At 44.5% G+C, this 216,773-nt stretch overlaps 3 protein-coding genes across 8 annotated transcripts; 1 reads left to right on the top strand and 2 right to left on the bottom strand.

The window, feature by feature from the left end:
• Nucleotides 1-3,383: 3,383 nt before the first annotated feature.
• Nucleotides 3,384-21,906, bottom strand: TOR2A (torsin family 2 member A). 3 transcript variants are annotated; one of them, XM_077478728.1, is made up of 7 exons: nt 21,733-21,905; nt 19,209-19,474; nt 17,770-17,945; nt 15,409-15,536; nt 11,531-11,771; nt 4,515-4,629; nt 3,384-3,513 (listed from the first exon to the last, which is right to left on the bottom strand). In XM_077478728.1, exons 1-7 carry the CDS (start codon nt 21,866-21,868, stop codon nt 3,490-3,492), a joined length of 1,086 nt encoding a protein of 361 aa, XP_077334854.1. In that variant the 5' UTR covers nt 21,869-21,905; the 3' UTR covers nt 3,384-3,489. The 3 variants fall into 3 exon arrangements, 2 of the variants coding, with proteins under 2 accessions (XP_077334854.1, XP_077334853.1); XR_013273201.1 differs by having other exon boundaries at nt 4,515-11,771; XM_077478727.1 differs by having other exon boundaries at nt 3,384-4,629; nt 21,733-21,906.
• Nucleotides 21,907-37,291: 15,385 nt separating this feature from the next.
• SH2D3C (SH2 domain containing 3C) lies at nt 37,292-183,029 on the bottom strand. Of its 4 annotated transcripts, none has more exons than XM_077478722.1 (12): nt 182,952-183,029; nt 130,579-131,164; nt 92,472-92,511; nt 61,689-61,817; nt 58,195-58,631; nt 56,540-56,664; nt 54,005-54,546; nt 51,220-51,335; nt 49,809-49,980; nt 48,227-48,338; nt 46,520-46,726; nt 37,292-41,778 (listed from the first exon to the last, which is right to left on the bottom strand). In XM_077478722.1, exons 2-12 carry the CDS (start codon nt 130,986-130,988, stop codon nt 41,603-41,605), a joined length of 2,466 nt encoding a protein of 821 aa, XP_077334848.1. In that variant the 5' UTR covers nt 130,989-131,164; nt 182,952-183,029; the 3' UTR covers nt 37,292-41,602. The 4 variants fall into 4 exon arrangements, with proteins under 4 accessions (XP_077334848.1, XP_077334847.1, XP_077334849.1 ...); XM_077478721.1 differs by lacking the exon at nt 182,952-183,029 and adding an exon at nt 170,556-170,755; XM_077478723.1 differs by lacking the exons at nt 130,579-131,164; nt 182,952-183,029 and adding an exon at nt 109,980-110,102.
• A 66-nt stretch (nt 183,030-183,095) lies between these two features.
• CDK9 (cyclin dependent kinase 9) lies at nt 183,096-194,189 on the top strand. The gene is made up of 7 exons (XM_077478726.1): nt 183,096-183,404; nt 184,827-184,908; nt 186,748-186,838; nt 187,706-187,872; nt 188,661-188,832; nt 190,283-190,431; nt 193,180-194,189. The coding sequence occupies exons 1-7, from the start codon at nt 183,313-183,315 to the stop codon at nt 193,540-193,542; spliced, it is 1,116 nt and encodes a 371-aa protein (XP_077334852.1). The 5' UTR covers nt 183,096-183,312; the 3' UTR covers nt 193,543-194,189.
• Nucleotides 194,190-216,773: the final 22,584 nt, after the last annotated feature.

The raw sequence follows: 216,773 nt of genomic DNA, 5'->3' as shown, positions 1-216,773 counted from the left end.
ATATCCCCCCTTATTCTCCTCTTCTCAAGAGTGAATAAATTCAGTTCCTCTAATCTTTCCTCATAGCCGAGTTCCTCCATGCCTCTTATCAGTTTGGTTGCCCTTCTCTGCACTTTCTCCAGTTCCCAATATCCTTTTTGAGAACTGGTGCCCAAAACTGAACTGCATATTCCAGATGAGGTCTTACTAATGATTTGAACAGGGGCAAAATGATATCTCTCTCTCTCTGGAGTCCATACCTCTCTTAATACAAGAAAGGACTTTGCTTGCTTTGGAAACCGCAGCTTGGCATTGCATGTTATTATTGAGATTACGTTCTACCAAAACCCCCAGATCCTTCTCCACCACGGATTCCCCCAGTTGTACTCCCCCTAGCATGCATGATGCATGCATATTCTTAGCCCCCAAGTGCATAACTTTACATTTCTCAACATTAAACCTCATCTGCCACATAGTCGCCCAATTAGACAGAGCATTGAGGTCGGCTTGTAAATTGGAGACATCCTGTAAGGACGTTATTCCACTGCATATCTTGGTGTCATCTGCAAAGACAGAAATTTTACTATTGATCCCAGACCCAATATCATTTATAAAGATGTTAAAAAGTAAGGGTCCCAGCACTGAACCTTGGGGTACACCACTGATAACCTTAGACCATTCAGAGTAAGAATCATTAACCACTACTCTCTGAATTCTTACTTTTAGCCAGTTTTCTATCCATTTACAAACTGATATTTCCCTCTGTCCAAGATTTTACTTACCTCCTCATAAAAATAAATCAGGTTTGTCTGACAACTTCTGTCTTTCATGAATCTATACTGTCTGTTGCTTAAAGTGTTTTTTTCCAGCAAGAACTCGTCAATGTGGTCTTTTATTAATCTCTCCAGTATCTTCCCGGCTATAGAAGTTAAACTAACAGGTCTATAGTTACTTGGTAAAGACTTTGATCCCTTTTTAAATATAGGCACCACGTTCGCAGATCCCTCTCCACTCTCTATGGGGGATTGGATGAAAACAGGTCCGCCTGTCCGTTTTCATCCAATCCAATCTGCCATTTAGTGGATCGGATGTCAGCGCTGCCATCCGCCGGCGCCGCTCCACAGAACTGCATGGAGCGTCTGTTCAGGTCCGCCTAAAAAACTGTCAGGCAGACCTGAACGGTCCACATGTGTGAAAGGGGCCTTACAATGAAAATTACTTAATGGGGTAAAGGAAGTAGAAAAGAAATTCCCATTTTTCAATCATTTTCATTCCCAAACACTTTAAGCTTTTCATTCCTTATGCCCCATACACATGAGTGGACTATCCCGCGGACAATCCGCTGGACTTTGCAACAGAGGTTACATAGTTAGTCAGGTTGAAAAAAGACACAAGTCCATCCAGTTCAACCTTAAAAACAATAAATAAATAAAAAATATTGTACAATCCAATATACCCAATTTTATGCCCACAGTTGATCCAGAGGAAGGCAAAAAAAAAAACAGCAGAGCATGATCCAATTTGCTACAGCAGGGGAAAAAATTCCTTCCTGATCCCCTAAGAGGCAATCGGATTCTCCCTGGATCAACTTTACCTATAAATGTCAGTACCCAGTTATATTATGTACAGTCAGGAAAGTATCCAGGCCTTTCTTAAAGCAATCTACTGAGCAGGCCATAACCACCTCTGGCGGGAGTCTATTCCACATTTTCACAGCTCTTACTGGAGGTCCGCCGGACTTTCCGAACGAGGGGACTTGCACACACACGATCACACATGAACAGACTTTCCCAGCGGACTAGGTCCGGCAGACAATCCGCCGGACTTTCAAAATGAATGGACAAGCCCACACACGGACTAAAGTCCGTTCATTTTGAATGTGACTTCAGGTACGACGGGACTAGAGAAGGAAGTCAATCTTGCCGCCTACATTGGGGTGTCAGTCTCGCAGATGGAGGCGGCGAGATTGACTTCCTTCTCTAGCCCCGTCATACCTGAAGTCACATTCAAAATGAACAGACTTTACTCAGTGTGTGAACAAATCCATTCATTTGGAAAGTCCGGTGGACTAGCACACAGACGAGAGGATTGTCCGCCGGAAAGCCGAGTCCGGCGGACAATTTTGAGTCAAGTCTTCTTTCAAAGTCCGCCGGACTTTTGGGAAGAAAAAGTCAGCTGGAGCCTACACACTGTCAAATTGTCCGGCGGACTCTAAGTCCGCCAGATAGTCTGATCGCGTGTACACGGCATTAGTGAGACTCGTCAACACTGTTGTATTGGGTTATCAGAACTTACAAATGTCTTTAATTTATTACTATTGATGATTAGTGCCAGGACAAGGTTCACTTTGAAAACGTTGCCGTTTTATAATCTTCAGCTCTTGCTTAATAAAATCCCATTATTTCTTATGAAATTCTTATTGATGGGAATTGACAGAAACAAAAAGAATGAAGAACCAGTTCTGAAGTAATGTGTGGATGTGCATTCTTCTGAGAGGTTATCACAGTCGATAGACAAATCCTGGCTGCTAATAAACCATACCTGCCCACATTTTATCATAATTTCGAGTGACGTGTTGATGCTGAGAAAACTGTCAAGTATTCTGATAGAAGCCAGAAAGCATGTCTGAGGCTTGGTTCACACTGCTGTGCGGAGCGGCTCACAGCAGAAGTCCGGTGCGTCCCTGTTCTCTGTTTCAGGAATGAATCAGGGCCGAATTTTTGGCTGGAATTGGATCCGAAAACTAGAAGGTGCACAGGACTCTTCTGCAAAGCACTCTGCAGCTGTCCTGGAGATGTGTGAACTGGCTCCATTGAGAGCCGGTCACAATCTCCTGACATGCGAATTGGATATGGGGAAACCTGAATCCAATTCGCACTAGTATGAACCCAGCCTCAGTCTGGTACGAGACAGACCCTTTATATACGTATGTAACCAGACAACATCCAATTAACAAATACCTTAGAGCACATAAATCAAAGTATGTCTGTTCTTTTCGGAGCATTTCTTATATTGAAAAAACAGATGTATAGGGCATAAGGCTGGATTCACACCTATGCATTTTTTGTGCTTTTTGCCAATTTGCACTACAGATCGTGTTCCATAGGAAACCATGTTAAATGGAGTGTAGTGCAAATCTGCAAAATGCAAAAAGCACTAAAAATGCACACGTGTGAATCCAGCCTAAAGGCACCGCTATCAAAAGTTGACTTAGCTACGCATGAACAAGAGAAACTAGCAAAATTAAAATGATATTGCCTTATTGGCGCTCCAAAACTTGTATGGTATATTTCCCATTCATTTTGATTTGTGCTTCAACATATGGCAGAATGATGTTCAGTCTCCATTATTTATTACAACTTTAAGGACATGGCATCTTATGAAAGAGAAAAGGGAGGACGGGATAAAATTCTTAATTTCTGTTTCAACCATTTTTATTATTTTCAATAAAGAACATTACAAACAAATGCCTCCTGTTTATTCATGATGTAACATTAGCAAGGGCCAACATTAGTAATGTCCAATATAAGTAGGCTGTAAAAAGAAAGGAAAAGACTAATGTAGCAACCTGCAATTATACCGGAATCATATATATGGTATACATATATACATACTGCTGTCAATTCCATATAATATTTCAGGAACAAAAACACTACTGACTACATTTCTTTGAGGTCACATATAATATAGATGGTAAACTTAGTAAATCAATGGGGCTTAACTGGACCAAGAGACAGCTCTTTAATCACATTTTTTTTTTAAACAAAAAGGAAAGTAAAACTAGTAAGCCAGCCACAATATAACATTGTATCCTGAGTTAGCGATATCGTCCATAGAGGTGAGGTAGTTACATAGTAACAGCATAGTATTAAAACGACTTGGGTGATAAGCCAGTTATTTCATGTATTTTAATAGTGTACGCGTATGTTAAGCTCCCTTGAAAATGTTTCTATATCTATGTAAAGTTCAAATTTATCTAAAAACTTTGCATGAGCATATTTTATGCCCAATAATTCATCCTTTGAGAACTGAACATCTGCAAGGTTTCCTATATCTAAGCTGCTCTTTTTCTTTCGCCCGCCCGCCTCTACATCCTCCCTTTCTTTTCTCTCTTTTTGTACTGTTGGGGTGAACGATGTCGTAATAGGGTCTGAAAGATCCCCTGCCTCTGTTGTTCTCTCTAAATCTACCCCTCTGCTTTCTATACGGGTGCTTACTCTATATCCATTTTGTGCATGGAGGTGTCCTATACCCTCCCGGAAAAGCCCCATACCCATTATAATAATTTGGGGCTGGGGATCTTTCTCTGTTATGATAACCAGGCGAAGATTTTTCGCTAAGGGGAGAGTACCTGTTAGATGTGCTCACACCAAAGCCATAACCAGCACTTCCTCTATAGTGATTGGACTGGTTAGCCCCCCGATCTACCATTGGGATTGCCCCCCTCTATTGTCATTCCATTGGGATGATGCCTGCTCTTGGTATCCATGTGAGTCTCTACTAGTAATATTAGTGCCTCCTCTTACATTACTAACCTCTTGTAATCCTGTCTCTTTCTGGTGACGTTTCCCTAGATAGTACGGCTTCTGGATCATCTTGCCATTCATACATCTTCCTTTCTTTATATTGTTTTCAGTCCCTCTGATGTTTCTTTATGGACAAAAGTGGACAAAGCCAGAAAAAAAAAAAATTATATGACAGGTGTCCTAGCCTTCTCCTACTATACTTAAAAAAATTCTGTTTGTGATGCTGCTAGTTTTCCTTACTTCCAGTCGGGTAAAACATTGTCTTTAGACCAGAAAGTAAGAAAAAATGTCTGTAATGAAGCCCCCGAACAGAAATACAAATCAGACATAGTTGTTAAATCTTTGCTACTCTATCCAAACTTAAAGCGGTAGTAAACCGCACAGTATGTGAAACTTACCTTAGAACGAAGCCCTCTCAGCTGCGAGCTGTCACAAGGCTTCCATCTTCACCTGGTCTTCCTTCTAGGTTTGCGGACTCCAGCTGTGAGAGTGGGTGGAGCCGCGATTACATCATTCACACGCGTGTGCGCGGGAGCGGCCGTTTACAGTACAGCACTCTGAAGGAACAGCCCAGGTGGCCGTACCTTTAGAGCGCATGTGTCGGTGACATAACCGGCTGCATGTACAGTAAATATCTAAGCCTTAGTATTTACATACAATTATGTATGGGAGTTTACTCCCACTTAAAAGGAAAAGCTTTTGCCTGGGGAAATACTTTAGAGATCAACCAACATTTGCTGAGCTATACTTTGTTCTGAATAGAACTCCATAAAACTTGATTTATAATTTGTGTAAAGCAAGGAAAGGTTGGGGCCTCAGTCAGGATTTTTTTTACATTGTATGTCTCTGTGGATTGACACAATTTGTCTTGGTGATAATCTATCCTCTTATGGTGGCTGCTGGCACAACAGGTTGAGCCCTGGCTCACACCAGTGCAATTTGTCATGTGATTTAAAAGTTGAAAATCACATGACAAGTCACACCCTATTGCCGGAAATGGAACCAAATTGTTCTGATTCAGGAGAAGGTTCCTGCACTACTTTTTAGCGATTTATTTGCGACTTGCACTTCTGTTAAATTAAGTTGCTGGCCGCAATGAAATCGCAGGTCCAAATTGCACTGATCTTTGAAGTCACACAGAAGTAGCACGTTTTCAAAGCCTCACGGGTGTGAACCAGGGCTAAGGGAAATCTCCCAATGGGGTCACATGTTCTGGTGACAGCCACCTAAGGTGGGATTTCCTCTTACTTTTGTGTCTCAGGAGGAGATCATTAATGGCAACCTCTGTGACACTCTCCATACATGTTTCCTTTAATCCCAAATAAAACACATCATTCCAAGTATTGCATCTCAACTTTTTTTTTTTTATTATGGTGAAATAGCATTAAACGACCATTTGAATTATGCGATCTGAAGGAATGTCAGAAAGCTTAACATGGCTCAGACTCTGCATTATGGGTCATAGACATGTTCTGCTTTGTAATACCTTTCAATATCATTTAAAATGTCATTATCCTTGATTCACAGCCATAAAAATTGTCTCCAATTTAATATAAACTTAGTGCTCGATATACAAACCCAGACAAAAGTAACATCGGTTTATGAACAAATTATTTGATATCCAAATTTTAGAATAAAACAAAGAGATAAAAGCATTGTATTTGTTTGTGCCTCGCTGCAACTTTTTTTTTTTGCGTTAATTGTTTGAAGATATTTGCACAATTGTTTTTTATCTGCCAAAGCTGCAGAACAATCTCTGTGACATTGAAGGCCAAGTTCACCTTTTGGACCATGTTGTAACCTCTTTCTCTATAGAGAGATCTCCTCTTAGCTGTTGCAGGAACAGGTGCCCTCCTTTGGATGATTTCCACTTAACCCCTGTTTCACTGACAACTTTAAAACATTCTCTGCTGCTGACAGTGACGATCAGAGCAAATAGGGAGAATCTCCCTAGTGGGGAGATACAGCAGTAGAAACCTAACAGTAATTTTGCGGTACGGCACTGCATCGCTTTAACCGACAATTGCGCTGTCATGCAACTCTGTACACAAACAAAATTGATGTCCTTTTGTTCCCCCACAAATAGAGCTTTCTTTTGGTGGTATTTGATCACCTCTGCAGTTTTTATTTTTTTGCATTATAAACAAAAAAAAAACTATTTTGAAAAATAATTTTTTTTTTTACTTTTTTTCTATAATAAAAATCCCCAAAAAATTATTTTCTCTTCAGTTTGGGCCAATATGTATAATTGTACATATTTCGGGCTTGGATAATGCCCTTGCTATAGGTGTAGGCCTAGGAGGGAGAGGGAGATATTTGAGTGTCTTAGCAACATCCTAACAACAAGGCAGGGTGGGATGATGCCATCTCTGGGAGTTTTTCAGTTAGGCTTCGGCAGGTATGTAAATGGCGTACACCTATAGCAAGGGTATTATTTAAGTGTGGTCAAAACTGCACAGTTGTTTTTTATCTATAGAGAACCCTTACCTGCATATACAGTTTTTAGTAAAGGGGAATTAACCCTGTAAGATTAAAAAAACAATTTTTTTCATAGGCACAGCTGTGATTGGTTCACTTTGGGTGCTTTACTAGATGTCAATACATAAGCCATTCGCATTAGGAAAAGAGAAACATCACTGCTAGCCCATAAGGTCTGCAGGCCCTGTAACTTGAGGTAGATTAAAAGTTAAAGAGGGATTCCAGCTAAAAAAAAAAAAAATATTAAAAGCCAGCAGCTATAAATACTACAGCTGCTGACTTTTAATAAATGGACACTCACCTGTCCCGGGTTCCAGCGATGCCGATTGATCGCTCAGCTCTCGGCTGCTGCCGTCACCATTCTAGGTGAGGGAATCAGGAAGTGAAGCGAATCGGCTTCACTTCCCGGTTCCCTACTGCGCATGCGCGAGTCGCGCAGCGCAATAGGAATTGTCCGCGCTGTCACTGGGACCCATGTGTGTCCCAGCAGACAGCGCGGCAGGACAGGAAATGACATAGACTCCCACGGGAGTCTATGCCCAGAAGTGGGTGTAAATACCTGTCTTTGACAGGTATCTCCACCCCCCTCCCCCCTGTAAGGTGCCAATTGTGACACCGGAGGGGGGGAGGGTTCCGATCAGCAGAAGTTCCACCTTAGGGTGGAACCCCGCTTTAACTCACAAGTTGTCATTGTTATTCTTATCCTTCCTTCAATACTCAAACAAGCCGTAAGATGGATCAAAATTTGGCAGGTTCAGCATGGGCCAGCCACATTTCGATCCATGTAGGGGCAGGCTGGTTGTACAGACGATTTTTATTCGTTTGATCAGTGCTGCTGGCTAGAGCCACCAACATTGATCATTGTATTCTGCCAACCAGGAACTCTCCCTGCTTTCAAAATACAATAGCTTTGTGGGAGGGATTCCATCATCAATACTATGTTGATGGAGAAATCAAATTTTTTTCTTCGTTAGTTGTATGAAATACAAAAAATATAAATTCTCTATTGCCTGTCTTAGTGAATCATTGTCCTTAAACAAGCATATCAGGTGTTGTACACCTAGCATGCAACCTTTGGACAATACAGACCACTAATCAAGAGCCTAATGCCGGCCATACACGGTTCGAATTTCGAAAGAATTTTCTTTCGAAAATCGTATCTAAGAATTTTCGTATGAATTTCGCACCATTAGTGGGCTGCAGCAACAGCCGATTTTCGCGCGGAAATAAAAAATTTGAGGAATCGGACATGTTGGAAATTTTTAGAAAAACGAACGATTTTCTAATCAATGATGGGAGAATCGTGCGAGAAACGTAATAAGAAAAGAAAATGTATAGAGATAAAAGAAAATTTACGGAGAGAAAAGAAGATTCCCAGCCAAGAAAATTCTTTTCTGTAGCAACATGAGGTGAAATTGAAGGCTTGGTCGGCCGAATTTCGAAAATCAATGGTGGCATCATCGGATTACAAAAAAAAACGAATTTTCTGATTTTGAAAAGAAAATTTGTTCGAAATTCGACCGTGTATGGCCTGCATAAGACATACACACCATTAGATTTTCTGCAGATTTTTGTCTTTAGATTTACCAAAACCAAGTAGCGCTAGGGCCTGCCTGATTGCATACAAATTGAAACTTTTCATTTATATTATATTATATGGTTTTGGTAAAGCTGCAGAAAATCTAATAGTGGGTATCTTAGGCTCAGTACTTCAAAAATTTTACCCCACCTAATGCAAATGCTTCCTCTGGGTCAGTGACTAACAAAATAATAAAAGGATGAGGATGACAGGATATATGGCAAGTGATGTTCCCACTGGTGCTGGTCATTGCACATTGGAAATATGATGATCTAGTGTTATAAAAGTACATCCAGGGCTGGACTGGGACAGAAATTTGGCCCTTGACTTCATCCAGACCGGCCCACTTACATTTTGAGTGTCCCATCACCAGCCCCCTTACAACAGAGTGTCCCATCAGCACCCCCTTACATCAGAGTGTCCTATTACCAGCCCCCTTACATCAGAGTGTCCCATGAGCAGCCCCCTTACATCAGAGTGGCCCACTGAGCCATCGGCCCACGGGGAAACTCCCGGTAGTCCCAATGGCCAATACATACCCGAGTACATCTACAGCTAAAATGTTTGTTTTTTTTCCAGTTTTGGGGCAAGAGTCAGAAATTCTGTCTGCAAACCTATTGGGATGATTTTCCCTCACTTACCGTCTCTTTGACACCCATACAAGAGATGGGGATATGGTTATCATCAGGACAGGAATTCAGATACAGCAATAAAAACATAAGGGTTGATTTATGAAAACTGGAAAGTGCAAAATCTAGTGCAGCCCTGCAAAGAAACCAATCAGCTTCCAGGTTATTTTGTCAAAGCTTCATTGAACAAACTAAAAAAAGTTAGAAGCTGATTGGTGCAGCTCTGCATGGTAGCCAGATTTTGCACTCTCCAGTTTTAGTAAATCAACCCCATTGTCAGGTCGGACTTTTCTGCACTGAACTAAAAAGGAGAACAGATTTTTTTCTGCCAAAGACACAGAACAAAAAAAATAAATAAAAATGCAACAGAGATTCTAAGCAAACACAATACTAGCTGGAATTGGACTTTAGAAGATGAAGATCTTTTTTATCTTATACGAACCATAATGCATGCAACAACTGCTTTGTCCTAATCATGGAATTAATTTGCAGGCGGAATGGAAAGATTTTATCACAGCGGTTGCAGTGCAAGTTGCTACACAGGTCACAGGGGCCACTGCTGTTAGGACAGCTGAAGGATTATAAAACAATCTGTGACATTGCAGGTCCCTGGAGTAGAGCAGCTTGGTTACGTCATTGCATCACCCAGAATTGGAAGCGGATGCCATTTTCCTTGCCCAAGATTGTTTGTTTGAAACATGCGCATGAATCTTTTATACAATGTAGTATTTATTTTTTTATAAAAAGATCCAACTTAAGGTTTTACACTATCTAGTGTTTTTTTTTTTATCTATATGCATTGCACCTTTGGAGTCGGTGACATTTCTCCTGAGGCGTACATCAAGGTATCATTCATGTGATTGGTCAATATCAGCTGGAGGGTTGATACAGGGAACCATTCCCCAAAAGCCTGTTTGACCTGCCTGGCCTCAGGTAAGAGGACATCTTATCTGGGCGTTGGTCCTTGATGGTGGAGGGAAAGAATTTCACCCATCTTCGCTTGGCTTCTTTGATTACTCATTTCTAAACCTCAAAAAGGGACTGTTTTTTTTCTGTCTTACAATTTTCACTATGAAATTAACTTTTTTATTTTTTTATCAATATGATTTTTCACAGACTATTGCACATTGCATTTTTATTACTTTGTGGTAAAAAATATCTCACTGTTGCGTTTTCTTTTTTATGAGGTGTAGCAAAAGCGCAATTTTTTTCTGGTTCATCCTGGAGTGTGGCACCTATCACAAAGCCCCGTATTAAGTGTGGGTCAGTTGTGCTTTTACAAGAGGTTTATGAAGAGCACTAAATGGCCAATGGTCCTTATTTTGAGCATCCAACCTTAATCACAACCACTCAAATTCTCCTTTTTCACATACAATTTCCATAGGAGAGTCCTATAAACATCACATTGAGGAAGACACGTAATAGCTTTAGACCCTTACAAGTACACCATGGTCTATTCAGACTTGAATTAAAGATGACTCATGAAGAAACATTAATGAGGTCATCTGTTTTCTATTCTGGTCCAATTCCTAGCGTTACAACGTCCATTCCTGAAGATGAAGTGCAAGTAAACTCAGGGAGGACAGTAATTCCTCCATACATTGGTAAATACAGAGCATTTTTCATGGACATCTTCAGGTTGGACAAGCTCTCATTTGACCCTGCCTGAATACAAGATAGTCATCCAGCCTGTATAGATGACTGATCTTACATACAGGCTCGTGGTCCATTTGATAAAGGATTAAAAAGGTCTTTATTAGAAATATTATTCTGACCTGACATCCAAAAATGGTACATAGGAGAACAGGCTAGGGCTCCACCAGCACTCTATCTCATGTTCTCCTTCAAAGAAATGATATTTGGTTCTGTAACCCAGCAGAACCTGATCAAAGATAAATTTTCATCAACAAAATACTATTCTTTAAAAACTGGAAGTCATCATCCCCTTTTCTACAGTAAGTAGTGATCGCTAGACAACAAGGCAACCAATGCTGACCTCTGTCACTTCCACATAATTGTACCTTGACTCCTACAGTGTCAGCATGTGGCACCTTTCAGTGTGCAAATAAATATAATGAGATGTGAAACACATTTCTCAATTTCCAGCTCAATCCTTGTAGACAGGTCATTTATCCAATATTTCGATAAAACCCTCATAACACCCTGAACTTTGTACGTGGTAATCAGCAGTCTCTCTAGATAACCAGACACTGGGTCATTAGCAGCCAGTATCTCCCAACATGGCGCGACTCATAGGTGGTTCTAGAGAGATGAAGTGTGACACACTGCTCAGAGATGTCTCCAAGTCTCCTCTGCCTGCACTCAGAGCAGCTGCTCACAGGTAGTAGTTGATTCGGGATGGTACCGTTTTGCAGCCCGTTGATGAGAAAACCTTTTCATCTTCTGGAATGTAAACTAGACTGTCTGCTACCGACGGAACAATATCCTCTTCAATAGACAAGCCTTGCTGTGCCAGCTCACTGCGAATGCACTGTCTGACGTGGTTAGGACGCAAAGGCAAAAAAGGCACAATGACATCTATGAGGTTCTGCTTGATGATCTCAGACTGCCAGAATCCATCTGCCAAAGAAGATGTACATATAGTAAAAAACAAATCAATGAGGAGATAGCTTATGTCTTAGGCAGGCCTCACACAGTTCTTTTCTTTTCCCCTCATTCATCCAGTGGGTTGAATAGAAATAAATAAGCTGATTCCTCCATCCACACATTCATTCCTACTAAGCTATTGTATTCTGCCACCGGCTCTCTTGGGTCTCTCTCTCTCCTCACTGGCTCACACGCTCCTGCTGCTGTCAATTATAGCCAGTGAGTGAATGAGGAGAAAGCGGGGGGGGGGGTGTAGCCGAGCCACAGTCTGTGTTTGAATGGACACAAAAAGCGTGGCATGGTAGCGAGCATGCTAGAGTGCCCTCATAGCAAAAGCCTTGCTATTGGGGGCACTCAACAGGGAGGAGGGACCAGGACGGCCAGTGGAGGACCCAAAAATAAGAGGATAAGGGTTGCTCTATGCAAAACCTTTGCACAGAGTAGGCAAGTATGACATGCTTGTATTTATAATTCTTTTCTTTAGAATCACTTTAAGGCTGGCCATTCACCATTCAAATATCAGCTGATGCAACAGAAATCAAGCTGCAGGTAACCCTATTGGCACCACAAAACTCCCAAAAAAATTTGATTAGCAAAATAAAAAAAATACATTTTTTTTTTTTTGAAGGAGCGGAGTGCAAAATTGTCAGCTGAACACTGACTGCATCCAATCTGATTCAGCCAGAAATGCTGCCACTGTCTGAATACAACAGCCATCAGGGGGAGATACCCCCATCCATGCTGTTTAATATGAGTATACACACACACACACACACACATGCACACATATTATATATACAGTTAGAGCCATATATATTTGGACACAGGCACGATTTGTTTTTTTTCCCCAGGTACTTATCAAAACATTCAAGCTATAGTTATATAATGGATATGGGCTGAAAGTGCACACTATCAGGTTTAATTTGAAGGTATGTTCATCTGAATTGGAGGAAGGGTTTAGGAAATACAGCTCTTAGGCCTAGCCATTCAAGGGACCAAAAGTAATTGGAGTATTGAATCAAAAGCTGTTACATGGCCAGGTGTGGGCTACTCCATTATTTATTCATCAAATTAAGCTAGTAAAAGGTCCGGAGTGGATTCTAAGTTTGGTATTTGCATTTGGAATCTATTGCTGTGACCCTACATCATGCGTTCAAAGGTGCTGTCCATGCAAGTGAAACAGGCCATTGAAAGGCTTCAAAAATTAAACAAATCCATCAAGAGAGATAGCAGCAACATTAGGAGTGACCAAATCAACAGTTTGGCATATTCTAAGGAAAGAAGAACGCACTGGTGAACTCAGCAACATAAAAAGTCCTGAATGTCCACGGAAGACAACAGTGGTGGATGATTGCAGGATCCTCTCTATGGTAAAGTAAAACCCACTCACATCATCCAGACAAGTGCAGGACACTCTCCAGGATGTGAGCGTATCATTGTCAAAGTCTACAATCAAGAGAAGACTTCACAAGACCAATACAGAGGGTTCACCACAAGGTGAAAACCATTTGTAAGCCTGAAGAATAGAAAAGCCAGATTAGACTTTGCCAAAAACACCTAAAATAGCCAGACCAGTTCTGGAAAAGCATCCTTTGGACGGCTGAATCTGAATTTTTTCAGATTAATCTGTACCAGAATGATGGGGGGGGGGGGAGGGTTGGGAAGTGTGGTGAATGCTTGGAACAGCCTGTGATGCAAAGCAACACAACATAGTCTGTAAAACATGGTGGGGCAGTGTGATGGCATGGGCATGCATGGCTTCAAGTGGCGCTGGGTCATTGGTGTTTATTTATGATGTGAAAACAGAAGCTGCTGGATTAATTCTGCAGTGTTTAGAGATATACTGTCAGCCCAGATTCAGCCAAATGCAGCAAAGTTGATTAGACACTCTTCACAGTACAGATGGACAATGATCCAAAACACACTGCAAAAGCAACCCAAGAGTTTTTGAAGGAAAAGAAGTGGAATATTCTGCAATGGCCAAGTCATTCACCTGATCACAACCCAATTGAGCATGCATTTCACTTGCTGAAGGCAAAACTAAAGCAGAAAGACCCACAAACAACGAACAACTGAAGAAAGCTGCAGTTAGAGCCTGGCAAGGCATCAGAAAGGAGAAAACCCAGTCTTTGGTAATGTCCATGGGCTCCAGACTTCAGGCAGTCATTGCCAGCAAAGATTTCTACACAAAATATTAAAAATTAACATTTGATTTATTATATTCATTTGTCCAATTATATTTGAGCCCCTGAAAATGGGGGGGGGGGGGGGGGGGGACTATGTATAAAAATGATTGCAGTTTCTAAAATTTGTACTTGATATTTATGTTCAACCCCTTGAATTAAAGCTGAAAGTCTGCACTTCAAATTCATTGTGTCCAAATATATATATATATATGAACTTAAAGCGGAGGTCCACCCTAAAGTGGACCTTCCGCTCATTGGAACCCTCCCCCCCTCCGGCGCTACAATTGGCACCTTTCAGGGGGGAGAGGGGTGCAGGTACCTGTACAGTACAGGTATCTGCACCCACTTCCGGCGTAGATTCTGCAGAAGGTACGCACTTTTCCGCAGAATCTACGCCCCTTTCCGAAGGTCCTCCGCTGCCTGCTGGGAAACATACGGATCCCAGAGACAGCGGGGACCATCCTTATTGAGCAGCGCGACCCGCGCATGCGCAGTAGGGAACCGGTAAATGAAGCCGAAAGGCTCCACTTCCTGATTACCATACCCAAGATGGCGGCGGCAGCACCCGAGAGACGATCGAGAGATCGGCTTCGGGTGCCGACGTCGCGGGCGCGCTGGGCGGGTAAGTGTCACCATTTTAAAAGTCAGCAGCTGCAGTATTTGTAGCTGCTGGCTTTTAAAAAAAAAACAAAAAACGGCGGACTCCCACTTTAAGGGGAGAAATCGTCCAATTGGTACACCTATTCCGGTGACAGCTGTCTTAAAGGACATATCCTGTTATTTTCAAAGATCTCCTATTACTTCCTGTTGTGTCTCTGGGGCAGGAAATGAATGTAAATGACACAAAGACATAAAGTCCCTTGTTTCCTTCCTTACTCAACGCAAAACTAAAAAAAAAAAAATACTCCTTCTACGCACCCTTCCTAATTTGATGATTTTTGAGTGTGTTGTGTTACACAATGTGAATTATTAAGCTCTGTGTCTTTACGATTTATTTCCTCTGTCTTTCTGAACTCTCTCCCACTGTAGTTCTGTATATTCTCTTCCCCTTCCTTTCTCAGTCATTGTGCTCAGAATACCTCATGCTGTAACATCTTTTTTTTTTTAAATTGAATTACTCTTTATTGAAAAATGAAGCCGAAAGGCTCCACTTCCTGATTACCATACCCAAGATGGCGGCGGCAGCACCCGAGAGAAGATCGAGAGATCGGCTTCGGGTGCCGATGTCGCGGGCGCGCTGGGTGGGTAAGTGTCATTATTTTAAAAGTCAGCAGCTGCAGTATTTGTAGCTGCTGGCTTTAAAAAAAAAAAAAAACGGCAGACTCCCGCTTTAACTGTGTATATATTTTTGTTCCAATGTGGAGGGTGGTTCAGTGACATGAGTACAATATAGGGTTTGGTCTATGATGGTAAACTGAACTCACGTTCATGGTCGGATATCACAGTGTTGGTTATAGCAGACTCTACATCACTCAGCTGGATCTCTTCTCTGTCCCTGCGTTCTCTCCAGAATTTCAGAGCTACTCGATTAATATCATCTCCTCCTGAATTGCTGCAAACACAAGTACATTAGTGGACTACACATCTCAAAGAAAGCAGGTTTTTGGTCAATTTCTTTTAAACATTTTCTGAAATGTTTACCATTACTCGTATATAATCTTCAATTTAAAGTGGAACTTTATGTACAAAATTAAAATGAGCGAACAGGCAGGATTTTTAATGCAGAAGAGACCTGCTTTGTCTCTTCTGCATTAACGTTACCTACATGCCTTTCCTCCCTTGTACAAAATCGGCAATGTCAAAGCTAACAGGACTCCCACGCGTGTGTGGGAGTGACGTCAGCCCCGCCCAGCCAATGAAAGTGGCTGTCGATTGAGACCCAGAAGCTCGCTGCCCGACATTGTCAGTGGCTGGTGGGGAGCTCTGAGATGGTGCAACACCAGAGCCAGGGTGAGTATTGTTCCACTTTAAGAATTACTATTGAATACAGTATGCTTTCTTTTTAGATAGCTCATCAAACTGTTCATTTTGGGCTGTCTCTAAAACCGGCCATAGACAATTAGAATCTTCAGCAGTAAGCGGCCAAGATTTGAGACATATATGGGCAGTCTGAGTGTACCCACATTGATTGTTAGTTCAAATTGTGTACAACCAGCCTGTCAGATTTTATATGCGATTATTGGCAGCAGCTGTTATAGCCACTAGCAATAATCACTGTTTTCCTGGAGGGGAAGACATGGATGAGTGGGTTTCGGGTGGAGGAACTTGACTGACCTGCACATAGTCCTGACCTCAACCTGATAGAACACCTTTAGGTGCAGAGACTCCGAGCCAGGCCTTCTCATCCGATATCAGTGCCTGACCTCACAAATACACTTGGAAGAACGGTCACACATTCCCATAGACACACTCCTAAACCTTATGCACAGCCTTCCCAGAAGAGTTGAAGCTGTTATAGCTGCAAAGGGTCAAATCAATATTGCACCCTACAAAGACTGGGATGCCATTAAAGTTCAAGTGTGTGTAAAGGCAGGTGTCCCAATACTTTTGGACAGCAATGACCTGGCTGTTTTGCCTGCTTCTAGCTGTGAGACCACATTCACTGGTGGCTAGTGGTCTCTACGAACAATTAGGAACCAATCAATGTGATTATCGATCAAACATGGCTTTCTTAGTACACACAAATGTCACAGACAGCTGCTGATGTATTTCTGTGTGAAAATAATAAATATATATAAAAAAAAATGTTTTATTATTTTATTTAAGAAGGAGGATGGGGTAAACAGTTCAATCTCTGTATTTGCGGATGATACTAAGCTAAGCAGGGCAATAACTTCTCCGCAGGATGTGGAAACCTGGCAAGAAGTTCTGAACAAATGAATGGAGTGAGCAACTACATGGCAAATGAAAGCCTTCCGCTGTCTACATTTTCAACTCGACTATGGGAGCAGTTAATAATTTGCAAGGATCACACGAAAACCGTATAGCACTGATGTGCCATTTTCATAGCTGAACATCTGGAAGAGTGGATTGGTGCGGTGGTACAGTTTCTGTGTCTGTGTGGTCACCCCTTGAATGCCGGGCTGTGAACTTTTAGGACACCCCTAGTATGTGTTGCCTTAAAAAGGTTTACAATAGTAACAGGGTAATGCTACAAAGAAGCCATCCCTTAGCCCATTCAGAGTAAAGTAACAGGTTCTCTTAAAAGAACCCCTACCCACCGATAATCACCTTTGCTCCAATCCCCCACTGACCTGTTCCACCATCAGAGCTGGGAGTCCTAACCCTGTGTAAGCTCCATGTTGTATCTTACAAAAGGTCTTTTTGTTCATATGACAATGCGCCCCTCTAGCATTTGGATGCTCATCCTGAAGGCCACCCTGAGAGTTCAGGTGGAGGCACAGAGCGGTGGGATGTGCAGTGAGTATCAGCAGGCAGAGAGGTTTTTCTTTTAGGATAAGAATCTCTACAACCAAGACCCCTTTCACATTGAGGCAGTTTTCAGGCGTTTTAGCACTAGAAATAGTGCCTGTAAACTGCCTCCCATGCTGTCTGAATGTGAAAGCCCGAGTGCCTTCACACTGGGGAGGTGCACTTGCGGGACGTTAAAAAAAAGTCCTGCAGGCAACATCTTTGGGGGAGTGAAAAGTGCCACTCAAACAGCGGTAAAGCGCCACTAAAATGAGCGGTGTTTTAACGCATGGGCAGCCCAAGGGTGCAAGGGGAAATTGTAGGCAGGGTGTACATATCCTTGAAGAATGATCCCATGATTCCCATCTACTAACCTTATGAAGATAAATATGGCCTTCTTGTAATTTGAGCCAATCACCACCCAGGACGGGCCCAGGAAGGGGACAATGACATCTATGAGCCCTGGGTGCATTTTGTCCATTTCTTCAAATAGAAACAAGGATCGACCACAAGCAGTGAGGTTACCCTGGATCCATTGTTTGAGGTTCTCCTAGATGATGATAAAATTCACGACAATGGATATAAAGATTATGATTTTTTTCAACAGAACAATGAGGTAATATTCCTCCTAATGACACCAACCATGGGGCACTATTCCCCCCCTCACTGACAACAACCATGGGGCACTATTCCTCCCCCCTCCCCCCCACTGACACCAACCATGGGGCACTATTCCCCCCCCCTCCCCCCCACTGACACCAACCATGGGGCTCTATTCCCGCCCCCCACTGACACCAACCATGGGGCTCTATTCCCGCCCCCCACTGACACCAACCATGGGGCTCTATTCCCGCCCCCCACTGACAACAACCATGGGGCTCTATTCCCGCCCCCCACTGACACCAACCATGGGGCTCTATTCCCCCCCCCACTGACACCAACCATGGGGCTCTATTCCCCCCCACTGACACCAACCATGGGGCTCTATTCCCGCCCCCCACTGACACCAACCATGGGGCACTATTTCCCCCCCCCGCACCCACTGACACCAACCATGGGGCACTATTTCCCCCCCCCACCCACTGACACCAACCATGTGGCACTATTTCCCCCCCCCACCCACTGACACCAACCATGGGGCACTATTCCCCCCCCCACCCACTGACACCAACCATGTGGCACTATTTCCCCCCCCCCACCCACTGACACCAACCATGGGGCACTATTTCCCTCCCCCCACCCACTGACACCAACCATGAAGCACTATTTCCCTCCCCCCCCACCCACTGACACAAACCATGGGGCACTATTTCCCTCCCTCCACCCACTGACACCAACCATGAAGCACTATTTCCCTCCCCCCCCCACCCACTGACACAAACCATGGGGCACTATTTCCCTCCCCCCCACCCACTGACACCAACCATGGGGCACTATTTCCCTCCCCCCCACCCACTGACACCAACCATGGGGCACTATTCCCCCCCCACCCACTGACACCAACCATGGGGCACTATTCCCCTCCCCCCACCCACTGACACCAACCATGGGGCACTATTTCCCTCCCCACCCACTGACACCAACCATGGGGCACTATTTCCCTCCCCACCCACTGACACCAACCATGGGGCACTATTAAACCTCCTACTTATCCCAGGTGCTATGTGACTTTTCTACTACCACTAGAGGGATCACAGGTGTAAACTGGCCCTTTGTTTAGGACGTTTGGAGACCCCTGCTTTAAAAAATAACTATATAAAAGTAGAGTTCTCCTCTAAGATGGTAATCATACTGACAGAATACAAAGGCCCACCTTGTACTGGTTGAGATTCTTAGCATGAGGGAAGTTCAAGATGGGAGAGAAGTGATGGACATAGGGACTGCGGCTCCCATCTTTGTACAAATGTTTTACCAGCCGGGAGCTCAAGAACGTCTTGCCTGTGCCACTCCAGCCATGGAAGGATAATACGAGGGGTTTGCTGGGGTAATCTGTCTCCATAAACACCCTCAGAGCTTTCACCACCAGCTCCTGGGCCAGATGCTGCCCGAACAAATTACGAGCGAGATCGCACTCCAAGCCTGCAGAGACAACACAAGACAACACGATAAAGAAACACTCAAATCTAAAAAGAAAGGTCAAGATTTTTCTATCAGCACATTCAATAGTCGCCTCTATCGGTTATGTCTTTACTCCATTTTTGGGTTTGTCTCTGTGCATTACACTAAGGATCGAGACTCCCATTTTCTGATACTTTCATCACAGCTCTACGGAGTTTCAGCTACACCATTTGTTTGCTGTCTAAACCCCAACTAGTGATGGATAGGCTGTTACAGTTTTGAAGAGAAGAGAAGTGGTGTGTATGTATATATATATATATATATATATATATACATATATACACACATATACACACACACACTTTTTTTTTTTTTTTTTTTTTTACTTTCTGCTATAAATCATATCTCATAAAAAAAAAATCCAAATTCTTCTTCAATTTAGGCCAATAAGAATCCTGTTACATATTTTTGGTAAAAAAAAAAATATATATATATTGATTGGTTTACGCAAAAGTTATAGCGTCTACAGACTAAAAAGATTTTTTTTTCTTCTTACTACTAATGGCAGCAATCAGCGACATATATCAGGACTGCGATATTGCCAGACAGATCGGACACTTTGTGGGAACCAGTGACAATAATACAGCTATCAATGCTAAAAAATATGTGCTGTCACTGTACTAATGGCACTGGCCGGGAAAGGGTTAACATCAGGGGCAATCAAAAGGGATAAAAAGTGTTCCTAGGTTATGATTACTCACTGTGGGGAAGGTGCTTTGACTAGGGGAAGGCATAGGATTAGTGTTTCTGATTTGCAGGAACACAGGAGCAATACCCCCCCTTCTGACAGAACGACAATCTGTCTTGTTTACATAGACAGACAAGACACAGGCAGAGTGACAGTGTAATCAGCGGGTGCCAGCGGACATCAAGTGCACGGTACCCGCTGCTGGGCTCCGCGGTATAGAATCAGTGCGGGAGTGGGTCTACAGCAACACGCTCATGCTCTAGACCCCGAAGTGTCCGATTAAATACTAGATATGTGATCTGTCGCAGAGTGGCCGCCCTCCTTCAGTAAATGTATAGTAGGTGGTCCGCAAGTGGTTAACAAATAAATTTGTTAAAAAATAAATAAATAAAATGTAATTTTAGCAATAAAGTGAGCGTATAGAAATATAGTGTGTTGACATTTGTGATGCCGTTTGGATGTTACATTTTGAAAGAAGCTGAATGTCAGCAATAGGAAGGCGGCGAAGGGCCATGTTGGTACACCCTGCACTGTTCAGCACTAAACTGTTAGAGTGTACCAACATGGCCTCCGCCACCTTCCTACTGCTGGCGTCCAGCTTCTTTCAAAATGTAACATCAAAACAGCATCACAAATTTAAACACACTATATTTATTTCTATACGCTCACTTTATTGCTAAAATGACTCTGAAATTCAAGACGTAGCTAGGTGTAGTAAGATGTCCGCCGCCTTCTTCTGACTACAGGTGTTCTGTCAGATTAGTGAACCTGGCAGCGGTGGCGGAACGCATGCACAGCTGACAGAACGTCACTTCCATTACTTAATCTGACAGGTTTGCTATTCTGACAGAACACCGGGCTTTCCTTCCTCCGTGTCTCCTGTGGATGGCAAGTGAAGCATGTTGGGATATGTGATGTCTGGAGAGATGTCCTCCTCACCTGAGGTGTATTAGGTGGGCACACAGCAGCTTGTCAGGTAAAATCAAAGTCATCCTTTACAGCGTACGCCCAACCAAAAGCTTTGTGTCCAATGGGGGAGCAGGGGAAGGGTTACTGCTATCTGGCCTCCTATAAGGAGAGTTCTCCTCACTTCCTGTCTTGCTGACAACATTCTACCAGACAGGAAGTGAGGAGAAATCTGCAACTGGGGACACAACCTTCAATAAAACTCTGCCAGGGCTTCTAGTCTTCCCCTTTCACCTCTAACCAGAAGAATGTTATTTCTGGGTTTCTTCAGCAGAGTTCTCCTGACTTTCTGTCTGGAAGGAAGGAAGGAATTCTCTGTATAGGAGCCGAGATAGTTGTAAAGTCCTGACAGGGTGGTTGGTGGGGGGTGGTGGGGGGGGGGTCTAACCCTTCACCACTCTCCAAATACAAATAAACCTAAGAGAAGATGTAAACACACACGACATAACACCCCCCCCTCACATTTATCTGTGGATTGCCCCTTTAAGAGAACAGTTCTATTCTCTCCCAGTGGAACAAACCATTTAGTACAGGTGGGGGGGGGGGGTCAGTCCTCTCCACTCACCGTCCAGACCGGGCCGAAAGCTGCAGTCACAGGCGCTGCTGGAGTACAGGCTGCAATGGAGAGATGAGAGCTGCCAGCACAGTCCGGGGCAGGCCACCCAAACCACCGACAACACCAGACACAGGCGACCCGCCATTCTCACCTCACCCGCGGCATGACGGGAAATGTAGTCCGCTCCTCAGAACAGCTGACTGAGGGCCCGAGCTCAGCATCACGTGACTGGCAGTGTCAGGAGCTGGCCGCCATGTTGGTGGAGGAAGGAGGATTTATATAAAGATGAGCGCAGGGCAGTGCGAGGAGTACACTGTCCGTGTATGGAGCCCGGGGAGTACATGTCACCTATTGTCTGTGTGGTCCTTGGGGCTGTTGCAGAAACTGAGTCTCTGCCCATCTCTTGTATCATGTCCATAGTCTCTGACCATCTCTTGTATCATGTCCATAGTCTCTGACCATCTCTTGTATCGTGTCCATAGTCTCTGACCATCTCTTGTATCGTGTCCATAGTCTCTGACCATCTCTTGTATCATGCCTGTAGTCATTGACCATCTCTTGTATCACGTCCATAGTCTCTGACCATCCCTTGTATCATGTCTGCAGTCTCTGACCATCCCTTGTATCACGTCCATAGTCTCTGACCTTCTCTTGTATCATGTCCATAGTCTCTGACCTTCTCTTGTATCATGTCCATAGTCTCTGACCATCTCTTGTATCATGTCTGAAGTCTCTGACCTTCTCTTGTATCATGTCCATAGTCTCTGACCATCTCTTGTATCATGTCCATAGTCTCTGACCATCTCTTGTATCATGTTCATAGTCTCTGACCATCTCTTGTATCATGTCTGCAGTCTCTGACCATCTCCTGTAACATGTTTTTATTATATTGGCTTTGCACTTTTCTGCTCTTTAAGATAATTTTTGTATATTGTGATATCTCATCTTAATTAAGAATAAGTTTAAGGTTTGGTGTTCTTCATATGTGAGGCACTCCAGTCCATTTATTAGCTTAGTTGCCCCTCTTTGGACTCTCCAGTTCCAGCACATCCCTTCTGAGGACTGGTGACCAGAACTGGATGGCATACTCAAGATGTGGTCAAACCAGAATTTTATAAAGTGGTAGAATTATAGTTTTATCTCTTGATTTTTAATGCATGTTAATATTTTGCTGGCCTTGTCATTGCATGCTATTGCTGAGGGGCTGGTTCACACCACAGTCCGACCGCATGGACAAGGCAAATTGCATTTTCTCTTATATTCACCGACCGACACAGCTCCTCTCTGTAAAAAAATGGGTTGTTAGCTCTATCACTGGAGATTACTAGGCAAAGTTGTAATACAACACTTCAGAACTTTTAGTTCCGCCCAGGGGGGTGGTCCCTAGGCTACAATCCCCACAGTCTGCCCTAGCAGCCTCAGTTTTATTTTGCCTAGTGAAGGAGATATACCTAGGAACCCTGCGGGCCCATAGGTCTGTGTTTTTTTGATGCAGAAGCTTGGCTTTTTGCACAAGATGAATGGAAGAAAGGTGCTAAAAAGCGGCCCCTGCCCCCCCCCCCCATCCTCTGGGGAGAGCTCTGACGCAGACTCAGGTCCTGCTGAGGCCGGTGACCCCTGCTCTACGCTGACCAGGACCATTCAGACAGTGAGGATGAGTCCCCGTCCAGGTCCGTGCGCGACAAAGGGCTTGTTGGAGCACTTATCAGAGCTGTGCGTGACACCCTGAAGATTCAGGAGCCATCGGATCCATCTGCTGATGTACCGGTCCCTTTTGGGTCCCGCAAGCCAGCACGTTCACCTAAGGTATTCCCGTATCTGACTTATTTTGACAAGTTCATTTACAAGGAATGGGGTCGCCCACAACTGACTTTTTCTGTCCACAAATACATGGCGGTGCGTTACCCTTTTGAGGAAAGCCTTCTCAAGAAATGGTCGGCTCCTCCAGTCGTGGACCCCCCAGTATCCAGGTTAAATAAAGTAACCACGATCCCGGTTGAGGGGACTCCTGCATTCAAGGATCCCATGGACAGGAAGGCCGAGGCGGTGGCTCGTTCCTTTTTTACGGTTGTGAGCTCAGCCGTGCGACCTGTACTGGTATCTGCACTGGTGTAGCAGGCACTGACTGAGTGGGCTAAACTTTTGCACTGTGAATTGGGAGAGCAACAGGCCTCCCCTGTCTGCATGAAACTGGCAGACCAACTAGTGCAAGGCCTTCAGTACGTTTGTGACGTGGCCCTAGATGCCCTCCCTCTGTATCTAGGGCTTCAGTATCAGCTGTGATGCTGAGGCGCCGGATTTGGCTGACATGCTGGTCTGTTGACCAGGCATCTAAAAAAGCCCTGACGGATCTTCCCTTCCTTGGCGACTGGCTCTTCGGAGCCCCTTTGGATGGCATTAGTTAAAATGCCACCGGTGGTAACAGTGATTACTCCCACAGGCCTGGAAGGCTAAGGAGCCACGCCGTAGGCAAGGGCCCTCCTTTTCTGTTCACTAACGACTTTTCCGTCCGCCTGGAGCTTCAGTATAACGTCCACAGCCCGACAGGATGACCACGGATGGACAAGAACCTCCCTGGAACCGCAAGCCTAACAAGCCTGCGAGTATAAGTGCTACTGCATGAAGGTTTGTCCCCACCCATGTATCAGGTGGTGGGGTCACCTTCGGGAGTTTGCAGCCCGGTGGTCCCCTCGGTTTTTGACTAATGGACCTGCGATCTGATTTCCTCAGGCTACAAGATAGAGTTGCTCTCTTGGTCGCCGAACAGATTCTTCCCTTCCAGCATACCCACATCCCCGGCTCGCCGGGAGGCCCTCTTGGGGGCAGTAAGGGATCTGCTGAGTCGCAGGGTGGTTGTACCAGTTCCGGAATCGGAACGTTTCCAAGGATTCTACTCCAATATGTTTGTAGTTTCCAAGAAGGAAGGGATACGTCCAATCTTGGACCCAAAAGCCCTCTATCACTTTGTTAAGGTGCAGAGGCTCTGAATGGAATCAGTCACCCAGTAGTTGCTGCACTCCATCAAGGGTACTCCCTTGCGCCCTTAGACATCCAGGATGCATACCTGCACATACCCATATGCCTGTGGCAGCAGAAGTTTCTGTGATTTGCAGTCGGGGAAGCCCATTACCAGTTTGTGGCTCTCCTAAACTGAGGAAAAAAAATGTTTTTTTATATATTTTTGGGGGGGATATTTATTATAGCAAAAAGTAAAAAATATTGCATTATTTTTTTTCAAAATTGTCGCTCTATTTTTATTTATTATAAATTCTGAGGGAAACCGTGCTACTTATTCACAGGTAGAGGGGAAAATGGGTGGAAATTTTTTTTTTTTGCGGATAAAAAATTTCCTTACGGTAAGGACTAGACAGGTTGCAGCCCCCCACCAAAGAAAACCCCCAAACAGGGTTTTCACAATATTATAACCTAAAAACCGGGGTATCTGGCGCTACCTATGATTAAGTAAAAATTAGATAAAGTATAGAGTAGAGATACAAAGTGAGTATTTTTATAGTCCCTAAAAATACCAGCAATCTCATAAAAATGCGCTCTATATCTCAAAGGCCTATATCAGATATCCTATTCCCACACTAATGGGAATATTAGCCTCTGTCAGGGACAAGGTTCAATAATCCCAAAGACTGCTGGGAGCCAGGAGCTCTATGTGTTTTAACCAATGTGAACCCCTATGCGACTTTAACAATAAAATCACATAGATAATCTTGAGTGTGGCCTGGTCCGGAAATAATACGCACTTATATCAGAAGGACCTAGACCTCAGCTTCCAAAAGGTGCTTATGTGCAAAAATATATAGAAATATGTGATATGGTGCTCACATGCAACTTATGCCAGAAATCGCATAGATGTTGGTGCATGTGCATTGCGTAGACGTGAGGGTGAGATGTTGCTGGATGAGTTCACATGCACCAACATCTATGCGATTTCTGGCATAAGTTGCATGTGAGCACCATATCACATATTTCTATATATTTTTGCACATAAGCACCCTTTGGAAGCTGAGGTCTAGGTCCTTCTGATATAAGTGCGTATTATTTCCGGACCAGGCCACACTCAAGATTATCTATGTGATTTTATTGTTAAAGTCGCATAGGGGTTCACATTGGTTAAATCACATAGAGCTCCTGGCGCCCAGCAGTCTTTGGGATTATTGAACCTTGTCCCTGATAGAGGCTAATATTCCCATTAGTGTGGGAATAGGATATCTGATATAGGCCTTTGAGATATAGAGCGCATTTTTATGAGATTGCTGGTATTTTTAGGGACTATAAAAATACTCACTTTGTATCTCTACTCTATACTTTATCTAATTTTTACTTAATCATAGGTAGCGTCAGATACCCCGGTTTTTAGGTTATGCTATTTTTATTTATAGCGCAAAAAAACAAACAAACGCAGAGGTGATCAAATATCACCAAAAGAAAGCTCTATTTGTGGAAAAAAAGGACGCCAATTTTGTTTGGGAGCCGCGTCGCACGACCGTGCAATTGTCAGTTAAAGCAACGCAGTGCCGAATCGCAAAAAGGGGCTTGGTCCTTTGGCTGCAAATTGGTCCGAGGCTTAAGTGGTTAACTGATCATTACGTGGTCATGCAACGCTGTACCCAAACAAAATTGATGTCCTTTTTTCCCCACAAATAGAGCTTTCTTTTGGTGGTATTTGGTTGCCTCCACGGTTTTTATTTTTTGCGCTATAAACAAAAGAATAGTGACAATTTTGAAAAAAATATATTTTTTACTTTTTTCCTATAATAAATATCCCACATTTTTTCTATCAAAAAACTCAAATTTGTTTCCTCAGTTTAGGCTGATATATATTCTTCTACATATTTTTGGTAAAAAAAAATCGCAATAAGTGTATATTGATGGTTTGTGCAAAAGTTATAGCGTCTACAAAATAGCGGATAGATTTATAGCATGTTTATTTTTTTAATTTTTTTACTAGTGGGATCTGCAATTTTTATCGGGACTGATATTATGGCAGACACTTTTGACACATTTTTGTAACCATTGACATTCATACAGCGATCAGAGCTATAAAAATGCACTGATTACTGTGTAAATGTCACTGGCAGAGAAGAGGTTAACACTAGGGGGCGATCAAGGGGTTAACTGTGTTCCCTATGTGTGTTCTAACTGTAGGGGGGGTGGGACTGACTAGGGGGAGAGAGAGATTGGTGTTCATACATAGTATGAACACACGATCTGTCTCCTCTCCCCTGAAAGAACCAGGATCGGTGTGTTTGCCCACACCAATCCTGGTTCTCGCTCTGTCACGAGTGATCGCGGGAGCCCAGCGGCCATCGACCCGGTCGGGCACAGGCTGCGGGCGTGCGCCCCTAGTGGCCAAAAGGCAAAGCCATGTAAGGTACCGTTGTTTCGCCCAGCCGTGCCATTCTGCCACAGTCAAACTGCGGCAGCTGGTCGGCAAGCGATTAAAGTTGTTAACTAGGCCTTCTTGTAAATTTGCTATATCCTCTTGTGAAGTTATTGCCCTGCTTAGTTTTGTATCATCCGCAAACAATGAGCAGGGGCGGCCTGTCCATTCTGTTTTTTTTCCTTTTGGTAAAAAGGTTTTACATACCGTATTTATCGCCGTATAACACGCACTTGTTCCCCCTTAAAATAGGGGGAAAATCATGTGTGTACGTGTTATGCGCCAATATATGCTGCCACCGAGGGGAAAGAGGGGACGAGCGCTGCCGAAATAGAGCCGGATCTTGTGTGTTCACAGCTTGGCTCGCAGTCAGGCTCAGTCCCACCCCTTGGACGGCTCCTAGCATGGATGTCCTGGCATTGGACCGCCGTTATGTCCATCATAGGATCCAGGCCATGGGGCGGAACTGGGCGTGACAACGACGAGCCGAGTACACACGAGATCCGTCTCTATTCCGGCAGCGCTCGTCCCCATAGCATATTTAATGATGGCAGCATATATAAGGATGGCTGCAGGTGGGCACTGAGCAAGGCTGCAGGTGAGCACAGATCAGGCTGCACTGAAGCTGCAATATAATAAATGCTGCTCCACAGCTCATACGGTGCATGCATAAGATCAGACAGGACATCATCAGTGGACTGGATCGGTTAAAGCGGGAGTCCGCCGTTTTTTTTTTTTTTTTTAAAAGCCAGCAGCTACAAATACTGCAGCTGCTGACTTTTAAAATAATGACACTTACCCGCCCAGCGTGCCCGCTATGTCGGCACCCGAAGCCGATCTCTCGATCGTCTCTCGGGTTCTGCCGCCGCCATCTTTGGTATGGGAATCAGGAAGTGGAGCCTTTCGGCTTCATTTCCCGGCTCCCTACTGCGCATGTGCGAGTCGCGCTGCGCAATAAGGATGGTCCCCGCTGTCTCCGGGATCTGTGTGTTTCCCAGCAGGCAGCGGGGGACCTTCGGAAAGGGTGTAGATTCTGCGGAAAGGGGCGTACCTTCTGCAGAATCTACGCCGGAAGTGGGTGCAGATACCTGTACTGTACAGGTACCTGCACCCCCCTCCCCCCTGAAAGGTGCCAATTGTGGCGCTGGAGGAGGGGAGGGTTCCAATGAGCGGAAGGTCCACTTTAGGGTGGACCTCCGCTTTAAGAAAGAAGAAACTGTGTTTGTTTTTTTATATGTTGACACTGATTCCCATCTGATGAGGGGGCTACAGTGGGTGCAATGCATAGAAGACAGAGTGCAAAAATTATAATCCCATACCTCCCAGTTTTTTGAGATGGGAAAGAGGGACACCTATCAGCAAAATTATGCAGGCATAGGACACGCCCAGTGCCAGGAGAATTGTACAAAAAAACAAGATTGGTTAAACCCACTATTCCTTCATATTGGCTTATGGAATTTACAAATGCAGCAATTTAGAAATCATATGAAAGGTTTAACGGTGGAAAATACTTTTTGATAGATAAAAAGTGCATTTTATATACAGCTATATAGATCAGACCAAAATGAGGGACAAATGAGAAACCACGAGTGACATTGTTCCAAATCAGGGACAGTCCCTCGAAATTGGGGACAGTTGGGAGATATGTAATTAAGTTTATTGCTTGTCATTTAAAGATTGCATTGCCATGGTCAGGTAAATTTAAGGGGGAAAATTTAGGGAATCAAAATATAAATTGATCCCCCCAGAGGTCAATCTGTGTATCTGTTGGCAATATAGAATACATACACTGTGCTAACCTCTGTTATGTGTGCTCTGTGTTTTTATTATTTTCTATGACAGATATCAATACTTGAGAATTCTCCAGCACAGAGTACAGAGTTCCAGCCATCACTCAGAAGTCCCAGGCCCGGCATTGTATCATTCATCATACTGCTAGCTGGATTTCCCCAAAGATCCTGGAGATGAGCTGTTGTGTTGTGCGGATGAATTATAAACCCCACATGACCTGGAATGAACATTCTATAGACTTTTATGAAGCTGATGGACGGTTATGGACTTTTTATGGATTTGCTTCTGTTCCTAGTAGCTCCAGTGGCTGATATAAGCCGTTATATGTAGATAGATTATAGGGTCACTTTTGCACCATTTTTGGTGTCTACCTGTTTTTACTCCATATGGCCCCCGCATACAGTGGGTATATAAAAGAATCACCCCCCCCCCTTTAAAAATAATCACATTTTGAGCTTTACAGCATGCAATGAAGACAGACACAGTTTTTGTTTTATCCAGCTATATTTACTTAACTTATAACATCCAAGTGAAAGATATAATACAAACATGTCAGGAAAAAAAAAGTCAAAAACTGAATCATTGAGTAAAAAGGATCACCCCCATGTGTCAGTATTTTGTTGAACGACCATTTCCTTTATTTACAGCCTTTAGTCTGTTGGGATATGTCTCTACTAACTTTCCACATCATGCAATATTTGCCCACTGTTCTTTAGAGAACTGCTCAAGTTTAGTTAAATTTGGTGCCTATTTGTGGACTGCAGTCTTCAAGTCATTCCACAGATTTTCAATGGGGTTTAAGTCTGGGCTCTGACTAACCATACAAGGACATTCACTTTTTTCTTCTTCAACCACTGTGTGGTAATTTTTGCTGTATTCTTTGGGTCATTGTCATGTTGGAAGATAAACCTTCTTCCCATTGACAACTTTCTGGCAGAAGGCAGCAGATTTTCCTCAAGAATTTGATGGTATTTTGCCCCAACTATTTTTCCTTCTATCCTGACAAGTGCTCCAGTCCCTGCTGCAGAGAAACATCCCTATAACAGAATATTACCACCTCCATGTATTACTGTAGGAATGGTGTTATTGTTGGTGAGCTGTATTGGATTTCCTCCAGACATGCTGTATCGTTTGGTGTGGCCAAATAATTCAATTTTAGTCTCATCCGACCATAACATCTTTTTTCCACGTGGCCTCAGAATCTTCAAGGTGCTTTTTGACAAAGCTCAGTCATGACTCCAGGGGACTCTTCTTAAGGAGCGGCTTTTTTTCTTGCAACCCTCCCATACAAACCAGATTTGTGGAGAATTTGTGATATTGTTGTCACATGCACACAATGACTACTCTGTCACAAATCCTTGCAACTGCTTCAGAGTTGCTGTAGGCCTCTTGGAAGCCTCTTTCACCAGATTCCTCCTGGCTCTTTCATCCAGTCTGGAGCGACGTCCTGATCCAGGGTGGATCTGTGTTGTACCAAATACCTTCCACTTCTCAATAATAGATTTCACTGTGCTTCTTGGCATTGATAAAGCCTTTGGAATTTTTTTTGTATTCGTCTCCTGACTTGTGCCTGCCCACAACTTTATCTCGGAGATCTTTCGACAGTGCCTTGCCACCCATAGTTGTTTGCTTCAGTTGCACTGCCAGGGACTGTAATGCCCCAGGAGAGCTCTTTTCATCCTGAGCTAATCAAAATGACCACAACTGATCATGGTTGAAAGTCAAATTACTTTGTGTGACATTGAGATGGTGATTAGCTACACCTGATTGAGTCATTTTTAGAACGGGATGAACCTTTTTCTATCTCAGGGATTCTGTTCTTGAATTTTTTTTTTTTCTGACATGTTGATGTTAAATCTTTCACTCTATTTCTGATTTAGGGATGGAGGTTCATGTAATCATGAACGTCATTTAAAGTCCCATTACCCTCTTGCTTTCTACATATACCTGTAGACCTGCGTCCAACATCACAATCCAGACATCGGTTCCATCATTATCTGCTCTGCCAGATGATGGCCTGAGAGAGAGAGATACAAATGAGGTGGAAGCTTTAGTCAATGCCGACCCCCTGCAGTCCTTCCTCACTCTACTGTCACTCCATTTTCAACGTTTTTAAAGCGGAGGTCCACCCTAAAGTGGACCTTCCGCTCATTGGAACCCTCCCCCCCTCCGGTGCCACAATTGGCACCTTTCAGGGGGGAAGGGGGTGCATCTACCTGTACAGTACAGGTATCTGCACCCACTTCCGGCGTAGATTCTGCAGAAGGTATGCCCCTTTCCGCAGAATCTACGCCCCTTTCCGAAAGTCCCACGCTGCCTGCTGGGAAACACACGGATCCCAGAGACAGCGGGGACCATCCTTATTGCGCAGCGCGACTCGCGCATGCGCAGTAGGGAACCGGGAAATGAAGCCGAAAGGCTCCACTTCCTGATTCCCATACCGAAGACGGCGGCGGCAGCACCCGAGAGACGATCGAGAGATCGGCTTCGGGTGCCGACATTGCAGACGCGCTGGGCGGGTAAGTGTCACTATTTTAAAAGTCAGCAGCTGCAGTATTTGTAGCTGCTGGCTTTTAAAAAAAACAAAAAACGGCGGACTCCCGCTTTAAGGGGAGAAATCTTCCAATTGGTACACCTATTCCGGTGACAGCTGTCTTAAAGGACATATCCTGTTATTTTCAAAGATCTCCTATTACTTCCTGTTGTGTCTCTGGGGCAGGAAATGAATGTAAATGACACAAAGACATAAGGTCCCTTGTTTCCTTCCCTACTCAACGCTAAACTAAAAAAAAAAATACTTCTACGCACCCTTCCTAATTTGATGATTTTTGAGTGTGTTGTGTTACACAATGTGAATTATTAAGCTCTGTGTCTTTAAGATGTATTTCCTCTGTCTTTCTGAACTCTCTCCCACTGTAGTTCTGTATATTCTCCTCCCATTCCTATCTCTCAGTCATTGTGCTCAGAATACCTCATGCTGTAACATCTTTACATGTGGCTTACAACTGCAACATTTTTCTAAAGAGCATAAAAAGATGAATTCCCCTTGGGGTTTTCAGGCAGTGGCAAGAAGCAGAAATAAATATATAAAAGTATGTTTATTTTGTTTGTTCAAAGGGCGTAATCGCCATCATAGATTTAAAATACGGACTCTGGTACATGTTGTTTGTTACAGCATATCAATGGATAAAAGATACATGCATCACTTGATACAAAACTAATTGCAAGAACAATTTACAAATACAGCAATTTTTCAAAAACTACAGAAAACACCCCTGCTACCCCGATGCATTTCGACCTTCAGGGTCTTCTTCAGGGGGGGGACAGAGCCAAAGAGGGGTGATTTAATTATGTATTCTGCAAACAATCAAAGGAAAAAAAAAAAAAAGAATTTCAAAAAAAATTTTTTTTATCAAAAAATGAATTGGTTATCATAACTTGTCTTAGTATTCGCAGTAATATTTACCCGTTCCACCAAATTATTACTGTTCAACCAGAGACTTTCATTAAGATCTGTAAAAAAGTTTGTGTTTTCTCTCAAAGGATCATCCTGGGTCCGCTGCCCTGCTGTTTTAACCCACTCCACCCACCCACCAGAATTGGGGTGGGGGGGGGAGGGAGAAGGGGAAGGCCTCACGGGGGCACCAATCACTGACTTACAAGAATTGACAGTTACTGGAGTTTCCCCCAGGGGAACCAGAGGAACAGGAGGGAAGGTTTGTAGGTGGCCACACCTAGAAATAATAAGATATAGAATAAGTGTTTTATCCATTTTTCAGAAGCTCCTCCTCCAGACTCCTTCTATTCATATATTACACAAAGTGACACTTCATTCATGTCACCGCAAAGCAGTGTAGCGCATTTCAATGCTGTACTATAACATGTTTTGCCTTTCTGTCTGTTGCATTTTTCAGTGTTTGTTTTCATTTTTATGAGCGTTTTGGGGCATTATTTTGTATTTATTAATATTTATGTAGTATTTAATATTTACTTATTGTCTGTGTTTATGTGTGCATTTATTCATTAATATTTATGTAGTATTTAATATTTACTTATTGTGTGCATTTATTCATTAATATTTATGTCGTTTTTAATATTTACTTATTGTGTGTGTTAATGTGTGCAAATATTTAATAATATTTATGCAGAAAAATGCTCAAGAACTGGTGTAACTGGCTGTTCTTTTTTATCAGGGTTAGCACTTTAAAATCATAAATCCAGGGAGTATCCTGCAGGGGTCAGGAAGGAATTTTTTCCTTGTAGCGGAGGGTTTCCACCTTCCTCTGGATCACGCCAGCCCTTATCAACATTGATTAAATAGCTATTTCTCACTTAAATAAAATATTCATCAAATAAAAATTATTTGCTAGTTCTGTCTTTCTTCCTTACTACTTGTTATTTGGTGTAATTAGAAAAGTTGTGGGATAAGGGGAATCTCTTCCCATATTGAACTTTTACATCAGCCTTTGTTCAGAGCAGTGATTCGGGATTCAGTGCCTCCAGCAGTGATTTGCTATCTGTCCTGTATGGTGGGAAGCACCATAGAGTATAATCTTCATTTCAGATAGAAATTTTGGTCTTGAGCTGAAGATACTTTCTGTCTTTCGTGGACTCAGAAGAGGACACCAGGTGGGTTGGCAGTGCCTGAAGAGGTGGTGCTGGGATCAGTGACCACAAAGAGGAAGTGCTGGGAATGTGTGAGCTGTGTCACCCTATCTCCAAGTATAGGGGCTTTGAGTCCCTGTCTGTAATAGGTCTTTGCTACAAAATTGCGACAAGGTTATACCGTTGGAGTTTTGCAAGCAAGTGGGTGCTGGAGGAAGCAGAAGAGTGAGTGTATATAGACTGTATATAGGAGAAGTTGTCCCTGAAGTTTATTTCAAGTCAAGTAGGCATCCCATAATTTCCTATCCCCATCCAAGTTCTAATCCCTCAATATAATAACAAAAACCAAGTACCTGACTGTTTCCTGACTCTGAAGTGACTGTAAAAATGTGGTGTGCAGAGTGGGGGATCCCAGTTACTTGTGGCCACGGAGATGCGCTACATAAGTAAATAAGGCTGATAATTGTATAGGCTGATGAAACCCTGAACTTGTATTTCTGGATGCTAAGCCACCAATCCCACAAGTCTCTGCTGTCCTACTGACAAAACTTAAAGGGTTACAGGGTAGTTCACCTTACAAAAAAACTGCCTGTACAGGTAAGGGGCGCCAAGAGATGCAAACAAACTGTGCAGCTTAGACCAAAGTTGAATAATGTCCTTGCTATTGGTGTAGTGCATTTTTGTATCACCTGAAGCAACATCCTAGCAACAAAGCAGAACAGGATGATTAAATCTTTGGGAGTTTTTTGGGCAGGATTCAGGAGGTATATAAATGAAGTACACATATAACAAGGGCATAATCCATCTTCACTGGTCAGAACTGCACAGTTTTTATCTACAGGTATCCATTACCTGCATATGTAATTTTTGGGTAAAGTGGACCAACCCTTTCAGGTTTATGTAAACCAAATTACTAAATATGTGTAAACAGCTCTCTTTATGGCTTGTAAATTAAATTGTATACATTTTTTATATTGGTATAAGTGGAAGTTTACAAGGATTGTAAAAGACTGAGGGCACCATGGGGCACATTGAGGAAAGCTACAAGCAATTCTACATGTTTCATGGCAAACAGTTGACATGACCAGTCCGTGTACACCCACCCACCAGGGCTGTTTTTAAGGCAAGGCAAAAGGGGCAGCTGCCCTGGGCCCTGTCATTGTTGTGGGGCCCAAAGCAGCTACATCACACTTGCCAGCTATCCTGGTTTCAATTTCCTCCTCTATTAAGGTTTTAGTCCCGCACTGTGTCCTGATATCTCAGTGTGAAGTGCTGCTACTAATGCTGCCCAGCTCTGCTCTATTGTTGTGTACAGATGACTCACCTGCAGACCCTGTATTTACATGTAAATTACCGGCATTCATATGTAAATAGTGACTGCCGGTGGCATTGATATGTACATCATGCCCTCCTGAGGTCATATACACAGTAATCTCTAGCAACCAATCAACAAGCAGAAATCATGTGCTTTAACCTCTATCAACTAACTAGTGAGCCGTAATGTGTGCTGTAACCTCTAGCAACCAGTCAGTGAGTGGTAATGATACACTGTAATCTCTGGCAACCAATCGTAATAGCTGCCTGATCTGATTCAGTAAACTGATCTTGAGTCTAGCTGCTATTTATTGTATGTCTCAGAGCAGGTGGAGAGCGAAATTGCATGGGGGGGGGGGGGGGGGCGCCCAAGAAATGTTTTGCGCAGTGTCCAACCAATATTAAAGATGGCCCTGCCACCCACCACATGCATACAGGAGAGTGATATCATCGCGGCTCCTGCCACTCACACAGCCGGAGTCCACAAACTCAGATGGAAGACTTCTCAGTAGTGACAGCTCACCTCTGGGGGCTTCATGTTAAGGTTATGATATTATTTTGCAGGGAAATATTTTTTTTGCAGCAGTTTACTACCGCTTTAAGCAGATAAGATGTTCTATAATAACAGAAATGAATGTTTCTTGTAACTGTTGATGGATTGTGTACATTCCTAATGAGTTAACATGTAAGATGTTTTAGGAGATAAACACTGGGGTTTAAAAAACTCTCAGCCCTGGAAGGATTTGCCCCCTTAATGACCAGGCCATTTTTTGTGATACCGCACTACGTTGCTTTAACTGACAATTGTGCGTTGTGCAACATTGTGCCCAAACAAAATTTACGTGCTTTTTTACCCACAAATAGAGCTTTCTTTTGGTGGTATTTGATCACATCTGCGGTTTATAAAGAAAAAAAGACCAACAATTTAAAAAAATATATATTTTTTTTACTTTCTGCTATAATACATATCCAAAAAAAAAAAATATATAAAAAAACAAATTTAATCAGTTTAGGCCGATATATATTCTTCTACATATTTTTGTTAAAAATAAAATCGCAATAGGCGTATATTGATTGGTTTGCGCAAAAAGTCTACAAACTACGGGATAGATTTAGGGACTTTTCGTTTTTTATTGTTTTTACTGGTAATGTCGGCGATCTGCGATTTTTGGCAGGACTGCGACATTGCGGCAGACAAATCTGACCCCAAATTACACTTTTTTGGGACCAGTAACATTATTACATTGATCGGTGCTATTAAAATGCGCTGATCAATGTAAAAATGACACTGGCACGGAAGGAGTTAACACTAGGAGGCAATCAAGGGATTAAGTGTGTTGTAACTGTAGGGGGGCGGGGCTGCCAAGGACGTGACAGAGATCACTCTTCCCGTCCACTGGGAACAGAAGATCTCTGACATGTCATCAGGCAGAACGGGGAATCGCCTTGTTTACATAGGCAGTTCCCCATTCTGCCTCTCCTCGTTCGTGGAGGACATTAAGTCCGCAGGATCTGCGGGCACGCTCCCGCGGCGCATGGCGGGCGCATGTGCACGCTATCCTCCTTGCACAGGCCGACGTACAGGTACGTCAGTTCGCACAGGAGAGCAGACCTGCTGCAATATATCTGCGTGAGGCGGTCAGCTAGTGGTTAAGAAGACATCAGATCCTAGACACGAGATTTGAGCATTTTTTTCTCTGGTTTCCAATTTTTACTATACATTGTAACTTTTAAAACCTTTCACCATGAGAAGAGGTTTGTTGATTTTCTTTATTGTATGAGACAATGTTAGCTCGGATTGCCCCAGTGAAATCACATAGAAGCAGAGAGACGGTCCTCAACCCATTGGAAGCATCATCTAGAAGGACACATCAATGGTCTTCTTCAATTCTGGGGAGGGTGGCATTGTAATATGTTGGCCGATTTATGTAGGATATTATATTAAAGTAACATATTTATTACTAAGTATTTATTGATGGTAATTAGACTTGAGGGAGTTATTCATGGGAAACATTTGGTTGACCTAGCAGAACCCCCCCCCCATTGTCAGACCAGTACTTGAGAGGACATTCAAGCTGGCATTCAGTCTATTTTGTCTGGGTGTGGTTATGAAGGCACCAAGGTCTAAGAGACATGGGACTCTGAATATTTACTAGCGTTGTCGTAATTTTACTCTGTTGGATTTTGTCATATGTTGCAAGACTTCGTTTTGTGTTGGATGTCAATAAAGTGCATCTCTCTGGAAGAATTGGGTTGCTGCGGAAGAGTAATAAATTATATACCCACATGACATTAAATCACTATATCACTACAGGTGGTAAAGTGAATATCCTGCTGGGCAATGGAGAGCGGGTTCAAGTGAACATTTTACTTTCCACCTCATGGATGTAGCACAGGTTTCCTTACCAATCCTAGAAATTCTGCTTACAATCCAGTTTATAAGAAGTACAAGCACACAGACTGTTTACATCAATACATTTATTTACATGGATATGAAGAGCACATGGCTATGTACAATGAGATGGTGTGAATTACTGTACAACCAGACAGTACATGACTATTTACATAGGAGCGCCGAGTTCTATGTACACCATTACTCTACACATAAAGTAACTGACATTCATCATTCTGCAGCTCTATCCCGGGTATATTCAGAAAATTGGATAAAGGAAGAGGTATTGCCCATTCCGACCCAATAAGACGAGAAAAACTAGAGATGGGCCGCTACTTCTCCTTTACACCGAGGTTTGAACATGACTCTCCTACTGCCGATCCCTAACTTCTGCCAGATTATCTGTACAGTCCGTATATTCAACTTCTTTTTGCTAGTAAAATAAAGACAACCTTCACAGCTCTGTCAGGACAACGTACAATTGAGACCCTTCAATGGTACAGTGGTTGGAAATATATTTATATACATTTGTGCAAATATGTTCTTTTTGTTTCCTTTTAAAATCCTACTTCCCCGCTAAACTACCATCCACCACTTCCTTTAAGGAGCCTTCTACTGGGAGAATTACAGAGGATGCCATTGCTGACCTCCTGACCCAGGAGGACAAGTGTGTAGACCAGGAGATGGAGTTTAAGCAGAACTCCTAATTTATATCATAGGCGTGCACACAGGGTGTGCCAGGGGTGCCTGGGCACACCCTAATCATCCCGTGTGGTGCATCTTCCCCCCATTTAGACCCCCGATAGTTCAATAACGAAAAAAATGTTTATCCTTTTTTCTTTGCTCTCCTAAAAACATTGTAAAAAAATTATTTAAAAAAAAATTGATAAAATAATAAAAAATAAAATAATAAAAATGAAAACTACTGACACCAATCTCTGCCCTTATGACACCATTCACTGCTCTGCTGACACCGTCAGTATATATATATATATATATATATATATACACATACATGCATACACACACACATATGTATTTAAACTTTGAGGTACACACCCGAATGCAATAGGCTGCGCACACCTATGATCTACATACTTGTCAGTGACTTAAAAGGTGCTGAATCCGTTGGATCACAATGACAGCCAGGGAACTATTATTTCCAGAGTGAGAGTTCAGCAATGGCAGCCTCCATATTTCTCGATACAGGTTTCCTGGAAGTGAACCTGTACTTTGGTAAACCAGCAATATTATATTATAACAAGTACTATAATATGTCTGTAAATACTTTAAAGTGGAACTCCAGACATATTACAAAATACCCTTGGATTTACTTGGCAAAGGATTTGTATTCCAAATATCTACTCAGCCCTGTTAAGCAGTACAGCCCCGCCTGGCAGGTAAGGAGACATATTTGTGTACTGCAGATTACTAACACATACAGGTCTTGTCCCTCCCCCAGTCTGTGATTGGACAGTAAAAGGCAAAATCAGCAGACTGATAAGGTCACCTCTCTGTCTCTTTTCTCTCTCCTCCTATTAGACTGCCCATTCTTAGCACATGAGCACAGCAGTACAATTGATTGGCTCAGTGTGTTGCCTCTACCTCTCTCAGTCGGAGTTCTGCTGTACAGGGATTGCGGGTATCTCAGGTGCTTTCATTGCCTTTAGTTACATTTAATAATGCAAAAAAGGATATAAAGCTGAATTAATTTGCGTCTTTCTGGAGTTCAGGTTTACATTCCTGTAAATGAAGATCCTAATCTAGGGCTCACATTGTGTAGTTACTGATACACCCCCCCCCCCCCCACACTTCCGACCTAATTACAGTGCAATGCAGGTGCCTTAGCAACTTACTGACGGTCAGGGGCGTTGCCAGGTTAGGTCTACAAAAGATCTGGGGCTAGAGCCCATAGCAGCGTAGTAAAGAAAGTCATACACTTGGGCAGGCGTACACATGTATATAATATATGTGTGTGTGTATATATCCCTAGAGAGCCCCCCACTTACATCAGGGTCCCCAGAGCCTCCTGTCCCCTTGGGGACTCATGCAGAGACTGGGGCTATGGACCCCAGATTCGGGGCTATAGCCTTAAAAGCCACCCCCTAGCGACGCCACTGCTGATAGGCACTCACATTTCATTTTGGAATGTGTTGGGAATTAGGAAAGCTTTGGACCTGAAAGTCAATATTTCAGACCTTCCAAGGTGCATCAAAGCTCTGGCAGCTGATGGTCCCTGTTATAATACGATAATGTTGGTTACTTTAAAGCAGAACTCCAGCCAATTTTTTTTTCCATGTTTTGGATAGAGTTGGGAAGGGTTGAAATATTTGTCAGGTTCCTATCACTGCCTGCATCCCTACTGGGAGAATTTGTCACATTCCCTGCCCCAGACACACAGCAAGGATGTCAAAGGAAATCTCTGCAAAGTAAGTGATAATCTGGCCTTCGGCAGGTATCCCCGAATTCCACTCAATTCCCATACCTGTGACAATGGTAACATTTTAATTTCCATTCAAGACCTTTCCTGGGAACAATGATCACCGGGACGGAAAGTCAGAATAGCAAAAAAATCTGACAAAGGTCCTGATCATCCCCCACTCTATCCAAAACTAAAAAAACATTTTGTTTGGATGATGTTTTCATCACTTTTATACATACAGCAAAGTGCTGACAAATCATCTTTTATTTCTGCTTCTATTATAGTGCTGAAAGCTCTGATGTGATTGGCTGCTGGAGGTCAGGTGGACATCACCACTCTCTACAGTAATAGATAGCCAGTCCTATGTCTTACTGGGCACTAATGAGATTTAGCTGCTGCTATCTGTATACAAAAAAAAAATAGATTCTTTATTCTACTCAAGTGCCATCAGCCATCCATTAAACAATAATGGAAGCAAAATCATTTTACTGACAGTTTTATTAAACTTCCATGTTATATTTGGTTGGCGTGCTGATGAACATCACAATATCCCATAATCTCTGCCTTCATCTGTATACCCGTTTATTCGCGGTAAGTTGAAAATGACTATTGAACTGTAGAAGGGTATTTAAAGTGAAATTAAGTATGGAATTCTACTTTAAAACCCAGCATAGAACAAGTGTCATTTGTACACTTGTCATTTTTTTTATAGTCACTAGATGGCGCCCAATCCATTTTTCTAACTTCATGCACATACAGACCAGATGTAGTACAATAGTCTATTTGATAACTGTATGGGGTGACAGATTATGTTATTTTATTCCCTTCATGGCAGTTGGGAATTGTGTACTACATGTATGGCCACTGTTAACAAGTGGTCAGTCTTGCTACTAAGAAATTAAAAAAGAGATCTCTGGTACAGCCGAGCTCTATATAACCTAGGACGGCTTTGATCCTGTATAGGGAGAATGTATTTCTCAGCTGTCAGGAGTATAGGAGGATATAGAGATTCTACAGCTTTGTATCATATTTGGCATTCAGTAGGGGTATGGCAGTTTCAGCAGTCTATGGGTACCCTGGAATTGTGGAACTACAAGTCCCAGGATGACCTGATCATATTTTTTTTTTCATAGTAGCTAGGCAGTCGGATTTTCTGTGCCTATCATTTTTACACTCCACCTTAAATTGATTCCCACACTTAAGAAGCCACCAACTCTTCAAAAATGAGTTTAGTCCTCAAAAATAATGGTCAGTTGAGAGGAATGTCAAGTGCTGTCTCTTACAGGAATGAGGCCACGTCACTATTTGCGCATACCTAGACCCCCCCCCCCCCCAGTCACAAGCACCTCCCCCTCCACCTAAGCTTTTTCAATTTGATTGGATGCTCTCCAATCAGGCATGATCAATCACAAGCCCTGCTGTCAGTAGCCATTTACTCTCTGACATCATCAGGGCCGGGACAAGGGGTTGGCAGGAGGGACGGCTGCCCTGGGTGCAGTGGTTTATTGCAGGGATGCGGGCGTCCTGACCCTGACCCTAATGGAATGGGGTGCAGTTTGGCATCTTTGCCCTGGGTGCTGGATAACCTTGTCCCGGCACTGGACATTATAGTTCTATGTACAATGAGATCTTGCACTTGTCCAGTACTAACCTCCAGTCTTACATCAGAGCCCCCAAAGTGGCCAAACATTCAGATTTATAATAAAAAATGTAAAATATTGGTCAGGGCTAACCCACATATAATTGTCCTTAAATGAACACATACAGTGCATCCATTTGAATTTGATAGAATCCAGCATGCACTGGTACAAATATTAGTCCCCATGATGGAAGCCACTGAAAAGTGCTATTTTTATTTTTTATTTTTTTGCTCAAAGAAGTCTCTGAGATGCATTGCTTTGAGCGTGTTTATCCCTTTTGACGTCCTTCTGTTACAGCATTTTAGTCTCCACATGCTGTGTTATAATTCGCTGGAACGCACCGAGGGCTCCAGTTTGTGTGACAGCGCGGTCAGGACTTTGTCAAATTTGTCAAATCTCTCGGATTGGCTGCCCGCTGCTCCTCGGCTGCCCCACAGCATTCGCATTTGGAACTCTGTGCTAGAGACCTCCAGGAGATCCAATCTGGGGTGGAAACCTGTTCAGGGGTGGAAAACACACAATCAGGAAAGAGTCTACAACAGAAATGACAAATATATGCTACAAAAAAAGATTGTTTTGTGTAGACTGAGAAATGAATAGAACCTCGGTCAGATTTTACTTGTTGGAGAGGTATGTGCCTGCTTCCTTTTTCTGGAGACACCCTGCAACTGGGACAGGCAATGATGGAAACATTCTGCAACAAGAACACTAGTAGAGCTGGGAAGGGATTGACATCTGAGGGTTTTTTTATGTCTCTATTGCCTTCCTTCTATAAACCATTATTGTACCAGTCAAATCTGGAGCATTCATCCTGTGCTGGCAGGGAGGGCAGGTTATTTAATACACTGCAGCCATGCATGATGTCATAGCTGATTATACAGGCATGAGTCAGTCTGTTGAGCATCTTTGATAAATGGTGACTTTATGCATGTATGTGTCACAGCAGCCAGCATGATAATCATCAATAATTAATGAGAGCTGCAGAGATGCATTAGCTTAATGGTCACTTTAAGGTTTACAGACACAGAAGAAAATTGACATGCTCAGATACCTATGTTATGTGTTTAAGAAACAGAATATTTCTAGTACATATAAATAGCATAGTTGCCAACATTGTAAAAAAAAAAATTTGAGACACTTTTTTGGCAGTAGGCGGAGTTGTATTATAATTAGGGGGCAGGGCATGCGGTTATAGGTGTGGCATATAAAAAGGTGAAAAATGCGTTGGCAAAATATGGGCGTGGTTTACGGGGGGGATAGGGGGCGTGGCTTACATGGGGCGTGACTCAAAGGGGTGTGGTTAGAGTCTGAGATTCAGGGGGGAGAGGGAAAGGGGAGACAGCAGCCCCCCGATCCTGCACCACAATAGCAATATGTGTTTGCCAGAGTTTGACAATCAGCAGATAAAGATACTCCAAATACCTGGTGTTAGCGCTTCAATCATCCCGGCGCCATGATTGTTATGGTGTCAGGAAGATTGAAGCGCATTATTTCTATTATTACATTGTAACATGAAATGAAATCATTCAACTCACCATAATGCAGAATCAGTGGGAGCCCTGAGCGCGTCACTAGCCACGTTGCCTGCCACCAGATGCCATGAGGTCTCCCAAGCGGAGCCCCTCCTTACATCTGGTGCCCCTCTGACATCCAGACTGACCGGCCCCCACAGACTGGCCCCTGCATCCACAGACTGGCCCCCACATACTCACTGCACGGACTCCCCCGACAGGACATTAGATCTCCTGGCCTCCAAGCGGCAGCCGTCGTTGCCGCGCTGACTTTGAACTGTGGCCACAGGTTCTCTATTGAAGACCAGCTTCTGGTTTTCTTAAAAATGGCAACCTCTAGCGGCTGGCGGCAAAAAAACTGGAAATTCAATTTCCCGGGACAAACCGAATTTCCCGGGACAAAATTAATTCGGGACAAATGTCCTAATCCCGGGAATGTCCCGGGGAATTCGGGACAGTTGGCAACTATGAACTATTTCATAGTTGCCAACTGTCCCGAATTTCCCAGGACATTCCCGGGATTAGGACATTTGTCCCGAATTAATTTTGTCCCGGGAAATTCGGTTTGTCGCGCTAGAGGTCCGCGGCCGGCAGAGACAATGTCTCTGCCGTCCGCCATTTTTAAGAAGACCAGAAGCTGGTCTTCAATAGAGAACCTGTGGCGCCGCCCACCCCTGCTGCCAGTGTGTGTGAAGAGCAGTGGGCGGCGCCACAGTTCAAAGTCAGCGTGGCAACAACGGCTGCTGCTTGGAGGCCAGGAGATGTAATGTCCTGTCAGGGGAGTCCGTGGGGGCCAGTCTGTGGATATGGGGGCCAGGATGTGGATGTGGGGGCCAGGATGTGGATGTGGGGGCCAGTCTGTGGATGCGGGGGCCAGTCTGTGGATGCGGGGGCCAGTCTGTGGGGGCCGGTCAGTCTGGATGTCAGAGGGGCACCTGATGGCATCTGGTGGCAGGCAACGTGGCTAGTGACACGCGCTCATGGCTCCCACTGATTCTGCATTATGGTGAGTTGAATGATTTAATTTCATATTACAATGTAATAATAGAAATAATGCACTTCAATCATCCTGACACCATAACAATCATGGCGCCAGCATGATTGAAGCGCTAACACCAGGTATTTGGAGTATCTTTATTTGCTGATTGTCAAACTCTGGCAAACACATGGTGCAGGATCGGGGGGCTGCTGTCTCCCCTTTCCCTCTCCCCCCCTCCTTTCCCTCTCCCCCCTGAATTTCAGACTCTAACCATATCCCTTTGAGCCACGCCCCATGTAAGCCACACCCACTTTTTAATGTAAACCACGCCCATATTTTCTGACGCATTTTTTACCTTTTTATATGCCACACCTATAACCGCATGCGCCGCCCCCTAATTATAATACAACTCCACCTACTGCCAAGAAAGTGTCCCGATTTTTTTTTTTACAATGTTGGCAACTATGATAGTTGTATCGTTAGGACATCTGGATGGTGGTGCTTGATGGGGTTCAATGCACACTATTGGACGTAAATGAAAGACCTAAACCTCCAAAGCCTCATTCTAAAAATATGAACAGTTCTAATGATTGGGACCTGCAACTTCCGATACCGGGTCAGCTGATTGCTGTGATAGACTCTGATTGGCTATTACAGTGATCACTGTGAAGCTTACCCCTCTCTCTCTCTCTGCGAATGGTATCTCTCCCTGTCCTTGCAGAGAGTGAAAAAAAAAGTGTGCATAAAAAAATAAAAATAAAAAATAATGATAAAATTAAATTAAAAAACATTTAAAAAATATACCTAGATCAAGGTTTGTGCCAGGTGCCAGGGTTAGTGTTTGGGTCAGGGTCCATTTTTTTTTTAATTATTATTATCTGTGTCAGTTGGTGTCAGTGTTGGTGTGTTTTAAGGTAGGATAAAAAAAAAAGTAAAATTCGCACTATTGTTTCTCGGCTGTACTATGGGCACAAACAACAAATAACATACATATATGGTATAGCTGCAATTGTCAGGAGCAAGAGAATTTATTGTGGGTTGGTCCTTGGTGGAAGATCATGGTAGTAGCAAGAAATATACAGCTACATTAAAAAAAAAAAATATATATATATATATATATATATATATATATTTTTTTTTTTTTACTATGCTGGGACAGTTTTTCTTTGATAATAAAAATAAAATAAAATCATGATATATCTATTACCATTTACCACCAAATGAAAGCCCAATTTGTCCTGAAAAAAACAAGGTATAATCCACCAGGATGCACAAAGTAGTTGTGATTATATGTAAGGTTTTACTAACACGTGTCAAAGTTGCAAAATCGTGCTTGGGCATTAAGATTTATTTTACCCTTAGGTACTCAATCGCTATCCTGTGCTTCATATAAAGTCCCAACCCTTGTGCTCTCCTCTTTTAGGTGCGAAGGGGTTAAATAAAGCTGACCTGTGGGCTGAGTAATAGAAATATAACACAAGCATGGATGGCCTGAATGTCCCTACCAGGCTACTGTATTCTGAGAGTTGCTGGTTCTGGCTATCAGAATGCCCAATGCCCAATCAGTGCCTGCATCGGCTAAACAGTTCTTCTGAATTGGCAGAACTCCTTTATGGCCAGCTTAAGACTCTGCTTGGTGGATGAGACTAGACCTGTCTGTGCATGGGTAGACTGAGACACCCAAGAGAAGAGGAGACAACAGGAACAGTGAAACAAGAGATAAAGTGATCCACAGGCAGTTCTATCTTCCATCATGGCCATTTAATATCTAAGTAGATATTACTTGGCCTTGTCTTGTGTGGAGTATTTTGCATAGCCCACTGCTCTCTTATATATCTTGGGAACTCCAGCAGTAAGATGTCTCCACTGGAGTTTGTCCCACCAGTCTACTATTCCTACACCTCCCTTGAAAGTGTTTTTCTATAATATAAATTAGGCCTTTTCTGATATTGGTAAGTGTGCATATTGTATGATATGTAGCACCTAACAATGCCTCAAAATGTTCCACTGTTTGTTTATGGCATTAATCATAGTAGAGTTAAAGGGTAGTTCCAGGCTTTTTATGTTTATTAAAAGTCAGTAGCTACAAAAAGTGTAGTTGCTGACTTTTAATAAACAGACACTTACCTGTTCCACGGACCAGCGATGCGCCCAAATGGGGTGTTGCTCCTGTCACCCTCCTCTTCGCCTGCACTTCCATTACCACTCTGGGCACCCGGCCGTGACAGCTTTCGGCTTCACGGCCAGGCATGCACGGCGTATGCACAAGTCGCGCTGCGCTCCCGGAGTGGACAGGCGATCTCCTGGGACCTGTCACGTGTCCCAGGAGATCGCCTAGAGGGAGGGGCCGCCTAATGCGAAAGGAGGAGTCGCCTAGGCGGTCCCTGGGTGGAAGGAGGAAGTGGGACAGGAAGTCCCCCTCCTAATGAGGCCCCCCCACTCCCCCCCCCCCAAAAAAAAATTAAATTCCAAATGTGGCATGTAAGGGGGCGAGGAGTGCTTAAAGAGGAATTTCCATTTTTGGGTGGAACTCCAGTTTAGCCCTTGATATCCTAACATACAACATTACTGACTATGTTCTAAACATTGTGCTAACTGATTAGTCAAGACAGGCCATCAGATTTAGAACAGAAAGGAATGCAGCAGGATGTTCAAACCTGCTTGGCCTACTACAGTACATGGAGAATAATGAACCCTTCTGGGTGCCACCAGCTGAGTTTCTGAAGAATGCACCTATGTTGGCTTACCCTGTAGCCTCATTTCAGCGTTGGTCCGGTAAAGGCCTCCATGATGTGCCACCATCCTGGCTGCTTCCAGGTGAGCCATCACCACTTCTACTCCGCTGTCAATGCTATCCCAGGGTTCTCCTCCATCTAGTAGAGGGCCATCTCGCTCCAGAAGAGTGATTAGAGGTATAATATGCGGGAAGGTTGTATTGCTCAACGGGAGGCTCTCTGCAAGAAATCAAAAAATTCTTGTAATTATGGTAAGATGAGAATCTCAAAGATCCAAACAAAGTTTTCCTACTTCTCATTATTATAATGTACGCAAGTCACTTCTCTATAGAAATGTTGCAGAATGACTCATCTTGATGATCTTAATGTCACTATGCTGTGAATTTACAAAAACGATGATCACACCACTAGAAGGAAAGGTGTAACTAAAACCTGTGGCTTGTTCAAAAATTCCCTTATGTACAAAGACTTTCTGGAACACAGACAATGCATATCTCTTTCATTTTGAACACTGCAATATCACAGTCATAAAACGGAAGGTATCAGCATGCCCTTGCCTTTGCTCCAGCCAAAACTTTTTTATTCAGTTTTGGATAGAATAGGGAATAGTCAAACTTTTGTCATGTTTCTATTGTTTTCTGTAATTCTGTAAGGATGATTTTCTGCTTAAATTACTTTAGGTAACAAAATATGAAGGCAATATACCAATGGGGACATTTGCATTTTGCAGAGCAGAGTAGGGACTGGCCAGAGAGGGATTACTTTGATGCAGTTGACCATGTATTGCAATGTTTGTTAACTAAAAATCCCTGTTTTTGTGCAAAGTTTGCTAGAAAGGATATATAGCAGTGTGCAGAGGGTATATTCAGAATCTTTAATGTTAACATGTAATCACACCAATTTAGCACTTGATATAAATATGTTTAAGCTATTGGGATTTGCGCACAGGTATATCTTATATACTGTAGAGTCCAAAAGTTACTGAAGCGCACAGCACATTTTCACTACTTTGTCTGCATTAAGGCAAAAAAACTTTAATAGCAGCTTCCCCCAGTAACCCCCCAGACCCTTACCTAAGTCAACTCTTGATCCAGCATTGTGCCCTTCTGCTGCAACTCTTCACTCCTTTTCCTGTATTCACTGGAGGCTCTGATGGCAGCGGGAGACATTAGCTCCTGCTGCTGTCAGTTAAATCCAGTGAGGAGAGTGCAGGGGGGCAGTGCCGAGCTGCGCTATTTGTGTATATGGACGCACACATTCTGTCTCGGAATGTGTGTCCCCATAACACACAGCTTGTTATGGGGGCACATTCAAATGAGGAGGAATGGACAGCGCTGGTGGGGCCCCCAGAAAAGGAGGTAAGAGACCACCCTATGCAATATCTTTTCATACAGCAGGTAAGTCACTACATTGTGAAAAAAACTCAGCCTTTAACATCACTTTACGTTGGTCAGAATTCCAAAAGAATAATTAATCTTGGAGCTAGCTTTCTTTCTGCCACTGTATTATGGGAAAAAGAAAAGGAGCAGTTGACTGGTTTCTATTAACAACTGTCCCTGGGATCCAAGACTTCTCTTTGCTATCTGGCAGGGTGCTTGGAAGAAAAGACTAGCTTTGGAGAATTACAAATCCTTTCGCCTTGTAAAATACTTTGGCTGGAGCTCAGCTTTAAATGTAGTCCTATGTGGGGGCCTTGGATCAAGGTGACTATGTAATTACCTTTGCCCTCATTCATGCTCTTCAGAAATGGTTTGAGCTTCTTCTCATACAAGATGGCCCCTTCTGTGTGCCTCTGTCTCAGGGTAACCCATGTCTGTTCCAGTCTTGAGATCTGTAGAGCGAGAAGCAAACACTTTATAACACTGCGTGTAAAAAAATAAATGAATCTTGCTATGTTATAGCATCATTTCCTTCCAGGCAATAATAGAGCAGGCAGGAGCCCTCATTATGTGTGGACAGCCCCCCAAATCCCTCCCTCACCGGTTTACTAATGTGACACCAAATGAAAAGAGACACATTATATCCTGGCTCTGCTCCGGTTCTCCCATGGCTAAACACAGCAAAATATGACTATTTGTCAGATCTGGCTAAGACAAGTGAAGATACAACAACCTGACATGATATGATATCTGCAATTCCAAGATGGGAGCTATCCCAAGAGATGGGAGCAATCTAGGGTTTGCTTTATATGGGGTGAAAGTTCAACTCCAGCCAAAACTGGAGTTTTGAATTGTGGGTTATGGGCAATGGTAGGCTCCTAAAAAGCCAAGAACAGTCCTAGGCACCTATATTGAAAGCAAGTGAGACTTGTGACTTGATCATAGAAACTCAGTAGTTAATTTGTCGTCCAGATAAGAAGGGAGGGAAAAAAATAGGGAAAAAAAAAAGCTGATGGTTTGTAGCCAGTCCCTACCTACACTCCAAGACAATCAGCACTCTATTACAATGCATAGTAGATACCCAGCTCCTTGATTGCCCAGTCACAGACTGGGACAGGTGCTCAACTGCAATTTAAGTTTAGAAAAAGGTCCAGGAGCTGTATGTGTTATCTGGTAAAGGTTGCCAGAATCACAAGGCTGCCTGATCAGAATTATAATTTATTTGGCAGGCAAAGCATTTCACATAAGAGTAGTTCAGCCATTTGCCTGGGGTTCTGCTTTTTATAATCCTGTATAGTCCATGTTATTATTTGTTTTTTCTTTGCCTTAAAAATACCTTAAAATATATTTTACTCTCAATGAAAAGAAATCAAATTCAAATCTCACACTAGAGTGCTTTGTCCTGGTAGAGCTGAGTAACAGGTACACCCATCAGCAAAAGTGTCCTAACACCAGCTAATAATGCAGAGGAGAGTAGTGTGTCTGATCAGCTCTGTTACTGAGTGCAAAATATTTAACTCTGGTGCCTATTGGACTGCACATTCATATTTAGACACCCATGCACAACAGGTTGTTGGTAGTGGTACAATGTCAGAAAATCGTACAAAAAATAACGCATTTGAATCGATCGTACGATAATCTGATAGTTAGTACACAGCTTTCGAGACTAAAACAAACCCTTTTCTTGTACGATATCAGGTACGATTTGATTGTATGATTTTTGCTTAATCGGTACAGTTTTTCGTCCGAAAATACAATACAATATCACTTCCAAATTTTTATTCTGTTATATGAGACTTTTTTGTACTTTAGTAACTTATTCATTTGTTATATGAGACTAGCATGCAAAAAAAAAAAAAAGGATGATCATTCGTCCGATAATCTCATCATATGTACTAGGTTTAGGCTTATGTTCTCTGTACCTGTGACATCTCCAAGGCGTTCATTACAGCCGCAAAACTGTACATATTTCCCAGAGTGCCCTTCAGTTCAGCTGCCAGTTGTATGGTCTTGTGAAGCAGAGCGGCTCTTTCCTCCGTACTGCCTGTACAGCCCAGGATGTCCACAGCGATCATGATAGACATGGTGTGAAATCTGTGGAGCAATGCAGAGAGGTTAGAACGATCTGCCACACAGGTGAGTTTCCTGTAATCACTGGGTAGAATAATGGCTTTCCATTTTATAAACTACAACAAACATTTGCTTGCTAATCAGAAAATCAAATGGCTGCACAGGATTCTATGGACAATCACATATACATTATGCTTATATCATCTACAGAGCCCCCCAACGCTGTGTTTATCTCAACGAATGATACTGACTGACCAGGAAAAAATCCTTCCTATATAATCGGGTCTTCCTCTGAGAATCGGTGACTTTGGGAATATATATGTAACATCACTGATCTAGGTCCATATGGGAATATATGCACAGGCTGAGAATTTAAGCTCACCACACAGCCTAAAATTTGATTGTGAAACCTCACCATGTGTGTGACTATGACCACTCAACTGACAGTAGACAATAGCGTGGACTAAGTGATATAAACCAAAGACTGGAAGAGTCCACCATCATGGTCTCCAGGGGCCATGTTGGAAAGGGCCGTCATGGTGTTTCTGTCTGAATAATGATGTGGATGGACAAAGCACAGTTTTATATTAAAGTATATCTCTAGCTAAAAGTTTTTTTTTTTATTTGGTCTACGGAACACCTTCCCATCGCCATCACATAGAGGAGATGTAACCTGTAGCCCATGGAGAAGAATTAGGCAGCATTTCTGAGAATAAACAGTTCATTTTTGCATGTAATAAACAGGCTCTCCTGCATGCTCTCTATCCGTATTTCTCTGTATCTGTCTCATATTTGTACCTTGAAAGTAATCCAGATCCAACTTGGTAATTTGTACCAATGCATGATTAAAAGTGCTGTATATGCTGCAACTATCCCTTTCACCTGCAAAGAGCCCCATGGGCATAAAGTCAATCTGTGGGCGCTTACACAGGGCCAAGGACTCTCTCCTTGGACTGGCCATTGGCACCCAAAGTTGGCCTGGCCACAGGCACCCAAAGTTACATCAGCGGGAAGACAGTCAAAATGTTTCTCTTTAGTCTGAATGGAGCAGTGGGGGAGTCAAGTGCGATCAGTATTAGAAACGGGGGGTCAACCTGTTGCTTTTTCCCATATGAACATAAGCTGATATAGTCATGTTTTAGTTGTGCTAAGGCCCACGGCCTGTTCAGTTTAATTGGGGTTAACTTTTTGTTTTGACATTTGCATCCAGCGTGTCACTACAGTCAGTGATGACAAAAGCCTCTACGTCTGTTCTCAACACACCTTTCCAGAAGGTCAAGTCGCAGCTGGCGGCCATGCGGCAGTGTTAGGAGCTCCATGCCTGAGCTGACTCCCATGATCCTCTGCATCTCCTTGGTAACACCGAGTATCCTGGCAACCTGAAAGTAACGTGAAGATGGAGATTAATCTTTCCTAATTGGAAATAGATTCTCGCCTCATTTTGAAGGAAGCGTCCCCGGAGGACAGCAATAAACACATTAATGGCAGGCCTTTTAATCTGGCCATACTGGCAAGAGAATAAGGTGATGTCATGGTGACATCATTGCAGCGGCCAAAAATATCTCAACACTTTGAGTCTTCATTAGTGTTAAACATTTATTTCAGATCAGTCAGCCTGAAGCCATGAAGCCACTTTGATTAATAATTTATATATGTAAAAAAGGCCTCTGCTCTAATTTAAAGGCCCCATAACTATGGACCATATGAAAAACAATTAGGCTATTATTAAAGGAAGATTATTGTGCTTTTCCACAGAGCAGATATTATGAGCTATTTCCATAATAACCTCTGTACTCCTTTCAGTATGGGGTTCCTTAAAAGTACTGGTAAATAATCATTTGAACTTTTACTTTGTTATGTGTGTACTGTACCATATTCCTTTAATTGTATCACATAGATTAGTAGATTCACCCAGAAATGCATTGCAATCTCTCAGCCTCCCTGCTCAACAACAGAGAAGGGAAACAGAACCTGACTGAACTTGTATACCATACCATTTAATGGTATAAAGTTCTGTCTATACCATTAAACACAACTTATGCCGCGTACACACGGTCAGAGAATCCGTCGGAATGCGTCTTATCGGACCGTGTCGTCAGATAATCCGACTGTGTGTGGTATGCATCGGACTGATTCCGTCCGAATCTCCGTCGGACCCAATTTTCCAACATGTTGGAAATATTTCCCGACCAACTGGACCAATCAGACGTAATCCGATCATGTGTAGAGAATTTTGATCGGACCAAGTGCCACGCATGCTCAGATCAAATTCCTACATCAAAGCTATTGGCTACTAGCCTGAATCTAGTCCCATCGTAACGAAATTACGTCATCGCGTTCTGAAAGATTGGATTTTTCGACAATTTAGTCGGACCGTGTGTATGCAACAGTTTCGGACAAGATCCGACGGAGAAAATCCGACAGATTTGGTTGTCGAAATCTCTGACCGTGTGTACAGGGGCTAAGACTGCTAACCCCGTAACAGGTAGATCTATAAAGAAATTTTTGCAGCCCTTATACCACCAATACTGAGCTGAATAGACAATTGTTGTTGATACTATTGGACCTATAATGAACTTTAATGTCTACAGGATCTGATAATTGAAGCCTGAAAATTAGAAATTTAAGAATGCTGTTGACTTGTTTTGTATTTCTAATTTGCTCTAGAACATTAGGTGGATTCCTCTGTAATCAACAGTCAACCTAATACCATACATCATTTGGCATTCTTACTTTGGCTAAATCATTTGTATTGCTGGTTGTATGTAAACCCCAAACATAGTCCAGGAGATTCTTTTACTACTACTGAATGCTAGAAGGAGAAATTGCACAAATGTAGTCTACAATAATGCAGAGACTAGGACCTCCAGAAGCTTGCTTTCTTTTATTACTGGGTTGTTATCAGTAATAATAATGTGTGGCAGGGTTGCAGGAAGTCTCTACTGAGAACAGACACTAGAGAGGGCCCAGATATATAAACCAAAGTTTGTTTGAGTCCCCCACTATGGTCTCCTGGAGCCATGTTGGAAAGGGGTGTCATGAATGAATGGTGTTTGTCTCTGAACATTGATGTGAATGAACAAAGCACAGGTTTAATTCAAAGTATCTCCCAGCCAAATGTTTTTTTCTTTAGTTTTGGATTCTGGGGGTATTATGGGAATAGAATAGAGTTTCTAAACAAGGGTTCCTGCCGAGGTTATCAGGGGTTCCTTGAGCAATTTCTGCCTCTCAGATAAATTCCCACTGACACCACTGATCTTTTTAGTTATCTGTAATGGATAATTCTTCCCAATAACCACAAGTGTAAGGATACATCTTCCCACTGACCATCACACGAATGTGTCACGAGTCGTAGATATAGTAGTGTTGATCAGGGGTTCCCCATGACTGGAAAGTTATTTCAAGGGTTCGTCTGTGTTGCACAGGCTTATGAAAGACTGTGTTAGAATCTTTATTAATATTATTGTTTCTCTTCTTTTTTTTTTTTTGCTGTTGAGAATTCTTGTGACCTCCTGTTCTGTTGACAACGCTGTCATTGTGACCAGAATAGAAGGGATATCTGGGAATCACTGGTCTCACATCACATCTATTGCATTCTAGACACCCTTTGTTAGCCCACTAAAGTGTATATACTTGGATATGGTGGCTGCATTAACTTTTTAAGAATTGTTTTCCTTTATTTTCAACTGGAGATCTTACCAGTGACACACTTCCTGTCCTAGGGTGACAACCTCCACTCAACGTACTGTAACTATTAAGTAGTGTTGTCACCCTAGATTGCTCATTCCCGATTTGATTACAAAACACATCCCCATCTTCATAACATAGGGATGAGGCTTTCTGTATTCCACAAAGAACTGAACAATTTTTTTTTTTGCAAGATGAACAGTTACAATTTTTACCTTTATGGAAAGGGATACAACAAAATGCTCCTAATGTTGTGTTTAAAATACCAAAATGGTGCAAAATATTAATATTTAAAAGGTTTAAATAGACTTCAAGTACTCTTCTGTATATTCAATATCAATGTTCTTGGCATCATTCTTACCTCACAGTCGGTTTTGGTAATATGTTTGGCAATGGTTTTGGCATCAACTTCAGAGAAGAGCTCCTTGACCTTCTTTAGTATACACATCTCCAGGGGCTTGTTGTCTGGGGGGATCAGTGTGGACTTGAAACTTGTTGGGTTGAAAGAAGATTTGGCCTCTACGGTAGGGATAGTAAAGCACAGTTTGTCCTTATCGGGGTCCTCCACCCCACGGTTCGCCCCTGCTCGGGCACCCTCGTCCACTTTTAACCTCTCGACGTAGCTCTTGGGGGGAAGGGTTTTGCTGGGGGTGTCATGTGTTGGGGAAGCTGGGCGAAGCTGGCAGTAATGTGCATTGTCCGGGTCACTATAACTGTTTATGGAGGGAGAAGGAGAAATTTGTGGGTAACCGTGACTTGGTGAAGAATGGTTGTTTTCAGCCATGTTTAAAGCAGCTTTGTTGTTTGCCGGGCAGACGTAGGGTTCACTGGATCGTCTCAACACAGGAGAGCCAGGGGTCACATTATTAACTACCGGAGCTCCTTGGGGCTTCACCCGGACAACTGCGTACATTAACAAGAAAATGATTACAAACTGTCTACACATATTGCTGAAAAAAGTCTTATTATTGTTGAAAAAAGTCTTATTATTGAACACCAACTTATGTTAAAGATCCAGACTATTGAAAAGTGATATTCCAGCGCTAGGAGTCTGTTAAGCTGGGGTACTTGCTGATTACTTGCAACTTCTGAAGAGAAATAAAACCTCCCTGACATAATTCCTGGCCCTTTTCTTACCCACCTGGAAATTTTGGGCATCCCCACCCACACTGGATGGTGCCAACAACTTCTGCTGCATTCTCCATAATAAAAAATATCAAACTATGATATCATAAGTGGGAGAGACTCATAATGGCTGCAATAATTATGTAGAACTGGGAACTCAGTGCAGAGGTATCAGTGCTGCAGCCATCAAGAAATATAAGGAACTGAAGAGTGGTTTAAAGTGGTTGTAAACCCTTACAAACCACTTTGACCTACAGGTAAGCCTAGATAAAGGCTTACCTGTAGGTCCAAGCAATATCTCCTAAACCTATATGGTTTAGGAGATATTTGCCCGAAAAGGCGCGCAGGCACACTGAGCGCGGCATTCTCAGTGACGGAGCTGCCGCGCGTGTCAGCTCCTGTGCGCATGCGCAGGAGTGACGTCATTGCGGCTTCGCCGAATGACAGCGGCGGAGCTGCGAGACCCCACCAACAAGATGGATGCGGCGGACTACAGGGGACAGCGGCGACTTCGCTGGGTCCTGTGTCAGGTAAGTGACACATAATGGGCTACTATGCGATGCATAGTAGTCCATTATGCTTTGCCTTTGCAGGGAATGAAAGAGGAAGTAAACTCATCAGGGTTTACTTCCTCTTTAATGCTTTGGTATCTACCTGTAACAAAAACTGCTACATCAGTTCAGGTGGACTGATTCTTTAAAGAAACCCTGTAACCAGCCAGGGATTTCAAAAACATCCTATGAGATGTACATCAATGTATTTTAAGCATGTTACTTAAAAAAGCCTTGTGTAGATATGCCAAAACCCTGGAGCTGCTGCTTGGAGCCGTCATCTTAAAAGTGATGTCATCAACCCGAACAGAATCAGAGCTGCCGCTCAGAGTTGTCCTTTAAGCCTAAGCAATCAAGCATCAATAATATTGCTTAATGTGGTGCAAAAAATCTGAAATCAGCTTTAACTATTCTCTAGTCTTAAATTTTGAATTCTTATTAGCTCTTATGAGGTACTTTATGCCTTAATTCTATGTATTATGTTAGTAGGGAAACCATCATAAACACAAAGCAATGCACAAAAATAATCTTTTAATGATGTGGTTTTCTGGATGTATAGATTTCAGATCACTTTCTGACTTGGATGTTTACCATACAGATATTTCAACCATTTTAAAAAAAAATTGACTTTCGCAAAAAAATGCCATTAATCGCTGATTTTTTTGTTCTTTACCCAAAGAAGTCTAAGGGCCTGTTCACAACTGACTACATTTAGCATTAGTATGGGCGTTAGACTTGCGCTAATGAGCTTTAGTATGGGTATTAAACTTGTATTTTACAAGTGTTTTACAAGAGTTACAAATGCTCCCCAAACGGCCTGTGGGCAGTTGTGAAGCGTTTTATGAGCGTTAAAGCGTGTTAAAACTGCCCCACAAACGCCTATTCCATTAAAGTTAATAAACGAATCTTAACACCCTGCAACTGCCTGCCAGAGTGTTAGCAAAGCGTTACCATGGACTTGAATGGGAGGTGTTAAAAAGGCTTCAAACCCCTCCTGACTTGACATGAGGCTTCAAATGCAACCCTAATGCTTCATGTTTTGATAGTGTGAACAGCACTATATGATGTCCATTGTATCATTTGCATAGGCGTTTGAAGGGTGTTTTTAACACCCCTCAATTGTCTGCTTTTAATGCCAGTGTTAATTTAGCCTAAAGGGCAGTTTGCATGGGCTTTTTCCTGGACTATCACCACCATCCCTTACCAGCCATTTTTCGTACCTGTACTATAGGCTGGAGATCCAGGGGTTTCAGAAATAGGGGACATTGGGGAGTGCAAGTCTTGGATTTGGTCCACACTGACTGCACAGCTCCTGATGATATCTCTGTGATGTGGAGAGGACGTGCTAGGAGAAAAAAAATAGAACAAATGTTATGAATGCCATCAATTCCTTATTCACAACACAATAACTATGATTGAATTCATATTGCCTGTACAGCCCACTGTTCTGGAGATTTGGCCCTGGAAACTTGTTACTCTAATTGTATCTATTCCTAGTCACTAATCAATTTCAGTTCTTACCATTTAAGCCTAGTACACACCACTATTATTTTTCGCTAGGTTGAATGAAAAAAAAAACCACAGCTCAGATCATGGCCACTGTACTAACAATCTGATGTTAGTACAGCGATCTCCCCTGTAGTGCTACTGCGTCCTGATAGGGAGCGTCCCCCCACCAGAACACTCAGGTCAGCGCTCTCAGCCATTGGCTGAGAGCGCTGATCGGGAGCTCGTCAGCTACTGGACATTCGGCCCGTGTGTACTATTATTATTATTATTATACACGATTTATATAGCACCAACAGTTTACGCAGCGCTTTACAATGTATGGGGGGGACAATACAATTACAGTACAGTTCAATACAAAAGGTAGAGGAGGGCCCTGTTCCTATGTTGTAGTGACCATTATCACTGGGACATAAAGTAATAGGAATTCCAAATTGTAACAGTTGTCAATGTATAATGAATAGATGGGACATCCTGCAATCAAAATACTCGTATGGGGATTTCCTCTCACACTGGATAGATATTCTTCTCACTTTCTGGGTGAGTGGAGATAAATTAGAGCACCTGTTAGCTTTTTATTGCTACCCCTGCCCCTATTAGAGAGATTCACCCTCTCTATTTGTCCTGTTTACCATTATCATTGGTAGTGAAAGTAAAAGAAAATTGCAAATTTTGGGTTGTCCCCAGAACATTAAAAGAGAGGAAACCTTCCAATGGAGGCACTAATTCTGGTGATCTGGGGGGCCCATGGATTCCCTTAATCTGCAGGGACTTCTTCTCACTTGGAAGTGAAAGTAAATCTCCTCATTGGGACACAGATAGCAAAAAACTGGTTATAACCTCCCTTATTCTATCCAAAAACTAAAAAAAGTTTGCCTATAATTCTACTTCAGGGAGGATATTTTATGATCCCAGTGCTGGTGGTCACCAGGATAGGAAGTGAGGGCCAATCTCTCCAACAAAGATACAGTAGCAATAAAAATCAGTGGTGGCTTGGTAGAACTTGTGTCAGGTTTTTAGTGTTGCCAAAATCTCCACTGGGGCCTTCCCGCTCACTTTCTGTCCTAGTAACAGTAAAACAGGAAGTGAAGGAAAGTGGGGACTGAGACATCAATAAAAACCATTTGGAGATTTGATCACAATATGGATGCTTGTGGCTTGTGTGCCACATCTTTCTTTTGCCTGGCTGATGAACACTTCTTTTGCAGCAATCTGTCCTTTGTCTTAGGAAGCTGTTTCTGAGGGCTTCCATGACTCTCTAAAATTGCTGGAGGACTGGAAATGACATAAGCCCAGTGCACTTACTGAAGCAGTAGAAAAATACAGTATATGACTACTAAAGGTTTTTGTACTGAAGTTCAGTTCCTACCTGTTTGGGCACCCATTGGCCTTAGTAATCTTGTCTGCTGTGAGCCCATCAGTCATGGTAATGCTTCTTCTCTTCATATGTCCTTTCTGTGGGCTGTGTGACCCCTGCCGGCCAGGTGACAACCCATAGCTGGCCTCTAGGTATCGCAGTGGGAATGTGCGGTTGATTGGGCAGTAGATGAGTGCCCCGCTTTGATCTGACACAGCCTTCCGGCTGCCCACATAGGAGCGGACCAGGGCAGGGATATTGTCAAAGCTTTCCTGCTCAAACAGGTATTGTATCCGCGTGTAGCTGTCACTAGTCTTCACCATCACTTTGTTGATCTTGAAATGTAGGGGCTCGTTTTTCCATCGACAGGTCAGGACGTAGTCACCCAGGCTGGTCAGTGAGTCCCTGATGAGGAAGTCCCCATTTTTATGGACCAAAGTCTCTGACACCTGTGGCAATAGAAAAATACACATTCATAAAATTTTTACATTGAGGTCAGGCTAAAACAGTTCTTACATTTGACTAGATCTAAAGCCTGCAGCTCTCTACAACTTGTGACTATTTGCCCCATATTGGCACTATATAGATTGGAGTATTTGCATTTTGTAGAGTAGAGAAGGGACTGGCCAGAGAGGGATTGCATGTGAACAAAAAAAATCCATGTTTTTGTGCAAAGTGTGCTAGAAAGGGTGCATAACAGTGTGCAGAGGGCTCATTCAGAATTTTTAGTAGGGATGCACCGAATGGGTTTTTTGGTGCCGAAACCGATACCGAAAATGAAAAATACACTAGGCCGAAAACCGATACCGAAACAGCACCGATACCGAAAATGACTGTTTTCAAAAAATATTTTTATACAGGAGGTGGTCAGAGACTGGGGACATGGTACAGGAGGTGGTCAGAGGCTGGGGACATGGTACAGGAGGTGGTCAGAGGCTGGGGACATGGTACAGGAGGTGGTCAGAGGCTGGGGACACGGTACAGGAGGTGGTCAGAGGCTGGGGACATGGTACAGGAGGTGGTCAGAGGCTGGGGACACGGTACAGGAGGTGGTCAGAGGCTGGGGACACGGTACAGGAGGTGGTCAGAGGCTGGGGACATGGTACAGGAGGTGGTCAGAGGCTGGCGACACGGTACAGGAGGTGGTCAGAGGCTGGCGACACGGTACAGGAGGTGGTCAGAGGCTGGCGACATGGTACAGGAGGTGGTCAGAGGCTGGCGACACGGTACAGGAGGTGGTCAGAGGCTGGCGACTCGGTACAGGAGGTGGTCAGAGGCTGGCGATACGGTACAGGAGGTGGTCAGAGGCTGGCAACACGGTACAGGAGGTGGTCAGAGACTGGCGACACGGTACAGGAGGTGGTCAGAGACTGGCGACACGGTACAGGAGGTGGTCAGAGACTGGCGACACAGTACAGGAGGTGGTCAGAGACTGGCGACACGTACAGGAGGTGGTCAGAGACTGGCGACACGGTACAGGAAGTGGTCAGAGACTGGCGACACGGTACAGGAGGTGGTCAGAGACTGGCGACCTGATAAAAGAGATAAGTGCAGCCAGTGTTGCCCCCAGTGATGCAGCCAGTGTTGCCCCCAGTGATGCAGCCAGTGTTGCCCCCAGTGATGCAGCCAGTGTTGCCCCCAGTGATGCAGCCAGTGTTGCCCCCAGTGATGCAGCCAGTGTTGCCCCCTGTGATGCAGCCAGTGTTGCCCCCTGTGATGCAGCCAGTGTTGCCCCCTGTGATGCAGCCAGTGTTGCCCCCTGTGATGCAGTCAGTGTTGCCCCCTGTGATGCAGCCAGTGTTGCCCCCTGTGATGCAGCCAGTGTTGCCCCCTGTGATGCAGACAGGAAATCAGCGAGTACTTACTGTCTTGGTGCATCCCCAGTTGTAGGTGTAATTCTGGGAGGTGATCCTGTGTTTACTTACAGGGAATGTCCGCTCTTATCAATAGTGTGACAGTGGGGTCACTTTGGACCCAGGGTGAATAAAAGAAACCCCCGATATGGTCTGTGATAGCCATATTCAAGGCTGTATAATACATTGTATACTGTATGTGGGGGTTAAGTGTCATTGTTGTGAGGAATTAAGTTGTTTTGCATTTCTATTGTTCAGTTAAGTCTATCCTTGTGTGTAGTGTAAAGTGCCAGACAGACTGGCTGCTAACCCTTTGTGAAAAGATGTGTATTGGGTGGGATCGTTTGAAGCATAGCAGACGTCTTGGGATGTGTGGGTGGAGCTGGGCTCTTGTTCATGTTAAAGCATGTGCCTTGAATTGTGTATAAAAATACAATGTTGGTTTTTAATAAATTATTCCTACTACAGCAGAGACAGAGTGCGTCTCGTCTTTTTGCCAGAGGGATCGGCTCCTATAGGAAAGGGTCGTTTAACTGTGGATATTGGTGCCGATTGGATGTGTGTCTCAGAGAGGGAACATCGCAAACGGCGTTAACCCCCTTTATATTAGGGGAGCCGTTACAAATAGTTTTCTTAGATAAACACATCAGTCTAATGTAAATAATCTTATCAATATGTGGCAATGCTGTGAAAATCTCCTTCCTCTGATGCAGCCAGCGATGCCCCTCTGCAGTGAAGAGAGCCGTCTGGACAGGTGATCTGTCTATCAAAGTAACCCCGGACAAGGGGGAGGGGCTGTGTGTGACGGCGCGCGACGGGGAACACACAGCTATTGAAATTAAAGCTGTGATGTTCCCGGCGCTCTATTCAACCAGACGGCTCTCTTCACTGCAGAGGGGCATCGCTGGCTGCATCAGTCCTGCGCTATTCACCCCCATCATGGGAGGCACCAGGGGCGGGGGCGGAGTTCCGCCCCAGGCCCCGCCCCATTTTCGGCTCAATTATCGGCCGTTTTTTCCTTTCGGTAAATTGCCGAAAAGGGCATTTTCGGCCGATATGTTTCGGCGGCCGAAATTTCGGTGCATCCCTAATTTTTAGTGTTAAAATGTAGTCATACTCCTTTAGCACCTGATGGGTTATATATATGGATAAGCTATTGGAATTTGAACACAGGTATATCTTATTTATATTACATTGCAAGTCAGTGACCAGACCCGAACCTGTAACTCTCCTACAACCTGTGTCTATTTGCCCTATATTGGTACTACATCCACTGGAGCACATGCATTTTGCAGAGCAGAGTAGGGACTAGTCAGAGAGGGATTACTTTAATGCAGTTGGCTGGCTTAAAAATGTATTGCAATGTATGTGAACTATAAATCCCCATTTTTGTGCAGTTTGCTAGAAAGGGTATATAGCAGTGTGCAAAGGGTCCAGTCAGGATTTTTAGTGTTAACATGTGGTCACACCCCTTTAGCACCTGATGGGTGTATGTATGTGTATGTATATGTATATATATATATATATATATATATATATATATATATATATATATATATATATATGATATATATGATATATGTAAAGACTTTTCGGATTTGAGCACAAGTATTTCTTATTTATTTTTCTCACGTCTTCGGGTACATCACTCACCTCTCGAGGTATGCGACCATGATACCAAGCATGACTGCGCAAGTCTGAGCTGTTAAGTTTTAATTCCTCCTCCAACTCTTTGTGCAGCTTCTCTGGTGGAGTATCCAAGATGTACTTTTCCTTTGAGAACTGTTGGTTAGAAAAAAATATATATATTTACATCAAAATTCTTGTTTTTTGTGTATAATGATTGCTCTGAGATACTTTAAAAACTCCTTCACAATGGCCGTTTGCATAAGTAACTGCAAACACAATGTAAGTTATCAAGAAATATACCAATCCAGTGAGTAATTCAACACTCAAACTTTCATGCAAAACTGAAAAATCAGTTAAGACTGACCCTTCAATAAGTCCTAGAAAATCACAAAAGACTATTTTCCGACCTCATTTCCCCTAAACTCTAAGCTGATCAATCCCCCATCTATATTTTACATTTAACTATTGCTCTCAGTAGCAAATATAAAATATTCCTGGTTGTTTCCGTATTCTTGGGAATGTGTTTTCAGACAAATGGAAACATGCACATGGTGCCTTGGCACCAACATATCGACATAATATCATATATGCTCTGTCTAACGTCAAACAAATGGAAAAACTGTACATCCACATATCTATATATTCATCATACCATCCACCCCCTTTCCTACTTTATACATAACCAAGAACTCAACCTTTTACCCCCATGCATACAGGAGGCCTGCACCTAAATCTGAGAAAAAGGAAGTTGGCCAGTCTGTATGTAATGCATTTGTTCCCACAATATGAAGGTCCAGTGAAGTTCCTCCATTGATTTCTCCTTCCTCCCTGCTCTGTTGATAATGCATGTGTGACCCAATATTTCCAGTGGCCAACAATTAATAATGACATCGATAGCATAGAGCTGTCTTAAAATAAACAGTAGCTCCAGGCATTTCTGAATTACGACAGCCCTTTTGTAAGACCTCACACTTTTTGTTATGCGATCTGTATTGCTGAAACGAATACTTGAATACATTACTGGTGGTATCAATCTTTATGTGTATTGGTAACTTTGGACAATACAGATCACTAATCAAGAGCCAAAGGCAGTCCTTCTCAACAGTTTTACCCCAGAGGAACCCCTAAAATCATTTTTCTAGGTCTCAGTGATCCCCTGGTAGAATAAATCAATCAGGAGTCTTTGGGAAATGCCCCTTACATTGATGGTCAGTAGAGAGAATGCCACACTTATGGACAGCTATAAAGATCATTGGCATCCACAGGAGTCACTGACTCTACCTAGTGGGGCTGGCCATGGACCTATGAAGGCACCATCAGATGGGTGGTCAGTCAGTCACAGCCCAAGGAACCTCCAGCAACCGAAGAAACCCCAGTTGAAAATGGCTGGCCTAGGAAGACTAGAGGTTTCCTGTTTAGACTGGCAAACCTGTATTTAGACATCATACTACCCTAGGCACTCCTCATTGATAACGCCCTTTAATACAGTTGCTGCCCCTTGTCATGTGATCATTTTAATAAAAACTGATACTACTATTTTTGGAGGTAGCATAGGATCTGCTTTATATGCAGAGCTACGTTTCAGCTGTACAGAATATCTAACACGAGCAGAGAGGTGATTTCATGTTCCCTGAATGGTAAGTCTAGGTTCACACTATTGCAGGTGCAGGAATGCTTGTAAATCGCATGGGTTTTTACACCTGCAGCCAAAATATGTTACTCTTTAGCAGATTATTATTATTAACGATTTATATAGCGCCAGTTTACGCAGTGCTTTACAATGTATAGGGGAGACAACACAATTACAGTACAATACAAAAGTTACAGGAGGGCCCCGCTCATAGAGATTACATTCTAAAGGGAGAGGGTGGTGGTACAAAAGGTAATAGCTGCAGAGAATGATTTGATGGGGGCGGTTCAGGGACAGTTAGGTGGATGTGGGATAGGCTTCCCTGAATAAATGAGTTTTCAGGGAATTCTTAAAGGTGGACAGGGTAGGGGCTGAGCAGACAGACTGGGGCAGGGAGTTCCAGAGGATGGGAGAGGCTCTGGAGAAATCTTGAAGGCGAGCAAGAGAGGAGGTAACAAGAGAGCTAGAAAGCAGGAGGTTGTCGGAGGAGCGGAGGGGATGATTTGGGCGATATCTGCAGATGAGGTTGGTGATGTAGATGGGGGCGAGGTTGTGGATTGCTTTTATGTTATGGTTAGCATTTTTAATTTTACAAGGTGGGGTAGGGGAAGCCAGTGAAGGGATTGGCAGAGAGGAGCAGTCTATTCATAATAGACTGAAGGGGGGATAGCCTGTTTAAGGGTAGGCCATTAAGGAGAGAGTTGCAATAGTCAAGGCGGGAAATAATCAAGAAGTGAACGAGTTGCTTTGTGGTGTCATTAGTCAGGAAGGTTCGAATTCTGGAGATGTTGCAGAGGTGAAGGCGGCAGGATTTAGCCAGTGATTGGATATGGGGGCTGAAGGAGAGGTCAGAGTCAAGGATTACACCCAGGACTCTGGCATGAGTGAAGGGATCAATGGTTGTGTTGTTGATATTAATGGTGAAGTCACGGGGGGGATCGTGAAGGAGAAAATATAACAAGCTCAGTTTTAGAAAGATTGAGTTTAAGGAAGTGGTGTGACATCCATACTGATATGTCATTCAGTAAGTTGGAGATCTGTGAGGAGATTGAAGGGGTGAGTTAAGGAGTGGAGAGATAGATTTGGGTGTCGTCGGCATAGAGGTTGTATTGGAAACCATGGGAGCTTATCAACTGGCCCAGGGAAGAGGTATAGCGTGAGAATAGGAGGGGCCCAAGGACAGAACCTTGGGGTACCCCAACAGAAAGAGGAAGGGGAGCAGAGGAGATTGAGTTGTAAGCGGCACTGAAAGTGTGCTGAGATAGGTAGGAGAAAAACCAGGATAAAGCAGAATCGCAGAGGCCAAGGGAGTGTAATTTCCAGAGGAGGAGCAGGTGGTCAGCTGTGTCAAAGGCAGCAGAGAGGTCTAAAAGTATGAGTATGGATTAATGGCCGTTGGTTTTAGCAGTTAGTAGGTCATTGGTGAGTTTTAGTAGGGCGGTTTCAGTAGAATGTTGTGGTCCATGAAGTAGCGACTCATTTGGTCATGGACAAGGCGTTCAATGAGCTTGGAGGCAAACGGGAGCAGGGAGATGGGTCTTAAGTTGTCCAAACAGGTGGGGTCTAGTGAGGGTTTTTTGAGTATGGGGGTAACCAATGCATGTTTGAGCAGGGAAGGAAAGGTGCCGGAGGAGAGGGAGAGGTTGAAGATGTGGGTTAGGGAGTTAAGGATAGAGTGGGAAGCTGGTAGCAGTAATTGTGAGGGGTCCAGGGAGCAGGTAGTGAGGTGGGCCGTGGAGAGGAGTTTATTAACTTCCTCTGTGGTAACTGGGCAAAAAGAGGAGAGTATTGAGCGTGGTGTTGGACCTGTTGTGTTGGGTAGGGGAGGAAGTTGAATGCTGGATATCTCCTTGCGAATTGTGTCAATTTTGGTATTGAAATGGTTGGCAATCTGTTGAGCGGTAAGCAAGTGGGTGGGTGGGGGCAGTGGGGGGGGGGGGGGGGTGAAGTAAGGAGTTAAGGGTAGAAAAGAGTTGACGTGGTTTGGATGAGAGGGTTTTGATGAGAGTGTTGTAATAGGTTTGTTTAGCAGTGTGGAGGCAGGAGTTGTATTTGAGAAGGGCAGATTTGTAGAGGGTAAAGTCTTGCAGGGACTTAGATTTACGCCACGCTCTCTCAAGAGCACGGCTGTGTCTCTTAAGACTTCTGGTGTCATCTGTTTGCCAGGGTTGTGTTCTGCGTGTAGAAAGAGGAGCAAGTACGTCTAGGGAGGATGACAGCGTGTTGTTGTAGATGGAAGTGGTTAGGTCTGGGCAGGACAGGGGTGCGATTTTGTCATAAAGGCCATCAGTAGCAGAATGAAAAGGGGAAGGGTTGAGGTTGCGAAGGTTTCTGCGGGTAGTGGTTTGTAGGTTAGCAGCATGGGATGTAGGAGACAAGGAGAGAGTGAAAAGGATAAGGTTGTGATCAGAGAGAGGAAAGGGTGTGTTAGAGAAATTGCAGGGAGTGCAGCGATGGGAGAATACGAGGTCGAGAGTGTTACCATTGGAGTGAGTGGTGGTTTGTGTCCATTGTGTTAGGTTAAAAGAAGAGGTTAGGTTGAGTAGTTTAGAAGTGGTAGCAGTATTAACATTGATTGGAATGTTAAAATCACCTAGGATGATAGCAGGTACTTCAGATGAGAGAAAATAGGGTAGCCATGCAGAGAAGTCATCCAAAAAGCGTGACACTGGTCCAGGAGGTCGATAAATAACAGCGACCCTTTAGACAAACTGGAGAGAAAAGACGAATGCAGTGCATTTCGAAAGAGCAGGGGGAAAGAGAGAGAGGTGTGGGAAGTACCTGAAAGGTGCATTGTGGGGAGAGGAGAAGCCCAACACCACCTCCTTTTCGTCCACTGGGTCTGTTGAATTGAGTCCAAAGGAGGCCACTGTGGAACAGGGCAGCTGGAGAGGTAGTGTCATGAGGTAGCAGATGCTTAAGCCTAGTACTAACCACTGAGAGCTCAGGATTGAGCCGCTGTACTAACAATCCGATGTTAGTACATCACTCTCCCCTGATGTTCTATTGTGTTCTGACAGGCCCCCTGCCAGAACACTCCAGTTAGCACTCCCAGCCATTGGCAGAGAGCCCTGATCGGGAGCTGGTCGGCTGCTAGTTTTCCAGCATTCAAGTCTGACAGAAGCCGGCCTGGCTGCCATACACAAGGGCCAAATGTCGGCCGTTTTTTATTGAACCGGCCGATGTCACCCAACATTTGGTCCATGTGTACTAGGCTTTAGGGGTACCATTAATTCTTATTGGCACCCCCATGTATCTAAAAATGCAGTGCGTTTTGGTGGCAAAAAAATCTCATGGTGCAAAAAGCTGCAGATCCATTTGGGAAAAAGGTTCAGGGACCTCATGCCATTTCATGAAGGTATTTCAGCCCATTGAAATGAAACACAAACACAACATGCAGGAAACACAGAGTTGTGAACCTAGCCTACACAGCCTTCTTATTTCCCAACAAATACCATTCACCCCCTTCCTGCTACGGTTCTGATGAATTTAGTTACAAATGTCCAGAGGTAGAACCTAAGTAAGGAAGAAGATATTGTAATTTGTATATTTTAAGACTTTGTGATGCCTCTTAATCCTACTGTCCAAGGCACTGGCCTTAAGGTAAATACAGCTCTGCAGCAGAGAGTCTTCTGGTGAACCGCTGCCTTCACTTTTAATATTTTTATGGATTCATTTCAAAGTGTCATGCCTAAAGGTGTCCATTATTGTCTATTACAACATTGACATGAGACGGTTATGCTCCTGAAAGGATGTGTCATTCTTTACGCACGGAAAGCTGTATGATGATTGTTTAACAGGATCAGTGTTAGGCAGTTAAATCTTTCTGGTAATGCTCTTCCACATATGGAGGATTCAGATCAGAAGCATCACGCTAATAGAAAGGATTGCAGGGAAAGGGAATTAACGCACTCATTTTTTATCAGTCCAGGTGGCAGCTCTTAGTCTGTATGACAGTGCCCACGCCAGAATGAGATAATCCACCCTCCGCACAAAATCGTATCAAAGCTGGCCTGGCCTGCTTGAATAATACAGACGGTTTAGAGGCGTTGTCTGCATTGTAATGAGCTTTAGCAGCCAGGGGAACACCTGAGCCGATGAGCCCTACAAGACCCCCTCTTTCCCTGCCTGCCGCTAAAGCACTGATGTAATAGCCAGCTAGAGTCAGCTAGATGGCTACGCTACAGTCTGAATGTGCTCTACAGCCCAATCATTAGAATGGAAGGTCTCAGAGGCAAGCCTTCCCTTCCAGAGCTGCAAGCAAGGCTATTTCCGGGAGGCTGAGACAATGGATGGATTAGGTACCAACTCATTGTCATGATATTCTGTGTTGTAATTCCGGATTTTAAAGGGAACCTGTACTGTACCCATAAAGGATAAAGTCAAAGTGTTGCTTTAGAGCAGGGACAGTAGGAAGCACATACTTACCTCCTATGTGCTTCTGCGTTATCCTGTTAGCCTGCCAGGGATGGACGAAAACCTGGTATGTGGTTGCCCACATGTTTTTTCTCCACTCTATTACCACAGTACAATGCTTAGAGTCTGAGCAGCCAATCATAGGCCTGTATGTTGCCATGTGAGTGTGTGGGAGGCTCAGTGTAAGCTCTGACCCAGTGTTACACAGTGAATTTGATAATTATTTCCATTGGGAAGCAGGAAATTGCATACAATGTAAGTGCTCCTCTTCCTTCTGGCTCTAAAGTGACCCTATTACTTTGCCCTAAATAGGCAAATTACAAGTTCACTTTAAAAAATAGAAACTTTTTTTATAAAAAAAATAAAATTTGCTTTTATGTTGACACGGAATACTGAATGAAATTCAATGTCAGAAGCTCTAAAATCATTACTTTTCTACAGCACACATCTTCATTTAAGTGTTTGTAAGTAAATTCGCTGCGTGTCATATGGAACAAAGCCTCCCCAACGGCCCTTTAGATATGCGATTTCCCATGGCGATCCCTGACAGCCAATGTGAGATGGCTCATGAAGTAGGAACACCCTAAGGGGGTCTTCTTTAATGTGTCCGCTGAGGATTTTATCAGAAAATAGATGGACATTCAAACTGGTAGGACCTTAGATGATACTCAGTTCTCCAGGGACAGCTGGAGAAAGGAAAAATATATTTGCAAATTTGCATGATTTTCCTGGAAAGGATTGTCTTCTAAAGCACAATTATATTTTTATTTCATAAGGCCTTGTTCATACAAGCTTAAGCGTGAATAATGTATAATGTCCAGTATGTCCAACAAGCTTTGGCAAAGCATCTGCAATGATTTCGGCAAACTTCATGTAGCCTTGCATGGGGATGTTAAACACTGAAAATAGATAGATAGATAGATACATAGATAGATAGATACATAGATAGATAGATAGATACATAGATAGATAGATAGATAGATAGATAGATAGATAGATAGATAGATAGATAGATAGATAGATAGATAGATAGATACATAGATAGATACATAGATAGATACATAGATAGATAGATAGATAGATAGATAGATAGATAGATAGATAGATAGATAGATACATAGATAGATAGATAGATAGATAGATAGATAGATAGATAGAGACTGGAAATCACATTTTCACCACCATTTAACCTCCAGATCTCAGATAAAAAGGACTCATCAGCACATCTAATTTATTAACCTTAATACACATCTATGCCCAGGGAGGCAGCACAAGCCAAGCAATTTTAAGACAAGCTGGAGATCACTTAAATGTAACCTATTTGTTGCTGCTGGGTCCACTGGGAAATTAAAGGGAACATTAATGACTTAGTCCCTCCCTTCTTCATATTAATTACAGTAAATCCAAGGGTCCCTGCTGTACAGCTGCTCACACCAGATTTATACCAGTAGAGCCTCCATGAATCCTCTACTGGCATCACATATCTGACTGTCACCCCTTTTCGGTTTCTGTTCCGCCCAGAGCAACCAATCAATCCACTTGTCATTTTTTTTCTAGCACAGATTAAGGGCCGGTTCTTAACCACTTGCATTGAAAAACACGTTTCCTGCACCACACAGAAACATGCCATTTGTATAAGGCCACTTTCACACTGAGGCGCTTTACAGTCGTTTTATCGCTAAAAATAGCGCCTGCAAAGCATCTGTAAAGCGCCTATCCTGTCACTCCAGTGTGAAATCCCGAGTGCTTTCACACTGGGGAAGTGCGCTTGCAGGACATTAGAAAAAGTCCTGCAAGCAGCATCTTCCAGGCAGTTTAGGAGCGATGTAAACACCGCTGCGAAACTGCCCTGCCCATTGAAATGAATGGGCAGCGCTACCAAAGCGCCTACAAAGCACTTCGGGAAGCAGCAATACAGGGGTGGTATTAACCACTTCTTTGGCCGCTAGCGGGGGTTAAAAGTGCCATGCTAGCAGCCGAAAAGCGCTGCTAAAACGACAGTAAAGCACCGCTAAAAGCCGACGCCCTCACTGCCCCAGTGTGAAAGTAGCCTAATTGTAAATGGCACACCCAGGCATCTAGCAAAGGCGCGCACGCGTTTGGTGCAATTTTAAAAACATTCGACCTGTGTGTACTTTAAGGTGCAGTAAGCAACTGTATTTTAGTTTACAATTAATAAACGACAGTGTCTTGAAAATGTATTCATACCCCTTGAAATTTTACAGATTTTGTCAGGTTACAAACAAAGACGTAAATGTATTTTATTGCAATTTTATGTGATGGACCAACACAAAGTGGCACATAATTGTGAAGCGGAAGGAAAATTATAAATGGTTTTCAATTTTTTTTACAAATAAATATGTGAAAAGTGTGTTGTACATTTGTATTCACCCCCCGAGTCAATACTTTGTAGAACCACCTTTCACTGCAATTACAGCTGCAAGTCTTTTTGGGGATATCTCTACCAGCTTTGCACATCTAGAGAGTGACATTTTTTCCCATTCTTCTTTGCAAAATAGCTCAAGCTTTCAAGTCTTGCCACAGATTCTCAATTGGATTTAGGTCTGGACTTTGACTGGGCCATTCTAACACATGAATATACTTTGATCTAAACCATTCCATTGTAGCTCTGGCTGAATGTTTAGAGTTCAGGGACGCCCCCCCCCCCCCCCCCGTTACCGGTGCTCCCGATTGTGATTCACGATCGGATGCCTCCGGCTGCTGGGGAGGAACTGGAACGAAGCCGTAATCGGCTTTGTTCCAGTCTCCTAATAGTAAACACGAAAGCGACGTCATGACGTCACTTCCCGTTTACTCGGCTGCCAATGGCGCCGGTTTAAAAAAAATATACAGTATTCAGAATCGCCGTTTTCGGCGATCTGAATACTTTGAAGTATAAAGGAGGGGTGGGGGGTCTTTTAGACTCCCGATCTCCCTCCATAAAGAGTACCTGTCACCACCTATTACTGTCACAAGGGATGTTTACATTCCTTGTGACAGCAATAAAAGTGATACATTTTTTTTTTTTAAACAATTTATTCATTTGAAAATAAATAAAAAAATTTAAAGCGCCCGCCGTCCCCGTGAGCTCGCAAAGCAAAGAAAACGCATACAGAAGTCGCGCCTGCATATGTAAACGGTGTTCAAATCACACATGTGAGGTATCGCCGCGATCGTCAGAGCGAGAGCAATAATTGTAGTACTAGACCTTCTCTGTAACGCTAACCTGGTAACCGTAAAAAAAATTAAAGCGTCACCTATTGAGATTTTTAGGTACCGTACTTTGTCGTCATTCCACGAGTGTGTGCAATTATAAAGTGTGACATGTTTGGTATCTATTTACTCGGCGTAACATTATTTTTTTACATTATGCAAAAAAATTGGGCTAATGTTACTGTTTCGTTTTTTTAAAATTCATGAAAGTGTCCCTTTTCCCAAAAAGTTGCGTTTCAAACACCACTGCGCAGATACCGTGTGACATAAAATATTGCAACAATCGCCGTTTTATTCTCTAGAGTCTCTGCTAAATATATATATATATATATAATGTTTGGGGGTTCCAAGTAATTTTCTAGCAAAAGATATGGATTTTAACTTGTAAACACCATATGCCAAAAATAGGCTTAGTCATGAAAGGGTTAAATTCCACAGCCCTACTTTATATCCTTTGTGACTACTAAGGAATAGATTTAAATAAAAGCTTTTTTGCCTGGAGTTCAGATTTAAGTCAGCGTGCTAGTGACAATTTTAAAGTTGTAATTATTTTGTCCAGCAGCTCATAAAAAAATTGAATACATTTTGGACCGGCAAACCTGGTCAAGGTCATTAAAAGCATTTTCCATCTAAGCGCACCCCCTGCCTACTGCCAGTACAGACCTTTGCACAGCCTAGCGCAATTATCCTGCTTTTCTGACCGTGCTGTGAATAGGTGCGGAGAGGGAGGGGGGTACAGGAGGGGGAGGGCAAGTCTAATTACTGGTGGGGACATTCAGCCTAAATATTCCCTGGAGGGACCCTGGATTTAAGTAGATGCCATTGTCATGACAACCGCTCCTGTCAAGGCTGCTCGTCCTCTATGAGGCCTGACAACTTCCCTGATGTACGGGATCCCATCCCAGCCGCCAAACCTCACACTCCATGCATTGATTTTACTAGTCAACCGGAGACAAGGGTCTCCTGCCTAATACACTCCAAAATGAAGATGCAGCCTTGTGCCTCCAGCCATGCAGATCACTGATCACACCAACAAGAGGGGATTATAAATAAAACACCTAGGAAGTCTGCCCCGTTTATACCGCCAGCAGGAAGCCTATGCACTGACCCCCACTGATGATCAGCATGTGCCCAGGGAAAAGATCCTTCCTGCAGCAAAACCATCAATGACTGGCTGCAAAAGATTTTACAGATGTCGTCATCTGACTTCTGATTGGTCACACAACTTCAGCTGCATTATGTATACCAGATTAATAGTGGACATACGCATCTATATATATATATATATATATATATATATATATATATATATATATATATATAGGTCTCTCTCTCATTATTATATATATATATATATATATGTATATATATATATATTTTATTATTATTTTTATTTTTTTTAATCCAATTGATGTGCAATTTAAATAAAATAATCTTCTGATCCATTTAGGTCCAGGACACTGTGCAGGCCAGTCAAGTTCCTCCACCCCAAACTCGCTCATCCACGTATGGACCTGGCTTTGTGCACTGGTCCAAATCATTTGGTGGAGGGGGATTATGGTGTGGGGTTGTTCTTCAGGGGTTGGGTTTGGCCCCTTAGTTCCAGTGAAGGGAACTCTTAAGGCGCCAGCATACCAAGACATTTTGGACAATTTCCTGCTCCCAACTTTGTGGGAACAATTTGGGGATGACTCCTTCCTGTTCAAACATGACTTCACACCAGTGCGCAAAGCAAGGTCCATAAAGAAATGGATGAAGTTTGGGGTGGAGGAACTTGACTGGCCTGCACAGTGTCCTGGACCTAAATGGATCAGCAGATTATTTTATTCAAATTACACATCAATTGGATTAAAAAAAAAAAAAAAAAAATATATATATATATATATATATATATATATATATAGTTCTGACCTCGTCCCAACAGAACACCTTTGGGATGAATTAGAGCGGAGACTGCGAGGCAGGCCTTTTCGTCCAACATCAGTGCCTGACCTCACAAATGCACTTGGAAGAATGGTCAAACACTCCCATAGACATACTCCTAAACCTTGTGGACGGTCTTCCCAGAAGAATTGAAGCTGTTGAAGCTGCAAAGGTTGAGCCAACTCAATATTGAACCCTACGGACTAAGGCTGGGATGTCATTAAAGTTCATGTGCATGTAAAGGCAGGTGTCCCAATACTTTTGGTAATATAATGTATCATTTGGATTGGTTGTTTACTATAGATCGATTATTCTTATCAGCAGAGATTGATTGGAAAATAAACCAATCATAAATAAAAACATACATGACCAACATAAGAGCTCACGTACACTGATGTTTTTGCTTTTTGTCTGATGCCCTCTGGCTTCAATGTAGTAGTGTAGATAACAGTTCAGAGGCAGCATTTGACCTGCTTTCCACTATATTTCTCCAGACACAGTAAAGGGAATTTATCAACTGAGGCAGACAGAATCTGGAGTAGCTGTACATGGCAACCAATCAGCTTCTATCTTCAGCTTGTACAGTTAAGCTTTTAAATTTGTAAGATAGAAGCTGATTGGTCACCAATGTACAACTGCTCCAGATTTCACCCAGCATGTCCTATTGGGGTGCAATTGCAGGCAAAGCAAGTCAGGCACAGGCTTTTCTTATTAATTGTTGGATTTTTTTATTGGAACATATGTTTGAGCTTTGCTGTTCCAATGGAATAAGCTTCATTTGACAAGAGTTCCTGTCTACATAAAAAGAACCACAACACATGGATGGCAGTTGTCAAATCTCATTCACTTTGTTTGATCAAGCAGTGATCTCAGAGATTTCTTGGAGGTCGAAGTTAAAGTGGAAACAAGCTCCATATATCCCAACTGTCCCTGATTTGGAGGGGCTGTCCCTGAGTTGGAGGGTCTGTCCCTGAGTTGGAGGGGCTGTCCCTGAGTTGGAGGGGCTGTCCCTGAGTTGGAGGGGCTGTCCCTGAGTTGGAGGAGCTGTCCCTGAGTTGGAGGAGCTGTCCCTGAGTTGGAGGAGCTGTCCCTAAGTTGGAGGAGCTGTCCCTGATTTGGAGGGGCTGTCCCTGATTTGGAGGGGCTGTCCCTGATTTGGAGGGGCTGTCCCTGATTTAGAGGGACTGTCCCTGATTTGGAGGGGCTGTCCCTGATTTAGAGGGACTGTCCCTGATTTGGAGGGGCTGTCCCTGATTTAGAGGGACTGTTCCTGATTTGGAGGAGCTGTCCCTGATTTGGAGGGACTGTCCCTGAGTTGGAGGGGCTGTCCCTGATTTGGAGGGGCTGTCCCTGATTTAGAGGGACTGTCCCCAATTTGGAGGGGCTGTCCCTGAAGTGGGGACTGTCCCTGAGTTGGAGGGGCTGTCCCTGATTTGGAGGGGCTGTCCCTGATTTAGAGGGACTGTCCCTGATTTGATTTTATCTATCAAAAAGTGTTTTCCAGCACTAAACCTTTCATCTGATTTCTAAATTGCTGCATTTGTAAATTCTAAAATCCAATATAAAGGAATAGTAGTGGTAAAAAAGCACTTGTGGGCTCAACCAATCTTGTTTTTTTGTATAATTCTCCTTTAACCACTTCGGTACCGCGCTATTGCCAAATGACGGCATTAGCACGGACCTACATTTCCGGGACTACGTCTATTGACGTCGTCCCGTGTACGAGCGGCCTGCGCGCCCCCTGAGGGGCGCGCGCGGTGCGCTCTGTGATCGGCGAGTCCATGAGACTCGCCTGATCACCGATCCGTGCAAGGGGTCAATCCCGACCCCTTATCACGTGATCAGCTGTCAGCCAATGACAGCTGATCATGTGATAGAACGGAGCCGGTAATCGGCTATTATTCCTCCTCGCGCTGACAGCGCGAGGAGAAAAAAAAAAAGCCGATCACCGGCGGCCGTGATCGGGACATCAGTCCCGATCACGGCCAGTAATGTAAGCGCTCACCTGCCCCCTGCCAGTGCCCACCTGCCCCCTGCAGTGCCAATTTAATAAAAGTTATTTCCCCCCGTCAGTGCCACCCAGTAGTGCCCACAGTGCCACCCAGCAGTGCCCACAGTGCCACCCAGCAGTGCCACCCAGCAGTGCCACCCACAGTGCCACCCACAGTGCCCACAATCTGCCTCAAAGGTGCTGCACCCCAGTGCCGCCCATCAGTGCCCAGCAGTGCCGCCCATCAGTGCCCAGCAGTGCCACCTATCAGAGCCACCTATCAGTGCCACCTATCAGTGCCCATCAGTCCCATCTATCAGTGGTACCCATCCGTGCCACCCATCCGTGCCACCCATCCGTGCCATCTTATCTGTGCCCATCTTATCTGTGCCGCCTTATCTGTGCCCATCGGTGCCGCCTTATCTGTGCCTATTAGTGCCGCCTTAACTATGCCTATCAGTGCCCACCAGTGCAGCCTATCAGTGCCCACCAATGCAGCCTATCAGTGCCCACCAATGCAGCCAATCAGTGCCCACCAATGCAGCCTATCAGTGCCGCCTAATCAGCGCACTTCAATGAAGGAGAAAAATGACCCGTTTGCAAAATTTTAGAACAAACTATTAAAACATGATTTTTTTTTTTTTTGCATCTTTTTTTGTTTGTTTAGCAAAAAATAAAACTCCGAGCTGTAACTAAATACCACCAAAAGAAAGCTCTATTTGTGGGAAAAAAATGATAAAAATTTCATTTGGGTACAGTGTTGTATGCCCGCGCAATTGTCATTCAAAGTGCGTCAGCGCTGAAAGCTGAAAATTGGTCTGGGACTGAGGGGGGTTTAAGTGCCCAGTAAGCAAGTGGTTAAGGGGGCGTGACAGGGGGTGTGTCCTATGCCTGCATTCTTTTGCGGATAGGTGCTCCTCATTCCCATCTCAAAAAGTTGGGAGGTATGACAACACTAACAATAAACTTCTCTTATTCGATCCTTTTTTTTTTTTTTTTTTTGGTTTGTTAAACTTACCATTGAAAGTGTTTTGTTAGGTCTGTTTGATAAGTGCAAAAACAAACTGTTGATCCTACCAGAAATCTTGTCAGCTGATAATTTCCTGTTCTCTCTGCCTGTGCTGCATTGTTATCAGTTGCATTGTTCCTAGTTAGCTCTGAAGACTACAGAAACACACCAATCTATGTTATATAGAAGGGACAGGAGGGGGTCTCTGTAGTCCTGTCCTGGAATAACTACTATGGCTCCCTCCACAGATACAGTGGAGTAAATGAGCGTTGTCAGCTTAGCACAGGAAGGGTGTCACTGGCAGAATTACCAGGTAAAAATAAAGGGAAAAATGTTATCTAAAGACTACCTTCTTATATCAATCAGAACTCAGGTGAGAAATGATTTCTGATTGGCTGCTTTGGATTGCGGCACTTTGCATATCCTCACTGCCATTATCTTGCATTCAAAGCTTGCGGATTGATGGTCTTAGTTGTGAGATTATTGCAGGTGATCTAAGTGCCCATTGTAATAATTGGGTTACTAATAAACTGGAGAACGATCGATAATGGGGAACTTTCACAATTGAATGCCTTACTTTCTCTTGTCTTTGAAAGACAAAATGTGTCCATAAAGAAAAGAATGAATACTTACCTGCCCCACTGCCCGTGCCAGTGATCTTTGTGTGAAGTGTCTTCAGGATCTCGGAAGGGTGTCAGATATCTGGTGCCCCGCTGAGCGCAGTAGTTCGATCCGCTGACCCCAACATCACTATTGTGTCCTGTATGTGGTTGGAGGCCGGCGGACAGAACCACAGAGTGCACCAGGGGACCAGGCATCTGATACACCGGGAAGTATCAGCTATCAGCGGCACCCAATGCTCTTCACGGGAGCCAAGTCTCATGTGCCATCCGGTGGAGAGGTCAGCAGAAAGGATCCTCTAGTACCGGGGACTGCTGCTTTACTTACCTTATTACAGATACACAGCACTTTACATACAGTGCATTGACATCAGTACCCTCAAGGAGCTTTCAGTCTAAGGACCCTCTCTTACATACTGGGGCCAATTCAGACAGGACACAAATAACCTACCAGCAGGTCTCTGGAGTACGGGGGGAAACCAGATGACCTACAGCAGTGGTCTCCAAACTGTGGACCACGGGCTGGATGTGGCCCTTTGCTTGTCTGTATCCGGGCACCATTCCTTCAACTGACACCCACTATGGGGTACTATACCCCCCTCTATTCAACAGTAGGGCACTATTCCTACCACCAACATCAACAATGGAGCATCATTTCTCCCAGTGATGGGGCACTACCTCCCAGTGATACCAAGGATATGGTGCCATACCTCCTGATGACACCAATGATGGGGCACTATCTTACCCTTTTTTTGCATCCATTGATGCCGGGACATTTTCTACTCCCAATGACCATTCTCTGACCCCCCTAAAATCAAAAAGACAATGAACCAGCCGTTTATCTAGAAAGTTCGGAGACCCTTAACTTAGAGGAAAGCTACTCAGAACAGGGAGAACGTGCAAACTCCATACAGGTAGTGTAATGGATGGGATTGGGCCTGGGGCCTTTATTTTTCTGCAAGGCAGAAATGCCAACCCTTGAGCCAATCATGCTCTATGTCTATACACTTCAGGACAGGGTTGCTTTTTAATCAGATTATGTGGGGGCGTTATAACATAGTACATATGACTCTCTACTACGCCATTATAACATAGTACATATGACTCTTTCCTATGCCATTATAACATATGACTCTCTCCTACACCATTATAACATAGTACATATGACTCTCTATTACGCCATTATAACATATGACTCAAACCTACACCATTGTAACATAGTACATATGACTCTCTACTACTTCATTATAACATAGTAAATATGACTCTCTACTACTTCATTATAACATAGTAAATATGACTCTCTACTATGCCATTATAACATATGACGCTCTCCTACACCATTATAACATAGTACATATGACTCTCTACTACGCCATTATAACATAGTGCATATGACTCTCTACTATGCCATTATAACATATGACTCTCTCCTACACCATTATAACATAGTACATATGACTCTCTCCTACACCATTATAACATAGTACATATGACTCTCTCCTACACCATTATAACATAGTACATATGACTCTCTCCTACACCATTATAACATAGTACATATGACTCTCTCCTACACCATTATAACATAGTACATATGACTCTCTCCTACACCATTATAACATAGTACATATGACTCTCTACTACTCCATTATAACATAGTACATATGACTATCTACCACGCTATTATAACATAGTACATATGACTATCTACCACGCTATTATAACATAGTACATATGACTATCTACCACGTTATTATAACATAGTACATATGACTCTCTACTACTCCATTATAACATAGTACATATGAATCTCTGCTACACAGAGCCCAACAATCAGGCTTATTTTACAACTTAAAGAGCAACGATTCATAGCAACCCATCAGAACCCCCATACCACAAATTTGACTGAAATTTGATTAGTTGTTTTTTTCACTTTCATATAATTTTCCGTGCTATTTATTAATGCAGACTGTCTTTTGGGGCAGGTCGCACAGAGTCTGCTGGGACTTGCAGTTTCCTAGCAGCCGGCGTGCTGCATATTGTTCAACTCGCCTACGATCCTCTGAATCAAAATTCCTCCAAAAATTTCCAGTGGGATGCTTAATAATGTGGATCCCCTCTGGGTCACGCTCTTTGTAAACGCCTAATATTTTTCTGTACCATTTCATTTTGCACCTCCGCCTGTGTCCTGGGGGAACGCAGTGTCTGATTTCTCCCCGGAGGACGGCTGTCACTGTGACTGAGGACGCACAGCTGCACACACACACACCGGGTCTCATTTATAAAAATCGCAGCAAATAGTGGTGTAGCTCATGTCAGCCAATTACCTGCTTGCTGTCATCGTCTTACCTGCGGTAGAAATACGGCAGGTAAAAACTGACGGGCTAGCAGAGGCAATACCTCCATTTATCTTTGCCATAGTGTCTACAATTGATCCCTACGTTAGGTTTTTCATTACTATTCCTGATATGTTCCCTTTCCTTGCAATAAAAAGGCTCATTAGAGCAGAAAATGACATCTGATGGAAGCAGGTGTCACTAATGAAGCAACATCTGTGGTTTTTAATCTCCTCCACTGATGCAGAACAATCTACCTATGTGATCTCATATTTTATTCTTCCATTCTTGCACAATACTGCTGATATTATTCCCCTTAGTCTGCTGTACCTGGCCATTTTAATTAGGGGCCTCTCTCTCCCCCCCCCCTTCTGTGGGTGCTGCATATGCTATCTGCTTTCCCATTGGCTGGAAATGATGTCATTGCTCCTAGAATCGGGTAATAAGCAGTTGGTGGAGGTGCAGGGATGGTGCCGTCACCACTGCTACACCCAGTCATTCATATATATCGCTCTGTCTCTCGTCCTCTGTAACCCTTGCCATGCCAGGATCGCAGCTTTACTCCTAGACACACAAGACCCATTCCGCTGGCAATTCCACCGGTTCCAACCTGGCAACTCCCGCTCCATTATACCTTATCAGCTTTAGAGCCTAACAACTTCAACCCCGCAGAGCTTACAATCTATTTAAAAAAAAATAAAACATTTTTTTGCTACAGCGTTGGATTAGCAATGCTGGTGAAATAGAATGGCTGCAAGGAAAGAAAAATGGTTGGGGAGTGGAGGAGCACAACCGCCACCCCTGATAGAAATGTCTATAGAACCCAATAATGTCCATTTCACAAGTAACACACCACAGTTACACCAGAAGAACGCAAAACCCGCTAGATAAAAAAAGACGAAACACACGCGTTTAACGCTTTTTACGCTTCCCAAGCTTGCCAGGGGTACAGAGTGACGTCATGATGAACCGGCGGTCTACCTCCAGCCCAGAAAGTTCTCTATATAACACAGGTGATATTAGAGCATGAATCCGCAATGCTATCGATATTAGATATTGATATTAGATAATATATTAGATATTGGTAAGCTATTGATATTAGAGCATGAATCCACAATGCTATTGATATTTGATATTAGATATTGATAAGCTATTGATATTAGTGATATTAGAGCATGAATCCACAAAGATGGATCTGTCTGGGTGATGTCATATAAACTCAGCTATCATCGGTCTTATTCCAAATCTTTCCCTGCAAGCTGCAAAAGAGCCATGCTTCCACGCAAAGCCATTGAAACCAATCAGATATCACCTCTGTCTGTTTCGAACATTCAGAACAATAAAGGATTACATCCGATTGGTTGTCATGGCTTACCGCACTTTGCACATGGCTTCTTGCCTACTTCATGTCTAACACACATGTTTGCAACAAACGCCACCGGTACCAATTAGTTAAAGGAGCCACCAACCTATCATATTATAGACACATGAAAACCACCTTTAACGCTAAAAACAAAATGACATTTTTCGAAACTCTATTGCAAATATTGATGCTCGTTAAGAATAAAGTCGCCCATGTCATTTAGACGTATTCATAAATGGAAACCCATTGCCATGCAAAGTGCTGTAACTAATAGTAAACAGCTTTCTGTTTCCTCTAGCCATAAAAAAATGAATTTTGATTGGCTGATAGGGGTTATTGCACTTTACAGAAGGCTTGATCGCCTTATTAAAGAAGCTCATAGGTTTGTAATAGTGGATATGAAGCTTGTCTGTCTGCGCAGAGCTCCTTACCTGCACCTGCATAAAAGAGCCCCGGTAGAAGCAGCATGCAGCCGCTGATAGGGCACTCCATAAACTGCACCTCTCAGTCATTGTAAAAGCAGATCCTCCATCCAAATGCACAGAGAAGCCGGGATCCTGCAGCCTTTCCCCGTCCCCAGGTCTGGTGGCTGTCAGCTGCTGTCTGTGTCTAGCAGCCTGGACAGCTGATGCTCACTACTGGTGCTGATGCTGCTGCTGGATTGCAGGCTGATGGTTCATGCATTACCTCATCTCTTGTCAGTAGAGCATCATGGGAGGAGCCTGGTTCTCATAGAAATTCACCTCCCCCTCCCTCCTCCTACCACGCTCTTATCTCCCAATTCCCTTTCTGCCTCCCTGGGATCACACCTCCCCTTTTCCTTGCTTTAGGAAGGGAGAGGGGGCTTCTTAGTCTGTGAATGAATGAGATTCTGCTGGGTGGGGGCAGGGTAGGAATCCGAGGTCATCAGGAGCACCTCCAGAAGCCGCCCAGGTCACCCAATGCTGGCTATAGGCATCAATCGGCGCTCTCCAGATTCATAGACCATTTTTCGCTCGTAGTTTTGTGCGAATGATCAGCGCATTAACACAAGTGATTTTGTATGACAAATGATGTTTGCAAAATACGCACACCAGAAAATACTGAACTGCCACTTCTAGGTGCAGGATGCCGGTGCAGAACAACGGTGAGCAGATGATGAGGGTGCGGGTGTATGTAGACTGGAAGTGGCTGAAAGAGGCTGAAGGAGATCAGCATCACTGAGATACAACAAGGGCTAAACATGATGAAAATTGTATGAAAACATGGCAATGATTTATGAGACATTTTAGCAAACTAAATATCATCCAGTTCAGGTTTATGTATGCTAGCATGGGAAAAGCACAGGTTCACTTTAACCACTTAAAGTGGAAGTAAACTCCCCCCTTATCATTTTCAGCCAAGGAAGCTGCCATCTTAGCTTCTGTTTAACTTCTTCAGATCCGCGATATAGCCAAATGACGGCTACAGCACGGACCTACTTTGCCAGGAGTATGTCAATAGATGTCCTCCCGTGCCCGAGCAGCCTGCATGCCCCCTGCAGGGTGCGCGTGGCGCGCTCTGTGATCAGCGAGTCTATGAGACTCAGCTGATCACAGATCGGAGTATGGGGCCGATTCGGAAACCTTACCATGTGATCAGCTGTCAGCCAATGAGAGCTGATCATGTGATGTAAACAGAGTCGGTAATCGGCTAAAAAAAAAGCCTATCACTATCGGCTCTCAGAGGGACATCAGTCCCGATCAAGGAGAACAGCCGCCAGCTCATCTGTGCCCACCTATGCCACCAGCCAGTGCACCTAGCAGTGCACAACAGTTCTGCCTACCAGTGCCCACCAGCACCACTTACCAGTGCCCAGAGTGCCATCCATCAATGCCCACAGTGCTGCCCATCAGTGTCACCTACCAGTGCCACCTATCAGTGCCACCCATCAGTGTCATCTTATCAGTGGCCATCAGTGACACCTTATCTGTGCCCATCAGTACCGCCTTATCTGTCCCCATCAGTGCCCTTTATGTAGCCTATCAATGCCCACCAGTGTAGCCTATCAGTGCCCATCAGTGCAGCCTAGCGGTGCCCATCAATGCTGCCTCATCAGCATACATCAATGAAGGAGAATGGTTTTGTCTTTTTTTTTTTTTTGGTCTTTTTTTTTTTAAACAAACAAATACAAAACCCAGAGGTGATCAAATACCACCAAAAGAAAGCTCTATTTGTGGGATTTTTTTAAATAAAAATGTCATTTGGGTACAGTGTTGTATGACCGCGCAATTGTTCATAGAGTGACAGAGCTAAAAGCTGAACATTGGTCTGCGCAGGAGAGGAGTTTAGGTGCCCAGTATGCAAGTGGTTAAGGACGTATACCCAAACGCAGAAATTCTTGGTTTTGGGCACCTGTGCCTCCCAAAGAGCCGAAAACATCAAGATTTGACCCTGATAGACCAAACTGCCTATGTGCATGAGATCTAAGGTAGCTGAAGCCCCCACATGAAAACAATCTTTATACAATAAAATCATTTTCTTTGTTATTATATTTTGGTGATCCTTTGCAATCATAAATAGCCCTCCATCCCGGTAGGCTGACTTAATAGGACATTGGACTGTAGCTTAACACCATGCCTAGCAGATTTGGAGGACAGATGATCTGGCGAGCATTAAGCTATGGACAAGCCTGTCCCTCTTGGCACTCATTTGTCTGACAGAAGCCTCCTTGTTTGAAGCTGTAGACAGACATGCGGCCAGAATGTGGCTTTTGAAAGCAGAACGTTTTACCCTGAAAGGGTTTTCTATCTACAGATCACTTGAAATGCCCAGATTGTACGGCACTTACTAAATGAATTCCATTTCTTTCTTTTATATAGAGTTTATATTTGTACCATAGAATGTTCAGATAACATACTGTAAATCACTGATGGCTTTACATATGGGCAGTGGCAGAACAAAATAATACTGCGCTAATCTTGCCAAGAGCCTCCAGAAGATATAAGAAGATAATCGGGAAGTCGGTTCACCAGGACATTTTTTTTGGAAAGCAGAGACCCTGGAGCTTAAAATGTTGGTAGTTTCAATTTTTTATGTCTCACAATATTAGGGTTTAATCAAACCCATATTTTCAGTAAAAATACACTAAAGTTAATTAAGTGCAGAAAAACGCAATTTATTAACCATTTTTTGGTAAAATATAAAAGATGAGGTTGCACTGAGTAAAGAGATACCAAACATGTCAAACTTTAAAGTGGTTGTAAACTGTTACACCACTTGTACCTACAGGTAAGCCTATAATAACTTACAGGAAATATCTACTAAACTTGCACGGTTTAGGAGATATTTACCATATAGGCTTGCGCCAACGTCATCGGCGGTAGTGACGAAGGGTTTTTTGGCTGGGGTTGTGTGGCGGGGGGTTGCTGGTTGCTGCCTGGCTTACCAGTGCTCATCAATGCTGACCACTAAACTCGCCTGCCTGACACACTGACCTACCTACCTGACATACACACACTGACCTACCTGACATACTCTGACCTAACTGACATACTCTGACCTACCTACCTGACATACACACACTGACCTACCTGACATACACACACTGACCTACCTGACATACACTGACCTACTCGACATACACTGACCTACCTAACTGAAAAACACTGACCTACCTATCTGGCATACACTGACCTACCTACCTAACATATACTTACCTACCCGATATACCGTGGCCTACTTGACATACACTGACCTACCTATCTGACACACACACTGACCTACCTGACCAGGAGACAGACTTCATATGTCCTGCAGCAGCAGCTCAGCTCAGCCGTGGTGTGCGGTGTGCCCATCATCATCACAGCAGGAGGCCAGAGGATGAGAGGAGAGCCGCCCGCCCGAGTGCCGAGCGGGGGATCGGGGATCTCACAGTGATGTAGAGCGGTGGCCACATTGTAATTCCCGCCTTCTGGCTTGCAGCGCCTACGATGGACGTCACATGTCCCGCGGTCCCGCCATTGGACCAGTGGGACGTCCATCATAGGCGCTGCAGACTCCAGAAGGCGGGACCTATGTGACTTGGTCGCACTCGGCGGTGCTCAGGATCAGATCGGTCCCCGCTCGGCAGGGCTCGGGGCTAACAATACAATTGTGCATGCCTGAGTCCGGGGCTTTTCGGGGACCCATTCGGGGCTCCTGCCCCACCCCCCCATGCCACTGCGTAAAACCCATCAGGGTTTACTTCCTCTTCAAAGTTGCGCACACCCGTGTAATAGCAAAAAGCTATGGTACACAAAATTTTCCATAGGCGACACTTTAAAAGCCTTTACAGGTCATCAGTTTAGGGTTAATCATAATTGAGGGCCCTAGAATTATCGCTCTCATTCTGGCCTGTGTGGTGGTACCTTACATGTGTAATGCAGCTGATGGTTTGTATGTAGGCGCCCTATGTTTGTCTATGTTTATATGTGCATGTTGATGTTTTTATACTTTTTTCACTTAACTTTATGGTCTGACTGACAAGTTCCCTATGCGATGGCATTTGTGACAGGTTCTCTTTATTTAGATATCAAGGGTCTATTACAGTCCTGATGTGTACCCTGCACTCCACTGAAGCTAATGGAGCACAGATCGTGCCCCAATAACTTCTTCCCTGGCTATAGTGACCAGGGAAGTGACAAAATCCTTGCTGTTTCTTGCTTCTTACTGGCTAGGGGACATTCTCTGGTCTCCCTCCCCCCACCGGGTGACACCCATAATGCCGGTCCCAGACCCATGAGTGGGACAGGGGATCCCAGGAAACATTGCAGGGAGGTTGTCTAGGAAAGGATCCTCAATTCTTGGGGTCCAAAGAAGTAACTGGGAAGCTGTACAGCCACTGCATCACTTTTGACAGCTAGCTTTTGAAATCTACATGCATGCTGTAGCAGCCAGCAGTGTGTTTAAAATCCTCGCTGCTGCCAACTTAGAGTGTTACTAAACCCAGGACCCTGCATTCACTATATCTGGTCTCCCATAGTACACAGAACATGGAAATACAATCATATTAGTAAATATAAACCGTTAAATACCTTTTCTCATCAGCAGTATTGTCTGGTTAAAGCTTGTAGGAGGAGTTTTCAGGATGCAGAAGAATGCAGGACCCCTTCTGTCTGGACAGTGCTGATTGGCCCTGTGCTTATCACATGCACTCTCCCAAGAAAAAATCTCTAGCAATACACACCAAACTGAGCATGTGCAAATTGACTCCAGTAACTCTGTCTTTATCTGGTCATGTTTTGGAGACCATGCAAAAAGAGGAGGATCTGTGCATACAGAATCAAACAGCCTTTTTACACAGAGGATTAACTCCTTAGGTTCCACAGTGAGTAACTAAGCATGCTTTACTGCATATCTAGACTGACTTTATTGTTCTGGGTTTAGTACTTTATGTCTATGGCAGCAAAAGGGTTAAAGCAGCCGCCTACACATTTGTGTCCCTATCAGAGCCGCCCACACATTTGTGTCCCTATCAGAGCCCCCCACACATTTGTGTACCTATAATAGCCCTCCACACATTTGTGTCCCTATCAGAGCCCCCCACATATTTGTGTCTCTATCAGAGCCCCCCACACATTTGTGTCCCTATCAGAGCCCCCCACACATTTGTGTCCCTATCAGAGCCCTCCACACATTTGTGTCCCTATCAGAGCTCTCCACACATTTGTGTCCCTATCAGAGCCTCCCATATGTTTGTGTCCCTATCAGAGTCTCCCACACATTTGGGTCCCCATCCCCCATCAGAATCTCCCCAACCTTTTTGCAGAGCCATTAAGGCCCCATTCACATGGGATTTTAGTCACAGCTGCAGCAGGAATCAAGTGCATTTCTACAGCTGGATTCACAGGTGGAGGAGGAGAGCCGCACAAGTAACTGGACATGGAGTGAATACCTGCAGTTAGGGACAGGTGACACTGTTTGTGTCCAGGTCTATCATTTGTCCCTAAATGCAGGTAATAGCTCCATGTGCAATTACATGCAAACACCCGCGGATAAATGAGGCCGCAGCCAGCCTGTCATTGCTTTGTACAGGCGGAGAGACCACATTCACCCGTGAATCCAGCTGCAGAAATATTCTGGATTCTTGCTGCAGCTGTGAGTTAAATCCCCTGTGAACAAGGCCTTACTTCTGTGCTGTAACGGCAGTTATTTGATCACCTCCAAAAGTTTTCAAAAAAATGTTTTCATTTTGTTTAGTTGGGTAAATATATAATAATATTTTGCATCCATTTTTAAGGAGAGCTCCAAGCTTCTTTTAACAATTAGCATTCTTTTCTTAGCTGCTTTGTTTGCTGCTACAGAACTCAATAGCTCAGGCTGTAATTTATACATTTAACAGTAAGAGACGTGACTCTCTCCCCTCTGCCCCTTTCCCTGCATGTATAAACGTACATGCAGTTTGGTAGGACGAAACGCTTTTAACATTTTATATAAATACACCTCTTAGGGAGGGAGATTTACTAAAACTGGTGTACACAAAATCTGGTGCATCTGTGCATAGTAACCTCAGCTTGTTCAGTTAAGCTTTGACAATGCGACTCCAAAAGTGCGATTTCTATTGTGACTTTACGATGCAACTTTTATGAATCTTTGAATGGGTGCAACTTGGATGGGGCTTTGGATATTGACTGTTGCACAACTGTTGCATTTATAACAGTGGTGGCTGGTGCTCAAGATTTTTTTTGGGGGGCGCAAACAAACTGAAAAATTCTGAAAAAAACTCCATCAATTGCAGCCTCACTGTGCCCATCAAACGCAGCCACTGTGCCCATCAAACGCAGCCACTGTGCCATCAAACGCAGCCACTGTGCCATCAAACGCAGCCACTGTGCCATCAAACGCAGCCACTGTTCCATCAAACGCAGCCACTGTGCCATCAAATGCAGTCACTCTGCCCATCAAACGCAGCCACTGTGCCATCAAACACAGCCACTGTGCCCATCAAATTTTGCCACTGTAGAGCAGTGTCATCCATGTGTCCTCTCTCGTCCTATCCTCCTGATAGGCGTCCAATCACAGTGCCTGTTGTTTCAGCCAATCAGGTGACGGGTAACAGACCCGGGCACCTAATTGGTGGGGAGGCGGTTCAGTGTTAGGAAAGCGAATATTCAATCGCTGATCTAACACACCTGGGTGAACTGCAAGCACCAAGCATGGCGCTCGCAGGTGACCTTTTTTGACGCCTATTATAGCCTCTGGCTCTAATCAAGTGCTCCAAAAACACTCCCTGCCGCTATAATTCAGATGCCCGAAAGGGGGCCCGGCGCCTGATCAGGGGGTGGCAGCCGCGGCCATAGATAGATTCAGGATATGCATGAATCTAACTATTGGTCATAGAGGGGGTGGCTGGAGAGAGGGTGTGGACGGTGTGGAGGCCCTTATGGATGCACCGCCACTGATTGATAACATTAAGATGCAGCTTTTATGTGACCTTTGAGAGCTTACATTGCAGTCTATGGCACATGAAAGTTGCATCAAAGCAGGGCAGGAACCTTTTCAACCGCTCCAGCCCTGGAAGATTTTACCCCCTTCCTGACCAGAGCACTTTTTACAATTTGGCACTGTGTCACTTTAACTGACAATTGCGCAGTCGTGCGATGCTGTACCCAAACGAAATTTGCATCCTTCTTTTCCCTTCTTTTGGGGGTATTTGATCACCTCTGCGGTTTTTATTTTTTGTGCTATAAACAAAAGACACAATTACTAAAGGCAAATCCACTTTGCACTACAAGTGCACTTGGAAGTGCAATCACTGTAGCTATGAGGGGGACATGCAAGGAAAATAAAAACAGCATTTTTGTTTGCACATGATTGTGAATGGATGGGGCATTCAAAAAGAGAAAAGACAGTTCCCTTTTCAACCATAAAAGTAATGATCATTCATCGGTTGCAGGGATTTCCTAAACGTCTGAGGGTTGGAAGTGATGGACACCACTCGGAAGCTGACCCTTACCCTGTTATCACCGCCAATGGTCCACGTACTGATAATATTTGAAGATACAGTAAAACCTTGGATTGCGAGCATAATTCCTTCCAGAAACATGCTTGTGATCCAAAGAACTTGTATATCAAAGCAAATTTCCCTATAAGAAATAATGGAAACTTAAATGATTCGTTCAACAACCAATAATTCATAGGTCCTTCAGTTTATAGTCAATATAAAAAGATTATAGCAATGTGACCAGGTTGTGTAACCATAAAATGTCCAACCACAAATGGTGGCCTCCACAAGGGGATTACAAGCAAAATCCAGCCGGAGCTACAGAGTATAAAAGAGAAGAGAGGCGCCTCTAAGTGTAGAAGTATGTTGCAAAATGTTGAACCTTCATGAAAGTGATTGTAAAGGTACTTTTTTTATTTTTTTAAATAACAAACATATCATACTTACCTCCACTGTGCTATCAATCTATCCAATCAAGAGCCGAGAACCCCGGGCAGAGAGAGGGCCCATCCCCGTGGGTCAAGTTCGAGGGTTCAGGTAAGTAAAGCGGGGGGGGGGGGGGCGCTGGAGCTGGGGGGCTGGTCACTGACAGGTGTTTTTTCACCTTAATGCACCTTAATTTTATTCATGTGAAAAAACACTTCTGCGATGCGGGAACGCTGCGAATCTACTGCGGGTTCCCGCATCGCCCGTCTCCCGGCGGCAGTTCACACTGCCCTATGCGAACTGCTGGGAGTGTCAGTTAAAAGTTAATGACACTCCCAAATCTGCAAACTCGGACAGAAATCGGATCGCATGGGTGTTCTGCTGCGGACACAAAAAAGGGTCCTGTACGAGTTTGGTCCGAATGCGATGCGAATTCAGCCATACTATCTGTATGGCTGAAATCGCATCGCACAGAGATCGCATGTGATTTGCAGTGCGGTGCGGTGCGAATCACTTCCGATCTCGGACACAGCAGCAGTGAGAACCTAGCCTTAATGTAACCATGTTGCTACCCTTAGAGGCACCTCTCTTTTCTTTTATAATCAGTTGTGACTTGACAGCAGTTGTATATCAAGACATCGCTTGTATATCAAGTCATAATTTATAAAAAAAATTAGCTTGTCTTGCAAAACGCTCTCAAACCAAGTTACTCTCTGTGTATTTATTTGACAGATATGTACAACCGTGTCCTGAAAAACAGAGCAAGGAGCCCTGCTAATGAATGATTCCCAATATTTCCCTAGAAGCGAAGTGGGTGACCCAGTTTCTGGGTGGGGGAAGAGATCAAAGCTTCCCCGCAGTTGGGGATTTCTAAGAGTACCAGCAGCAAGCGATACAAGTGATGCCGTCTTCCAGCATCATCTGCCTTTTAAATTGCAGAGGAAGCCAACCTGTGTAGTAAGTGTAATTTATGGGAAAAAAAATAAAAGATATATTTCATGTTCCCCTTTTGCTATTTTTAGGTACGGAGTGTAAATCTATTCACACTCCCCAGAGCCGACTCATTCTCCTTCCACTCAGTCATAGTGGAATTCTTTCTGCAATTCCGATGTGCAGAGTTTGCAAAAGTGACACAGCAAGCTTGAAACAACCTTTCACCATGATGACATCTGCTCCTCCATCCGCTTCCATTTCTTATGTACTGATCATTCCAAAACAATAATTAGCTCATTAGAGGTCATTTACTAGGAGAAGAAGCAAATGGATTTGTGAAAACAGACTAATCGCTTGTCTGCGCGAAGATTTTCCTGCCTGGGGGTTCCTAATGTGCGCTGATTGTGTGCTTTCTCGGGTGCGCTGAAATATATTCTCGGGTGGGGAGGAGCTGAGTGAATTTGAGGTATTCCTTGCTAAACATGGACATTTCCAGCAAAGGGAAATATGAGAAAAAGTGGCATGGGAACTACTCGGTTAAAGGGAATGGATACTTGTTTTGCACATTTGGTTTTATGGCCAGGACTAAAGAAAAATAATATTTGTACAAATAGTTTTTCTTTTCAGGTCAGGTCAGTTTAATACATTACACAGTTTTATATCCAACCAGCAGGCAACGTGTTTTTCCTATTTCTCTTTATCTACCCCTTTAAAAAGCCTGGTGTTTACAGACTTCAGTAGTTCAAGCTGAAATTAGCATGCACCACTGAATGCCCAGTGATATCTCCCCCTCCCTCCCTTCAGATGGCTAATTTCCAGTTTCAAGCAGGGGCAGAGCATGTGAAAGAAAATAGCTTTTGCTATGCTCTCTCTGTGGATCAGTGGTCTTCAAACTGAAAACCATGGGCTAGATGCGGCCCTTTGTATTCCTTTGGGACACTGTTCTTCCCACTGACACCAGCAATGAGGCATAATTCCTCCCTCTGACGCCAACAATGGGGCACTATTCCATCCACTTACACCAACAAACACGCACTATTCCTCCCACTGACACCAATAATGGGGCATAATTTCTCTCACTAACACCAGTAATGGGGCACTATTCCTCCCACTGACACCAATAATGGGGCATAATTTCTCTCACTAACACCAGTAATGGGGCACTATTCCTCCCACTGACACCAATAATGGAGCATAATTTCTCTAACACCAGTAATGGGGCACTATTCCTCCCACTGACACCAATGATGGGTCACTAATCTTCACACTGACACCAACAATGGGGCACTATTCCTCCTACTGACACCAACAACGGGGTACTATTTCCCCTACTTATAACAACAATGGGGCATAATTTCTCCCACTGACACCAATAATGAGGTACTATTCTTCCCACTGACACCAATGATGGAGTTCTATTACTCCCACTGATACCAACGATGGGGCACTATTCCTCTCACTGACACCAACAATGGGGTTCTATCCCCCCCATGTATATCAATGATGGGGCATAATTTCTCCCACTCACACCAATAATGGGGCACTATTCTTCCTACTGACACCAATGATAGAGTACTATTACTCCCACTGATACCAACAATTTGGGCACTATTCCTCCCACTAATACCAATGATGGGGCTCTATTCCTCCCACCAGTAGGGCACTATTCCTCCTCCTACTGACCAAAGGTACTATGTAATTTGTTTTACTCCCATTGACCACCAAGTCGTAGGCATGGTTTACTTCCACTGATGCCAGGGAATTTTCTACTCCCACTTGCCACAGTCCTGCCCCCCCTAAAGTCTGAAGGACAGTAAACTGGCCCATTATTTAGAATGTTTCAAGACCCCTGAATTAGATAACTCATATTACTCTGATAATCCTTTTTCATGACTTAAAAAGTTATTTGTAAAAGCAATATAGCAGGGGTTGCCAAACTTTTCAAACAAAGGACCAGTTTATTGTCCTTCGGGCTTTAGGAGGGCTGGATTTTGGCCAGCAAGTAGTGCCCCTATTAGTAGGAGGAATAGTATCCCATCATTGGTATCAGTGGAAGAAATAGAACCCCCTTGCTGGTGTCAGCGAGAGGAACAGTGCCTCATATCCGTGGGAGCAATACTGCTGCAAGAGCCACATAAAGGCTAGCAAAGGGCCACATCTGACTCCCAGGCCACAGTTTGGAGATCCCTGCAATAAAGTAAAAAAAAAACAGCTGTTCAAAAAAAAAATCAATGTCAAAGAAAAAAAATGATTGAGATTGACCCCCACAAATTACAGTTTTCCATCAATTAGCCTGAAAACACCTGAACCGAGTAACAATATAATGTCTAGAATGCGCCTAGGATGGTTTATGTTTGGTTCCTATGAATTGCTGAACTTTGCTCTCTGCTCTTTGGTTAAGGCCCCTTTCACACTGGGGCGGTTTTCAGGCGTTACAGCGCTAAAAATAGCGCCTGTGTAGCGCCTGAAAAAACCGGCCCCTTTCACTCCAGTGTGAAAGCCGGAGGGCTTTCACACTGGAGCGGTGCGCTGGCAGGACGGTGAAAAAAGTCATGCTAGTCGCATCTTTGGAGCGGTGTATTCACCACTCCTAAACCGCTCCTACCCATTGAAATCAATGGGACAGCGCGACAATACCGCCGGCAAAGCGCCGCTACAGCGGTGCTTTGCGGGCAGTTTTAACCCTTTTTCGGCCGCTAGCGGGGGTTAAAATCACCCCGCTATCGCCCGCAGACCGCCGCTAAAACGACGGTAAAGCGCCGCTAAAACGACGGTAAAGCGCCGCTAAAACGACGGTAAAGCGCCGCTAAAACGACGGTAAAGCGCCGCTAAAAATAGCGGCGCTTTACCGCCGACGGCTGCACCGCCCCAGTGTGAAAGGGGCCTTACTGAAAGAGCACATATGGGGAAATTTTGAATTTTTTATTGTGAAAGGTACTCTTTTATCCTCCATGATGAGCCAGATAGAAAACAAAGAGTAAAGAGATAATATCTGAACCTTACCTTGACATACTCGCTTCCAGTATCCAAGGTGTTGCAGGTGCTGCAAGAGAAGATGGAAGAGTTAGGAGACGTGTACAGGAGGAACATAGGGAAATGCCATAGCAGAGCACATAGAGCAACAGAACCATTGTATGAAGGCCCCCTCCTGTTTGTTTACCAGCTGTGTGTTCACATAAGATACGATATAGGATAATGATCAATTATTTATCAACTTTTTAATGTTTGATCATCTAGTAGGCTCATAAGTAAAAACACAAATAGATCAATACAGCAACCCTCTCCTCAGCTGAGTGTCAGGGTTATTCCGGACAGAATAAAATGTCCAGGTATGTGTTTCTTAACGCTAAGCCCTGGCCTCAGTATGTTAAGGCTTACCAAACATGGTTGAATTTTCGAAAGAATTTTCTTTTGAAAATCAGAAATGTTGTGCGTTTTGTGATCCGATGGTGCCACCATTGAAATTCCACCAACCAAGCCTTCAATTTGACCTCCTGTTGCTACAGAAAATAATTTTCGAGAATCTTTCCTTTCCAGGAATTTTATTTCTTGCACATTTCTTTTTTGATTAAATTTCTCGTACGATTCTCCCATCATTGATTAGAAAATCTTTTGTTTTTCAAAAAATTTCCAACGTGTCCAATTACTAAAATTTGATGGCCGCACGAAAATCATTTGTTGCTGCAGCCCACTAATGGTGCGAAATATGAACAAAAATTCTTAGATAAGGTTTTCAAAAGAAAATTCTTTTGAATTTTGACCCATGTATTGCCTACCTTAGGGTACCTGTGATGAGACTGGTGCTCCCTGCCTAAAAAGGTGCTCCCTGGCCGTTCTCCTCATTCTCTACCCTCTCTCTGCTCCATGATCTGTACCTTGAATCTTCCTGTAAACCTCTGGCCTAGATGTGGTCCATACTGCCCCTTAGTTTGCAGCCACACTGTCAATGACATACTTCCCCCCCCCCCCCAGATATTGGTGACAACTCTGGTGGGGGGAGCGTGGTCATCAAGACAAATAGGGTAAATCTACCCAGTTGGGACACATGCAGCAATAAAAACCATGGGAAATCCTTCCCAACTCCATTCAAAAATTAAAATAAAACATTGTGGCTATATATACACTTTAGGCAAAGAAAAGTAAGGTCACCAACCAACCTAGTTGTGCTGTCTGGATGAAAAGGCCATAGATGGATCAAGTCTCGGCAGCAGGTTCAGCAGGAACTGGACGAGATTCGATCCACCTATGAGCAGGCTGGTTTTACTGAAGTCGATCCATCGATTGCCTTCAGTACAACCAGACTGTCTTTGCATGGGATAACCATACCTCCCAACTTTTTGAGATGGGAATGAGGGACACCTATTAGCAAAAGTATGTAGGAATAGGACACACCCCTTGCCACGCCCCCTCTTAAAAGTGAATTGTACCAAAAAAACAATATTGGTTGAACCCACGGGTGCTTTTTTACCACTACTATTCCTTTATACTGGTTTTTGGAATTTTCAAATGCAACAATTTTGAAATGTGATGAAAGATTTAGCAGTGGGAAGCACTTAAGTGGTGCATTTTATATACAACAATATAGCGACAAATGAGTAGGAAAGAGGGACAGAGGGACTTTATTCCAAATCAGGGACAGTCCGTCAAAATTGGGGACAGTGGGGGGATATGGATAACTGCTGGTGGCTATAGCCGCCAGCAGTGATTATTGTGCCAGCAGGGCAGGCTCCCCACCTGCAGAAGGGATTCCCCAATCAACACTGACTGTATTGATGGGGAAATTGAGCAATTTTCTTTCCTGCAGCAGAGAAAATTGCATCATCTATGGCTTGCTGTAGAGAATGGCTGGGGTTCGGAAGTGTCTCTGACACTTATTGGTGAATGTAGAAATATTTTCTAGTGTAGCTAACATTAAAACTTTCCAATTTTAGGAAAATGCATGGAACCTGCATTGGTGGGTATAGCTTATTTCCTGTAAAGGCTGTCATTGTGTACAGGCAGCCCTCTCACTTCTATCGTCCTTTCACTGTATATGTTCTTCTATACAACTGCATGTACCTGTCAGAAGAAATATTTCATGCATTTGTATAATCTGTAATATTTGCTCTTGTTTGCGCTTACATTATACACAAAAGATAAAAGAAAAAATTGCAGGTAAATGGAATATATTTTATTGTAAAAACGATTGTACAATATCAGTTATGTTAAAACATGAGCTCTGTTATTCAATCTATTGTATATACATAATGGATTGAATAACAGAGCTCATGTTTTAACATAACTGATATTGTATGATCGTTTTTTCAATAAAATATATTTCTTAAATTTTTTGGCTGCAATTCAAAACCCCACAGGGAAAATTTCCTTTTTTCTTTATATTCTATTTGGGGCGTGCAGCGTTTTTTTTTTTTATACACAAAAGATGATGGTGTTATAAAATAGTTATTAATAATAACTAGGCACACCTTTTTTGGCAAAAAAGAAGAAGAATTAAATATTTGAAATGCCTACTTATATTTTTTCTTTTCCATACATTCTTTTTTATTTGCTTGCAATGCGCTTTTCAATTTGCTAGAACATATGACAAATCAATTCCTTTACACATTCCCTTCCCTCATTGCACATCATAGCCCTCTCCTCTTCTGGGAACGTTAACATTTCTGTCTGTGCTGGCCCAGCTAATCCCTTCCCCCACTGAACCTCTCCACCTGGGGGAGAAGCAATGGGGAAATACTATAGAGCGCCACTTGAGTGGCAGCTCTGAATCTTCTGTGGCTGCTGACATCACATTCAAGATGGCGGCCAACAGACGCATTCTCAGGGCTTAGGGATGCCTATTCATGGGAGGTTTTTTATAGATAACATGCATAAAATACAGTAAAGCCTTGGTCTGAGAGCGTTTTGCAAGACAAGCAACATTTTTTTAATACATTTTGACTTGATATACAAGTCATGTCACAACTGAGTATAAAAGAGAAAAGAGGCGCCTCTAAGGCTGCATTCACACCTGAGCGTAGCGTGTTTGAACGTTTTTACCGGCGTTTTGTCGCGCGACAACGAGCGTTTTGTCACACTACAACGAGCGACAACGAGCGTTTTTAACTTCGGCGTTTTTTTTCAGCCAATAGGAAAAATATTTTTCATCTGCTTATTTTTTCTTGAGCAGATACAGCGTCAAAACGCCCGTAGAAACGCTCGTTGTCGCGCTAAACGCTCGAATCGAGCATTTCCATTAGTTTCTATGGGAATGAAAACGCCCAAATCAGCCCAATTCGCGCGACAAAAAAGGGTCCGGAACTTGTTTGAGCTTCAGGCGTAGGGCTTCAGGCGACATGGAGTGGAGATGTGAACCATCTCCATTGAGAATAATGGATTTTTTCCCCTCCAGCGTTTTGTAGCTTCAGGCGTAGGGCTACAAAACGTTCAGGTGTGAACGGGCTGTAAGTGTAGCAATATGGTTACATTTAATGAAGGTACAACATTTAACAACTCACATGGATGACGATTAAAATAGGCACATCTAAGTATGCAGGCATCCAGGGTAAAGCTGTCCACATAGACCGCCCTCCGCACTGCCATTGACATTGACATCATCCTTTCCACGCTGCGCTCCACGAGCTCTTCAAGCCTTGCTTTCATATCCCTCTACTGCAGGGTAGTCTTCCTGGTCACGATTCGGTCTATGTGGACAGCTTTACCCCGGATGCCTGAATACTTAGATGTGCCAGTTTTAATCATCACCCATGTGAGTTGCTAAATGTTGTACCTTCATTAAATGTAATCATATTGCTACACTAATGCCGCATACACACGATCGGAATTTCAGCCAGCAAAAGACCGATGAGAGCTTTCAATCGAAAATGCGACCGTGTGTATGCTCCATCGGAATTTAGCCGAATTCCCGCCAGCAAAAATTTTAGATCATCTTCTCAATTTTCCCGATTGAAAAACTTTTTATCGGTAATTCTGATCGTGTGTATGCAATTCCAACTCGCAAAAACTCACGCATACTAAGATTCAGGTCTTTTTTTCTCAGAGAATAAGTGTAACTAGAAAACCAGTACACTAGATCCCCTGAAGCCAGCAACAATAGATCCGCCAGTACGAATAGACCCTACCGCAGCAACAATAGGTCCCCTCAGAAACAATAGACCCCACACCAGCAACAAGAGATCCCTCACACAACAAAAAAATCCCCTAGTGACAATGGACCCTACCCCAGCAACAATAGGTCCCCCCCAGCAACAATAGACCTCAATCCAGAAACAATAGATCTCTCACACAACAATAGACCCCACCCCAGCAACAATAATTCCCCCATACAAAAATAGACCCCCCCCACACGCAGCAACAATGGACCACCGGCAACAAAATACCACCCCCCAGAAACAAAGATCCACCCCAGCAACATTAGACCCCCCCCCCCAGCAGCAACAACAGATCTCCCAGTAGACAACATCAATAGACCCTCCAACATACAGTAACCATAGACCTCTCCCTCAATAGTAGATTCCAACAGCAACAATAGACCCTTGCACAAAAAATAAATCCCCACCAGTGATAATAGATACCCCAGTAGCCAGCATCAATAGACCCTCCGACACACCCCTTGCTATTACATACATTCAGTGCTGGAGGTGCCGGAACTGCGTTCCCCCGCGTTCCCGCTGAAAAAAAGCATTGCTCAGATTCAACTAAGGGATGGAAGCTATTGGCTACTGGGTATTGAACTTCCTTTTTCTAGTCCCGTCGTACGTGTTGTATGTCACCGCGTTCTTGGCGGTCGGAATTTGGTGTTACCGTGTGTAGGCAAGACAGCTTGAGTGGAATTCAGTCTGGAAAACCATCAGACCTTTTTCCAACCATAATTCCGATCGTGTGTACGCGGCGTTAGAGGTGCCTCTCTTCTCTTTTATACTCTGTAGCTCCTGCTGGATTTTTCTTCTAATCCCCTTGTGGAGGCTGCCATTTGTGGATGGACATTTTACACAACCTGTCACATTACTATAATCTTTTTATATGGACTATAAACTGAAGGACCTATGAATAAAATGGTTGTGGAACAAATCATTTCAGTTTCCTTTATTTCTTATGGGGATATACAAGTGCTTTGGATTATAAGAATGTTTCTGGAACAAATTATGCTTGCAATCCAAGGTTTACTGTTTATTAAATTCCTATGTAATCTTATTAGAAGATTTTTGTTGAAATGTTTGTTGGTCTGGCAACATTTCTGGCCTCTTGAAGGACTAATCAGAAGCTTTGAGGTTGATCGGCCCTGGATGCAGTTTGCATTGAAGGTTGATCAATGACTGGTAATCACTGCATGTATCATTACAAGTGAATGGCAGCGATTGGTTGCATACCTCCCAACTTTCTGAGATGGCAATGAGGGACACCTATCAGCAAAAGTATGTAGGCATTGGACACACACCCTGCCACTCCCCCTTAAAGGAGAATTGTATAACAAAAAAATGATTGGTTAAACCCATAAGTGCTTTTTTTTTACCACTACTATTCCATTATATTAGCTTATGGAACTTACAAATGCAGCAATTTAGAGATTAAATTAAATGTTTAACACTGAAAAACACTTTTTGATAGATAAAAAGTGCATTTTATATACAACTCTATAGATCAGACCAAAATGAGGGACAAATGATAAGCAAAGAGGGACAGAGGGACTTTGCTCCAAATCAGCGACAGTTCCAAAATCAGGGACAGTCCTTCGAAATCAGGGACAGTTGGGAGCTATGTGGTTGCAGGCACTGTAAGATTCTCATTGCTTTGTATTGGGCTTCCTGCCCACAGCTGTCCCACAGGAATTCACAGGCTGCCCCTGAACACATGTGTTAATGAGTTGTTCAGTAAGTTCCAGACAAGTTTTTCCTAAGAGCATTTTTCCCCAATACTGAACAATGATTGCCAGTCATTTTTCCTGTCTATCGCACTTTTTTTTTTTTTTTTCTTTTTTATAAAGTTTTTAATTGACATACAAAAATTGCCCACGCAGGGGCTAAACATTAGTCCATCGCACTTTTAAAATGCAAATCTTAAGCCCCGTACACACGATCGGAAATTACGGCTAGCAAAAGACTGATGAGATCTTTTAGGAGGAAAATGCGATTGTGTGTATGCTCCATCGGACTTTTGCTGGCTGAATTTTTCGGCCAGAAAAAGATTGAGTGCAGGTTCTCAATTTTTCGGTCGGTTTCGATAGGTTCCTATCCAAAAATGCATTTGTGTGTATGCAATTCTGACACGCAAAAACTCACGCATTCTCAGATTCAACTACGAGACGGAAGCTATTGGCTACTGGCTATTGAACTTCCTTTTTCTAGTCCTGTTGTACGTCACCGCGTTCTTGACGGTCGGAATTTGGTGTGACTGTGTGTATGCATGACAGCTTGAGCGAAATCCCATCGGAATTACATCGGGAAAAGCACAAGAGCTTTTTCCGACCAAAATTCCGATCGTGTGTAAGCGGCATTACAGTGAAACACCAGACAAAATTATTTTTTTCTGGTGACTATTGCCACCAGGAGAGAAAGTTCTACACTCTTTTACTGTTGATACTGGAATGAGAGTAAGGGAGAAAAGTCCTTACAGAGACACTGGTAAAATTGGTACAGCTCCGGGGGCCTTCTTCCATCCGCTATCATCTGCTCTTTTGCTAGCTCTTTTACTAGCGGAAGAGCCCAGCTTTCTTCTTCGTCGCCGCCCTCTTCTTCCAACTTCGGGGGTCTTGTCCCCCTCTTCAGGGGTCTTGTCCCCCTCTTCGGTTCTTCTTGCCGGGCCTCCGCTCCTTCTTCTAGCTCTTTTACAAGCGGTGGCCTGGTCTTCTAGCGCCACCGCCTTCTGTTCTTCTTCCAGGCTCTTACTAAGAAACGAACCCGTACGTTGTCTTCTTCTGAAGAGTCCTCCCCTGGAATGCTTGAAGTCACTGGGTCTCTCCCAAACCGAAGATGGCACCCAACCACCTCAGAATCCTCCTTTAGTTTCCTTGCCTCGGGCTAGCCAGCCCCGAGACATCAAGATTGGGTGGATCTCGCACCCCATGCCATAGCCTTCCTGGGGGCTGGTCAGGAGGATCAGGACCATGAAGTCAGTACATCCTTCTGGACCGGAACACCGTCCCATGTGACGTCCGCATCTTAAATACCCTCTCCCAGAAAGCACAGCAAGAGCGCCACTCCCACTGGGCGGGCTCCGAGAGAGAGTAACTTAAACACCCAACCAGACCATAGTTCCAAACCTACCAGAAAAGACAGTGCCCCCTGTGGTCAGGCGGAACGTCTCATAGTCCAGTCAGACTGATGCTGAGGTCCAATTTAGACAATTGTACCCAAACCAAACTGCAGTTTAGGTATAACCTTAACTTTGAAAAACGCATAGGGCATGCTCTTCAGGAGCCGCCGCTACACTTGTTGTTGGGGTGAAAACAAGTGAGATGACTTTTGTGAGTTGGCTGTTACATACAGTACATTATACAAATGAATAATATACAGAGAAAGTATAACACAAGGAAAACCTGACCGAATAAAACCTACATGATGCCATATCCTTCTGGTGAAATCCTTCATATATGAATGGCTATCTTTAAGCAATGTGCAAGTGATTTGTGGAAGTAAACCATGAGATAACCGTCACCTTGCTGGGACAAGTCCTGGGCTTTCCATGCAGGAAATCTATCATACGATGTTTGTGACTATGAGTATTCTCCCAAATCTGGATCTCCCAGAGGAGCGGCTCTGTTGGAAGGCTAGCGGACATTGTGTTCTCAGTCAGGTTTCCTGGCCGAGGTGAATCACTGGCGGTGGTGAAGGGTCAAGTGGCAGGGTGTGACGGGGCCTGGGTACAGGCGCTGCACAGGAAACAGATGCTCCATCCATGTTTTAGGACAATGCAAGGCTTCCTCTCTCTTCTCCCTGCATCCTCTTGTGTTACACAGAAGGAAACATATACGCACAAATATACGCATTACCTGATTTCAGACACATCTCACAAGAATGACCAAGTTTATTCTTCTAGAATTGCTTCTACTTTCTTAATTACAGTGTGCTGGCTGTGGGTCAGTACTGGAAACCACATAACTGCCTGATGTCCTTCTTGTTTGACCCATGCTCCATCTCCCAGATGTTTGTCTCTCCTTAACATTGCCAAGATTTTAAAGTAAAGTTTATTGATATTGCATATTCTGGTTTGTCATGCCAAGGCCAAAATTTAGAACTATAACGTATCTAGTACATTGAAAAGAAAATTGAACACTATTTAATGTGATAGAAACGACAGACATATTTTGCACGAAGGATGTAAGCACAGTTGGGCAGACCATGAAGTATTGATACCCAAAGAAACAGTGAATATGCCAAGCAAAGAAGTGAGAAGAACAGAGGTATGATCTCATCAGTGGGGTGTGTCCTTGACAAAGTTGTGCTCCTTCCACAGAGAAGGACAAGGGCCTGCCTGTGCTGTTTGGCAGGGGTTCCTGAGTTGATGGCTACAAAGAATACTAGGGCTGCAACTAACGAATATTTTCATAATCGTTTAGTTGGCCGATTATTGTTTCGATTAATCCAATAAAATCATAAAAAAATATAAAAAAGACCTGAAATACCATTCTGCAGATTTTCATACAGGTCTGTAATATTATAATGCATGACAGAGTCCCTTGTCATATACAGGTATCCTGTCGTGTCTATTCCTCTCAGGAAAAGCAATAATGGGGTACTATTCCTCCTAGGAACACCAATGATTGGGTACTATTTCTCCCAGGAACACCAATGATGGGGCACTATTCCTCCCAGGAACACCAATGATGGGGCACTATTCCTCCCAGGAACACCAATGATGGGGCACTATTCCTCCCAGGAACACCAATGATGGGGCACTATTCCTCCCAGGAACACCAATGATTGGGTATTATTCCTCCCAGGAACACCAATGATGGAGCACTATTCCTCCCAGGAACACCAATGATTGGGTACTATTCCTCCCAGGATTACCAATGATGGGGCACTATTCCTCCTGGGAATACCAATGATGGGGCACTATTCCTCCTGGGAATACCAATGATGGGGCACTATTCCTCCCAGGAACACCAACGATTGGGTACTATTCCTCCAGGGAACACCAATCATGGGGCACTATTCCTCCTGGAAACACCAATGATGGGGTACTGGTTCCCTTCCTCCCCCTCCCAGGAACACCAATGGGGCACTATTCCCCCCTCCCCTCCCAGAAACACTAATGGGGCACTATCCCCCCCCCCCAGGAACAGCAATGGGGCACTACCCCCCCCAGGAAAACCAATGATGAGGCACTATTCCACCCCCCCCCCGAAGCACCAATGGTGTGGCACTATTCCCCCCCCCCCAAAATACTTGGGGCACTTGTTGTCAACTTGTCCTCACAGAAATTAATGTACTACTGAGTATTGTATAGCCAATACCTTATATCACTTCATAGGTGCAGTTCGGAGCTCATGGCTGCTTCTCACCTCTCTCTCTATTCCCTCGAGGCAGCAGCGGGGCTGAGAATATCGGGGGGGGGGGGGCCTGATGTCAGCGAGGAGGAGAGAGGCGGATGTGCCTGGTCACATGAGCGCTGCTGTATTCTCATGAGAATGCGGCGCTGCCGCCACCTTGTACACAGGGTTCTAATACTGGGACGGTGGTGGGATTGGCAGGGAGGAAGGTGTGTGCCGTTAGACCAACTAATCGATAAAGAAAATCGTTGACAACGATTTTCATTATCGATTATTATCGATTTTTATCAATTAATCATTTCAGCCCTAGAGAAGATTGATCCCACAGATAAACTCCCAGGGTGGAGCCCCAAGACTGAGCGGATTTTCCGTCAGAAAAATCTTGGATGGTTGTTCCGACAGAATTCCGCTCAAGCTTGACTTACATACACACAGTCACACAAAAGTTCCCTGACCGTCACGAACGTGGTGATGTACAACACTACGACAAGCCGAGAAAATGAAGTTCAATACTTCTGAGTATGCGTCGAATTGTTTCCGAACATGTGTAGGAATTTTGCGCGTTGGAATTGCTACAGAGGATCAGAACTTTTTCCAACCGAAAAAATGAGAACCTGCTCTCAATCTTTGGCTGGCTGGAATTCGGCCAGCAAAAGTCTGATGGAGCATACACACGGTCGCATTTTCCGACCAAAAGCTCTCATGGGTCTTTTGCTGGCCGAATTTTCGATCGTGTGTACAGGGCATAATGGTTTACATACAGTATAGAGATTTCATATGTATAATTAGCTGCTTGCCTGGAGTTCAGCTTTAAGATACTGTATTGTGCAGAATGTCCACCAAATGCCACCATGCATAAGGCTCATATGTACTAATGACCACGTATATTTATAACACACCTTATTGCTGTGACATGCACCTTTTTGCTTTGCTTTTTTCATACACTCAGAATTAAAAAATGATCTAATGCAGATGTGCTAAGTGTGGATTGTTGTTTGTGCATTTCTGGGGACTCGCAATCAATGCACCTAAAACAAGCACCTAAAAATCACAATTAGCTGCATCACACTGATATTAACAGGCTACAACAGGGGAGCTCAACCTGTGGCCCATGACCTCAAACCTGGGGTCAGCGACCCATTGATTGTGAGTTGGGCTTGCTTGTTGGATGTGAGCTTGTTGGCTTAAAGTCCGACCATGTGTAGGCTCCATCGAACATTTGCTGTCGGACTTTCCGCCAACAAATTTTTGAGAGCAGGTTCTCAAATTTTCCGCCAACAAAACTTTGTTGTCAGAACTTCCGATCGTGTGTACACAAGTCTGACGCACAAAAGTTCACGCATGCTCGGAATCAAGCAGAAGGAACCGCACTGGCTATTGAACTTCCCTTTTCTCGGCTCCTCGTACATCTTGTACGTCACCGCGTTCATAATTGTTGGCCAACATTTGTGTGACCGTGTGTATACAAGACAAGTTGGAGCCAACAACCTTCGAACCAAAATCCATGGTTTTGTTGTCAGAAAGTCAGATCGTGTCTATGGGGCATCAGAGTGCAGTGAGCCAGCACCGGCAGTGGAAGAAGCAGGAGCCGCACAAGCTGATGCTTCCTCTGTAGCGCCGGCTCCTGTACCAGATGGCATAAAACCAAAGTGCATTCCGCCTCTAAACCTTTCCAGCAGCTTGGAAAACTATGCCAGCAGCAACAGCAAGAGGAAAAGAAGGTCAGGGTAGTAAACAACCCATACACTTGGCATAATAGCTTTTGCAATGGGCATATTAGCACCTATAAAAGGATTAACAGCTATTAGGCTTCTTACACATTGATCTGCGGGTGCAAAGTAGTGCACGTCCGGCTTCTCTGCCGGTCACCTGCACTGAGCTATAGACTTCTTTTATATCCTGTGAGTTTGGTACGCTTTCAGAAAGTGCATCACACCTGCAAGATGTAATAGAAGTCTATGGCAAAGCGCAGCTAACCTGCAGGAGGGCAACAAGCACACTGCGCTGTGGGTAAACTGCAGCACATCAGTGTGAAAGCAGCCATATAGGGGTCTCAGGACAGTAGGCATACCAACCAACATTTTGAGAGGGGAATGAGGGACACCTACTAGCAAACGTATGTGGGCATAGGACACGCCCCTGTCACGCCCCTTAAAGGGGACATATAAAAAAATGGGTTAATTAAATCCACAAGTGTTTTTTTTTACCACCAATATTCCAATTGTATTGGCTTTTAAAATGGACAAATTCAACAATTTAGAATTTGGGTGAAAAATTTTAGCACTGGGAAACACTTTTTGAAAGATAAAAAGTGCATTTTATATACAACTCTATAGATCAGACCAAATGAGGGACAAATGAGGGGGAAAGAGGGACAGAGGGACATCGCTCCAAATCAGGGACAGTAGGGGCTAGTTTACATTTGCGGCTTGGAGGGCGGTTAAACCCCATAGTTCCTTGTGGCACGTGACTGGTTACCAAATCATTTAAGAGGCCCTCTCTCTTCAAAGGGTGAGCACCCCTGGGTTACAAAAACAAATTGATTTCTACAAATTATGTATTTTCCACAGGTCAACACATGCTGTAGATATGAATGAGCCATAAACCTCCGTATAGCCAGCAGCAGATAAGTAAATAGTACAGTAGTACAAACCTGTGCCATGGCGACCAATCAGGTGGCAGCTTTTTGGTTCAATTTTCCCATAGAAGACTGACTAATGGAATCTGATTAGTTGAGAAACTCCTCTACTTAACTATAAAAGAAGTTATCCCCCAACCCCCCCTGCAATGTACCAGGGGGAGAAAGGAGTGAAGTCATACAGTTCAGATGTAGACCTCTTTGACAAGGGGTTCACGACCTCCCTATAAATAACCCAATTCTTAACTAAATCCAGATGATGTGAGAGAGAGATATGTTCCTGGGAAAGAGGGAATCCCGGAAAGCAGAGCTACAGGACTTGTGAGTAGCTGCTGAGGAATGCAAAGGTAAAACAAGGGCGGACGTTATTCGAATTATCCAATGAGCCTGCTACTTCAACTTTCTGATCAAACCTGGCGATCGGTTGGTTATCACTATCATTGTCATCAATGGTAGCAAAAGTGAAAGCCATCAATGGGTTTTGAAATTCTGATCATTTCCAAGCTAATTGTGTGATGTATGGTGAAACTTAGGCCTGGTTCACACTTATGCATTTTTTAGTGCGTTTTCCGTTTGGCAGAAAAACACTACAGACCATTTGACATGGTTTCCTATGGATGTAGTCCACATCTGTGCATTTTATGGAAAGGGCCAGGGACTTTTTTCTGGTTTTTGGTTCCATAGACTTCCAGGATTTAATGCTGTGTATTGAAAAAGGCGAAATGCACCTGCAATATGCAAACTATAACCTGCATAAGTGTGAAACAGGCCTTAATGCTCTAGAAACTATCACTCTGGACTTTTTTAGGCCTGATTCACACAGTTTGCATATTCCAGGGGAGATTTTGCATTTTTCAATAAACATCTTTGATCCATTGAAGTCTATAGGTTTGATTTACTAAAGGAAAATCCACTTTGCACTACAAGTGCACTAGATCTGAAATGAGGGGAAGCTCTGCTGATTTTATCATCCAATCATGTACAAGCTAAAATGCTCTTTTTTATTTTCCTTGCATGTCCCCCTCGGATCTACAGCGACTGCAATTCCAAGTGAACTTTCAGTGCACTTGTAATGCAAAGTTGATTGGCCTTTAGTAAATAAACCCCATGGAACCAAAAACCAGAACAAAATCCCTGGCCTTTTCCATAAAATGCACAGATGTGAACATGATCCATAGGAAACCATGTTAAATGGTCTGTAGTGTGTTCTGCAAAACTGAAAACACACAAAAAAATTAAAAATTTCCCTGCATTTCTGCAAAATGCATAAAAAAACTCATTAGACTGGATTCACACCTAGGCATTTTTAGTGCTTTTTGCAGATTTTCACTACAGAACATGTTCCATAGGAAACCATGGTAAATGGGCTGTAGTGCAAATCTGCAAAATGCAAAAAGCAAAAAAAAAAAATGCATAGGTGTGAATCCAGCCTTAGTGTGAATAGAGCCTTAAAGTTGTTGTAATATCCTTTACAACCACTTTTTACTACGGATAAGCCTATAATTAGTGAAACAATAGTTGAGCGCTAATATACACAGTGAAGTGAAATAATACACATGTCTATATGCAACATGTATACAAAGAAAACAAATTGTGAATGAGAAACAATAATGAATACACCAAAACACAATAGCTGTACAAATCGAACACAGAATAATAGTCCATAAAATTGTGAAAGGAAAGGGCTCTTCCCGTTAAGGTGACACCAAACCAGTGGGGGCAGGAACAGATTGTCTGTAGTCACTCTCAGCCACACTTCAAAGGTAAGTAAATAAATAGTCTTACCAAATGGGATGGACACACATGTACGACAGTGAGTCAGAAAGGCTCAAGATCCTAGGAGGTCTGGATCAGGTGCCGTACACAGATGTTGGTCAAGCTGATCCGAAGCGGGGTCCCTGACTCTCTGTCCTGAGACTGGATTCACACATATGCATTTTTAGTGCTTTTTGCATTTTGCAGATTTGCACTACAGAATGTGTTCCATAGGAAACCATGATAAATGGACTGTATTGCAAATCTGCAAAATGCAAAAAGCACTAAAAATGCATAGGTGTGAATCCAGCCTGAGGCTCCATGGACACAGAAATGAATGTCGCCCCGAGCAGCTCCTCATGGACTCCAGGGAGCAGCACCCCTACAGGGGTAAATCGTATGTAGACAAATCTGCCTTTGGTCTCAGTATTCAGTGGAAGAGACTCCTCTGCACTGCATTAGATCATGGGATGTCCACATATGAATGGATGGGAAAGCTTGACACTCATAGTGTAAATCCAATAAAGTTTTATTTGTCAATCACAAGTTTAAAAATAGCACTACAACTCATGCCAGGGACAATTGCAAAGAAAATCCGTAGGTCTGGGACAGCGTGCGTTCCACAGACCGAGTATACTGGGTTTTAGTATACTCGGTCTGTGGAACGCACGCTGTCCCAGATCTATGGGGTGCTGCTACCTGGAGTCCATGAGGAGCTGCTCGGGGCGACATTCATTTCTGTGTCCATAGAGCCTTAGGACCGAGAGTCTGGGACCCCGCATCGGATCAGCTTGACCAACATCTGTGTACGGCATCTGATCCAGACCTCATAGGAGCCTTCCTGACCCACTGTCGTATGACATGTGTGTCCATCCCATTCGGTAAGAGTATTAATTTATTTACCTTCGAAGTGTGGCTGAGAGTGACTACAGACAATCTGTTTCCTGTCCCCATTGGTTTGGTGTCACCTTAACAGGAAGAGCCCTTCCCTTTCACAATTTTGTGGACTATTATTCCATTTTCGGTTTGTACACCTATTGTGTTTTGGCATATTTATTATTGTTTCTCATTCACAATTTGTTTTCTTTGTATACGTGTTGCATATAGACATGTGTATTATATCACTTTGCTGTGTATATTAGCGTTACACTGTTGTTTCACTATTCACATTAAACTTTGTTTGTTTTAGTGTTAGCAGCTCTTTTCACTTTTATTCAATTTACTTGTGTTTTAGTGCAGTCTTTTCTCCACATCGTATAAGCCTATAATTAGGCTTACCTGTAGCTACACTGGATGAAGCCTACCCTACTCACACCTAACAACTGTATTTTCATTTTCCCCATCAGCTCATCCCCCACAGTTATTAACTTTTGTTTCCACTTGACCCTCCCTTCTAGATTGTAAGCTGTAATGAGCAGGGCCCTCTGATCCCTCCTGCATTGATTTGTATTGTAAGTGTACTGTCTGCCCTCATGTTGTACAGCGCTGTGCAAACTGTTGGAGCTATATAAATCCTGTATTATAATAATAATATCATCTCCTAAACCTGCACAGTTTAGGAGGTATACCCTGTATTTCCATGTGCTGATGTCATCAGCCAATGCGCACAGAAGCAATGGCAGTACGTGCCATTGCTTTGGTTAGGCTAGATTCACACATATGCATTTTTAGAGCTTTTTGCATTTTTCAGATTTGCACTACAGACCGTGTTCCATAGGAAACCATGGTAAATGGACTGTAGTGCAAGTATGCAAAAAGCACTAAAACTGCATAGGTGTGAATCCAGCCTTAGACTGTGCCTTTACCGGCGGCTTTTTTTTTTTCTAGGGTTTACAACAACTTTAAAGCATTTTCCAATAGGCTATTGACATCGAAAGTGATTAGATAAATGCAAATGTTCAGTTTCTGTTGCACGAAACGATTGTTTCAGACGTCCAAATGATTAGAATGATTGAATCAATTGGCTGATCACAACAATAACCGATTAGCGTATGGCAAGCTAAATAGCCATGCCACACTAGAAAACCAGTCGCTGGTAACAAATAGCCCATGGTATAATTGCTAGTAGTCTTTTCAACATCTCCTGTGGTGTCAAGCCGTTACTTGCTGGACCAGTGAGATGTCTCTTCTTTACTACTCCCTTGCTAACATTTGAGGTTTTGCCAGCCATACCTTTACTTTTACAGTTTTTTTTTCTTGCGCGATCAGCCTTCAATTGAATCACTTCAATCAATGTCTAAAACTATTGTTTGATGTAACACAAGTAAATTCACCTTCATCAACCCGATCATTTTCAGTGTTAACTGGAAGAAAACAAATATCAAAGGCAATCATTTCAGCAGTACTGGGATAGATTCATCCAGCACCCAGGGCATGGTTGTAGAACTGCACCCCCCCTCCCACCCCCCCCTACTGCTAGTGCATGCCAAAGAATGAGTGTACCACCCTGCGTCTATTCTCTGCATACTTTCTCCATTGCACCCAGGGCACCTGACCTTCCTGCCCACCCCTTTTCCCAGCCCTGCATTTCAGAATTCAATGACTACTCCAATCATCTTGACAAAAAAAAATGGCTTAAGGTCTGATTCACACCTATACAGGTTGCAGTTTGCATATTCCAGGTGCATTTTGCATTATTTAAATAAACGTTTTTGATTAATTGAAGTCTATGGAACCAAAAACCAGAAAAAAAAACCCCTTGCTCTTTCCATAAAATGCACAGATGTGAACGTGACCCATAGGAAACGATGTTAAATGGACTGTAGTGTGTTTCTGCAAAACGGAAAACGCACAAAAAAATGCATAGGTGTGAACCAGGTCATAGTCATCAATGCAGTCCTGCAAAGTTGATCAAACTGGCAGCGGAAACGAACAGACAATTGCTAGGTTCGATCAGAGCAGTGACACCCTACTCTTCTATCTCTTTTCTCTGCAAGGCTTCAGGGACAGATCACAGCAATTCTGATTGGTCATCAATTCCGATTGATATGTGGTGCTTCCAAGGCGAAAGTTAAGGAACTGAGACATATGGGCATTCACTAATAAAAAGTATCCCAACATGTATAAATATCTCAGTATTACAATGATAAAATCTAAAACGTATTTCTCTCTAGTCAACCCCTCTTTAGCCTGATTTCCACAAACAATCATTGCTTGCTATTCATCTGGCTGTGTATGTAGTCTACCGTACTGTACTTTCTCATATCTTCTGAACTGCATCCCCCTTGTGTTGGCCAGAAGCCCAGAGAGGCTCTTGTAGCCTCTGCATAAAAGAAATATACAGCCCATGTAAACGGCTGAAATCTCGCTGAGCTTTCGCTTTTTTTTTGCACATAAACCCAGAATAAAACTCACACAAAGAGGGTCTACATCTACATTACACCAACCAATGAGAGATGTTCTAAAATCTGAATTCCTGCAGGAATATGTCATCACCGCTGTAACATAAACACACTGGCTTTAGTTATATTCTGCTGTGTTACTCAACTGATTCCAAGTAGAAGGAATCCAGGATCTTATCTTTATTAGAAAGAGTCATCTTGTTGTAAAGAATGGTTGCATTCCATCCCACAAGCACTAGATAACCTGAATGTCCACCTCTGCCCATAGGACTGATAGAAGCCTTCCTTACCAGTAGCCCCAGGGGTGCACTCTCCTCCCCATATCTGTCATGGCTCTGAAATCCACGTTCATGTCTCAGTATAAGTTCTCAGTTCCTGAACAGCGACCGTTTGTGAACTTGGTAGAAGTCTGTACTGGACCCCATCAACCTCCCTCCTCCTCATCCTAAGTGTCCCTCCCTCCTCTGCCCTGTATGGAATGCAGAACTGTACAAGGGGATGGCTCCTCTAAGTGATGGAAATCCAGGTCATTAGCATGCTCTGGGCATTCCCTGGCCTCCTCCCATTCTCATCATACAAAGAAAAACTATTCTTTAGTGATTACCTTCATATACAGTGCAATATTCGTAGCTAGTGATACAGAAATGAAAGGGTTATATACGAGAATGCCTCTAGATGAGGTTTCATTATAGAGAACATTCCAATAACCCTTAAAGAGGAGCTCCAATCTACCCCCAAAATATTAAAAGTTTAATATAAGGAGACTTACCTGTCCAGGGATCCAGTCTTCACCCAAACCAATTCTTAAAATGGTTTCAGGTCTAGGCTTCATAGCCAGCTTCCCACTGTGTATGTGCGAGCCAAGCTGTGCGTTGTGAATGGTCCCACAGTCTTCTGGGACTTGTGACATGTCCCAGAAGGCTGCAGGGGAAGAGGGAGGGCTGAACTTCCACTTGGATCACCACGGCGACCTGACCAGAAGTGGGAGCAGGTACCTCTCAAAACCAGAAAAGTGCCAATTATTAAAGAGGGGGGGGGGTGCAATTAAGCAAAACTTAAACGTAAGATTTTATATATATATATATATATATATATATATATTTATGGTTCAGAGCCCTATGTCCGATACGTATAACGATGACAAACAGGGTTAACATAACTCACCACTTGACATAGACCTGAAGGTGTGCCCTGGTCTAACGTACGGTATACCAAAATAAGGGGGCATACCCTAGATAAGAAATGAGGATTAAATGAAATGAACATGAAATGAAGTGAAATGAGTACTCTGTGAGGAGTATGATGCCTTGAGAAATGCCCTAAAAAGGGGATGGGAGGGTGGGTATTGCACACAGGAACCGACAAGGAACACAGCAGAATGAGCTGATTAAATACCCCTCCGGGCTCCTCCCAAATTCCGGCCACCGTGCTGGCTGATAAGGAACACAGCTGAACGGGCTGATCAATTACTCCTCCGGGCTCCTCCCATAAATACAGGCCACCATACTGGCCTTTCAACTTATGGTTCAGAGCCCTATGTCCGATACGTATAACGATGACAAACAGGGTTAACATAACTCACCACTTGACATAGACCTGAAGGTGTGCCCTGGTCTAACGTACAGTATAACAAAATAAGGGGGCAAAAACATACTGGTAGGGAATTGTTCTTTATCGATTGAGTTAGATCACTGAGTGAGTTAACAGATGCCTGAGCTATTACCACCTGAGGATTGTGGCTGTACTGGGTAAAGCAGGCAGACTCCTACCTGCCTAGCTATTCAATGACATGTCTGGGGACCCGCTGTTACCGATTATGTAAAAGTGGATGTCTACGCTGGAGCTTACTTGCTGCTCTTTGAAACCGCTAGGGGAAGTACGAAGTGATCTTTGTATCAGGCTAAGTAGCGTCTACATAGCTCTCGGCCTGCTGGATTACCGCAGGTGAACTTTCCAGGTCACAGGTATCTGTAGTAGGCCAACACCTGGCTGCTTGTAGGACCATGCTAGGGGAGAGAACAAACGAGGGGATAGTCAGGATGGTCGGAATACCCTTAAGGATGTCACCCGTTCGGGTAAGCATTTGTCACCGACCATCGGTTGGATTTCCTGGACTTCACGAAGCATGGTTCAACCAGCGTGGGACATGAATAAAGAAGGTTTGCGGGGTCCGGCAAGGACAAGAAATGTTGCCTGCCGGCTAGGTATCGCCGAACAGTGTTATGGGATAGGCAGCTAGGTATGACAATATGACGAAAGGCCAGTAACCGCCTGATGTTGGAGGTTTCATAGGAGTGGTGTGTCCGGAATTTCTGAAGGCCCTCCAGGCTGTCTGGTAGTTTGAGCATGTTGCGAGAAAGTGAGACGTTTACGAGTCTGGTCGCTGTTTGTAGATATTGTACTAAACCGGGGTTTAGGTGAGACCGACCAAGGACAATGGCTGACACTGGATTGGCTCCAGTCAAATACGACAGCGCATCTGCTACGAGATTGCTCTAGGCCAGGAACAACGTATAGTCAACTTTAAACTGAATTATAATGACAGCTGTACCAGCCTGCCCAGGCAGGACATGACTGCTAGGGATTTAGACCTATCTTACAATAATCACTGCTGGTTGCCTGATGGTGGCCAAAAATTGCAGCGAAGCCTGTGATGGTCGCTACATCTGTCACTAGCTGGGGTGATAGGGGCGAGATAGACGGTATAGACATGATATACCGATCTACGTAGTACGGAACCTCTGATATTGAAAGATCCGTGGCATCCAGATTAAGGGTCTGACAGGGGCCCTGAATCTGGGAGGGGAAGACGAGGATGCATGACATAAAGACCAACCCTGGGGAATGACCATATTACAGAACTGAGCATACCCGAAACAGACTGAAGCTGCTTCTAGGTATACCCCTGTGTGTGGGTGAAGTGTTTGAAAAACTGACCTGATAGGGACAGCTTGTCAAGGGGGAAACTGGCGTGCGAGGATGTTCTACATGTCCCTAAAGATGGCAGTTGTGATGAGCAAGCGTCTAGCGTTGGCTACGGGCAGATGTTTCTGGATACCCGTTAGAGGGGATCTTACTGTATGGGCCATCACAGACGGCTCACCGGGGTCCTGTAAGGATAGAAATGTCGGGTGCTGGCTAGATACAGCCTGACCGTGTTACGAGAAGAAGCCAGCTGCGTGTGGCAACTCGACCTCTGGTGTAGGACGGAAGCTGAACTCAACTGCCCAACGGGAGAAATGAGCGTCAGGGATGGCGAGTGGCGTAGTCATCGGGGCTAAGTGGCCAAATGAGTACCGCTGAAAATGATGTGTGGCTGAGTGCCAACAAAATGCTTGCAACGATCACAAGTTACGCTAAGTTGCACGCCTAGCCGTGATAGCAAGTGTTGCGCTTAAATGTGTGCTCACAATGATAGCAAGGGAGTTTACGTCACTGGAGATGTGTTTGTGGTGGCTGGACTCGGTGGTGTCGCAGACGTCCGGACACAGGGCTATGAGCAGTATGACCTGAAAAGGCTGAATAAGTTATGCCAAGATGCGTGCTTGCTACGAATGCAAGAAGTTATGCTAGGATGCGTAGTTAGCTAGGTTGAAAAGACAAAGTCCACCCAGCCCACGACAAAATCAACAATTTAGACGAACAACATTGCACAACCCGACACACCCAATGCCATCCCCACAGCTGATCCAGAGGAAGGCAAAAAACCCCCGCAGAGCATGCTCTAATTAGCTACAGCAGGGGAAAAAATTCCTTCCTGACCCCTCGAGCGGCGATCAGATTTCTCCCTGGATCAACCCACCTACAATATAGCACCCCGTTATACTACGTACGTTAGGAAGATATCCAGGCCTTACCCAGCAACGCACTGAGCCAGCCAGAACTGCCTGCCAGCAAGGATAGTACTAGGTTCGTGCCTGGGGCTTGCTAGCGACAACTGCAAAGTTTATGCTAGGATGTGTGCTAGCAACTATTGCAAGAAGTCTATGCTTGGATGCGTGTTTGCAACGATTGCAAGAAGTTTATGCTTGGATGTGAGTCTGCCATGATTGCAGGGAGTTATGCCTGGGTGTGCTTGTGGTGACTGCAGGATGTTTGTGATTGGATGCGTGCTAGCAACAAGCTTGTACAGAGTTGTACTTGGATGCGTGCGAAATGAATCCGATATGAACCGGATGTAGGTGTGAAATTAATCCTATGAATTTGGTTATGTGATAAATCCGACCCAACGATCGTGGAGTAGATGACAATGAATCCGATATGAATTGTTGAGTTATACCCATAAGGCTGAAAAGACGGGTGCGGATTAATGCGTTGCTGGTTTGAGTGATTTGAGTTGGTAAGCGATGAATATGTGGAATGAAATAAATGAAATGTTTGCCATGATATAGACAAGAATTAGTATGTTCCAACTTGATGAGTTGGAACTGCGGAGCACAGAATGAAATGAGGTCAAGACACCTGGGGTATGCCTAGATGAATCAGTGCATGGAGGGTGCTGCTGGACTTGACTGACCTGTAAACACAAAGGCAAAAACCAGTTGAGGATTCCATACCTGTCGTAGACAACTGGCCAAATGGTGACTCCTAATGGGAGTGGTGAGCTTTGAAATGAAATGAAATGACATAAAAATGAAATGAGACAAACAAACATAATGAAATGTTTTTTTTTTTTTTTAGATATATATATTTTTTTTTTTTTCCTTTTTTTTTCCATTATTATTATTTCTTCCCTTTTCCCCCCCTTTTTTTTCCTTTTTTGAAATGAAATGAAATGAGATGAACAAACATAAATGAAATGTTGCCTTTGATGAGAACCTGCCATGGCAGAAGCGCAGCTCGGTCGTGTCACAGGCGCCACTGACAGCGAGCCGGACTCTGGAGCATGTACTGAAATGAGGCAATTAGTGAAATGAGGCCAAATGAGCATGGCCCCCCGTCCAGAACCCGAATTTGTAAAACAACTGGGTTTGAACCGAGGTGCAGGAGGTGACAGTGAAATGAGTGAAATGAGTGAATCCGCCATGACAGAGGCCCGAATCGCCATGCCGTAACTTTGCGACTGAGCACGAAACGGACTCTGGAGCATGTACTGAAATGAGGCCAGTCCTGGGGCACGCCGAGACGAATTAGAACATAGGTGTGACTATTCGTGTCGGAGCGTGATAGGTGAAACGAAATGATACCCATGACAAAGACAGGGATCAACGACTGCGCTCAAGAATCAACGGTGAACCCTGTCTCTGGAGCATGTACTGAAATGAGGCCAGTCCTGGGGCACGCCGAGACGAATTAGTGCACAGGTGTGACTATTCGTGTCGGAGCGTGATAGGTGAAACGAAATGATACCCATGACAAAGACAGGGATCAACGACTGCGCTCAAGAATCAACGGTGAACCCTGTCTCTGGAGCATGTACTGAAATGAGGCCAGTCCTGGGGCACGCCGAGACGAATTAGTGCACAGGTGTGACTATTCGTGTCGGAGCGTGATAGGTGAAACGAAATGATATGCCATGACAAAGACAAGAATCGAAAACCGTGGCTGAACCTGCGAATGATTCTGTCCCTGGAGCATGTATTGAAATGAGGCCGACAACTGGGGCACACCGGAGCGAATCGGTGCATCGGAGATGCGACTAGATTCGAATCGGAGCGCGACTTGTGACTGAAATGAAATGATTGAAATGATCGAAAATGATTGAAATGATAGAAATGATAGAAATGATTGAAACTCTCCGGTTAGTTTAGAATTTAGGACGTCTGTATGGGAATTTTCGAAATGATCCGAACGATTCGGACGTAGGGACCCGTGATTTGGTCGGTATGCGGAAGGTTTGAAAAATGAAACGCTCGATGTGGTGTCATGAATGAGTGACCACGACTTCTTTCGAGAAGAATGAAATGAAATGCAATGATTAAAATGAGCCGGTTAATTAAAATTTAGAACCTCTGATTGGGAATTTCGAAATGAACCGAACGATTCGGACGTTTCAGTAGAGACCAGTGATTTGGTCGGTATATCGGGTTTGTGAAATGAAATGCTCGATATGGTGTCACGAACGGATGACCACGACTTCTTTCGAGAAGCGAGGAGCACAAATGTTTAGAGGTAACGAACGCGTGAATGATATCGGAAAAAATACGAAGGTGATATTTCAGTGAGTGGTTTGTGAGAACAACAGATCACAGTTTAGTGACATGAATAATATGAAATGAGAAATGGGAGCCGAAGCCCTACCCGTGACCGCCGAACCAGATGCGTTGCACGATACCGACAAGTTTTCGAGTGTCACGCCTCAGACAATACACGAACGCTCACGACGGCAAAACCGACTGTAACACGAGGATGAAGACAGGACTTCAATGAAGACGGAACTCACGAACACTGCACTCATTCTATCGAACGGTCTCGAATAGTCGGCCCTAGATCTGTGGCGTAGCTAGTATTGCACACAGGAACCGACAAGGAACACAGCAGAATGAGCTGATTAAATACCCCTCCGGGCTCCTCCCAAATTCCGGCCACCGTGCTGGCTGATAAGGAACACAGCTGAACGGGCTGATCAATTACTCCTCCGGGCTCCTCCCATAAATACAGGCCACCATACTGGCCTTTCAACATATATATATATATATATATATATAAAGGTGAACTTAAGCCGCGTACACACGTAGCGGTATGTCCAACGTACTTAGTCTGGCGGACTTCCCGCCAGACTGTCCGTCTGACTTTCCGAACGGGCTACTTGCCCACACACGGCTCTTTTTCAGCTGACTAATACAGCGTACTAAGTCCGCCGTACTATCCGCCCTACTTTTGAAATGAACGGACTCGCCCACACATGCAGAGGAAAGTCCGCTCATTTCGAGCGCGTCTCCAGGTAGGCGGGGCCCGCGAAGGAGACGTCGCTGGCCCCGCCGCCTGGTATGGACTTAAAGGGGAACCCCAACGCCGAAAAAAATCGGCATGGGGGTCCCCCCCAAGTCCACAACAGACCCTTGTCCGAGCACGCTACCCGGCCGGCCAGGAAAGGGGGGGCGAGCGAGCGCCCCCCCCCTTCTGAGCCGTACCAGGCCGCGTGCCCTCAACATGGGGGGTGCCTTGGGGAAGGGGGGGCCGCGCGCCCCCCCCACCCCAAAGCACCTTGTCCCCATGTTGATGAGGACAAGGGCCTCTCCCCAACAACCCTGGCCGTTGGTTGTCGGGGTCTGCGGGCGGGGGGCTTATCGGAATCCGGGAGCCCCCTTTAATCAGGGGGCCCCCGGATACCGGCCCCCCACCCTATGTGAATGAGTATGGGGTACAATGTACCCCTACACATTCACCTGTAAAATAAAAGTACAAAAAAAACACAACACACGAGATAAAATACTTCATTGCACAGCTCCGGGGGTCTTCCGTCTTCGGGGGTCTTCTCGCCGGACTCCTCCGCTATCTTCTTGTAGCTCTTTTGCTAGCAGAGGAGTCCGGCTTTCTTCCTCGCCGCCGGCCTCTTCTTCCGACTTCGGGGGTCTTGTCCCCCTCTTCGGTTCTTCTGCCGGGCCACCGCGCCTTCTTATAGCTCTTTTACAGGCGGTGGCCCGGTCTTCTGTCGCTGCCGCCTTCCGTTCTTCTTCTTCTTCTTCTCCAGGAGATGTTGACTCGACGATCTCTCCGGCCACAATGCCAGGGACGCGCTGCGCTGCCACTTATATAGGGACAAGGGGCGGTGTCACATGGGTTTATGTCACATGGGTTGGTCACATCGGTTGATGTCACATGGCGACAGTCCCAGCATCCTCCGGGACTGTGACATCGTAAGGGGGCGGGGTCACCATGTGACACCAACCCATGTGACATAAACCCATGTGACACCGCCCCTTGTCCCTATATAAGTGGCAGCGCAGCGCGTCCCTGGCATTGCGGCCGGAGAGATCGTCGAGTCAACATCTCCTGGAGAAGAAGAAGAAGAAGAAGAAGAACGGAAGGCGGCGGCGGCGACAGAAGACCGGGCCACCGCCTGTAAAAGAGCTATAAGAAGGCGCGGTGGCCCGGCAGAAGAACCCGAAGAGGGGGACAAGACCCCCGAAGTCGGAAGAAGAGGCCGGCGGCGAGGAAGAAAGCCGGACTCTTCCGCTAGCAAAAGAGCTACAAGAAAATGGCGGAGGAGTCCGGCGAGAAGACCCCCGAAGACGTAAGACCCCCGGAGCTGTGCAATAAAGTATTTTATCTCGTGTGTTGTGTTTTTTTGTACTTTTATTTTACAGGTAAATGGGTAGGGGTACATTGTACCCCATACTCATTCACATAGGGTGGGGGGGCCGGTATCCGGGGGCCCCCTTATTAAAGGGGGCTCCCGGGTTCCGATAAGCCCCCCGCCCGCAGACCCCGACAACCAACGGCCAGGGTTGTCGGGAAGAGGCCCTTGTCCTCATCAACATGGGGACAAGGTGCTTTGGGGTGGGGGGCCGCGCAGCCCCCCCTTCCCCAAGGCACCCCCCATGTTGAGGGCACGCGGCCTGGTGCGGCTCAGGAGGGGGGGCGCTCGCTCACCCCCCCTTTCCTGGCCGGCCGGGTAGCGTGCTCGGACAAGGGTCTGTTGTGGACTTGGGGGGGACCCCCACGCCGATTTTTTTCGGCGTTGGGGTTCCCCTTTAAGTCCATACCAGGCGGCGGGGCCAGCGACGTCTCCTTCGCGGGCCCCGCCTACCTGGAGACCCGCTCAAAATGAGCGGACTTTTCTCTGGGCGGGAAAAGTCCGCTCATTTCAAAAGTACGGCGGACTGGCATACACACGGCCAGATTGTCCGCCGAAATGCGAGTCTGGCGGGAAGATTGGAGTGCAACACGGCATTCTAAGTCCGCCGTACTTTCGGGTCAAAAAAGTATGCCGGAGCCTACACACGGGGGGATTGTTTGGCGGACTTGAGTTTGCCGGACTTTTCCACCTGCTTGTTTGATTGTATGTACGCGGCATAACACAGTACACTCTCCTCACCCTTCCTTGGTTCCTGATGAACTCACCACCGTGGGTGATGAGATGTGAGTGCCCACACAGCCAGTATAGCGGTTTGTGTATTTGAAATCTCAGACTCTTCTAACCCTTCTTTCTGCGTGGTTTCTGGAAGGGCCCAGAGTGATTCTGATTGGTCAGAGCAGGTACAGAGTATCCCACTGATCCATCCTGGAAGGAAGTGCTGCAAGGAGAAGATGGAGAAGAGCTGGGATTTCAAATCCATGGACTGTTGCACCATCTGCATGGGCACTGAAATGTCATCATCCACGGAGGTAAGTACAGCAGGGAACAGGGGGTGGTCAGAGTGTAGGGTGTAAGTCCACTTTTTTCCATTTTTTTTTTCTGAAAAAGTGAACTAACCCTTCAAAAAAGATCTAAACCATGACTGGATGACATTCAGTTTGCTAAAGCACACACATAGGTTGGACTCACACACATGGGTTAGACTCACACACATGGGTTAGACTCACACACCTGGGTTGGACTCACACACATGGGTTGGACTCACACACATAGGTTGGACTCACACACATAGGTTGGACTCACACACACATAGGTTGGACTCACACACACATAGGTTGGACTCACACACACATAGGTTGGACTCACACACACATAGGTTGGACTCACACACACATAGGTTGGACTCACACACACATAGGTTGGACTCACACACACATAGGTTGGACTCACACACACATAGGTTGGACTCACACACACATAGGTTGGACTCACACACACATAGGTTGGACTCACACACATAGGTTGGACTCACACACATAGGTTGGACTCACACACATAGGTTGGACTCACACACACACATAGGTTGGACTCACACACACACATAGGTTGGACTCACACACACACATAGGTTGGACTCACACACACACATAGGTTGGACTCACACACATAGGTTGAACTCACACACATAGGTTGGACTCACACACACACATAGGTTGGACTCACACACACACATAGGTTGGACTCACACACACACATAGGTTGGACTCACACACACACATAGGTTGGACTCACACACACACATAGGTTGGACTCACACACACACATAGGTTGGACTCGCACACATAGGTTGGACTCGCACACATAGGTTGGACTCACACACATAGGTTGGACTCACACACATAGGTTGGACTCACACACACACATAGGTTGGACTCACACACACACATAGGTTGGACTCACACACATAGGTTGGACTCACACACAGGAAGGAGACGTCGCTGGCCCCGCCGCCTGGTATGGACTTAAAGGGGAACCCCAACGCCGAAAAAAATCGGCATGGGGGTCCCCCCCAAGTCCACAACAGACCCTTGTCCGAGCACGCTACCCAGCCGGCCAGGAAAGGGGGGGGCGAGCGAGCGCCCCCCCTCCTGAGCCATACCAGGCTGCGTGCCCTCAACATGGGGGGTGCCTTGGGGAAGGGGGGGCTGCGCGCCCCCCCACCCCAAAGCACCTTGTCCCCATGTTGATGAGGACAAGGGCCTCTTCCCAACAACCCTGGCCGTTGGTTGTCGGGGTCTGCGGGCGGGGGACTTATCGGAATCCGGGAGCCCCCTTTAATCAGGGGGCCCCCGGATACCGGCCCCCCACCCTATGTGAATGAGTATGGGGTACAATGTACCCCTACACATTCACCTGTAAAATAAAAGTACAAAAAAAACACAACACACGAGATAAAATACTTTATTGCACAGCTCCGGGGGTCTTCCGTCTTCGGGGGTCTTCTCGCCGGACTCCTCCGCTATCTTCTTGTAGCTCTTTTGCTAGCGGAGGAGTCCGGCTTTCTTCCTCGCCGCCGGCCTCTTCTTCCGACTTCGGGGGTCTTGTCCCCCTCTTCGGTTCTTCTGCCGGGCCACCGTGCCTTCTTATAGCTCTTTTACAGGCAGTGGCCCGGTCTTCTGTCGCCGCCGCCTTCCGTTCTTCTTCTTCTTCTTCTCCAGGAGATGTTGACTCGACGATCTCTCCGGCCGCAATGCCAGGGACGCGCTGCGCTGCCACTTATACAGGGACAAGGGGCGGTGTCACATGGGTTTATGTCACATGGGTTGGTCACATCGGTTGATGTCACATGGCGACAGTCCCAGCATCCTCCGGGACTGTGACATCGTAAGGGGGCGGGGTCACCATGTGACACCAACCCATGTGACATAAACCCATGTGACACCGCCCCTTGTCCCTATATAAGTGGCAGCGCAGCGCGTCCCTGGCATTGCGGCCGGAGAGATCGTCGAGTCAACATCTCCTGGAGAAGAAGAAGAAGAAGAACGGAAGGGTCCGGCGAGAAGACCCCCGAAGACGGAAGACCCCCGGAGCTGTGCAATAAAGTATTTTATCTCGTGTGTTGTGTTTTTTTTGTACTTTTATTTTACAGGTGAATGGGTAGGGGTACATTGTACCCCATACTCATTCACATAGGGTGGGGGGCCGGTATCCGGGGGCCCCCTGATTAAAGGGGGCTCCCGGGTTCCGATAAGCCCCCCGCCCGCAGACCCCGACAACCAACGGCCAGGGTTGTCGGGAAGAGGCCCTTGTCCTCATCAACATGGGGACAAGGTGCTTTGGGGTGGGGGGCCGCGCGGCCCCCCCTTCCCCAAGGCACCCCCCATGTTGAGGGCACGCGGCCTGGTGCGGCTCAGGAGGGGGGGGCGCTCGCTCACCCCCCCTTTCCTGGCCGGCCGGGTAGCGTGCTCGGACAAGGGTCTGTTGTGGACTTGGTGGGGGACCCCCACGCCGATTTTTTTCGGCGTTAGGGTTCCCCTTTAAGTCCATACCAGGCGGCGGGGCCAGCGACGTCTCCTTCGCGGGCCCCGCCTACCTGGAGACCCGCTCAAAATGAGCGGACTTTTCTCTGGGCGGGAAAAGTCCGCTCATTTCAAAAGTACGGCAGATTGGCATACACACGGCCGGATTGTCCGCCGAAATGCGAGTCCGGCGGGAAGATTGGAGTGCAACACGGCATTCTAAGTCCGCCGTACTTTCGGGTCAAAAAAGTATGCCGGAGCCTACACACGGGGGGATTGTTTGGCGGACTTGAGTTTGCCGGACTTTTCCACCCGCTTGTTTGATCGTATGTACGCGGCATAACACAGTACACTCTCCTCACCCTTCCTTGGTTCCTGATGAACTCACCACCGTGGGTGATGAGATGTGAGTGCCCACACAGCCAGTATAGCGGTTTGTGTATTTGAAATCTCAGACTCTTCTAACCCTTCTTTCTGCGTGGTTTCTGGAAGGGCCCAGAGTGATTCTGATTGGTCAGAGCAGGCACAGAGTATCCCACTGATCCATCCTGGAAGGAAGTGCTGCAAGGAGAAGATGGAGAAGAGCTGGGATTTCAAATCCATGGACTGTTGCACCATCTGCATGGGCACTGAAATGTCATCATCCACGGAGGTAAGTACAGCAGGGAACAGGGGGTGGTCAGAGTGTAGGGTGTAAGTCCACTTTTTTCCATTTTTTTTTTCTGAAAAAGTGAACTAACCCTTCAAAAAAGATCTAAACCATGACTGGATGACATTCAGTTTGCTAAAGCACACACATAGGTTGGACTCACACACATGGGTTAGACTCACACACATGGGTTAGACTCACACACATGGGTTAGACTCGCACACATAGGTTGGACTCACACACACATAGGTTGGACTCACACACACATAGGTTGGACTCACACACATGGGTTAGACTCGCACACATAGGTTGGACTCACACACACATAGGTTGGACTCACACACACATAGGTTGGACTCACACACACATAGGTTGGACTCACACACACATAGGTTGGACTCACACACACATAGGTTGGACTCACACACACATAGGTTGGACTCACACACATAGGTTGGACTCACACACATAGGTTGGACTCACACACACACATAGGTTGGACTCACACACACACATAGGTTGGACTCACACACACACATAGGTTGGACACACACACATAGGTTGGACTCACACACATAGGTTGAACTCACACACATAGGTTGGACTCACACACACACATAGGTTGGACTCACACACACACATAGGTTGGACTCGCACACACACATAGGTTGGACTCGCACACATAGGTTGGACTCACACACATAGGTTGGACTCACACACATAGGTTGGACTCACACACATAGGTTGGACTCACACACATAGGTTGGACTCACACACATAGGTTGGACTCACACATATAGGTTGGACTCACACACATAGGTTGGACTCACACACACACATAGGTTGGACTCACACACACACATAGGTTGGACTCACACACACACATAGGTTGGACTCACACACACACATAGGTTGGACTCACACACATAGGTTGGACTCACACACATAGGTTGGACTCACACACATAGGTTGGACTCACACATATAGGTTGGACTCACACACATAGGTTGGACTCACACACATAGGTTTCCACTATTTTACCCTGTATTGTAAACTAAGTGTTGCTGGTCACTTCACAGCCTCTTTCCTACATTTCCTGTCTATGTTCACCCACTCCGGGATAGGTGGCTCATCTTTGCTCTGGACCGGTGTTCTGGCAGATAGTGTCCTGCCATCATATAGTGTCCACCCCGTACTGCGCATGCGCAGTATGGGGCAGAAGAAGCTTCGGAAAATCTCAGAAGATGAACGGCGCCTGCGCCGTGAGTGGAGGTGGTAGCCCCACCATCCAAGCGGACATAGGGTTGTGAAAATTAGAGGGCCCCTTCGCGGGCGAGTGGCCCTCTCGGCTCAAGCTATCTCGGCCTCGCTGCGCTCGGCTCTTTTATATTCCAACTCTATGTCCATTTGGATGGTGGGGATATAACCTGGACTCACGGCGCAGGCGCCGTTCATCTTCGGGTATTTTCGGAATGTGTGTGTGCGGTGTACTGCGCATGCGCAGTACACAGTGGACACTATCCAATGGGGGACTGTATATGATAGGACACGGGCTCCCTGATTTTTCCCTGAAATTACACTCTGACTAAAACAAGCCATAGATTATAGAATTTTCTTTCCTTCCACCAAGGTTGGAAGAAAAGAAAATCGCTTCATTCTCCCCATCAGCACATTCAGTGTTGTTGGGGGAATCCCTCCTGCAGTGCTATTGTGTTCTGCTGGAAATCCCTCCTGCAGAACACAATGATCACTGCTGGCAGCTATAGCCTGAAAAATAATCAGACAGGCTGGTTGTAATGACGTCAATCGATGGATCAACTTCAGTACAACCAGCCTGTCCATAGATAGCTCGAATCTTGATTGGTCTCCACTGAACCTGCTGAGATTCGATCCATCTATGTCCGGTTTTAGTTTGCACATGTCAGATGAAAGATGCATTATTTATTCTTGTTGAAAAGTGCAGGCAGGAGGTGGGGTAGTAACACAGAGTCTGTAGGATTACTTTCTTTGAAAATTGTTGTCACCCTCCTTACAATCAGATGTGTGATAGTTAAAACAATTATTTTTTATATCAGTGGTCTGACTGTGCTTACATCTATGTTGGCTGCAGGGAACTTTTTAAATTGAAAGGGTAACTCCAAGGGGCAGCCTGTCGATTACGGGTGCACGGGCAGCACCCCCCCCCCCTCCATCGCAGCCTCCCCTATCCATGCGTCTGGCCCCTTTCAGGACACCGGCGCATGGATTCCAATGCGGAGGGGGTGTTTTTTTGAAGCACCGATTAGAGCCAGAGGCTCTAATAGGGTTCAATATAGGGTGTGCTCTATTTTTTTTTTTTACCAAAAATATGTAGCAGAATAAAAATTGATGAAGAAATTTGATTTTTTTACATTTTTTTTTTATTGGATATGTATTATAGAAATTTTTTTTTTTTTTTCAAAATTGTCAGATTTTTTTTGTTTATAGCGCAAAAAAACGCAGAGGTGATCAAATACCACCAACAGAAAGCTCTATTTGTGGGGAGAAAAGGACATACATTTTTATTTGGGTATAGTGTCACACGGCCGCTCAATTGTCAGTTAAAGTAATGCAGTGCCGTATCGCAAAAAAATAAATTTTCCGGGGCTGAAATGGTTAATCTGAGAAAATGTACCATTTAAGAAAGGAATCAGATCATTTTGAAATGAATGGCAGATCTCTGGTTTATGAGATTTGCAAATTGTTTTTATATAGATTTCACACTGCGTCCCAAGTTTTTTGGAATTGGGGTTGTAGTTCATATTTAGTAGCATTTTCTGTATACATTAATAAAGGAAAGGGTTGCTTTAAACAGCATATTTTCTTCTACAAGGCTCTACTATAGAGCTATACCGCCAGTGCTGAATGGGCATTGTGCCCGCACTGTACATGTACTGTCACTTAGATAGTCATGTTATGTTTCGGTCAAGGCTGAAGCTTGGCAGTTCAAAAGCCCATCTGCATAAGCACTGCAAGCCTAACAGCACACAATGTAAAGATAGGGATGTGCAGATCAGGGGAACAATAGACTGAAATGTGCTTTTATATGCAAATTATCAAGGGCCAATACAGCCCTCTGCTATGTAACACATTGTGAGCTTTTATTAGAATTACGAGAGAAAAACAATGTGAAAGCAAGCTTTAACCCTTTCACTTCCAGAGCCATTTTTGCATTTTTTTTTTTTTGCACATGTTTAAAAAAATTAATTTAGGCCTGAGGAGTACACAAAACCAACAAATATATATTTTCTGAAAGCAGACACCCTAGAGAATAAAATAGCGGTAGTTGCAATTTTTTTTTATGTCACACAATATTACTGCGAAGGTCTAGGAAACGCAAAATTTCCTTAAAAAACAAACAAACAACACACCAACGTTTATTTTAGGGCAAACAAACGCAATAAAATACAAAAGATGAGGTCGCACTGAGTAAATAGATACCCAATGTGCCAAACCTTAAATTTATGTGTGCCTGTGAAATGGCGACAAACTTCAGTACCCTATATTTTCTATAGGCGACGCTTCAAAAGGCCCCTATAGGTATCAGTTTAGTGGTACAGAGGAGGTCTTGCGTTTGAATTATTGCTCTCACTCTGGCATGCGTGGTGATATGTAACATCGCAATCATGTGTATCGCAATCAACGTTTTCATGTGTAGGCGCCCCGACGCATGCATTTACAGTTGTGCATTTACATGCAGGTGCGTTTGCGTGTTTATGCATTTACCCTCAAGGGTGGGGGGGCCTCAACATTTTTTTGGGGGTGGGGGGGATTTTATGTGCTTGGGTGTAACTTTATTTTTTTTGCAAATAAAAATTATTATTTTTTGTTACTTAAAGCGGTGTTCCTCTCCCCCTCCTTTCCACGGTGCCAACATTCTTACTGTGGGCGCACGGCTGTGGCTTCACAGCTGGGCACATACTGCACATGCATGAGCTGCGATGCATGCTGTGATTGGCCGGCCAATCTTCTGGAACCTGTAATGTGTCCCAGAAGATTGCAGGGAGGGAGGGGGAATAGGTGAACTTCCTGCCGGCGCCGCAGAGCCCCAGGAGGAAGTGGGAGCTGAGTGCTTCTAAAAAGAGTGTATCGCCCCCCCCCCCCCCCCAAATGACATGTCAAATGTGCCATGTCAGGGGGAACCTAAAATGGAAGTTCCTTTTTGGGAGGAACTCCGCTTTAACTTTTTTCTTCACCCCAGGGGACAAAGCGTCCCCTGTGTGATTATTTTTAGACCCTGCATGTCTCCTCTCTACTCCACTGAATGTTTTGCAATGCAGATTGGTATACCAATCTGGCATACCATATACAATCCGGGGGGGAGCTGCAGCCACCGGGTTGTGTTTTTGAGAAATTGACAGGCAGATTGCTTGCATAGGTATTGATACCCCCACTCACTCACTTTTGTTGCCAGCGGTTTAGACATTAATGGATGTGTGTTGAGTTATTTTGAGGGGACAGCAAATTTACACTGTTATACAAGCTGTACACTCACTACTTACATTGTAGCAAAGTGTCATTGTCAAGTGTCATTGTCAGTGTCATTGTCACATGAAAAGATAGAATAAAATATTTACAAAAATGTGAGGGTTGTACTAATTTTTGTGAGATATTGTATATTTCCACTTGTGTGTTTTGTGACTTTTATGACACAGCAGCCCATGATATGAGCTGATCCCTACTCACTATGAGCCATAGGCATGCCCGCGGGGTGTGCCGGGTGTGTCTGGGCACACCCTAATGTGTGTCCGGAGTCTGAGCATATATGAGGTGGTGTTAACATGTGAGTATACCTTCTTTTGATTGGACTATACAGGTACTGAGATAAATAGAGTATATACTGTTTATATAGCCAATGTATACCATCTGATAACACTGGGAATTGTACAATAGATGAATGTGGGGACATTTGAAGACTAGGAATAAGCTCAGGCGTGTTCGCATGGTCCACGTGCAGAGCCCACAAGGAAGTTGTCACAGCGCTGCAATAATCACAGGCAGTGAGACATTTCCCGATCTCTGCAGCTGCGCATCGGGGCAATGTCTCACTGCCTGTGATTAGCGTAGCTCTGCGCACACTTTCTGATGGGCTCTGCACGTGGTACATGCGAACACGCCTGAGCTCATCCTTATTGCAGACTATAGAGTTCTTAAGTTGGTGAGAAAACACAGAGGATGCTTTTTTTTTCACCTCGCTCATGCATTATAGGTGAGTATATTGGGTACACTTGGGCTGAATGTTATGGATTGTTGCTGATGACACATATCCTTGGAGAAGTTTAGTGCCTTTACTGGGACTGTCCTTAAAGCAGGGTTCCATCCTAAAGTGGAACTTCCGCTCATCGGAAACCCCCCCCCCCTCCGGTGTCACAGTTGGTACCTTTCAGGGGGTAGGGGGGTGCAGATACCTGTTTAAGACAGGTATTTGCACCCACTTCCGGGCACAGACTCTTCCTGTCCCGGCGTGCTGTCTGCCGGGACACCCACGGGTCCCAGAGACAGCACCGAGCATTCCTATTGCGCTGCGCGACTCGCGCAGTAGAGAACCGGGAAGTGAATCCGCAACGCTTCACTTCCTGATTCCCTCACCTAGAATGGTGGTGGCAGCAGCCGAGAGCCGAGCAAACGATCAGCCTCGGCTGCCAACATTGTTGGATTCTGGGACAGGTGAGTGTCAATTTATTAAAAGTCAGCAGCTGCAGTATTTGTAGCTGCTGGCTTTTAAGATTTTTTTTTTTACAGTGAAATCCCTCTTTAATATCTGCTGTAGTGTAAGGAATTAGGGTGCTTTCACATTACTCCATTGAAAACGCACTAAAAACACATTTACGTTTTTAAAGTGTTTCCAGTGCATTTTCTGGTTGCCTTACTCCCAGCATGCATCTTTACTCAAAAAATGCACCATAAATGCAAAGAAATGTTTTTGTGTTTTCCATCCATGTTAATAGTGAGCTGCGTTTATGTTGCGCTTTTGAAAAGCGCACCAAAGATACAGCATTCAAGACTTTTTAAAACGTACCACACCTGCAGAGCAGTGGTGTGAAGCATCCCATAGGATTAAGGGGTGGTTTACACCATGAATCGTATAGGAACGTGCTGTGTGTTCCTGTTGCAATTCCCATGCTATGGCTATGCAGGGAACAATGCGATTTCAGCACATTCAGTTGAATGGGCTGACTTAGTGCTGGACCACACAAAAGGTAGTGCATGCAATACTTTAAAAAACAAACAGCAACGAAATCATGTAAAACCGTGAGATATGGTGCAGGCAAACATACTGCATTTTCAACCTGCAATTGGGGTATCGTTACGGTAACACTGACAGATAATAAATGCAGTGCGTTTTGAGTGTGTTGCGGGAAACGCGCACAAAACGTGGTTTTCTAGCACCACATTCTGGTGTAATTTCACCCTTAAAGAGAAGTATTATTATTTAATTTTTCTTGCGTTCTTAGTGAGGTAAAAATGAAGCAAAAACGTATTAATGTGAAAGGCCCCTAATACCAGCTTCCACTGTTCTAAATACATTGGTGCTGGGTTGGCCTTTGTGGTTGTACAAAGCAGAAGATTTTAACTGGAATTCAAGCAATCTGGATTGACACTTCATGTTAATTGTGATACTGTCACAGATGATATTTTGGAGGTGATGCGGTACAGATTATAACAATGTATTATGTTGATGTACCATACAGCCACAACTTACCTCCTGAAGAAGTGGACTGTTCTGTGAAACACGTTGAGACTGCACAAGCCCTTACCAGGATATGCTAGTCTATATATTTTCGAGTACCATGAAAAGTCCCACATTTCTATAGATCTATAGAGTACCATACTTGTTCCATTTGTTTCAATTCACTGTCCTGGAAGTAGTATGCAGATCAGGAGTTCTAATGTTCCTTCAGCTTCACTACTTGCTTGCGTGTTCCTGTTCAATACTCCAAAATTAATGACACTAGAAAGCCAGACATTTTCAGAGGGTGGACAGCAACAACAGCCTCTGTATTTGTCTCAGTACAGGTTTTCTTTAATGTGACCCTGTCATGAAATAAAAGTGTCCTTGTAAAAGTAAGGGAATACTTACCTTTCCTACTGTCGGTGCTGCTAGAATGCTTCTCTGTTCAGTGGAAATCTCCATCTGAAGGCTTCTGGAAGACCCACACTTCCAGGAGGGTCAATCTCCTGTATCCCCAGCAGCTCCCACTGGTTCCTCCTGCTGACCCCATTACATGAGTTGGCAATGACCTGGAGGTCAGCAGGAGGAACCAATGAGAGAAATTGAAACGGCAAAATTCACACCTCTGGGTCCCACTCACGTTGGTTCCACCTACTGACCTCCAGGTCATTGCTAACTCCTGTAATGAGGTCAGCAGGAGGAACCAATGAGAGCTGTGGGGACCTAGAAGTGTAAATTTCCCAGTGCACACCTTAACCCCCACTCAACTTCACCTTTTTTTCCATTATGTAATTGTCAGACAGCAAAATGACATGATATGGTATGGTATGGCACACCCTGGAGAACAGAAGAGAGGACATTGGGGGTGTGAAAACTTAACTGTCAGTTATACAATGATTAGCAGAATGATGTCAGAGGTAGATGGGGCAACTATGGGCTCTGTGGTTGATCAGGAAATTCGTTAGAAGAGAAGTGTACAACTGTGCAGGGAAGTTTGTGACCGATGTAGCATGTCTTGTACAGCTACAAATATTATAAAGACTTTCCTTTAAAGGTGATTTTTACTTTTGTTATAAAAAGCAGGGCTTTTTTTCTTAAACAATAGGTGCTGAAACTCAACCACAACCCCCCTAAACCCCTCCCCCCACAAACACCCATTAAATACCAGGATTGCATTACAGAGTGGAGCGTTCAGGGGGGTTACACACAGAGTGCAGAGCCGTCACTTGTAAACAGAGAAACCGGACTTCTGTGTTTACAAATGATTGTGGTGAGCCGGTGTTCTGCCGTATAGTGTCCGGCCATCAAATAGTGTCCGCTCCGTACTGCGCATGCGCAGTACGGAGCAGATGAACCTTCGGAAAATATCCGAAGCTGAACGGCGCCTGCGCCGTGAGTGGAGGAGGTAGCCCCACCATCCAAGCGGACATAGGGTTGTGAATTTTAGAGGGCCCCTCGCGGGCGAGCTTCACTCGCCACGCTTCGGGCTCGACCTCGCTGTGCTCGGCTCTTTTTTATTCCTACTCTAGGTCCACTTGGATAGTGGGGCTAGAACCTGGACTCACGGCGCAGGCGCCGTTCATCCTCGGCAATTTTCGGAATCTGTGTTGCTGTGTACTGCGCATGCGCAGTACGCAGCGGACACTATCCGATGGAGGACGTTATTTGACAAGACACTGGCACCAAAGGGTCTGAGCCAGAGGTGGTGGAACTCAGTTCCACCAAGTTCCACCTGAAAAAAGCCCTGGTTATATGCATAATAATAACGATTTAGACTTCAGCATTTTACCTTTCGTCAGAGTTCACTGTGTTTTGTTCTTGCATGTTCTTCTCAACCAACTCTTGACTTGGTTTTCCAGGATTATCTGCCTCAACGTAGTTTGGTTTGTGGTTGTCACCAACAAGAGTTTTTGAGTTAGGATTATTTGGGCTTTCAGTTGGGTCAGGTTTTAAATTATCCACCTTGTGATCGTTCTCACCATTGTTTACATTGGTTGCGCTCAGGTTTGAACTCTTTGATTTTGTTATTGCTCTCTTGGCTGACATCACAGATGGAACCACTATAATTTCATTGGATTCGTCATCTAATAGGTCATTTGCTGATTGTGACAACATGGCAGAAGGCACGTTCTTGCTTTTCTCTTTCTTGGATTTGGTTCTCTTGTTGGATCTAGGCATTGTTCCCATATGGCTGTACATGTCACTAGACCGAGCATAGGAAGGACTCCTGGGTATGGAGGTGAGGTCATCCTGAGTCGTCTCCAAAATGTTGTTGAAGCTGGCATTACTGCTCAGATTTGTATCTTGAGATTCCCGTCTACGGAAAGCTCGTGGAAGGTTACTCAGGCTTCCAAACACACTTAATTTAAATAGTTCTGTAAACGACATAACAACATTTGAGTTATAGGGGTAGCTTTACAAATGTTCTTTGCATTAGGTTTAAAAAAACATCACCGTGTACAAAAGCCCAGGTTCCCCTAGACCAGTGTTTCTCAAATCCAGTCCTCAGGCCCCCCCAACAGGTCATGTTTTCAGGATTTCCCTCAGATGAAACGGCTGTGGTAATTGCTAAGGCAGTGAAACTGATCAAATCACCTGTGAAAAATAATGGAAAACCTGAAAACATGACCTGTTGGGGGGGCCTGAGGACTGGATTTGAGAAACACTGCCCTAGACCCACCCCAGCCTGTGATTGGACAGTTAAAAGGAAAGCAGCACAGTAATGAGCCAATTTCCCCGTCACTCTGTTTTCTCTTCCTATCAGCATGACTCTTGTCAGCACATGAACCTTTTGGTTCCTTGTACTGCTCTTCACTCCAGCTCTGCCGCAAGAGATAAATACAAGTCACATTCAGGTCCTTACACTGAAGTATTAACGGTTACAAAGCTGCATTATGCAAAATGTTCTTCTATCTATAAAAAGTTCAGCTTTAAGTCAGCCCAGGAGAAGAAGAATTTTCCGGTATTGTCATCCAATTAATAAAAATTACTACCATAAAATAATATCAAATAACGCACACTTCAGCGCAATGATGTATTGTATGGCCGACACAAATCTTCCATATTTTGCAGGAGGCTAGGTGGGAACAGTGATTATCACCCTATGCAAACTATAGTTCCTTTTTAGACATGTATAGAATGAATACATTGGGGAAGGTTAAGAACCTCTGAAAGGTTTTTACTGCTGTCTGGGGCTCCTGTGGTAAGACTCCTCCTTACCCCCTATCCTAACCCTATCTGCTTTTTAAAATGTTTGTAAAGCCTTACATATACCAAGTGAAGTTACTGGTCTCATGTGATACACAGAGATGAAACAAATCCCCCTACATAAGTTGCACCTGTTTATCTGCAGTATATTATTCTCTACATCTGATCAAAGTGCTGAATTTCAAAGGTTGTCTGAGAGTTCAGAAAAAAATTGGGGCAGAGAGCTAAAGTCACTCTCTCAGTGAAGAGAGCTCTGAGAGCTAATTGGAGGAAGGGATATACCCCCCTTCCGACATAAAAAAATGGCAGATTCTCTGTGCTAGGGAAGCCTCCGGTAGCTTGATGACCTCACATAGCGTGGCTCCGCCCTACATGTTTTGTCAGAGTTGACGTCTTCTGGGGTGTCTTCCTATCCATACACAAGTGTAACTGTGACATCTTGTCTAATATGACTTCTCTATAACTTCTGATTCATATTTTTCTGGTAATCCTCTGCTGTTTTTTCCTAGTGGTGGCACACAGGAACAGAGCAGAGGCTGTCAATCTGCTGGAGGTTCCTGCCCTGTCAAAATTTTTCTCTTGTTGTCAGGAAAACTTGTCAGAAGTGATTCATGCTTATAGCAGAAGAATAACACAGCAGACAGAGATGACACTTATTTATTTTAAGTACACACTATAGCGGGATATTCTTTGTTCATATTTCATGGCTGATGTTTACAACCACATTTAATGCACTTTGTGACTCCAACTGAGATTTTACTCTACTTCCTGCCTTGGTGATGAAGCTTTCACTGAAGCAGGATATGAGGAGACATTTACTTGTTGAAGCCAGAAGACAGCAATAAAAACCTGGCATTGGGTACTTGCCCTTCCCTCCCTATCCAAGACTGATATAAGCTTTGGACGGAGTTAACCTTCAAATCAGAGGATGCCAAACTTTGCAGTATGAGGGCCATATTGTATATTTTACAAAAATTCACAGGTCAAAAAAATGAGTTTTATAAATGAATGGATAAAATCTAATGAATGGCATTTATCAGAGCTGCCCCTTACATCAGTGTTCCCATCAGAGTGACTTCTTACATCAAAGTCCCCATTGGAGTTTTCAATTTCATCAGTGTCTCTATCAGAGTTCCATCTTACATCAGTGTCCCCATCAAAGCCCCCCATATAATCGAAATCGTGCATGTGGATCCTAAGGGTCGGTTCACACAGGGGGCGACACGAGGCGACACGACTTGCCGTGCCGCGACCTGACAAGTCGCCCCCGTTCTGTACAATGGAACCGTTCTAAGAGGAGCGACTCGAGTCGCTCCGACTCAGAAAAAAGGTTCCTGTACTACTTTTGGGCGACCTCGGGGCGACTTGCATTGACTTCTATACAGAAGTCATTTGCAAGTCGCCGCTGAGGTCGCGGCAGGTCGCGGCGAGGCAAGTCGTGTCGCCTCGCATCGCCCCCTGTGTGAACCGGCCCTTATGTGAAAAATAAATAGCTGTGAGCACGCTATGAGATATGTATCACAGTAAGCAACTGTAGTATACCAAATATGCGGCGCTTGGGGTGTCAATAATTGCAAACAAAATCTTATGTGAAACAAAACAAATTTAAAAAAAAGACATATGAAACAAAACAAATCAGTTCCTCCGTGAGTATTTTTCACAACTTCATACAAAGCCCAAACAGTGTGTATAGCCACCATTAGGAAATAAACAGCAGAGGCTTACCAGAAAAATATGACTCAAGTTATAGAGAACACAGATGTCAACTGTGACAAAACGTATAGGGTGGAGACACGTTATGTGAGGTCATCGAGCTACCAGAAGCATCCCTAGCACCAAGAATCAGCCTGTTTTTTATATCATATACAGTGCTGTTACTATTTAGTATTAATGTGAGTGTGATATATATGTTTTAAAACATTTATGCATTGGGTTTTACACTATGTGCAGCAGTGCTCTCCTTCTTTCTTTGAGCATGATGGTCCTATAATTGCAGAATTGTTGACAAAATCTCTGGTGGTGCTGGGTGCTTTCTTGGAAACCTTTCTTGGATCCTGTGTCCTGCCTGTTTTCTGCCCTGGTGATGCTTCTTGCTGGCTGAAATCCCAAATATAGCTTGTGACTTACCCATATACTGGTGTAACTGTCTAATATGACTTCTCTATAACTTGACAGTCATATTTCTCTGATAAGCCTCTGCTGTGTTTTCCTAGTGATGGCCACCTTGGTGAATGGGATAGTTATATAGTAGGTGAGGTTGAAAAAAGACACAAGTCCATCAAGTCCAACTTATATGTGTGATTATATGTCAGTATTACATTGTATATCCCTGTATGTTGTGGTCATTCAGGTGCTTATCTAATAGTTTCTTGAAACTGTTGATGCTCCCCACTGAGACCACTGCCTGTGGAAGGGAATTCCACATCATTGCCGCTCTTACAGTAAAGAACCCTCTACCTAGTTTAAGGTTAAACCTCTTTTCTTATCATTTTAAGGAGTGGCCATGAGTCTTGTTAAACTCCCTTGTGTGAAAAAGTTTTCTCCCTATTGTGAGGTCACCAGTATGGTATTTCTAAATTGAAATCATATCCCCTCTCAAGCATCTCTTCTCCAGAGAGAATAAGTTCAGTGCTCGCAACCTTTCCTCATAACTAATATCCTCCAGACCCTTTATTAGCTTTGTTGCCTTCCTTTGTTCTCGCTCCATTTCCAGTACATCCTTCCTGAGGACTGGTGCCCAGAACTAGACAGCATACTCCAGGTGCGGCCGGACCAGAGTCTTGTAGAGCGGGAGAATTATCATTTTATCTCTGGAGTTGATCCCCTTTTTATGCATGCCAATATTCTGTTTGCTTTGTTTGCAGCAGCCATTGCTGAGCCTATCATCTATGTGAACAATACTCACGGAAAACTGTTTTGGTTCACAAGTTTTTTTTATTTTTCTGTTTCACATATGATTTTATTTGATATAAAAGACAATATACTGTAAGTGTGGCCCATTTGGTATACTAAAGCCCCCCATATATTAGTGTCATGTCAAAGACCCCCCCTTACTTCAATGAGCCCCCCCATACATCAGTGTTTCTATAAGACATAAGAGTCTCGCTTCCATCAGAGCTCCCCATAGATCAGTGCCCCCATCAGATCCCCCCAACTTAATGGCCCCCATACCTCTGTTAAGCTGGAAATACACTATTAGATTTTCAAATGAAAATTACAATTTCAAGAATGTTCATTCAATTTTTTGTGCACATCAACTGCTGGGGGGGAGAGAGAAGCAAAAACTTCTCAGTAGTCTGGAAAGCACCCACTCCCGCTGTGATTGGACACAGCGGGAGCCAATCAGTGGGTCCAGTTGATACGTTGTCCACCAGGACCCGCCGATCATTCTCAGGAGAGGCAGAACGGCCGTTTGCCTATGTAAACAAGGCAGACCGCCTTTCTGTGGTAGGGGAAAAAATGTAGATTTTGTGTACCTGCTAAGCAGAAACACAGATCTTTGTCTTCCTCTAGTCAAAGCATCCCCCCACACAGTTTAAAGCACTCCCTAGGGGCACAATTAACCCTTTGATCGCCCCTGATGTTAACCCCTTCCCTGCCAGTTTCATTAGTACAGTGACGGTGGATTTTTTACAGCACTGACCACTGTATTAGTGTCACTGGTCCTTAAAAAGTGTCAAAGGTGTCAGTTAGGTGTCTAATTTGTCCATCGCAATGTCACAGTCCCGCTAAAAATTGCTGATTACTAGTAAAAGAAAGAAAATCCCATAGTTTGTAGACGCGATAACTTTTGCGCAAACCACTTATTGGGATTTTTTTTACCAAAAACATGTAGTAGAATACATATTGGCCTCAATTGGTGAATAAATTAGATTTTACATTTTTTTTTTATTGGATATGTTTTATAGCTTAAAGTAAAAAATAAATAAATATATATATATATATATATATATATATATATATATATATATATATATATATATATATATATCATTTTTTTTTAATTGTCAGCCTTTTCTTTTTTTTAGCGCAAACAATAAAAACCCCAGAGGTGATCAAATACCACCAAAAGATAGCTCTGTTTGTGGGGAAAAAAAAGGGACTTCGATTTTATTTGGGTACAGCGCAAACGCAATTGTCAGTTAAAGCAACACAGTGCCGTATTGCAAAAAATGGCCTGGTCATGAAAGGGGGTAAAACCTTCCGGGGCTGAAGTGGTTAAATAAAACCACTTATAAATGACAAAAGTATATAAAGATAACCTATAATCAATCCACTTACATTTTTTACTAATAAGTAATATATCAAACTAGTTATTTTGATAAAAGCTAAAATCTATAAAGCCATATACACAGTATTCTTCAAACTGCCTTTAAGTATACTGGCATTGAAAAAAAAAACATGAGGAATAGCATAGTATCCTTCTTTTTTACAGGCATCGCATGTATGTGTGCATGTCAACCCCGCGGCCAGGCCCCTCATCTACTGTCACTCTAAATGACAATATCTGCCCATCTATAGGCAGACTTAGGTCCCTAAAGAAGACATGCGGTAAAACACAAAGAAAAGGACAGTTCCACGTACTGAACTGCAAAATGAATCTTTCATAAGCTTCCTGCCCTAAAAGGGTTTTGGTCACATGAGACTTAGGCCACTATAAAAAGATGTTTATCTCCTTGTGATGACGGAACCACAAAGTCTGTTATGGGTCACTGAGGATATGTGAATATATTGCAAACATAAATATCGCTTTTCATCTGTAATACACAGATAACAGTGTTACCATGTCTGACTTGAGCATTCATGTGCACATCCACCTTCAAGTCTAAAGCTGGCCTTACTCTAGTAGAAATGAATTTGGAATTTTTCTTTCTGAGAACGTTAGTTTGATTATCTAATGGTTAGTTTGCATCAAATCAGTGTTTGTTTTTGACTGCAGAGACAAGAAAATTAGAAGGAGCAGGATGGAAAAAAAATTCTTGAATGAATGAATTTCTAACAGTGAATGCGGTTTTCATTCAGGAAATTACATTCATTTCAAAATCAAATGTTAACATCTATTGACTGGAATGGTATCAGGTGATTGGAGAAAATGTAGCACCAATATTTAAAAAGGGCCCAAAATACATCCATGGGAATTACAGACCAGTTAGCCTAACATCAATAGTATGCAAGTTCTTGGAGGGGATGATAAGGCAGGGGTTGACAAATTTGCTTGGAATCTAGGAGCCAGCTAAAAACGTTAGGAGCCAGGTCCGTTACGGCGATCCGGACCTGTCCCTGGCCTGACATGGAGACGAGCGAGGGGAAGATAGCCCCCAGCCCCCCACCTGTCTCCAAGTAATTGCCCATAGCTCTTAGAGGGACATTTTATTGATTGAATCTTTTTAAAATTGCATTTTAGTGTAAATATTAGATCTGAGGTCTCTCTGACCCCCCAGATCTCATATATAAATGGACCTGTCCTGCTTTTTTCTATTACAAGGGATTTTTACATTCCTTGTAATAGGAATAAAAGTGACGCACATTTTTTTTTTTAAAGAACAGTGAAAAAAATAAAAGTTAAAATAAGAAAAATATTTTTTTTTTAACGTGCCCTGTCCCGCCAAGCATGCGTGCAGAAGCAAACGCATATATGAAAATGGTGTTCGAACCACACATGTGAATTATTGCTGCGATCGGTAGAGTGAGAGCAATAATTCTAGCCCCAGATCTCCTCTGTAACTTAAAACATGCAACCTGTAGAATGTTTTAAATGTCGCCTATGGAGATTTTAAAGGGTGAAAGTTTGTCGCCATTCCATGAGCGGGCGCAATTTTGAAGCGTGACATGTTGGGTATCGATTTACTCAGCGTAACATTATCTTTCACAATATAAAAAAAAATTGGGCTAACTTTACTGTTGTCTTATTTTTTTTTTATTAAATAAATTATTTTTCCCCAAAAAAGTGCGCTGGTAAGTCCGCTGTGCAAATACGGTGTGACAGACAGTATTGCAATGACCACCATTTTATTCTCTAGGGTAGTGATGGCGAACCTTGGCACCCCAGATGTTTTGGAACTACATTTCCCATGATGCTCAACTACACCGCAGAGTGCCTGAACATCATGGGAAATGTAGTTCTAAAACATCTGGGGTGCCAAGGTTCGCCATCACTGCTCTAGGGTGTTAGAATAAAAAATATATATAATGTTTAGGGGTTCTAAGTAAAGGGAAGGAGATAGGCTGGCAGGCAGGGAAAGCTCCATTAGCATTGCTGGTTGTCATTCCAACGGCCACCACAAGAGGGCGCCAGATTCCAGAAGGAACCATAGGATCGCAGAAGGCCTCAAAGCTGGGGGCTCAATTACCGGCCGCCGGCTGCGCGGCCCGACGCGATCATGGCGGGGGGGTTCACGGAGACAGGATACCCCCAGCTGTGCTGCCCCAGGTGCCAGGTCGCTAATTCTAGTCGCAAATGCGACCTGGCGCCCGGGTTTTGTCGAGCCCTGTGATAAGGGACTATATACAAGAGCCCACATCTCAGTAATTCAGAAGGAAGGGAAACATTGTGTTGGATTGTGAGCTCCTTGAGGGTAGGGACGGATGTGAGTGTGCAATGTATATGTGAAGTTCTGCGTAAAAATTGATGGTGCTATATGGGTATCTTAAATAAATAATAATATAATAGATGAGCATCTTAATGAGACACAATGTACAGGGATAGGAAATAATGTAGACACTCACCTCAGGTTGAACCGGATGGACTGGTGTCTTTATTCAACCTTACTAACTATGTAACAGTCGGTGACACCCATATAAAATCTCTGCCTATGCTGACAACCTGCTCTTTTCTTAACAAATCCGATGATATCACTGCCAAACCTCCTTAGAGAATTTGATATCTACGGAGCACTCTCTAACTTAAAAATCGATTTTTCTAAATTTGAAGCAATGGGAATAGCATTACCACAGCATTTCCTCCCAACTATACAATCTAACTTAAGCTTTAAATGGACAACGTCCACATTGAAATACTTAGGCACGTGCATACCATCTGACCTCTCCTGTATATATGAACACGACTACCCACCACTACTAGCTATGACCCGTGGGGTTATTAGACAAATGGCACAAAGGCATGCACTCATGGTTGGGGTGGTGTAACCTATTAAAAATGAGCATTTTACCAAAATCTTTTTTTACCCCCCTCTTATTTTAAACAGGTCCAAGCTCTGTTTACCTGCTTTGTCTGGGTGCATAACAAACCTCGCACTCAATTATCCCTCCGGAAACAATTTGGTGGCCTAGCACTACCTGATATTACCAACCAAACCACCTTGGCAGGGTCATCGATTGGAGACGCCACTGTAAATAAAAACTCTGGGTGCAGATAGAACAGAAACTACTATTCCCCTGAAAAGCAAACTATGGTACTGCGACTCCCTACCCATAGAACTAAAGTCTCATCCACTGATAGGAAACACACTGCGACAATGCTCCCAGGCCACTTTACTAGCTTCTCTAACAACAAAAGAATCGCCACTGACCCTGATTCTAGGATACCCCCACTTTCCCTCGGGACTATCACCGACAACATTCAAAACATTACGAAACTCCAACTGTGAACATGCCCCCAGGTTTGTGATTGGGGGAAGGTGGCCCACCATTCTGGAGTTAATGGACTCCGCAGGCCCCTTTCAACTCACGTTCTGGAATGCAGCGCAAATACACCACTTCCTTCTTTCTACCCCCAGAACTTCACCCATCAGCTGACCACTTTTGAGGAATTTTGCTCTGGAACCGACTCCCTACCTCAAGTTCTCTCCAAAACATATGCACCCCTGAACACCCCTCCAGAACAACCACAGCTATCTTGTCTAGCAAAATGGGAAACGGATCTCCGCCATACTTTCACTGCGTCTCAATAACAAAATATGATAAGATCCCTCTCCCTCAAATCATCACTGTGCACCAAAATTCAGGAAACCGATTTCAAAATTCTAACAAGATGGTATCTAACGCCCCGGCCATTTACATGCTATCTTCCTCGACACACCAGATCATTGCTGGAGATGCCAGAGAGACAGGGACAATCTTACACATCTTCTGGGCCTGCCACAAACTGACGAAGATCTGGACGGCTGTCCGCACGATCTCCCAAAAATTCACAGACTTTCAGATTTATAATGACCCGGCATTCTTTCTGCTACATATATCAACTATCCCCACTAGAGTCTATAGAAAGTCCATACTACGACACTTGCTAAACCGCTGCTAAATCCTGCATCCCTTTGCTCTGGAAACAACAATATCCAACGACCACTGCGACTTGGCTGAAGAAAGTAGAAAATATAAAAAAAATTGAAGATCTGATTCTGACAGCATAAAACAGAAAACCTGGAGCTTCTGGAATATGTTAATATTCTCAGACGAGGGGAAAGCCCTCTTTGGGACAGAAGCCTCCAAATAACTGCAAGTAACTAAATAACCCTACTGGCCTGAGCCATAGCTGTACCTATTGCCATCAGTGCAGCCTGTTTGATGCCCATCTGCAGCCTAGAGGGGACGGGGACAGGGAGGGGGGCGGGACGAGCGCCGACAGATTGCACACAATTTTCAGGGTGAAAAAGTGTGTGTTAAAGGCCAATATATATGTTATTATTTAAAGGGAAAGTGGAAAACAAGAACGGCAGCCCTACTTCCTTAATAACAACTATACATAAGTTAATTACAGCACAAGAAGATGTGAAAATACGAAATGACTGAGAGTCTTATCTGAGGGATTTTCACCACATGTAATTATATGTGATATGCTGATACGAGGCCGCAACCTCATCCTTTTCAATGATGTTGCTGTTATACTTGGGCCTTGCCCTTTCTTGAAATGTAATAAAAAATTATATTTGCAAAAAAAAAAAGACTTATTGGCTTCATTAAAGTATGCCCAAGTGTGTTGATAAAGAAGGAAAAATCATCCTGCAGGGCACACGTATGAATGTATGGAGTGACTCTGATCTAAAAGCCAGCTTTGGAATTGATGTTCTTATCCATATATGAAAATGAGGCTTCTTTCAGTAGGCAGACAACCAGTGATTAGCATTTGTATATCCCCGGGATAAGGCTACTTACTCTTCAAAAACGAGCCATTTACATATGTTTGCAATCAGTAAGATAGCAAATTGATGCTGGAGAATTATGTGACACCGCACCCAAAACAAAAGCCACCGCCAACAAAAAAGAGGAGTGCTGATCACTTATCAGCGATACAGCGAGGGTCGTATAACTACAGTGGGCTAGGCTGCCAATCAGAGGCAATTATGTGATTAGACTGAGAATAGATACATGCTTCAACCCATGTACACAAAGGGACCACATGGCGGCTGGCAGCTGAACGATGAAAACCGCAATTAATACAGCGCCAATCAAAGTGTGCCTAGATCACAGGGTCAGGCAGGGCCCATTCTACAGCCATACAGGCAAAATCTGACTTCCCGGCCATGATGCAACGTGACCTGTAAATAAAAGCAATGGCAGATAATTCACCTTTTTTTTATATTTGTGAGGGAAGTGAAAGGGGGGCTGCCATTACTACCGAGGAAAAAATAAAAAATAAACATTTTTGGTGTATCTGGATTTTGCAAATGCATTTGACACAGTTCCCCATAAACATTTACTGTACAAAATAAGGTCCGCTGGCCTGGACCATAGGGTGAGTACATGGATTAAAAAACTGGCTACAAGGGCGAGTTCAGAGGGTGGTGATCAATGGGGAGTATTCGGAATGGTCAGGGGTGGGCAGTGGGGTCCCCCAGGTTTCTGTGCTGGGACCAATCCTATTTAATTTGTTCATAAACGACCTGGAGGATGGGATAAACAGCTCAATCTCTGTGTTTGCGGACAATATTAAGCTAAGCAGGGCAATAACTTGCAAGAAGATCTGAACAAATTAATGAGGTGGGCAACTACATGGCAAATGAGGTTTAATGTGGAAAAATGTAAAATAATGTTTCTGGGCACCAAAAATATGAATCCAATCTACTCACTGGGGGGAGAACCTCTGGGGGAATCTAGGATGGAAAAGGACCTGGGGGTCCCAGTAGAATGATAGGCTCAGCAATGGTATGCAATGCCAAGCTGCTGCTAACAAAGCAAACAGAATATCGGCATGCATTAAAATTAGATAAAACAATAATTCTCCCACTCTACAAGACTCTGGTCCGGCCGCACCTGGAGTATGCTGTCCAGTTCTGGGCACTGGCCCTCAGGAAGGTCTGGAAGATATTAGTTATGAGGAAAGGTTACGAGCACTGAACTTATTCTCTCTGGAGAGGAGATGCTTGAGAGGGGATTTCATTTCAATATATAAATACCGTACTGGTGAAACCACAATAGGGATAAAACTTTTCCGCGTAAGGGAATTTAATAAGACACGTGGCCATTCACTAAAATTAGAAGAAAAGAGGTTTAACCTTAAACTGTGTAGAGGGTTCTTTACTGTAAGAGTGGCAAGGATGTGGAATCCCCTTCCACAGGCAGTGGTCTCAGCGGGGAGCATCGATAATTTAAAAAAACTATTAGATAAGCACCTGAACCACCACAACATACAGGGATATACAATGTAATACTGACATATAATCACACCCATAGGTTGGACTAGATGGACTTGTGTCTTTTTACAATTTCACCTACTATATGTAATTTGGAGTAGGATTTCAGATGTCTACCTGAACCTATAGAGGTGAGACTATAACCTAAATTGACCGTTCTTTTACAACCATAAAGCAAACCAAAGTGAAAATATGATCTATGCTGCTTGTAGTTATACAGTATGTACATACATGGAGGCGGCCATATTTGTTCATGTGCCTTCTGCTTTGCACTGCAAAATTAGCCAGTGGTTGTGCTAAATTGCTTGGTCTGAAAAAGCAATGCTGACAGCTGATGGCTAATTGAAATCTACCTTTTTTTTTTTAAATAAAAATGAAAACATGACTAAACCATCACTGACAGCACATACCATGTGATGATGTGCATCCAGATACCTATATGTCAGATCAGTCCCCCAGATAGACCAAATTCAGCACCCCGGGTGCTCTGAAGCCTGAGGTGTCTGATATGCAAAGATTGACCGAGTCCTTGGCCATGTTTCCTCCCGCCTTCTAAGCTTCACTAAATTCCATTGAGTTGCCAATTAAAAACAAAACAAGGTAGATATTTGTATACCAGAGCATGCTGGGATTTTGGGCACCAAAGCACTAAAGTACAACTGGCCCGATGTCCAGGTACCTGCAGTGGGAAATACAACCTACATATGATTACGATAGGTCTTGAACAGTCTTTTAGAAGACGCTTTTGGCATACTCAGGGCTTGATTTAGACCTTGGGGGTCCCAGGGCACTTCGGACTTGGGGGGCCCCTTTTACACTGGGTTGGTTTACATTTCAAAATGCAGGTTGTAAAGTAAAGTTGTAGGCAGAAGGTTTTTATCTTAATGCATTCTATGCATGAAAGGGGTTGTAAACCCTCGTGTTTTTTCACCTTAATGCATCCTATAAATGAAGGTGAAAAAGCTTCTGACACTGACCTAGCCCTCCGTGTTTTACTTACCTGAGCCTGTTTGTTCCCTCGGCGGACCTCTCTGCCTGGGGTTCTCGAATCTTGATTAGATAGATTGATAGCAGCGCAGCCATTGGCTCCCGCTGCTGTCAATCAAATCCAATGATGCGGGCGCCATGGGGGCGAGGCCGAGTCCAGCATTCTGCGTCTATGGATGCAAATGTTGGACTCGGGAGTGCGCCCGCAAGGTAACCCCCCAGGGAGAGTGCTTCTCCTACAGGGTTCACCGATGCGAGGAAGAGCCTCGAGCGCCATTGGGGGGCTGCAGGAGACGAGGATCAAGGCCACTCTGTGCAAAACAAACTACAAAGTGGAGGTAAGTATATTTTTTATTATTAAAATTTTTTGTTTAAAACAAGGTTTTACAATCCCTTTAAAGCGGTTCTCCACCCTAAAGTGGAAGTTCCTCTCATCTCATCCCTCCCGCCCCCTCCGGTGCCACAATCGGCACCTTTCAGGGGGGAGGGGGGTGCAGTTACCTGGATAATCCAGGTATCTGCACCCACTTCCGGGACAGACCGCCGCAGATGCCCCACCCCCCGCTGTGTTCTGGGAAACACACAGTTCCCAGGACACAGCGGGGACCAGCGGAGATGCGCAGGGCGACTCGCGCATGCGCAGTAGGGAACCGGGCAGTGAAGCCGCAATGCTTCACTGCCCGATTCCCTGACAGAGGATGGCAGTGGGGGCAGCAGAGAGACGAGCGATCGCTTGTCATCTGCCGCCGACATCGCTGGACCCTGGGACAGGTAAGTGTCCATTTATTAAAAGTCAACAGCTGCAATATTTGTAGCTGCTGGCTTTTAATATTTTTATTTTAAGGTGCAGAACCGCTTTAAAGTGGAAGTAAACCCTCCTATCATTTTCAGCCATGGAAGCTGCCATTTTTGACCCTGTTTAATCTACAATTGCCATGGTGCTGCACATGTGATCAGTTATGACACTAGCCATTGAATGGTTTGACAGTTTGACTGAGAGCACAACCAATGTGCAGTTAGCATTCCCGGCATGCCAGGAATGTAACTGTTTTTTGAAACTGTTAAATTGATGGGTTTACTTCCACTTTAAAGTAAAAATCCTTCTGCGTGTAGCAGCCCCCCCCCCCCCCCCCCCAATTACCTACCAGAGCTCCTTCTCTCTTCAGTTATGTCCACGATCCCCTCTACCATCCAGTACACTCCTCCTGATTAGCTGAGACAGAGTAGCGTTGCCCTTGGATCCTGCGGCTGCCAATCCAAGTCAGTCCGCCAATCAGGGGAGAGAGAGGGCGGGGCCAAGTCTGGGCTCTGTATCTGAATGGATACACGGAGCTCAGGTGCCCACTGTAGCAAGCTGCTGGCGTAGGGGCACTCAAAGGAGGGAGGGACTAGGAGCAGAAAACTTCTGAGGGATGGCACTGTGGCTGCTGTCTCCTGGAAGTGGGGAGGGGTACCTGTCAAAAACAGGTACCCGCCCCCCCCCCTGAAAGGTGAAAAATGTGGCACTGGAGGGGGGAAGGAAACAGATCAGTGGAAGTTCCACTTTTCTGTGGAACTCTGCTTTAAGAACACAAGCGCTCTATGCGCTGTTCACTTGAGCTGGCAAATTTCGTTTTTAAAAATGATACAATATACCAGTCCAGGATAAAAACTTTTACAGAGGATGGAAGGCAAAATATTACTTTCCAAGATATATTTAAAAGAAGAAAGTACATTTTACATTATTATATATTTTATTATTATTTATTTGTATTATTTTATATAAAATTTTGCTTATATTGTCCTATAACATTTTTGTATAGAAAAGGGCCCTTCTGTCAGTTGCCCCTTTTTCCCCTTATAAATCTGGCACTAGAGATACTAGCAAGCATATTCATTCCAGGTCCAGGACGCTCTCACCTCTGGCCATGGCCCACAATTAAAGTGATACTAAAGTCTCATTTTTTGTGTGTTAAAAACAACAAACATGTTATACTTACCTCCTCTGTGCAGTGGTTTTGCACAGAGCAGCCCAGATCCTCCTCTTCTCCAACCCCTCTTCAGCACTCCGGGTCCCTCCCTCCTGTTGAGTGCCCCCCACAGCAAATAGCTTGCTATGGGGGCACCCAAGCTGAGCCACAGCTCCCTGTATCCACTCAGACACAGAACCCCCGCCCTGCCCACCTTGCCACCTCTCTCTCTTCGGTGGCTCAATGAATTTGATTGACAGTAGCGGGAGTCAATAGACTTGGCTACAACCAGCCTGTTGGATTTTTTACATTCAGTTACTGCTAGCGGCTATAGCCACTTGGCAGAGCCAACTACAGATCACCAATGGTCCTTTTAGTTGCCTGTAAGGGTGGCATTCTGACCACCACTGTAATGGAGGCAATCTTTACACTGGTCATCAATATATCGGGGTGTTTTTCCCACTCACCCCCAATGAATTTGTTTTAGAAAGGGTTCCTTGAGATCTAAAATGATTTCAAGGGTTCCTCTGGGGTAAAAAATTTGAGAAAGGCTGATGTAGTCCATACACTGAAGTGCACAAGGCAAAGTGACACAGCCATTAGAATCTGTGGCTAGCGTTGTCACCCTATTACAGGAAGTGCTGGGAGCTAGTTGAATCTGGCAGAATCTGCATGTATTTTAGCAAATGTACAAGCATTAAAAATAAAAAAATGATATTGTATTTGTAAAAAAATGAGCTACTAGGGCAAGTTTGACTTTTGGTTTTACAGAATCTTTAAATCAGAATTTTACTCTCTCAGTCAACATTGATTATTTTTTAATCCTTGTGCAGCTTAATTAGTAAATAGATAGGAACATATTTATATTTATTTATAGGTATTTACTTGTTTTAAACTTTTTTTTACGTCTTCAGTTACTTCCTGGTTTCCAGGCCTAGACAAAGGATGTCATATATCCCAGGAGTCTTCAGGAGAGGAGGACGGGTTTTCTTAGCTAAGCACACCCTCCTGCCTGAATGTCTGAACTAAGGGCAGATAGATTCCAGGAAGTATATGCTACATGAATCATCTGCCCTTACTCAACATGGCCATGGCCAGAAATGCCAGGGGATGTTATTCGAAGTGATCTCTTAGCAAAATAAAGCATGGACATATGGAAGGATTTTGCTTTAAATATAAAAAATTAATCAAACAGTGTTTTTGGATTGTGGTGCTGAGATGCAGTGCAGTTCCACTTTGAGGTATATCAGCCACATAGAGAGTGCATTGTTTTTCAATTATATGACTGACTTATAGGGGTTGATTTACCAACACCGGAGAGTGCAAAATCTGGTGCAGTTCTGCAAACAAACCAATCAGCTTCCAGGAGTTTTTAAAGCTTAAAGTGATAGTAGTTTATTTTTTCTAAAAATAACTAATATCTTATACTTACCTGCTGTGTATAGCTGTGGGGACACCCAAGCAGGCACACTCCCAACCCACAGCTCTGTATGTCCATTCGCACATGGAGCCACGGTTTGGCCCCGCCCCCTCTGTCTATTGATTGGCTTACTGGCTGTGATTGCAGGAGAGGCAAGGTACTCGTGGACATTGCTGGATCCAGAGGGGGCTCAGGTAAGTATTAGGGGAGGGGGGGGGGGTTCTGCTACACACGGAAGGTTTTTTTCCTTCATGCATAGAATGTAAATAACCTTGTGCCTTTACAACCACATTAATTGAACAAGCTGAAGTTAGCTTCTGATTGGCTACCATGGACAGCTGCACCAGATTTTGCACTCTCCAGTTTTAGTAAATCAACCCTATAGGCTTGCATGGAGACAAGCAGCAAAATCATTGTGCAGTAATGAAAATTGGTAAGCACCGTATTTATGGAATGAACAAATTTGGAGTCCCCCATGTATATATACATATCTATGTAAATGTCACAGTATACACAAGACCAAGTTTTTTAGAACATCAAAGAGTATGTCCAGCCTAAGCATTGTTACCCTTTCCCCGAAAATAAGGCCTAGCGTGATTGTCGGCTGCAAAGGTCTAATGCCCTGTACACACGGTCGGACATTCTGACCACAAAATCTGTCTGATTTTTTTCAGACGGATTTTGGCCCAAACTTGTCTTGCATACACACGGTCACACAAAGTTGACGGAAAATCTGATCGCTCTGAGTGCGGTGACGTACAACACGTACAACGGGCCTATAAAGAGGCCAGTAGCCAATACCTTTCATCTAGTAATTTATTCTGAGCATGCATGGCACTTTGTCCGTCGGAATTGTCTACACACAATCGTAATTTAAATGATCGGATTTTGTTGTCGGAAACTTTTAGATCCGGCTCTCAAACTTTGTGTATTCCGATGGAAAAAGTCTGATGGTGCTCACAAACGATCGGAATTTCCGACAAAATGATCCGATCGCACATTTTCTGTCGGAAAGTCCGACCGTGTGTACAGGGCATAAGGAACGCAAAATTTCATTAAAAAATACACCATCGTAGATTTTAGGGCAAAAAATGAAATAAATTACCCACATTTTTGGTAAAATATAGAAGACAGTTGCACCAAGTAAATAGATACACAACATGCCAAACATTAAATTTATGTGCACCCGTGAAATGGCGAGAAACTTCAGTACCCTATATTTTCTATAGGCAAAGCTTCAAAAGCCCCCTATAGGTATCAGTTTAGTGTTATAGAGGAGGTCTTGTGTTAGAATTATGGCAATATGTAACATGTATCACAATCGACGTTTTCACACATAGGCGCCCGACGCATTCGTTTATGTTTGTGCGTGTGTATACATACCTCCCAACTTATTGAGATAGGAATGAGGGACACCTATCAGCAAAAGTATGCAGGCATAGGACATACCCCCCTGCCACGCTCCCTTAAATTGTACAAAAAACAAGATTGGTTAAACCCACAAGTGCTTTTTTTACCACTACTATTCCTTTATATTGGCCTTTTGGAATTTACAAATGCAGCAATTTAGAAATCAGATGGAAGGTTTAGCGCTGGGAAATACTTTTTAAATGATAAAAGCGCATTTTATATACAACTATGTAGATCAGACCAAAATGAGGGACAGAGGGACATTGCTCCAAATCAGGGACAGTCCCTCAAAATTAGGGACAGTTGGGAACTATGGTGTACATGTGTGGGGGGGGGGCTAAAAAAAAATTGGGGGGGATTTTATGTGGTTGGGTGTAACTTTATTTTTTTGCAAAAAAAAAATACTTTTTTTTTTACTTAACTTTTTTTTCATCACATAGGAGACAAACAGTCCCCTATGTGATGATTTTTTGGTGACAGGTTCTCTTTATTGAGATATGCAGGGTCTAAAAGATTGCATTGCATAACATCTTTTCCCGGCAAAGCGATCCGGGGACACCGAGAGCTTGACCCGGAACCAAACGTCTATCTTACAGTCACTCAGTAACACAGACCAGTCCATAGCTTGTTTTTTTTTTTGTTTTTTTTTGAGGGGATTAAAGCAGAATCTTGCGAATTTTTTTTTTTAAAAGTCAGCAGCTACAAATACTGTAGCTACTGACTTTTAATAAATGAACACTTACCTGTCCAGCAATGTTGGCAGCCGAAGCTGATCAATCGCTCGGCTCTTGGCAGCTGCTGCCGCCATCCTCGGTGAGGGTATCAGGAAGTGAAGTGTTGTGGCTTCACTTCCCGGTTCCCTACTGCGCATGCGCGAGTCGCGCTGCGAGTCCTAAACCGTGTGTGTTCCAGCAGACAGTGCGGTGGGACGGGAAGTGGCGTAGACTTCCGTCTGAGTCTATGCCCGGAAGTGGGTTCAAATACCTGTCTTAGACAGGTATCTGCACTCCCCTCCCCCCTGAAAGGTGCCAAATGTGACACTGGAGGGGGTTCCAAAAAGTGGAGGTTCCCATTTTTGTGTGAACCTCCTCTTTAAGTTTGGATGGGTATTAGGGAATTATGGGATGCCCAGGATTTCATAACAAACAATGGTGGATTGTAGCTCATCAATTGTAGGTTGCAGAACAATCAATTGTGAATTGTATATCCATCAATTGGGACTACTATGTACACTCCCTGTACATACGCCTCAATCTTCTCTCCAGCACTTCCCTTGCTGCAGACTGTTCCTCCTCCAGCACTTCCCTTGCTGCAGACTCATATCTCCCAACTTTTGAAGTTGAGAATGAAGGACATTTTGGGGAGAGAGTGAACTGCGGCGTGCACAGCTTATATTAAAGTCCCCATCAGAGTCCCTCCTAACATCAGGGTCCCCATCTGAGGACCCCCTTATATCTCAGTCCCCATCAGCGTTTCCCCCCACAGCATGTGTCCCCATCAGAGTTCCCCCCACAGCATGTGTCCCCATCAGAGACCCCTCCACAGCAGGTGTTCCCATCAGAGTCCCCCCACAGCAGGTGTCCCCATCAGAGACCCCCCCCCACAGCAGGTGTTCCCATCAGAGTCCCCCCCCCACAGCAGGTGTTCCCATCAGAGTCCCCCCCCACAGCAGGTGTTCCCATCAGAGCCCCCCCCCCACAGCAGGTGTTCCCATCAGAGTCCCCTCCACAGCAGGTGTTCCCATCAGAGTCCCCCCCACAGCAGGTGTTCCCATCAGAGTCCCCCCCACAGCAGGTGTTCCCATCAGAGGCCCCCCCACAGCTGGTGTTCCCATAAGAGTCCCCCCCACAGCAGGTGTCCCCATCAGAGATCCCCCTACAGAAGGTGTCCCCATCAGAGTCACCCCTACAGCAGGTTTTCCCATCAGAGTCCCCCCCACAGCAGGATTTCCCATCAGAGTCCCCCCCCACAGCATGTGTCCCCATCAGAGCCCCCCACAGCAGGTGTTCCCATCAGATTCCCTCCCACAGTAGGTGTCCCCATCAGAGCCCCCCCCACAGCATGTGTCCCCATCAGAGACCCCCCAAAGCAGGTGTCCTCATCAGAGACCCCCCCCACAGCAGGTGTCCCCATCAGAGATCCCCCCCACAGCAGGTGTCCTCATCAGAGATCCCCCCCACAGCAGGTGTTCCCATCAGAGACCCCCCACAGCAGGTATCCCCATCAGAGTACCCCCCCCCACAGCAGGTGTCCCCATCAAAGTCCCCCCCACAGCAGGTGTCTCCATCAGAGTCCTCCCACAGCAGGTGTCCCCATAGATCAGTAGAGCTGTACCTGTCAAATAAGTTCCTGTAGCTCGGCCGTGCTGGGAGCAGAAGCACGTTGCAGTGGGCGGGCATTTGTGACATCTTTGGTTGCTAGGAGGGCGGGACTCAGGGGACATTTCTGGGAATGCAGGGGATAATTGGTAGCAGCTTTGGCCAATCAGAAGCCTCTCATCAACTGCTTATGCAAGAGGAGCCGACACACACAGAAGGGGCGGGAGGATTAGTAGTGGAGTCCCGTTACTGGGCTCTGCTGCGGGATTCAGCATGGATTTGCGGGACAGCGGGATTTGCTTGCAGCTCCGGGAATGTCCCAGCGAATCTGTGACAGTTGGGAGGTATGTAGACCATTCCTCCAGCAGCACTTCCTTTGCTGCAGACCTTTCCTCCACCAGCACTTCCCTTGCTGCAGACTATCACTCCTCCGGATAAGCTAGCACCGCATGGGTAGGCCTGATCCTACTTCTGCCAGGCCTCACTGAAGTGACTGAACTGCCTTTTGCAGGCAGGGACCTCAGGCCCCTATAGTGTAGAATACTACAGGTGCTAGCTGTCCTCTGCTCAGCTACCACTCCCAGATAGTTCTCTTCAGGCCCTGCCAGCTAGCCTGGCTGCAAAGACCCCTTTCTCCACAGTCCTCTCTCCACTGATTCTGCATCATCTCTCAAACTGCAATATCCCAGTTCTCTCAAGTGTGCCTTCCCAGTCCTCCCGACTATGCTCACTCACCAGCCCTCCTGGCTACGACCTGTAGTCCTCCTGTAGACTCTTAGCCCTTGTACACACGGTCGGAGAATCCATCGGAATGTGTCCTATCGGACCGGGTCGTCGGATAATCCGACTGTGTGTGGTATGCATCGGACTGATTCCGTCGGAATATCTGTCGGACCCAATTTTCCAACATGTTGGAAATATTTCCCGACCAACTGGGCCGGTCGGACATACTCCGATCATGTGTAGAGAATTTTGATCGGACTAAGTGCCACGCATGCTCAGATCAAATTCCTGCATCAAAGCTATTGGCTACTAGCCTGAATGTAGTCCCATCGTAACGAAATTACATCATCACGTTCTGAAAGATCAGATTTTTCGCCAACTTTGTCCGACCGTGTGTATGCAACAGTTTCGGACAAAATCCGATGGGCAAAATCCGACGGATTTGGTTGTGGAAATCTCCGACCGTGTGTACAGGGGCTTAGAGTGTTCCCTCCCACTGTCCTCTCTCTTGTTCTCTCATGTGTCTCTGGTTCCAGGATCTCTTCACTCCTCCCAGATGCACCCGAGCCCCAGTGCAGGGTCACTCTCCTCAGACTGAGGAGCTGCCCGTGGGCCCGACAGCCTCCAAAACCTCTCACTCCATCTCTTCCCCCCACAACTCCTCCCCAGCTGGACTGACCACAGGTATTTAAGGTGGCCTTCCCTCTGCCAATCCACGTTGGGGATTGGTCAAGGCTCCCCAGATAACTAAGGCTGCTCCACCTGCCAGTCACCCATCTCTCTCCCTGAGCCACTCCCAGCCCAGAATGAAAACAAACAGGCCTAACAACCAGCTAGGCCTGCCCAAATTTTCATACCCTGTCAAAAATCCTCCCTTCTAGCACTCAGTAACTAGTACTACAGATATGTTTTTCTATTTACTAATGCTAGTAGCAAAGGGTTTAAAACTAGTCAGTGTTGATTGAGAGAGTAATAGATGCTGTCTCATACAGCAATAAATTGCAACAGGATTTCACCACTGATCGACGACTAAAAATAATAGGACTGGTTTTACACTTTAACAAATTTTCAGAAGAATATGTACATCCAGCCGATTTGATCTGACGAATGTGCATTCTGTATAACCAACTGCGGATGTCAAGAAAAGACTGGATTTCAGGTACTAAAAGGTCAAAGGCACTTTCAGGGACAACATATCTAGGGACAGGCCTTCAGAACTGAGGAGACCTCATCCGCACAAGCCAGTTATGTGATAATATGTGAAGTAGAGTACACATTGTGCTGGATGTAGTTCCTCTACAAAGTGGCTTGTGGTGACAGAAATAAGGAAGCATGCCAGCCCCTTCAATGACCCGGGTGTGTGAGAACAAAGCAATACTCAACTTTCCCACTTATGCTTTGTGAAATGAAGAAGCGAGAAGCGGCTTTTCTCAGCAGCGTACACCCTAAACCACAAGTTTACATATTGACACTTCAAGTGGCCAAGATGAGCTTAGAAGTACTCCAACTAATAACAAACCTAAAGGGAAACTCCATTTTCGTGTGGGGAAAAAAACAGCACAATAAAAAAAAAAAACAATACAGCATAAACAACTGCGACCCAAGTCATACAGTCATGCTCAAAAGTTTGCATACCCTGGCAGAAAATGTGACATTTTTAAATTATAATTGAAATTATTATAATTGAAAATAGGACTGATCATGCCAAAAAACTGTCTTTATTTAAGGATAGCAATCACATGAAGCCATTCCATATCACATTTCTTTGGATCCTTTTTAACCACTTACCAACTATTGCTCTGGCGTGCCCCTGCGTGGCCGTTTACCGCGTGATGGCTCAGTCAAATGACGGAGCAATCACTTGTAAACAAACCGGCATTGTGTCATGACGTCGGTTCCTCCCTCCCCTCTCTGTACCAATCTGTACAGTGCGAGGGGAGAGGGGAAAAGATCGTTTGTAGCAGCATTGTGGGCTGAATCTGTAGTGCCCACAGCGCTGCTCAGTGTCCGTACTTTGCAATACTCTGTAGTACTCTGCCAATAACCTGCAGTACTCTGCCAATACTCTGTATTACTCTGCCAATACTCTGTATTACTCTGCCAATAACCTGCAGTACTCTGCCAATAACCTGCAGTACTCTGCCAATAACCTGCAGTACTCTGCCAATACTCTGTATTACTCTGCCAATACTCTGTATTACTCTGCCAATAACCGCCAATACTCTGCCAATACTCTGTAGTACCCTGCCAATAACCGCCAATACTCTGACAATAACCGCCAATACGCTGACAATAACCGCCAATACTCTGCCAATACTCACCAATACGCTGGCAATACTTGCCAATACTCTGCAATATATTTTAACAAAGAATGTTTTTTTTACTGAATTTTAATTATTTTTTGATCATTGTGCAAAAAATAAAAAACCCAGTGGTGCTTAAATATCCCCAAAAGAAAGCTCTATTTGTGTGAAAAAAAAAGAAGAAAAAATTCATATAGGTCCAGTGTTGCATGACTGAGTAATTGTCATTCAAAATGTGAGAGCACCGAAAGCTGAAAATGGATCTGGTTAGGAAGGGGGTTCAAGTGCCCAGTGGTCAAGTGGTTAAATCATAATGATAACAGGAATAACCCAAATGGCCCTGATTACATTCAATTAGTGTCTGTTTATAAATAATCAATGAGTTTGTTAGCTCTCACATAGATGTACTAGAGCTCACTGAGCCATGAGGAGGTAGAGAAGAAAAGCCAAAAGATCTGTGTAACAAGGTAATGAAACTTTACAAAGATGGAAAAGGATATAAAAAGATAGCCAAAGCCTTAAATATGCCAGTCAGTACTGTTTAATCACTTATTAAGAAGTGGAAAATTAGGGGCTCTTTTGATACCAAGCCAGAGACAGGTAGACCAAGAAAGATTGCAGCCACAACTGGCAGAAGAATTGCTCAGGATGCAAAGAAAAACCCACAGGTAACCTCAGGAGAAATACAGGCTGCTCTCCAAAAAGACAGTGTGGTTGTTTTTAAGGAGCACAATTCAATGAATCTTGAACAAAAAAGAGCTGCATACAGGGCTGTCTTTAAGGCAGGGCAAAAGGGGCAGCTGCCCTGGGCCCTGTCATTGTTGTGGGGCCTCATACTTGCCAACTATCCAAGTTTAAATGCTCTTCAAGTTTTAGTCCCGTGCTGTGTCCCAATATCTCAGTGTGAAGTGCTGGTACTAATGCTGCCCAGCTCTGCCCTATTGTTGTGTACAGATGACTCACCTGCAGACCCTGTGTTTACATGTAAATAACCGGCATTCATATGTAAATAGCTGGGGCATTACTAAGTAAATAGCTGTGGCTGGCAGCATTGATAATGTAAATAAAGATGGCACTCATATGTATATCATGCTCCCCCACAGTGAGGAGATGATGTGCTGTAACCTCTAGCAACCAATCAGTGAGCAGTATTACTGTACAGTAATCTCTAGCGACCAATTAGCAAGCAGAACTCATTTGCTGTAACCTCTAGCAACTAGTCAGTGAGCTGTAACTTCTAGCAACCAGTAATTTAGCAGTAATGATATGCTGTAACCGCTGGAAACCAATCACAACTGCTGCCTGATCTGATACAGTAAAATGATTTTAAGCCGAGCAAAATTTGCATGGGGGGGGGGAAGAAAATTTTTGCCCAGGGTCCAATCAATATTAAAGAAGGCCCTGGCTGCATGGTTGAACTGCCAGAAGTAAGTTTTTACTGCGCCAATGCCACAAAAAAAAGCCAAGAAGACACGTCAATTGGCATATTGTAACCAGGCTTTTTTGTGGAACTTGTACAGTAAAGGCTTATTTCTGGCAACTTGACCATGCAGCTCTTTTTTGTTCAAGTCCCATTGTATTGTGCTCCTTAACCACTTCAATACAGGGCACTTAAACACCTTCCTGCCCAGACCAATTTTGAGCTTTCAGCGCTGTCGCACTTTGAATGACAATTGCGCGGTCATGCTACACTGTACCCAAATGAAATTTGTATCATTTTTTCCCACAAATAGAGCTTTCTTTTGGTGGTATTTGATCACCTCTACGGTTTTTATTTTTTGCTAAACAAATAAAAAAATACAGAAAATTTTGAAAAAATAAATGTTTTTTTTTTGTTTCAGTTTCAAAACTTTGCAAATAAGTAAGTTTTCTCCTTCACTCATGGGCACTGATGGGGCTACACTGATGGGCAATGATAAGGCGGCACTGATGGGCACCGATGAGGTGGCACTGATGAGGTGGCATTGATGGACACCGATATGTGGCACTGATAGGCGGCACTGATGGGTGGCACTGATGGGCGACACGGATGGGCACTGATAGGTGGCACAAATTGGCACGGATTGGCATGGATGGGCATGGATAAGTGGCACAGGTGGGCTGGGGTTAGGCGGCACAGGTGAGCATGGGTAGGCGGCACAGGTGGGCATGGGTAGGCGGCACAGGTGGGCATGGGTAGGTGGCACAGGTGGGCATGGGTAGACGGCACAGGTGGGCATGGGTAGACGCCACAGGTGGGCATGGGTAGGCACTGATAGGCGGCACAGATGGGAACTGATAGGCGGCATTGTATTATAATATATTGCACTAATGGATGCCAATCAGTGCCAATCAATAATGCATGCCAATCAGTGATGCCCATTGTGGCCACTGATTGGCATCCATTATGGGCACTGATTGGCATCCATTGTGGCACTGACTAGAATCCCTGGTGGTCTAGGGTGGCATACCTTGTCCTTGGCATCCCTGGTGGTCTGGTGGCGTCCCTGGTGGTCCAGTGTGGGCATCCTCGGGGGGGCTGTGCTGATAATCGATCAGCACAGATCCCCCCTGTCAGAGGAGCAGCCGATCGGCTCTCCTCTACTCGTGTCTGACAGACGCGAGTGAGGAAAAGCCGATCACCGGCTCTTCCTATTTACACTGTGATCAGCCGTGATTGGACACGGCTGATCACGTGGTAAAGAGTCTCCGTCGGAGACTCTTTACCGAGATCGTAGTTGCCGGGTGTCAGACTGACACCCCGCAACAACGATCGCCGCGATGCTCGCCCCCGGGGGCGCGCAGCGGCTCATAATCCTGATCACGTCATATGACGTCCGGTCAGGATTATGAAACCACTTTGCCGCCGTCCATTTGCTATAGGGCGGGCGGCAAGTGGTTAAATACAACCACACCATCTTTTTCCAGAGCAGCCTGTATTTCTCCTGAGGTTACCTGTGGTTTTTTCTTTGTATCCCAAACAATTCCTGTGGCAGTTGTGGCTGAAATCTTTCTTGATCTAACTGACCTTGGCTTGGTTCCAAGAGATCCCCACATTTTCCACTTCTTATTAAGTGATTGAACAGTACTGACTGCCATATTCAAGGCTTTGGCTATCTTTTTATATCCTTTTCCATCTTTGTAAAGTTGAATTACCTTGTTACGCAGGTCTTTTGATTGTCCTTTTCTACCTTCTCATGGCTCAGTGTCTAGCCTGCTTGTTGCATCCATGTGAGAGCTAACAAACTCATTGACTATGTATACACAGACACTAATTTTGATTTAAAATGCCACAAATGTGGGAAATTAACCTTTAATTGGCATTAAACCTTTTGTGTCTGTACCAAGGCCAAACATTCCTGGGTATGTAAACTTTTGATCAGGGTCATTTGGGTGATTTCTGTTACCATGATGATTTAAAAAGGATCCAAAAAACTATAATGTGATAATAAATGGCTTCATGTGATTGCTATCCTTGAACAAAAGACAGTTTTTTGGCATGATCAGTCATATTTTCAATATTAATGCCAAAATTTCACAATTTCTGCCAGGGTATGCAAACTTTTCAGCACAATTGTATTGTCACTAAATGTTATTAAAAATGACCTTTCCTTTTCCATCTGTAGCCACTGTAATTTTCTGTAAATGCAAAATGGCTCTGTGGAGGTGTTCTATACACAGAGGAGTATACAGAATGCCGCCCCCCCAAGTATGTCATTTCCTGCTTGTGTGATTGGCTCACTGATTTTCCCAGAAGTCTGCACTAATTGCCTGTACACACAATCCGAATATCGTACGACCGTTTCTGCTTAATAGTCGCAAGTAGAAATTGAACAGCTAAATAAAGTCATGAAAATTCTCATATGACAGAAAAAAAAAAATCGGAAGTGATGTCATGTGTTGTAATGTATTTGTATTGAATTTTCGGACGACAACTATACCGACTAACCGAAAATCGTACGATCTGGAATCGTACGAGGAAAATTATCGTGCATGCACGATTGAATAAGATCGGATGAACGGTCGTGATCGGCTGTCGAAAGTAGTAAGTAGTGTGCACACAATCCGGAAATCGTACGATCCTTCCACGGACGACCGTTTTCGTACGATATTCGGATCATGTGTACGGGCCATAAGATACAAGTCAGATTATGGCCATTCCCTGCAACAAAAATGTCATTTTTGATGAGAAACTCCCAAATGGAAATCACATTTAACCGCTTAAGGCCCGCCACACGTACGTTTACTGTGGCAGGGTGGCCCTTTAGTGCAAATTCACTTTCCTTGTACGACATTGTTTCTTCCTGCTCTGGGGCACGCCCATGCGCCGCCGAGGCCCAACTTCCACTGTGACTGGACACAGCGGGAGCCAATCAGCGGGTCCAATGACCGCCGCAGCCACACTTCAACTGTGATTAGACACAGCGGGAGCCAATCAGTGGGTCCGCAGAGACCCCCCAATCGTTCTGAGGAGAGGCAGAATGGCCGATCTTCCAGGGAGGAAAATGGAGATCTTGTGTTTCTGCTAAGCAGAAACACGGATCTCTGTTTTCCTCCAGTGTCAGCATTCCCCCCACAGTTAGAAATCATTCCCTAGGAGTACACATAAGCCTTTGCTCGCCCCTGGTGTTAACCCCTTTCTTGTGTAATTTATACAGTGACCATGCATTTTTTTTTATCAATGATCACTGTATTGGTGCCACTGGTCCCCAAAAAGTGACACTTAGGGGTAGGGGTGCAATGGATCAAAAAAACTCACGGATCAGATTGTTCCTCGGGTCAGAGTCACAAATCGGATCATTTTTTGGATCAGCAAATAATAATTGAATTTGCAAAAACCGGTGAAAATTCCACCATCATATAGTCCCCACTGTAATATACATCTCCCCCACTGTAATATTGGCTGAGCATGGCTGGGTACGGCTGGGTATTACCGAGTATTGCAGGGTATGGCAGAGTATTGACAGAGTATTGGCAGGATATTGCAGAGTATTGGCGGGTATTGGCAGGGTATTGCAGAATATTGGCAGGGTAATGGCAGAGTATTGGCAGGGTTTTTCAGAGTATTGGCAGGGTTTTGCAGAGTATGGCAGGGTTTTGCAGAGTATGGCAGGGTATTGCAGAGTATGGCAGAGTATTGCAGAGTATTGTAAGAGTATGGAGGGATGGCTGTGACTGCACTTGTCACAGAGCAGCACTGTGGGCTCTACATATGCAGCCCACAGTGCTGCTGCCATCCGATCTCTCCCCTCCACTGTACAGATCTGTACACAGAGGGGAGAGAGGAACCGGCGTCATCATGAGGCCAGTTTGTTTACAAGTGATCGCTCCATCATTTGACGGAGCGATCACATTGTAAACACCGACAGGTGCACCAAGATGGCCGCCGCTTCGGCGCTAGGCCAAAGCTGCGGCCTTTCCTAAGGCCGAGACCACAGAGCGCTCCGCGGATCGCGGCGTGTGCCGATCCGAACGGGGTGACGATCTGTTGCACCGCTACTTAGGGGTTTATTTACGAAAGGCAAATCCATTTTGCAATGCAAGTGCACTTGAAAGTGCAGTCACTCTAAATCTAAGTGGTAGATCTAAAATGAGGGGAAGCTCTGCTGATTTTATCATCCAATCATGTGCAAGCTAAAATGCTGCATTTTATTTTCCTTGCACGTCCCCCTCTGATCTACAGCGACTGCACTTTCAAGTGCACTTGCAGTTTAAAGTGGATTTTCCTTCAGTAAATAACCCCCTTAGTGTCAGATTTGTCACTGATCACTAGTAAAAAACAATAAAAAAATTCAAATCAGGCCAATAAATTTATGGAGATTGCCATCCAATGTCTATAGGGGCCTTTACAGTGTTGCAGGATTCTCCTTGGTCGCAACGCACACCGTCTGCACTTTGTATTGGTATACAAATGGTTAAAATTGTGAATACACAAAATCGTCTTCCTACAGCTGAGAACAGAGAAATGTTCAGCTCTGCATCTGATGAGAATAGAATAGTAGAGACTGGGAGGATGAGATCAGAGGCATATCCCGGGGGATTACATTACACATGTATATTGCTAAGAGCACGCGGAGGCTTTCCGGAGAGAATAGATTGTACAGAGCAGGACGCAGCTCACATTTTACATGACACAGCGGAAAGCACAATGTGTGGAAGGGAGCCAATCAATATGTTTTACTGGTTTGTATGAAGAAGAGCGGCCTGTCCATTGATTCTCACCATTACCCCCAGTTCAGTCTTTGTATTGTCTACATACCGCAACCGACAACGTTTTATTATCATTTATATTACAAATGTACTTAGAAAAATGATCTGACATAGAGAACTAATCATAGACAAAGCCTGAATATCTGTCTTATCTGTGCAAAACATAGCAAGATATTCTGAAAAGAAATGCTGGGAACTGAGATGTCTTCAAAATAACAGATTATACGTGTCATGTATATCATCGAATCACTTTACTATACCCCCATTCAGCAGACTATTCCCCTATACATTGTGCTGTACCCCACCAGTCCACTCTGTACACTGTGCTGTACATTCTATACTTGTCACCACTTCACTCTATACACTGTGCTGTACATTCTATACTTGTCACCACTCCACTCTATACACTGTGCTGTACATTCTATATTTTACAACACTTCACTCTGTACACTGTGCTGTACATTCTATACTTGTCACCGCTTCACTCTGAACACTGTGCTGTACATTCTATACTGGTCACCGCTTCACTATGTACACTCTGCTGTACATTCTGTTTTACAACACCTCACTCTGTACACTGTGCTGTTCATTCTATACTTGTCACCTTGTCACTCTGTACACTGTGCTGTACATTCTATATTTGTCACCTTGTCACTCTGTACACTGTGCTGTACATTCTATATTTGTCACCTTGTCACTCTGTACACTGTGCTGTACATTGTATAGTTTACAACACTTCACTCTGTACACTGTGCTGTACATTCTATACTTGTCACCACTTCACTCTATACACTGTGCTGTACATTCTATACTTGTCACCACTCCACTCTATACACTGTGCTGTACATTCTATATTTTACAACACTTCACTCTGTACACTGTACTGTACATTCTATACTTGTCACCGCTTCACTCTGAACACTGTGCTGTACATTCTATACTGGTCACCGCTTCACTATGTACACTCTGCTGTACATTCTATACTTGTCACCGCTTCACTCTGAACACTGTGCTGTACATTCTATACTGGTCACCGCTTCACTATGTACACTCTGCTGTACATTCTGTTTTACAACACCTCACTCTGTACACTGTGCTGTTCATTCTATACTTGTCACCCTGTACACTGTGCTGTACATTCTATATTTGTCACCTTGTCACTCTGTACACTGTGCTGTACGTTCTATATTTGTCACCTTGTCACTCTGTACACTGTGCTGTACATTGTATAGTTTACAACACTTCACTCTGTACACTGGGCTGTACATTCTATACTTGTCACCGCTTCACTCTATACACTGTGCTGTACATTCTATACTTGTCACTGCTTCACACAAAGCTGCCCAGCAGAAGTGGCAGTTAGAGGGTTGAAACAAACTAATTACTACCGACAGGTGTACTTACAATGATCAGCTTGTATTTATCCCAGAAGGAAAAAAATGGTTTAACCACTTGCTGCCCGCCATATAGCAAATTGACGGTGGCAAAGTGGTTTTAATATCCTGACCGGACGTCATATGACGTGATCAGGATATTAAGCCGCTGCGCGCCCCCGGGGGCGCGCATCGCGGCGATCGTTGTTGCGGGGTGTCAGTCTGACACCCCGCAACTACGATCTCGGTAAAGAGTCTCCGACGGAGACTCTTTACCACGTGATCAGCCGTGTCCAATCACGGCTGATCACAGTGTAAACAGGAAGAGCCGGTGATCGGTTTTCCTCACTCGCGTCTGTCAGACGCGAGTAGAGGAGAGCCGATCGGCTGCTCCTCTGACAGGGGGGGGTCTGTGCTGATCGATTATCAGTACAGCCCCCCCGAGGATGCCCACACTGGAACACCAGGGATGCCACCAACCCACCAGGGGATGCTCAGCACCAGGTATGCCCCCCTAGACCACCAGGAATGCCAGCCAGTGCCCATAATGAATGCCAATCAGTGCCCATAATGGGCTTCACTGATTTGCATGCATTATTGTTTGGCACTGATTGGCATCCATCCCAACAATACTTTCAATTACAATGCCACCTATCAGTGCCCATCCATGCCGCCTATCAGTGCCCAACCATGCCGCCTATCAGTGCCCATCCTAGCCGCCTATCAGTGCCCATCCATGCTGCCTATCCATGCCTATTTGTGCCGCCTATCCATGCAGCCCATTCATGCCAATCCATGCCACCTATCCATGACAATCCGTGCCACCTATCAGTGCCGCCTATCAGTGCCACTTCATTTGTGCCACCTCATCGGTGCCGTCTTATCGGTGCCCGTCACTGCAGCCCGTCAGTGCCTATCAGTGAAGGAGAAAATGTACTTATTTACAAAGTTTTGTAACTGAAACAAAAAGAAAACATGTTTTTTTTTCAAGATTTTTGGTCTTTTTTTATTTGTTTAGCAGAAAATAAAATCCCAGAGGTGATCAAATACCACCAAAAGAAAAAGCTCTATTTGTGGGAACAAAATGATAAACATTTAGTTTGGGTACAGTGTAGCACGACCGCGCAATTGTCATTCAAAGTGCAACATCGCTGAAAGCTGAAAATTGGTCTGGGCAGGAAGGTGTATAAGTGCCCGGTATTGAAGTGGTTAAGTGTTCATTGGAGTTCAGCTTTCATTTGTTAGCCAAGTCCATCTAAGGCTACATTTGACCCTGGAGACATGAACCTACTGATCCCTGTGGCTGTGACTGACAGCTGTGTGCGGATATCGGTGATCGCTGAGCCTGTACAGTGCGATGACAAAGTGCGTCCGGTTCCCATCACTGCAGGCAATTGCTGGCTGTGCTAACAATCACAAACAGCTGTGGCCGTCTATAGCCTGTGATTGGTAGCCGCAGCTATCCCCACACAGCTGTCACAGCCATAGGAATCAGCAGGTTTATGTCACTGCCATTTGCAGCGTGGTTAAAGAGGAAGTAAACCCTGATGGGTTTACTTCCTCTTTTTTTCCCTGCAAAGGTAAAGCATAATGGACTACTATGCATCGCATAGTAGCTCATTATGTGTCACTTACCTGACACAGGAGCCAGCGAAGTCGCCGCTGATCCCTGTAGTCCGCCGCGTCCATCTTGCTGGTGGCGTCTCGCAGCTCCGACCAATGACAGCGGCGCAACCGCGATGACGTCACTCCCGCGCATGCGCACGGGAGTCGCGCCTCGCAGCTCCGTTGTTGTCATACGGCGAAGCCGCGATGACGTCACTCCCGCGCATGCGCACGGGAGTCGACAAATTTGGCAAATCCATTCTTGGATTTGCCGCATTTAGTGCGCCTGCGCGCCGCTGTCTACGGCGCATGCGCCGTAGACAGCGGTGCCCATTTTCGGGCAAATATCTCCTAAACCATATAGGTTTAGGAGATATTGCTTGGACCTACAGGTAAGCCTTAATCTAGGCTTACCTATAGGTCCAAGTTGTTTGGAAGGGTTTACTTCCCTTTTAAACGCCTGTGTGAATGGAGTCGTCATTTGCTAGTCCATCCGAATTAAACGGGTTAAACAAATTTAACTAAACTCATTTACGTAAATAGCTAATTGAAACAAAACACATTTTTTCGTTCTGCACATGTCTTAGGCTCCTAGACATGTGCAGAATGAAAACAATTGTTTCGATTAGCTATTTACATTAATTTGTTTAACCCGTTTAATTCGTTTTTGGAAGTTGTTTTGTTTATTTGTATTCGAATCAATTAAATTTTTCGGAATTCGATCCAAATCAAACCAACAAGTGTTAGAAAAATGTTTAGTCTTTAAGTGGTTAAACTCCCCTCATTTACAGACCAAAGTTCATTCATTTAAAGCAGGGGTAGGCAACCTTTTGAGCACAGTGTGCCAAAAAATGTTTTCAAAGAAATTGAGCGTGCCGAACAAGAAAATGTCAACTTCACAGTCTTAAGCACTTGAGGTCCGGGCCATAGCCAAATGACGGGAAGCTGTCATAGGACCTCCCCCCCCCGAGCATGCTGTAATCACTGAGTCATGGAGACTCGGCTGATCCCCAATCTGAGTAAGGGGACGATCCCGGCCCCCTACCATGTGATCTGCTGTCAGCCAATGACAGCTGATCACATGATGTAACCAAAAGCTTGGTGATTGTTTTTTTTCTCCTCACGCTGACAGAGTGAGGAGAAAAAAAAAGCAGATCACCGGCTTATGTTAAAGTGACATCGGTCCAGAAGAGGAAGGAGGCACATCTGCCTCCTCCGTCATTGTCACCTGCCAGTGCCCACCAGTGCCACCTATCAATGCCCACAAGTGCCACCTATCAATGCCCACCAGTGGTGCCAATCAGTGCCACCTAGCAGTGCTGCCTATCAGTGTAAGCAATCAGTGCCCATTCACTGCCACCCATCGTGCCCATCACTGCCACCCATCGGTGCCCATCACATCGTACATCAATGAAGGAGAAAAATTACCTGTTTGCAAAATTTTATAACAAAATATAAAAAAATATAAAAAAAATTTTTTTAAATTCAGTCGTTTTCAGTTTGTTTAACAAAAAATAAAAACTGCAGAGGTGATCAAATACCACCAAAAGAAAACTCTATTTGTGGGAAAAAGTGATAAAAATGTCATTTGGGTACAGTGTAGCATGACTGTGCAATTGTCATTCAAAGTGCGACAGCGCTGAAACCTGAAAATTGGGCTGGACAGGAGGGGGGTTTAAGTGCCCAGTAAGCAAGTGGTTAATCACGAAAAGGATTTTTTATAAAGTAAATGTTGTAAACTACTTTAGTAGTGAGACATTAACATCCTGCACTCTCATGCCTCAGATCAGCCCCAATTCATGCACCTCCACATCTCAGATCACTGTCCCCCCTGCTCACCTGTTTCACCACTGTACCCACCTGCTTATCTGCCCCACCACTGTACCCCCCTGCTCATCTGCCCCACCACTGTACCCCCCTGCTCATCTGCCCCATCACTGTAACCCCCTGCTCATCTGCCCCACCACTGTACCCCCCTGTTCATCTGCCTCACCACTGTACCCCCCTGCTCATTTGCCCCACCACTGTAACCCCCCTGCTCATCTGCCCCACCACTGTAACCCCCCTGCTCATCTGCCCCACCACTATAACCCCCTGCACATCTGCCCCACCAATGTACTACCCTGCTCATCTTCCCCACCACTGTAACCCCCTGCTCATCTGCCCCACCAGTATACCCCCTTTCTGATCTGCCCTACCACTGTACCTCCCTGCACATCTGCTCCACCACCGTTCCCCCATGCTCTTTTGTCTCACCGTTGAACCAATTTCTTATCTGTCCTAACATTGAACTTATCTGCTCATCTGCCCCACCACTGTACCTCTTGCACATCTGTCCTACCTCTGTTCCCCCTGCTCTTCTGCCCCACCACTGTAACCCCCTGCTCATGTGATCCACCGATGTACCTCCTTTCTCCTCTGCACATCTGCCCCACCTCTGTAACCCCCTGCTCATCTGTCCCACCAATGTACCTCCTTTCTCCTCTGCCCCAACACTGAACCCCCCCCTGCTCATCTTTACCACCACTGTAATCCCCTTCTCATCTGGCCCAACACTGAACCCCGTCTGCTCATCTGCCCCATCACTGTACCCCCCTGCTTTTCTGTCTCACCGCTGAACCCCCTTCTGATCCCTCCCACCACTGAATCTACTGCACATCTGCCCCGCCACTGTACCCCCTTGCTCTTCTGTCCCACCACTGTAACCTTCCCTGCTCATCTTTGTCACCACTGTACCTCCCTGCACATCTGCTCCACCACCGTATCCCCATGCTCTTATGTCTCACTACTGAATCACCTTCTCATCTGTCCTAACATTGTCTGTTTGCCGCACCACTGTAACTTGCTTTCTCATCTGCCCCACCGATGTACTTCCTGCACATCTGTCCCACCAATACACCTCCTTTCACATCTGCCCCACTGCTCTACTCCCCAAGATTTTCTGACCCACCACTGAACCCCCTTCTCATCTGCCCCAAAACTGTACCCCCTGCTCTTCTGTCCCACTGCTGAACCCCTTCTCCTCTCTTCCACCCCTGTACACCCCCTGCACACCTGCCCCACTGCTATACCCTCTTGCAATTCTGTCTCAGCTCTGAACCCCTCCTGGTCATCTGTGATATGCGTGATATGCAGAGTGGTGAAAGGAAGCAGAGATGAGACACATCTACCTACCCTGGCACATTCATCCTGCTGGTCCACCTCTCGCATCCAGCCCACATGCTTGTATGTGATGTATGGGATGTATGTGATGTATAGGATGTATAGGATGTCACATACAAACATCTGGAATGGATGTGCAAAGATAAGATCAGAACAGGGGTATTTTCTGAAAGCAGTGGGCCTGTGTGCGGGATCATATGTTGGGCCTCCACAGCTGATAAAAAGTGCGGTGCTCTGAGCCATAGAAAAAATTGGGTGTGATTTTCATTGCTCTGAATACTGGTTGTGGCTTAAAGGGACACAGAGTGCCGGGGGTTCAGTAGTAAGTGATGCAAAGGTTCAGGAATAATTTCAACAAAGTTCCCAGAAGCTCAACAGTAATTCCACAAACTGTCACCTGACTGTGGTTTTCTCAATCAGGTAGGGCCTGAAAGTGACTCAAGCCCAGGGGCCCCCACCACCCTAAGGGCCGGTTCACACTGCAGGCGAGGCGAGGCGACACCGACTTGCCTCGCCGCGACCTGCCGCGACCTCAGCGGCAACTTGCAGATGACTTCTGTATAGAAGTCAATGCAAGTCGCCCCGAGGTCGCCCAGAAGTAGTACAGGAACCTTTTTTCTGAGTCGGAGCGACTCGAGTCGCTCCTCTCAGAACGGTTCCATTGTACAGAACGGGGGCGACTTGCGAGAGCGCGGCGAGGCGAGTCGTGTCGCCTCGCCCGCAGTGTGAACCGGCTCTAAGGCTGCATTCACACCTGAGCGTAGCGTGTTTGAACGTTTTTACCGGCGTTTTGTCGCGTGACAATGAGCGTTTTGTCACACTACAACGCGCGACAACGAGCGTTTTGTCACACTACAATGCGCGACAACGAGCGTTTTTTAACTTCGGCGAGAGAACTCTGCATAGAATCGTAAAAATGCTTTAAGATCGGGAGGGAGAAAGAATTGCGATCTATCTCAATTCTTAATGATTAATCATGCAGGTCTACTGCGCGCTTATGTAAACGCAATCGCACCACACATGTGCATTGCCATGAAAGTTATAGTGAGAGCAATAATTCTAGCTCCACACCTCCTGTGCAACCCTAAACTGTAATCTGTAAAGGCTTTTAAAGTGTCACCTATGGAGATATTTATGCATCGTAGTTTGCTCCCCTTCCATGGGCATATGCAATTTTAAAGCTTGACATGTTTGGTATCTGTTTACTCAGCATAACATCATCTTTTATATTTTATTAAAAAACTGATATTATATTATGTTATTTGTGCATTAACAGTCATTAAAGTGTATTTTTTCCAGAAAATGTGTGTTTGAGACCTGGTGAGAAAATATTGTGTGACAAAAACATTCAACATCCACCATTTTATTCTCTAGTGTCTATGCCTAAAACATATATATAATGCTTGTGGGTTTTAAATAGATTTCTAGCAAAGAAATTATGTTTTGGAGAGAGATATCAGAATTGGTCCCGGACTGGAAGTGGTTAAGGATTGGGGGATATAATTAAACTTTTGATGTTGGGTTTAATACTGCTATAGAATGGAGGGATCTTACTGATGGATTATCCAAATGCCGCGTACACACGGTCGAATTGTATGACGTACTTAGTCCGTTGAAACACATTTCAACGGACAATCCGCTCGTGTGTGGGCTTCAGCAGACTTTTTCAGCGTGCAGTCCGGAGTACTAAGAATTTCGGTTTGCACAACAATCTTTCCGTCGTACTTTGGTTTCAGCGGACAATACGGCCGTCAGTATGCTAGTCCGACGGACTAAGAATGGCGCATGCCCAGAAAGGATTTACAGGGCGGAAGAGCTCTGTCTTTGTATTGAAACTAGCATATTCGTCATGCTGCTAATTTTGTGTTTTTTTTAATATAGCACATTCTTTTCTTCTTCATAATGCAAGAAAAGTGAAGTTGCTTTGCTGCTTATATTCACACAGAGTTATCACAAATGTCTTTATTCATCCTCATTAGAGGTCGACCGATATATCGGCCGATATTTGCCGTTTTTTAAATAATCGGCATCGGCCGATTTGAGCTGATAAAAAGCCGATTTAGAACTACAGCGGGACTTTTCTATTACAGAAGTCATTTCAGTCAGTGTGAGTTTCCTGAGTTGTCATAGAAACCCTTTCCTCCTCTCTGGGCAGGCTGCCAAGAAAAGAACTAAATGATACAATGTTTACACTGAATGAATGAAGTCATCTCTGTGTGTAGAAGTTCTCAGTTTAACCATTTAAAGACTAAATCTTTTCTGACACTTGTTGCTTACAAGTAAAAATCCTGTATTTTCTGCCAGAAAATCACTTAGACCCCCCCAAAAATTATATATATATTTTTAGCAGAGATCCTAGGGAATAAAATAGCGGTTGTTGCAATATTTTATGTCACACGGCATTTGCACAGAGGTCTTTCAAATGCATTTTTTTTTAGGAAAAAAATACACTATTTAAAAAATAAAAATAAAATAAAAACAGTAAAGTTAGCCCATTTTTTTTTTCGTACAAAAGTTTTGACTACCTGTTTTTATTTAATATATAGGTTTTTTTTTTTTTTTTTATCTAAATCATACATACAAGTAAACTGATTGGAGGTTTGTTTTGTTTAATAAATGTTTAAATGTAAGAAATTTTCTGTATCACTTATGAAGGCTGCTTTCACAGTGGAGCGGGCAGGCGTTGATGGTAAAACGCAAGTTTTAGCGGCTCTTTACCATCATTTTAGCGGTGCTATTTGGCTGCTAGTGGGGCACATATAACCCAGCTAGCGGCCAAGGAAGAGGTTAAATGCGCCCATGAAGCACTGCTGCCAAATCGCATTGCATGCGCTTCAGCAGTGGTGCCCATTCATATCAATGGGCAGGAGTGGTGGAGGAGCGGTATACACCACTCCAAACGTGCTGCTTGCAGGACTTTTTTTTTAAGATCCTGCCAGCGCATTGCCTCAGTGTGAAAGTTTCACACAGACTGCAGGGGAGCCATTTTACAGGCGCTATTTTTAGCCCAAAAGCGCCTGAAAAACGCCCCAGTGGGAAAGGTGTGTTAGATCAAGGGGGATTAAAAAATAAAATAAAAAAGGAAAAAAATAAATAAATAAAATAAAATCGGCCTAACATATCGGCCCAAAAAAAAAAAAAAAATCGGCATCATATATCGGCTATCGGCCGCCATGATTTCTAAATATCGGCATCGGCCAGAGAAAAACCCATATCGGTTGACCTCTAATCCTCATCCTATGATTAATATTCCAATTCGAGAATAAATTAAAAAAACAAAAACGGACGAATTAAGCTGAAGTCTGAAAAGCGCGAATCGTCTCTAACCAAACTTCCACTAACGCAAAGTCAGCAGTAGGAGCCCAAAGGGTGCTTTGCTGTGTCTTGGACTTCCTATTTCTAGTCCCGTCATACGTGCTGTACGTCATCGCGCAAGCTTTCGGCGGACTGTTTGTGTATCCGTGTGTGGCCAAGTGCGTTCGGTAGAAAGTACGCCGGATTGTCCGCCGGATTGTATGACGGACTAAGTACGTCATACAATTCGATCGTGTGTACGCGGCATAAGACATAAAAAGTCCCCAGAGGTTGCCTCATCTCATGAAGGTCTACCTACTACTTAAATATCAGGTCAACCACCTTGTAAATAAGCTTGTTGAAGTTCCATGAGTAGGCAGTCGTAATAGAAATAAAGGTCAGGCCATTAAGTATCTCGGGGTATGGCTAACACCCAAGTTATCATCAACCTTTCATTGCAACTTCCCTCCTCTCCTCAAAATATTATAGAAGGATCTTCATGATTGGCACCCCAAACACTTCTTCTGGTTTGGCAGGGGAGCTATTTGCAAAATGACATGCTCTGCCAAAGGTCATCTACTTCGCACATTACCCATCAAAATTCCTCTGAGCTTTTTCAGATCCCTCCATGCGCTGCAAATGAGATTCATCTGGGCTCATAAACCACCTTGCATAAAATCCAATCTACTGTCTAGACCCAAAGACCTGGGAGGCATACCTTTGAATGACTCCTCGCGACCTTTTTCACAGATTGAATCCAATGTAATGCTATACCCGGATTTGTTTGAAAACCCAGGCAAACACTCGCTTAATCGTAGCTAGAAGACTGCTGGGAATTCATAACAAACCCCCCAAATCCTCATGACACCTCTAAAGGATATAACAACCCCCTGTCCTTCATCTTTCTTCCTACATTCTTATTTCTACTTTTTCTGTATGGGGAAACCCCAAGATATTGTTGTTAGATCACGTTATCTATTTGAGGCTTCAGGCAATTACTGTAGTCTCATTTGCTATTGCTGTTTTGCTAGATCTCTACCCACTGTTTTAAAAGACATAGTTTCACCTCTTTCTATTTTGCTAACATTTAGTAGCATATACACAGCATATGTCTGACCTGTTTTCCATGTATATGTGCAAATTTTTCTTATAATAAACTTTGATGTTAAAAAAAAAAAAAAATAAAGGTCAGCGAGACATCCACTGCAATAAACAATGCAGATCATTGAATACTCACTAAATTTTTTGGCATTGGATTTCTTTGCACCGTCGCCCATGGTGCCACCTTTGAAGTCCTGAGACGAATGTTCTGAAAATTGTCTAATCCGTATATTTGGTTTCCTTGCCCAAAATAACTGTAACTTTTCTCCCAAGGTGCAGCTTCCCTCCTCAGCAAAAAAAAGTCCTCATTCTGCACCATGCTGCTATCTGACTACTCTCGTGTGGTTTTGGGGCTGAGCTATTCAACCACAAGATGAACTGTGCAGGGAGGAGCTGCTTTCTGGTAATGATGTCTATCTGGAAGGTGGAAATCTTTTGATGTTGAAAAGCTCCCTTTATGTGTCACCTCTGTCACCTTTAACCTTTTGTTTTGGGCAGCACTATCTGATTCTCCGTAGCATATTTTGCAGTCCATGCTGCTTTTTGTACAATTCTTGCTATTTTCTGTGGCTAAATTCATCTATTGCATCTTACAAAGTCTGTGGTGGTGCTAATCTTCACTTCCGTTTTAGTTCTGCCTGTACCAGCTTCCTGTGAGATGTTAGCAGATACATTGTATGTTCAAATTGTAGTATGTCAGAGCAGACCAATCACCTATTAAAAACAGGTAGAAAGTAAAATCTAAAAGACTGATGAGAGTCCAGTGAATTATAATGCCCAACTCTGGACTCCTCCCTATGCCATACCCATCCCTTCACCAGCATGTGCTTTGTTTTACTTAAACGGCATCTTTTTGTAGTTAGGCATAGAGTGGGGATTTGTTAAATTCTCTGTCAGGCTATCAGGATTGTCTCTGTCCTAACTGGATAGTCACCCGCTGTTTTTCGTCCCAGTAGCACTAAAAGTGAGGGGAAATTCAAATTTTTGTTATAGTGTTCACAAAGTCCCTGTGGGGTCTCCTGGGACTTTCAGTACCCACAGGATCCCTGCCAGGTCTTCTAGTGTTTCTAGGACATCCAGTACCATCAGGATCCATGCTGGGTCTCCCAGGATTCTAGGACCTCCAGTACCCACAGGATCCCTGCCAGGTCTTCCAGTGTTCCTAGGACCTCCAGTACTCACAGGATCCCTGCTGAGTCTCCCAGGATTTCTAGGACCTCCAGTACCCAGAGGATCCTTGGCAGGTATTCCAGTGTTCCTAGGACCTCCAGTACTCACAGGATTGGAGCTGGGACTTCAACGATTCCTAGGGCCTCCAGTACTCACAGGATCCCAGCTGAGACTTCCAGAATTCCTATGGCCTCCGGTACCTACAGGATTCTTGCTGGGTCTCCCAAGATTCATAGGACCTCCAGTCCGATCCCTGCAGGGTGTTTCAGGATTCCTAGGACCTCCAATACACAAGGGATCCCTGCCCAAACTTATAGGATCCCAGCTGTGACTTTGAGAATTCCTAGGATCTCCAGTACTAATAGAATCCCTGCTAGGTCCGCCAGAATTTCCAAGATTATTATGAACTCCAGTACTCACTAGATCTGTGCTGGGTTTTCCATGATTTCCAGGATTCCTTGACCTCTTTACCTCTTCCAAAGTTCCCAGAAATGATTCTGGGTGTGTTCCAGTTTCCTGTTTATTGCCTACCTGGAGTGACCTGACTCCAAAGAGCTAAAATGCTAAGACACCAGCATAGATCTGACTGCTCTCTCGACGTACCCAACCCCTGTCTGGACCTGACTACCCTCTTGTTTACTGCCTACCAAGACCTCTGCCTGTACCCGACCACTCTCTTGCCTGTCTCAACCTTTTGCCTGGACCATACTATTTTTCTTGCTGCTCACCAGGACCCCAGCCTGGACATAACTACTCTCTCACCTGACAGAATCTCTACTTGACCTGACCACACTCTTGTCTGCAGCCCTGTAAACAGTCTCCACATTGTAATCTTTCCATTCCAGCCACCTCTTCAGTGGAGTGATACTGAGGGCTGTGACCTGGTGCCAGCTTGTAGCAAAGAAACCTGGGACCCAGGGGCGACTGACCATTCAGCCACTCGGGCACTGCCCGAGGGCCCCCGGACCACTAGGGGGCCCCATCAGGGTTGCCGGCCTCAGTAAAACCAGGGACAGCATGTAAAAATCTGTGTTTTTTTTTACATCTGTCTCTGAAATATCCCTTAACGACATCCTTTTGGTCTAAAAATCCTGAGATTATAGCTGCCCCACCTCTCCAGTACCTCCAGTACTTACAAAGTCTGTGGTGGTGCTAATCTTCACTTCCGTTTTAGTTCTGCCTGTACCAGCTTCCTGTGAGATGTTAGCAGATACATTGTATGTTCAAATTGTAGTATGTCAGAACAGACCAATCACCTATTAAAAACAGGTAGAAAGTAAAATCTAAAAGACCGATGAGAGTCCAGTGAATTATAATACCCAACTTTGGACTCCTCCCTATGCCATACCTATCCCTCCACCAGCATGTGCTTTGTTTTATTTAAACTGCATCTTTTTGTAGTTAGGCATAGGGTGGGGATTTGTTAAATTCTCTGTCAGGCTATCAACATTGTCTCTGTCCTAACTGGATAGTCACCCACTGTAATCGTCCCAGTAGCACTAAAAGTGAGGGGAAATTCAAAATTTTGTTATAGTGTTCACGAAGTCCCTGTGGGGTCTCCTAGGACTTTCAGTACCCACAGGATCCCTGCCAGGTCTTCTAGTATTTCTAGGACATCCAGTACCATCAGGATCCATGCTGGGTCTCCCAGGATTCTAGGACCTCCAGTACCCACAGGATCCCTGCCAGGTCTTCCAGTGTGCCCAGCCAATAGAAACAGGTCTGTGTATACATGTATGTGTATACTGTGTGATTGTATACTGTGTGTGTGTATACTGTGTGGCCCCATAATCTCTAATTGCCTGGGAGCCCCATAATCTCCTATTGCCTGGGGGCACCATGAGTTGTCAGTCTGCACCTGCTGGAACCACTAGGATTCCGGTTCAACTTCATCACTAGGGACTTTGGTAAAGACTCCACACCTTAAGTGAGTCCACATCATCTGCCAGGGGCCACCATAACACATCAGTGGCGGCTGGTGCTCAAAATTTTTGGGTTGTGCAAGCAAACGGAAAAATTCCAAAATTGCAGTCTCACTGTGCCATCAAACGCAGCTACTGTGCCCATCTATTGCAGCCACTGTGCCGTCAAATGCAGAAACTCTGCCCATCAAACGCAGCAACCCTGCCCATCAAACGCAGCAACCCTGCCCATCAAACACAACCACTGTGCCCATCAAATGTAGCCACTGTGCCCATCAAACGCAGCCACTGTGCCCATCAATTGCAGCCACTGTACCCATCAAATGCAGCCACTGTGCCCAGCAAATGCAGCCACTGTGCCCAGCAAATGCAGCCACTGTGGCCATCAATTGCAGCCACTGTGGCCATCAATGCAACCACTGTGCCCATCAAACGCAGCCACTGCGCCATCAAACGCAGCCACTGGGCCTATCAATTACAGCCACTGGGCCCATCACATGCAGCCACTGGGCCCATCAAATGCAACCACTGTCCCCATGAAATGCCGCCACTGAGCCAATCAAATGCCGCCACATAGCCCATCAAATGCCACCTAAACTGACAGGCGGGGCAAGGAGTAGGGATGGGCCGAATGGACTCCTGTTTGGTTCACACCAGAACTTTGGAACACTGCAAAAGTTCCTAACTAAACAACGAACCCCATTAAAGTCCATGGGCCCGAACATCAAAAATCAAGAGTGCCCATTTTGAAGGATTATAAGCAAGTAATTGGGCACACAATGATAATAGGGGTCCAGGTCCTGCCCTGGGGACAAAAAATTGTGAAAAATTTCATTTTTAAATGAACAGTGTTTTTTTGATTTTTAAAGTGAAAGCATAAAAATTTAAAATTCCTTCCAATATAGTGCCTGGGGGGTCCCCTTAGTCTACCTGTAAAGTGGCAGATTTGTACCATGTCAAGAATCTTCTGCAGCAATAATTGCATTTATAAAGCCACAAAAAATGACATTTTCCCTGCAAGCTGCCTTTATTTTGCTCAGCAACAGCTGGGGAACCAGTGTGTATGAGGCCACAATGTACTGGGAACAAGATTAGAGATTTTTTGGATACATTCTGTTGTCACTTTGACTTTGGATAAAAGTAACGAGTGTGTAAAAATTGGTCTTTGGGTGTCGGTTGCGCCTTCCCAATGTAACCCTATAGAGGTAATCTTGATGAAAGCAAGAATTGGCCTTGCTGTAAAAATTGCAATGATATTCACCTGTCAAACATGTGCAGAAAAATTGGTCTTTGGGTGTCAGTGGTGCCATCCTAGCGTAACCCTATAGAGGTACTCTTGATGAAAGTAAGAATTGGCCTGTCAAACAGGTGCTGAAAAATTGGTCTTTGGGTGTTAACTGTGCCCATGAAACCTATACCAAAAACATTCTTCCAGATGAAATGATTGAACACCCTCAAATCTAGGCAGCCTTAAAGTCCTGCAGAGATTCCACATTCCAAAAAGACTTAATCAGTTACATCGGCATTAGGGGCTTCATAGCTGGTAATCCAGGACTGATTCCTTTTTATAAAAGTCAAACGGTCCACGGAGTCTGTGGACAGACGCATTCTATGATCAGTAACGAAACCTCCTGCAGCACTGGATGCTCGTTCTGAAAGCACGCTGGATGCAGGGCAGCCCAACAACTCAATAGCATACTGTACAAGTTCTGGCCAGTGGTCTATTCTCATGACCCAGTAAATCAGTGGATTGTCAGCTGGAAATCTCTCTACCTCTGTTTTGGCACAGAGGTAATCGTCCAGATGCTGCTGATGGGATGTGAAAGCTGACAGCCCTGGGCGGCGAGGACTAAAAAAATTCTGAAATGCCTCACTTAGGCGGACAGAAGACTCAAAACGACGTGTCCTCAAGAGATTTTATCTTCTGCACTCTCTGTGGGGACGGGATGAGTTCTGAGACCTTCCCCTTATAACGGTGGTCAAGGAGGGTTGCCAACCAGTAATCATCCTTCTCCTTTATGCCACGTATTCTTAGGTCCTTTCACAGTCTTTGAAGCAGGAGGTTTCCCATGCTCCTCAAAATGGCAGAGGCCTGAGAAGCAGACTCCTCTGGGTCACTCAGGATGACAGCATCTGGAACACAACAGGGATTGTGTCACTGATGCATGCACTGTCACTGCTCACCATCCTTGTGACCTCCTCAAATGGTGACAATACAGTGCATGCATCCTTAATGATCAGCTATTGGCTTGGGGAAAAAAAGCTAAGGCAGCCTGAGCCTGTCGTTGTGCCATACTGGCACAGGTACTGGTTGACGGCCCTCTGCTGCATGTATAGCAGCTGCTGCAGCATTTCCAAAGTTGAGTTCCACCTGGTGAGCATGTCACAAATCAGGCGCTTTACAGGCAGGTGGAATTCCTGCTGAATTTCAGCCAACTGAGCACTGGCTGTGTATGACCGCCTAAAAGGGTATAGACTCTTCTGGTCTGCTTTAGAACATTAGGAAATGATGCACCACCAAATTGAGGACACGTGCCAGGTATGGCCCATGTGTCAACTACTTTCCCTGTCTAAGGGTGGACAGGAGGTTTGAGCCTTTATCGGACACCACCATTCCTGGCTCCAGCTGGCGTGGTGTGAACCACCTCTGGGCCTGTCCCTGCAGAGCTGCAAGAATCTCTGCTTCAGTGTGATCCCTGTCCCCTAAACACACCAGCTGAAGCACTGCATCGCACCTTTTAGCCTGACTCTGGGAATAGCCCTTTGAACCCTTAGGTGTTACCTGATGTTCATAGGACAATTCTGCAGAGGAGGGCATGGAGGTGGCGGAGGAGGAGGAGGGGGTAGAGCTCACAGGTCTGGCATCATCACCACCAGCTGTATGGAGACATAGGGGCACAACAAGCTGCAGCACCAAGCCCTGTCCTGCATCCTTTCAACATGCAAGCAGTGTTACACAGTGTGATGTGAATGAAATATATCATCCCTGCCCGTGCTTGTTGGACCACGTGTCAGCAGTAAGGTGGACTTAACAACTGACTGCCTTCCCCAACGATGCCAGAGAATTCCCTTTGTGATGGTAGAGAGATGGAACAGCCTTACATGAAAAGTAGTAGCGACTGTGAACCTGCCATTGTGGTACAGCACATTGTGCGAATTCACGGAAGGGGGCAGAATCAACCAGGCTGAAAGGCAGAAGTTGGAGAGCCAACAGCTTTGACAAGCTTGCATTCAGACGCTGGGCATGTGGGTGGCAGGGACTGTATTTTTTTTTCCGCTGCAACAGGTGGGGCAGAGAAATTTTCCAGCTACAGTCTACAGCTGGTGGTGTGCTGCTGGCAGATGTGCTGCTAGGACCTGGGACACCCTGTGCTATACCATTATCCCTGTCAGTGGAGGCTTCTGAAAGGTAATGACTTGGTATCGCAGGGGCAGACTGAAGTGGGTAAGGAGGAGGAGGGACAGATTTGTGCCCCTTTTGTGTGGCTTTTAGGTGCTCTTGCCAAGGGGCTGAATGGTTGAACGTTAAATGGCTTGTTAATCATGTGGTACCCAAATGATTGATGTTTTTGCCACGTTTGATGTCTCTGAGACACAGTTTGCGGATAGCAACAGTGCGATCTGCTGCAGATGTGCTGAAAAAGGCCCAGACAGCTGAGCTTTGGGGAGTGGACTGGGAGATAACAGCTGCAGAATGTGATGGAATAGGGTGGCTGCTCTATACTCTTTCTTGATGTCAGCCTCCTTGGGGTTGTGCCGCCTCACCTTCAGTTTCCTCCTCTGCTCTATCTGGCACCCAAGTCGCATCAGTGACCTATCATCATCATCTCCATCTCCTCCATCTTCATCATGACCAATGGAGACAACTTGGCAATACGCTGCGGCTTGGGGAACATAAATGCCAATTTGTCTACCAGTGCAACATCTGAATCCAGTAATGGCTGGGTATCAATAAGGAACAAGTGGCTGACGCTGTGGTCAAATAAATCAGCTGACTCCTCAATGGCTAATGTTGGGGCTATGGCAGGAATAGATTTGGACAAGGAGGCAGGTTTATCCACTCTGGCAACTGCAGGGGACTACACACTTGTTTCTGCTTGTGTGACAGAGGATGAGGAGGATGAGGAATGTTTAGTAAGCCAGTCCACCACCTCCTCTGCATGCTGTGGCTGGGTAGCACGGGCAAACTCACTAAACAGAGGAAATGATGCCCTCGTGAGGACTGACCACCATGTCCACCTTTGTCTATGGACACATTTGTTGCTGGCCCCCTTACAGTGCCAAGGGAGAGCCGTCTGTCTTTCCTTGTTGTCCTTTCAGACATTATTGGGAGGGAGGGGGCGGTGCTTATAAGCAAATGTAAAGAAGAAGTTGAAATCTGTATGTAGATGCACTTTAATCAATGTGAAGAGGTGTTGGGTGCACTTTAATTTGAGTACTCAAACTACACAGACGCACTCCACAGATACACTATAATATACTGTAATATAATGCGCCAAACGTACAGTGACACACAGAACTATATGGGGTTAAACTGGCAGTAATGCACACAGAAGTATATGGCGTTAAACTGGCAGTAACACACTCAAAACTATATGGCATTTAACTGGCAGTAACGCACGCAACACTATATAGCGTTAAACTGGCAGTAACGCACAGAAGTAAATGGTGTTAAACTGGCAGTAATGCAATCAAATTGACAGTGTTCAACTGTCACTACACTGATGCTATCTGAACTGTCCCTACTCTAGCTATACACCAATGTAAAGATTACCGACACAGTCTCACTACACTACACTGAAACTATATGAGCTGTCCCTACTCTACACTAATGTATTTATGAATGACACGGTCTCACTACACTACAGTGAAACTATCTGAGCTGTCCCTACTCTAGCTGGACACTATGCAAAGCTGAATGATGATCCTCCTCACTACACTCACACTATTCCTAGACTGACACTAAACCAGTGTTTCTCAAATCCAGTCCTCAAGCCCCCCCAACAGGTCATGTTTTCAGGTTTTCCATTATTTTTCACAGGTGATTTGATCAGTTTCACTGCCTTAGCAATTACCACAGCCGTTTCATCTGAGGGAAATCCTGAAAACATGACCTGTTGGGGGGGCCTGAGGACTGGATTTGAGAAACACTGCACTAAACTAATATTCTACACTGACAATTGAAGCAAAATAGCACACTAACTAATAACACTGAACAGAGCACTGTTCTATCTGTCTCCATGCAGAAATCACACTGAAAATGGCTTCCATTGAAAGAATACTTTTATACTGTGGGGCAGGAATGAACCATGATTGGATAAAGTCTTCTGTTATCCCACGACCTCCTGCTATCTAGCTCCCTTGTCACCTCCTCCCATGCTCGCCTCCAGGATTCTCCCATGCTTTGGAACTCCCTACCCCAATCTGTCCGACTGTCCTCTAATCTATCGATCTTTGACGATCCCTGAAAACCCTTCTCTTCAAAGAAAAGGGTTTTCAGGGACTTTTCGACAGCAAAGTTTGGACGGAACCAATCCATCGGACAATTTGATTGTGTGTGCGCTTCATCTGACCTTTTCTGTCGAAAAATCTGACGGACTTTCGAAATAGAACATGTTTCAAATCTTTCTGCCGGAACCAGTTCCTATCGACAAAAACGCTTGTCTGCATGCAGGTCCAACGGACCAACAACGACGCAAAGGCAGCTATTGGCTACTGGCTATTGAACTTCCTTTTTCTAGTCCCGTCGTTTGCCATAGCATTAAACTATCGGACTTTGGTGTGATCGTGTGTAGGCAAGTCCGTTTCAGCCGAACTCCATTGAAAAGTCTGTTGAAAAGTCCATCAGAATTCATTCCAAAGGAAAGTCCGGTGGTGTGTATGCGGCATTAGAGTCTGCAAAAGACTTGAGACTGGGGCGGAGGTTCACCTTCCAGCAGGACAACAACCCTAAACATACAGCCAGAGCTACAATGGAATGATTTAGATCAAAGTATATTCATGTGTTAGAATGACCCAGTCAAAGTCCAGACCTAAATCCAAATGAGAATCTGTGTCAAGACTTGAAAATTGCTGTTCAAACGCTCTCCTTCCAATCTGACAGAGCTTGAGGTATTTTGCAAAGAAGAATGGGGAAAAATGTCACTCGCTAGATGTGCAAAGCTGGTAGAGACATCCCCAAAAAGACTTGCAGCTGTAATTGCAGTGAAAGGTGGTTCTACAAAGTATTGACTCAGGGGGGCTGAATACAAATGTACGCTACACTTTTCACATATTTATTTGTAGAACATTTTGAAAACCATTTATCATTTTCCTTCCACTTCACAATTATGTGCCACTTTGTGTTGGTCTATCACATAAAAACCCAATAAAATACATTTACATTTTTGGTTGTAACATGTGGAAAATATCAAGGGGTATGTATATTTTTTCAAGGCACTGTACAGCACATGGCTCAGAAGGGGCCCCTCTGCTGTTCCCAAGCTCTCCTGTTCCACCAGGGGACATAGGATTGCTGCAAAGCAGCCTATAGATAGTTCAGTTTTTTTCATTCATCCAGCTGGCTGGGCTAAAAAAACTGACCCAATTCGCCCATCTACATACTCCATGTGGATGGGGGATCACTCCTGCTGAGATATTGTGTACCGACATCAGGGAGACTGATTGAACGGCATTTATCCAACAGGCTGGTTATACAGTTTTGCACAGAGTGGCCCTGATCCTCGAATTCTGGGGTCCCTCGGTGGCTCTTGCAGCTCCTCCCCGCATCGTATAACCCCCTAAGAGAAGTGCTCTCCCGGGAGGTTACCTTGTGGACCTTCCCGAATCCAGCATTGGGCATCCATAGATGCCGAATGTAGGACTCGGCCCGCCCGCCGGCGCCGCGCCACTGGATTTTATTGACAGAAGTGAGAGCCAATGGCTGCGCTGCTATCAATTTATCCAATCAAGACCTGGGAACCCCCGGGCAGAGGAAAAGCGTATCTCCACCATTGGAAATTCCAGGGCTCAGGTGAGTAAAACAAGGGGGCTGGGGCGCCGGTCACCAGAAGAAGTTTTTCACCTTAATGCATCCTATGCACACACAAAGGCTTACAAAAACCACAGAACAAAATCACGTACCTGTACGCGATTTCTTTCTTCAGGTCTGGGGCGCACAGCGAAAGCCATTTAGCGGGTCCGGCGGATCTGATGCCGCCCGTGGGGACCTGCCGATGGTTCCCGAGGTAGACAGAACGGTAAACAAGGAAGATCATCCCTCTGTCAGAGGGAAAGATGGAGATCCTGTGTTTCTGCCAAGCAGGAACACGGATCTTTGTCTTCCCACAGTCAAAGCACCCCCCAGCCCCCCCAGTTAGCAAGCACTCCCATGGAACAACTTTAACCCTTTGATTGCCCCAGATGTTAACCCCTTCCCTGCCAGTGTCATTATTACAGCGACAGTGAATTTTTCTTAGCACTGATCACTGTATCGGTGTCACTGGTCCCCAATAAAATGTCACTTAGTGTTAGATTTGTCTGGCGCAATGTCACAGTTCTGCTAAAAATCGCTGATCGCCGCCATTTCTATTAAAAATATTAAAAGTCCAGAAATCTATCCCATAGTTTTTAGACCCTATGACTTTTTGTGCAAACTGATCAATATACGCTTGTTGGGAAAAACACAAAATAGAATTCATATTGGCCTAAATTGATGAAGAAATTAATTTTTTTACATTTTTTTCATTGGGCATGTTTTATAGCGAAAAGTAAAAAAAATAGTTTTTTTTCTAAATAGTTTTTTTTGGTTCAAAATAAAAACAGCAGAGGTGATGAAATACCACTAAAAGAAAGCTTTATTTGTGGGGAAAAAAGGATGTAAATTGTATTCATGTACAGTGTCGCACGACCGCACAATTGTCAGTTAACCACTTTACGACCAGCGCACGCCGATGTATGTCCATTTTTTGAAAAGGGATATCTCGGTAACGGCAGCAGCTGCTGCCACAACCAAGATATCCATCTCTTCAGGTGCCATTTGTGTGTACAATAATGGTGCGGCAGAGGCGATCGGGTCCTGTCTGTGCCTGGGTATGGAGACGAGTGAGGCTAAGATGGCCCCCACTCGTCTCTATACCATAGGAGAGCGGAAGCGACGTCAAAACGTCACTTCCGCCCATACCTCTTAAAGGCAAATTTTTTCAAATGACTTTTTTCTTTTTTTTTGTATTTAAGTCCAAATATGAGATCTGAGAACTTTTTAACCCCAAATCTCATATTTAAGAGGTCATGTCATACTTTTTTCTGTTACAAGGGATGTTTGAATACCTTGTAATAGGAATAAAAGTGTACCATTTTTTTTTAAAACACCTCGTGAAAACGGTAGCCAAACCACACATGTGAGGTATCGCCGTGATCGGTTGAGCGAGAACAATAATTCTACCCCTAGTCCTCCTCTGTAACGCAAAACATGCAACCTGTAGAATTTTTTAAATGTCACTTTTTGGAGATTTTTGAGGGTAAAAGTTTGACGCCATTCCACGAGTGGGTACAATTTTGAAGAGTGACATGTTCGGTATCAATTTACTCGGCATAACATTATCTTTCACAATATAAAAAAAAAATTGGGCTAATTTTACTGTTGTCTTATTTTTTTATTCAAAATGTGAATTTTTTCCAAAAAAAAGTGCGCTTGTAAGACCGCTGCGCAAATACGGTGTGAAAAAAAGCAATGACCGTCATTTTATTCTCTAGGGTGTTAGAAAAAAACACAATATATAATGTTTGGGGGTTATAAGTAATTTTCTAGCAAAAAAAAACAAAACAGTTTTAAACATGTAAACACAGAGTCTGAAAAAGAGGCCTGGTCCTTAAGTAGTAATTCGGTGCAGTATCGCAAAAAATGGCCTGGTCAGGATGGGGGGGGGGAGGTGAACCTCCTGGAGCTGAAGTGGTTAAAGCTCACCCACCCGCCTACCCACACAAATACGTACGTTGGTCCCGCACACATATGTAAACAATGATTACATCACATGTCAGGGATCACCTCCATGAATGACAGAGCGATAATTCTACCACCAGAGCTCACATTTAATAAACTGATGGAAAAGCTTTTAAAGCATCACCTATGGAGATATTTAGGTTGTGTAGTTTATCGTCATTTTAGTATCTATTTACTCATTATATTTTACATTTTACCAACAAATCAGGCATTATATTTTGTCTGTTTGCACTGAGATTCAATAAACTGTATTTTTATTTTTTCTTGAAAATTTTCATTCAATAAATGGCTACACAAATATCGTGCAAGTAAAAAAAAAAATGCAAAAACCACCATTTTATTCTCTAGGGTCTGTGCTTTCAGAGAATATATCATGTTTGGGAGTTCCATGTATGAGAGGAGTGTCAGAACTGGCTGGGCAGTATGTTCAGTGTCCCAGATGTGAGGACATTGTGGTTACCTGGCCTCCATGCGCTCAGCTCTCATACTTCTGGGTACACGGGGCCATTTCACGCGCAGGAAGTCAGGAGCGGGAGCGCGCACATCACAAGAAGTTTGTGTTTGTGAGCGCGCACCGGAAGTGGAATGCTGACTTCCGGGCCGGCTGCGGAAGCTCAGAGAGATAGAGGTACACATTGGATATCAGGACTGAGAAGTTCTGTGCGGCTGGAGGAAAGCGGAGAGATCGGCGGCGAGGAACTTCCAGTCTCGGTGCGGGGTGATTGAGGAGGAGGCTGGACACCAAGGCGAGGATCGGCGGTGGCGGCTTAGGCCTGGATTCCCGATCCGAGCCCGCTGCTCCCTCCACGGCGGCCAGCACCATGGCGAAGAACTACGACACCATGGAGTTCCCGTACTGCGACGAGGTGTCCAAGTATGAGCGGCTGGCCAAGATCGGGCAGGGAACCTTCGGGTAAGAGAGAATTGGGGGGGGGGGGAGTAGGGAACAGAGAAGGCTGTGGGCATGGGGGAGCAGGGGACAGAGGGGGGGGGGACTCGGGGATGGAGGTCGGGGGGGTGGGGTGCCAGGGAAGGAGGTCTAATTTCCTGACTGGAGGATGTCCAGCATCAAAATGATGGCTCAATTTTCAACCAACTCAGCTTGTAAAGCTGTGAATTCGCTGAGCTGCTGTGATTTTTATGCCATATGCGGTTCGAATCTCGGATGATTTTACCCAAGTCGATCAATCAACTTTTGTACAACCAGCATGTCAGGTTTTTCATGCGATTTTTTTGCCAGTGTTTATAGCTGCTACCAATAATCTCTGTGTGTTCTCCCAGCTGGGACAGCTCACTGTCAGCCCACCCAGGAGAACATACAGCAGCAGTCAGTGTTGATGGGGGAATTGAGCGATATTATTTATTTTCTTTTGGTTTGCAGGAAAGAAATTCACACAGCTTAAAGCCCCGTACACACGGGTGGGATGCCGGTAAAAAATATATTGTCCGATATTCTGCCCGTGTGTATGCCAGTCTGTCTGTCATCGAGTTGGGCTGTGTCCTAGGGACACAGTGCGCCTGTGATCGCTGCAGGCACACAAAAGTGGTGACACTGGGGTGACGTTGTCCCAAAAGAAGAGGAGATCTGGCCGCCTTATAGGGAATTAATGGGGTTTCATTATAAAACATTCCATTATCATGTTAGTGAGTGGGAGGAAACCGGCAAAATATGGACAGATTAGACTTTAGGTTTTACAGTAAATGTTCTTGGCTTATGTTTGTGTTTTATTATCCTATTCAGTAAACTGATGTCCATGAATGGTTGTCCGCCTTTTAATCTTGGAGGCATCTTTTTTTTTTTTTTTCTTGTCATTTATAGGGCTCAGCATGGCCATCCCTTAGTGTGTGAGAACAGTTCCAGCATCTTTCTGTTTATTTACATCAACAGTGCTGTTTTTTTTTTCCTTTGGGCCGGTTCACACAGCGATGCGATGCGAGGCGACACGGCTCGCCTCGCCTCGCTCCCGCAAGTCGCCCCCATTCAGTACTATGGAACCGTTCTGAGAGGAGCGACTCGAGTCGCTCCGACTCAGAAAAAAGGTTCCTGTACTACTTCTGGGCGACTTCGGGGGCGACTTGCATTGACTTCTATACAGAAGTCCTCTGCAAGTCGCCGCTGAGATCCCCGCAGGTCGCGGCGAGGCAAGTCGGAGACGCCTCGCCGCGCCTCGCTGTGTGAACCGGCCCAAAGCTAAGTTTCACAATAATACATAATCTTATTGTTTCAATCTCCCAGTGTCCATAATAAACACTTCTGGTACCTTTTTTATGTGCAGTTGCCTCTTCCTAACCATGACGATTTCCAAGTAATTAACATCTTGTCTTTCTTTTACAGTGAAGTGTTTAAAGCCAAGCACCGCCACACGGGCAAGAAGGTGGCGTTGAAAAAAGTATTGATGGAAAATGAGAAAGAAGGAGTAAGTACTGCCACCTCCTCCTCCTTTAAACTATCTTGACATAAATCATACTGTACATTACAACATACTGTGTGTCAGCCCCAACAATTATCTTTAATGCAATAAAACTTGAGCTGCTACAAAATATTTATAATGTACTAATCCCCAGCTGCACGTACCTACCTACACTCTCATATAAGCACGACTAAATGCAATTCTAACACAAAAGGTACAGCACTTAATACTACTAAGATCATTATCATGTGATTATAGGTGGAGACTTTATCCAGCAAAACAACACAATGCATTTATTGAGGACACTGAATTAAAATAAATTGCACTGAGTTTAAAGTGTTTAAATTTAAAGTGTTTTTTTAAGAAAAAAAGAGCGCGATCCTGTTCCCTTATAGCTTATTAAACAGCACAGTGCCCCTCTCTAATCTGTATAAACTCTTCCTGTTCCTGTGTCCCGACCACGATAATCAGGGCTCAACAGTCAGTTTACATCCCCCGTCATCCGCAGCTCTCCTCTGTCCTCCTCACACCCTCCCTTCCTGCCTGTTAGCTCCATGTCTTTGCCCCCACCCCCCCTCTCCTGCCGCTATTGGTATAAAATAAAGTATTACACATTCACTGGCTGCCCCTCCTATTTTTAGGCATAACACACAGGGTAAGTGTTTTATTTAAGCTTCTAAATACTTATCACAGCTATCTTCAGACTGGACACGTGACTCTTGGCCGGTCTCCTACAACAATCCAGGGCTATAGCGGGAGGGGCTGAGTGCCCACGTGACCCTTCCAGGTGACATCAGATGGGGAGATCTCGGCCCTTCCCACTGTAGCCCTGGATCTGAGTAGGAGACCGGCCGGGAGTAATGTGACCGGCCTGATTATAGCTGTAAAAGGGTATTTACAAGCTTTGTTTTATGCCTAGATATATTGGGCTGCCAGTGAATTCCATTTTTTAACAACCACTTGAAAGACGTTATTGTTTATGTATAGTTTTATTTGGTTCGATTATATGGTTACAAGAAGTGTAAAAAGTGGTATATTATCACGTGTTTAGATCACAGTAGTATTAAGCGCTGTACCTTTTTGGTGTTTTAAGTATCTTGTCTTATTCGATCTGTTGTATAATTCTAAGATTGAACCGCCCCCCCCTTTTTTAACCATAGTCTCTGACTTTTAATATTCGGACACTTGCCTGTCCGAGCAAATTTTTTAATCGGCTCTCGGGTGCTGCTGCCGCCATCTTGGGTAAGGAAACCTGGCAGTGAAGCCTTGTGGTTTCACAGCCAGTGCCCTCATGCGCAAAGCACCCTGCGCTTTGTGAATAGCATAGAAAAAGGAGGCGGAGGGGGGAACTTCTGGCTGAGCTTGCTGCAAACTCAGGCAGAAGTGGGAGCAAATACCTGTCAAAACAAGCGGAGCTTCCCCTTTTGGGTGGAACGCTGCTTTAAGTGTTTAGTAAGTAAATAAAAAATAAAAAAATAGCGATTTGATCATGTCAGACATTTGTAGCTGTCCTGTCCTCCCAGTTCTTATCTTGGGCTACAGAACAATTCTCCCTTATGTGGGGGGGGGGGGGGGGGGGGGATTCAGTAGGTTGGCAAATGACAACTGGGCAGAGAGGAGACCACTGCTTACAAAGTTCACTCCACAAAGTCTTGTGTGTTGTCAGCCCACAACAGGGAGTTCAGTAATGAGCGTATTTCTGGCAGATCAGCAATGACTTTTGTGTACTTGCAGGCTCTTTAGAGAGAACGAATTGCAAATATGTACTGCGTATGTTTGTGTTGTTGTTCCCCCCCCCCCCCCCCCAACATATGCTTTATTTATTTTGTTTCTCCCTCTCTTTAGTTCCCAATCACGGCTCTACGTGAGATAAAAATTCTTCAGCTGCTGAAACATGAAAATGTCGTAAATCTGATTGAGATTTGTAGAACCAAAGGTACAGCAAGTTTTAGAAATCGTAGGAACTTGTTAGAACTTTTTGAGTTTAAATTGTGTCCTTTATAAGGGGGGTTGCCCTCTCCTTCTGTCTTGGTAATCTTCTGTGATCAGGACAGAAAGTGAGCAATCTTCCATTGGAGAATCAGCCAGAAGCATTTTTATTATGTCTGTTCATTAAGTTACAAAAAATGCCTAGTGATCCTGCCTGAAATCTTGTGGGCTGACAACTGTCTGTTTACTCTGCCTGCGCTGATTATCAGTGTTCTCAGCTTTCTCTGTGGACTACAGAGCACTTCCCTTCTGTATGGAACCAATGAGAAGGACAGGGTGTTTTGTACGCAAGACTTCCTGTCCTAGGGTGACAACACAGCTCCTACATAGATACAGTACAATGAGCGAGTGTTGTCACCCTTGGAAAGGAAGTTTGTTGCTGGCAGGATCACCAGGGGAATATTAGGGAAGAGGGACCAGGAAATGTATCTAGCCTCCACATCAAAGTACTGGTAAACTGTAAAATATTACATCATCTCTTGAGTTGTAGATGCATGTTGTCACTAGCCTGGAACAATGAGCTATCTTAACAACCAGGCAGATGGCATTGTCAGGAGATCTGCAATGGCAGCTTCCATGACAAGTATAGCTTATGGTGTAGTTGTCAGTTTTACTCAGTGGTGTTGCCATCGTTATAGGCCTTTTATATTTCTTAGCGATTCCTGAGTCCCAGTGGGACTTAGGAACTCTGGTGCTGGAAACTATCAAGTCCTTGACTGTCACGACTATATTTCACACTATTTATATCCTTTTTATATATGCTTTGCTCCATAACTTTTCCAACAATATTTTGCTCATGTCATTTCTTTCACAGCAAATCAGTACAACCGCTGCAAAGGAAGCATCTTCCTGGTATTTGACTTCTGTGAACATGATCTAGCTGGACTTCTTAGCAATACACATGTCAAGTTCACTCTTTCTGAGATAAAGAAGGTCATGCAGATGCTCCTCAATGGTCTCTACTACATCCACAGGAATAAGGTAAGCTAACACCCTTGAAGCCCCCCCCCCCCCTTTTTTTTTTTTCTGTTCTCTTTACCACTCATCCTAAAACAAATGCCTCTAGAGCTTGTCAGATGAGTTTTGTGTTCTCATACAAGTCTGAGAATGCAAAACCAACCTGAAGGAGGTCAAATGTACCTGTTAGTGAGCTCTGATCCCAGAAGCATCTCAAACTGATGTCATTGACACAAGCCTGAAGCCCATCAATGCTCTGTGGCATCATCTTCTATCTCTAGGTGTGTTCTGCCCATGGACTGGCTTAAAGCACAACTTCAAACAAAACTTCTTTAGCTTTGGACAAAGTTTTACTATTTGTGTATTTAAAAGACAAGTATGGACAAGGCTATACTACTAAAGTTTATTTCTGCACTCCTGTGACCCACAGCTGACAGGAGGCTAAAACCCACTGTTTGGCTGGTGTCACAGAGCCAGTCCAGGCTCTGCAGGGACCCCAACAATACTCTTAGGGTCCATCCAGATGACTGTCTGGCAGCTGGCTCAGGCTATTGGCATGCTGCTTAGAGCCTAACTCAGCTGCTCCCCCCTCCCCAGCTCTGCGCTGTAGTGAGCACTGGAGGGGCAAAGCATCAGTGACCACTCTCTGCCCCAGGATAAAATGGAAACCTGTGTCAAATTTTATATTTCAAATGAAGCAGGGAACCAGGGCTATCTGATAGTTGCTTAATGTCTACTCCAGTTTTTATAAACCACCCTCTTTGTGTACAAGGTTTTGCATTTGCTGATAATTGTTCTTTCTGTCTCATCAGATCCTGCACAGAGACATGAAGGCAGCAAACGTGCTGATCACTAGAGATGGAGTTTTGAAATTGGCTGATTTTGGATTGGCCCGGGCCTTTAGCCTTGCCAAAAACAGCCAGCCAAACAGATACACCAATCGTGTGGTCACACTCTGGTACCGCCCCCCTGAACTACTTTTAGGTAAGGTTGTTGGTTAGGATTAGAGTAAATAATTGAATACGCTTTTGGCACTGCTTTGTGATTGTCAGTGATTTGCTTTGTATTTAAATATACGCGTACTTTAAAATAGAGCATATTTATCCCTTTTCCCCCTTAACCTGACCTAACCCACCCTCCACCTCCAGATACATCCTTGCCTAGATCCAATGGCTGCAATTTCGCTCTGTTTACATTCATCCATAAAAGTTTTCACTGTCCTGGGCATGACTGTGCATTAGTGCACCATAGACTTCTGTAGAGTCTAAGGACCTGTAATGTGCAGGCACTGACAGGAGAGTGAAGAATGTTTGTGCTAGGTATAAAATGGCTGAACTGCGTCCCTCAGATTGAGGTAACCATGGACCTGTTAAATGGGAGTTAATTTAGGTCAGGGGAAGGGTCCAAATGAAAATAGTTTTTTGTTTTTATGTCCCATGAAAGCATTTAGATAATGTGGAGGATGGTAAAAAGAACTCCCCCCATCAACATCGGATTTTCTTTACATGCATTTGTCCAAACCTAAAGTAACTTTATTGGTAGTGTGCATATTACAGTATCCGCAGACCACAGCTATTGCTAGCAATGTGCTTCTATCACATCCATCCCCCCACCTCCCAAAACGACTTCTGCACAGTTTTACTTCACAGAAATATGAGCATGGGCAATACATTTTTATTGAAAGGTTTTAAATGGAGTTCCACCCAAAAGTGCATGTTCTTTGGGGGGAGCAGGTACCTAGTTTTGACAGGTACTGGCTCTCACTTGCGCTCGGGCCGCCTAGGCAGCATGAGTGGAAGTTTTCCTTTCCCCCTCCCTCCCTGCAATCTTCTTCTGGGACACATTACAGGTCCCAGAAGATTGCCCGGCCATTGAGAAGGCACAGCACATCTTGCACATGCGCTGTGCGCATCCGGCTATGAAGCTTCAAGCTGCCCACACTCAATGCCGGCACTGGGGACAGCTGAGGGTTCAGGCGGCCGCATCACTGGACCATGGGACAGGTGAGTGTGTGTTTATGAAGTATTGTAATAAACACAGAAATGGCTGGAACTCCGCTTTAAAGAATACAACATGCATCAGATATACAGATAGATGCTTGATATCTACACTTAACAAGTCATAGCCAGCCGTAATCAAATAGAGTATTCAGAGAGTGACAATCTCGGTACTCATAGCCTCCATCGTATTACAATGTGATCCCCTCTTAATGAATTATTGGATGTGGTGTATACTGAAAATCGGGATAATGTTTGGAAAGATTTGGTGGCCTTTGAGGTACCAATGGTGGAGTTCCACTGTAGGCATGCCCATGAGTAATTTTATTTGCGATCTGACATGTCCTATTGTTTACTTAAACCTGTTTGCATAGAATTCAAACGTTTTGTTGTGGAAGGCGTGACTGTACATTCTAACATCAGTTTGGTACTTTTAGGAGAGCGTGATTACGGTCCTCCGATAGACTTATGGGGCGCTGGATGTATAATGGCCGAAATGTGGACCCGGAGTCCCATCATGCAAGGGAACACTGAACAGCACCAGCTAACTCTGATCAGCCAGCTGTGTGGTTCCATCACCCCTGAGGTGAGTACAGTGGCTGCTTGGTCACCATTTTTTGATTGGACTACCTTACTTAGATTGTAACTTGTAACATTTTAAGACAATAGGCTCAAATCACAGGTTCAAACACAAGTATAAGTAAGGATCTTAAAGTGGTTCTAGAGGCTTAAAGTAGAACAATGGGCAACACATTTTTATTTTTATTTTTTTGGATAGTGCACATAAGGATTAATAACCCCTGTCAGATTATTTTTTTCACCATCTGCGTCCCATTGCACAGATTTCTCTTCGCATCCTGTCCCATAACCAAACAGGAAGTGAGACAAAATCATCCCTGCAAATTAAGGAAATTCATAGGGGACCCCCAGGCCACCAGAACTTGTGTCCCCAGTGAAAGATTTCCCCTCTATTACTTTTCTGGGGACAACCCAAAATTTGGGGATTTTCTTTTACTTTCACTTTCAATAATAACGGTAAATAGGACAATTAAAGAGGAAGAATCTCCCTAACTGGGGCAGCAATAAAAACCGACAAGCATTGTAATCCCTCTCTACTCTATCCAAAACAAAAAGTTTTGCCTTTTAGTTATGGTATAAAGTATTTTTTGCCTTAACACATTCTCTGCATTAAGGTAAAAAAAAACCTGTGACCAGGACCCCCCCCCCCCCCTTTCTAAATACTAACCTGTGCTAGCTTGATCTTGATCCAGTGCTGTGCCCGAGAGCAGCAGCCCTCTCCACTCTTTCCTCACAGGACAGGGACAAAGGGGCAGGGCAGAGCCACGCTATCTCTATGGTCGCAGGCAGCACAGCTCGAAATTGAGCCCATGAGTGCTGCCATAGGTAGTGGCTTCCTATAGGGTCACTTGCCAACGAGGAGAAGCGCCGGCGGGGGACCCCAGAAGAAGAGTATCAGGGCTGAAATTGCCTATGGCACATACTTGAGCACTCACAAAAGATTGTTGTGTTACAATTTAGAAGTCCACTATGTTTAAACATGAATTTGCATTTAATAGATGGTAGGCAATAAGCAGCTGTCAAGGGGGACAAATGATTAAAATAAATTGCTATGCAGTAGAAACTGAGAAAAGAACACCATTGAAGGTATAACTAGTGATCGGCAGCTCCAGGTGAATTCAGATCAGGGAAAGACCCATGAAATGGTGCACACAAATAGCCAGGGGCCTAGATCAATAAAAATGTCAAAGTTTATTAAAACATTCCTGGAAGACTTGCATAAGTGTCTGGGAAGCACTTCAGAGGTGAAAAATTGTGAAGCTGTAAACTGCAGACAGAAACCAGGGACTGCTGAGCTGGATGGTGGTATGCATCACCACTGCGAATGAAGAAGCTGTAAGCATGTACCCTCTGCCCCACTCGGTGAGATCGATGCTGCAAACTGGGAGGACTGAGTAGTACTTGCAGGGACTTGGAACAGCAAGGTGAGTGGGGGATCCCCTCAACAGCAGTGTGAGATGTAGGACCACTAGGCAAGGAGATGGAATGCCAGACCTCCAGGGGTACAGACCACTGTCAGCATGTTAGGCTTCCCTCTCTAGGCTGTTAGGAGAGACCAAAGTCAGTGGACTGACAAACATGTTTCAGGGACCCGTCCCTTTGTCAGGGCCATCTGACTGGATGATGTTGACAAAGGGGTCCCTGAAACATGTTCAGGAGAGTGCTTTTACTACCTTGCGGCTTCACAGCCTGTTTTCTACTGTGCATGCGTGAGTCGTGCGGCAGTTTCTGGGGAAAAAAAATAAAAGTAAGAAAGGGACATGCCTCACAGCGGTGCAGTGGGATGGAAGTCACCAAGAAAATATACGAAAGAAGCATGGAAAAGAAAAAAAAAATCCAAAAATGAGGGGGCTGGGGTGTGCTTATGTTTTCAAAGGAGTTCAATTTTTGCCTGAAACGCCACTTTAAAGGCAAAACCATTCTAAGAAAAAATACACTGGCTTGTGTTGACTGACCTTGCCATTTAAAAGTACCAGTTCCTTGGGTGTCATGCTGATCCAGTGACTGCATTGCTTTCAGGCGCCGAACTTTGCTAATCAGGGCTATGAATTCATTCTCTGCATGGTTTGTATTTGTTTTTTGTTTTTATGGGTCAGTGATTGCAAAATTATTGAAATCCGAGACTAGGATGTTAGCAATTGTGGCCTCTGTCTCTCAATAGAAGGATCGCTGGAAGGTGTGAACCTTTTCTAAATAACGTAGTGCAGTGACCAGGGACCCCCTCACCCTTGTATTATGTCCAAAAATCTTAGGGGCCTATTTATGATGGAGAGCGGATATTTCTATCTGCTATACGCTGTAAGGTTACTGTACATGGTGGCCTTTATTTTTGGGCCCATTCATGTCCAGCCTGCAATGTCCCACTGAGTTCTCTTTGTGGCGTGCAGCCGAAAGAGCTCTGTGATTGGAGCAGAGCCCCTCCCATGTTAATAATAATTTTAATAGCGTTAGGACTCCACCAGCGCTCTACTAAATGTGCTGTGATTTTTATTTTTATTTTTTTATACAAACAGTCACTGGAGCATGCTGCTGCATTTTTAAAGGTACCCTTAGTGTCTGCCTGAAGTTTAGCAATTGTAAAACAATGATTGGTGTTGATATGATGAATGAGAATCTTTGATTTTTGCTCCTGAATGTGCTGTTTAGGAAGACAAACAATGCCCGTACCATAGATTTGTAGCAAGAAATGAAGCCCATCTCAGATAATGTTCTGTTTGCATAACTAGCCTTCTTAATATTTCCTTTACATTGTTAGGTGTGGCCCAATGTGGACAAGTATGAACTTTACCAGAAACTGGAACTTCCCAAAGGCCAAAAAAGAAAGGTTAAGGAAAGACTGAAGGCTTATGTGAAGGATGCCTACGCCCTCGATCTTATTGACAAGCTACTTGTCCTGGATCCAGCACAGAGAATTGACAGTGACGATGCCCTTAACCATGATTTCTTCTGGTCTGACCCAATGCCTTCTGACCTCAAGAACATGCTTTCAACTCACAACCAGTCCATGTTTGAATACCTCGCTCCTCCCAGGCGACGGGGAGGTCACATGCCTCAGCAACCAGCCAATCAGGGCAGGAACCCTGCAACTAATCAGTCTGAATTTGATAGAGTCTTCTAATAATGTAGTGCTCAGTGTGATGTACTTGTGCCCCAACTGTCAAGTCGAATAATTGCCAAGTCTTCGACAAAACAAACCAGATCAGAAATTTTACAGGATGGTCACTGGATGTACCCACTTTGCCAATGACTTGAGTTGTAGTAAAGAGGAACATTTCTCTAAGATCTGAGCATGTTGCTTGAAATGAGATCGACAGGTTTGATTTTAGAAACTGGTGTTACATGTATGTACTCTGTTCTTGAGAGAATGACATTTCATTTTATTATAGAAACCCTGTTTTGTCCTGGAATTGCAGCTCCATATCCAGGATTTAAAAAAAACGCCTCCTTGACAGGATACGAGCCTCCAATTTGGAAGACCACTTGCCCTTTTTTTTTTTTTTTTTTTTGGGGGGGGGGGGAAGGCAGCTCTTTGCTTTAAGATACACCATGTCTCCAGTGGAATTAAACCAGCTATTGTACGGGATCATCTTCACTTTGAACCAACACCCCCTTCGCTCTCTCTGTACTTGTTAGAACTTCAATAAAAACTATTGTACAAGAACTCCTAGCCAGGATACCACAGTACCAGAATGCTTTGCTTTACTTCTGTAATATTATTTTTTTTTCCCCTTGTAATAAAAGGGATATTGGTGTATTTTCCACAAATGTGTTTTTTGAGTTATAATCTCGTTATTGACAGTATTTTTTTAATAATTAATAAGTTATAGTAATTAATGTTTGTTATTTTAACTATAGAGATTATTAGATTTGCCACAAATGGACCTGGCGGATTTTTATTTAATTTCTTCTCTTAGGGTTAGTTCATCTTTATTACTAATCAATCTTGGCATTGGTTACACACACACAGAAAATGGCAGTCCTAATGTAAAACCTCATTTATTTTAAAACATGCATTCTCCCTATTTTGTTAAAGCCTCTTTTTTTTTTAAAATGCGCTCCGGAAGTGCTTTTTTTGGTTTGTACATGTAGTTTAACCACTTGCTGCCCAGTGTACGCATATAAACATCCTGGATGGCAGATGGTTAAATCAGGATCGTAGCTGCAGCCATGATCCTGGTTACGTTTTTACAGCCAGTGATGGGTTTTCAGGTGCAAGTGTATCTGAGTGGCTTTACAGACGACTGATCACTTTGACAGTGCTTTGCCAGTCCAGGGAGCCTGGGACTGCTGTAAGCAGTCTATTTTGCTAGCACTGGAGAAGACAGGGGAATGGATGTTCTTCCATCTCCTCTGTGATTAATAATGCCAGAAAGGGATGAGGATTTAATCACTTCTGGTTTCAATGCTCTTTCCCTGGCTGTTAGTGTTTGATCAAAAGCTTTTGACGTGCAGGTGAGATATCAGGGGTCCAATAGGCCCCTAATGTCTCTACAAAGAGTACTTGTCAGCATCCAAAGCTATCACAAGGGGTCTTGTTCAATTGGTCACCATTTCAGAGGCGTGCACAATTTTAAATCTTGACATGCTTGGTATCGCTTTACTCACAACATCGTTGTTTTTTTTGCTGAATATATGCATTTGACAAATGTCTGTGCAAATAACCTATGACAAAAAAAATCAGCTACTGTTTTATTCCTCATTGGCTTCTGCTTTCAGAAAATGATATAATTTTTTGGGTAACTTTTGGGGTTCTAAGCCATTTTCTAGCAAAAAATAATGCTGTTTTTAATTATGTATAGGAAAAATGTCACAATTGCCCTGGACAGCAAGCGGGTGATGATTGGGCACTGGAGTTCAGTGTCCAGTGATTGGACCACACTTCTTGTCCTACAATTCAGTGCAAGGGCCCCACAAGCCAATTGGCAGAGGCAGCATTTTTTAATTTATTTTTTATTTTTTAATAGTCCATCTCTCATACTTTACTTTTAGGGCAATGTATGAGTTTTTAAAGTTAGAACATTTTTGTGACAGCACTGTCATTTATCTATTGGATAAATGTAATGCACTATAAGTTTTATTGTAAAGATGAACTAACCCTTTAAAGTGGACCTTGCTCTTAAGGCAAGATCTGCCTATTATATCAGGTCCCTGTCATATCTAATTGCCTTATTTGGGTTACTAAAGAGAGAAAAAGCTGGTCTCTGATGCCTGTTTAGCATTAAAAAAAAAAGTTGAAAAGTTATACTTTTCCTGATAAATATATATATTTTTTATATTGAAAACCTTAATTCTCCTGTTTTTGTGCTTTACGTTGTATCAAGTCCGTATTAAAGTAGCACTAAGGCTCGGTGCACACCTTTTTGAATGTGTGTCAGCTGCGTTTGCTCGGGCACGGCCGTCCATTAATTTCAATGAGCTGCCGCGCCTGTGTTACCTGCAGAAAAGGGTGAATGCACCTTCTTTCAAAACACAGTCTGCAGGGGCATTGCATATTAATTTTTACTTTTAATTCCCCTGAGGTTTCTGCATCCGCAGAACATGGGGGGGTGCCATTCAGAATCCGTGAGTTTTCTCGCAGCAGCATGTTTTCACTGTGGGTGCTAGCGAGTGCAGAAATTGCTGCGATTTCTGCACCCTCAGACCACCCACATAGGTGTGAACTGAGCCTAAACTCTGCATTAAAGAGAAGTAGGACCCAGGCTCTTTTTCTCCTCACACTGAAAAAAAATGATTACCGATCTTCTGTTTACATCACATGATCATCTGTCATTGGCTGACAGATGATCAAGGGGCTGGGATTGGCCCCTTACTCCGATATAGGATCCCCCGAGTCTCATTGACTCAGTGATCACAGTGGTGGCGTGCGGAGGACGTCGTCTATTGACGGCCTCCCGGCAAAGTAGGTCCGTGCTGTAGCCATCATTCGGCTATAGCACGGTTCTGAAGTGGTTAAAAAAAATAAACGAAAAATGATTCCAATATATATTCGGAACTCAAAAAATCCCCCTTCTATTGCTCTGTTTTCTCCACAGTCCCTTATTTTTTTTTTTCTTTTTTTTTTTTTTCTGCTGTGATCTGACTTACTGAGAGGATGACTACATTTGTTCTCTATGGTCTCACTCTATTTAGGAATGTAACCACCCTCTCTTGCTCGCTCCCAAATTGGATTATGGGATTTGTAGTATACATAGAGCCATGCATTTGACACCAATTAACATGCACTGCTCATTCCGAACAAACAGAAGTAAGCGGGGAAAGGAAATGTTCAGGAGCTCACAGGGGATGTTACAAGGAGGCAGAAAAACACAATAATAAATGGATTTAATGAAAATTTATTACAGGGCCATTAATGTGTGGATTATTTTTGGAGAATAAGGATATTGTTCAGTGTCCCTTTTTTAAAGAAAAACTCTCATAAGCATTAAAAAAAAATGTAATACAGGTTCATATACATTTATGTCCAAATCTCTGTACTAACTTTTCTAATGAAACCTGAAGAAAATCATTCTTTATTCTTTGCTTTCCAGCTTCTCTGCTCCTCCCTGGATATAAGCCCAATTGTTTGAATTACTAACATTGAGCTCAGACAGAGCTTAATTGCTAACGCCCCTGTTCAGTGAGTGCTTGAAGGACTGGGTGTGTCGATTTATAGGGTTTCTACCTATTTGTTGCTAAGATGCAAGTGACCGGCGCACAGTGTGTTTGGTTCTGGTGCAGGCAGCCAGGCGCACGGTGTTATTGGTTGTGCTGGTGGCCAAGTGCAATGTGCTATTGGCATTTCTGGTGTAGGTGTGCAGTGTTGGTTGTTATGGTGCAGATGGCTAGGCACATAGTGTTCTTGGTTGTTCTGGTGTAGGCGGCCAGCCCCACCGTTATTGGTTGTTTAAAGTGCAGGTGCCCAGGAGCATAATGTTGGTTGTTCTGGTGCAGATGACCAGGCGCACAGTGTTATTGGTTGTGCTGTTGCAGGTGGCCAGGTGCACAGTGGGGTTGGTTGTTCTGGTGCAGGCAGCTGGGCGCACAGTGGTGTTGATTGTTCAGGTGCAGATGGCCAGGCGCACCGTATTTATTGGTTGTTCTGGTGCAGGCGGCTAGCCGCCACTGCATTTATTGGTTGTTCTGGTGCAGGTGGCCAGGTGCCATGGTATTATTGGTTGTCCTAGTGCAGGCGGCCAGGTATTATTTGTTGTCCTGGGGCTGGGCATTCAGAGGATCTGCGCAAATGCCCAATATGCATGAGGCCCTGGTCACTGCCCAGGAACAAGAACAGTTCAGTACTGTCTGTGATACTATTTTTATTTTATTTTTTGCACTAACATACAAATTTTCAGGACAAGCTTTTGGTGCGTGTCTAAAAATGCTATCAGTTTTTAAACTATTTAGATTAGCACAGTAGTGTTCTGATGGCAGCGAAAGCCATGCAGCCTGTACTTTTACAAAGGTATTATACATGCCAGCCTCCTTTTTATCTTTTAAAGCTGAACTCTGGCAACTAAACATATCTGCCCATGCGGTGGGGCCCATTTGCACTGCAAGGGGGTACATACTTTGCATGTTCAGGGTGCAGGGATAAAGCTTGCGTTATTACTCCTTGCAGCCATCTTCCCTTATGACTGCAGCTTCTCTAATGTGCTTTTAGCCCCAGTTGAATGCCCACCTTCTCCATGTACAACGTGGGGTAATAGTCCTACGCTGTAAGTGATATGGCTAAGGGACCACACAGAGCTTTGGGCAAAAGTGAATAGTGCTGGAGCCTGCCAGCCAGAGGGATGGTATAAGCAATGCCCCTTATCCCTGCACTAAAGGAATATCTGATCCTTGCCATGCTACAGACCCCCCACTACAGGGGCAGATTTGATTTAAGTCTTATGCCCTGTACACACGGTTGGACATTCCAACCACAAAATCCATCAGATTTTTTTTTCCGACGGATCTTGGCCGAAACTTGTGTTGCATACACACAGTCGCACAAAGTTGTCGGAAAATCTGATTGTTCTAAACGAGGTGACGTCAAACGATTGCGTTGGGACTATAAACGGGCCAATAGCTTTCATCTCTTAGTTTATTTCTGAGCATATGTGGCCCTTTGTCTGTCGGAATTTATGCGATCGGATTTTGTTGTTGGATAATTTTAGATCTTGCTCTCAAACTTTGTATGTCGGAAAATCTGACAGAAAAAGTCAGATGGAGCCCACCCATGATCGGATTTTCCAACAATATGATCCGATCAGACTTTTTCCATCAGAATTTCTGACCATGTGTACAGGGCATTAGAGCTTAGCTTTAAAGGCGAGCTCCTGTATTAGCATGGAATATGACATTGATTTTCAGCTTCCTTAGCAGCCCACTAGGTACATTGCCTTGCGAAAGTATTCTGCCCCCTTGAACTTTTCAACCTTTTGCCACATTTCAGGCTTCAAACGTAAAGATATAAAATTTAATTTTTTTTGTGAAGAATCACCAACAAGTGGGACACAATTGTGAAGTGGAACGAAATCTATTGGATATTTTAAACTTTTTTTTTAGCAAATAAAAAACTGAAAAGTGGTGCATGCAAAATTATTCGGCCCCTTTACTTTCAGTGCAGCAAACTCACTCCAGAAGTTCAGCGAGGATCTCTGAATGATCCAATGTTGTCCTAAATGACTGATGGTGATAAATAGAACCCACCTGTGTGTAATCAAGTCTCTGTATAAATGCACCTGCTCTGTGATAGTCTCAGGGTTCTGTTGAAAGCGCAGAGAGCATCATGAAGACCAAGGAACACACCAGGCAGGTCCGTAATACTGTTGTGGAGAAGTTTAAAGCCGGATTTGGATACAAAAAGATTTCCCAAGCTTTAAACATCCCAAGGAGCACTGTGCAAGCCATCATTTTGAAATGGAAGGAGTATCAGACCACTGCAAATCTACCAAGACCTGGCCCTCCCTCTAAACTTTCAGCTCAGACAAGGAGAAGACTGATCAGAGATGCAGCCAAGAGGCCCATGATCACTCTGGATGAACTGCAGAGAACTACAGCTGAGGTGGGAGAGTCTGTCCATAGGACAACAATCAGTCGTACACTGCACAAATCTGGCCTTTATGGAAGAGTGGCAAGAAGAAAGCCATTTCTCAAAGATATCCATAAAAAGTCTTGTCTAAAGTTTGCCACAAGCCACCTGGGAGACACACCAAACATGTGGAAGAAGGTGCTCTGGTCAGATGAAACCAAAATCAAACTTTTTGCCCACAATGCAAAACGATATGTTTGGCGTAAAAGCAACACAGCTCATCACCCTCAACACACCATCCCCACTGTCAAACATGGTGGTGGCAGCATCATGGTTTGGGCCTGCTTTTCTTCAGCAGGGACAGGGAAGATGGATGCAGCCAAATACAGGACCATTCTAGATGAAAACCTGTTGGAGTCTGCAAAAGACCTGAAACTGGGACGGAGATTTATCTTCCAACAAGACAATGATCCCAAACATACAGCAAAATCTACAAAGGAATGGTTCACAAATAAACGTATCCGGGTGTTAGAATGGCCAAGTCAAAGTCCAGACCTGAATCCAATCGAGAATCTGTGGAAAGAGCTGAAAACTGCTGTTCACAAACGCTCTCCATCCAACCTCACTGAGCTCGAGCTGTTTTGCAAGGAAGAATGGGCAAGAATTTTAGTCTCTCGATGTGCAAAACTGATAGAGACATACCCCAAGCGACTTGCAGCTGTAATCGCAGCAAAAGGTGGCTCTACAGAGTATTAACGCAAGGGGGCCGAATAATTTTGCACGCCCCACTTTTCATTTTTTTATTAGTTAAAAAAGTTTCAAAAATCCAATAGATTTCTTTCCACTTCACAATTGTGTCCCACTTGTTGGTGATTCTTCACAAAAAATAAAAATGTTATATCTTTATGTTTGAAGCCTGAAAATGGCAAAAGGTTGAAAAGTTCAGGGGGGCCGAATACTTTCGCAAGGCACTGTATGTGCCAAGCTGGACCAATATAATTCTGCAATAAAGAGCATTCATGGAGTTCAGATTTAAATTAAGTTGGAGTGTCTGCTGTCTTTACCCACTTCCTGGCCAGAGTACTTTTCGTGTTTTCGGCACTGCGTCACTTTAACTGACAATTGCATGGTCATGCAAGTTCCACCCAAACAAAATTGACGTCTCCTCCCCCCGCCACACAAATAGAGCTTTGTTTTGGTGATATTTGATCGCCAGTGCAGTTTTTTTTTTTTTTTTTTGCGCTATAAACAAAAAAGAGCGACAACTTTGAAGAAAATGCATTATTTTTTACTTTTGCTATAATAAATATCCCCCAAAAATATATAAAAAAATATTTTTTCCCTCCGTTTAGGCCGATATATATTCTACATATTTTTGGTAGAAAAAGAAATAGCAATAAGCGTATATTTGTTTGTGCAAGTTATAGCGTCTACAAAATAGGAGATTTATAGCATTTTTATTATTATTATTTTATTTATTTCTTTTTTTTACTAGTAATGGCGGTGATCTGTGATATTATGGCGGACAGATCAGACAATTTTTTTGTCACTTTTTTTGGGACCAGTGGCATTAATGCAGCGATCAATGCTATAAAATTGCATTGATTACTGTAAAAATGTCACTTGCAGTGAAGTGGTTAACACTAGGGGGCGATCTACGGGTTAACTGTGTTCCCTGGGAGGTGATTCTAATTGAAGGGGGGCTGACTGGAAGAAGTGACAGATCGCGGGTTCATAGCTAATAGGAACAGAACAGGGAAGTGTTTCTTTATACACACTCGTCCCTATTCTGTGTCTTCTGTTCACGATCGCTCTTGGCTGGGGGTCATTGCGACCATCTACCACGAGCACCGGCACCCCCGCTGTGCAGCGGGCAAGAGCGCCTGCTATTCCGATGTATAGCTACGATGGCTTGCGCAGGGGAGCCAACCTGCCGCAGTATAACTGTGGCGGTTGGTTGGGAAGTGGTTAAAGTGGAATCCTTATGCTTCTAGCATTCTTAAATAGGACAGTATATAATATTTACATTTTAAACTTTTATTTTTACATTTCTTTAGTTATTTCCTTGCCCCTGGTTTGTGGGAAATTATGTCATATATCCCAGGAGTCTTCAGGAGGGGTTTTCTCAGCTAAGCACACGCTCTGGTGAGCATGCCTGAGCTAAGGGTAGATTGATTCCAGGAAGTACAGTCATGGCCAAAGATGTTGCCCCCTTTGCATTTCTGTCAGATAATGCATCACTTGGCTCAGAAAATTGTTGTGATTACAATGTTTAGGCATTCTCATGTTTATTTCTTTTGTTTGCATTGGTAGGACACAAAAAAAGTGGAGAAACAAAAGGCAAATGACACATTCCACGCAAAACTCCAAAAATGGATTGGCACCCTCAATTTAATATTTGAAAAATTATTGAAATCATTTGTTTCCTTTAACCATCAATGAGTTTCTTATACCTCTCTACCGGAATTTTGGACCATTCTTCTTTCGCCAAGTGCTCCAGGTCTCGGATAGGAAGGGGTTTCTTTTCCAAACTAATACAAAAGAAAAGAAAAACACAGCGCTAATTCAATAATAAGTACAAAAATGATGAAACTGCAATATTCCTGTGAAAGCATGTCATTGCCTAAATAGGTATCACCTAAGTACTCAATATACTCTCTGCGTTCCAAAGCTGGAACGCAAACTGCAATTGACCCCATAAATAATATAATGCAACCAAAATTCAAACTGAGAATAAAATTGATTAATTAAATAAATAAAAATAGAAAAAAATTTAATAAAAATGAAGTGAAAATGTAATAAAAATTAGAATAAGGGTGAAATAAAAAAATAAATAAAAATAAAATGAAAGAAATAAAAATAGAAACAAAAATAAAACAATAAAAATAAATAAAAGTAAGAATAAGGATAAACATAGCAAATGAAAAAGTGTGAAAGAGTTGGATAACGAAAAAAGGAGAACTTTTGAGGTGCCATTTCCCCCCAGTCTATGTAACAGTTGATGTCCCACTCAACGTTCACACCATGGGGCAAGTAGCACCTCAGCTCGTATATCCAATAAGTTTCGAGACGAGATATACCTCTAACCCGTGGTTCACCTTCCAATGGGGGCCAAACTTATCTATTACCTGGAACATGGTACCCTTAGGGTCCTTTTGATGATGCTCCAGGTAATGACGGGGTACAGTATGTTTGTCGCATCCTTTTTTTAATTTTCACAATATGTTTGTTAATGCGAACAGAAAACTCAGTTTTGGTGCGACCCACATACTGCATTTTGCACGAACAGGTGATTAAGTACACAACATATTTGGTGGTACAAGTGGCAAAATGTTTCATATCATATACACGAGATATGGTATTGGATATAAAAGTGTCTGATTTGCGCTTCAAAACATTGTGTGAGCACACGTTACACCTTCTGCAGGGAAAATACCCCCTACATTCTGGAAAGAAGGTTGGTTTCCTAGGGGGGTCAATGATATTAGGAGCCAACTCTCCCCTGACAGAACGTGCTCCCCTAAATATAACGCCAGCTCGTTCCAGTAGAGACGGTCCCAATATTTTATCGTTACGTAAAACCTTCCAATGTCTGTTCAATATCTTCGTAATTTTTCTGTGTTGAACAGAGAAGGATGTAAAGAAGGACCATTTAAAATGGTCAACTTCCCTAATTTTTTGTTTGGGGGCCAACAGTGACTTTCTATCAATTTGTTGTACGGAAGCAATATCCCTGTTCAAGGTATCAGGTTTATAGCCTTTTTCCAAAAACTTCTGTCTTAGGATTGCTGATTGGGACAAATAATCTCCTATGTTTGAACAATTACGCCGTAGACGTAGGAACTGTCCTTTAGGGATAGACTTCAACCATTGTTGGTGGTGGCAACTGTCCACCGGAATTAATCCGTTGCGGTCAGTAGATTTGAAATAAGTCCGCAACACCAATTGTCTGTTAAGTACTGAAATTTATAAATCTAGAAAATGTATGGTATTAGCACTCACTTCAAAAGTGAGTGAAATCCCACGGTCATTGGCGTTCAACTCAGCCATGAATTTAGAAAGTGATGTGTTATCGCCTTTCCATAGGAGGAGGATGTCGTCTATGTACCTAGACCATAGGACTAACTCTGGTCTCTCATGGGCATAGATGACATCCTCCTCCCATTGGGCCATAAATAGATTGGCTAGGCTGGGGGCGTACTTTGCCCCCATAGCCACGCCCTTGGTTTAGGAGTAAAATTCGCCCTGAAACCAAAAATAATTATGGTCAGTCGCGAATTTTAATAGTTCCATAATATAGTTCTTATGAATCAATGACAGGGCAGATTTCTTAAAAAGAAAAGATTCCACTGCGGCTATACCCAAGTCTAGCGGGATAGATGTATATAAGGATGACACATCCGCTGTTACTAAAAGGAGGTCACCATGATATTCCACTTGTTCTAGCCTATTAATGGTGTCACAGGTATCCTTCAAGTAGGAGGGTATATCTCTGACTAGAGGCTGTAAATAAAAGTCAATATATTTCCCAGTCCTTGAGGTAACCGAGTCGATCCCACTCACAATCGGTCGACCGGGCGGGTGGACTGGGTCCTTGTGTACTTTAGGAAGGTAATATATGACTGGGATCCTGGGGGCTAACGGAACTAAATATTCCTGTTCCTCTTTATTAAGAATATTCAGTAGTGAAAAACCTTCATTAACTAATGCTAATAAGGCCGATTTATATTCCAATGTGGGAGGGAGAATCCTATATGTGGCACGGTCACTTAACAGTGATGTAATCTACTTTATCTAGGACAACTATCCCCCCCCCCCTTATCCGCAGGGCGAATAATAAGGTCCTTCTTATCACAAAGGGACCGGAGGCCCGATTGAATGACAGGATCTTGATGAATACGTTTTTTAGGTAATGAATCCAAATCTTGAAGGACAAGATTCTTAAATACATTGATGGAATGTGAGGAGACATTAGGAGGGTTAAAAAGGGCCAGCAGTTGTTTGCTCCCCACATTGCAATTATTTTGTTTTTATGTATCACGTGATTTTTATAGACTATTAGTCCAGTTTAATTTGAATTTCTCAATAAACCATCATTGGTTGTATTTCACCATGCAAGGCGTTTTTTTATGCTTTGTCCCCCCTATGGTGAATCCTTACAAGAATTCTGGTACCAAGTCCTATAGCGATTCACGGTTCAGAAACTTCATCCACCTCTTCCATCTGGAGATCGCAAGGAATCCCAAGGGGAAAACATCATCCGGCTGGTGTATTGGGGTGTGTGGCTTGAGCCCCCCCATAAGCTCGTACGACACACTACTATAAGCTGGATGTGTCCAACCCATCTAGTAAGATTACCTACCTTCTTTAACCTGCTTAAAATCCACTCTCAAGAGGTTCTGAGGTCTGAGAGATTCTGCCATGAATACCATCTGACAATTTCAAAAAGTCCCAGATGCACCACTTTGAGATCCATAGAGATAAATTTTGGGACTGTTTACACTTATTTGTGATTTTAGTGGACTTTGTATTAATACTATCTGTCTGTTTGCTTTAAATGCATATTTTCACTTATAGATATAGGTGCCTTTAAGTGTTGCACTTATTTATATAGGGTTTCTTTTCCAAACTGTTGTTTTGAGATCTCTCCACATGTGCTCTATGGCAGGGGTCCTCAACTACCGGGCCGTGGCCTCTCTTAATGCGGGCAGATGGGCAGGCAGAGATGGCTAGTGATGGCCGAACGGTTCGCCCGGCGGTCGTTTCGCGGCGAATTTCCGACTTTCGCCGTCCGCGGGTTCGAACGCCTTTTTCCGTCGTTCGCCCCGGCGGACTTACGTGTTTAATGTATACAAGAACTTTAACCTTTCGTGACACGTTTATCATGTGTTACAGGACAACCAATTGAGACATGACAGCTCATGGACACTTGGACATTCCCCCTAACCTATAAATACACCCGATCCGGTGGCCATTTTACATTCTTTCTTCTGTCACTGTAGGGAAAGGATCCTGTGTGGAGTAGGGACAGAGAAAACGCTAGCTATTTGGTACACAAAAGTTCTTTTCAGGACTGGTATAGGTGTTAGGTCAGCAGCCTGAGTTTCTTTTGTCAGTTTAGATAAAGGGACAGAGCGCTGTATGCTGCTATTTTAGGGACAGCTCAGCCAGATTAGTCTTTCTTCATCATCATCATCATCATCATCATTAGCTGTTACTATCAGGTCCACAAAAGAGCTGTTCCAGCTAATCGTTCCAGCCTACTCTTTTTTGCCAATTTGTATAGGGACAGGCAGGAAGCAGTGTGTCAGGCAGTGAGGATAATTTTAAAGACTTGCTGTTACTATTAGTTCCACAAAGGTTCTTTTCAGGACTGGTATCAGTGGTACGGTAATAGGCTTGTACACGTATAATATTCTTTCTTCCAAATATAGAAAGAATATTATACTTGACTGCTGCCCTTCTGCTGCAGTCTGCTAATCATTCACAACTCACTTGTTCCACAAAGCTCTTTATCAGGACTGGTAACTTGGTCTGTCTAGGGTGCTACGGTACATAGGCTTGGGTGCGGTACAGTCTGCTGTTCTGTAAGGACCGCTATCGGTCCACAATACATAGGGTTGCCGTGCACTACTGCTGACCGCTGCCCTATACTGCAGCAGTCCTTCAGCGGTATAGGGACTGACGCACAGTCTGCTAAACACTAATACACAACCTGCTTGGTCCACAAAAGTTCTTATAAGGACTGGTAACTTGGTATAGGGTGCTACGGTACATAGGCCTGAGTGCAGTACAGTCTGCTGTTCTGTAAGGACCGCTATCGGTCCACAATACATAGGGTTGCCGTGCACTACTGCTGACCGCTGCCCTATACTGCAGCAGTCCTTCATTGGTATAGGGACTGACGTACAGTCTGCTAATCACTAACACACAACCTGCTTGGTCCACAAAAGTTCTTATAAGGACTGGTAACTTGGTATAGGGTGCTACGGTACATAGGCCTGAGTGCGTTACAGTCTGCTGTTCTGTAAGGACCGCTATCGGTCCACAATACATAGGGTTGCCGTGCACTACTGCTGACCGCTGCCCTATACTGCAGCAGTCCTTCATTGGTATAGGGACTGACGTACAGTCTGCTAATCACTAACACACAACCTGCTTGGTCCACAAAAGTTCTTATAAGGACTGGTAACTTGGTATAGGGTGCTACGGTACATAGGCCTGAGTGCGTTACAGTCTGCTGTTCTGTAAGGACCGCTATCGGTCCACAATACATAGGGTTGCCGTGCACTACTGCTGACCGCTGCCCTATACTGCAGCAGTCCTTCAGCGGTATAGGGACTGACGTACAGTCTGCTAAACACTAATACACAACCTGCTTGGTCCACAAAAGTTCTTATAAGGACTGGTAACTTGGTATAGGGTGCTACGGTACATAGGCTTGAGTGCGGTACAGTCTGCTGTTCTGTAAGGACCACTATCGGTCCACAATAGATAGGGTTGACGTGCACCACTGCTGACCGCTCACCTATACTGCAGCAGTCCTTCAGCGGTATAGGGACTGACGTACAGTCTGCTAATCACTAACACACAACCTGCTTGTTCCACAAAAGTTCTTATAAGGACTGGTAACTTGGTATAGGGTGCTACGGTACATAGGCCTGAGTGCGTTACAGTCTGCTGTTCTGTAAGGACCGCTATCGGTCCACAATACATAGGGTTGCCGTGCACTACTGCTGACCGCTGCCCTATACTGCAGCAGTCCTTCATTGGTATAGGGACTGACGTACAGTCTGCTAATCACTAACACACAACCTGCTTGTTCCACAAAAGTTCTTATAAGGACTGGTAACTTGGTATAGGGTGCTACGGTACATAGGCCTGAGTGCAGTACAGTCTGCTGTTCTGTAAGGACCGCTATCGGTCCACAATACATAGGGTTGCCGTGCACTACTGCTGACCGCTGCCCTATACTGCAGCAGTCCTTCATTGGTATAGGGACTGACGTACAGTCTGCTAATCACTAACACACAACCTGCTTGGTCCACAAAAGTTCTTATAAGGACTGGTAACTTGGTATAGGGTGCTACGGTACATAGGCCTGAGTGCGTTACAGTCTGCTGTTCTGTAAGGACCGCTATCGGTCCACAATACATAGGGTTGCCGTGCACTACTGCTGACCGCTGCCCTATACTGCAGCAGTCCTTCATTGGTATAGGGACTGACGTACAGTCTGCTAATCACTAACACACAACCTGCTTGGTCCACAAAAGTTCTTATAAGGACTGGTAACTTGGTATAGGGTGCTACGGTACATAGGCCTGAGTGCGTTACAGTCTGCTGTTCTGTAAGGACCGCTATCGGTCCACAATAGATAGGGTTGACGTGCACCACTGCTGACCGCTCACCTATACTGCAGCAGTCCTTCAGCGGTATAGGGACTGACGTACAGTCTGCTAATCACTAACACACAACCTGCTTGTTCCACAAAAGTTCTTATAAGGACTGGTAACTTGGTATAGGGTGCTACGGTACATAGGCCTGAGTGCAGTACAGTCTGCTGTTCTGTAAGGACCGCTATCGGTCCACAATACATAGGGTTGCCGTGCACTACTGCTGACCGCTGCCCTATACTGCAGCAGTCCTTCATTGGTATAGGGACTGACGTACAGTCTGCTAATCACTAACACACAACCTGCTTGGTCCACAAAAGTTCTTATAAGGACTGGTAACTTGGTATAGGGTGCTACGGTACATAGGCCTGAGTGCGTTACAGTCTGCTGTTCTGTAAGGACCGCTATCGGTCCACAATACATAGGGTTGCCGTGCACTACTGCTGACCGCTGCCCTATACTGCAGCAGTCCTTCAGCGGTATAGGGACTGACGTACAGTCTGCTAAACACTAATACACAACCTGCTTGGTCCACAAAAGTTTTTATAAGGACTGGTAACTTGGTATAGGGTGCTACGGTACATAGGCCTGAGTGCAGTACAGTCTGCTGTTCTGTAAGGACCGCTATCGGTCCACAATACATAGGGTTGCCGTGCACTACTGCTGACCGCTGCCCTATACTGCAGCAGTCCTTCATTGGTATAGGGACTGACGTACAGTCTGCTAATCACTAACACACAACCTGCTTGGTCCACAAAAGTTCTTATAAGGACTGGTAACTTGGTATAGGGTGCTACGGTACATAGGCCTGAGTGCGTTACAGTCTGCTGTTCTGTAAGGACCGCTATCGGTCCACAATACATAGGGTTGCCGTGCACTACTGCTGACCGCTGCCCTATACTGCAGCAGTCCTTCAGCGGTATAGGGACTGACGTACAGTCTGCTAAACACTAATACACAACCTGCTTGGTCCACAAAAGTTTTTATAAGGACTGGTAACTTGGTATAGGGTGCTACGGTACATAGGCCTGAGTGCAGTACAGTCTGCTGTTCTGTAAGGACCGCTATCGGTCCACAATACATAGGGTTGCCGTGCACTACTGCTGACCGCTGCCCTATACTGCAGCAGTCCTTCATTGGTATAGGGACTGACGTACAGTCTGCTAATCACTAACACACAACCTGCTTGGTCCACAAAAGTTCTTATAAGGACTGGTAACTTGGTATAGGGTGCTACGGTACATAGGCCTGAGTGCGTTACAGTCTGCTGTTCTGTAAGGACCGCTATCGGTCCACAATACATAGGGTTGCCGTGCACTACTGCTGACCGCTGCCCTATACTGCAGCAGTCCTTCAGCGGTATAGGGACTGACGTACAGTCTGCTAAACACTAATACACAACCTGCTTGGTCCACAAAAGTTTTTATAAGGACTGGTAACTTGGTATAGGGTGCTACGGTACATAGGCCTGAGTGCAGTACAGTCTGCTGTTCTGTAAGGACCGCTATCGGTCCACAATACATAGGGTTGCCGTGCACTACTGCTGACCGCTGCCCTATACTGCAGCAGTCCTTCATTGGTATAGGGACTGACGTACAGTCTGCTAATCACTAACACACAACCTGCTTGGTCCACAAAAGTTCTTATAAGGACTGGTAACTTGGTATAGGGTGCTACGGTACATAGGCCTGAGTGCAGTACAGTCTGCTGTTCTGTAAGGACCGCTATCGGTCCACAATACATAGGGTTGCCGTGCACTACTGCTGACCGCTGCCCTATACTGCAGCAGTCCTTCATTGGTATAGGGACTGACGTACAGTCTGCTAATCACTAACACACAACCTGCTTGGTCCACAAAAGTTCTTATAAGGACTGGTAACTTGGTATAGGGTGCTACGGTACATAGGCTTGAGTGCGGTACAGTCTGCTGTTCTGTAAGGACCGCTATAGGTCCACAATAGATAGGGTTGACGTGCACCACTGCTGACCGCTCACCTATACTGCAGCAGTCCTTCAGCGGTATAGGGACTAAGAGTTTTGTCACAGGGTCATTTAAAAAATGACATGCAGAGGAAGAGGCAGGCCCTTCCGCAGGGGTGGTAGGGGTAGGGCAGGAGCAACAGGCTTGAGCCAAAGTGGGAAGTTGCAGAAGGTGCGTTCAATTACTTTAAAGGATGCACCAGACTTGGTTGAGTGGCTCGCTCAGCCTTACTCTTCTGCACCCTCCTCATCCTCTCGATCTGCACCCTCTTCTTCACTCTCTGCTATGTGCACCCCCAAAGACACTACCACCAACAACACGACCACCACCACCACCACCACATACCTTCCGCTTGAGTCACTGGAATTATTTTCCGATCCATATCAAGAGGACATTTCTGATGCGCAGCCACTCTTGGTATTGGATCAGGAAGAGGAGGTAGCAACAAGCGCTACTCAGCAGTCTGACGCCAGTACCCAGATCAGCCCAAGGAGGAGGTTGGTCCCCGGTGTTGCTGCCTACTCTACTTATAGCGGTGGGGAAGGTGACGTTGATGATGACGTGTCTAGTGATGTCACGTGGGTGCCCACAAGAGAGGAAGAGGAGGGGAGTTCAGAGGGAGATATGGACCAGCAGATAGGGAGGAGAAGCAGCAATGACTTACATTGCACAGCAGGGACAAAGCAGACTGCAAATGTATCAGGAGCGAGTCATCGACCATGTACGGTCACATCTGGCGCTCCCAGGACACCGGCACATGGCTCCGCAGTGTGGGCTTTTTTTAACGTGTCCGCTGCTGACAATAGCGTTGCCATCTGCAATCTTTGCAGTCAACGCGTTAGTCGCGGTAAGCCCAATACTCACCTAGGGACGACCGCCTTAAGAAGGCACATGAGCAGCCATCACCGAGCCCAGTGGGAGCAACGGAACACACAAAGCCACACTGCAGGCTCTCACCGTCCAGCCTCGTCTTCTACTTCTCCTTCTCCTCTCTCCTCACAATTGTCCTCCACTCCACCTTCCATCACGCCAAGCTCACATTTTTCTGCAAAAAGGCAGGCTTCCGTGGGCCTAATGTTTGAGCGTAAAAAAATGATGACGCCGGATAACCCTCTTGCCCAACGGTTGGCGGCTGGCTTGTCAGAACTCATAGCCCGCCAACTACTGCCATATAAACTGGTGGACTCGGAGGCCTTTCGCAAATTTGTGGCCATTGGAACACCACAATGGAAGGTCCCAGGAAGGAAGTATTTCTCAGAGAAGGGCATCCCAGAGCTATATGGCCATGTTCAGCGGCAAGTGAATGTATCTCTGGCACACAGTGTCGGTGCCAAGATACATCTGACCACAGACACGTGGTCTAGCAAACACGGGCAGGGAAGGTATATCAGTTTTACTGCCCACTGGGTGAACCTTCTGACGGCCGTCAAGCATGTAACCCGTGGCACCCGTGTAGATTTGGTTTTACCGCCACGGATTGCATGCAGGCCTGACTCTTCTTCTCCTCCTCCTACTCCATCCTCCTCCCTCTCCTCCTCAGCTGCCTCCTCCTTTTCCGCTGCTAGCGTCTCTTCCACTGCACCGCCCAAGCTCCCCAGAACCTATTCCACATGCCAGGTGAGACGTTGCCATGCCGTGCTGCGTCTGTTGTGCCTGGAAGCAAAGAGCCACACTGGCCCGGCACTCCTTTCAGCTTTGCGTTCACAGGCAGATGAGTGGCTAACACCGCTCAATTTGACAGTTGGTAAAGTGGTGTGTGACAACGGTGCCAATCTGCTTAGCGCATTGAAACAGGGCAAAATCACGCACGTGCCGTGCATGGCACACGTCTTAAACTTGGTCGTGCAGCGATTCCTTGTCAAATACCCTGGGGTCCAGGACATCTTGCGGCAGGCAAGGAAAATCTCGGCCCATTTCAGAAGATCTTACACGGCCATGGCTCGCCTTGCTGACATTCAGCGGCGACACCATCTGCCGGTCAGACGTCTTATTTGCGATTGCCCGACGCGATGGAACTCAACCTTCTATATGCTTGATAGGCTGCTCCAGCAGAAACGTGCAGTTAACGTCTACCTGTATGAACTCTGCGAAAGAAACGGTTCTGGGGAGCTGGGTTTTTTTTCACCGCGCCAGTGGCTGCTCATGCGCGACACATGCAGACTTCTGCGGCCATTTGAGGAGATCACCAAACTGGTCAGTCGCAGCCATGGCGCCATCAGTGACATGGTACCTTATGCCTTCTTTCTGGAGCGTGCATTGCGTCGTGTCATTGATCAGGCTGTGGAGGAGCAGGAGCGGGAAGATGAGGAAGTCGCAATGCTGGATGAATTCCCAGGGGGGGCTACTCTATCTGAGACAAGTCAACAACAGGAGTCTGATGAGGAGTCAGAGGAGGATGGTGCCGGGGCGGATGAGCAGGAGCAAGAAGAGCATGCTTTAAACCTTTCTGGGATCCCTGTTGTGCGAGGATGGGGAGAGGAGAATGAAGAGGACGACATTATCCTGGATGATGAGCAGGAGCCAGGCCACCACACCGCTTCCACTTTAGTGCAAATGGGGGCCTTCATGCTCCAGTGTTTTAATAGGGACCCCCGTATAAAAAGCATGAGGGTCAAGGACCAGTACTGGGTGGCAACGTACTTAGACCCCCGGTACAAACACAAAATGGCGGAAATGTTACCGCCGTCGCAGAGGGCTGTCAGAATGCAGCACTTCCAGGCCTTGCTTCGAGAAATGCTGCATTCTGCTTTTGCGTGCGCTGGCAGAGGAGCAATTCCCACTCCCAGAGAAGGATTTGCGGGTACCAATCCAACAGCGCCTGCAAGAAGAGGCCGGTTTGAAGATGTGTTGGTGACTTCGGATATGAGGTCATTCTTTCAGCCGACCCATCGACAGGTGTCATCCGGATCCAGCATCAGGGAACGCCTAGACCGTCAGGTGTCCGACTACATTGGGTTAACGGCCGATGTGGACGCTCTGAGGAGTGATGAACCCCTAGACTACTGGGTGGGCAGGCTTGACCTCTGGCCAGAGCTTGCCCAATTTGCAATCGAACTGTTGGCTTGCCCCTCATCCAGTGTCCTGTCCGAAAGGACGTTCAGCGCAGCAGGGGGGATTGTGACCGATAAGCGTACTCGCCTAGCTCACCACAGTGTTAACTACCTCACATTTCTAAAAATGAATGAGGCATGGATCTCGGAGGAATTCAACACATGTGATCAGTAGACCATGTATATGTCTATAAACAATTTTTGGAATCAAGCACACAGACCTTCTTAATTCATTTGGCTCACTTCCCTGACCCAAAAAAGCACACCGTACTATATGCCCCTACCCTCCTCTTTGAAGAGGTTGAGCGGTGTCATATTTCTACTGGGGCTGCTTATTATGAGGGGTTCCCACCATCCCTGTGCTGTGCTAACTTCCTCCTGGGTGTTCTTATTATGAGGGGATCACACCATCCCTGTGCTGTGCTGACTTCCTCCTGGGGGTTCTTATTATGAGGGGATCACACCATCCCTGTGCTGTGCTGACTTCCTCCTGGGGCTGCTTACGGTGCTGCTGTCAGCGCTGTATGTCACGGAGCTGCTGTCAGCGCTGTATGTCACGGAGCTGCTGTCAGCGCTGTATGTCACGGAGCTGCTGTCAGCGCTGTATGTCACGGAGCTGCTGTCAGCGCTGTATGTCACGGAGCTGCTGTCAGCGCTGTATGTCACGGAGCTGCTGTCAGCGCTGTATGTCACGGAGCTGCTGTCAGCGCTGTATGTCACGGAGCTGCTGTCAGCGCTGTATGTCACGGAGCTGCTGTCAGCGCTGTATGTCACGGAGCTGCTGTCAGCGCTGTATGTCACGGAGCTGCTGTCAGCGCTGTATGTCACGGAGCTGCTGTCAGCGCTGTATGTCACGGTGCTGCTGTCAGCGCTGTATGTCACGGAGCTGCTGTCAGCGCTGTATGTCACGGAGCTGCTGTCAGCGCTGTATGTCACGGAGCTGCTGTCAGCGCTGTATGTCACGGAGCTGCTGTCAGCGCTGTATGTCACGGAGCTGCTGTCAGCGCTGTATGTCACGGAGCTGCTGTCAGCGCTGTATGTCACGGAGCTGCTGTCAGCGCTGTATGTCACGGAGCTGCTGTCAGCGCTGTATGTCACGGAGCTGCTGTCAGCGCTGTATGTCACGGTGCTGCTGTCAGCGCTGTATGTCACGGAGCTGCTGTCAGCGCTGTATGTCACGGAGCTGCTGTCAGTGCTGTATGTCACGGAGCTGCTGTCAGCGCTGTATGTCACGGAGCTGCTGTCAGCGCTGTATGTCACGGAGCTGCTGTCAGCGCTGTATGTCACGGTGCTGCTGTCAGCGCTGTATGTCACGGAGCTGCTGTCAGCGCTGTATGTCACGGAGCTGCTGTCAGCGCTGTATGTCACGGAGCTGCTGTCAGCGCTGTATGTCACGGAGCTGCTGTCAGCGCTGTATGTCACGGAGCTGCTGTCAGCGCTGTATGTCACGGAGCTGCTGTCAGCGCTGTATGTCACGGAGCTGCTGTCAGCGCTGTATGTCACGGTGCTGATGTCAGTGCTCTGTATTACGGTGCTGCTGTCAGTGCTCTGTATCTCCTGCACCCTCTTGTTTGCCTACCCTGGTCCCTGACCTTCCCTCTCCTCCATTGCCTTCATTAGCTCCATAGTCCTGAATTGTCAGAACAATTTCCCAAATAAAAAAAAAATGCTTGTAGTTATCGATCCCAAATTCACCTCATACATGTATTATGCTATTGTCCAGGTGGTGGGACTACGTGCTACCCCCTAATAATTACCCCGTGGCCGCAAATTCGACCTAAAGGTTTGCGAAATTCGCCTCCCATTGAAGTCAATGGAGCCCGCGGCGAACGGTCGTTTTCGCGAACGTTTGTGCCCGTTCGCGTTTCGCGTTCGCGAAACGTCCCGTCGGAAGTTCGTCCATCACTAGAGATGGCATCATCTCTCTCCACCTGCCTCACATCACTGCTCTTTCGCCCTCACAGCCAGTGTTCTGACAAAATGTCGGACCCGGCAGAATATCAAGTCACGTCACTTCCTGTGACGTGGAATCAGTTGTAGAAAACCACACGTACTGTACACCGCATCATCTGCACATGCACAGTGCATCATAATCGGGATGTCAGGACATGAATGTCACTCGTTGGCCGACTGCCATCTTGCTACACCCCGCACTCAGGCCTTACTAAGCCTGCAGTCAGAAGGTGGCAGCGGACATCTTTTTACACCCACCCAAGTTTTGCATTTCACACTTATTATTAGCACTAATTGGAGCTTATATAGTGAAATACTGTATTTTCAAATCCATCTTACTCTTTTCATGTAGATTTTTAAAAGCAGCAGTGTTCTGGGAGCCGCATCTGGTGGCAGTGGATGTGGCAAGTGACAATCCACATGTGGTGGCAGGCAGCGTGACAAGCTGCATCTGAGGGCAGGCGATGTGACAATCCACATGTGGTGGCAGGTGACATGGCAAGTGACAATCCACATGTGGTGGCAGGTGACATGGCAAACGAATACATTTTTCTCTTTCCTCAAGGTCGAGGGAGATTAGCTGCAGTGCCACGGGCTAAAAACTTCTTGACAATGTTGTGGACAGAGGAACATGAAGATCTCTGGAAATGGACTTATAACCTTGAGATTACCCACGCTTTTCCCAAATTTTTGTTCTCAATTTCTCAGACAATTCTTTTCTGCTCTTTCTCTGTTCCATGCTCCACATGGCACAACAAAAAGGTGGAGTACATTTTTCACCAGTGTGATTTCTATATTGCCAGCACCAGTTAATTGATAAGACCCCTTTCACACTGGGGCGCTACAGCGCTAAAAATAGTGCCTGCAAAGCACCCTGAAAGTCGCTCCCCGAGGGCTTTCTGTCAGGAACCATGAAACAGACAGAGACAGAAGTACAATCTAATCAAACTTGTTTATTAATAAAAATAAAAAGATAAATAGGAAAACGTGTAGTCAAGCAAGCCAGAGTCCAGTAGCCAGATCAGGTAGTCAGCCAGTCCAAAGTTCATAAACCAGATCGGGTAATCAGCCAGTCCAGACGTCAGGGAGCCACAGAGAGCAACTGCAAGCGGGATGGAAGCCAGGTGGAATATCAGCAAGCCAGTCTTGAAACAACAGCAGGAGATGGTTCCTTGTGATGTGACCAAACGTGAAGGCAAAGGAGAAATGAGCGGACGACTTTATATAGGCAGGCCAGACGAGCATCATCGGGAACAGCTGGTAACTGAAGAGAGAGAAGAGAGCTGGCAATTAGCTGACAGCGGAGCGGCCAGCCCAGAGGAGGAAGGGCTAAGCCAGCCCTTACACTTTCACACTGGAGCGGTGCACTGGCAGGACTGTAAAAAAAAAGTCCTGCTAGCAGCTTCTTTGGAGCGGTGTGTATACCGCTCCTGCCCATTGAAATGAATGGGGAAATTAATGGGGCAGCGTGGCTATACCGCTTTGTGGTGGTTTAAACCCTTTCTTGGCCGCTAGCAGTGGGGTAAATCCTCCCTTCTACAGACCGAATACCGCCGCTAAATCAACGGCAAAGCGGCGCTAAAAATACTGCCGTTTTACTGCCAGTGCCCGCACCGCCCCAGTGTGATAGGGGCCTAAGGGGAGTTTAATTACAAATTACAGGAGCATCACTAACTTGGAATGCAATTATTTCTTACGATTTTGAGAAGGTAACAATAATTTTGTCCAGTCCATTTTTTGAGTTTTGCGTGGAATTTTATGGGAAAAGTGGAGCATTATCTGACAGAAATGTAGGGGTGCCAGTATGTTTGGACATGACTGTAAATGCTACATGAATCATCTGCCCTTACTCAAGATGGCCACAAACAGAAATGCTAGGGACTGTTTTTCAAAGTGATTTCTTAGAAAAACAAAGCATAGAGATATGGATGGATGGATGAGTAAGTTTGCTCTGAATATTAAAAATGAAATAAATTGTGT

This window comes from Lithobates pipiens, unplaced genomic scaffold (genome assembly GCF_037356315.1).
Source record: "Lithobates pipiens isolate NorthernLeopardFrog02 unplaced genomic scaffold, aLitPip1_a1.2 Scaffold_1, whole genome shotgun sequence".
Classification (NCBI taxonomy): Eukaryota; Metazoa; Chordata; class Amphibia; order Anura; family Ranidae; genus Lithobates; species Lithobates pipiens.
Note: the sequence above shows the minus strand (reverse complement) of the source record. Positions and strands in the feature narration are given on the sequence as shown.

Coding starts and splice junctions, on each gene's coding strand:
- TOR2A (XM_077478727.1), bottom strand. CDS start 21,868: ATGGCGGGTCGCCTGTGTCTGGTGTTGTCGGTGGTTTGGGTGGCCTGC. Junction 17,946..19,208: donor AGAATCTCAACCAGTACAAG/GTGGGCCTTTGT, acceptor ATCATCATCTAG/GAGAACCTCAAACAATGGAT. Junction 15,537..17,769: donor GCCATATTTATCTTCATAAG/GTTAGTAGATGG, acceptor TTGTGTTTGCAG/CAATTCAGGAGGAGATGATA.
- SH2D3C (XM_077478721.1), bottom strand. CDS start 170,595: ATGGGCGACGGTGCAAAGAAATCCAATGCCAAAAAATTTA. Junction 54,547..56,539: donor ATCTCCAGCCTATAGTACAG/GTACGAAAAATG, acceptor TAATGTACGCAG/TTGTCCGGGTGAAGCCCCAA. Junction 41,779..46,519: donor CGCTGAAATGAGGCTACAGG/GTAAGCCAACAT, acceptor ACCCCTGAACAG/GTTTCCACCCCAGATTGGAT.
- CDK9 (XM_077478726.1), top strand. CDS start 183,313: ATGGCGAAGAACTACGACACCATGGAGTTCCCGTACTGCGACGAGGTG. Junction 187,873..188,660: donor ACTACATCCACAGGAATAAG/GTAAGCTAACAC, acceptor CTGTCTCATCAG/ATCCTGCACAGAGACATGAA. Junction 190,432..193,179: donor GTGGTTCCATCACCCCTGAG/GTGAGTACAGTG, acceptor TTACATTGTTAG/GTGTGGCCCAATGTGGACAA.